This window comes from Lissotriton vulgaris, chromosome 8 (assembly GCF_964263255.1).
Source record: "Lissotriton vulgaris chromosome 8, aLisVul1.2, whole genome shotgun sequence".
Taxonomy (NCBI): Eukaryota; Metazoa; Chordata; class Amphibia; order Caudata; family Salamandridae; genus Lissotriton; species Lissotriton vulgaris.
In genome coordinates this window covers 1,294,897,475-1,295,185,832 of record NC_141696.1, presented here as the reverse complement: position 1 = coordinate 1,295,185,832, position 288,358 = coordinate 1,294,897,475, and the positions used below count along the sequence as shown (strand labels likewise).

General features: G+C 46.1%; 2 protein-coding genes across 2 annotated transcripts; both read left to right on the top strand.

The window, feature by feature from the left end:
• The first annotated feature begins 80,063 nt into the window (after positions 1-80,063).
• Positions 80,064-262,350, top strand: FDX1 (ferredoxin 1). Its single transcript, XM_086935224.1, has 4 exons — positions 80,064-80,360; positions 133,239-133,363; positions 234,188-234,317; positions 261,569-262,350. Exons 1-4 carry the CDS (start codon positions 80,224-80,226, stop codon positions 261,681-261,683), a joined length of 507 nt encoding a protein of 168 aa, XP_086791350.1. The 5' UTR covers positions 80,064-80,223; the 3' UTR covers positions 261,684-262,350.
• A 10,418-nt stretch (positions 262,351-272,768) lies between these two features.
• Positions 272,769-274,316, top strand: LOC147698635 (endogenous retrovirus group PABLB member 1 Env polyprotein-like). The gene has a single exon (XM_086936261.1). It carries the CDS (start codon positions 272,769-272,771, stop codon positions 274,314-274,316), a length of 1,548 nt encoding a protein of 515 aa, XP_086792387.1.
• Positions 274,317-288,358: the final 14,042 nt, after the last annotated feature.

Here is a 288,358-nt window from a genome sequence, read left to right as displayed (position 1 = left end):
AACTGTATTTGGGGGCCCCCAGCAAGGCCCCCATGGGTGCACGACCGCCAAATGGCAGCCAAGGGGGCACCTGTGGTGCCCCCCTGTTGATCCCTGCACCCGGTGGCAGGTACCTTGAGGTGCAGGCCACGGTGTGCTGGGATGATCTGCGACTCTGCTCTTTGCTATAACAGCATGAATTCCATTTGGAATGCATGCTCGCATAGCAAAGAATAGGATTGCGACCGAACAGGATTCAGTCGAATCCTAATAGCTGGGCTGGAACGGACGGCAGGAAGTCGTTCGGTTCCATTTCCAGAGCGATGTCGGACGGACTCCGGTCCGTCCGACATCGCAATCGGGCCCTTAGTCTGCTACTGCAGGGAAAGCTTTTTCTGGTCAGTCTTGCATCCCCTAGCTCCTCAGAGCAGCCTTTTTGTCACTAGGTCTCTCTCCAACCAGATCTGCTGCAGGGTCTAGTTCTCTCTGCCCTCTAGGAGTGAGGAGTCTGTCTACTTTTTGTGTCACTGACGCAGGTCAACAAACTGGGGCCAGCAGGATTCACAGCTCCCCGAGTCATTGTGTGAGTCCTTTTCTTCCAGAAAGAGCCAGGAGGTAGGAGGCAGAAAACACGATTCTTGTTCCAGCAGGGCCTTCTTTTTCGGATGGACTCTTCCTAAGGTCAGGAATCTTAGGAGGTGGTGATGGAGGTGCTTGATTTATCCTGTGCCTTAGTTAACAATTATAGGAATTCTACCACCCAATTCTAATAATTTTCTATCAGTCCACATCTCCTTTTCAACACTTCTCTTTGCTTCTCTGTAAAATTACCAAGAAGTCCCTGTTTTATGATGTCAAAACCCAGCTGCCACTAGGCAGGCCTGACTTCAACTACAGCTTATTGGCCACTCTCCTATCTCATGGGGTCTAAACAGGTTTTCCCTCCTTCTGTGACAGAAGCCTAACTGTTGAGGAGGGTCTTGGAGAGGACAGATGAAGTCCTAATAAATTTATGTTATATATTTATTTTAAATGCAAAACAAAATGCAAAAAAATGCCACACCACTATTACCCTAACTTTGAATTAAACCTTTAAATTATTCAAACATATTAAGTTAAATAAAAACATTCTGAAGTTTAAATTACAAAATAAATTCCCACCTAAAGTAAAAAATACATTTGTATTATGTATTAATAATTGTTCAAATGTGATATATATAATGAATTAAAAGTAAAATAATTATATTAAATAAAGAATAATGTTACATTCATTTATAAATTTAGAAACGATTATTACAATATTTTATAACTACCTAATACATGTATTTTGGTTTTCAGATATTTTTTCATCATTAAATAATATTTATTAGAACATTCTAACTTTGGAAGTTCCATTGAAAACAATGGAGTGCTCCGGGCTTATAATGGCTGGTATAAGCACGGAGCTCCAACATTCCAATGCTTCTTTGTTCACAGCTCTGGCTGTGAACAAAGGCTTCGGGGAGCCTGAGGGGATTTCAATCCCCTCACGCTCCCTAAAGGCTCTGTTTTATTTGTTAGAATATCCTGCCCTCTAGTGGCAGAATGTTCTAATAGCCTTATAGCCCTTCGTAGCAGGGCTATACCGTCTTTTAAAGTCCTGCTGCCTTGTTAAAGTCCCTCGCCTTCTGCTCGGGACTTTAACGCTGCAGCGGGCCTTTAATAGCCGGTAGAGCCCGTAGCGGGCTATAAGGCTATAGTAAACTTACATGTCTGAAGATCTGCCCAATAGAAAAGATAAAAAATTTGCAGATTTATGCTCGTAGGTTTGTGAACAAAATTTTGTACTACTTGTAAAACTTTATCAGTACTATTGTTCTACTTCTAAAGTAATACAAAATGCAGTTTGTGAATAAGGCCCAGAGTGCGAGGTTCAGTGAAACATGACATGCATTAGCATTAGAGCTTCGACAATGTTTAAGGATATGTTTTTCCTAAAATGGAAAGAGCGTCTATACATTTCTTATAATTATTTAAAGTAAATCACATTCACAGATCCGGCCTGTGAAGTGAAACTAACTCCATGCCCATTGAGGTCACGTTTTACGTCACATGCTGAAGCTGTGAAACAAATCAAGGCCTCCCAGTGTGATGCACCCAGAGGACAGAGCAGCCCAGTGATCCAGAGTTGAGCCTCTATGGATCAGTCATAAACACAGAAATTGTAATTTTCTCAAATAGCTCACTAGAAAACATGGAGGAGCTAAAGACCGGATCTGTATAGAGAAGGAGCGACTCAGGGCTGTTCAAGCTTCAAGGTGCCCAGAACTCACTGCTGAGATGGAGACACAGAAGAGGTGAGTTTCAGGGACTGTGGGTTGGCCATTAACTGCATTGTTTGCCTATCTTTAAGGTGGCACTGGGAAGGCAGTATGCAAGGTTTCTGGGAGGACTGCCACTTGCACACAACTTTTCTGTTCATGTAACGCACCACAACGTATGGGACTGGCACATTTGACCAACACAATATGAGGGCTGTGTATTATGCACATAACAGTATGCAATTGAAACTAAGCCCACCTAAGGGAAAACTGCCATGGGCATTAGAGACAAAACTTGTGTACTGGGAGACTGCACAGGGAATTTGAAGCTAGTCCTGCTTATGATGTGCTGGACACTTGAGGCTATTACTAGCACAAGAAGGATGCACGGTGTATTCGAGGCTAAACTGATGCTTGATTTTTCATGACAAAGATGTGCTGCTCGTTTGAGTCTATTATTAACCATATTGAGATAGTGAATAGTTTACATGGGTATACGGGACGTTATAAGGCAGTACTGGAACTTGTGACGCAGCACATCAACGTCCCAACTGAAGTCAGTTGTGAATGGGCATATGATTATTATGCATGGTCATTTGGTGACTGTCTGGGCATTTTATGCTCTCACCACATATGACTGTTTTAAGCATATAATGGCTGAACCCATGCAAATGATTGATGTGTCTTGGAATAATGTCTGTACTCTCTGCATGTTATATTAACACCAGAATCTGTAGGTAGTAACACAATAGATATGTGTCTGCTTTAGAAATTAGTGTTGTTGGGTTCTATTAAGCATGTGGATTTTGGGTTTAAATGTACTTCAGTGGTGAAATCAGGACCAAAGGTCACATGGCTTCTTGTGATGTCATTGGGGTCAAAGGTCAGGTGATATATCTCTTCCTATTGTGTTAAAGTTTAGTGATGTCCATTTTGCTACCCACGGCATTGTGGTGAACTGACGTCCATATTAAGGTTGCTTTTAATAACCCTTTTCCACTCCCTTTGACTTCTAATACCATCTAATTGTAAAATCCAAAACTTTCCTTCAAACATCATGCTCTTCCTGCCTGGCCTCCCTTTTCAGGTAGTCTTTCTTCTCTGGAATGTGCTGTGAATGCTCTAAATGGGCGTGTTCGTCATCCTGCAGAAGATCGTGGCTGATCATGTATTCCCTCCAACGTCTGCACAGTATGCCAACTCCCGTTCTTGTGAGGAACTCGATATGTAAGGCAGATAGAGGCAACTTGGAAGACAGGGTTAATGGAATTGGCACAACCTGTTTTTATCAGCAGAGTAGAAAGGATACGGCATGATCGGAGTAATTAGTTAATTCATCGTTGATGGTTGCTCTAAAGGCTTGTTCCGCCATGTTTATTCCTTCTCTTTGTGCTCTTTCCATGTATGGCTGCTGGTGCTCCTAGGCTGGAGAGGGTTCCTGGAAGCCCCTGGTCATAAACTGACCTTTGACCATTGCATCAGGTAGCAGATAAAGGTGTGCATTGATGTTCTGTATTTATGGCCACAATAAGTCTACTGAGCCCTTTAATACGCTTCACTTACCGTGAGAATCCTGCAAACTTGCAGACCAGTGTCAGGCAATATGGGGACATGTTTTTATGATTGAGCCAGTGGGGGCAAATCCAGAAGTGGCTAGTGGCATGTGTAAGTGGTGGGACGATGAGTAGCAGGTCTCGGGGCTCACGTCAAGTTCGGCAACAACTTAATAGCCCGCTGCACCCAGCCCGTCAAATAAGTTAAATTGTACTTTTTAACTAAATAAATAAAAAAAAAAGTACTTACATTTCAGGTGCAGTGACCACCAGCCGTTTGGTGTCTTCACGGAAGGCACTCCACTCTTGAAACCAGGGAGCTTGAGTCGGAGGTAAAGGGCCAATGAACCATAGTCAATTCTGGAGCTACTCTCATGCTGTTTTCAGCATGAGAGTAACGCCATGATTGGTCGGAGCAGGCAGACACAGTGCTCCTTTTTAGAGTAGGAGCCTTTGCCTGCAGTCTGCCCGGCTGTTTTGCAGCTGGTATTGGTGGGGGCTGAAGTGCGCATGTCGGGCTGGCCGTCGCAAGATTGCTGGCCAATCCGCCATTTGCACTGTAGGTTTTAAGCAAGTCCTTCCTGCTGCCAATCAGCAACAGAAATGGGCCCACCCCTGAGCTGAGACACGGCACACACTTCATGAAAATGGTCAGGTCCACTTTATTTAAATTATGTTTTGCTGCAGCTGCTATGCTCACAGCAGACAGGGCGACGCTCCTCTGCCCTCCTGCCCTCAAGGAGGAACCGCCGCAGGCCATATCCAGTGTTTCTCTCTCGTAGCCGAGTGGATGATGAACAGCCGCCTGAAGCTGAACTCAGACAAGACGGAAGTCCTCATCCTTGGATCATCACCCTCCGCCTGGGACGACTCCTGGTGGCCCCCTGCCCTGGGCAACGCACCCAAGCCAACGGACCACGCACGCAACCTGGGCTTCATCTTGGACTCCTCCCTATTGATGACCAGACAAGTCAACGCCATGTCATCATCATGGTTCAACATCCTACGCATGCTCCGAAAGATCTTCCGATGGATCCCCACCGAAACCAGGAAGACGGTCACCCAGGCACTCGTCTCCAGCCGACTGGACTACGGAAACACCCTCTACACCGGAACCACAGCCAAACTACAGAAAAGACTCCAACGCATCCAGAACGCCTCCGCACGACTCATCCTGGACATCCCCCGACACAGCCACATCTCCGGACACCTGAGAGACCTGCACTGGCTCCCCGTCAGCAAGAGAATCACGTTCCGACTCCTCACCCACGCACACAAGGCCCTCCACGACCTGGGCCCCGGATACCTCAACAACCACCTGACCTTCTACACTCCCACCCGCCAGCTACGATCTACCAGCCACGCCCTCGCCGTCGTTCCACGCATCCGAAAAGCCACCATGGGAGGAAGATCCTTCTCCTACTTGGCAGCCAAGACTTGGAACTCCCTCCCAATCCACCTCTGTCTGACCCAAGACCACCTCTCTTTCAGGAAGCAACTCAAGACCTGGCTGTTCGAACAGTAGCGGACCCCCCCCCCCCCCCGCCCCCCCCCCCAAGCGCCTTGAGACCCTCCGGGTGAGTAGCGCGCTATACAAATTTCCTGATTGATTGATTGATTGATTTATTCTCTCCCCAAACCTCTATTTTCCCTATTGTTACGGATTACTTTCCTTTCTGCATTTCATCTCTCCGGTGGATTGCCATCGAGAGTCTTATTCATTACATCCCCCTAACAAAGTGCTTTGCGAAATTTCCTCACTAAAACCAAGAAGACTCTAGTATTAAGTTTACTACCTCCCCTTTTTCACACTATGTATCGACTGCAATATAGTAACAGCATATTTCACTCCACATAAACAGATTTTGTCATCTCTTAAACTGTATCACTAATGCCTGTCACAGTCACCGTCTCTACTGTGGTTGACGTTTCCCTTACTTTTGACACAATTATCTACAATCCTGTATGCTCTCTCCCCTAATACTTGCAGGATATTTCTCTTTCTTGTGGCACAATCTTAAAATCAATATCTCCTTACTATTTGGTGGTCTCTAGGGTTCAGGTGCTAGGACCTCTTCTGTTCTTACTTTATTTCATCTCTCTTACTGACTAAGGGCCTGATCTATAGTTTTTGTGCACGGGTTACTCTGTTGTAAATCTGACACTGCAGAGTACTTAGCCCGCCAAACTCTTGGACTGCACACCTCATTTAGAGTTGAGCGAACCTTAAGCTTTCTGTCGACGGACCCCAGTTGGTTCCTTCGACAGAAAGCTTCATCCAAGAGACATTGGAGGAAGGCCATTTCTTCACCCACTCTATTTAGGGCAGACAGTGTAATGTCCTTTATTAGGTCTCGGCTAGTAACGCGCTAAAAGCGCGTTCTCGCCAGAGAACTATAGTCGGCGTCTCAGCAGTCTGAGAACGCCGAAGTGAGACAAGACCTGGCCGCGCGCAGCGTTTCTCCATAGGATAACGTTGTGCGCGCGGCCAGGTCTTGTCTCCACAGCATTGCAGGGCAGACCGGATCGCGTCGCGCGCCTGCAGGGCAGACCGGATCGCGTCGCGCGCCTTTCTGGAATGCAGGGGGAGTCTGCAGAGGGGTGCGCGGCGCTGATAACAGCACTGTGTTGTTTTTTTTCAATTATTGTGGCCAGACACGGGCCGCGATAACTGAAAGCATATGTGCGTGTGCTTTACAATAGCGATTGCGAAAGTGCCTGCGCAGCCACCATTCTTTATCCTTGCCTCTGTCTTTTGTTTCCTTCTCCTCTCAGTTTTTCAAGATTTTCCCTGCACCTCTCAGTTTCTTTTTCCCCCAGCTTTCAACTTTCAGCTTTCAGTTCTAGTTCAGCGTAGTCGAGATTCAGCTTAATCAACTTAAATCTGAAATCGACCAACCCAGAGCAGCACAGCATATCTCTTTCATATGTCTTTCATATACCGATCGCGTGGGGAGATCAAGATAAAAAAGACTGGTTCCACGGAGCGATGCTGGTGCGACTTCTCACTCCGACGGCATCTTGCCTCCAGTTAGATTAGCAAGTCCATTTTAATGCATTGCTTTTATCAAGCGAGTGTATGCCAGGTGTCTCTTTCGTCCCTCTCTTTGGTAATCTGTGCCGAACTAAAGATGTTTCGTGTTTTAAAAGCGAGCGCCATCGGACGAAAATTCAAGTGTTTATTTTCCTTTGAAGTGGCGACTTTTGTTGTCTGGCGCTGCCTGTCCAGCTGCAGACACGCTTGTTCGATTTACCACGGGAAAGTCACATGAATACTTTTAATTACCTTAAGAATATTTCACAAATTAATGGAGCTGTAACGCGGCACTAAGGAATTCATGACCCTCTTGACATCGTGTTTTCGCTACACTGTTCGGATCCCATCTTCACAGCACACAGGTTTCTCTTCAGTTAAGTGCAAAGCCGCTTTAAGGCCTAGATGTAGTACATATAGTGGGGAATTGCCCATGACCACCCGGTGACGTATGATGTGGACAATAAATATATTTTTTTCATGTGACATCTCAGCATGCCAACTTAAACCCTCATCCCTCAGCATCAACTGGATTATTAACAAAATCTTCCTCTCTAGCCTCCCATTTTACCTCTTTCTCTACCTACCCCTAGCTCTATCTTCCGTGAATCTACCCCCTCTTTGCCTTTACTCTCTACCTCACTTACCGTATGGCTCTCACCTCTGCACACCTCAACTCCTTCTCTCTCACACACAACCTCACCTATCTACCACTCTCGGGGCCTACCGCTGCCTCTATCTACTTGTTGTTAATGCGATTTGGCAACTGAATTTAATGCGTTGAGTTCACGGCTCCTATTGCTACATCACCTTTGCTCGATTGTCCTCTGCCTCTAGTCCTGCTGGCAGTCGTCTGTTGTAGTCCTTCCTTTGTTTCTTCAGCCAGGATGTCTTTCTCAGATGTCACTCTTAACTGGAGAAACTGCCCAAGAAGTTAAAGAAGCCAGCTGAGCAAAACCTAAATAAGACACTTTAAATACTACAAGTATTGCTGCTGTTTCGATGTATACATTGCATGTTTGAAAGGATATATATGTAATGGCGAGGAACCGGGGAATTTCTGCCAGGGTGTGGTTCCCTTTTGTAAATTCTGGTTGACCAGTTCCAGTTGGTTGTTATGTGATGCAGTTAGTTGGTTATTTTCTGCGTTAGCACATCCATTTTGCCATCTGGAATCTGGGCCAGAGTAATGGATAGCTGTCTAATGAGGTTCCTACTGACCCTGCATGCATTGCCCAGAATGAAACAATAGTTTGACCATAGGCAGGAGCCAGTATGCGACTCCAGTTTTCAAGGCACTACACTACATCTCACTATAAATGCCAGTGTCCCCTATATAGAGCGTGCACACACACTGTGTGAGGGTGGCTCTGTGTGTGTGTGTAGGTGGCTCTGTGTGGGTGGCTCTGTGTGTGTGTGGGTGGCTCTATGTGAATGACTCTGTGTGGGTGGCTCTGTATGTGTGTGTGGGTGGCTTTGTGTGTGTGGGTGCAAATACAATAGGTCTCGCATTTGCGAGCGATTAAACTATTGGCATTGTAAATGACAGTGCCATTTATTTATATGTTTTAAAAACCAAAACATAAATAATGTCATGAGCAATGCCAATAGCTCTAACTTTAACAATGCCGAGACCATTGCATTGTAAATGCTTGTTTCTATCTATCACCGCTAGGTATGTTGTACTGTTGTCACAGAACAGTAGTCTGGCACCTAAATGAGCGTGATTGTCAAGTATGATAGGGAGGCAGCATCAGCAGCATAAGGAAAGAATCACAGAGATGTGGGTGAACAGTTAAGACTGAAAGCCTGTGTAGGGCTAGGTCATTGTAGTGTTTTCACATTCGGTTGTGTGCATATCCCGGTACACGGGTGCTGGCATTTCTAGTGCACTCGTCTGCCATCACACTGTCAAGAAGCAAATGGGTAGAGGGAGGGCAGATCGCATCCGCATCTGAGGAGCCAGGACCTGCTCCGTGAAACTGCAACACTTGAATGCAGGTCATCATCCCAGAATGCTGATATTTTGTAGTTTCTTTTCTACCAAAATAAAGCATTTTTGCTGGGAAACAGGTCTTTATTAGTCATTGAGACTCTACCCTGGTGACCAGAAGACTTTCTGTTCCATTTGTGGAGAACACCCCAGTAGACCCCTGTGCAAAGATCCATGACATGGTGCTTAACTGTGTGTGCAGTGATGCCATCACCGCAATGGCTTTAAGGCTTTAACCCAATCTGGAGACAAGCACATCATTGAATAGCTCTACAAATTAGCTGCCACTAATGATTCCCTCACCTTGGGCACATGGCCACATTCAGTTTGCATGAATTCAGCAGCCAGCTGCATCACTGAGCTCGGTGAATGAAAGACTGACATCTGCATGGGGGACACTGTATTTGAGTCTGCAGAGAGTGACGCTGACACTGATGTGAAACTGAAATACTGCCTTATGGCATACTTCTTGCCACAGAAAAGCAGTGATAATGAATGCTTTGTTTTCCATTCCAGGCACCAGCAGTCCAGTGAGACCACTGTCTTATTTGTCAGAGGCTTGAAGGAAGGTGTGTATACAACATTGTGCACTGTATAGATGCAACGGTTAGGAAGCACTAAATTTGTAAATAATTACCAGGTGTGTCATCTATGAAAATCGCAAACGCTATAGGACACTTAACCAATGGCTAGGTGGAGTTCACTGCAGAAATACAGGAAGAGGTGATACATCATCACAGACATGAGGGCACTGGAATTGGTGACACCTGCCAAGTCAAAGATATAGAAGTATCTGATCACCCCAAGTGCAGGCAGTGAGCTCGGTGTGACTGTAGCCTTCTGCATGCTGTGTATGCCAGCCAACAGATGTGGTAACACGAGATGCAAATACTAGTGCGAGCCAATTCTGGAAATTGCACATTTTGCCTCTGAACATGCCATAAGGTTCCAACAAAGGATGAGAGAATATTTTGAATGAGCTCTCCCAACTGATCATCATCTCCCAAACGTAGAATGCATTAATAAATAGAAGAAATGTGCTAACCACAGGGGAGGGTCTTACTGAATTGAAGTCAGTGTGGAGCTATATCTATTCTTGTTGGACTCCAGTGCCACAATAAATGTCAAGTCGGATGAAAAATGTGCCCACATGCCAAAACACACACAACTACACCAGTCAAATGTACAGCTCTATGCCTCTAGCTCCAACTTGTTACTTCCATTCAAAGGCAAGTATCAGCCTACTCTTTCTCATGGGGGACGCCATTGTGATTTTGGCATGTAAGATGGGTTTCTCTCTGATGCACTTCATATTATCTCAAGAGTTTGATGTGGGATAGCTGTTCTGAATCCATTTGGAGGCCTGGGCAAGCTAAAAGGCAGGTAAACATGCACATTGAAGATTCAGTGAAGATTCATTGACACCAGTTACTCAACATTATTGTGGTATCCCTTTTAACACACAGAAACAAGAGGAAGCAGATTTCAATAGCCTTTTGAATTATTGATCCACTGGTTGAGCCGACCTCATTTGTTACTTCGATAGACTTAGGGTCTAGGAGGCAGCTGGCAGGACAGACCCTCTTGTGCAGGGAAATATGCAAACCAAGCCATTCAGAGTTTGTTGCCCCTCGCTCCCACATATAAGAAATTATACAGTTGAATGGAGCACAATTATTCTCGAAACTTGACCTCAACATGAGCAATCATCAGTTGGAACAGTATGGCTCACCTCAATTTGTCAGTCAACAAAAAGAGAGAAAGGGATTCGGGCACTCTTGGTCCCCAGTCAATTAGTAAATAAACAAAGGAAGAGTGTCCGTAGAATAAGCGTTCAGAATGATAATAGCATGTGAGATTGAGGCCAGTTGTAAGTGGTCGTATGGAAAGACCAATTTCAAGAAAAAATGCAAGATTTTTTCAGGAAACCCTCACTCACCCTAGTGGTGACATGCTTCATCATCGGGTCCACCGGGAGAGATCGAATACCTCCCCGGTGTGCTGCGACGCCAGGAGACTGCGGAGCAGGTTTTCGTGAGGGTAGGCAGTGAAAAGAGTAGTGAATTTAAAAATGTCCAAGGTTGTACCAAAAAATCATTTATTGGTTGGTCAACCTGACATATTAAAAGCTTACTATGTGTGGGGAAAACCAACCAAATAAAGTATACTGGTGTTTCCCTTTTAAAGAGAGGTCAACATGTTTCTGCCCGTGTTATGTGTGACTTTACAGGGCTTTCTTCAGGACCAGTTTGCGAGTGTCACCTTGACAGGTCTGGGCACGCTAAGGCCCACCCTGCCAAAGGCAGTGAAAGTTAAAAATAGCACTATGTGTGAAAAGGTGCATGAAAATAAAATCATACAAACTTGTAAGTATGGGGTTTTACCTCTGTTACGAGGAACCTAGAAGTCTGTGGACAAATAATGAGACAGACAGACAAATAAACAAACAAAGAACACAAAATCAATCGTTGTTGTTCATATTTTGATGGCAATTATGCAACTCGGTGGCGTGACACGTGCTGGCATTCCTATCAAAGGCTGTGGCCGAGATGAATGGGATGGGAAGGAAAGTTGTGCCACAACCGGGGTGGTGGGCCTCAACTAGCGATGAGAAGTGTAGTCCAAACACAACAGGTGATGGACCGAATGTGGATCAATGTCACACACTCAACCCAGTCCAAAGATCTGGGCCCAAATCCATCGTTATTTTGCACTCCACACCACCCTGGGTTAGACAATGGCGATATGCAAATCAGCTCTGACCCTGTGCCCCATGGGAACAGTCCAGTCCGAACTACAAAATCCATGTCCTTCCCAGAACGGAATCAAGCATCCGAGGACCGGACCGGTTTCGAGGTAACACCTCTCATCAGCCCGGCTAGCTTGACTCCAGTGGTGTGGAGTGCCTGGGACCCACGTCTGGGCATCCCCAGCGCACTTAGGGCGGAATATGCAAACACAACAGGTGATGGACCGAATGTGGATCAATGTCACACACTCAACCCAGTCCAGTCGGATGCTTGATTCCGGTCTGGGAAAGATATGGCTGTTGTAGTTCGGACTGGACTGTTCCCATGGGGCACAGGGTCAGAGCTGATTTGCATAAAGCCATTATCTGACCCAGGGTGGTGTGGAGTGCACAAAACGATGGATTTAGGCCCAGATCCTTGTACTGGGGTGAATGTAAGACATTGATCTACATTCTGTCCATCAAATTGTTTTTTGTAATTTTCTCCCTGAGTGTACTGGGGTAGCTCAGACGTGGGTCCCAGAGCCTCCACACCACTGGAGTCAAGCTAGCCGGGCTGATGAGAGGTGTTACCTCGAAACCGGTCCGGTCCTCGGATGCTTGATTCCGGTCTGGGAAAGATATGGCTGTTGTAGTTCGGACTGGACTGTTCCCATGGGGCACAGGGTCAGAGCTGATTTGCATAAAGCCATTATCTGACCCAGGGTGGTGTGGAGTGCAAAAAATGATAGATTTAGGCCCAGATCCTTGTACTGGGGTGAATGTAAGACATTGATCTACATTCTGTCCATCAAATTGTTTTTTGTAATTTTCTCCCTGAGTGTACTGGGGTAGCTCAGACGTGGGTCCCAGAGCCTCCACACCACTGGAGTCAAGCTAGCCGGGCTGATGAGAGGTGTTACCTCGAAACCGGTCCGGTCCTCGGATGCTTGATTCCGGTCTGGGAAAGATATGGCTGTTGTAGTTCGGACTGGACTGTTCCCATGGGGCACAGGGTCAGAGCTGATTTGCATAAAGCCATTATCTGACCCAGGGTGGTGTGGAGTGCAAAAAACGATGGATTTAGGCCCAGATCCTTGTACTGGGGTGAATGTAAGACATTGATCTACATTCTGTCCATCAAATTGTTTTTTTGTAATTTTCTCCCTGAGTGTACTGGGGTAGCTCAGACGTGGGTCCCAGAGCCTCCACACCACTGGAGTCAAGCTAGCCGGGCTGATGAGAGGTGTTACCTCAAAACCGGTCCGGTCCTCGGATGCTTGATTCCGGTCTGGGAAAGATATGGCTGTTGTAGTTCGGACTGGACTGTTCCCATGGGGCACAGGGTCAGAGCTGATTTGCATAAAGCCATTATCTGACCCAGGGTGGTGTGGAGTGCAAAAAACGATGGATTTAGGCCCAGATCCTTGTACTGGGGTGAATGTAAGACATTGATCTACATTCTGTCCATCAAATTGTTTTTTGTAATTTTCTCCCTGAGTGTACTGGGGTAGCTCAGACGTGGGTCCCAGAGCCTCCACACCACTGGAGTCAAGCTAGCCGGGCTGATGAGAGGTGTTACCTCGAAACCGGTCCGGTCCTCGGATGCTTGATTCCGGTCTGGGAAAGATATGGCTGTTGTAGTTCGGACTGGACTGTTCCCATGGGGCACAGGGTCAGAGCTGATTTGCATAAAGCCATTATCTGACCCAGGGTGGTGTGGAGTGCAAAAAACGATGGATTTAGGCCCAGATCCTTGTACTGGGGTGAATGTAAGACATTGATCTACATTCTGTCCATCAAATTGTTTTTTGTAATTTTCTCCCTGAGTGTACTGGGGTAGCTCAGACGTGGGTCCCAGAGCCTCCACACCACTGGAGTCAAGCTAGCCGGGCTGATGAGAGGTGTTACCTCGAAACCGGTCCGGTCCTCGGATGCTTGATTCCGGTTTGGGAAAGATATGGCTGTTGTAGTTCGGACTGGACTGTTCCCATGGGGCACAGGGTCAGAGCTGATTTGCATAAAGCCATTATCTGACCCAGGGTGGTGTGGAGTGCACAAAACGATGGATTTAGGCCCAGATCCTTGTACTGGGGTGAATGTAAGACATTGATCTACATTCTGTCCATCAAATTGTTTTTTGTAATTTTCTCCCTGAGTGTACTGGGGTAGCTCAGACGTGGGTCCCAGAGCCTCCACACCACTGGAGTCAAGCTAGCCGGGCTGATGAGAGGTGTTACCTCGAAACCGGTCCGGTCCTCGGATGCTTGATTCCGGTCTGGGAAAGATATGGCTGTTGTAGTTCGGACTGGACTGTTCCCATGGGGCACAGGGTCAGAGCTGATTTGCATAAAGCCATTATCTGACCCAGGGTGGTGTGGAGTGCAAAAAATGATAGATTTAGGCCCAGATCCTTGTACTGGGGTGAATGTAAGACATTGATCTACATTCTGTCCATCAAATTGTTTTTTGTAATTTTCTCCCTGAGTGTACTGGGGTAGCTCAGACGTGGGTCCCAGAGCCTCCACACCACTGGAGTCAAGCTAGCCGGGCTGATGAGAGGTGTTACCTCGAAACCGGTCCGGTCCTCGGATGCTTGATTCCGGTCTGGGAAAGATATGGCTGTTGTAGTTCGGACTGGACTGTTCCCATGGGGCACAGGGTCAGAGCTGATTTGCATAAAGCCATTATCTGACCCAGGGTGGTGTGGAGTGCAAAAAACGATGGATTTAGGCCCAGATCCTTGTACTGGGGTGAATGTAAGACATTGATCTACATTCTGTCCATCAAATTGTTTTTTGTAATTTTCTCCCTGAGTGTACTGGGGTAGCTCAGACGTGGGTCCCAGAGCCTCCACACCACTGGAGTCAAGCTAGCCGGGCTGATGAGAGGTGTTACCTCGAAACCGGTCCGGTCCTCGGATGCTTGATTCCGGTCTGGGAAAGATATGGCTGTTGTAGTTCGGACTGGACTGTTCCCATGGGGCACAGGGTCAGAGCTGATTTGCATAAAGCCATTATCTGACCCAGGGTGGTGTGGAGTGCAAAAAACGATGGATTTAGGCCCAGATCCTTGTACTGGGGTGAATGTAAGACATTGATCTACATTCTGTCCATCAAATTGTTTTTTGTAATTTTCTCCCTGAGTGTACTGGGGTAGCTCAGACGTGGGTCCCAGAGCCTCCACACCACTGGAGTCAAGCTAGCCGGGCTGATGAGAGGTGTTACCTCGAAACCGGTCCGGTCCTCGGATGCTTGATTCCGGTCTGGGAAAGATATGGCTGTTGTAGTTCGGACTCGACTGTTCCCATGGGGCACAGGGTCAGAGCTGATTTGCATAAAGCCATTATCTGACCCAGAGTGGTGTGGAGTGCACAAAACGATGGATTTAGGCCCAGATCCTTGTACTGGGGTGAATGTAAGACATTGATCTACATTCTGTCCATCAAATTGTTTTTTGTAATTTTCTCCCTGAGTGTACTGGGGTAGCTCAGACGTGGGTCCCAGAGCCTCCACACCACTGGAGTCAAGCTAGCCGGGCTGATGAGAGGTGTTACCTCGAAACCGGTCCGGTCCTCGGATGCTTGATTCCGGTCTGGGAAAGATATGGCTGTTGTAGTTCGGACTGGACTGTTCCCATGGGGCACAGGGTTAGAGCTGATTTGCATAAAGCCATTATCTGACCCAGGGTGGTGTGGAGTGCAAAAAATGATAGATTTAGGCCCAGATCCTTGTACTGGGGTGAATGTAAGACATTGATCTACATTCTGTCCATCAAATTGTTTTTTGTAATTTTCTCCCTGAGTGTACTGGGGTAGCTCAGACGTGGGTCCCAGAGCCTCCACACCACTGGAGTCAAGCTAGCCGGGCTGATGAGAGGTGTTACCTCGAAACCGGTCCGGTCCTCGGATGCTTGATTCCGGTCTGGGAAAGATATGGCTGTTGTAGTTCGGACTGGACTGTTCCCATGGGGCACAGGGTCAGAGCTGATTTGCATAAAGCCATTATCTGACCCAGGGTGGTGTGGAGTGCAAAAAACGATGGATTTAGGCCCAGATCCTTGTACTGGGGTGAATGTAAGACATTGATCTACATTCTGTCCATCAAATTGTTTTTTGTAATTTTCTCCCTGAGTGTACTGGGGTAGCTCAGACGTGGGTCCCAGAGCCTCCACACCACTGGAGTCAAGCTAGCCGGGCTGATGAGAGGTGTTACCTCGAAACCGGTCCGGTCCTCGGATGCTTGATTCCGGTCTGGGAAAGATATGGCTGTTGTAGTTCGGACTGGACTGTTCCCATGGGGCACAGGGTCAGAGCTGATTTGCATAAAGCCATTATCTGACCCAGGGTGGTGTGGAGTGCAAAAAACGATGGATTTAGGCCCAGATCCTTGTACTGGGGTGAATGTAAGACATTGATCTACATTCTGTCCATCAAATTGTTTTTTGTAATTTTCTCGAGAAGTGTAGTCCAGCGCGCTCTGTTGCACGTTTATCTGAGGCAACAGACTGACACAAATGGAGGCTTACAGTGTTAAGTCCATCCGTGCGGGAGGCCAGAAGTGGCTCCCCGTTGTTACATGGCTACCTATAGTCGGGAGACGAGGAATTGGTCCCCGAAGTGGTGAGCGTGGAGGCAAAGCTACCGAGTACGTGCCGGTAACTCTGCTGGCCGTGACTTGTAACTATGATCAAGCACACATACACATGAGCGTGAAAAGAAAAATTATCCTCACTTGTAAACAAATGAACCACGCCCCATAGAACTCAGGAGGGGGGTGGGAGCGAAAATGGCACACCCTGTTTGGGAAGGAAAAAACACACAAAAAGGAATTAGAGACCTGGCAGAGTCTCGTGCAATAGACTTATCTTAGTGGAAGATGTCCGGAGAAAGTTTCTTACGCCCGCAACGCTCTGCACCCTCTCGGTACCTAGCTGCTCCCTCACTGGATCTCGTGGATCCTGAGTGAAGGGCGAGCCCAGTATTATGAGGGAGGTGACAGGGCTGGGGCCAATGGGAGCCGCTAGTCAGGGCGAGGCTTGAAGGACAAGTCCCGTACTCCCGCGAGAGGTTTGATCAAGCGGGGCTTGAATTCAAGATGAAAGCGAGGCTTGGGAAGCAAGCCACAGGCGGCCTTGCAATAGGGAGCGCTCTTGCCTGCTGGAAAAACGTGGTCAAAGCGAGGCTAGCATTTTAGTGAGAACGAGGCTTGAGAAGCAGGCCTAGCAATTTGGAAGCGCTTTCGCCTGCTGTATAATAATATTCAAAGCAGGAGTGCATTGATCAGAGGTGGTACATGTAGTGGAAGAATTCATGGCATTACACCTGAAGAAATTACAGGTGCAAAAAGTTATTCAGAGATTTTGTATTTGCAAAAGGGTATTGTCGCAACAGATGTTTGTGTCTCAGCTTAGTGTCTCAGCTTTAGATGGGGCAAAAGCTGTCAGGTATATATGGAAATAAATACTCCTTGGAGTGGCAGTGAATGATGCCCAGCATACCTAGAGCCCTCTAGTTCCACAATTTAAGGAAAATAACTCACACGGTGCTTGGGTTAACCCCAGACTCAGAGTACCCCAGTGAGCAAATGAAGTGCTGGACTAATAAGTACCACAGCTCTGGCTAGTGTTATATGTGTGTTAGATCTAATGTTTCAGGACACTAGTCCAGGGAATTTGGTCGTTGAGCCCATGGATGTGGGTACTGAGTCTATACACCCAGCGTTGTTCTTTCTCGAAGAGAATGCTGTCTCTATTTCTCGGATTGTTGACCTGCTCGATGACTGCAGGAAATGCTCGCTGAGTTTGGTGGTGACTTTTTTTACAGTGAATGTTGCTACGGTGTTCGCCAATGCGTGTTTTTACCTTTCATGTTGTCATTCCCACGAGCATTTCCTGCAGGCACATCACACTCCAAATGACATGACCTGGACAGTCATCGAACACTAGCCAGCGCTGTGGTACTTATTAGTCCAGCACTTCATTTGCTCACTGGGGTACTCTGAGTCTGGGGTTAACCCAAGCACTGTGTGAGTTATTTTCCTTGAATTGTGGAACTAGAGGGCTCTAGGTATGCTGGGCATCATTCACTGCCACTCCGAGGAGTATTTATTTCCATATATACCTGGCAGCTTTTGCCCCATCTAAAGCTGAGACACTAAGCTGAGACACAAACATCTGTTGCGACAATACCCTTTTGCAAATACAAAATCTCAGAATAACTTTTTGCACCTGTAATTTCTTCAGGTGTAATGCCATGAATTCTTCCACTACATGTACCACCTCTGATCAATGCACTCCTGCTTTGAATATTGTTATACAGCAGGCGAAAGCGCTTCCAAATTGCTAGGCCTGCTTCTCAAGCCTCGTTCTCACTAAAATGCTAGCCTCGCTTTGACCACGTTTTTCCAGCAGGCAAGAGCGCTCCCTATTGCAAGGCCGCCTGTGGCTTGCTTCCCAAGCCTCGCTTTCATCTTGAATTCAAGCCCCGCTTGATCAAACCTCTCGCGGGAGTATGGGACTTGTCCTTCAAGCCTCGCCCTGACTAGCGGCTCCCATTGGCCCCAGCCCTGTCACCTCCCTCATAATACCGGGCTCGCCCTTCACTCAGGATCCACGAGATCCAGTGAGGGAGCAGCTAGGTACCGAGAGGGTGCAGAGCGATGCGGGCGTAAGAAACATCTTCCACTAAGATAAGTCTATTGCACGAGACTCTGCCAGGTCTCTAATTCCTTTTTGTGTGTTTTTTCCTTTCCAAACAGGGTGTGCCATTTTCGCTCCCACCCCCCTCCTGAGTTCTATGGGGCGTGGTTCATTTGTTTACAAGTGAGGATAATTTTTCTTTTCACGCTCATGTGTATGTGTGCTTGATCATAGTTACAAGTCACGGCCAGCAGAGTTACCGGCACGTACTCGGTAGCTTTGCCTCCACGCTCACCACTTCGGGGACCAAGTCCTCGTCTCCCGACTATAGGTAGCCATGTAACAACGGGGAACCACTTCTGGCCTCCCGCACGGATGAACTTAACACTGTAAGCTTCCATTTGTGTCAGTCTGTTGCCTCAGATAAACGTGCAACAGAGCGCGCTGGACTACACTTCTCAGCGCTAGTTGAGGCCCACCACCCCGGTTTGTGGCACAACTTTCCTTCGCATCCCATTCATCTCGGCCACGGCCTTTGATAGGAATGCCAGCACGTGTCACGCCACCAAGTTGCATAATTGCCATCAAAATATGAACAACAACGATTGATTTTGTGTTCTTTGTTTGTTTATTTGTCTGTCTGTCTCATTATTTGTCCACAGACTTCTAGGTTCCTCGTAACAGAGGTAAAACCCCATACTTACAAGTTTGTATGATTTTATTTTCATGCACCTTTTCACACATAGTGCTATTTTTAACTTTCACTGCCTTTGGCAGGGTGGGCCTTAGCGTGCCCAGACCTGTCAAGGTGACACTCGCAAACTGGTCCTGAAGAAAGCCCTGTAAAGTCACACATAACACGGGCAGAAACATGTTGACCTCTCTTTAAAAGGGAAACACCAGTATACTTTATTTGGTTAGTTTTCCCCACACATAGTAAGCTTTTAATATGTCAGGTTGACCAACCAATAAATGATTTTTTGGTACAACCTTGGATATTTTTAAATTCACTACTCTTTTCACTCCCTACCCTCACGAAAACCTGCTCCGCAGTCTCCTGGCGTCGCAGCACACCGGGGAGGTATTCGATCTCTCCCGGTGGACCCGATGATGAAGCATGTCACCACTAGGGTGAGTGAGGGTTTCCTGAAAAAATCTTGCATTTTTTCTTGAAATTGGTCTTTCCATACGACCACTTACAACTGGCCTCAATCTCACGTGCTATTATCACCTCAATTTGTCACCATTTGTACCACTTAGGTTTGTCAGATACATACGCCCCACTTTTGGTGTTTCTTCCAAGAAAGTATAGGGAAGATAATTAGAACCTTTCCCAGCTGTCAAAACTGCAGTGGTGTTATTTATGTGTTTGGGATAACAAAAGAGGAACACAATGACACTTGTGAAAGGTTGCAGTGTTCTAAATGAAGTGAACGTCATATAAGTATGACTTTGGCTATTCGCCTCTAAAGTTCTGTGGATATGTGATTTGATGAGAAGACATGCACGTTGGCTGAAGCTAGTTATAACGGGTCAGCTCCTTGTTTCTTTTCGTCCATGGCCAACTACTTTGCTGGATATACTCAGGAATTTTCTTCTATTAGTGCCCCAAGTCAGACATGTCAGTAGTTGAAAATGTGGCTGCCTGCATTTGAAGCAATAAGGTCACAAGTTGCTGAAACTGATGAAAGTTATTCTTTGCTTCGGCATTGACCATAAAAATTATCGTTGATGTGAGCATTGTGGGTTTAGAAGCAATATTATCTCATTATGAGCTTATCCCGACTCCCCGAATATGTTAATTCCTACCCAAACAGTGTATGACAAATCAAGGAAAGGCCTACTCACAAGCAGAGAAAGAAAGTCTCACAGTAATAACATATCAGCATTTCTGTCCATCAGGCTCTTACTTTGAAAAAAAACATAGGTTTCAGGGACGTTATAGTTATAAATTAGCATTCAAAAAACCTTAGAAATTCACATAAAAAAATTTACAGGTTTCAGGGATGTTATAGTTATAAATTAGCATTTAAAAAACCTTGGAAATCCTCTGAAAAAAACACAGGTTTCAGGGACATTAGAGTTAGTTGGACAATTCACTCATACAAAACCAGAGAAATTCGGCCGTTATAGTTAGTTGAGCTAACTATAAGTCGCGCCCCATTAATGCACTGCTGACAGGTGGACACAGGCCACACCCCCTTTCTCCAACACTCTGCAAATGTGCCTCCAGGTGCATTCTGGGTTGGGGGAATAAGTTCCCTTGAATCCTGAGGGTCCCTAGGGGCCAACTAGCCCACTAAGTACCTCCAGTAAGGCCCACACAGCTGGATTGCTGAGAGTGATCCAAGGCCACTGCCCCTTTTTACACCACTCTGTAAACACGCCTCCTGTCGCACTGCTGCCCGGGGGATGAAGTCCACTTTAGTCCTGAGGTCCTCAGAACACAGAGGACCTCTTCACCCCACTAGCAATGCGCCAAGAGGCGTGTTTGCAAAGTGGTGTGAAAAGGGGTGTGGCCTTGGACCACTTCTCAGCAACCCCACTCTGTGGGGCTTACTGGAGGTACCTGGTGGTCTAGTTGGCCCCCAGGGACCCTCAGGATTCAAGAGGACTTAATCCTCCAACTTAGAACGCACCAGGAGGTGTGTTTACAGAGTGGAGCAGGGATGGGGTGGGGCCTCCAGCGAAATGCCGGCTTTTCTTCTTTTTTGTATTGTTAGAAGGAGTGCTGTGTGGCCCCCCCTTCTCTTAATATTTTTTGGGCCCTGGGGACCCCGTCCTCCAGGGCCTGACCCACTAAAAACATTTTTTTAAATGGGAGTGGGACCGCATGGCCCACCTTTCTTTGGCCACTTGTGGCCTCAGGGACCCCATCCCTCTGGGCGTGGCCTTGTTTATTTTTTTTAATTACAGGAGGGGGCCGAATGCCCCTTTCCCAGTGCGACTTCTGGCCCAGGGGACCCCATCCCCCTGGAGCCTGGCCTGCCTTTCCTTTTTTATTTTGGAGGAGGGCCACCTGGCCCCAATGCCCCAGCTGTCTCAGCCGGCTTCCATCCTTTTGCGGGAGCCGGCATTGCTTTTAGACAAGGGGAGCTGCTGACATGCAGCTCCCCTTGTCAAAAAGCAATACTGCTTTTCTTCATGGAAGCAAGAGGTTTCACTTCCATGAAGCAAAGCAGAGTTTGCAATGACGGCTCCCGCTTTGCCATTGCAAACTGCCCCCCCGGGACATTCCTGGAGCCGGCCCTGGGGTGCCGGTCCCCAGGGCCATGGAGGGCTCCAGGAGGTAGGAAGCACAGCCCCCTCCAAACATGCACATTGCTCTGGAGAGATGGTGGTCCCCGGGACCATGGGTCCACCAGAACCCCCGTATTTCCATACAGAGTGCCCAGGGGGAGGCAACCACATTAAAATAAATAAAGCCCTGGGAAGGTGGCAGTCCCCGGGACTGAAGGGGGGCTGTGTGGCCCTTTAAAAAGAAATGGCTGGATCTGCGCACCCAGTGCGACTCCAGCTGAATTCTTTTTTTTTTTAATGTTTTTTTTTGGCACTAGGGGTCCCTGTGGTACCACCTGAGCAGGCTTGAGGGTCAAGGTGCTTCTACTATGCCCACTTTTCGTGTTTTTTTTTTAACAGTTTTCTTGTGACTCGGTTTTAAATGGCTGCCAACACTTCTTGGTTTGGAGTGTTGACAGCCAAAAAAAATGAAGCTTATGCTCGGGAGGGTTCGCGAATCCTCCTCGGTCACCAGATATTGATATATATATTTTTTTTCTCAGGAACTAGTGAACGGATTTACACCATTTAAAAAAAAAAGGTTGCTTTCTGAACCAAGGGCTACCTTTTCACCAAATTTGGTGTAATTCCGGTCAGCAGTTCGGGCTGTACCTTTGTCTAAAGTTTCCAATGGGAATTAACATGGAGAAAATGCATTTTGGGACCACATTTTTTCTCGGTCCCCGCTTGACGAATCACCCCGAAACTTTCAAGACAGGAGCTGACCTGAGTGAACCATTAGTTTTGAAAATTTCATGAAGATTTGTCAAACATTACTAAAGATATTGGCAAAAAAACTCTTTTTGAACAGAAACAAAGTCCTAATAATACCTACCTACTGGCGACCGCCAGTAGGTAACTTATATATATATGTGTGTTTCTACTAAATCTAACCACTCCTAAGTTGAACACTATGTAGTAACGAAGTCCACGCAGTATAAATGTAGTTCAGGATGTTTATTAGATTTAAGTTACAAGATGTGTAGATCAGGTAGATCAGGTAGATTTGTCCAGTACAAGTCCCAGTCCCAGTGCTCAGCCCACTCTCAACTGTGACATTCGCTCACAGACTCCCAACATTCTGTAACGCATCATCACTGCAACATTCCACTGGCCGAGCATGTGGTAAAATTGAATAACATCAGAAAGACAGGATACTAGATATCCCCCTTTCTTATATTATAAAAACAATTAAAATGGTAAACTTAAATGGGAGAAACATACAAGAGGTAAGAAAATGGAACAGAAACAGATAAACGATGAAAAGAGTGAACAACAAGGAGGGAACAGAAAGAATATTGGGAGTAGAGAAGAGGAAGCGATAAATGAAGAAAATAGTTCAATAGGATGAAAATAACCCATCCCTTCTGTACATAACAACAGAAAAGAATAGAAAGACGCAACAAAAGGAAACAAAGAGAATGCAAAAAGAAACATGAAAGCACCAATGACTACCTCTCAGACACACCTACTGGCCAGGCAGGCAAGCGAGAAGGCAAGGCATAGTACAACACAGCAAAATTCTGGGCAACAACCAGACACACACACACACACAGTGGAGAAGGCAGAGTGACTCAAGTGGAAGGAAGAACAAGAAAACACACTTCACTCCTCCCTGGTATCAGCAAAGTAGCAGAGAAATTGGTAAACGTACAATTATCTCAGTTCTTTGAGACCAACAAAGTACTCAGGCAATCCCAAACTGGATTCCGCCCGGGCCATGGCACAGACACCGCACTCCTTGCCGTCATTGAAGAGGCAAGGCGCATACTGGATTCAGGAGGATCAGTGGCAGTGATCCTCCTGGATCTAAGCGCAGCCTTCGACACAGTCAACCACCGTGTCCTTCTACATAGACTGGCGGATGCAGGACTTACCGGGACGGCACTCAGTTGGAATGAATCCTTTCTTACAGGGCGCACGTTCCAAGTGTGGGACGACAATCACCACTCATCCACCCTTCCACTCACAAGCGGTGTCCCTCAGGGCTCCTCCCTGAGCCCGACGCTTTTTAATGCATATATGGTCCCCCTTGAGGACGTGGTGACACCATTTAATATAAAAATGGTAAGCTATGCTGACGACACTCAGCTGGTCGTCTCCTTGTCCCAACTGATCGACCACCCAGAAAACCTGACCAATTGTCTTATAGAAATTCACAACTGGATGAATAATTCATCATTAAAACTTAATGGGTCAAAGACGGAGGTGATGCTCCTAGGGAAACAATGGACGACCATCCCTCCAGCACTCTGGCCCGACGTGTTCGGGGAAATCCCCCCCCGAAGCGTGAAATTAAGACACTCGGTGTGTGGCTCGAACCAGAGCTGTCTATGAAGACACAAGCAGCTAAAACTTAGGGCACCTGCTTCGGGCTCCTACGCACGACCCGCAAGATCCTCCCCTTACTGCCACCTACTTCCAGGAAACTGCTCATCCAGGGACTAGTACTGTCTCGCGTGGACTACAGTAATTCGGTCTACCTGGGAGCCCCTGAGGCCACCCTGACAAAGCTCCAGCGGACACAGAACGCGGCGGCACGCATACTCACCAACCTCCCCTCCAGAATGTCCGCCAAGCCGGCCCTCAAAGCTCTGCACTGGCTCCCTGTGCGCCAAAGGGTGCAATTCAAAGCGATGTGCACGACACATAAGCTGATCAACGGATCTGGCCCGGCGATCCTCAGCAAAATGATCACCCCCTACACAGCAACCAGATCCCTACGATCCCAGAATGAGAACCTGGCCAACATTCCTAGATTTAAAAGGACTCGCACAGGAGGACGACAATTCTCCGTTCAAGCAGCTGCTGGATGGAACGCTCTTCCACGTTCCCTCAGACTTGAACCTAACTACCTGGCATTTCGCAAGAAATTAAAGACACACCTATTCCCTAAATAGAGCCCCTCTATAAGTGTCTCTCCTCCCTCCCTCCCCCTCAACAGGATCACAAATTTTATAGCGCGGGGATGCCCTTGGGTCACCAGGCGCTTTAGAAATCGTTATTAAATTAAATTAAATTAAAGACAGAGGACAAAGAAAGACTGACAACAAGAATAAAGTCCAGAATCCACAAATGACGAGAAGAAAAGACATCATGAGGAAAACTGAAAATGCAAAAGAAACAGGGAAGACAAGAGAAAATACAATAAGATCCTTCATTCAAACCCCATTACCATATTGAATAAATAATATAATGTGAACATAACATTGCATTACAAAACTTGACAATGTAATGTAAGGAAAGCATAAATAACACAAAAAGGACTGAGATCCACGAAAGACACCATATGTGAGGGTAAGAAGTACTCAACGTATGAGAAAAGGAGACTAAAACCCATGACCAAACTACCCCTATAAAGAAGAGATGAGAAGTTATTGTGAACAGAACAAAGCCCATGCAGGGACAGCCTTGTGTAGAGGTCACTTGCTGTGCACTGTAGTAATGGGTCTATAACCCATACCAAAAACCCTGCATGGGGTAACAGTATTAATAGACCTTGCAAGGACAACCTCGTATAGAAGTGACGTGCTGTGCACTGTGGTAATGGGACTAAACCCTTACAACACACCCTGTGTGGGGTAACAGCATAAGGGAAGATTGAAACATTATGTAGACTAACGCAATGGGACCAACCCCCATATAGGGGTTCCGTAATGCACTGTATGTGAATGGGACTAGTAGCCATCCCCCACGCCCATCCCTAATGCAAGGGAGTAGACCGTAAATGCCACCCAGTAGTAGACAAGGACGTCCCTTAAGTTAGGGAACCTAAGCTGTGGCATCACTAAACAAATGTGCTGTAATTGTAAATGTTGTCCAACTTAAACTCTGGATAGATTTCCAGTACCGTAACCTAATTGGCTCTGTAGATGAGAAATACATTAAAAACAATATTGAAGTATGCAAAAAGGAAAGCGATATAAGTACCATTGAAAACTGTGATACACCCCAGGGAGCGACCTCTCACCCGAGTTGTGCTGCAGTGAACAGACACTAGAACACAACATTGCCCCCCTTAGGGAAACATGTTAAATTAAAGTCACTAAAATCACCAAAAGTTCCATGTGAGAGACAAAATACGACACCTTACGGATGTAAACTTTAAAGTTTGTGCCACCTTACGGATGCAAACTTTACAAGCTGTACCCCATAGATGGAAATAGTTAAACAAAAGTGACAAGTAAGACTGATAAAGTGTGTCCAAACGAGAATTAGTGCTGCGACCAAAGGCTATAGGATTGCCCATTGTAGTGTCCTGCAAGGACACAGTCTAGTTGTTTTCTTGTGACCTCACACTGTGCACCCACCCACCACAGATGTCACTGGGTCAGGTGACGCTGAGAATAAAAGAACCCGAGAGCACGTGCTCGGGGGCAGAGTTACAATCCCCTAACTGGTGTCTGTGTCACTTATTATTCCAGCATGTGGGCCTAGGGCCCCATCACTACATTGGCGACGAGGCGGTAACGCTAGCCACGCGTGCCAAGGCTGAAGAACCTCGGGGGAAAAAGGAAAAGAGAGCTGCCTGCTGCAAAGGCACACCCCCTGGGAAAGCAGCCAGCCGCCGAGAGGCCCACGAGGCGTGTGTCGAGCCCCGGCCCTGGAGAAGAATGAGAAGGTGACCGGGAGCTCACCCCGCACCTCTCAAGCCTGCCGTAGCCCGCCCTGCTGTGGCAGTGCCCTTAGAAGACAAAGAAGCCATTGCGGTGCCCACCCGCGGAAGAACAGGCCCGTCGGCCGAAGGTGAGCCCTAGACTGTAAAGCACCCAAAAGCGGAGCCCACCCGCCATAGGCTATAGGCGCTGACTCGCCAGCTACGTCCAATTAATTAAGCAAGGCTCGCGGAGCCCACCCGCGGCCTGCCTGCAGCGACGCGGCGTCGGCCGCAATTGCCCCCGTAATTAAGCAAGGCTCGCGGAGCCCACCCGCGGCCTGCCTGCAGCCAGCCCCGCAGCGGGACACTAAATGCAAGCGGTGCCCACCCGCTGAGAACATTAATTAAGCAAGGCCAGCGGAGCCCACCCGCGGCCTGCCTCCGGCGTCACCCACCCCGCCGCACTGCGTGTGTGAAAAGCGGCGGCGGGGCGAAGAATTCCAAAAGAAAACACCCGCAGCGTGAGGGGAGCTGCCGGGCGCCCAGAGAAAAGAACTGAATCTTAAGCGGAGCCCACCCGCATAGAAGCGCCGGAATGGTAGTGTCCACGAAGCGAGTGACATCCCGCAAAAACACACACATGGCCCTCAGTTCCCCCACCCCCCCTCTGCGCAGCGTACGTGAAAAGTGAAGCTGCGGTGGGCAAGAGCAGGAAAGCGGCAATCTGCCTGCGGCCGGAGGGAGTGAGAAGTCCCCAGCGCTACATATCCCCTGCCAGAGCCGAGCGCGAGTCCGACGCTCAACACCCCAAGAACCAAAAAGGGGAGAAAAAGGAAGAGGCAAGACACCGTGTACGGCTAGCGCCGAAAAGGCATTAAACAGTGCGGGTGTGTTTCCCCCCCCCGCCCCTCTGCCCGCTTGAGGACCGCGAGAGACAGCCGCGGGCAGGGAAGGTGAAGAACTAGCGGCCAGCGCCGCCAAGATAAACTTTAAAGTGTGCGCGACAGCACTGGCTGCGAGGGGCCCCCAAAGAAACAAAGCAGTGCAAATGCCGGTGAACCCGGCAGGACACGGAGCATTTCCCCCCCTGTGCGCAAACTCGCAGCAGTGCCTCACTCTCACGCGTAAGCCCTCCTGCTCCCAAAGGTGGAAAATACAGAAAAAGGAACTCACCAGGAAGACAGCGTGAGGTCCGGTTCCTGGCGTGGCTCCAGCCCCCGTTACAGACCTGGAGAAGCTGACTGAAGGAAAAGAAAACACGGGAGGAAGGTAGCTGCAAGGAAAGCTGCTGCTGAATCAAAACCAGTTGCAACACTGCCCTCTAGTGGACTGATGCTGGAACTGCAGCCAGGAGAAAGGGAACAGTAACAAGCCCGCGACAAGGCAAAGACACAGAGGCAGCACAAGGCTGGAGTGACAGCTGCAGGTAGCTGAAGGACAGTGCAAGATTGCGCCAGCGTGGTGTCAGGCCACCACGCAACTGCCAAGGATCAAGAGACACTGCACAACTACGCACAAGTGGCGCAGGGACGCCACACACAGGCAGCTAATCGTCTCCCAGATGGCGGAGGAAAGCCAACACCTAGGACACAGTGAGAACATAGGACACAGTGAGAACTGCCAAGCACAAAGGCGAATGCACAAGTAACTCACCATGCTAGAAGTGGCGTCAAACCACGACAAATGGAAGGCGCAGGAACGCCACATAGCGACAAGGAAGCCCGACCAAAGGCACAACACAACACTGCGCATTAAAGCGCAAGGAGTGAAGGAACTCCACGCCCAAGAAGGTCAACGAAGAAGTGGCCCAGTTCACCAGAAGCGCAGGAACGCGCCAGCAATGCAGGAACCGTACCACTAAGCGCAAGAACGCGACAGGAGTGCAAGAACTCCACACCCGCATGACAAGACTGCGCAGCACTGCGCCGGAGCGTGCCAAGAGCGCCAAGGATCAAGAGCGCTAGAGTGACGCTGCACAGCAACACGCCAACGCCACGGGACAGCGCACAAAGGTCCCCAAGAAAGACAGCGACATCTCGCAGCAACCAGAGCGCCATCGTCAGCACGCATGGCGGCATGTACCAGAGATGCACCAGGAGCGGTGACGCAACCCTCCTCCGCGCAGACAAAGCGCGCCAACGCCAAAACACCGTGACGCGCCCAACAAGCCAACCCGCCAATGGTCGCACCAAGCAAGAAGCCGACCTGCCCAAAGGTCACACCCAAGCCAAGAAGCCGACCTGCCCAAAGGTCGCACCCAAGCCAAGAAGCCGACCTGCCCAAAGGTCGCACCCAAGCAGGAAGATGACTCGACCAATAGTCGTGCCCACACAAAGAAGCCGACCCGCCAAAAGTCACACCCAAGCAAAGAAGTTCGACCACAAAGACAGTTCATGAACATGGATCAGCGAACTTCGACAACCACAGTTTAACATTCTGAGTCAAGAGGGAAGATCGCGACGACCAGTCCAGTCACAAGAAGAGAAGATCACAGTGTCGGAGAGCCATGCCCAAACCAGAGAGAAACAGGTGGAGTGCACGCTGCCTGGAGAAGACTGGTTGGCAAGAGCAAGACAGTACGATGACCAGACCGCGTCGCGAGATGGAACAGGGAGAAGAAGGGCGCGGCGCCACAAAGAAAGGGAAGAAGACAAGAAGCCAATTCGCCAGAGAATTGCAGAAGTGCCGCCGAAGAAGAAACCGTAGAGACAAAGAAACCCGATGACCAAGGAAGGGTTTCCTGATAAAAAGTAAAAGAAGTGATCAAGTAGAGGGAAGATACGACGGCAGGTCTAGTCATCAAGCCAAGTGAAGACAGTGTCCCACCGCATGGACAAGACCAGGGGAGATACATGTAGAGGGCCCGCTACATGGAGAAGCCTGGTTAGAAAGAGCAAGCAAGAAAGAGGACTGGACTGCGTCGAGAAAGAGGACGAAGAGGAAGAATGGAGTAACACAACATCACTCCACAAGGGGAAGAGAGAGAGAACCACACTCAGCACACAGGAACATCGGTGCTGTCCAAGGAGCATCGCAACATCCGTGTGGACCCCCCTAATCCCGACAACTCGCACCTGAGGAGACCAACCACTGAAGAACCGCATGGGTGCCCCGTGAACCTGAAGCTTGCCGAAGCAGAGCATACCCGAGCACTAGACAATCCACCCTTGTGGACTACACAATACGCGACTGTGGCCATGTCAGAAGTTCCGCAGCGACCCGCACAGCCCACGCGATCAAGTGGCAGTCCAGGGGACAAGGGCCTCGGCCGCATGTCCTGTGAGAGAGGAATACAGATGGGAGAGGTGCAGTAGCGGCAGCTCCACGACAGGCAACAGGAAGCACGAAGGCCCCAGGTAAACACCTGGCAACGAGAAACGGTCTGATGAAGACACTGAACCCATGTCCTAACGGCAAGACCATCCTGGCGGATGACATCAACACCCCCGAGGACATCATGAGAGACTTGGCGGTGAGTCCGTTGGCAGTTCCTCAGCGACGCCTTTGCGCTGCTCATGCGAAGCCCCGCACGGTCCACCGGGTCCCATCGTGTCCAGCAAGAGGGTCCTCCCAGCGACTAGTGAGAGAAGAGTCCAAGCAGGAGAGGCCAATCCTCGAGGCTCCAGTGAGAGAGGAGTCGGGCAAGAAAGGCAAGTCGGACGTTACTTGGCCGGCAGGAGGTGTGAAAGCATCAAGATCAGCAAATCCAAAGAAAGACCTCTCGTGCCGCAGTCGTCTCCAACAACCAACAAGCGTTGTCATTCACCGGACTCGGAACACCGGCGAGACCCCTCAAGGGTCAATCCAATTCTGCTCCAGATACCCCAAGTATTGAACAGTGTACATAAGCGCAGCAAGACAAGGATGATCTGAAGTACACCGCTGAGGTGAAGCTCATCTGACTGGATTTGTAATCCTGGAACTTTTCAACATTCTCCCAGCCGATCGCCTGAAGAAGATCTGTTGGGGTTGTAAATTGTTTTATTCTGTTCTCTTGCAGGTTGGACATTTTGTTTTCTCTTCCTTAAACTTTGGGAGGGATGTAGTGTCCTGCAAGGACACAGTCTAGTTGTTTTCTTGTGACCTCACACTGTGCACCCACCCACCATAGACGTCACTGGGTCAGGTGACGCTGAGAATAAAAGAACCCGAGTGCACGTGCTCGGGGGCAAAGTTACAATCCCCTAACTGGTGTCTGTGTCACTTATTATTCCAGCATGTGGGCCTAGGGCTCCATCACTACACCCATGTCTAAGATACAAATGATGAAAACATGTCTAAGGTGAGCCTGTCACCGATCTCGAGTTGTAACATGCCAAATTCTTTCTTGGTGTGCGTGTCAAGTCAAGTCAAATCAGAAATTTGTATAGCGCGCTCACCGTTGAACTAATAAGTTAGAAGTGAAACCAGGTCCAACGTGAGGCTTTAGCAGGTACTAGCCGAGAAGCTGCGTCAAGCGCATCACTGGTGTGACGCAGCAAAATCACAAGAATGCTGACTCCGTTGTGACACACACCGACAGGGAGCTCCGATGATGATTGCTGGATCCAGGGCACTGAAAGTCACATTCTTGTGATTTCCCACTTCCTTCAAGATGGCGGCACGCATATGACGTTGGTGGTAATATATAATAATGTAACATAATAATTGTATTCTTTATATTGTTATTTGTTGTTGAAGTTAAGTTAAGACCGAGTATCGCTGGTTGTTTAAATAGACAGCCACATACTTGAAAGGAACCTAGAAAACAGGAAAATCAATCACACTTTAAAGCTTTATTTCATACGTCATTTCAATCTACTGCTCCTCCACTTCTCTGCAATTCGGAGCCTTAAGAAGAGCCTATGCAGCTGTGGATGACATCACAAGGAGATCTCTCGCAGAGGAAGAGAACGAAGGATGATGCAAAAGAGGCCTGTGCCTTTACTGTGGTGCCAACGATCTTCTTATTGTGAATTGCCCCTTATGGCCTTCAAGAAATCCAGAAAAGTTCGTCCTTAATGGGAAGAGGAAAATAGAAAACTAATGGTAACATACACTTTACATAGCTTTACCCACCATTTCGGTCTACTGAGCAACATGTCCCTCAAAAGCTGCATTGCCTTCTAGGAAACAAGGGGGGCTTGCACAGGAGTGGGGAGATAGTGCCTCAGCTGACATCCATGCCAGCCGCCTCACTCGCTGTGACGTGGCCCCTTCGTACCACTTGCATCCCCATCTCACTCCATTGACATCTCCTGTGTCAACTCATATGACTGGACAGCATCTCCCTCATGTTGTCTTGTGATACTTGATTGAGACACAGACAGCCATTGCAAAGATATCATAATCCCCAAAATAACAAACACATGCAGCAAAGATGGCCCAAGAGAAATCTTATCATAAACACAAGCAAAACATCACATGCATAACCCAGTAACACCACTTGATTTTCTCCAACCCCAAAACAGATAACTCATTCAAAACCAAAGTACAAACAAATGTCCATACATAAAATATACATGATCACTCTGCAATGGAAACATTCCCAAGTGTGTGTACAATATATGCCTAACCACTAACCATGGCAGTGCTACTGCATTTCTGATGCAAGACTCTACTACTGGACCCAGTTGTCAGCCCCAGTGAGTCAGTACAACGGTGTGTCATAAAGCAGAACACACACATGATTGTATATGAAGTAGATTTAGGATACTGATATATTCGATATTCAAAGCCTTCAGTAACCTTGCTCCGACATTTCCTAATAATAAAATAAGGAACTATGGGCCAGATGCATCCACAAACCAATTTGCGATTCCTTAATAGAGAAAAATACTGATTCGCTATTAAGGAATTGCAAAATGGAATGCATCAAGAAATCACTTAAAAAATAGCGATTTCTTAGAATTCCTTAATTGCGACTCGCAAATTGCGAGTCGCAATTAAGGAATACCTCCCTATTCATTCCTATGGGCCTAGAGGCCCAGAGGAATGAATGGGAACACAATCTCAATTTGTGAATCGCAATTAGCGATTCGCAAATTGAGATTGCGATTTCAAGGGTACAGGGGTGTCCAAAGGACACCCTGTTGCACCCCTGAAATTGATATGTGCACATATGTTGCGCACACACATGCCCTTAGGGCATGTGTGTGCGCAACATGGAACTTTGAAAAATGCACTTTAGTGCATTTTTCAAAGTTTTTGCAAATTACCACGAAGTTGTACTTCATGGTAATTTGCGTGCCCTATTAGCGAATTCGCTAGTTTAAACACTTTCATGCATTGCATTTAAGGAATCTCAAATTGAGATCCCTTAAATGCAAATAATCGCAATTTAGCGATTTCTAAAATTGCGATCTTTGCATTTGGGATGATGCATCCCAAATGCAAAAATACAGCTCGCAAAGGGCCAGATTCTCAGAATCTGGCCCTTTGCGAGCGGATTTTTGTTTGATGAATCTGGTCCTATGTGCTAGGACGTTCAGTGAGGTCTGCTGAATCTCCTCGCTACTCCTGATCATAGGAGGGCAAGAATAGTAGGTTGTGGTTTCTCGGTGATGGCCCCTGCACTGTGGAAATCCCTCCCACTGTACTTAAACTTGGGGAAAATCTTACTAACCTCAAAAAAATGCCAGAAAACCTGACTCTTTAGGCAGGCCGTCAAGGAATAGTGCTGCTCAGCAACTTGATAGTTTTTTCCAGAGTGTACAGCGTCCTTAAACTTTTGGTGACGGTACACTTTAGTAAATACTCATTAACATGGCATAACATTCCAAAACATATGTCATTATAGGACATGACCACTGTGAATGCAGCAACAGATACATGTACTAATATCCTCCACTCTCTTCTATTAAACCTTCCTCCTTCGCTGATTTAATTCCCGCAAAAAAAATATAAAAGATGTTGCCTCCTCAACTGTACATTTCGTTTTCAAAATTGTCCATGTTCTCGTTAACAGAAGAGCCCCGTCTGACTTTGCTTAAATAGGAGTAATGTGTGCCTCTGATTGAAAACGCATAAAGTTCACCTCTTTTTGCAACATGAGCGTAAATAACGTCTCTCATTGAAACATGATTGTAAGTTACACTTTTTTTTTTCTTTTTCAAATTTTTTTACAGCACCATACATAGCACTTCAAATTTCCACCTCTGGTGGATTGAAAAGGTAATTATATAGGAAGGCATAAAAGAAATAGTAGCTGATGTTACATAGCAATGACAGTCACCTGTATATGGATAGCAACAGAAAAACAAGCATTTGCAATGCAATAGGTCTCGCATTATGAAATTTTGAGCTATTGGTATTGTAAATGATTTTTTTTTTATTTCTGTGTTGGTTTAGAAAGTAGCTAAAATAATAGCTTTGTCATTTACAATGCCAATAGTTATAACTTTCGCAAATGTGACACCTATATCATTTGTAATGCAATATGTGTTGTGTTTACGTGAGTTAGATGAATTGCTATTAAAAATAACAATGGCTTTTAATTTTTTTAAATAATTAATACTTAAATAAAAGTTATTGTAATTTATAATTGCAATAGCTTAAACTTTTGTAAATAACTTTTGTGAAGATTGTGTTCAGTGTATTTTATTGTGACGAAAATCCAAGAACAGAAGTGAAATATTAACATATTTTTGTGACATTTGTAATAACGTTTGAGACATTGAGAGAACATATTTGAACCAGTTGTTGTTGAATGGTTGCACAGATTGATACTGTGGTGCCCCTGAGTGGTGGTGCTGAGTAAAAGTAATTGCAAAGGAAATGCAATAGGTCTCGCATTAGAAAAGTTGGAGCTATTGGTCTTGTAAATGACAAATATTTTATTTATTTGCTGGTTTTTAAAATAGCTAAATTGATAGCTTTGTCATTTACAATGCCAATAGTTATAACTTTCACGAATGTGACACCTATAGCATTTGGAATGCAACATGTTTTGTATTTACGTGACTTAGATGGCAGCTCTGGTCGTTAGGCCACATCTCTAGAGAGCAGGAGAGTGCAGCAACGTAAAAATCTAACATTTTGTAATAAGGACTAGAGCCAGGAAGAAGAACGTGGAGGCAAAGGCGCGATCTTTATAGCAACAGACACAATCTGACTCTGCAGAGTGGGAATTTATCAGGAGCAATAAATAGCACCCAATTAAAATGTTTCACTGAAAATTGTAAATAACATACAGCTTTTGGCACTGACCACTCCAAAATCTGCATGCCCCTGTATTTAAACTGAAGTTTCTACCCGAAAATTATTGGCAGATTTGATCTGCCAAGATTTACCGGTGAGGCGCTTTTTGTTGTAATGTTCGCAATTGAGATATGAACGACAATCGGTGATTCTGCACACAACTTTCCACAGTGTGTTCCATAAATACGTGGCTGCTTTTCCACGCACACATTTTTTTCTGGATTTACCTAGTGAAAATGTCTTCTTGTGTTCCTGCAAAACGTGTAATCCGTTTTGACTGAAAACTGCCATTAACTAGTCCCTATATTTTTAGTTAGCAGCTCCTTGAAAGATTGGCGTTTTCAGTGTTAAAATGTTTTTACTACACGTGCCAGAGTGCAGCCTTCTGTGGCCTAAAAAAACGAAAACTGTCTAAAGGTGACAAGAATGACAATATGATGATGCCACTTTGCTGCTATGAAACCGCTTCTAAATAAAATATACAGGAATACGAGAGCATTCTGTTTCAACCCCCTGCTTTTTTTCCTCTAAATTGCAGTCACAGTCACGATGAATGTAAATTACACCCGAAAGAGCTTTATTATTCCACATGTTGGTGACAATGTGGAATATCAGCCAATTCTGCAATTCCTAACGAGCTTAAGCATGAACGTCCCCTTTTTCAAGATCGAACAGTACTTGTATCATTTCCTCTCTCTTAAATTGCTTTACAAGCCTCTTAGGAGAGGTAAGATGAGCACGGGCCTGGCTTTCTTATGGTAAAACAGCACCATTAACGTGTGAAGGATTCACCTCTGTTGTGAGCACGCAAGCACTTTTCCCTTGGACTGCTTGCTGTGTTGCCACCTTGGCTGTAGAGAGGGCGGGACAAAGGGTTCTTGCTGATTCTATTGTGATTGTAATTGCATCTATATAGCGCTTACTTCCCTCAGGGGAAGGTGAAGCGCGTTAGATTGCATCCAAATAGAACACAGGCATGCAAAATAGTAGTGAATGGGTCTGTGGGGTGCAAGAAAGGCACATAGCTGAGGTATACGAAGGAGCAAGGAATTGTGTGTGTTGTGTGCCTGGGCGTGTATAGAGAGAGTGTGTCTGCTTGTGTGTGCGCGGAGGGGAGAGGGGGTGGGGGAAGGGCGGGGGTGGGGGGCCGGGGGGGGGGGGGGGGGGGCGCAGTTTTGCTGTTCCCAAGAGCTGAAAATCGCACCTGTTACTTATTACCGATTAGTAGACCTCGGAAAGATGAGAGGCTGGGTCGGTCCTGTTAAGATTTAAAGTCATGGCGCGCGAGTCATGCACAAATAAGAGCAGCGAGTGCTCCTCTTACAAATCATCGATGTTAGAGCAAAAGGTCTGTAAAACAATATATCAGTCAAATTAATATCAAATAATTTCATATATTCAGCAGTTAAAGAGAATAAAAAGCAGATGGGATAGATCAACCGCGACTTCAGAGCGGGTCAGAATTTTTAATATCATTGTAAATGGGAGCAATTACGGCATTAATGCAGGACATTTGAGGACATTGCAGATCCACTTGATGCGGCTTGTGTAGGGAGTTGTTTTGCTTTACAGCTAGATTTACGCTACTTCACACGTGCTTTCGTGTATGGGCATTGCTTCTAAGGTCTGTGTGCAATCTGCAAGACTCTGGCTCGAATCTTGGTGTCCCCCCGCAGCTTTTAATTATTGCTAAAATTCGTACCATTAAGGGCTCATTACAAAGTTTTTAACAGACCCCTTGAGACCGAGAGGGATGGACGAGCTGCTCTCCCTGCTGCGCCCCTCACTTCCCTACTTATGACCGGGTGACTGTCACTGGTTTTCCATACCTAGGAGTGATAGAGTAAACAAGACGGAGGGAAGGCAGAGAAGGGGAGGGGGGAGGAGAAATGCGACACGGCGGGCAGGGGAGGGGGTGGAGCGGGTAATAAAACTAGGTATGGGTGCCATGGTATTGATGCGTAGATTGGCACAAGTAGTTATTGTAACTGTGAATAACAGGGAAGTTTTTCTCTGCGGCTTTCTGAATGTCATCAGGGACAAGGAGAGAGAAACTCGAGTTGTCTATGATGCCACTGAGAAACCCCGAGGTGACTGCTCAAATCAAAATATTAAATAAAAATACCAGGCCTAAATAGCAAAAGCTCAATAAACAAGCATTGGTGCCGTGCAGCTGTAAAAGTGACGCTGCGGCAATAAAAAAACAAGCAGCAATATTGAGAGGTGGTGGGGGCAAGGTTAAGGGGTAGGGAGAGACGGCTGGGCAAGCTGCAATGGGCTGGTGGGAGGAGAAATGCGAGTAAGTCACAGCCTGGCGGCCAAAGTGAAGTGAATAATTAGGGGAGGAGAAATACCAGAGGCCGGCCGAGCGCACGCTGGGAAAGCCTTTGATGTGGCCTGGCGGCCGTGGAGAAATGCTGCTGGCAGTGGGAGGGTGATTGATGGGCGGGCAGTGCTGGGGAAGCCTTTGATGTGGCCTGGCGGCCGTGGAGAAATGCTGCTGGCAGTGGGAGGGCTGGGCATGCTCGTCCACAAGGAGTCACGTGACTCTCTCGTGCACTGTCCAAAATCCACCGAATCCGCCTGTTAGGAAAGGAAGTTTTTGGGTTGACAACAATAGGTTCGAGTAAACTCGACCTAATAATTGACAACATGCATCATCTCAAAATTGACGATGGATTAACATAGAAGACTGTTCCCTTACCTTTACCTCGTGTATTTCGCACATTCTGCGTTAAGTGCACGTTAGGGAGGGTGTCTCTGAGCATTATTCCTCTTCAGGGAAGTCGAGTGTGAGTAGGTAGTCCTTCAGTGGTTGCCAGATATCTCGGGGTCTAGAGGTGGATGGTTGGAGAGAAGCATAAAGCTCACTGTTGGTGTCGCAGTACAATAGACCTTGGAGTCATGCTTCTGAGGTGGGCGGGCATTTATTCCCCACAGAGCTACTTCCTGCTTGGAAAGCAGTTGGGCAATTGATACAAAGTGACATATTGATTTAGGCCCCAGCAGGGCCTGTAAGGGGGAGGGTTCTATGACGGTGTGGGTCATAAGAGAAAGTTGGCACAGATTTCTCTCCAGTGTGGGGCGATCTTATCGCAAGTTCATGCCATGTGTGCATAGTCTGCTGGCGATGTCCGGCATTTCGAGGATTTAGAAGAGCGCTTTGGGTCTATACGTGCTAACTTAGCCGTTGTAACGTACGCTCGTTGTAAACATTTATAGTGTATCATTTTATGGTTAAAGGATATTAAGCGTGTCTGCACGCAGCAACTGTGCCAAACTTTATCGGTTAAGAGGTGTCCCAGATCTGTCTCCCAGGCCATCCTAAGTTTTGAGTCATGGGTAGGTAATAGGTTCTAACTAGCATGGTACAGCCTTGGAATTAACCGGTTCCCTCTAACTTAGCAATTATAAATATTAGTGGTACAAATTCCTCTGGCGCCAACAGGTATGATGGAACATGGGCTCTGAGTGCCTTCTGGAGCCTCTGTAACACCAAATAGTTCATATAGGGAGCGTCCTGGATATGTGCATCTTCTGTACAGGAAAACACGTCTGTCAGGGAGAAGATCTCCACTGGTGTTCAGTGAGTATTTCAGGAGAATGCGCTGAATTAGCTTCTTCTGCGTTATGGGCAGCCAAGGGTTAGCAGCCAGAGGTATCTCGGGTGAAAACAGGGTTTTTCCACCCAGCAGACAGAGCAATCTCTGGCAGGCACAGCTAGTCGTAAAAAAATATTGTACATTACGTGGAACTCGTGGAAGTCCCATCCGCAATAGTACTTTTAACAGGGTTGGGTCAGCGAGATGAATCTTGAGCCTACCGTACGATATTCGTACGTCTGTATGGTACCAATGTCTGGCAAAACTGCACTGCACCATCAGGTAGTACAGGTGCATATGGGGAACGCCCAGGCCCCCACATTCGTATGGGAGTACCAGAGTATCCCACCTTATTTGGGGTTGTTTGCCCCCCAGACAATGTGTGTGGGTATACCACAGAGAGTTGCAAAAAAACATTGGTTAATTAGATGGTAACGTTTTGAAAAAGGTACACAAATTGGGGCAGTACCACTATTTTGATGATAACGAAATTGGCCGCTATTGTTCTTTTTACTTGGGTAGTCAATTTATCTACTGCCGGGCCATAGTTGAGGCGTATGATTTGGTCTCTATCTCTATGGATATGAATCCCCAGGAAGCGGACCAATATATCGCACCACTTCAAGGGAAATTTGTAGCATGTTTGTGTGGTTAATGCTGTCAGGGGGAATATTTCGGACTTGGTCCAGTTTATATGCAGACCAGATAGCGTTTCATAGCGAGTGATCTCACGAAGTATAGACGCTAGGTTTTCAGCTGGATGTCACACATAGATGATAACATCAAAGGCATATAGCATGACCAGAAGCCGGCAGGGTTTACACAGTAACCCCCTATGTCGATGGTTCATTTGAAGATGTCTCAAGAGTGGGTCCATCGCTACAATGAATAACAACAGCAAGAGGGGGCGCCCATCTTGTTCCTCGTGAAATCGTAAACGGGCCGTCAGGGTGCCCTTGATCTAGTGTGGGCCGTTGGTTGCGAGTAAAGGAGGGCGATGAGTGATGAAACCCCGCAGGGGAATCCCATCTTACGGATGGTGTGAAGGAGAAATGGGCATTCTCGTGAATCAAGTGCTTTTTCAGCGTCTAATAATGCGGTCACCGCTAGGAACGTGGGTGAGACTCTATTGAATACCGCAAAGACTGTGCACAAATGAAGTGCTGTTGATCTATGTGGGGCAAATCCCGACTGTGCTGGTGATATTATTTGTTCCATTAATAACGCAAGGCGAGTTGCTAGCATCTTTGTTAAAAAAAGAAGGTGGTCGATACGAACCACAGTTCAGAGGGTCTTTGTACGGTTTTAGAAGTAGCGTAATCACAGCTTCACAGAGAGTGGTTGGAAGTACACCTTCTTCTAGTGCTTCAGAATACATTTCCAGGAGATATGGAGCGAATATATATGTCTCTATGCCTTGAAGAAGGCCCCTGTGTAGCCATCCAAGCCGGGTGCTTTAGAACCATCTATTGCATCTATCGCTTGAATGATTTCTTCAGCAGTGAAAGGTTTACTAAGAAACTGCTGGTGTGCTGCAGTAAGCCAGACCATAGCCACTCCCTCTAGATAATTGGGTATAACTGCGTTGCTTCCACCTAGTCGCGAAGCATATAGATTAGTGTAATATTCAAGAAACTCTGCCTGTATATTCATTGCATCTGTAACTCGAGTTCTATTGTGTCTCTGTAGCCCAATATGTAGGATTGACCCCTGGATGGTTGTAGTAGTCAAGCTAATGTACGGTCTCTCCCCCTCCTCAAATTTTTGGGCTTTGGCATATTTTACAAGGTAATTACCCCTCTCTCTGCCGCTTCTCTGAAAACTGAAAGCAAGGTGGCCCGGGCTGCAGGTAATCCGCAGAGTTCAGTAGTGCTGTTGTCTGGTCAAATGTCATCAATTTGGTCTTTATTCGAGCCAATAATCTGCGTATGTCCTGCAGTACTCCTGCATGCTTGGACAGCTTGGACATGCATACACCTTGTGTGTACGCATAAAGGCTTTCCACAGTGTAGGCTGCGATTCGACAGTGCCCTATTGAGTTTGAAGTATTCGATAATAGCAGCTCAGAGGGGAATAGTTAATTGTGGAGCGCCAAGTTCAGAATCTCCATTGTCGCTCAACACCCCCCTTCTTGGGGATGCGCATGGTCAGGGATACGGGGGAATGATCCAACAGAGTATGTGGGAGGCATGTATCAGACCTAAGCCAGGGAATGAGCGTGGCTGAGAGAAGCCAGTAATGTAGTCGTGTCCAGGAATCGTGTTGCTTGTCATGCAATGTGTAGGCGGACTTGGTAGGGTTTTGCTGGCTCCAGGTGTCCTATAGTGTATTTAGATTGCATATGTCTCATAGAATGCGCCTAGAGCATGATTTGCCTAATGGAGTCTGTGCAGTGCTATCAAATGTTGCATCTAAGAGTATATTAAGGTCCCCTCCCCAAAAATGTGGTCCGCCTCTACCTGATTGATCTGTGTCTGCACTTTTTGGTAAATCTCCGGGTCATCGACATTTGGAGCATAGATATTTACCAACAGTATGCTGTACCCTAGCAGATATCCTGTCACTAGACAATATCTGCCCGCTGTGTTAGTGTGGATAGTGTACAGTTGAAAAGGTAGTCATTTATGAATCAAAATACACACTCCTCTAGCATAGGTGCTATAACTGGAGAAAGAAATGGTGTGGTCTCCATGTGGTTGCAAAGGTAGGTGTTCAAGTAGGTGCTAGGTGCAGGAAAGGGCCCCTTTTTGCATGGTTGCCGCCAACTTTTTGCCTGATGTTTATGCTCTTTGACCAAGGGTGGACTGGGTTCCTGCTAATCAAGTACCCAGGGCCTATGTTCTTACCCTAAAACTGTACTGTTGCAAACCCAATTGACAACTCTCTGGCCACAAGTAAGTGCCTTGTAAAATGTGCCATATAGGTACCAAGGGCACTGTGACCATGGAAGGCCTCTAAGGGCTGCAGCACATATTGTGCCACCCTTAGAGGCCCTGTACCCTGACACACACATGACCAAAGCAGGATGCGTGTTTTGGTTCAGAACAAAGTGAAGAGTGACATGGCACACAACCCTGTATGTCATGCCTACAATCCACTGCCTATGGCATAGGTCAGCCACCCCTCTTGTTGGGTGCACTATGCCACTGGTGAGGGTATGGGTGCATGAGTCCTACATTTTATAAGTCAATTCTTAGACATTGTAAGTGTGGCAAAGACATAAAGAGTATATGGTTTGGGAGTTTGTCATTACGAACTCCACAGCACCATAATGGCTTTACTGAACTCTGGGAAGTTTGATATCAAATGTCTCAACACATTAAACCCATACTAATGCCAGAGTGGGATTGAATGCCAAATGCACTCAGAGGGCAACTAAGAGATGCCCCTTGAAAAACTCTAGTGTCCTGGCTGACTGGCAGCTGCCACACCCAGACATGTTTCTGGACCCCTGGGTTGAGAGCCTCCATCTCCTGGGGTCCTGAAACAAAGCACATCCTGGGCAGAGGTGCCAAGCCTCCTCCCCCAGGATGGGCAAGGCCCACAAAGGGAAAGCTTCAAAGGCTTGCCGCCTTTGTGAGCTGACCCATAAATTTGCTGCTCCCACCATATGGCCCCTACCAGTTCTGATCCCCACTTTGGGAGGGAGAATTGGTGGGTAAACCAAGATAGGAGAGGTGTGCCCACCTTTGCCAACTCCACCGCACAGGTGGGGGAGGCGAGGCTAAGCACAACTCTCAGTCCCCGCCATCTTGAAGATGGGGGTACCCAGCCAACCAGAGTGAGGCGTATGCCCCCCTCCTACTGGCTGGAGTGTGGCATAAAAGGCGGTGTACCCACCCCAGGGAAGGGACCCATTGGTCTCAACCTGTACCATTCTAAAACACCCCTAAATTTAGTATTCAAGGACAACCCTGAACCTAGTCTCCTCAGACAAGCAAGAAGAAGAAGAAAAAGGACCGAAGAGCAATGCAGAAGGAAGAAGAGGAGGACAGCAACTGTCTTGGCCCTAGCGCTACTTGCCTATCCAGACCTCGACCTGTTCCAGAGACATCCCAGCATGTCCTGCAACCAGCAGCCCCCCAGAACCTGGAGGACCTGCCCTGCCTTCACTAAAAAGACTTTGTCCCACATGAGCACCGGACTACCTCAAGAAACAGACTCTAACTCCGGCAAAATCTGTGAGTCTGCACCAGTCTGCACAACTCTGCACCCGACGCCCACGGCCCGAGCTCGAGTGACCCAACACCACGAGGAGGTCTATTCATCAATCCTGACCTGGGATCTGGTGATCCCTGACCTACCTCAACCCCTGACGACGCCTGCAGCCTCTATATGTAGGGACCCGACGACCGCAAGGGAAGCTGGTAAGAGAAATCAGATGCCAAAGACACCCCTGCACCCCACTGCCTTAGATGGCCCAATCAACAGTGTACCAGCATCCCTTGACATCCCAACTTACCTCTCCAACCGGTGGTCACCTCCAGAAGATCTTAGTGCCTAAGTCTGCAGTGTTTGTTCTGACCGGAGCTTCCCCATTGAAACCAGCAGGGCTCTTGACGTTGATCCAGCACTCTGCACCCGGCCGCCCCTGTGCTACTGTGGGTGCACCTCATGTGCAACTTTGGATCCGCCTTTGCCCTGAGCTAAACCCCAGGCGCTTTGCTCCCATATCCAAGTGCCCGTGAGCAACTACCAACCGGAGACCCACTATCCCCCATTGGATAACACTGGGCCTCAGCACTCTGCACCCGGCCATCCTAGTGCCGTTGAGGGTGCTTTTTGAGTTCAGCCTTGAACCTGGGGGAACCCTTTTTTAAACCCTAGAAACTCAACTCCAAAGACAGTTTACTTACCTGCAAACCGATAACCTAATTTTTCCCCAAAGGATTGCATTGACTGTTTTCTTCTGGAAAACTTCTGTGTTGAGGGTGTTTGTATGGAAACCTGAGTGATTGTGTCTTATTGCTAAACTGTTTTACTTACTTTTTATCTAGGAAATGTCCCTGTATGATAGCTAGGCATATCACACTGAGGAGAAAAGGTAATCTTCAAAGTAATCCAAAAGTCATCTAAAGTAATCCAAAAGTAATTTCAACTATTTTTAAATATTCTACAAACCTGTAGCCAATACATTTTTATTCAGCTTGCTTGTATTGTTCAACCTGCCTTGAAAAGCACTATTTTACTTACCTGCACCAAGTCTTGCTTGGTTCTAAAATAAAAGACAACTAAGGAATATTATTATACACAAACAATTGGTCTGAGTTCAGTCTTTGAGTGTGTGCCATCATTTCTTATCTGAGTTTGTACAATAAATGCTAAACACTACCCTCTGATAAAGCATTACTGCTCACCCACACTACCACAAATAGAGAGTTGGGTATTATCTACTTTTCCCTCTGTAACCTTTGGGGATCCACTGGACTCTGTGCACACTATACCTTACTTTGTTAAAGTATATACAGAGCCTGCTTCCTACATTGGTGGATCAGCGGTGGGGTCTACAACTTTGCATTTGTTGGACTGAATTGGTCAACACCTGATCACACGACAGAACTCCTAATTGTCTTTAGAATTCTGTATTTTTTTAATTGACAATTCTTTCTTTGAATGTGTGCCATCATTTCTTGCTTGAGTTTGGAGAATAAAAGCTTAACACTACCCTCTGATAAAGCCTTATAACTTGCCCATACTAACACAAATAGAAGAGGTATTACCTACTTTTACCTCTGTAAGCCTTTGGGGATCCACTGGACTCTTTGCGCACTATACCTTACTTTAGTATAGTATATACAGAGCCAGCTTCCTACACCAGGTGGCTCTCTTATAGAAAGGCTATGTCTACCGTCTGGCGCTGTAAATATTGCAACACTTGTTTCCCTTTACACAGGTTTTTTAAACCCCGTATATTCCAGGACATGCAGGTGACATCTGCAAATTTGCGGATATTAAAATTAGGTAGGAAAGAACAAGAGAAGACTGCAGCAGTATGCTTGGTATTTATGGTACATAGATAAAATCATGACTGATGAGAACTGAATAAACAAAATCATCCCTGAGCTAACCATCCTCCCTCCCCTCCCACACCTGGTGACAACCTGAAAAGTGAACCCAGTGAACCCCAAACATAGTAAAAATCTAGAAGACATCATTCCCCTAATCATGGAGTAGTTTAAAATTCAACTTTTGCATGTATAACACTTGGGGGACGGCAACGCTACGTTGGGTCCCCACGGTCTGCAGGACAGAGTTCAGAATAATAAACTGGGTTGTGTAAGCAGTAATGCAGTAATTAAGCCATCATAACAGTAGAGAATAATAATTAATGTTTTATTGGACGATCAGTGATAGTGCTGTCAACTGGGAAACCATGGAGAGAAGGATGGTCAGGATCGTCAGCCTAGAGGAAAGAGATCAGCACTTGTGCCGGACTGGATATCTGATGGTGAATTGGGAGAGTTCTGATGAGACTGGGAGTGTTCCTCAGAATATCTGCGGCAGAAGGCCTGTACTTCAGCAGGGGTGTCAAATACTAGTGATTTACCATTCACCACCACCCTAAGCCATGCCAGATATATCATGCCAAATCGAGATCTAAATTGCGGAGTGTGGCCTTCACGCCTGTATATTTGCGCCAAGCCTCTTGAACTATAGCGGCGAAATCAGGGAAAATGGAAATAGAGGATCCTTACCAATTCAATGGGCCTTTTTCGCTGGCCAGACGTAGGGCGGTATCTCAGTCCCTGAAGTTTAGCAGTCAAGCGATAAGTGGCCTCGACGGGCAGCCCAGGTTGGGTCGTTGTCCCAATGTTCACTGGACCCGTTCAATCACAAATGTTGAGGCAAATGGGTCTGTGCCGAACAGTTCCTTTAGTAGCCGTTCAACAAACAGAGCTAATCAGTCAGTTTTAGTGGACTCTGGGGCTCCCAGGATACAAATATTGTTCTCCCTGCTTCTGGCTTCCAAGTCTTCGGTCTTCATTGCAACTGTCTTCATAAAGTTTTCAGTCAGGTCCGTTTTTTAGCCATCTGAGCTGCTCCATCTTCCAAATCTAACTCTCTCCCATCGGCTCCCCTCTGCCATTTGCCGATGTTGGGTAGCATCAGGGGGTTTCTCCTTGTCAAAGGTTAGGCAACACTACTTGGGGCACCCACGAACCAGATCCCACTAGGTGTGGGTCAGAGTAGGGGTTCGAGCTCAAATGGGTCTGTGTTGGGATCCGCCGATCTGCCTGGGTAGCATATCTCACCTGTGGGTAACTTATGTATTTTATAAGGATATGCTTGCAACCAGAAATTATAATGGTGCCATTGACAATGTCATAAGGCTCCACCAGAGTTCCAGGAGAGTTCACACCAGTGTTTTTTAGGGCATGGACGTAAAACCATGCCACCAAGGATCGAGCATTAACAATGGCTACTAGTAGCCCTCAGGCATTCAGCAAAGTGCCACTCATTTCTGCAATTAGAATGAGCCCGGTAATAAGGGCAAAGGTGTATGTCTGATGGCGGTCGGCAGAGTACAAGTGATTGGGGCCAATCACTGTCCCAGGACTGATTTTACATCCTTAGTGTTCCACCTGAACCAGTGGGGTGCTAAGGCCCTGGTAATTGGTCCTGCAATGAGAGGTTAGTGAGCTAGGGGAGGCTGGCCAGCCAATGTCTTGCACTTCTGTTTCAATTGGAACTGTATCAATGTAGGCCCCGGGGGGGGGGAACTATGGCGCGTTATTTAGTGGTGTGGCCGCCAGCTTCTGACACACCAGTGACGGTCCAAGGATCCAGGTCAGTGTAGCTCAACACCTCAAATTCCTGGCGGGCCAATCGGCTGCACTATATGGATAGGGGGAGGCGAGCGCATAGGTTGTAAGCATGAGAGGCACCAGCCCAGAGGCCAGCTTCCCAGGCTCACCCGCAGCCCCTGTCACTGAGGGGCCTCCGGGGTCACTCTGGCCTGTCTTACCTTGTGTCCGGAAATATTCCTCTGTGGTAGGTCTCCTCTCGCCTCCCGTGCTGTGCCTCTTGTTCTCCACTCCCACCGAACACCTCCAGAAAGGTCTCTGCAGCGTTCACACAGGCACAGGCCTGTTGGCTTACAGGTCGTAGTGCAATGGGGTGCACAGGATCGGGTGAGGTTGCTGTTCCACTCAGCACTCTCACAAATGCATGTTTTTAGGGTGGCACCTTGCGATCCCCAGTCGAGTACACCGCAGGTGCCGTCACCATGACGCCGAAACAGGCCTCAGGCTCCGGGTCAGTCAGTGATACGAAGTAGACGTACGAGGCCCGTGCATGTTCCCGACCCCCTCTTCGGAGGGCAAGCCCAATCAAAATGATAAAATTCCAAAACGGCCAGATACAGCGGCATTCACCCGCACAGCCACAGGATTACAAAAAGAGTTCCACATTAAGGACTTCTTCTTACGCCATCATAAAGGGAATATATTGCCTCTCAAGAAAATACCACTAATAGTTGGATTGGCTCAAATTTAACTTTAAAGGCGCCAACCACTTAATTGAAGCCTCGAATCAGATCAAACTACGAGTGTGTATACATCATAAGACCCACACCTTACAGATATCATAGGAGCCACTGGAACATTAAGGCTGTTTTCCTTTTTTTGAGAAGGTTTATCCTCGAAACAATTGATAAAGAGAGTCATTACTTGGTCTTGATAAAGATGGAATAAACTAAGAAAACCATTGAAACGCGTCGACGCCCTAACTATATACACAATCTATCTACTCAGCATTGTTGGAGAAATGAGGAAAATGTACTAGCCACCTGGCAATGCGAGTCACACCCCCCTATTTTTGAATAGATGTGTTAAACTACAAGACCAATTAGTCTGGTCTGTTTTTGAAACTCTCTCTTGCTGCTATATTGTGTTTTTTATTATGAGCTTTGTCATAAAATGTAACTGTTTTTATTTTATTTTGTTTTTAAGCTGTTGAACTGTAGATAGAGTGTCTTTAGACAGAACATTTTAACTGTTTTTTGTAATGAAATAAATATGATATTATATTCAATCTATACAGTTGCCTGTGAATTATATGTTGTGTAAACTGTCCCTCTATTATATGTGGCACAAGTACTTACAGAGGATGAAGAGTGAGAGAAGAAAGTGAGTGAGATAAATAGCAAGGCGCTAACGAGAGAATTTTTCTCTTAGCTTAACGCATATAATTGGTTACCCCTTGGGATTTACTTTTTATTCTACTATTAAAGTGCCCTAATCCAACTGGGTGTCAAAGGGGCTCCTCTTTAATTTAAAGGAGGTTTCAGTGCCACCATCCCCGATGTATAGCAGGAGAGTGCCCCTGGCACAGCCCGTGTTTTCAGGTGCTAGATGGTGGGAGATGGTGTTTGCAGCCCAGTATTATCGACGATGGTGGGGCATTCCGGCGGTGCTTCAATTCCACGCGGCTATTAAGGTCGGCGGCTTGGCCAAGCCCCATAAATTACACCTCTCAATGGAACTTTGGACATAAATTTGGATTCTCTGGGCACTTTTGAGTTTAATAACATAAGATGAATAACTGAAAATGTTTTTTGTGCTACTTCTAGAAAAAAGTGTCTTCCTGCAGATCCTTACTGTAGCTGTAACGTGCTAGTCTCTTAACTATCAGGTATACTCCCACAAAGTAGTAAATATGCAAACTTTCCGGCGCTAGATGAAGTTTTGAAGATTATTGGGAGATAAGCCTCCTTATGGTCCTTCAAGACCTGTCTACAAAAGCGAACAGGTGGATATGCAATCTCGATCTGCACATCACCATATGTACATAGGTAATGAAAGTTGCAATATATCACTCTCTACTCATTTAGTACTGGGTGCTGAAATGGTGCTGAATACTCATCCACCTGGAGTATTAAACTTTTGGATCTAAAAAGTAGTACAAATCCCAAACCACCTCACAAGCACTGCAGCACACCAAAACAAAGTCACTGTAGAAGTTCCTTGAACAGTTCAGAAAGATTCACAATTGTTATATCTAATCATATGTGTGCTATATGACACCGAAAAATTCATAAGGTGATCCAAATCCACGTAGAGAGTTCGGTAATCAATTTTTATTCCAATAGATATAATCCGATAGGCTTGGTGACAAATCCAATCACCATCAATCAAAAGTTTGTACGTTCCAGTCAATTTCAAAGTAAATGGGTTGCAAATCCCAGGACCATGTTAAGTCCTCACCACTGTCCTACCTCCCGACAGCTTGTTTCCGTGTTACTTGGAATTGACTGGAAAGTACAAACTTTTGATTGATGGTGATTGGATTTGTCACCACGCCTATCGGATTATATATTTGAATTTTAAAGGAATGACTATAAAAAAGATAGGTGTTCCACAAAAAAAGACTGATACGATTATATCAATTAAATAGTTATCCATTCAAACAGCCTTGAGGAAGCCCTGCCGGGCGAAACGCTTGTCGGCTGCTGTGTGCATTTGGAATAAAAATTGATTACCGAACTCTCGACGTGGATTTGGATCACTTTGTGAATTTTTCTGTGTCATATAGCACACATATGATTGGATATAACAATTGTGAATCTTTCTGAACTGTTAAAGGAGTTTCTACAGTGACTTTGTTTTGGTGTGCTGCAGTGCTTGTGGAGTGGTCCTTCATGACCCCTCGGCTTCATTTACTACACAGCATCTTTATATGCTACTACATACTCCATCATTGTGAATGAATAAAAAGGACTGTCTGTCAAGAGCCTGCTACTTCCTCTTTGGCAGATGTCAGCGTACAAAGAGGGAATCCTTGACATCACTGCTCTACGCTTAAATATGTGTATAGCCTCTGGGATGTCTTCAAAGCCTTCCATTAAAATCATAGTGTTAACCTAATTTAATCAGTCCTACACCAACTACGACTTCTGTTGTAAATAAAAACACTAAAGATATTGGATAGCTATGGAACAGCATTGCAGCCATTGGTCATTTTACATATCAATCTTGGGACCGCCCACCTAATTGTCAGGCTGAATATAATCTTTCTTTTATAAAAGGTGTTGTTCACTTCACACAGTTTAACCACATCACCCTAATCCCTATATTGCTCTACTGGTTATCACTCTAAGCAAGGACCTTGCCAGCCTCCTGTTTCTTGGAAAATGTCATAATAAATACATACATACAGAGCCTTTCAGTCAGCTCTTGTATTGGTCTGATCAAGTGTTCACACCTACTGTCCTGTGCTTTGTATTGTGGTGCCCATGGTCACTTCTTGACCAAATAAAAGCTTTGTCGTCAGGCCAAGCATTCTTAACATACAATGATGACCAGTATGGGTGACGCATGACTTGTACTCCATGTAGCCCTCATGACCTTCTGACTCCGTATGCCCTTTCCCGCCAACTTAGACCTAGCGGAACGGGGCAGGTCAATAAACCCGTAATCAGGAGGGTAAGGATGGGCGGTCGCTCCTTTTGATTCATGGCGGCTCAGCAATGGAACAAATTCCAGTGGGGGCTTTGGCTGGAGGCCTCGGAGACGACCTTCCGTAAGAAGCTGAAAACGTTCCTATTCACCACTGATTAGTTTTAATGGGGCCCTATTCTGATTAGGGGGGGGTGGCGCTGGAAATATGCTTCTTTTTTTGCTTGTACCGTAGTGCAGGGACACACTAGCCTAGTGTTACCAAGCACTTTATAAACTTGATTATTATTATTATTATTGTCTTCTGTAACATTTCCTGTACATTGATTTGCAAAGCTGTATGATTCATATTGTGTGTGTAATGTAAAGCGCTTTTACAACCTAACTTAGGATAAATGGCACTAAAAAGAAATTAAATAAATGTGAGGGCCATGAGGGTACCATCGAACAAAGGTACCTAGGGAATTGGTAGAGAAGTTGGTTGTTGGTAAGAAGGCGTCAACAAAGATTGTTTCACTGGGCGCCAATTGCATAGCGGAATCAGGTGGGAGATTACAGATTTCAAGGATAGTCTCCTGCCTCCCTATTCCTACATCTATAAACCCGATTCCTGGGCAGGCTTCTGTGGTATTCTGGTTTGGATGCCATGTACCTTCCCTGCTTACCTGTCTTGCTGCTCAGCCTGTGTGGATGAATGGTGGAATGTTAGAGTGTGTGATGTAATGATAGAATGTGGTGTATGCCTGGTGGATGATGACAGTTGGGAGATTGGGCTGAACAGCAAGAGAGCTGCTCCTGGTGGGGCTTTAATGATCCTATGATTCAAGCTTATAATTCATCAATAAACCTTAAATCATCACATCTCGGCTACAGCCTATCTTATTACATTTGGCGACGTTTGGACTGAACCTACACTGCAAAAAACATCAAGGATTTTCACGAAACTTTGTGATCAAGATTAACAAGTAAGAGAAAAGTATTTTTCAATAGCTACTCAAGCTTAATGGCACCCCAACTAAGCCCCACCAGTGACCTACCACCGGTCGCCCACAACTCTGGATTTGCCAGTTTTTGCCAGCATACAAGTTAAGTGTTCCAGGTTCTACCGTTTGAATAACTACTGCTTTGCTTCCTGAGATTTTATTGAAATATACATATTCACAGCTTGTGCGTGTGAAGTAGACGCACCTTCAGGTCTGTTTTAACTTTATTGGGGACTCTGGCTGCCTTCCACTCTGTACCACGGTTCCGTCACAAGCACAGGAGGGGTTAACTTTTATGCAACAGTGCCACCCAGCGGTCAACCACCATCACTGCACTTCTTCAAGGGAATAAAGTCTACTCAAGTCATTATGTTTGGCAGCCTTTTCTGTGTAAGTTCTTCTATGTATTTTTGTGCTCCTATTGCTGCAGATCATGGATCATTTCCGTTGCAATTGATCAGCTGCATTTTACAAGGAGTTAAGTCAGCCTCCGGTTTACGAACACAGCCCTTCATCTGTTCCTGACAACGGTGTCTACTTCATTTATTTTAATTTATTGTTTTATGGGGGGACTTTATTTAGATTTTCATATGTATAATATCATTATATAAGATGTCTAATTGCTTTTATGCCTAATTGTACATGGGATTAAGAATGCTTTCTGTAGTATGAGTTTTTAATTGGTTGCATATTTAATATTTTACAGTTAATTTGTTACTTGGGCATACTAAAGGCAACTGTTCAATTGTTTTAGAGGTCTTATTTCACGGCTATCAATATGATTAATTTTTGGGAAGCTTCATAAATTGAAGTATACGTTTATTAGCCCGTGTTTTTCCATTTTGGAATGAATGCATATCTTACAAATATTTGAGATATTCTACCTTTGGGTTTTTGACCTTTAGTACATGATATGAACTTAATTTACTGTGTTATGCATTATCACATGAGCATGTGACTTTCCTCCTTTACTTAAAAATTTTGCCCGTGGAATCGTCACCTACACATTTTAGTGTATGATGTTTTATTTTAAATTATAGTACTTTGCATGTGACTTTCCACTTTTGCGTAAATTACTGCAGTGGATTAGTCACCTACATTTTCCTAATTTACAGTGCGTTGTGCACACGTTACTTATTAGGAATTGTAATTAAGTTAAGTATGTCTTGCAGTAGCTATCAGCTATGATTTTCTATAGGAGTTTTCACTTTCACATGGTACCTATGAGTGACTTACTACCTATGAATTTATGTTAATGAGTACTTGTGCTTTTCATTCTTATCATTACTTTTGAAATAGTTCACATCTCTGTCACCATCAACATACTGGTCTGGCCAACTAGTGTGTCTTGTTGGTGGCATAGAAATCTATTTCTTGTATTCTCTTTAAAAGGATTTTAGTACGAGTTTTATATATTGAAACAATTGTTTAAAAATCGCATTTGTTTATTTGATTTGAAAAGGAGGAAGAGGTGGTCATATGTTATTTCATTCCTTGTTTATTAATGGATTCATTTGTTGATTGTTTGAATGGTGAAGCAGGGAAATGTAAGCTGGGCTAGAAATGGACCTTCGTCAGCTCCCTCCCTGTTCTCTCCCCTACCCAATTTTGCCATCCCAGTAGCCAATTATGGCTGAGATACCCGCCACCCCCTCTCAACACAATCCCCAAGGATGGGAAACCGGAAACAGTTCTGAACTTTTGGAAGACGGGAGGGAGTGACCCTCCCGGCCGTATTTATTAAAATATGAAACAAAATTAAAACATTAAAATAACAGTTTCATATTATGTACAATTTCATTACCACATTGCGATGTTTGGCTAACCTTAACATATTCTCTAATACAAAGGTTCTCCTAGCCGAACTAACATCCTACAAAATATTAACTTGCAATTTGAAATTGTACATCCTAACGTTTAAGGGCCAACGGCAAGGTCGTAACCGGTGTCAAGATCCCTAAACCAGACATATCCCCCTCACTTGTGAGGGGCGACCGCACAGAGGTGTACCTCAAGTGCAACTACCAATTTCCCTTGACTTGACGGGGGCCCCAATAAACTCGACGCCACTTAAAGGTCGTCCGAGGACTCGTGTGAGGTATCTAGAAGGTAGCGTAGACCCCTCCCCAAACCCCACACAACTTTACCACATCTGCCGTCGCAGATGTCCTGGCCCCGGGAAATTCCCCAGGAGGGGGCTGTAGCCCCTCCTACCCAGGAAGGGGCCTTGACCGCCTTTCCTTTCCTTTCGGCGGCCCATCCTTAGAAGGGACCGCCTCCCCGTTGAGGGGCCAATGGCCACCTCCCTCGAGCGCTCCCATCCGTAATGGGTGACGCCCACTCATAGGGATCTTCCAATTAGTGCTCACCGATCATGACCTTACCGCCACAGGCCGGATAGTTGACCGGCTATCCGGACTCCCCACAAAACTCCTACCTAAAGGTCATGTCTTAAAGTCTTTAGCCAAGCTATCAAGTCTCCTATGAGTAACTCGTTCCCCACCCGGGACAAGTGAACACCATCCCCCAAATACATACTGTCACCAGTAATACAACCATGCGAAATAGAATGCAGTGTATTGGAACGGAACAACCTACTCACTTTGTTATTAATTTTCCTTACTGAGTGATTCAGAGCAGAAACAGAAATAGCCCCCCGCCATACTTTTCGTGGGATCATATGGGACCATGCAATCGTGCACCCTGGAACTCTCCTTGCCAACCAACTTACAGTGGAAAGCATCGCCTCAAGAAGAAGTCGTCTACCAGTGGTGACCAAATCATTGCCCCCAAGATGTACTATGACTATAGACGGCGGTGACCTCATCCGCCCTAGCAAACCCTCGAAAAATGATTGAAACTGGTCAATACAGAGTCCGCCCCTTCCGTAGAAGGACACCCTGTACCCGTATTCCCCAGCCACGTGAATCATGTCACCTGCTTTGAATACGTCCGCGGCACGCCTCACGTATGAGTGGCCCACGACCCACACCTCCTCTTTCACAGCCGGTGATGTCTGACCGCTGGCCCGGTGTTGGGTCGACTGCATAGTCCGCCCCGCCTCGTAGGCTTGCGCAACTGAAACCAAACAAAAACAAGAAGCGTGAGTACATCATTACAGCTTCACAACATGTGCAACCGCACATACCTTTTATAACAGTTGGAGGACCAACGCCCCACACGTTTAACTTGTTCGACATTCAGACCCCTGGCTGTAGCCTCTGTAGCAGCCCCTATCCGAAAGGAATGGGTCTCAAACTCGCCCGGGTTCAAGCCCGCAGCGGCAATCGACATCGCAAGCACCCGCTGAAACTGAAACCTCGTCAGTGGGGTGGCGTCAGCGTGTCTCAACAAAGTCCCCCCCCATGATGCCACCCTTTGTGCTAAATACTCCTCTACACAACTCACCGGGCACATGGAGGACCCGGGAATCCCTTGTATAATCATGCAGTCACCCATCGCACCCTGATCGGTCTTGGACCTGACGAACGAGACAGTCACCGTCCCCCCTCTGACCTGAACGTGCTCTCGGCACAGTCCCCCCATCACATCCTGCTTGTTCCTTGCCACTAGTTCGCTCACCCGCATAGCCCCATGGAATGCCAGCGTAAAAGCGGCTCGGAATAACACTGTTTCATACCGGGATGAACACGTTGCAGGGAGTATGGATAATAACAGGGCCAACCTATCCAAACCTATCGGGCGCCTTTCATCTACTCTGCGACCCTCAAGGCGTTGCCACCCACGCAGCGCTTTTTGCACAACAAAAGACGCAGTCGGGTCCTGGATCCCATGAGCCCTTGCCATGAAGGAAATGGCGGCCCGATGCCTCTGGGCCGTAGCCACTGATTTGCCTGCCTGATGTAAAGACAGCAAGAATTTTATTACTAGCTCTTCCTGGCCCCAAAGCTCTCCCCTAGCAGTCCCCAAAAAGGCCCAATAGGCTCGGAACGCCCCTTCATATGCCTTCCTTGTCCGGGGTGCTAAACTCTCTCCCACGAGGTTCTGTAGTTCGGGGCACCGAGAGACCAGAGAGCTTCGGGAAAGGGTGCCGCCACCGGGTCCGCTGTGGGCAGAAAACCCCAGAAGGCCTGCATACGGAAACGAGAAAGCGCATCAGCTGCTTGATTCATTATCCCCGGCACATGTCTTGCCCTAAATAACACGTTTAATTGCAAACGCAATAACACAATTTCTTTGAGCAATCTCAGCATCCATTTGCATCGTGCTGCCTGGCTATTGATACACTCAACCACGGTCATGTTATCAGACCAAAACACCACAGAGTGATCTCTGAATCCCTCAGGCCAAGTTTTCAGGGCCACCAGAATGGGAAAAAGTTCAAGAAAGGCAATGTTACTGGTCAGCCCACACTCATGCCACCATACCGGCCATTTTTGAGCCGACCATTGTGTGCCGAATATGGCACCAAAACCAATGCTCCCAGCCGAATCTGTCCACAGCCCCAGCTCTTCGGAGGACACCGCCGGTTTATTCCAGACAATCCGACCATTGAACTCCGCCAGAAATGCCAACCAAATGCGCATGTCCTGGCGAACCTCAGCCGAGAGCCTCGTGCGATGATGACCCTCCTTCAGGCCGATCATGGCTTGAGCGATCGAGCGGGAGAAGGGGCGGGCCATCGGTATTACTCTTAGGGCAAAATTCAACTGTCCCACCAATTGTTGTAATTGATGTATTTTAACCTTAGACTCACTTATACACGTTTGCAGGGATGCCCTGAATCTCAACACTTTGTCTACTGGTAAACGAAAACAACCTTCTTCAGAGTCGAGCTCGATCCCCAGAAACTTGAGGCAAGTCGAGGGACCCACAGTCTTACCTGGTGCCAATGGCACGCCAAACTGATTCATCAAGACACCAAATTCAGTCAAAGCCTGTCCACATGCCGGATCCCCGGCTGCCCCCAGAAACAAAAAGTCATCGAGATAATGCATAACATGTTGAAACCCCGTCTTCTTTGTGAAGACCCATTGCAGGAAACAACTGAACTTTTCAAAATAGGCACAAGATATAGAGCACCCCATCGGCATACACCGATCCATGTAATAGTGACCCTGAAACATGAAACCAAGGAGACGCTGATCGTCTGGATGTACCGGGAGCAACCGGAACGCTGACTCGATATCAGATTTTGCCATCAGCGCACCGGGCCCCAGGCGATTCAATATGGCTACGGTCTCATCGAAGGATGCGTACCGCACCGAACACACTTCTGGGTCTATCGCATCGTTTACGGAAAGACCACGTGGGGCTGATAGATTATGTATCAGCCGAAACTCACCCGGGTCCTTCTTGGGGACCACCCCTAAAGGGGAACAAACAAAGTTAGCAACTGGTGGCACATTAAATGGACCAGCGACTCGACCTCGAGTAACCTCTTTCCGGATCTTTTCCTGTACCACGGTCGTATGTTGCAAGACCGATATTTGGTTCTTACATTTCGCTATACCCTGAAACCCCCCCACTGGGATGCGGAAACCATATGAAAACCCGTTCCGCAACACCCCAGCGGAAGCGTGATCCGGGTATTCGCTGAGCCAGGGAATCATTGCCATGGTATCAATCGGAGTAGGTAAAGGCGCCCCTCGGACTATATCAGACCTGTTTGGCGCCTCCTCTACCCCCGTTATCACCCGTTTTGGCTCTGCACATGGACTCAGGATGGGATGCTTGCCCACACCCACCACATTCGTGCCTAAATTTGCAAGACCCCTGGGGCCTCGTACATTTTCCCCTGTTAAAGTTCCAACAAATCCCCCTTTTACCTGAGTTGCCGATCGGCCTCGAATGGTTGTCGTTACTCGTACCTGATCGAAAGGGCGTCCCCGCATATTGGCGGGAGGATTCACCCACGTTACTCCCTACCAATGGCAACTTCAACATACCAGTATCTTCCATTTTGGACCAAGACACAGAATCATAACAATCCCAAGTTAAGTTTTTATCATGTTCTTTCGCTTTTCTGAAGATATTATCGTAACAGAACCATTGATTGCCCTCGTGTGATATAGAATACCCCATGATCCGTGACTGATAAATCGGCAATTCGGACAGCAATTCGGGCCAACGTTCACCCATGATGGATGTAAAAATCCCCCATGCTCCGCCCCAAGTGCCAATGTTTTCATTTACCTTAAAGGCGGCCATCTTTGCGCGCCAAACACTCGGATGCATGAGCTCCTTCTGGCTCTTAACATGCTCCATCTCATAATGATCGGTAAGCAACGAGAAGATGTTTATATACTCATCTGCCCATATCTTCTCTTTAATAGCCAGAGGGACATGTTGACCCAACTTTTCCCTTCGTGAGGGTGCAGACTCATCCCTTGCAATCGGCAATGGCCGCTTACCTGAACCGGAAGCTGTATCTGCGACTGGACCTGTTCCAGGTGGCTTCTCTACTGCCGCAGCCGCTTCCCTTGTTTCACGCAGTTGCTTCATCAATACCTGCGCGTCGTCAGCCGTGGCGCCCTTGCTACCTTTACCCAACCACGCTGCTAATTGTGCTGCCAGCTCGGGCGGCATATCCTCCCCGGACACGGGGGTGACCACCACGGGAATCGGATTCCCCTCTTCCGGCGCCGGAATTGGTTTTTCGAGTGGGGTACAGGGAACCGGGATGTCTCCCCCAGCTGCTCCCCTTCTGGGCCTCTTGCCTTTTCCTCCCGGAGCTGCTCCTGCCAAAGGACGTTTCGGTCCCCCTTCCTCGTCTTTATCCGCCATTCGCCTCTTTAGGTCGGTCACCTCTTTCATAAGAACACGCAGCATCTGTTCGGTAGTCATTCGCTTTCCCGCTTTCTTGGGCATTCTCCAAACCGAGTATCTGTAAAACAAACAAGAAAGATTACAACGCTCAAAATTGGCTCTTCGTTCCGTCTCGAGCTCACGTGCAGCGAGGAGGTGCAGCTTCAGAGCACAGGAACAAGAGGATGCTTTCTTGGCTTGTTGCTCCTTTTATCCGTCTTCAGGGCGGGCGTAAACCCGCCCCGGCCTGCCCCCAGGGTGTGGCCGGCCGCGTCAGTGTCTAGGCCAGCCCACTCCAGGGCGGGAAAAAGGCGCGCCCCGGCTACGCCGCTTCGGGCATACCAGCCGAGGCTCGCCTCCCGCCCAAGATGGCTTCCCGGGGGGATCGTGGTACTCCACCATACGTTCGGGGGGACCGAATGGTCGCCCCTTTCCAAGATATCAGGCTCTGAGTAATTTGGATATAAATGATTGACGTGAGGGACCTATACAGTCCAGTCAGGTAGCACAGGAAAGATATGTAGCCAAAAGCCCCAAAATGGAAAATGTTAATGCCAAGAACATTATTAGAAAGGTTGCTCCATGCATGCTAGAGCAAGGTAGGACGTCACCCACCAATGCAATATGGACAGCTCCCCCCCCCCCCCAGTGATTTAGAACGCATTCCAGCAGAATTAACTATCACTAGTAAAGAGGTGGAGCATGAAGTACCCCGTCAGAAATTTTACGAAACGAACAAGTGCAAAGTAAAATAGGTACACCATCATGGTCTGACTTTATCTTGGCCAAACATGATATTATATGCCTTCAGGAGACGTGGTCCACTGATCCAATTTATGTAGAGGGTTTCACCTCCCATTGGCTCCCAGCTCAGGCTTCCCACTCGGGTAGAGCTAAGGGTGGCCTTCTGATTTAGAAATCCACCAATCTGAACAAATGTAAAATTAAATGTTGTATTACTGTGGGCACTCATGCCCAGATTATGTGGCTGGTATCCCCCGAGGGTAAAGATGTTATTTTGATAAACTTTTATAATAATGTGTTTAACTCTCCACGTGGTTCAATTGTCCATGCCCTGAAAATGGAACTTGAGAAGTTGACTATTAGGAAACCGATTATTATTCTCTGGGTTGGTTTTTTTAATGTTCAAATATGTCCATTATCTTTGACCAAAGTTTGTGGGCCCAGGAGGGGGGATGTTGATGATGATTGTTTTATGCATTTCCCTCATTGTGAATATGGTACGGCTTTAAATGGAATTATTGCTAAGTTGGACCTAGAATTATTGTACTGTGCTACTGATAAACATAATATGAAACGCCCCACATTCACAGGCAGTAATGCAGTGTCCAATTTTGACCACATCATTATTTCCAGTAATAGTGTACATTTATTCTCACTACCCTGGATAACGGATCAACCACCTAGTGATCATAATAGTATTTCTCTGTATTTGTTATGTCAGGGTTTTAACATTTTTACTGGCTTTTCCTACAGCCCATGTATTGCCCCTATTAGACCAAATGGTGTCCGGATAAAATGGGCCAGTCTGGACCCATCCAAAATCCAGCATGATGTTATTACACAATGCCAGAATGAAATCCAAGTCTGCTTAGGGGATGAGGTTGACCCAGTATTATTGCTTGATAATTTCGCTAAGATCAATAACACTGTGGAGACCCCTTGCTAAACCAATCCGCAAAAATAAAAAATCTAAGGTGGGCTGGTTTGACGATAATTGTACAGTGGCTTTGTGTCATCTTAAACAAGCCCTGGGATGTAACCTAAGAAATCCGGACACAATCAAGGCTTTACGGGCAGAATACGCCTTAGCCCTAAAAATGAGAAAATCGGAACTTCAAGAAATAGCCTGGGAAGATTTAAGCCAAGCAGCTGATACTAAAAATAGCAAATTGTTCTGGGATATTGTTAATAGCACCCTTTTGAAGGATGATCATATACCAGAACTTAACTCTTATATTAATTGCAATTCCTGGGTAGAGCATTAAAAAAAAAAAAAAATTATCCATAAGGCGGAGATGTCATATCTACCTTGTCTAATCCAAATCCTGATGACTGGCCCATAATGCCTCTGTCTATTAGTATAGAGGAAGTAGCCAAGGGTATAATTAGTAGTAAGGGGGGTAAGGCACCGGGCCCGATGGGGTCCCGATAGACCTTTATAAAAACAAAATTGTTTTTAACCAGAGATTTTAATGCCGCTGTTGAGACCCAATTCCCACTATCATAGGGTCAGTCAATTATAATACAAATTCATAAGAAAGGATTTAAAACCGATGTCTGCAATTACCGTCCAATCTCCCTATTGGACTCGTCTATAAAGATCATGAGTAGGGCCATGCTATCAACATTAGAAGTCTGGGTCCAAGAGAAGTCAGTCCTTACACAAGTACTATATGGATTCAGAAAGGGAGTTGGCACACTAGAGCAGTGTGTCAACCTGGACCTTTTGATTGGCAAGTACACCCTAGCTAAGGAGGGAAATTTATATTTATGTTTTGCTGACCTTAGCAGTGCTTTTGATTTTGTAGACCACTCTATTTTATGGCCCTTACTGTTAGATATGGGTGCCCCCGAAGAGATTATATATTTTCTGGCAAGATTATATGGGGAGCTGTCAAGCAAGGTGGAGTACGGTCATTTAGGCGAATATACACCCCTTTTTAAAGTCAAAAGAGGCATCCAACAGGGCTGCGTTCTAGCTCCGCTACTTCTTTCACTGTTTATCAATGAAGTAGACGCAGCCCTGAAACTGTCTGAGTCGGATGCCCCGCGGGTGGTGCTTCTCTATCTTTACTGAACAAACAGCAGCAAAGGGTTAAACTTTAAACAGCATACCCCGGAAGGACAACCCCGTACAGGGCTGAACCAATCATATCACAGTAGTAGTAATAAATGTCCACAATGACGTAATCACTTCCTCTTTCTTTGCTGCTGCAGCAGCGAGATAAGTGACTCTTTGTTTCTTGTGTTTTCTATTGCTTAATTACTGTGTTTTTTGATGTATTTTAATAGCGCGCTTTGGCGCTTGTGTTTTATTTGACTAGCGTTCTTTTCCGACGTTTTCAGGCTTCATTGCATACGTGTTCTGCATTCGTTGCTTTTCAGGGCTTCTTTCCTTCTTGCATGAATTTGTGCTGCACTCGGTCCTTTCCTTGTGCAGGCGCGACGTCCTTCACGGAGACTGAGGCTTCGGTGCCCCTCAGCAACGTTTATTACTGTGGGCAGTGGCGAGGGAGCAGAGCTGCGCACTTCGGTGCACGAGAGAGGCAGGCTCGTGTCAGTACCACATTCCTGGCATTGTGCGCATGGCATTGTGCGCTTCGCGCAACCAACAGTGTTGCCTGACTAAAACCTCTCAGCTCATGAACGCTTACCGGGGCGTTTTACCGGATTAGTGCTGGGCACTAGGGGAGTTTAGGGCAAGCTCCTGCCACATATATACATATATACATATTTATATTATTATCTATTTATTTATGGAAATTTTGTTTTTGTACTAGTTTTTCCTTTTTTCCTTATTAAGACCCAGGTTCTTTTTCTTCCATAACACCTTCAGTGGGTAAATTTGCCCTTGGGTTACTCCCCCCTCTGAATCTCCTTCCAACCTCCTGCTGTGAATTATGGCGTACTACGCCGAAGAGGAGGATAAGTGGGTTGAATACAATGAGTATGAGGAATATGAGGAGCCTTATGACCATCATTTGGAGGAGCACCCTGTTGAAGCACAGGATTCCCACGTCCAGGGTTTATTGAGTAAGGCGCTTATTCAGGCCTTAACGCCCGTATCGAAACCCAAGAAGCCCTCTGGCAAACGAAAGTTTAAGTCCTCTAGTAAACATTCTTCATCCACACAGGCTTCCGCTGAAGCTCTGCTTAATGTGGCGAAAAGTGTTTTAAAGAACCATGGTTCCTTAGCGAGCAGGGACATGCAAGAAGAGTCTTCTCCAGCTACCCAGGATTCAACAGATTCCGATGAATCAGTGCAGACCAAGAAGAAGGTCAAAAAGAACAAACATTTATTTTATGATGCACAGGAGGAGGTGATACCCAAGAATTTACTTTTTAATCCTCAGAACTTAATCCATCCTAGATCTACTGAGTGGGTTTCCTATATGGAAGTGGTGCACTATGTTCAATCCAATTTAAGACAGAGTTTTGAGAGTCAGGTCAGGGCCACCTTGCGCTCCAAATGCCCCGACCGTCGTCGATGGCTACTACGGAACCGGGTTCCTTGGCCAATGGCATGTTGTTTGGCGATGACTTTGTCAAAAAGATGGGAAAATATGTGGCAACTTTTCGGCCTTGGATAAGGCGCAGGCCAATATCAAGCGTGTTTTCCACTCAGGTGTTTTTAACAGGGCCGGCCGTTACAGAGGACGAGGGTCCGGCAGAGGTGGTAATCAGACCTCTAGAGGTGCAGACCAACGGGGCAGAGGAGGTTCCCAAAGGTTGAAATTCTATCCCACCCGTAACAGAGGTGACAGAGATCGTGGACAATGTGGAAACTACAGAGGCCAGCAGTTCCAGTCTGGAGAGTCCTCTTATTCAGGTACCCATTTTACATTACAGGGATCATATGGTGGGAGGTCGTATTGCTCAGTTCCTTCCCAGGTGGGAGGCCCTGTCTCCCGACCCATGGATACGTCAGACAGTTCGAGGTTTTCATCTCAAATTTTATGCGACCCCCACGCAATTAGTGATTCCAAGACCTCTAAGTTTTTCCCCCGTAGAGATGAGTTTCATCGACGAGGAAGTTCAGTCGTTGCTGAACAAAGGGGTTATATTGCAGACGGATCCTCATCCGCACGGTTTTGTGAGTACAATCTTCTTAGTGACCAAAAAAGTTCTTGGTTTTCGTCTGGTTCTGAACTTGAAAGAGTTCAATGTGGGAGTAGTATACCGTTATTTCAAAATGGAAGGTATTCATCTCATAAGGGACATGTTGTTAAGCCAGGATTGGATGGTTCGATTGGATCTAAAAGATGCCTATCTGGCGGTCGCCATATTTCCACCTCACCGTCGCTTCCTCCAATTCCAATGGTGCAGTCAGTGGTTCAAGTTTTCAGCCATGCCCTTCGGTCTTTCGTCCGCTCCATGGTGTTTAATGGTTACGGGAGAGAGGAGTCAGACTGATAGTCTATCTGGACGATATTCTGATCATGGGTCAGTCGGTAGAGGTGGTGCAACTCCATCTGTCTTGGACTATCCAACTCCTCCAGGAGTTGGGATTTCTCCTCAATGTTCCCAAATCTCTTCTCATTCCTTCGCAAGTGATTGAATTTTTTGGTTTTCAGGTAAATTCCTTGACGTCTCAACTGCTTTTGCCTCTCAAGAAGAGAACAGCAATCAAGAAAGAGTTGAGGAGAGCGCTTGCCTCTCAGACTATATCATTGAGGACAATAGCCCGCCTCGTGAAGTTGTTGGCGGCGTCCATTCAGGCGATTTTTCCCGGTCCCTTACATTACAGCGCCTTACAGAGGTTGAAGATTCTGCATTTCCGCAGAGGCTTACATTATGCAGAGCAAATTGCGATCTCACGGGAGGCTCGTTAGGAAATGAATTGGTGGTTAGAGCACATGGACGCTTGGAATGGCAAGGCCATCTTTGCGGCGACTCCAGATGCCATCATAGAGTCCGATGCCAGCCGTTGGGGCTAGGGTGCTCATGTGGGACACTGGAGACCGGGGGTCGGTGTTCCCAAGAGGAGTCGCGACTCTATATCAACTGCCTAGAACTATTGGCAGGGTCTTTTGCGATTCGAACTCTGTCTCCTCAGCGATGGAGTTGCTGTATTCTTCTGCGTCTGGACAATGTGTCCGCAGTACGTTATATCATTCACCTGGGCGGTACCAGATCCCGACTTCTAGCGGAAATTGCCAAGGATTTCTGGCACTACTGCCTGGATCACCACATTTCAGTGACGACGGAATACATTCCAGGTTCGTCGAATGTGGTGGCAGATTGGAATTCCAGGTTTCTGAGAGACTCCAGCGATTGGAGACTTCACCCCAGTGTGTTTCAAGCATTGAATTTCAAATGGGGTCCGTTTGTTCTAGATCTGTTTGCGTCCAGGCTCAACAGACAACTTCCCCTGTTTTACAGTTGGGGTCCGGATCCGTTAGCGATCAGCTCGGACGCCTTCCTTCAATCGTGGACGATGGGCATTCTATATACCTTTCCACCCTTCGTCATGATTCCGAGGTTGTTAGCGCAGACACGCAGGCAGGGGGCAGAAATAATTCTAGTATCCCCATGTTGGAAAGCACAAGTGTGGTTTCCGGTGGCAATGAGCTTATCGTGTGCCCCTCCGGTTCGGATCAAGTCATTCCCAGACTTGTTGACGGATCCATTGGGCCTTCAACATCCCTTAATCTTGCAAGGTCAGTTGCCCCTCATGGCGTGGAAACTTTCCGGCGACGTTGGCAAGTGCCAGGAGTTTCGCAAGACACTCTTTTTTTTCTCTCCCAGTCTTGGGCACCTTCCAAGCACAAACAATATGAATCCGCTTGGCGACGATGGGTGCGTTGGTGTGGTGAACGGCAGAGTGATCCCTTGGGATCTAGTATCTCTGTGATTGTAAATTTTTTATCCGATTTGGCAACATCAGGCATGGCCTATAGGACAGTAAACAATTTTAGATCAGCCATTTCGGCAGGACATGCTCACGTGGATGGTAGACCTGTAGGGGAACATCTCTTGGTTTGTAAGGTAGTACGCAGTATTAGATTGGTGAATCCTCCTCAACCTAGATATCAGACGTTATGGGATGTTTCCATAGTTCTTAGATACTTTAAAACATGGCCAGCTAATGAAGGGCTGTCCAGCAAACAATTGTCTGCCAAGCTGACGCTTTTATTATGCCTTATTTCATGCAGACGTGTGTCGGACGTACGTGCCCTGGATTTAGCAGGTAGAGTGTTTACTCCGTCTGGAGTTTCTTTCACACTTTTCCGGGAGCAGGCGATCACAACATCAGCAAGAATCTACACAGTACAAGGAATGTAAGGCTATGGGGACTGCGACATTTCCGGGATATCTACAAAAGGAGGAGTACAGATCTCCCCACGATATAGGTTCCACTGGTTCCATATTCTCCCCCACTTTTTGGGTCTGCCACGTGCGACATACACAGTTTTTTCCCTAAAAATGCACCAGTCCATGTTTTCTTTCCAAGCTGAGACCGTAGGTGCTCTTTGGGACCCCCACAGTTGCGCTATGTCCCTTTTAGCCACCATATTCCCAAGGGTAGCCCATTGCGTCTGTGTCACATTATAATCATTTGGTTCCCACACATTCAGTAAACAGCGTCGGGCTTCAGGCAACAACGAGACTCCCGAAACTTCCTCCATGACAGCATGCACACGGTTCCAAAATAACACCACATCAGGGCACTCCCATATGATATGGAGGAAGGTACCCATCCTACCACACCCACGCTTACACAACCCATCCACAGAATAACCCATACGCAGCAGCCGGGGACCTGTTATATAGATACGGTGTAGAATCTTCAATTGCACCAGCCGGAGACGGCCGGAATCGCGACCTCTTTAGGAGAAGATATCGCAGCCTGCCAATCCTCATCATCCAGCTCCAGTCCATCACCGGTCCAAGCTTCCCGAAGCTGCAGGAGTAGATCCGTTCGATCATTAATACGTTTTTTATGTATTAGGGAAATAGTGCTATCCGGGACGCATCCGTCGAGCACCCTATCTTCAAGAGGAGAAGATTCTGGGATCAAGGTTCCGGCCGGGAAAACCGAACAAAGTGCATGTCGGATCTGCATATAACGGAAATATTCCCTATCGCTGAGCGCGTAACGCTTGCAATTCCTCAAAGGTCTTGATCCTATATTTGACCCTAAGATCCCCGACCTTCCTGATGCCAATGAGGTCCCACTTCTCGAAGTCCTTAGTTGTCCACAAACTACCCAATTTTTCAGCAACGTAGCGGGGTCGCTCGAGTCAGTCTGTCTGACCACCCCATAGCTGCGTTTGCGCTACACCACACCCGCACCGCAACCCCGGTGGGTCCCGTTAATTTCCTGCCAGTCGATTTGGAGTATATCGCCCTGTTGTAGTTCCCTCCCGGGAGCAGCCATTTATCCATTTCGAATGCAGGGTTTGACATAGGGCCGTACATGGCATGGTTGATTGCACTCAATTGGGATGCCAGTAATAACGTTTGATATCCGGTAACGCGATGCCCCCATCGTACCAGGGCAGTGTCAATATCGCTAGGGCAGGAGGAGCCAAGATGGCGACCTGATCGGACGTGTAGTCCCTCGGCTCCGGAGACCGTCTCCTTCTTCGCGACTATCCTGCCGGCGATCCTGTTTCTAGAAGGCACGACGTGGAAGCCGATGTGCCCAAGCACCCTGCGGTGTAATCCTGAGGCTTGTGACTTTCTGCAAGAGGGAGCGATGTCCGACTGAAGTTTGCGGCCCGCAGCGGACCCGAGTCCGGGGCCTCGAGTGGACGCTGGGGCCGGCTGCCGGGTGATCAACACCGGGCGTCAGACGCGGCTTTGACCCGGTCGGATCATCTTCGACAAACGCGGCCGAATTTGGAACGTGAGCTTCCTTGGACTAGAGGTACTGCGTTGGTTTTGCCAGGTGAACTATCCACGGAGATTGCATGAGTGCAGATATCCACATTGCGACTGCGGACGAAGGCTTGCACACTACCCTGCTGGCGGCGGGAGGCCCCCGATCTTTCTACCCCCCTCGATGACGGGCGGATCGGCTCGCTTCTGGGGCGCTGTTTACGGCCTCTTTTGGACCTGCTTACTGCCTTTCCTAGAGCTGCACGCCAATACTAGCGGCCTTGCATTACTTGAGGTTTTCTTCAGTGGTGTTTACGAAATGCACAATGGAGGGCGGATCCGGAGAGACTGTGACATTGAGTTCTGGTGGATGTGTGGTGCGAAGCGATTTGACCGAGGAGGCACATGGAGCTGCTCGGGGTTATGGAGAACTATTGGCGGCTATTGTCTCGCTTCACTCCGAAGTGCTACACTCTGCTAAAATCCTGATCGACAAGGTGGACGATCTAACAAGTGCTCGTGGAGGCTTTAAAATGGCCGCCTCGTTAGACAGTAGCGAGATTCTTTGTTCTTTGTCTGACCGCGACAAGATGGCGGCGTTGCGTAGCGGTGCCTGCCCAGCGACCCCAGACCCCGAGATGCCTCTTGCTGCTGCTGTTTATTGCCCTGGCCGAAATGGAAAGTGCGGTCTGCAATTACGGCGAGTGTTCTACTCCAGCACTATATCCCCATCTACCCGGAGATCGCTCCAGGAGGGGCCTGACAATGGGATTTTCATCCTTGGATCGACCTCGCTGTGCACCACTGGTGTGGCGTACTCCTGGCCCAGCTGGTTCTCATTGACCTTATATGTACGGGACATGGTTGTGTGCTCCAGACGATGTTCCCCGTTTGGACTATCGTGTACATCTCCCGGGCTTCTCTGGGTTTCCGTGGTTAGCAGTGGTGGCGGAGAAAGAACGGGACAGGGGTGAACATTTCTTATTATGGTCTACAGATCTCCTGTTGCTGACCTGGGCTTGTGGGTGGTGTGTCGCTGCTCCTGACTGTGCTATGTGTTGATTCTGGTACTCTAATTCATCCTGATTTTACTGTTTCATTTCACCGGGCTTCTCCTTCTGTGTTATTGCTGGCTTTGCGGGACGGTGGGGCCGAGGGACGGGTGGTGGGCTCCTCCCCACCTTTCTTTATTTTTGAGAGTTATAGATTAGGATTCTTTTCTTACTCTCTATATTTCGGGACTCCTTTTACTGGGCGACAGGCACATTGCTAGGGGGGGTTGGGCCGTAGCCAGCTGCATTTGTGCAGGGTGGGGGGTGGCTAGGGGGGGTTTTTGGTTTTTTCTTTTAGGTTCTATGGGCCCTCTATTCTTTTTCTTTTTTCTTTTTCTGGGTTTAGACGGTTTGCATGTGCGATAGGCAGCGAATCTGGCATTTTATTACAGTTCCTATTTGTCAATCCTGCTCCTATGACGCCAGATCTAACTCGTTGTTCTTCGATATCCTGCTTCTGTCTATCCTACAGGAAAAATCTTTAAAATTAGACCTCATTGATCCTGTTACATGTCCTTAGTACCCTTTCTGTTGCAATGTACTGTACTTGCTAGCCCTCCGGCTTGTTGCTGTATTGTATGTGGTTTTTGTCAATAAAGGTCTTCCAAAAATTTTTAAAAAAATAAATAAATATCGCTAGGGCAATGCGAGGACGCCCGACCCATATCAGCTGCCTCTGTCGGCTCTCTATCTCGCGAAAATAGCTGGCATGTACGAGATCGAGCGTATTTTGGAGGGCATATAAAAATCGGGGCAGGGACATCATCTTGAATAAAGCTGCCCTCCCAACCGGGGACAACAGCAGGCCACACCAAGCCTCTACGTCGGATTTAAGCCGAAGAAGCGGAGGAAGCAGGTTGCGTTCATACCGAACCGCAGGGTCCAGCGATATGTAAATCCCCAAGTATTTAACCCCTTCGATGCTGATGACGAGCTCAGCTCGTCATCAGCCACGGGGGGCGTGTGCGGATGACGAGCTGAGCTCGTCATCTAACGCAGCTTTTGCAAAAAAGCCGCGTAGCGCAAAAATAACCGCAGCATTGATGCGGTTAAAGCTGGTTTGCTATATCTGTATCGGGCAGATACGCGGCAAGGGTGGTACCTCCCCAGTGCACGAGTAAACACTAGATTTAGCCCAGTTAATTACTAGACCGGAGTTCTTTCCGAATGAGCTAAGTACATCAAACAGTACTCCCAGTGACTTCCGATGGGAAGTGAGGTATAAGAGGATATCGTCCGCATATAGTGATATGCGGTCTTCAAAGTCGGGGGCCCATCTAATGCCTTTGAGCCACGGTTCCTACCGCAGCCAAGCAGCTAGGGGTTCTAAGGCAAGAGCGAAGAGCAGTGGAGATAAAGGGTATCCCTGTCGCTTGCCCCTCCCGAGAACAAAGGATTCCGATTAACCACCACCTGGGCCAGCGGATCCTCATAAAGGAGTTTGACCCAGCCGATGAACCCTGGGCCAAAACCGAACTTCGCGAGAGCCGCCCACAAGTATGGCCATTCCACGGTGTCGAAGGCCATCGTGGCATCCAAGGAGACCAAGATGGCCGGCTCACGTAACAACTCTGTTCTCGCGAGGACGCCATGAAGACGACGCAGGTTCAGCGCGGTATTGCGATGAGGAATGAATCCGGACTGATCCGGGTGTATCAGGTCGCCAATCACCTTAATTAGCCGATTTGCTAGCAGTTTTGCCAAGACCTTAGGTTCGGCATTCAAAAGTGGTATCGGTCTGTAAGACGCACATAGGCCCCGGGGTTTCCCTTCTTTATGAATTACAATGGACGCAAGTCTCTGGTCTCGGGGAAGGGACCGGACATCTCGCGACTCCAGAAACATCTCACGGAGATACAGCGCCATTTTGTCCGGACACAGCTTATACAATTCAATGGGAATACCGTTTGGGCCCGTAGCTTTTCCCGAGCGGATGGAGCGAATAGCGAGCGCTATTTCATCGTTGGAAAATTCCGCCTCCATAAGCTCTCTGTCAGAATCAGACAAGCAAGGCAATGCGATATCTCTAAGCAATAAGTGCGAGTCCTCCTCCGGTCTGTCTGAGACTGGCGCATACACCATTTGGAATTGGTGTGCGAAACCCTCCACTACCTCCACAGGATCAACCATACGCACTCCATACGCTCTCTCAATAACAGGCACAACGCGATTCAGTCTTTCCTTTTTATCCAACCAGGCAATCAACTTCCCCGCTTTATCTCCCACATCATACAGTCGCCCCTGTTGCTCGCGACTCATGGCCTTGGCAGCATCAGTCACCAGGGCTCTAAAGTCAAACTGTTTGAGGTTTAAAGCATGCAGCTTATCCTGCGTGGCACCAGACTCCAACTCTCCCTCCAAGGCAGCGATTTCAGCCTCCAGTCGTACAACCTCCTCATTCTTGCTTTTCTTAGCACAGGTAATCAACGACAGAGTTTGACCCCGGATTATCGTCTTGAAGGCTTCCCATAGTGAAACAGAGGAGGACACCGACCCCACATTTTCAGCGAAATAATGATCAATGGACCTGACCACGCCCGCCCGGGTTTTAGGATTACGGAGATGCCAGGGATTAATCGGGGCCACTCGACCCCCGGCTCCCAACTGAATATCAATGGAAAGCCACCGTGGGGAGTGGTCCGAAATACCCCTGGCCAGGTGTCTAACCTCTCGCACCGAGACGGTCTGCGCCGCCGGCATAAGGACATAATCAAGCCTAGCGAGGCTCCCGTGTGCACCAGAATGAAAAGTGTATTGTGCCTGTCCAGGGTGCATCAGCCTCCAACAATCAACCAGACCCAGTGTCTCCAGGAAGTTACCCAGCCAAGAATGCGATCTCGCAAGATCCCTAGGGGGGCTGCGATCCTCTCTACCACAGACAACAGAGTTGAAGTCTCCACCCACAACCAAAATCCCTTCGGGGAACCCCAACACCACTTTCCCCAAGTCAGCAAATGACGTAGTTTGTAAACCTGGCGAAACATACACGGAGAGTATGGAAATCGTCTTCCGCTCCCATCTGCCAGTAATAGCAGCATATCGTCCCCTATCATCTAGGATAGTATCATCTATTCCCAAGGGGAGGGAGTTCCTAACAAGGACACCAGCCCCCCTCGACCCAGTGGTGAATCCCGAGTGCGCAACTAGACGATAACCTCGCCTATTCATTGCGTGGCATGTGTTCCCTATCAAATGCGTTTCCTGTAATAACACTACATCAGGGGAAAGACGTTTCAAAAACTGTAGCACTATCTCCCGTTTTATCCTGTCTCCCAAGCCGTTAACATTCCAACTTAGTACCCTCAACCCCCTACCCCCATCCCAGGAATGAAGGCGGATTCCCCCCAACAGCGAAAAGGACACAAAAGTCAGAATATGCAGTGATACCTTGCCTCTGGAACAATACAAAATAAAGCAAAGTTCCCCCCGCCACCCCCAAGAAAACCCCGGAACATATCCCCCCACCCTGCACCCCTGCGTTAGTCCAAAAAAACCACCCCAACTTGCAGTGTGCCTGTCGCCCTAACCTGAAACTAGTCTACAAAAAGAGAGAAAAACACCCCGGGAGGAGGAAGAGTCCCGTCTTCCCTGCCGCCTCTGGGTATATACTATTATATTTACAAACACAAAAAGTCGACAAACCACTGCTGCAAAGTCCATGTACTGCACGCGCCGGGCATCACTCACTCCTCCTGCTCCAATGGGCCACCTTCTGCGTCTCCAGATTGCTCCATGTGGTCTTGATGCGTCGGTAGAGTATCCAGCCAGTCACTAACGACCTCAGGCCGATCAAAAAGGAGCGCTCGTTCATTATATTCAATGCGTAGTCGGGCAGGGAAGAGCATAGCGTATTTCAAACCCATGTCTCTCAATCTCCGTTTCACCCCCATAAATCCCATCCTCTACTTCTGTACAGATTGAGTGAAGTCTGGGTAGAAGCTGACAGTCACATTCTCGAATTTCGTGGGGCCATTGGCCCTCGATGCCTGCAGGATGACGTCTCTATCCCTGAAATAGAAAATTCTGGCTATTATGGGCCGTGGTGGGGCGCCTGGTTTGTGTTTCCCGCCTGGAACTCTGTGGGCACGCTCCACTGCAAAAAAGTTACTGAGGCCCTTAGGGGTGAGATGATTCAGTATCAGGTCCTCCACAAGGAGAGCCGTCGTCAATTCAGTGGACTTCTCCAGGACCCCGATGATATGTACATTGTTGCGCCTCGCTCGACTTTCGAAGTCATCCAGCCGGCGGGCAAACAGATCATTCGAGGTTCGTAGATTACGAACCTCGGTTTGGAGATCGGACATATCGGTTGTAAGACTGGTGGTCTTGATATCCAGAGACTTGACCCGTTCATTGGTCTTCGCCAGATCAGTCCTGATCAAGTTGACATCAATAGCAACTGTGTCAAGCTTTAAGGCCAATGTCTCGTATTGCTGGCCCATGGATGTTTTCATGCTCGCAATGGCGCCCATGACGTCTCGTAAAGTCAACTCCTCCGTCACTGGGGAGCCATCTCCAAGCTCGTCCGAGGTTTTACTAATACCACTGGGGGATCCTTTAGGGCGAGTGTAGCGATCCATGATATTGGATTGAATGGCACCCCTCGGTGCGTGGTCTTGGTCGTCCGTTTCTCACTTTCAGGCTTGTTCGCCATGTTGAGCGACGCGCCCCGAAGGAGCCTTTGGGACCTGGTGTGAATGGCTCCTCGCGAATCAAGCTGAGAAAAGTCAGAAGACGAGGCGCAGCATGCAAGTGTAAAATCCAATTAGACCATGGGCCAACAAAGTCAGAGGGCAGCCGCTTTCAGTAAACAAGAACCAGAAAACGAAACCGAAAGTACGTCAAGGGCATCAGTCGACTTCCATTGGCCGTTGTTGTTCAATTGCCTCCAGGGTATCTCAGGGACTCGAGGGCCGGGCTGCTCCTCGGTGTAGGCCTTCAACTATCGGAGTAGAGTAAGTCCAGTTCGCGGCATCCAAATCGATCCCTGAAAAGAGCTTTTATGTCAGCAGGGTCATGTCCGTAATAACCCGTCGTCTGTATCAGGATTCGTGACAGGATATATGTGGGAGGCGGCGAGGGTCCCGGGAGCCCTTTGCTCACGCAACCATCATGGATGCGCGCTAAGCTCCTCCCCCGGCAGGTCAGTTGTTGATATCGCTTCAGAGACCTCTCCGCCCAGTCTCTTCCGCTACTCCAGCCAGGTGGATTACTTGGTTATTGACCCAAGCGGGTATTGATTCTTCCATTTTTGGTGCTCATTCTGTGAGAGGGTCCATGGCCTCCAAAGCCCTTGTGACAGGGTCCTGGTTACAAGATATTATGACTGCGGCGGACTGGTCTTCTGAGTCCACATTTAAGACATTTTACCAGAAACCTATTGTAGATATTGCGCCTGTTGTAGTGGAGCAACTTTAAATTAGCATAATTTGAGCCTCCGTGGACTGCCATAGAATGAAAACTTTTCTAGCTGATGTGACAAAGAATTTTCAATTCTATTAAGTACACAGAGGCGAGAATTATCCCACCCAGGATGGATTTCTTTATGTGTTACATATCTTCATACTGGTTATAATGCTATTTGTTGCATATTTCAATGCTGATGTTTGACTTATTTTTTCCCACCCGATTTGTTAATTTATGACTGTTGTTTTCAGTCTGACATGGGTATTATGGCTATGTTTCTTGTTTCAGGCGACCAAGGAAAACAATCCTAAAGTTTGAGCTGTTCTGACGAAGTTTTGGACCGGCCTTCTACATTTGAAGAGGATTGGTCGTGGATGCGGTTCCACGTCACGTTTGGGTTCGGTCCTTTTTCAGTTTATAGAGATTTGCAAAGAAAGAGGAAGTGATTACGTCATTGTGGACATTTATTACTACTACTGTGATATGATTGGTGCAGCCCTGGAGGGGGTGTCCTTCCGGGGTATGCTGTTTAAAGTTTAACCCTTTGCTGATATTTGTTCAGTAAAGATAGAGAAGCATAATTACCTCCTCGTCCTGTCTCCCCATCCCATTCCTGATGAAGTGAGCAGCTAGTCTGCTCTACAGAACCCCTACCTAGCTGAGCTGTTGGCACTTCCCCCTAGGATGACGTCACCATCACGTGACTACAAAGGGGGAAGTGCCGGAAGAATCATCCTGTTTTTTTCTTTCTGCAGTCTACGACCGTGTTCCTGGCTGTGCTGTTGGAGTCTTCCTGTGTTCGGGTAAGTCTCCATGCTGTTTTGTTTGTATTTGCGGCGGCCTGCTCTAGCGGCCGCCTGTGCTTTGTACACTGCCGTTTGCCCCGCGCTGGCTCCGTTTTGGGGGCTGCTTTGTATCACGCGGCTCGCGTTAGCGGCCGTCTCTGTTTGGGGGCACTTTTTACGCACGGCTCGCGTTAGCGGCCGTTTCTGTTATCTGTGCTTGCTGGTGCTCACCTGGCTTGGGTTGGCCTGCTCCAGCGGCCATTCCTGGGCATTCTCCGGTCCGTTTTTTGCCCTGCTCTAGCGGGCAGGGGCTTCTCTATGGAGTTTGGTGTCCTGCATTCTTTAAGGGGGCGATTTTGGCGGCAGGCTGGCCTTCTTATACCGGCCCGGTTTTTTTTCCCTCCCACAGGTGTTCGGGTCCTCAGCTATATCTGGGGTCCTTGTTGGGATGTTTTTTGTCCTTGTTTATGCCTGTTGGGAGTGTTGTTTGGACTTTTTGCTTCCGCTATGAATTCGGATGCTTCTTCTTCTGCTGCCCCTCTGGATGCCCTGCGCCTCATTATTAATGAGGCTGTGGCTGCTGCTTTCCTGGCTAGGGACGCGGCTGGGCCTCCTCCCAAGGTGCCCCGTGTTTCTTTGGATGCGCAGGCTGATCCTGTGGAAGACTTTGGTCCTGATGAGGATGAGGGTGTCCGTGGTCGTTTTGTTCAGGGTGCTGAGCTCACTGAACTGTTTGCCCATGTGAGGTCCAACTTGGGTTTTTCTCCTCCTGCGGATGCTGTTGTTGAGGATAACTTTTTTACGCAGTATGTCCAGCCTGCTCCGGATTCTTTGCCTTTGCATGGTGCAGTACGCAATGTGCTGTCTCACGAATGGAAGGAGGTGGACAAGTCTTCTTTCCCTCGTTTCCTGTCCAGACGTTACCCTCTGGAGGGTTTTGCGGATGAGTTCCCTCAGGCTGTGAAAGTGGACAATTTATTGGCTGGCCTTTCCTCTAAGGGTTTGGTTTTTTCTGAGGACGCCCTCCCTGCGGACGCTGTGGATAAGCATGTTGAAGGGGCGGTGAAGCGTTCCTATGCTGCTTCTAATTTCTCTGTCCGGGCGACTGCATATTCCAACTATATGGTTCAGTCGCTCCTTAAGGACTTCCAGTCTCTGTCTGTTCTGCTGAATGACGGCAAGGATGCCACACCTCTTCTGTCTTGGATGGAGTTGCAGGTGCGTTACCTGTCGGACATTTCCTTCGACAATTTGGGGGCGGCGGCCGCTGCTTCTGGTGCGTCCATTGCTGCCCGTCGCCATATTTGGATGCGTTCCTGGAAGGCGGACTCTTCCCAGAAGTCGGTTCTCCTCAAGTTGCCTTTTGAGGGTTTGAAGGTGTTCGGTCCTCAGCTGGAGGGCATGGTCAAGCAGTCGGCGGAGAACCACAAGCTGGTGGCCCCGATCCGTCCTCCTTCCCGGGGGCGTCGATTTGGTTATCGTCGCACTTTTGGGCCTCCTGCTCGTGGCGCTTCTCAGCCCTTTCGAGGCAGGGGTCGTGGCCGGGGGGGCCCTGGAACTGCCAAACCCCGGGCCTCTGCCGGTGTTGCCACCACCGCTTCCTCCTCTTCTTAATGACTGTCTGCCTTTGCCCGTTGGTGGTCGCCTCCAGTACTTCCGCGCCCAGTGGTTGTCGGTCCTGGATGCCTGGGTGGTTCAGACTGTTTCGGAGGGTTGCCGGTTAGAGTTTTCCTCTCCTCCTCCTCCGGGTTTTGTTCAGACTCCCCTGCCCTGTCTTCCTCAACGAAGGGATGCTTTGTTGGCAGGTGTGCGGCTCCTGTTGGAGAAGAGAGCTATTGTGGAGGTTCCTCGGCTGTAAAGGGGCTTGGGGTGCTACTCGATCCTTTTTCTGGTTTCCAAGAAGGACACTTTGGATCTTCGTCCTGTTCTGGATCTGAAGCGGGTCAATCACTTCGTCATCCATCGCCCATTCAAAATGGTGACCCTCCAGTCCATCCTGCCTCTGGTCCTTCCGGGTGGCTTCCTGGTGTCCCTGGATTTGATGGATGCATATCTGCATGTTCCTGTCCATCCGGGCGACCAGCGTTTTCTGCGATTTGCTGTGGGGACCCTTCACTATCAGTTCTGTGTGCAGCCTTTCGGCCTGTCGTCGGCGCCCAGGGTGTTCACCAAGCTCCTGGCCCCTCTGGTGGGTATTCTTCATTCCAGGGGGCTGCTAGTTTTTCCATATTTGGATGACTGGTCTCTCCCTCTTTTTCACAGGCTCTGTCGGATGTGGAACAGGTGTGTCTTCTGCTGGGTTCCTTTGGGTTCCTTATCAACCACCGGAAATCTTCCCTGGTGCCCTCTCAGTCCCTGAAGTTCCTGGGGGCTCTCTTCAGGATGGACCTGGGCATGGTGTTCCTCTCCCAGGAGCACCAGTTGACTTTATTTCGTCACCTTTCTTGGCTTCTTTCCCAGTCGCAGGTGTCTGCCCGTCTCTGGTTGCGGAGTCAGGGGGAGATGGCGTCCACTCTGCATCTCCTTCCTTGGGCCAGGCTACATCTGTACCCCCTGTTGCATCATGTCCTGTCGCACTGGGATCCGGCCTCCTTGGACTACGAGACTCTGATCCCTGTCACTCCAGGGATTCAGGCGGATCTCCAGTGTTGGTTGTCCCCTCTCTCCCTTTCCGGGGGTTTCGATCTCCTTCCCCCTCAGTCTGTGGTCATGTTGTCCACGGATGCGAGTGCCTTGGGGTGGGGTGCTGTTCTTGGTGCATCCAAAGCTCAGGGTCGGTGGTCCATTTTCGAGTCCCTCCAGTCCTCGAACTGGAAGGAGTTGAGGGCGGTTTGGTTGGCTCTTCTTTGGTTCGCTCCTCTCCTTCGGGGTCGGGCAGTTTCAGTTCAGACCGACAATCAGGTGGTTCGTTCCTATGTGAATCACCAAGGGGGCATGTGTCGTGCTCTGTTTCTCCTGTTCCGGGAGATTGGCCTTTGGGCCTAATCGACTCTGTTGTCTCTGACGGCGGTCTATCTTCCGGGGAAGGAGAATGGGCCTGCGGACTCTTTGAGCAGGGTGTTCCCCTCTTCGGTGTCCCTCTGTCTGTCCCCAGATCTGTTCGAGCTGATTGTCCTCAGGTTCCGCCTTCCTTGGCTGGATCTCTTCGCCTCGGAGGAGTCCGCCCTTCTTCCCCGGTTTTGCAGCATCATTCCCTCTCCGTTGGCGTGGGCCTCCGATGCTTTCTCGATTCCTTGGTCGAGGGGGCTGCTGTTTGCCTTCCCTCCGTTTGCCTTGATCCCGAGGGTCCTCAGGAAAGTTCGTTGGGTTTGGGCGGAGGTTCTCCTGGTGGTTTCGGAGTGGTCCCGGCAGTCTTGGTACCCCTTCTCCTGGCCTTTTCTGTTTGCCATCATTGGAGGTTTCCCCTGTCTCCCTCCCCCCTGCAGGCTCCTCTTCTCAGTCTTGCCTCCCTGCGACGCCTCCGGCTGGGGGTTTGGCACTTGAGAGGTTGAGTTTAATGGATTTGGGTTGCTCGATGGAGGTTGCCCAATGTCTTCAGCTTTCCAGGCGTCCTTCCACCTTGAAATCTTATGCCCGCCACTGGAAGAGTTTTTCCACTTGGTGTCTGGGGAAGGGTCTCTCTTCTGCCTCCTGTGTGGCCGTTAAGGTACTGGACTTCTTACGGGATGGTTTCATCCTGGGGCTTGCGGTTTCTTCCCTACGGGCGCAGTGGGCTGCCATTCTTGCCTTTCGGGGTTCCTCTGTTTCCTCTGTCTCCCCGTTGGTGGCTCGCCTTCTGCGGAGTTTCTTGCTTCAGCGTCCTGTGTCCCGTTCGCCTGTGCCTCCTTGGGATCTTCCCTTGGTTCTGCGGGCTTTGACGGGTCCTCCTTTCGAGCCGTTGGACTCCGTGGCCCTGAAGTTCCTTTCTGCGAAGGTTATTTTCCTGGTGGCCATTACTTCTGGGCGGAGGGTTGGTGAGATTGGTGCGCTGATGGCTTCTCCCCCCTTCTTGCGCTTCTGCGCTGACGAGGTCATTCTCCGTCCGAGCCAGTTCTTTCTTCCTAAAGTGGTTTCTTCCTTTCACTGTCAGGAGGATATTGTTCTCCCTGTGTTTTGTCTGGTTCCTTCTTCTCCTGAGGAGGTGCTCCTCTGTTCATTGGATGTGCTGAGGGCTCTCAGCATCTACTTGGAGCGTACGGCTGGTTTTCGTAAGGTGGATTCCCTGTTCGTCACCTATTGCCTGTCGGGTCTGGGGCTTCGCCCTTCTCTGTCCACCTTGTCTCGTTGGGTCAGGGGCGCTGTGGTTTCTGCTTACGATTCTGCCCACTGTCCCCTGCCTTCTTCTGTTCAGGGTCGGTCGACTCAGAGTGTTTCTTCCTCCTGGGCCATGTTCAAGGGGGCCTCGTTGAGGGACATTTGCAATGCTGCCACATGGGCTTCTCCCCACACTTTTGTTGCCCATTATCGTTTGGAATTGGGGATGGCGGCCTTTGCTGCCTTTGGGGCTTCGGTCCTGTCTGCTGTACATGATTTATGATTTGTACTTATTTTTGTGGATTAAAATGGACCTGTTTACTGCATTATTCTGCTCAGTTTTTTTCTTACAATCACTGTGTCCTTGGGTATGGGCTCACTTCATCAGGAATGGGACGGGGAGACAGGACGAGGAGGTAATGCCCGGTTACTCACCGGTAATAACCATTACTCCGAGTCCTGGTCTCCCCGTCCCATTCCTGAGCCCTTCCCTCCCTCCCTGGTTTGGGGTGTCTGTGGGTGATTGTATGTGTTTCGTTCTGTTGTCTTTGGTATTTTCAGGATGATTCTTCCGGCACTTCCCCCTTTGTAGTCACGTGATGGTGACGTCATCCTAGGGGGAAGTGCCAACAGCTCAGCTAGGTAGGGGTTCTGTAGAGCAAACTAGCTGCTCACTTCATCAGGAATGGGACGGGGAGACCAGGACTCGGAGTAATGGTTATTACCGGTGAGTAACCGGGCATTCTCGCCTTCGTGTCCTTAATAGAATTGAAAATTCTTTGTCGCGTTAGCTTGAAAATGTTTCATTCTTTTATATGCCAATGATGCGGTTTTACTTTCTGGTACCCCTATTGGGTTACAGCGTCTAATTGATAATTTTACTGTTTTTATTGTAAAAAGAAAACTTTTAATTAACAAATCGAAAACTTTTGTTATGGCTTGCTGCAGGAACCCTACAACATCTAGTTCTTATCATATTGAAGGCTCTAAAGTTTAGATAGTCAAAACATTCTGTTACTTGGGCATTATGTTTGCAGGGAATAGGTCATGGGCCCAGGAACAGGAAAATGCCTGTTCTAAGATGCTGAGAAATATAAATAGTATTTTTAGATTTGCAGCCAAACTGGGTAATCGACGCATCAAAGATATGTTGACAATTTTCGAGATACGATGTGTCACCGCAGCTCTCTATGGGGCGGGTGTTTGGGGCCACTGTCAAGGTAACATATTACAACAAACTGAAAAGTCGTTTTTAAAACGTTTGCTGTGTGTCCCTTATTCTGCCTCTACGGAATTGATTCATCGTGAGGTGGGCATCAAATATATTTCAGATCTGGCTTCAACACACCCTCTCCTACTATGGAAATCTATATTGTCAAAAGAGGAGACATTGTTTACTCAATCCATAATCCGGGACTGCCTCAAATTGGAGAACTGTCTAAGAATACCCTGTATTTAATTGTGATATCCGACTGAACCCCGGGTGTACAGTCTCTGTTGCTAGAACTGAGATAAAATCAATTTTGCTAGCCAACAAAATAGAGGCTCATTCCAGTGTGACTAAGAACCAATCAACTCTCCTCTTTTATTTGCAACTTGATCTTGTATGGGTTTCCAAAATGATTTGTCAGTCGTGACAAGAGCATCACATCGATTTGTGTTGACACGTTTAAGATTGGGTATTATACACCATCTTGTTAACTTCCCTGTTATGAAACAGTGTTCTGGTCACCCATGCCCATGTGACGGAGTTTCTCGACAAAGCTGCTGCCATATGTTACTATTTTGTACGTTTTATTCTAATCTTAGGAAATTTTACCTAAAACCACTCTTCTTTTACCACAATACAAAATCTATTAAAGAAGCCATGGAGTTGCTTTTCAGATTAATGACCCACGATTGTGTATTTATGTAGCAACATTCCTTTTGAAATCTTTCAGTACTAAGAAAGCTATTATTTTTGATACCTGAATGTATGATTTTTAAGGGTATTTTGTAATTTTATGCACTTGCACTTTCGAATCTTGACCATATATATTCATATAAAACGCTAGGGACTTTATGTGAAACATGCACTTGCACTTTTGTATCTAGATCATTATGTTTACGAACTTTGATGCATTTGCACATTCAATCCCACTGTTTCATAATCTTGTGATTTTATTGTAGATTGTTTTTATGACTGTATTGCTTATATGGTTGATTTATTTAACCGAATAAAAGCTTTCAAATCAAATCGATTGTTTATTAATGTATTCATTTATGGATTTATTGTAAGTTTTAATTTTACAATGACCAGGCTCTATGTTTGCATTCCTTTAAGGGGGAAGGTGGTGAGGTATTCTGGTTTGGATGCCATGTACCTTCCCCGCTTACCTTTCTTGCTGCTCAACCTGTGTGGATGAATGGTGGAATGTTGGAGTGTGTGATGTAATGATAGAATGTGGTGTATGCCTGGTGGATGATGACAGTTGGGAGATTGGGCTGAACAGCAAGAGAGCTGCTCCTGGTGGGGCTTTAATGATCCTATGATTCAAGCTTATAATTAATCAATAAACCTTCTTAAATAATCACATCTCGGCTACAGCCTATCTTATTACAGCTTCTGGCTACAGAGACTTGTCTTGTGTGACCCTGAGTCTAACCTGCTCCTCTGTCACACTTTCTCTGCCTGCCATAGGCTTTATCCATTCTACTGCCAGCCAAGGGAAACATATATATATTTACATTTCTAAACTCTGATCCTGCAGCAGCACCGTTGCAAGTCCCATACATAACAATACACCCGATTCCGGCCGCAAACCGAAATCGATTAGAAAAAATTCAGTCTCCTGATTATTTTTGATACATTTCCCTCTTTCCTCTTCTAAAATGTTGGCATGTATGCCAACGCTAAAACCGGTCCTTCTTTCGAGTTTAGGATGGAGAAAAGGATTATTGAGGATTAAAACCGCATCAAACCCTTTATCTGTTGCTGTGCTCCGTTTCCAGAGGCACAGCCATGAACAAGCAGACAAACCGCACAGTTCACCTGACGAATACACATTCCGTGACCGTCACCCCCGTGTTACGTAAAAACCGAAGCCTGCCCCGTGCGCATGAATGTGCGAATACGTCCCCGCCCACACTTGAGCCCGCCCCCGGTCAGACATGGCGGCGCCCGTCACTAGTAGGTTACTGTGCGCTTCCCTGCGCCTTCTGCCCAAAGCCGGGCCTGCTCTTCGGCTGGGGTTGCGGCTAGGAGCCTGCGGAGCCCGTGATTTTAGCGTGTCCCCTTTCAAGCGCAGGTAAGTGCCGATTGGAGCAGGAAACAGCGTTTTCGCGCAGGCGCAGTGAAAGCCGGTAGACATGTCTGTCAGTGACCGCCGACCGGCCGGTGAGTCTGTCTTAAGGAAAAATGACACAACCAGTCCGTGCCATCAGAACGCCCCGATGGTCCTGTATCTGTCAACCCTACCGCTTCCGGCAAATCCTCGTGCTTCAGATCGGCCTGTATTCTCTCGACTCTGAAAAATAAGTGGTACTCCATTGAAAGGGCAAAGTTCGCGACCTTAATCAGTAAAGCTGATCTTTGTGTAGTAGACCTGCCATGGAGTGAACAGCAGAAAGCGGTGCACAGGTGTGCAGTAAAAGCGAGCAGGTGAAAGCAGAACGGGAGTGGGTTTGTTTAGCATTCTCAGTTCTATAGGACTAATAATGAAACTGGAACATGCGGAGTTGACAAATGAAAGGAGGCGAAATATTGGAGTAAAATAAAGATACTGTGAAAATGATGGGACAAATAAGAGCGCAGTTTATGAATTGCCTATTTCACATTTGACAGTTCAGATTGCAGAAATGCCCCCCATCTTGTGATACTTTCTTGAAATTGCTTTTGGTTGGGTGAAACCTGAATACTTCTGAGCAGTGACCTTTGATATTGCTTTCAATGCTGTAATTGATTAAATCAGGGTCATTTCAGATGAAGGTGACTCAGATGAAGTGATAGTGCTGGTTCTCTCTGCTTCCCTTTATATGGTAGACCTTTGGGTTCTCCTGACTAGAAATAATCGAAAGTCGTCTCTCGCATGTGTCTTGAAGAAGGTACGTTTATTCACAGAAGGAAAGAGACTAGGGTGACCAACTGGCATTGGTGCAAATTCAGGACGGTGAGTGTAAAAATTCAGGACAAAGGGTCAAAATTCAGGACACAAATTCAGGACAGGAGGTCAAAATTCAGGACAAAACTTCAGGACAATAGGTACGTTTTACAGACACATCAGAGGTCGCGCAATAGTATATAAGTAAGCCCAGCCATTTCCAAACATATTCAACCGTTTGCAAACCTATCCATCATGTATCCTTCCATCTATCATTTCACTCATCCATCCCTTCATCCATCCCCTCATCCATCCTTTCACTCATCTCCATTATCCATCCATCCACCCTATCCATCTGTACACTTATCCATCCACTCTTTATCCCATCCATCCATTCACTCATCCATTCAGTCATTTACCCTTTCACCAATCCAGCCATCCTTTCACTTACTAATCCTTCCACCCATCCACTATTTTAGTCATCCATCCATCCTCCCTTTCTCTCTCCATTGACCCTTTCACTTAGCCATCCACCCACCCATCCATCCATCCATCTACTCATCCACTCATGAATCCATCCATTGATCCTATCACTCATCCATCTATCATTTCACTCCTTCACACATCTATTCATCCTTTTGTCCATCTACCCTCCCTTTCACTCACTCATTCATCCTTACATCCACCCTTTCACTCATACGTCCATTCATTCACCCTTGCACTTATCAATCCATCAATCCATCCATCATTTCACTCATCCACCTACCCACCCATCATCCACCCAACCATCCACCCACCTACCCACCATCCACCCACCCACTCATCCATCCTTTCACCCACCCACCATCCAATCCACTGATCCATCCTTTCACCCACCCACTATCCACCCACCCACTCATCCATCCATCCATCCTTTCACCCACCCACTCATCATCCATCCATCCTTTCACCCACCCACTCATCATCCATCCATCCTTTCACCCACTGACTCTCCATCCATCCATCCTTTCACCCACCCATCATCCATCCATCCATCCATCCGTCCTTCCCCTCATCATCCATCCATCCTTTTCCCTCATCATCCATCCATCCTTTTCCCTCATCCATCCATCCTTTTCCCTCATCATCCATCCATCCATCCTTCTACCCACCCACTCATCATCCATCCATCCTTCCCCTCATCATCCATCCATCCTTCCCCTCATCATCCATCCATTATTTTACCCACCCCCTCATCATCCATCCATTCCCTAATCATCCATCCATCCATCCTTTCACGCACCCCCTCATCATCCATCCATCCACCCTTCGCCTCATCATCCATCCATCCACCCTTCCCCTCATCATCCATCCTTTCACCCACCCCCTCATCATCCATCCATCCCCTCATCATCCATCCATCCATCCTTCCCCTCATCATCAATCCATCCATCCTTTCACCCACCCATCCATCCATCCTTCCCCTCTATCCATCCCTCCCCTCTATCCATACCCTCATCCATCCATCTATCCCCTCACTCATCCATCCTTCCCCTCATCCATCCATCCTTCCCCTCATCCATCCTTCCTTTCAACCATCATCCATCCTTCCCCTCACCCATCCATCCATCCCATCCATTTATCCTTCCCCTCATCCATTCATCCATCCATCCATCTCCTGATCCATCCATCCTTCCCCTCCATCCATCCACTCCATCCACCCATCCTTCCCCTCCATCCATCCATCCTTCCCCTCCATCCATCCATCCTTCCCCTCCATCCATCCATCCATCCATCCTTCTCCTCATCCATGCGGCTCATCTTTATGCTGACGACACTCAACTCTACCTCAAGATTGCCTCTACTCACGATCTCTCCATCCTAAGCTCCACTCTAGACTCCATCCAAAACTGGATGTCAACTCATCAACTGATTCTGAATCCCTCCAAAACTGAATTCCTCCTCTTCTCCTCCTCACCCTCTCCTCCCCCGGTTCAATCATGGATGGATCAGATGAATCTACTAAACAATAAACCCATCATTGTCGACAGCGCCAAATCCCTTGGTGTCATACTAGACAAAAAACTCAATCTAATTCCCCACATCAATTCCATTGCGAAATCAGCTCGATACCAACTGCGCCTTCTTTGGGGAATCCGTTGCTTCTTCGCGGAGCGGGACCTTATAACCCTGGTGCAAGCACTGGTCCTCTCCAGACTCGACTACTGCAATTCTCTTCTTACTGGCCTCCCCAAATCCCACTTGTCCCCACTTAAGTCTGTTTTCCACTCAGCAACTCGTTTCATTTATGGGGCCAAAAGAAGCGATCACATCACACCGATGTTATCTACACTCCGCTGGCTTCCCTTTGAGGCTAGAGCTATCTACAAGACCGCTTGTATCACCCACAAAGCCCTGCACTCCTCTTCTCCTCGCTACCTGGCGAATAAACTGAAACTCTCTGGAGGTTCTAGACCTTCACGCAATGCGGAGAATCTACTGCTTGAACCTCCCACTTTCAAGAAGGAAAGAACGATGGCCCAATCCTTTTCAGGCAACGCAGTGAGAATCTGGAACTCATTCCCGCCTCAGCTCCGGACCACCGCCTCCTCCCAGGCCTTTAAAAGGGACCTCAAAGCTCTCCTCCTCCAGAGACACCTCCAAAAGTAACTCTCTTTTATCTGAAGGAAGATCTCCCACTACTGAAAATTTCCACTTCTCATGTCCATGGAAGTGCCTTCCCAGTGTGTTCTTGCGGTTAGAGTGTTTGCCTTTTATTGCAGTATTATCCATGTACTTGTGTTTGGTACCCTCTTGCAACTTGCACTCACCACTTTGCCCCTGTAACACACGGTTTGCTTCCTCTCACATGTTTTTTACCTTTGATACTTGCACAAGTGCCACTTTTGCCTTCGTAATCGTCTGTTCTTGTGCGTGAGTGTCTAACATATATTGCAATATTATACCGCAAATTATAATCTATTTTCTCTTGTAGCCTGCACACTTGTCACTTTTTCCTCCTGTGCACTTTTTACTACCTCATGTATTTTTGGTAGCCCACATTTTTACTACCTCATGTATTTTGTTTGCTCACAAGTGTCACAACTACCTTATCTACCTCATGTATTTTGGTTTCTCACAATTTTTACTACCTCATGTATTCTTGTTTGCTCACAATTATCACTTTACCGTATGTAACGTAACGTATGCCTCTGCAATCTGTTGCTCGTGTAATGTTCTCAGTTTGTATCATTTCTGTTCCTATTGTGAAGCGCTCTGACACCTTCGGGTAAAGTCCGCGCTATATAAAATTGCATAAATAAATAAATAAATAAATAAATCCATCATCCTTCCCCTCATCCATCTTTCCCCTCTTCCATCATCCAGCTACCCTTCCACCCATACATCCAGCTATTTACATTTTCTCTCCATCCTTCCCCTCACTCATCAATCCATCCATCCTCACTCATTAGCCATTTATTCAATCTTTCATTCATCCATTCACCCTTTCACTAATTCATCCAGCCATTCACCCATCCCTTCACTTACTTACTCGCCGACCTTTCCATATTAATTTTGAGCTGAGCCCTTTTGAGAAGAGGCCCATCAAGAACTTCACCCTCGCTGCAGGGGCCGTTCCAGGACTGGGACAGAAGCCACCCAGGGAGGAGACAGGATCCACCACAGGGGGGGACAAGAGCCACCACAGGTGGGGGCGGACTGGAGCCACAACATGGAGGAACAGGAGCCATCCCAGGCGTGGGGTGGACTGGAGCCACCACATGGGGGGACAGGTGCCATCACTGAGGGGAGGGCAGGAGCCATCACATGAGAGGGAACACAGGGGTGGGCATGCAGTATTCTAGTATCATCTTGGGCTCCTCTCCTGCACAAGACAACGAGAAGACAGACTCCCTGTCCAAAATGCCATCCCCCACTGTGATGTACTGTACTTACAGGAGATACTCTAAGAGAACTGATTGAACTGATTGTCCTCCATACTTTGTTAATCAGTGTGGGTACGATTGTGCCATTTCTTTATTTTCTTACATTATAGACTGCATGTTTGAAGAACCGAGGTTTGCTTACAAATTAGTGACAGTAATTAAGCTCGTTGAAGAGAACCACGTGCTGCCTCGGTGTAATCAGGGGTGTAATCTGGCCGAGTCTCAGATGTTTGGGGCCCTGGGTAGAAATGGAATGTGTGAGCCCCCCTCTAAATAGCAGAGACATGACACATTCAGGGCTGTTTGCATGTGAATAGATGTCGCTGCTCCTGAACCGGCAGCCCCTCCCTCTCAGTCACCTTCGAAGCACCTCTTAACAGGTCATCAAGGGCTGGAGGTGTGAGGGTAGCCATCCTGCTGTGCCTCTCCAATGCTGCGGGGCATCTGAGGAGCTTTGGTGCAGCATCGGAGTGAAGAAAATAGGTGGGTGCAAGCTGTGCCGGCTTTAGGGTGGAGCAACCGGGGCCCTGTTAAAATGACGGACAAATGGCGTCCGTTAAAGATTCCTTCACGGACAACGGACAGACGGCCGAAATTACGGACTGTCCGTGAAATTTACGGACGGTTGGTCACCCTAAAAGAGACCCCCACACCGATTTCCTGCCGGGCACAGCCCCAACAGACTGCCCATACATAATTCCCACGTTCCAAAGGTGACATCATGGAATGTTAGATGTCATAGAAGGGTGTGTAGCCTCATCGTGGCCAAGGCTGCCTAAGCATAATACAACACCTCTCCCTATCTTGGGGATATACATACTCTCGGGGATAAATTGTTTGTTTTCTATATGTTTTTATGTAGGTCTACGTGTAATTTTATAATGTTTGCATTTTAATGAAATAACTGTGATCTCCTGATCCAAAACGGTGATCCGTTGAGGAATGTTTTTACGAAGTTTGGAAATAATAAATTGCATAATTATTTTTATATACTATTGTTTTCTATGCCAATACTTGGGTCATTTGGAAGGTAAAACTGGGAATTGTATTACGAAAGGGGTGCACAATAGTGTGATGAGCGAAAGTGAGAAAAATGGTTGAACTCTGAGAATCTATAATCTTTCCCCCAGAGGACACTATTTTACACTAGTTCTTTTTTAGCAGGGACAGAACGGAGGCAAGTTTCCAGTGTGTAGGGAAGATTCCGTCTGTGAACATATTGTTAAAGATTTACCCCAAGTTTTGTGCCACTTGTGCTGTTACCAAGTGCATTATTTTTGGAGGACATGGGTCTTGCAGGGTGCCAGATTTAATTGATGGAATTAACTTTGTAAGTTGTTCTACTGAAGGGGCCTTACAAGTGGAAAATCTGGCTTGACCTAATGTGGAAATAGGAGATTGCCCATCCGGTTGAATGGCTGTCCTGGCTGCAGTTAATTTGTTGAAGATGTTGACAACCGGGGGGGCGTGGCTTGGATGGCAAGGAGGCAGCAGACCTAAGTCCGGAGCTCCCGACCCCCCAAGTCAAAGAACGGCGAGCAGAAGAAGCAAATGCCAACGAGCGCTTAAGGAAAACAGACGGAGAGGTGTATGAACATAAGGGGCACCAACCACGGGCGACCATAACCTGCAGCGTCCGCTGGGAAGGCAGATATAGCCAAGAAAGAAACTGGGAGACGAGAGAATATAAGCGCAAGATGGCGGCAAGCTCCTGAGAGAGGACCCGAGACCACAACAGACCGCAAACCTCCAAGTAAGAGCGACCCGGGCAGAGGCCGGAAATCGGCCGCGCGCTGTTCTGTTCGAGTAGCAGCTCCCCCCCCCCCAACCCTAAAAAGCCGCCTAACCAACATTAACCGAGAGCGCAGGGGGAAGAGGGGGCACAGCGCGAACAACCGGAGCAGCCATATTGGTCAGGTCTGAAGCTGCGGTGGCCATTTTAGTGCAGGCGGGAGGAGCGAATCGCCGACCAACGCCGGGCAGCGCCAAAAGCCACAGAGGAAAGCGCATAGAAGCAGGCCCCCCCCCCCCCCCCCCCCCCCACACCAGGCAAATCCCTAAAGACCGAACCAACACCAGTGCGGGCGCAGAGAGGAAGGGAGGACAGCCCGAACACCAGGGAACGGCCATATTGGTTAGGACGGAAGCGGTGGGCGGCCATCTTTGGCTCAGGCGGAAGGAGCGGAACGCCGACCAGCGCGAAAGAGGCACAGAAATACGCGCACAGAGGCAGCCCCTGCACCCCCCCCCCCCCCCCCCCCAGGCGGAAACGCTAAAAGACCAGGCCAACAGTAACGTAAACGCAGGGGGGAAAAGGGGGCACAACGCGAACAACAGCGCGGAAGAGCCATAGACAGAAACGCGCTTCAACGAACGGCACCGGCACCAACAGGGAGAACGCGCTGCACCGAGGGAACTCCGGAAGGTGGAATACAGAGCTAGCGAGACACGACGAGCGAGGAGAGCCAAGAGGCCACCTACCGTCCGAGAGACTGTGCACAAGGGAGAAGCCACTACACCGTAGTAAGTGGTAAGCGACAGCCCAGAAATAAGCCCCACAGATAAGTTGGCGCCAACTGCAGCGGCCAGATTAAAGATAGTCCAAGTGCATTCATTGCATCAATCAGCTTTAAGGAGTCTGGGTCAGTTTCATTTTCTAGGTGGAAGTTAAAATCACCTAACACCAAGAAATTAGCGTTAAGAATAGATGATTCAACAATCATGCTAAGCTCATCAGCGAAACCACATCTGGGTCCTGGTGGGCGGTAGATTAGCATTCCCTTAAAAGGCAGAGAGTCCCGCAGCAGCACAGAGAGAGCTAGGGCCCCAAAACCAGGGCTGGTTAATGGCCCAAAAGTAATTTTGAAACCGTTATGAAAAAAAACCCAGAGCGCCTGCCTTTTTTTTAGTTGCCTAGACGATAGACAGCATATTGGGAGGGGGGGGAGGGAATGTTCAAAGAGCGATGCTACTTGTTTGCATTAACATTAAACTTATATTATCTCTCAGCAGAACACAGTCCTCTTAGAGTAGGGGGAAGGGCCATAGTCAGGGGCACGTTTTAGGCATAACAGGTAGGAGCGCACGAGTGAGGTTTCTCGCTGAGAAACCCGATGTTCCAAGCTGGAAGACACAAGTCAGCCTGTGGCACATGATGAAGGGGTAATGTATGGGTTTAGGCTTATTAATTATGAGTTTCAGTAATTTAAAACCATACTACAAAAAACACTCTAAACACCCCTATGCTTCAGAGTTCTCCACACTCCGGAAAAGAAACGTTTTCCCACTGTATCTCAACAAAGACTCGACAAGAAAACCCACTTGTAAGAAAGTGAAATATTAATTGGGCTGGATGGAAGTCCAGCCCAAGAAATACATTGACTAACCTGTTATATCCAGCAGCCCCAGTCCGTGCAGGTAACGGCGGTGGGAAGGGGATTTCAAGGGACGATGCCAAGGGAAAATAAATAATTATTTTTCCCTCTGCATAGTTCGTCGGAATTCCCCCCCCCCCCAACCCCACTACTGTTACCTGCACGGACTGCGGCTGATATCCTGCCGAAGTTTCAGTAATTTAAACCTAGCACAGAGCAGGCAGGATAAACTTTGAGCAAATGTACAAAACATTTAGAAGTACCAAACCAGTTAAAAATAAAAAACGTAATAAATAAAAATCCCACATCAGTTTATACAAATAGAGTAAAATGTAACACATAAAATCACACTAAAACCCCAAAAGTCCTACTGCCGACAATCTCAAAGTGCACTTTACTCCTAAAATCCAAGATAGGGCAACCATTTACTCTCTGTGCATAGCCTGTAGGCCACACAGCCAGGCAATTGTTCCTGCTCTAAGAGCAGTTTTCCCACCTCACTAAGGCCACGTATAGGCTGAGCAGTTTCTGAAGACTGAATGCAAATTTCCTTCAGGAACTTCAGGCACTGAAAAGCTAACTTTCTAAAAGTTACTTATCCTAGATATTTATTACAAATCTGACTTTACCATTAGATTGTTTTAAAAATATATATATATATAAAATAGTGGCTGAATAATTTTTATACATGGTCGCAAACTTGAGATACAACTAATATTTTAAGCTGTACCATGTTTTTCAAAGGACAGTCAGCGCCTTCACACAGTAAAATTAGCTTTTGGGGACTTGTCATTGAAGGGACATGGCAACATTTTATTGCTACGTGTCCCACTTTTAATTACCACCTTGTGGGCTGTAAGGCGTACATATGGGTGACTTATTATAATTTAAAAGGGAGGGGTTTCCCTTACAAAAAAAGTTATTTTAAGAGATTGTACTGCAAATTTAAACTGCAGAAATCCTTATACCATCCGAAGCCATATCATACTAGTGGATGGCACAATAAGTTCTGCAGTCCGTAGCAGACATTTAACTGTCCATGTCATCGGTTTAGTTTCCACACCATATACAATGGCATGTAGGAGAGTAAAATATGTCCATCAGGAATTTCTCCAGGTTTTAGAAGTCAAAGCTCATACATTGAGCCTGAACAGCAGTGCCTCACTGTGCAGAGTCTAAAAACCGGCAATACAATTAAGTAAAAAATTGGGGAGACCACACAAAAAGGAGCATTTTCTCACACCACTCTTAAGAAGCTGCCATATCCTTCCATTTCATATGAGGTAATGACCTCCACCTCCAAACCTGTAAGGAAAACCCCAACTTTTCCTCTTCAGAGCCATTTTTAGACCTGGGCAAAGTCGCACATTTTTCAGGGTTCTCACCATCCAATGGACTCACCTGTTTGAGATTTTTTTTTTTACATTTCTTTTTATTAAAGCAAGGCATCAATAAATACACTGGTGCATAGTACAGAAGAGGGTCGTTCACAATTTCAACATGTGATACAATAAATATTGGCGAGGGGGTGGGTATGGAGCACAAATGTCAAGTAGATTCACATGTAAGGGTCATGGGGAAAGTGGAGCATCAAAGACAACAGTTGCAGGTGGTACACAAATATTTCCTCTGTACTGATTCCAAGGACCCCAGACACTGTTCCACTTCCGAGGGCGACCCCTTGCCAGTTTAACAGTTTTTTCACGGAACATACACCAATCCATACTTTCTTTCCACCCCTCTATCGTAGGCGGTCTTGCAGATCCCCACTGCTGTGCTATATTTCGCTTAGCTATCATGGCCCCTACAGTAACCCATCGAGTTTGTGCAGTATTCAGGTCTGTAGGCTCCCAAATATTTAATAGACATCTCCTAGTTTCCGGCAAGAGAGCCACACCTGTTACTTCCTGCATAACATCATGCACTATGTTTCAGTAGTCTACCATATATCGACATTCCCACAGGATATGAAGAAACGTGCCCAACTGACCACATCCACGCTTACACAGACCTTCCCAGGGATGTGGAATTTCTATAGCCCGATGCCCAGGACATTTTGTTTGGGGTCAAGGGCAACAAGTTTTAATGTGCATTTTGTCCTTGGGACAAGCGGGCCCAACCCCCTGCAGCACAAACCCTTTGGCTGCCAGTTTGCAGTACCACATTAAGGATCAGGGAAGGGCACTGCCTGTAGTTAAGTTCATATTTGTGTGCACATGTTAATGCTGTTCAAACTTGTATTTATGGTTCATTAATTGAGAGCCTTTATTATTAGGCTGAGCGTTCTCAGTAAATGTAAGTTCTGACAGCACAGTGGTTCCAGTATAAAAATGTGGAAACACGGTTTCGAACTTTAGCAATATGAGGCTATGCATAATGCTCCCAGAATGCTCTCTGATTAGATGTAAATATTTGCAGAAGCTTGAAAGTAAGATAAATGATTATTTGCTTTCACTAAAAAATGAAAGTAAAAAAAACATTTTTTTGCTAAACTACTGTAAAATTTCAGGTACCATTTCTTTGCAGCATCATTTAGTAAAATCTGTTGATCCATGCTAGTATTTCCCCAAAATATTCATATTAGAAAATCAGTGTAACCAGTTTCAATACGATTTTGGGAAACAAAAATTAACAAGCATTGGCGAAGCCAGTAGGTCTGAAATGATGGTCAGCTTTTTAGTTTTGGCAATGCGTGACTTGTATTGGCATGGTTTTTGTAAAACCTCATTGATGTGAGAGCTGCCAGATCCTCACCATTATAACAAACATTGGCAAAAACAAAAATTGTTTTTGGTCTCAAAAAAAGCATGCACTGCCACATTAGTTACTGGCACTGAACAAAACTACTTTGTGTGCCGATATATGCTCCTTGTGAAAGAGCAGAATGCTGTCACTCACCGTGAAGCCAGCCGATACAGAGAGAGAATTTTAATAAACACAAAAGGTCATGGTTAACGCAAGACCAAATTAGGGGCCCACTTTTTAAAGAAAGTCTCAAAAGTGCACCCTTGGTATATATCCTTGCAGTAAGGGCAGCTATATGGCTTTCGTGAATTCTCAATAATTTACAGCAGTCGGGCAAGAAATAGTACCCCTAGAAAATATTTGTGAACTGCATCTTAGCATGAGTAAATGTGCATGTGTAGATTTACTCTTGGGATAACCTGAGAGTTTGCAAGTTTATTTTCCCTCCAACCGCTTTATTCCCAACTCCGGAAGAAGGTTTACATCTGCCATTGTCAGGAGTAAATTTCCAACATTTCTCAGTATTGGATAATATTAGATAAGAGTTTTTGAAAACCCTTAAAACATGCAAGTTAGTAGGTTTGCATAGACTCAAAAGGACACTCCAACCCTGGAACTATTGTTTACCACTACCTTCAGTCCCAGTATTTAGATCTGCGGAAACGTAGCAACATAAAGCGATTGCTAGTATTCAAACACTACTATGGTAGGTGCCCCGGCATAATCAGAGAGGCTATATAAGAGCTCTTATATAATGAGATTGCTGCCATAGTTTTGCGCCGCACAACTTGGCACCAAAGGCACAAGTGGATTTTGTTACAGGACAAGTAGATTTATGAAGCAACCGGTCCCATGGACAAGTAGATATTTTAATTAATTCCACACCCCTGCCTTCCTCCGTTAAACCCGTTCTAATCAGACGTGGACCTGTGACATAAACCCTGTGCAGTATTTTCAACTGGACGAGCCTCAATCTCGCCGGAATCGTAACTTCTTTGGGGGAAGAAACTGCAGATTGCCAATCTTCGTCGTCAAGTTCAATACCATTGTGCGTCCACTTGTCCCTTAAAAGATCCGCTCTTTGATTTATCAGTTTTTTATAAATGAGAGAAATGGTGCTATCAGGTAGATGTCTTCTAATGGGGATGCCTCCGGTATCTCTTCCCCCTCGGGGAATACAGACCTCAATGCATGCCTCACTTGTGCATAGCGAAAGTACTCCGTCCCACTCAGCTCATATTCAGTTTGTAGTTCAGCAAACTACTTAACCCTTCCCTTTGCCCTAATATCGCCCACAGTAGTAATTCCTATCAAGTCCCATTTGTCAAAACCCTTTGTATTCCATAACCTGCCCAACCTATCCGATCCAAATAGTGGGGTAGCCAAAGTCAGACGATTTTTCCATCCCAGTGAACTAGTAACATTGTGCCATATATACGTACCGCCACTCTGGTCGGTCCCGTTAGACTATTCTCTATTGACCTGGTATACAACGCTCTGCTATAATTACCACCAGGGAGCATCCATCTATCCATTGCATAACCCGGATCCGTATTGGACCCGTAGGTACCATGATTTATAGCTCCCAACTGCGATGCCCAATAGTATCTCTTGATACCAGGGAGGGCAATTCCTCCGTCATACCATGGGAGCGTCAACTTAGCTAATGCTATACGCGGTCTGCCTTCCCAAAGTAGGCTACGCTGCATTCCTTCCACTTCTCGAAAATAGCTAGCTGGTACCACATCTAAAGTGTTCTGGAGGGCATAAAGAAAGCGGGGTAGGGACATCATTTGAAAAAGGGCCGCACGTCCTAGCAGTGAGAGTGGAAGTTTCTTCCAGCCAGCTACGTCGCTTTTTAGCTGAGCCCGTGGATGGAGAAGTTTTTTGTCATATCGAATTGTGGGATCCATTGAGACATGACAGGATAGTGGCAGCTTTTGCTGCAACCACCGATGAAATTAGTTTTTGTCTCTACAATATCCAGAAAGACGTGTCTAGAAATTCACAGCACTAGCCTGCACCAACTTTGGTGAAACACTTCAGCAAACATGCAAGTATGCATTTAAAGTGAACTACATTTACCATAATGTTAAGGGGTGAACTGTGCTGGGCTTTGAAGCAGTGTGTTCCCATACCCCTTCATTTAGAAAAAACGGAATGACAGCAGGATTACAAAGTTGAGCCCCCTCATATGCTTTATATTCAGACTGCTTGTGAGTTGCTAGTATGGTGTGAAAAAGCAGTAGTCAGATAAACAAAGGAATTCACATCATCCTCAACAAACAAATCCTCAACTAAAGTAATAAAGTAAAAACAAAAAAATGATGGAACTGAAGGGAACTACCTCGTATGCTGATGTGCTCCTTGTGAAAGGGCTACATGCAGTCATTCAAAGTGAATTTAGTCAGTGGGTGAAGTAGGCTGATCCATTGCCCTCTTGCTGTTTCAATAGTGGGTAGAAGCAAAATGTGAATGACAGAAGAACAGACCAATGGATGAACATGTGGCTTTAGAAAGTATATTCTACATACAATTTTGGAACAATCAAAAGGGTATTGACTAATGCCAAACCTAAAAAAATAATGGAGAATTTGGGTGCAACAATAAAATAAGTCAGGGGCCCAATTTTTCAAGAAATACATAAAAGTAAACTCTTAGGTGCATGTCCTTGCATTGGTTTCAAATGTATGACTTTTGGGAATTTACTGTAGTATGTCGGGAAACCATGCACCTAACAGATTTTTGTGAATTCCTTTTTCACTGATCAAATATACAAGAGTATATTTGCGTATGCAAAAATATGCTGGACAATTACACATTCAAATGATCTACACCCAACTTTATTTCCTATCTTGGAATAAGTTCTACTTCTTCCCTCGTCACGACTTCTTTCCCAACGTTTTCCATTACTGGATGAGATCGAGGGGGAGTTGGAGAATGCCCTTGAACATGCAGTGTTCTTGGTTGTGGAAAGACACACAGGAATTCAAACCATTGAACTACTGCTTCCCATCTACTCTCTGCCCCTGTATTGTAAAGTTGCAAAAAATCAGAGTACTATCAGAATCCAAATTCTAATATGTGGATTGTAATTGGAGAAACTGTTCTCCGATAAAATAAGAGCAGTGACCTAAATTGTTATCTAATTGCATGACATCAAAAGTGATAAATAGATGTTTTTTTTTTTGTTACAGTACCTTTGTCAAGTAGATATTTTAAAAAATACCACATCCTCAAGGTGTTCAATTTGGTGGTAAGGACCCTTCATGAATGTATATTGGTAGTGGGGAAGAAGGAGTCCAGTTACTTCAATGATTAGGGCTAACAGCACCAGTTTTCCCCCCAGGATATGCTGTTAGCAGGCAGGACTGCAATCCAGATTCCAGTATAAAGATGTTGGAAAGTACATTGAAAAGGAATAGGGTCCACTAAAAAAAGATGCAACTCCAGAACTAATACTACAGTAATGAATCAGAGAGGGGGTGTTTTTGCAAATTTTCTTGGGGGGCATTGAAAACTTACCTTGGCAGCCACGAACTCCCTGACCTCCTGATTTTGGTGCCGGTCATCTTGTTCCCCTCCCGCCGCCGCTGTTTCCTACTCTGCGGCCGCAGTGAGGAGGGAGACTACACCCCCCAGGTTCCTTTGCGGCGGAAGACGCGCACTATCATTTCCGCGCCCGGAGGTGCTTAAAAAAATCGGACAGCCCCTGCGTCGTGGGACTGCGCGCGGGCTAAGCCCGGGTCGTCTGTGGCAGTCCGGGGCTGGCCGAGGCTGGGCTGGACTGGGCTGGGCCACCTCCCTAAAGCATATACTCGGACATAAAGTAAGCTCTACAAAAGTCATTGAACTTGAGACGTATAGATCTTGTTGACTATGGTATAGGTAAGTCGTAAGTGCCTAGAGGAGATAGTGAAAATTGCACACTAGACGGGGGTGTGGGTACTAGCAATAGCCTTGCCAATTGCACAATTAATGCCCTGTAGTGATTAGTGTACTGCGAAAGTTTTATGAAGATTGCAATATTTAATTTTGTCTGTTAAGGCTATGACGTCCAATTTGAGCAGAGTAGGGCTTTGATCCCATAGTGCTGCTCCCTGAGGAAGGGCTGTCATTATGCCCGAAATGCAATTGGAGTATACAACAGCAATGATGCCACAATAAATATGTGATATAGAACATGAACTATTGAATGAAATTAAATTCAAAATATACATGAATAAAAACAAGAATTAACTCTAATTCAAGCCAGTGTGGAATCCTCTTTTGTTCTAATAGAGGAGATTAACTTGTTTGCCCAAGGGGATGCGACTAATGTTTCATTGGAAGCACGTCATTTGTTGAATAGAGACGTTCACTGGACGGGGAACGTCACCCATGGAGCACCTTTAACATTTCAACCTATATACCAAACAAATTGTGCCCCCTCACTAGGACATGATACTAGGCAGGTCAGACAAGACCACAAGAGTATTTTGAAGCCAGCCCAAGATATTATTAACCTGCCACCAGCTGCAGGCCCCCTTGTTGTAGTTTTAGTAGGTGTTCCACCATTAAGATCAGACCAAGTTGAAACTTGGTCTCAGTTAAAAGACAAGACTGTGGATTGGCTCACCAAACATAAAGGCTTTAGTCCATTTTTGTCAAATAACATTCTTATGGTGCGCAGAGTGGCTTGGCTTGGCAACTCACAGAAAACAATAAGGGGCGATTGTGTCATTGTTAATTACAGAAGACCAGATTTTGCCCAACAAACCCTTGTAGCACGAAACTATTCTTCAACTATCACTTGTATCGCAGCTCTACCATTGTGCTACTTTTATAGGCCCCCTCCGAGATTACCAGGGGGGATTTTACCGCCTATCGCATTACTTAAGTTTTGAAGCCCTATCTATCTTGGATGAACAGGGTTGACTGCAGAATAGGGTCCTTACTGAGGTGCGGCATTCAGTAGTGGGGCAGTGGGCAGAGGGGAAGTCCCTGGATAAGGTGCCTGAAATTGAAGTAGCTGTCATAACCCGGTTGGGTCTACCAAACCTGGAGAACACAGTAGCCGGATATAGAGCTTACAGGGCATTCGGTATATGAGAATAAGATAGAGATTCTATCATGGAATATTGCTGGGCTGAGAGCGAAAAGAGGGGACATTAATTGGGAGGCCTTTTTCTCCAGGCACCACATAATTGCTTTACAGGAAACTTGGGATGCCAAACATCCCTATCATCTGGATGGTTATCTTTCTTTTTGTAAAAACGCAGAATCATCTGTAATGGGGAGATCGGGGGGGGGGTCTCTTGTTGTTATTTAGTCTTAAACTATTGTACAGACCAAAACTGATAGCTACCAGCTCCCCAAATATTTTAGCTGTTAAACTTGTTGGTGAGAGTCTACCTACAATGTTGGTGGTACATTTTTATAATTCCTTTACCAGGCGAGATGAATTGGACCACCTAAGAGCACTATCTGTTTTCTTGGATAAATGTGATTAAAATAATGATATGTCTTACCACCTTTTAATTCTTGGCGATTTTAATATCCATGTTTGTCAACTAAATTGTTTTCAAAGTATTGAGAGCGAATACGGCCCGCAAGGGGTTACCCACTTTGAGCATACGAAGAGCGGGCGTGTCTAGAGAGTCTTTTATCTGTTCATTATTTGTTTTGCCCGTTACAAGCAGAAACTCTGTGCTCTGTCCCAACTTATAGAGGCCATGGTAACCAAAGTATTATTGATTACATTTTGGTATCATGCCCTTTGACGGATTTAATAGGTTCGTTTCATGTCACAGAGAATGGTCTGAGTGACCATAACCCCCTCACAATGGAATTAGAATTAAGGCCCTCAAAAGTGAGACGCCTTCGGCGCTTATCACAAATTCAAATATATCCACCATATGTCAGGGGCGTAGGCTGAGATGGGAGGCAATTACTCCAGCCGACTTCCTGGATAAACTGTATAAAAGTAATTTTGAGGACTTGAGTTTATGTTTAAATGTGGAGTCTGATCCAATTGTAACACTTGGTGCCTTTGACCGCATTACAAAACAGGTTGCGACAAACTTAACCCGGCAAGGTAACCCAAGGCCCAAATTTTTTTTAAATTGGTATGACCAAGCTTGTATCACTGCACACAAGGCACTTTTGGCAGCGCTGAAGGGGCCTGGCAGGGCTACAAGTAAGATGGTAGAGGCAAGAAGGGACTACAAAAAAGCAATAAAATAAGAAAAACTCCGCTAAAGGAAATGGCCTGGGATGAACTGAGCCAAGCGAGTGTCCTGACTAATAGTTCCCACTTCTAGAAGGTGATTAATAGCCCACTATTTGATGAGACCGATAACACAACTAAAGACTGCCTCATCTCCCCGGAAAGGTGGGTGGAACACTTCAGCGGCCTGTATTCTGAGATTAGTCAGACACTGCCCGGTCCTGTTGTGGAATGCTCACTGGTCCCAAAAATTGTATTTACAGAGGAAGAAGTATTGGAGGCAATTATGGGCACGTCCAAGGGAAAGGCACCAGGACCAGATAGGGTCCCGGCCGATTTATATAGGGCTAACCCTAGTCTCTGGGCGAAGATTTTAACTTCTGTTTTGAATGCAGCTTCTAAAGCTGGACTGCCAACGTCTTGGGGTAAAGCAGTCATAGTCCCAATATTTAAAAAGTGCTCAAGACAAGATCCGGCCTGTTATAGGCCTATCTCGCTCTTGGATTCAGCTGCAAAAATTATGGGAAAAGCTGTACTGGCCCGCTTGACAGATTGGCTGGATAAAAACGCAGTTGTCTCGGACCTACAGTATGGGTTCAGACAGGGAAGGGGTACAACGGGCCAATGCCTTAATTTACACCTGGTGACAGGGAAATACACGGTCGCAAAGCAGGGGGATATCCATCTAGCTTTTATGGATTTGTCCACTGCTTTCGACCTTGTGAATAGGGATAAGCTTTGGGTTTCCCTATATGGCCTAGTGTTGGACCCTATTCTGATATCTTTCTTGGCTCATATCCATGAAAATACCACGGCAGCGGTCCGATTTAACGAGAACCGGAGCTTGACAGATGCTTGGCCAGTTAAGCGAGGGGTAAGGCATGGATGTATTCTTGCACCCTTGCTGTTTACCCTTTATATTAACAAGTTGGGAGATCAATTGATTGCATCTTGTAAAGACATACCAAGAGCTGGCTCAAAAATGATCCCCGCATTGTTATACGCAGACGATGCAGTCTTAGTGGCTAGAACTGCAAGAGGGTTACAATTGCATTTAGATTGTTTTATTAATTTTTGGGATTCTCTAGACTTGGTCACTAATTTTAAAAAGTCACACTCAATGTCATTAGGTGGAGGACGGGCAAAAAAGGCAACATTTTTCTGCAAAGGACAGGAGCTTATTAAAGTCCCAGCCTTCCCTTATTTAGGGATTCTTTTTGATGACCGAAGGTCATGGGTTATGCAGCGCGCCCATAAAAAGAATACCCTTGCCAGGGCAATAGGGGCTTTGTTAGGGTTTGCAAAGCGATTAGACTTCAAACCACTCCCGGCCCTCATGAACATTTATAATGCAAAATGTGTTCCAATGGTACTATATGGGAGTGAGGTTTGGGGCTTTGCAGATGTGAGCAAAATCCAAATAGCAGAAAATGTTTTCCTAAGAAAAGTGTTGTCGCTCCCCCCTTCTGCTGCTACTTTTAATATTCATTAGGACCTTTGGGTGGGTTATATTTCAGACCAGATTGCTGTTGCCCCTTTATTGGGTTGGTTGAGAATTTGGGCACAGCAGCCTCCAAATTTAAACCAACTAATTATTCAAGACTGTATGTCTTTAGATAGGGCCCTTGCTATCCCATGGATCCGTTATGTCAAGAACCAAATGGATTCACTTTGGCAACCCTGATTTGTTTACGAATCCTAGTGCTCTAGGTAAGACGGCTATCAAGGCTGTAAAGTCTCAGTTCCTGAACATGGCAATGTTAAAAAGGGAGGAAGCGGAATTTGTAAAACCCTCAGTTAGGAGTTTTGTAATGTTGAGCATAGGAAGAGGAATCCAGCCATACCTGACCTATATAAACAAGCCGTACCATCTGTTTATTTTATTGAGGTTCAAGTATAACATGCTCCCATGGATATTATCATTCCCGAAAGGTTTTTCTAAAGAAGGGGTTTTAAGGCCTTGCCCCTGTGATAACTTTTCTGAGCAGAATACGCTACACATGGTTTTTTCTGCGACTTTTATGTTACCATGCGTAAGAAATTTATTTTGCCATTGTTAAGGGGCTGTAACTTCGAGCAAGTTAGACCAGCGTTGGCCTACTTGCAAATGCTTGGATCATCAGTGGTCTGCTTTGGGATAGCCAGATACATCACTGGGGCCATTAGGCGAAGAAACAAAGTACAGACATAATTGCAACCGTCCCCGTCCCTTTTATCGTTTGTGATTTTGATAGGATTTTGTGGTGTGACTACTTATATGATGAATTACTGGATTTTAAAAGGAGCCCTCGAAAGGCGACAAACTTTTTAAATTGTATATTTATATGCCAAGTGTTGTATATCTTGTAATATGTTCCAAACATCATATTCTGTCTTGTAATGGGATTGTTTACATTATGAAATATTGTCTTGTGCTTTGATTGTTTTAAATTTTAACCGAATAAAGCTAATTTTGAATAGAATAGAATAGATAGAATCAGAGAGCAGCAAGGAATTGTACACAAAAGGAAAGTCATGTTTTGAGACTACTTAGGAGTTCTGCTAAAGCGAGGGAAGGATTTACGAAATTCTATACTAAACTACAATGGGGAGGATAACAATTTGCTCCTGGAACGGCGCGGGTTGAAAAGATAAAACTAAGAGGGCTCGCTTTTCTGAATTGATCAGACAAGGATCCTTTGACATAGTATGTATACAGGAAACACACCTTCCCTGGGAAAAGAGAGAACTATTAAAAATCTTGGGCTATAATACTCTTGCCTGTACATCACAAACCTCGAATAATCGGGGGGGTGGCGATTTATAGCCAAAACAGCATTAGGCTCACTCAAGTGCAAAGTAGTGGATCCCCCGGGGAGGCGGGCCATTGTAGCACTGACATCTGGCATTACAGTTTGTTCAGTTTATGGATCAAACCAAGACCACCCTCAAATTTTCGAAGATCTGGAACTAGAACTCGCCTCTTGGCCAAAATCAATAATTTTTTGTGGGGATTTTAATATTTCGTTAGGACCTATATTTAGTAGACACTCACAAGATAGATACTCAGGTCGTAAACCCAAGGTATTCAGTGCTATAAGTCAACTAAGAGATAGCTACAATTTAATAGATATTTGGGATTTAAAAAATCATCCTAATCCTGGGTATACATATTTTTCATACCCACATAACAGATATGTTAGGCTAGATTATTTCTTGGGTGTCAAGCGATTTAGTTTGTAAGGCAGAAGTGAAGAGACTCCCAAAAATTATATCTGATCATAACCCTCTAATTTTGGTATTAGATATAACTAGTTTTATTAGACCTCGTACCAAGTGGACGTTCGATAGAAAGCTTTTAGTTAATGAGGGCTATGTGAAATATATCAAAGATTAGGCGCAGAGCTACTTTGATATGAACCGCTATAGCGCCTCTAGAGTGATTGTGTGGGACTGCTTTAAAGCAGCCCTTAGAGGGGAAACTATCAGCTACGTGGCAAGAATAAAGAAACAACAAGAAGCCAGAAATCTACAACTGACACAAGAATTGATTAGAGCTGAGGAAGAGCATGTTCTAACAATAGCTCAGGGCAATGATGGAGTCCATATTCTTCACCGTATAATGATTCTTAAAACCAAATTGAATAGTTGGCTAACTAAGAGATCTGCTGAAACATTTCAGGTACATCAAAATAATGTATATGAGAATGGTGAGAAAGTTGGTAAGCAACTGGCTCTGCGCACACGTCAGAAGGTCTCCTATAACGCTGTAGCTTCCATCAAGATAGATGGCTATGAATATACTGATTCCGATGATATTATTGAAGGGTTTCAGAAATATTATCAAGGGCTGTATCAAGATGATATCTTACAAGACGCTACTGAAGTGAGGAAAGCTGTGACAGAACTTGTAGAAAACTTGGGACCAGGGAGAACGTTAGATGACGTAACTAAGGAAGATCTTGAGAAAGTAATTAGTGTCACTGAGATACAATTAGCCTTGTCTGGTTTGGCTTCTGGGAAAGCCGCAGGCCCCGATAAAATCCCCTTAGAAATCTATAAAATATTAGTTACTGGAATATTGCCCCTTCTGCATGACTTGTTTACCGGAATACAACGGACCGGAAATCCTCCAGATTCCTAAGGAAACTGACATAATTATTTATCCCAAAAAGAATAAACCTGTCGAGAATCCATCTTCATACCGACCAATTTCTCTGATTAACTCAGATTCCAAACTCTATGCAAAAATCCTAGCTAATCGGCTCGGGAGGGTCATTGAGCCTCTGGTCTCCCCCTGGCAACATGGTTTCATTCTAGGCAAAGGTCCGACGGATCATATCCGCAGAGTCATCTCACTTTTTGATTTCATGACTGGCACGGGGGGGCCAATATGTCAATGATCCTCCTCAACGCCGAGAAAGCTTTTGATCGGGTGTCGTTGGAGTTTTTATGGGGGGTACTCGAATTAAACAACTTTGGGTCCAATTTCATCAATTCAATTAAAGCTATGTATCATCACCCGAAGGCAAGATTGCAGATAAGGGGCGAAGAATCTCGTACGATTAATATATCTAGGGGAACGAGACAAGGGTGCCCTTGCTCTCCAATACTATTTGCTCTCTATATTAATCCTTTGATTATTAAGTTACTACAGGACCAGAAAATTAAGCCAATTTGCGTAGGTGCCTATGAGACTAAGGTGTTGGCATATGCCGATGATGTGGCTATACTAACACCCAATCCTGCGGAGGCAATCTCTGAAATAGACATAATTACTCAACAATTTGGTTTATATTCGGGATACTCACTTAACAAAGACAAAACAGTTATTTTATGTACAGACAATACTTACTATAACGATCCAAGGCGAGTAGATCAGGAGACTTATCTAGGGATATGCTTAACCCTACAGTAGGGGATATTAATAAATTAAACTATGACCCCCTTATTAAAAATATTGGGAAGGACCTTAGGAGAAATAATAGCCTGCATTTATCCATCATTGGCAGGGGCAATTTATTAAAGATGAATGTACTTCCAAAAACTCTATATTTGCTTCGTGCAATACCATTAGCCGTAGAAGATAGCATACTTAAAACATTAGAATCACATTTGGCAATATGGAAAGATTAGGAGGTCACTTAAATACTTGTTGTTGCCACAAAATAGAGGTGGCTTAGCAATTCTGAACATCATGCTATACCACCGGGCTGCCTTCCTTCAACAAATGACCCCTTTGCTTAATATCATGACCCCAAACGCAGATACAACCGCATCAGAAATACCCTCTATCTATGAACTTTCAATTGGGGAAAAAAGCTCAGGGGCTATTACTGAAACAAGAAGAGCCAAGCAATTTAAAAAAAACTAAATTTAAGATAATTACGAGCACATGGAAAATATGGAGGAAGGTTTGAAGGTTTGAAGGTTTTCGACAAATCCTCGTTATTGCCCCTGCTAGTAAATGATGATATGGCTAAGAAATGGGAAAAGGTGGGTATAAGAAAAGTCTGGGACTTTTTTGGAGGTGAATTAGACTGCAAGTTTCCAATCTTACAGAGCAAGTTTAAAATCCTAAATAGCCATTTCTTCAAATTTATACAGATTAAAACGATTCTTAAATTAAAGACCCCTAGGACCTTATTAGAAAGAATACCACTTCTCGATATCTTGGCTACCAACTCATTTAGAATTGGGAAACTGTCTGATTTACTCGTAAATAGCTTACCCGATGATTTGGAGCATACAGAATCATCTTGGGCTTTGAGACTTACTAATCCCAATATCGATATTGATATGAGCTTACTCTTAACGTCAAAGATACTTCTATCCCCCAGTTTGAAAGCCCAATTATATAAAACCATTTTTAATTTATATTTCACCCCGGCTAAGCTGTTTACATGGGAGAAAAGATCAGATGACCATTGTCCCAGATGCGGGCTGGGACCTGCCACCTTAACTCGCATGTTTTATGATTGCGATGAACTACGGGTACTAAAGGAAGGGTTGGGCAGTTACTGGGAGTAAGTATTTGGACACATACTAGCTGCTTCATCCACGCTTTTCGTTCTGGGCTACGATTGCACACTTAGTTTGAGCAAGGAGGAGGAATCATGTGTCTCTATTGGGACAGCAGTATATAGGATACCATTGGCAGCTAGCTGGAAAGAAATAGCTCCTCCAAGGTTTCAAATGTGGCTTGCCAGGTTCTTGGCTGTATATAAAAAAGAAAAAGCTATCTACTCCACTAGGGGAAGACCTTCTAGAGCGCGTGGTCAAAAAATGTGGTTACCAATTGTTAACTGGATAAAAGGTGTAAGGGGGGGGCATAAAAATATTTTATTAATTTCTTATTATAAAATATGATCTGTATATAATCATGACTGTGAAGTATTTTAATACTCTGCTCTTGGACTGACTATCTAAGATCATTTCTCTCCTTCTTCCTACCCTGTACAAACGTTTTATGCTGCTATCTTTGAACTCTTACACTAACTTGCTGCTATACTAATGCCTTTTTGCTGCTATTTTTGAACTTTTACGTTTACTTGCTGCTAAACATATGTCGTTTTTGCCCTGTATTAACTGGTGTTGCATGATAAAAAAAAAAGAAAAAAGAAAAGGAAGGGGGTTGGTAAGAGATAGACCTGACAGGTGTCTGTGTTAACAGAACAAACAGTCAAGGCTGTGAGGCATCCTATATGTCGAGGTTTATTCAGCTCAAAGGGTTGTGTGCAGGTAACGTCATCCTTCATGTGCATGGACTGTTCTGGGTGGAAGAGATCTTCTTTGTCTCGAGAATACAGAAGAATTCTCCTGTCTGCATTCGTGTGTAAGCTGCAGATGGATGGCTGGTGTGAATAACATTATTTTCCTTTGTGCATTTTGTTATCGGGGCAGAGGGTCAGTCAGGAAAGTAAAGAATTTGTAGATGGTACAGCAAAGGAGATGTGCACACATGTTCTAGTGCCTTAGATCACGTTGGGTGAGGAAGTGTAAAGTAGTTAGTGAGCAGAGACTTTGACCAACAAGATGAGGAAGAGAGCGGGCCGGGTGAAAAGTAAGTAGGAGGGGAGCAGGAACAGTGCAAGAAAAATGTGGAGGGCAAGATGCAGGGATAGGTTTAGAGGACTGTTATAACTTCAGTCAGAAATATTTTGGGGAAAGTGAACACCCCACATATTATAAAACACAATTCAAATGTTGTCACTTAGCAATTCTGGCGGCTGCTGCTCTGATTGCAAAGCTGAAGCGGCACAACTAAGAAGACCTGGGATGATGGGGGTGGTCAGAAGGGAAGAGAATAAGGGTAGGAAGACTAAATGTAGGAGGATGGGAATAATAAAGTCCAGATTGGTGTGCATGGATGGATGGGAGTGAGAGGATGGAGGAACGGAAATGGGTGTGGAATTGAGGATAGAAATGTGCGGATAGGCAGATGTATGCGAGTGGGAGGGAGAATGGATGGGGTTGGGGTTGATTTATGTGAGTGGGAGGGAGAATAGATTGTAGACGTAGGCTGGATAGATGAAGTCCAGTGGGAGAATAGATGGTTGTGAAGATGAAAGAATAGAAAGCTAGGAGGTGGACTGGAGTGGGAAAATGGGTGATGGATGGATAGTCTGATGAAAGATTGGAGAGGGAGGGTAGATGGATGGATCGGAGAGGGAGATAGATAGGTGGATTGGAGAAGGAGTATGGATGAATACTATGATTGATAGAAGGGAAATGGATTGATTGCTTGGAGATAGATGGATGAAAGGATGGTTGGATTGATTGGTTAGTTTTGAATGGATAGATCGATTGATTTTCACAAAATGGATGGATTGGTGTTGGAGAATGGTTTGACTCATGAGTGTTGGGTTATGGATAGAGGAAAGTGGGTGAGAGGATGAATAGATGCTTGGACGTGGGAAGATGGGTGGACAAAAGAGAATTGTTGGATGGATGAACGGGTGTAATTTTGAGGATAAATAGATCCATGGGAATGAGTGGGTAAATGAAGTGTAGGTAGTAGGAGGATGGCTGGCTGACATTGGGAGTGGAGAATGGATGGATGGATGGGTGGATGGGAGAGAATCAAGACTGGAAGTAAAGGAGTGGGAAAATAGATGGAAGAGTTGGGGACTCTTGTTGGAAGAGAAAGGAACAAAGCACTAAATGGGAATGAGGAGGGCATTGAAAAGAGTAGTGATCGGGTTAGCAGTGGGTAGACTTACAGCCAGGCAGTGTGAGTATTGTAGACAAAAAGTGGAGGTAGTGTGAGAACAGGTGCTTGAATGAGAGTTGAAGAATGGGTTGATGGACCAAAGAATAGGAGTGGAGGTATCGCTGAAAACGAGTAAATGGATGAAAGGAGTAGAAAACAGGTATATGATGGATGGTGCATTATGAGAAAATTGATGAACAGAATGTTCTGCGAGTATGGATAGATGGGAGTGGAAGAATGGATGAAAGGGTTTGTAAGGTTGGTGACTTGATCAGTGGCCAAAAAGAAGTGTGGAGTGTGGATGGACAATGGAATATATGCATAATGAACAAGTTATGGGTGGCGAGGCGCATGATGGGTAATGGGTGGATGGATATATTCAAGAAGTGGGAGAATGGATGCACAGTACTTGGCTTTACAGGATGGACGAAAAGAAATGAGTGCATGTATGGATAGATGATTGAATTTGGCGGATGGCTGGCATACAGAGTAGCAACTATTTTGTAGAAGGATGACCAGTGGCAATTAGTGGATGGATGCTTGGTAAGTGAGAGACAGTTGATTGAGTGGATGATGGGGCGCTGCAGAATTAATGCATAGGTGTAAGTGCAACAGGGATATTTCAGTGCATGAAATTGGGTGGGACAGTGTGTGGGTGGGAGTACGGCTCTAGATGGCTTTGAGTTGGGGCATGGCTAACTTGGAGAGGTAAGATGGTAGACAGTCAGTGGCTAGCTTAGTTCGAAAATGGCTAGCATGCAGGGTACGGATAGCTGGCAGTCCACTGCACAATGAATTGCTGGCTGGCATATGCAGGATGGCTGCCACACAGTGGAAGGTTGGATAGTTGGATAGATGGATGGATGAATGCTGGCTGGTATATGTATGTATGTATGTTTTGGCATTTCTAAAGCATGAACCTATCTGGCTTGCAATAAAATGATGTACAGGAGGTGAGCCCAAGTGTGGATACATAGAAGAGAGAACAGAGGGAGGAGGGCAGAGCATGTGTGAGGTTGAGGTTAGCCAATCTCACGAAGTGTTTCTTTAAGCAATACGTTTTCACTTTCTTCCTGAATTGTAGTAGGATTTATGTTGTTAAGGTGTCAGAGGCCATCAAGAGGATGGGGGCTTTGGCTGAGAAGGCTTGTTTTTTTTATTTTTTTATTTCTCCTTCCTGCAGTGTGTATTGTGTAATCTGGTTATTTTCGAGCTTCTCCTGTGATGTTGGCAACCAGACCTTGTTAATATGTTAGCTAGGTAAACAAGGGTACTGGTGTTCAAGATATTGTAGGTTATGAAGCTGATCTTCAAGATCCGAGCTTGCAAGGGAAGCTAGTGTAGATCATTTAGAGCAAAGGTGATGTTGTCGGGTTTTTTAAGCACTTTGATGAGTCATGGTACTGCGGTAAATATGCCTTTTTCGGATAAGCCAGAGTGGATGAGCAGGGCTTTGCTTCCATCTTGGTGGGACAGGACTAGGACTTGAACTTTTAAGTCTTCTCCTGGAAAATAAAGTTTCACTTTTTTCAGAATAGAGGGTTGGAACCGGACTATTTTGGTCTTGTAAGTAATGTGTTTTTAGAGTGGGAGCTTTGAGTGGTAACATTGGTGGTAGTCAGCGAGACGATAGCTGGCTGTGGGAGGATTGATGGATGGCTGGTAGGCAGTGGCAGGATGAATGAATGGCAAGTGGTAGAAGGATTAATAGATGGCAAACAATGGGAAGGCATCTATTATGGATGGATGGCTTTCTGGCAATCTGTGGATGAATAGGGGATTAAGAATGAAGAATCTGTGTTATCCCCGTGCACTCAATTTTCTCTAATGTTAATGTTCGAAAAGTTTAAACAGTACTTGGGTTGGCGCTACTTCCGACGCACGTAGTCAAGCTGTGCCTTCAAAATAGGAAAACGTAGAGTGGGAAGAAACACTTCTCACCAGGATGTGCGCTCAATATACATGAAACCTGGAAGGTTTCTTAACAGTTCAGTTGATATAAAAGCAACACGAGCACATGTATTTTCACCTTGTTTTAATCCCATTTTGTCTCCATGATTAGTATTCCATATTCATCTTGATCAATTAATTGCTTGATCTTAAATTCCAAGTTTGTCAAAATACCCAATGCATTTCGGGTCAAAGTGAAGGCCCTTCATCAGGGGTCTGTGAAAGAATAATACAGGACCAAAATCAATACTCAAAAACATACAACACTGAGCATTTGAAACACTTCATAACAATTAATGGCGATCATGCGTAAACTGGAAACATATATGGAAGAAAAGGAAAACATGTGCATGGTGTTTAAAAACACAGAAGTTTAAACTAACGACCCCACGATAGTACCAAACCAAACCGGTAAACATTAGTGATCAAAAGAATCTAAATACCGCACAAAGTGTTCGAAATGCCAAGAAACCAAACCGGTGAGAAAATGTCAACGCAAATATCCATTTACATCCAAATCGGCAAAATGCTACTTTCGGAGTCCGCAAACACACAGAGTGAAAATCATCTGTACGGTTAAATCAATTGGCACTCGGGCTCTCGCGTGTGACGAGTGTCCCGTGATGTGAGTATAACGGCTTCACGTGATGTAAACCAGGAAGTGAGCTGAAGGTACAATAAAGTTGTGTATTAGATTAAAAAAAGAGAACTGAGCGTGGACGTAAGATTGATCTAAAATAGGACAGGCTAAGTGAGACAGAAAAAGAAAAATGGAAAAGAGCACATGAATACTTATAAAAACAAAGGAAACAATGACGGACAATATGAGAGAAACTCGAACCCTAAATGTGCAATAGAACAAGAAGTAGTGAAGGTGAACAATAAAGATGACATGATCTAAATGAAGGATTGTTTGTTTTCCGCAGCAAAGCTCAAAACTGTGTAAACATGATGAAACAATTCAATCTATATGAATGGGCTCAAAGCAGTTCATTAAACCAATGCAAAATGTACAAGAGCTAGTTAAGTTAAAGAAAACAGGCATATTCTATCCTATCATTCATCCCCACTGGTTGGAGAGAATTAAGTTTTTTGATCCAAAAGTACTCTGCCTGTAATCTCTGTTTAACAGGATCAATGTCCCGACGTTGCAGGATAACCTCCAGAATCGTGCATCTCAATTGTGCTATCTGATGTCTGGCTTCTTTCCAATGGTTAGCCACGGTGGATTTACTGTTGGCAAGCCTTATATTACTTTTATGTTCCGTAATGCGTACTTTCAATTTACGCTCAGATTGTCCAACGTATACTTTGCCACAGGGGCGTTTGATGGCATAAATGATGTTCTTAGTGTCACAGGTACTGGAATGATGCAGTTGAATTTGATACCCTTTGGTGGGATGTTGAAAACTGTTGCCTACGATCATATTACTACAATGTACACAGTTTAAACATTTTTGCATACCCTTGAATGTGATTTTATTTTTCTTTGGAGTGTTCAGTATTTCTTTCAAATTTCTCGATCTCTGGAATGCAAAGGTAATCTTTTCATTGTACAAATCTTTCAGATCTGGTTCCATTTGAATTACTGACCAATGTTTATTGATGATGCTTTTAATGCGTGAAGCCTCGGTCAAATATTTCAAAACACAAACTGCTTGGTTGGATTTGGTTGATTGTTTTTTTTGCAATAAACTGTCTCTAGATTTCGCCCTGACTTTTTCAAGAGCAACTTTCAAAATGGGTTCTGGGTAGCCTCTTGAACGATATTTATTGGTTTGTGCATCCCATGCTTCTTGTAGATCAGCATCATGAGTGGTAATTCTTTTGAGTCTGATATATTGAGACGTGGGCAAATGTTTCTTTAGCGTCTCCGGGTGGAAACTCTGGAATAAGAGACATGAATTTCTGTCGGTCTTTTTGACATGAACTTTGGTACTCAGCATGTTGTTTTGCAGCATTACATTAACATCTAGAAATGCAATGGTTGATTTGTCGATAGTGTATGTGAATTTAATCCGCTCATTGTATGAATTCAACGTAGCAATGTTCTCTTCCAATGTTTCTTTTTCACCTCTCCAAATTAAAAAAATATCGTCAATGTAGCGCTTGAATGTCAACAGGTTGGTCGTCCAGATTGGATTTTCCAAAATATGATCAGTCTCAAATTTGTGCATGAATATGTTGGCATATGAGGGAGCCCCCACAAAACCCATCGAAGTTCCATTGCATTGATTAAAAAAATTTGCCTTTCCACTCAAAATAACTATGATACAATGCGAATTGCATCAATTCGAGAATGAACAGTTGTTGTGATTGTTCGAGCCCGCTATTGAGCAGACTCCAATCAAGAGCTTCAATCCCCTCATTGTGGGGTATGGACGTGTAAAGAGCAATTACATCTATGGTGCATAACCAGTATGTTGTTCCTTCTTCCAGTTTGATGGAGTGTAACAAATTTAGAAATGATGTTGTGTCCTTGATGTACGTTTTGACTTTTTTGAACGATAGGCTGCAAAAACTTGTCAACGTATTTACCAATTGGTTCGGAGATTGAGCCACAAGCCGAGGCTATCGGTCTGAACGGAGGATTTACAGGGTCCTTATGAATTTTTGGCAACATATATAGTTGCGGTCTTCTGGGATATTTTCTTTCCAAGAATTTTTGAGTTTTCTCGCTAATCCAGTTCATTTCGCGTGCATGATCGATGATTGTCTGTAGAATAGCTTGATACTCTAGCATGGGATCATACTCTAATGGTAAGTAAATGTCTTCATTGGACACATGATTGTCTACACTATTCAAATAGAAATCCATATTCATGACAATAAGGGCTCCTCCCTTATCAGCCTTCTGGAACATTACGTTTTTGTCTTGACTCAAGTTTTTGAGGGTGTTCCATTCTTTTAGTCAGATTAGTTCTTTTGGGTTTAGAGAGAGAGATTTTACGAACATCTGATAGAACCAACCTCTCGAACGTTTCTATCGTTTTGTGGGAAAACGGTGCACAAAAGGTACTTTTCAATTTGAATTCATTATCCCAAGTGCCAATGCTCTGTGTGTTTTCAACATCTTTAAAGAAAAATCTTAGTTTTAACATCCTGAAAAATTTAAACAAAGCCACTTCAGATTCTCCTAGATTGGACCGTTATGTCGGTACAAAGGTGGTATCTTTGTTCAAAAGTTTCTTCTGTGCTTCAGTGAGTGTTGAGGAGGAAATGTTTATAATCAAGGTACTTTCGCTAGTTGACTCCGCGTTCTTTTGGCGATCTCGTCTTCTGTTTCCTTTGTCACTTCTTGTCTTTCTGTTTGTGGAGGAGCATTTGCTGCCGGACTGGTCTTTAAAAAAGACGGTTGTTGTGTGGTTTGTTTATCAAGTTGTTGAACGGCTTTTATTGGACCTCTGGATGAGGCAATTTCTGAATCTGATACCACGCTTTCTTGGGATGATGTAGCCGTGGATTTCTTTTGTTGAGGTTGCCACTTTTTTTGATTATAAATTTCGGCCCACGTGTAAACTTCTTCAAGTTTGTAGTCGATTGTATAACGGCGGTACTTGCGTACCTTTCTTTCATTCACTTCCTTGGCGTACCGTTCTAATTTCACATCAATATCTTCCAATGTTTTTTGTAAATCAGGAATTTTGTCGATTTTTCATTTTTAAAGTTTTTATTTCATCTTCAAGTTCAATGAGTACCTTTGAAAGTTCCTCTACGATTAGTAGAATCAGGTCCAATGAACATTTATTCAATATTTGGTACCATTTCTCAATACATTTCTTGTTGTTTTTACAAAGCATGGGTTTTAGAGCTATTCTGAGCCCTCTCGGGATACACTGATTTTTATGGTAATGAATTAACGTAGTTGCGTGCAACCTTTGGTTAATTTCTTTTTTGCGGACCATTTCCAATTGTTTCAAAAGTTGAGCAGTGGTTGTTCGTTGAGGAGTACATTTTCTGGTCTCCTGTATTAGCCCATAAATTTCTTGAGCTGCTTCTGGTGTTTTCCTTTTCTTTCCACATATGTTTCCAGTTTACGCATGATCGCCATTAATTGTTATGAAGTGTTTCAAATGCTCAGATAGTGTTGTATGTTTTTGAGTATTGATTTTGGTCCTGTATTATTCTTTCACAGACCCCTGATGAAGGGTCTTATCTTTGACCCGAAATGCATTGGGTATTTTGACAAACTTGGAATTTAAGATCAAGCAATTAATTGATCAAGATGAATATGGAATACTAATCATGGAGACAAAATGTGATTAAAACGAGGTGAAAATACATGTGCTCGTGTTGCTTCTATATCAACTGAACTGTTAAGAAACCCTCCAGGTTTCATGTATATTGAACGCACATCCTGGTGAGAAGTGTTTCTTCCCACTCTACGTTTTCTGAAGAATAGGGGATTCACAGAACTCCAGGCTTGGAAACAGGGAAGCAAGAAGTGTATGTGTGAGGTATGCAATGGAAGTCGAATGATATGCATTGTGTAATGATAGAAGTCAAAATAGCTTGTTTTAACCAGCTGGGTGAGTTCATGACTAATCTGATCAATACAATCATGAAACCACCTGCCGGAATGAAAGATGAAGTTCACAAATGTGAAACAGTCTACTGACCAAACTCATCCAGATTTGTATGTTGATTAATTGGTCAAGAAGTTCTTCCAAAATATTCAACTTTGACCCTCAACCGGACTAGGTAGCCGCTGCAACTCAACTTCCCATCATGACCGAAGAATGGACACTGGCTCCATGGTCTGTCATCTCCACTGTCAGAATCACTGCTACCATGAGATCTTCCACTCACGTGTGAGCTCCATCTGACCGCATCGCTTCCATAGACCGTTTGAAGCATGCATATGGAGGGATCAGTCTCGTTTCCCGGTCACCACACTATTACCCGTTATTCTCATGATTCAATTACCCTGTTTATAACAATGCCTCTACAGAGGGCATTAGTTCACTTATTGGTCGCATGAGTTAAACGATGCCTCTTAAGAGTGCATTAGTTCACCTATTAGTCGCATAAGTCACACGGCCTCACCATAGAGGGAATTTCTCTGATTCAACAAAACAGCACCTATGCATATTTTTGCATCTCCCTCACTGGCCACCCTCACGCCACAACTGGGTCACTTATAAAGTACTCTAAGACAGACTTTCCTTTTACCCTGGCATTTATAGCCGCTTTGTATTTTCCTCTTTTTAGGTTGGACCTTTTGGCCACCCACCAGGCTGTGATCTCTCCACCTGCCCCCCATGTGAGTAACTATCGCTCACATTCGTCATATCTGACGGTTTTTAAACCCACTCCTCTCTGAAAACCCTCTCCTTTTCCTTTTCAGACTGTCCCTTGTCTTGATAAAGACCCGCCGCGACCACCAACTGGGGCGCTTTAGGGTCGAAACGTCGACGCTTACCACTGGTCAAGATAACTCCAGGAGCTTGTACATTTACCCCTTGTCTCCTTGGAGCATTAACTCAACACTCTAGCCATCTTAATTCCCCATGTATAAATTGTATATATGGGTCACTGGATTTAATGCACTGATCACTTTGTTCACCAACAGTCACGTTCATCACATGTTTTCGTAACAGTTTTACCATTTTTTGAAACCTGTGGCATCACAGAATGAAGTAATTCTTGTGTATCGTGATTGCTTTTTACTAATATAAAGACTTTATTTCGAGTTGCTTGTTTTCAGAGAGGTTCTTTCAATGTATATTAAGCTGATCTAGCCTTCCTTTAAAGTAATTTCTCACTACCCAACAGAACCACTTTGTATTTAACCACGCTTACCCAGGTTCTGAGGGACACAGGGTCACCCCTTTTATGTAAACAAATCTTTTGCAAGTGCACACTTGCAAGTGTCTTTTTCCTTGATTTTTTTCTTTCCTTAAATCGTTTTCAAATGTCATAAAATACCGAAGTACCTATGTTGTCAGATAAAGAAACTCTTTCCTACAGCGAGGACTATATAGCCAAATTAATACAGGAACAAGGTTCCTCCAGTTTTCTATTAGGTGCAGACCGAACATCCACAGATGTAACACTTAATGAAAAACTGCTCAAAATCGAAAGACTTGAAAAGAAACTAACCCGGTCCCGTCTCCATGGGCATGTCCTGACTAAATATTTGGCAACAAATATAATACCAAAAGGTTTGCAAATCAGAAACGAGCCTGGGATTTTCATTGATGTGCCTAAGTTCAGGGAGGGATTCAGCTATGTGGCTAATAATTGCTCCAGGCACTGGATGGTGCTAGGGGTGGAAAGGGCCATAGAATATGTCAAGAAATTAACACAAGAAATCGCTGACCTGAAGAAAGAAATACTGCGAAGATGGCGCACTTTCAAATGCCAAGGAAGCCCTAGAAAGGGCAGAAAAGACATTGGCTGAATTCAATACAGTGACTCTAAATAGAAAACTGGACAAACTTACAAAAGATATCCGCAATTACAATAAAGGAGTCACCTAACCCGTATCTTGCGGACGAATATTACCAACAAGATCAACAAGGCTTCTTCACCAACAGAAGCAGACAGGGGACAAGGAGGTTCACCACCTTTTCCGACTCTTCAGCTGGCAGCGGATCTGAATCTGAACACGAGGGAGCCTCAACCAGTAGGCAACCCCCTCAAGCTCCACAACAACATTTTTTTAGATCAAGGCTACCGCCAACCCAACCGGGGTGGTACTGCCGATCAAGGTTGGGTGCCCAGAAGACCATGGAACAAACCAACAGGAGTACCAAGAGGGAATGCAAGAGTGAGGTTCTATCAATCGGAAGTACACAGCGAAATCTCGACTCGGAAGCAGACCTACAGATGGTAACACAAGTAACAGAGAGGAGCATATCAGTGGGGTCCACCTTGGTGGAAGCGGAAGAGATGGATACAGAAACCAGAGAAGAGTCTGACCATCTGGTGGAGACGAATATAGAATCCAGAGAAGAGTTGAACCAACCACTGGTAATGGTCCCTATTTTGATGGGAGAAGTCACCCACACCGCCCCCACAGGACCCCCTCTGAACCAGATGCCTGAGTTACCCATAGAGGCCAATGAGACTCATTCATTGACAGATCCTATCATCAAAATATCCAATCATGAGAGATCACCTGCAGAAAGGAGTATTCTGAGCAAAGGACTCTCTTTTGTCCCCACCAGCAGACCAGATGCATTCACAACCAAACTGGAATTGCAATTTTTTTTTCGTAAGATAAGACTCAAATACTATTTTGGCAGAAATTAATATACTCCAAAAATGGCGGCTACACCATTTAAACCTCCATCATCCTTCACCCCTGGATCATACTGTATGAGTCAACGAATACTAGCATTCGAACAAAAAGTAATGCAGGAGGTGATGGCGAGCCTAGAGGAGAGACAGTACATCAAATACAACATCTCTAAAGAGGAAAATGTGGCACTAAAAGAACTCCGCAAGAACACCTCTATCGTTGTAAAGGCAGCAGATAAAGGTGGGGCAGTAGTGTTACTAAATACTGAGGACTACGTAGCTGAAATCAAGAATCAATTAGATGTGAGAGAAAGTGATCAACCCTCCCCAAGAGATCCTAAAACGGGCATAAAAACACTGATTGAGACTGACTGAGGATGGTGTCAACATGGGTTTCCTCAGTCCATCAGAAAAGAGACTTCCTAATAAAAAAGGAACCACGTATCCCGACGACCTACACCTTACCTAAGGTGCACAAGAGGCTAAACAACCCCCCAGGGAGACCGATCATATCCGGTTGTGGATCTGTGCTGGAACCGGTGAACCAGTTCATTGATCACTTTCTTCAACCTTTGGTGTCTGAAACCAAGTCATACGTAAGAGACTCAGTGCATAATGTTGGAAGGTCAACCTTATGATGAAAACACGCAGTTTATGGTCACACTTGATGCCGCCTTTTTATATACCTCAATACCCCAAGATAAAGCCATCAATGTCATTCATACCATACTGGACAAGCGCCCGGCGCCACTTTGGATACCTACCAACTTTCTCATCAATCTTTTGGAGATCGCTATGAAGCGCAACTACTTCATTTTCCAACAACAATTTTACCTACAGTGCAAAGGAGTAGCCATGGGTGCGACTTATGCACCGAGCCTGGCGAATCTGTATATGGATAATTACGAAGAACAACATCTGTACACGGAAGAAAATCCTTACATAAATTCATTATCGATATGGAAAAGATATATCGACGACGTGATCATGATCTGGTCAGGAACAGAAGCTGATTTAAAAGACTTCTTCATATGGTTAAATACCAGATGCAATGATATACAGTTCACTATAAACTATGACAGAAAAAACATTGCTTTCCTGGATCTCCTGTTCCAGGTTGAAGATGGGCTCATATTCTGTGATCTATACAGAAAGCCCACGGAAAGGAATACACTGCTCAAGTACGATTCCAATCATCCGCGTAATCTACGCGACAACCTACCTTTTGGACAGTACTTACGAATGAGGCGTAACTGCACCAAAAAGGCAGACTTCTTCAAAGAAAGTGAGATACTAACCAAACGCCTACGTGATCGGGGTTATCCCCTTGGTTTACTCAAACGTGCCAAAAAGAGAGCTTGGTACTGTCCACAAGAGGACCTGCTTATCCCAAAAGAAAATAAACCAGCCACAAACAACCTGGTCTGTGTCACAACCTTTCATTCCAGGAGCAACATCATGAAAAAAAACGTGAAGAAATACTGGAATTTGGTTTCTTCAGAGTTAAAGATGGATGAAAGTCCATTGTTTGCGTTTAACAGAGGACGTAATATAAAGGACAATGTGGTCAAAGCATTTTTGGAGCCTCCAAAGCCACTAACCCTAAGAGACCATCTGGGCTTGCCACCTGTAACAGGACATTTCAAATGCAGTACGTGTAAAGCATGCCCTCTCCGTATTGAAGGACCAGCCTTGTCTCATTTATTTTATTTTATTTATTTATTTAAACTTATAACGCGCACAGCTACCCACAGTGGGTTTCAAGGCGCTAGGGACAGACTCGAGAAAGAAAAGCAGGTAATAAAGGTGGAACTGGTACATCAGACAGAAAACTCAAAAAGCAAAGTTTTGAGTCCCTTCCGGAAACGAAGCAGGTTTGTCTCCAACTTTAAAGTCACCGGTAAAGCATTCCAGAGCTTAGGGCCCAGGTGGGAAAAAGACCGACCACCCATTTTTACAAGCTTGAACCTTGGAATGATGAAATCACCATTCTCGGATGATCTCAGCATAGGGTGAAGTTTATAGGGTTGCACCAAATTCTGCAAATATTTAGGCGCCGAGCCTTGCCTGATCTTAAACAGATAGCACAAGGCTTTAAATTTAATGCGACTCGTAACTCTGAGCCAGTGGAGATCGCGCAAGGCGTGGGCAGCAGAAGTTCTTCTTGGGACATTACAGAGGAGACGGGCAGACGCATTTTGCACCACTTGAAGAATTTTGGTTGTTGCTACGTCAGCTCCGAGATAGAGAACATTACCGTAATCCAGGCGGGAAACGACCAACGCCTGGACAACAGTTCTCTGGGAAGGTATGGGCAGCATCCATAAAATTTTCTGGAGCCATCTTAGAGTAACAAAACAGGTGGCGGCCACCTTTGTAGCCTGCTGTCTCATGGATAGTTTTTCATCCACAAGGAATCCAAGATTGCGAACTACCGCCGCTGGTTGTGGGAGCGGCCCCCATATCACTAGGCCAATGCTGGGGACCCCAGAGGTCTTTATTCTTGCCCAATATCACCACTTCCGTCTTCTCCCCGTTTAGCTTAAGACCATTCCTCTGCATCCACTTGGCTTCAAGAGATAAACCGAGCTTCAAAGCAGAGGGGTTGTTCCCGTCTTTGCCTGATAGGGAGAAGACGATTTGGGTGTCATCGGCGTAGGAAAATAGCGTCAACCCCGCATCCTCCACGATAGTAGCCAGGGGTTTGATATAGATGTTAAACAGTAGAGGGCTGAGTATAGACCCCTGGGGGACGTCGTGCGCCGATGGACAGATGGCAGATGCTGCTGTTGCTGAAAAGACCTGGAAAGTACGCCCACTAAGAAAGGAGGCAATCCAGGCTAGTGCCGAGCCTGCCACTCCTAGGGACCGGATAGAATTTAAAAGAATGGAGTGGGACACGGTATCGAACGCGGCGCTCAAATCCAACAGGATGAGTGCAGATGTTTCCCCACGATCTATACCGTGTCGCAGACTTTCCGTAACTCCAAGGAGAGCAGTTTCGGTCGAGTGATGAGCTTGAAAGCTGGACTGGGATGGGTGCAGATATCCCGAACTCTTCACAAGGTGATTTAACTGAGTGTTAATGTGTCTTTCCAGAATCTTCGATAAAATGGGCAGCAAGGAAATAGGTCTAAAATTAGACAAGTTGGAAGCATCCGCACCTGCCTTCTTTAAAAGGGGCACCACCATCGCATGTTTCCAGTCCTGGGGTACATAAGATTCAATTAAAGAAGCATTTAGCAGTTTCATAAGTACCTGATGGGAATTGGAATCCAGTAGCTTCAGAATTCTAACAGGTAACGGGTCACGAGGAGAGCCCGATCTTACACTGTTCAAACAGGAGAGGAAAGAGACATCATCTAGCAGTTGCCATTCCGTGAGCTTCACTGTGGCGAAGGAGCATTCCACTGGCAATGTAGATTCTGTCTGGAATTCCTCCACCACAGAAGGAGAACCTAGCGAGGCATAGATGCGTTCAACCTTAGCAATGAAAAACTCAGCCAAAGCTTTACATTGAACCTCATCTAATGCAGGGGGAGCTGGGGTAGTGTCTGCTCCGGTCAATTTCTTGACTACATAGAAGAGGATGCGAGAACTATACTGTGCGTGCGTCACCATATTCACAGTATAAGCCGCTTCGCAGTTTTACATTGCTTATGGTATCCTTTTAAGGCCTCTCTGTAGGCCACTTTCCGGGAGACAGAATATGTACGTCTCCACTTCCTTTCAAGTGCCTTACATTTTGCCCGCAGAAGTTTCAGATCATCGGAGAACCATGGCACGGGTGGACGATGAGACCCGGAGTGCTTGGATGTCAAAGGAAGCAGAGTATCCACCACATTATTTAGCCATTGAAGTACCACGGTATTTAACTCAGTGGCGGGCAAATCAGTATCAGGAAGAGTCCCCGATAGGTGTTGGTTAAACTTTGTTACATCAATCTTGCCCCACCGGCGTACATGCCCATCCTTTCTGATTCTGACCCCGGCCTTGATTTTATTGCGAGGTAAGGAGAAGTGAACCGCATAGTGATCTGACCACTCCAATGGACGAGCACTCTGTGTACAATCAAATTGAAGATTAGAAAAGACTGGATCCAGCAAATGACCAGCAGAGTGAGTGGGACCTGAGTTACATAGCAGAATATATAAATTCTCAAGGTCAGAAATAAGATGTTTACTGGAAATGCAGGAAGAATCTTCAAGGTGAAAATTTAAATCACCAAGAATGGTGAAGTTAGCTGCCCTTAAGAGCAGAGGGGCTAGTGTTTCAGCTAGAGAAGACACCCAGGAATTTCCATTACCAGGGGGCCTATAAACCAAGAGACCTGTCATAGTGAATTGGGGGTTAATCGCAAGCTTAAAAAGAGCAGCTTCCCATCCTTGTAAGGGAAGATCTTCAAGCTTGCAGGTATACATAGATTTAAAAATGATTGCAATACCTCCCCCTTTACCGATGTTCCTGTCCTTCCTCAACATGACATAGTCATAGGGAATAGCAATTGCAACATCTGGCCCAGAACTCTCATGGAGCCAGGTCTCAGTGAGAAACACAGCATCCGACTTCTCATCAACAAGAAAATCATAAATATTATGCTTGTGCTTGGGAAGGGACCTGCAATTAATATTCCAGAATTGTAGTGGACGGTGAGTCATTGCAGTTTTACTGCCCCTCAGCCTACCACGTTTATAAATGCGTTTCATAGCCTTGCATTTGCTCATTTTCCCCATAGAAAAGGCGAAGCCCGGACATTTAAAGTTATGTGTAGGTAAATTACACAGAGTACAATTAATGCAAAGAGATTGCCTCATCGATATCAGTTCCTCACCAGTGTAAGTGTAGGCGGTGGTAGGGAGGCGGGACAGGTATACTCATAACAACAGAACATACACACTGCTGTCACAGACAAACTGCAGCACTTCCAACGTAATATACATCATTCTATGTCCTTGCGACAAGCCATACGTGGGTCAAACGACGCAGAAGGCCAAGGCACGAATATTACAACACATGAGCAAAATCCGTTGTAAGTTCCAGGGAGCCCCCATGGTAGACCATTTTGTAAGCCAAAATCATGACCCAGACAGTCTAAGTTGGCGAATACTTGAAAAGATCAATGTCAATCCAAAAGAACGATCCATGACTTCTGCACTCAACAGAAAAGAGTGCAAATGGATACATACTTTGAATTCTGTAACGCATGGACTGAATGAACACGAGGACATTTCTAAGCAAAAGGGCTTACTGTAATCCCTTTGGCCCCACTCAGTAACCCCTTTTACACAGTCTTACCCTGCCTGACTATATCAATTGTCAACTGACGTTTTCTTTGAACAATTCAATATCAACCATATAGTTTGTTCAAATTAATTTGCTGTTTTATTCCATCAATTTATGTATCTTATCCAGCCCTGAATCCATTATCAACTATATAGTTTGTTTAAATTAATTAGCTTTTTATTTAATTGATTTATGCATCTGTTCTTATCCAGCCTTGAACAGTTATTTACCCCTGATTTACTTATCATTATGCTCTCTGACTGTGCTAAGTTTTAGCAGTTCAAAATGTTCAATTTGTATGTACGCATTTACTGCATGTTTTTGTGCACTCCCGCCTAGTTCCAATTTAGGTCCCTCTGCCATTTGCGAGATTCCAACCCCAAAATTGATTTAACTGCCCGATCGCCTCCACACGCGATGAGGTTCCCTTTAATCTCAAACCGGATCAATTATCCCTACCATCCCCACACGTGAAGCGTGATATCTGGCACGCGCACTCGCGTTTCATAGCAACCAGCCAGTCTGCCCCCGTCACCTCGCGTTAGGCGTAATACAGTAGACCTCCCCTGAGTTGCCTGGCAACTGACGACCTGTACGTACACAAGGTTTTCCTTAAATCGATCTTATTGGGTTTCGCACTCATAGCTTGCTCTAATCGCGTGCGGACGTACAGCCCATTCCTTTGCGGTTCTGCTTCACTTTATCACGGGGTAAGTCACTATCTTATAACCTCACCGATCCCCACCTCACTTAATTAACGATCTGCTCAACATAGTGAGCTTCTGATACCCGACGCCTAAATCCAACTTAGTGGTTTAAGCACATGCACATTATTAATTTAAAATCATTGTGCCTAGCCACGCTCTCACCACCTTGAGCTTCTGATACCCGACGCTTAAATCCAACTTAGCGTTCTGAGCAATCGCACATTATGTATTTTAAACCTTGTGCCTAGCCATGCTCTCACTACCTTATGATTGGCAACCGCATCGCTTCCATAGACCGTTTGAAGCATGCATATGGAGGGATCATTCTTGTTTCCCGGTCACCACACTATTACCCGTTATTCTCACGATTCAATTACCCTGTTTATAACAATGCCTCTACAGAGGGCATTTGTTCACTTATTGGTCGCATGAGTTAAACAATGCCTCTTAAGAGGGCATTAGTTCACCTATTAGTCGCATAAGTCACACAGCCTCACCATAGAGGGAATTTCTCTGATTCAACATAACCGCACCTATACATATTTTTGCATCTCCCTCACTGGCCACCCTCACGCCACAACTGGGTCACTTATAAAGTACTCTAAGACAGACTTTCCTTTTACCCTGGCATTTATAGCCGCTTTGTATATTCCCCTTTTTAGGTTGGAACTTTTGGCCACCCACGAGGCTGTGATAGCTCCACCTGCCCCCATGTGAGTAACTATCGCTCAGATACGTCATATCTGACGGTTTTTAAACCCACTCCTCTCTGAAAATCCTCTCCCCCTTTTCCTTTTCAGACTGTCCCTTGTCTTGATAAAGACCTGCTGCGACCACCAACTGGGTACGCTTTAAGGTCGAAACGTCGACGCTTACCACTGGTCAAGATAACTCCAGGAGCTTGTACATTTACCCCTTGTCTCCTTGGAGCATTAACTCAACACTCTGGCCATCTTAATTCCCCACGTATAAATTGTATATATGTGTCACTGGATTTAATGCACTGATCACTTTGTTCACCAACAGTCACGTTCATCACATGTTTTCGTAACGGTTTTACCATTTATTGAAACCTGTGGCATCACAGAATGAAGTAATTCTTGTGTATCGTGATTGCTTTTTACTAATATAAAGACTTTATTTCGAGTTGCTTGTTTTCAGAGAGGTTCTTTCAATGTATATTGAGCTGATCTAGCCTTCCTTTAAAGTAATGTCTCACTACCCAACAGAATCACTTTGTATTTAACCATCCATCTGACCCTTGACCTCGCTAAAGGACTCCTACCAACCAGCAAAGCATAAACACCTATCCTCAATGCCTCCATCGACTCCGCCACCTTCCCAGACACCTGGAGAATGTCACAGTCAGGTCTCCGTTTAGGAAACCATCTGCTAATCCGGACACACTGTACAACTACAGACCCATCTCCCTCCTACCATACTCATCAAAGGTCTTAGAGAAACTAAATAACCAACCCCTCACCCACCTCCAGGTTTATCGCTCAGCCCCACCCTCTTCAATGCATACATGATCCCTCCTTCAAAATCCCATCTGTGCACACAACACCAACAACATGCAACTCCTACTCCCTCTCGAACAAGATCCCCAACACAAGACACAAGTTTGCAGCATTTATGACCAAAGTCGTTAACAGGATTAAAGCCAGCTGTCTCGAGATCCACACTGACAAAACAAAAGTAGTGATCTTCAGCACAAACCCCTCACTTTGATACTCTAAGTGGTGGCCGACCAGACTTAGAACCGCAGCCTGCACCCATGACGGGAACCTCAGAATAATCATCAACAGTAAATTGGACATAACTACATAAGTCAACGCTGTCATTGCATGCTGCTTCCACACCCTGAAGATGTTGAGGAGATCTTCAAATGGCTTCAAAGTAACACTAGGAAAAATCACTCCTGCCCTAGTCACCAGCAAGTCCCCAGGATCATCAAGCAACTCACTAGAAGACTAAAAGCCACCTGGAACTCAGCAGCCTGAATCCTCCACAACCTCCCTCGCACAACTTGTATCACACCACAACTCCAGGAGCTCCGCTGACTCCTGATACACAAACACACTCATTTCATACTTTTCATACGCACATTCAAGGCACTACATAACTTGGGCCCCACCTCCCTGATCAGTCCCATCTCCTTACACCAACAACCCAGACACATCCCCTCCGCAGCACTCTTACTCGTACACATCCCATGCATATACAGAACCAGATCAGAAGGATGGGCGTTCTCTTACATCATTACTAACAGGTGGAATGGCCTCCAACTCCACATCGGAGCCTCTTCCTCTGTTCTTGAATTCTGCAAAAAGCTGAAGACCTGGCTTTTCATTTATAGACAGGGCCAGTCACTCACATCTGCTCAGCGCCAGGATAATCTGTCAGGTGATAGTTCACTTTACAAATATACACAATATAATGTGTAGATCAGTATCTTACTACTGAAGTAATTTAATGATTTATGCAAAAATACTTGAGTGCTTAGCTGTAAAAATGTAAAGCACAACAAGGAGGGCTGAGAACTTTTGAAGCAAAGTAATTATTAAGTTATGCTTATGACCTTTGTTGCTCTGTGACTGCTGCATAGGGATTATGAATGCTTCTATAATTAGCAGTCTGACTTGTCAGGTAGTGGAGAAGGGGCCAAGCACTTGATAGCACAACTTGTTGCTCTGTAGCGTCGGTTTCACTTATGAATCTTTTGCTGCTGCATGGGGCTTAGGACTGCCTCTACTGGCATCACTCTGGCCTGTCAGGTGGTGGAGGATGGGCCAATTGTTTCATAGTATGACTTGTTGCTCCACAGTGTGGGTCGTGGTCAGAAGAGGCTGGACTGGGCCATCCCCTTAAATTTGCCTGACAAGTCTGGGCCAATGGAAAACCACATCTAATGTCAAAGCAACTGCTACCCTAGAGTGGGTCTCTATCAAATGTTTTTTAAAGCGTGCTGAGGGTGTACTGACTAAAGAAATTTGAATTTGTCGAAAGACGTTTACAGATGGAACAGTCCCTATAAGCAGCTCTATTATACCATCTCTAAATGCTTCATGTGGCAGTAATTGTGCACCAAAGGTGGATTTACTGCAGAATATCGCTGCTTACGATAATAGCCCCACAATACAAAATAAGCTTGAGGCTTAGAAAACTGATCCTCCTAGATCTTTGGACAAATGTGTGAGCACTTCCTAGGAAATGTCTGTTGTTTTCCTGCTGGAGTTGCCCTTACCAAGTGTTCATGCTTCAAACTTGGCACTATTTTTAAAGAAATTCTTCCGCCTCTTTTTGAACAGTAGAGTTTATAGAGCAGCACTTGGATAGAGCACTAAATTATATTCCTAATCAGTCAGCCCTTTTTATCCAGGCACTACCTCCGTCCCAGAATTGACTCATACACATGTGTCTCGTGAAGCTCTGCCTCAACCTCTTGCTCAATTTAGAATTGTGACAGACAAGTCTGCATCAGAAATCAATTGTGCCTATTTGGATGTTGCTCACTTGACTTATTCTTTTTGCAGGCTTAATAGCCTAACCCTTATTTTGACAGGCTCGAAAGGTCTACAGGTTTCATTTTGCAGACATAAAAAAAGGTATTTCTTATTTTGAGACTGATGCATGCCTTTTCCTTGATTCTTGCTATGTTCTAAAGTTATGCTCTGATAGTAGCCAAGATGTTTTTCAGCTTAAAAACAGTGATTTGCTTTTTTTCAAAACATTTGGATTTTAACACTTTTAACTTGGATCAGATTTTGACTGGAAGAGGTGCTTGGATTGACCCCAGTTCAAAAATATTTATGGGAGATTACATAGTTGTTGACTTTAAGAGCACTATACATTAGTAACTTGTCCCACTACAAAAATTGCTCTCCTAAATGTAGTCCTATTGAGGTTTTATAAGTGGTATTCTTTTATCGACCATCAACCTTGCTTAGCCATACAGTATGTCAAACTTCTGGTGCCATCGCCTCTGCGCTTCCCAATAAAGCTCTACCCTTGTACAACAGATTCCAGCCTTTAACCCCTTGTCTGCTGATGATGGAACCGCTCCGTCATCAGCTGCGGTGGCGCTGTGCTGATGACGGAGCTGTTCCGTCATGGTCCGCTCGCTGCTCATGCGCGGCGCGAATTCCGCGCCTGCGCTGAGCGTTCTATTGAGCGGGGCGGGCCATGACGGAACCGCTCCGTCATAAGCACAGCGCCACCGACGCTGGTGACGGAGCGGTTCCGTCACCAGCATGCGGCCGCCCCGCCCCCTTAGCACTGCGCCGGAATAGCCGCCGCACTGTATAGACACGCCACTTTCAACAATATCAACCATAGGGGTATACAAGTGTTTTTTGTAAACAAGTAAAGCGTTCTGCCATTTAATTGGAATACCATCAAAACAAAATATCTCTGCCTGTGTACATCATCTATAGTGCTAATCGTCCCTAATAATAATAAAACATGAAACGCTGGCCTTCAAATTGTAATCCAGAGAAACACAAATACCAAAAGATATCAGGTTTATTCAATAAATATAATATTACAATTATATGAAGACATACTATACTCTAAATAACCCTAGTGCATCCTACACCACACACACAGACGCACACACACACACACACACACACACACACACACAGACACACGCACACTTGTTTATACAAAACCATACCCATACAAACTCAAACGTTCTGAAAAATAAGGGTTCACAATTTTCCAATTAACAATATACATACATGGAAACACAGCCCCCCTCCTCACCAGATGTGCCAATTAATAGCTCTGTCAAGTCAATTAGAGTGGAGAACGTGAGTCGATTTCAGAATTAATCAACAAGCGAGCAAACAGTTGATAGTACAATTCATTTTTTTGAAATTCAATTTTAACTACACAGAGGGGGAACAGCAAATTGACAGGGAAACTCCAGCGCCGACACGCGTTTAAGTGGGTATACCTTCTTCAGGGTGCAGTGATCAAAAACAAGCAAGGGAGGACGGACGTGCCTTGGGAGACAAAAATTAAAACACACTATGTAGTACAATACAGTTCTGTGTGCCATGAATATGCACAACCAATATCCAGCACAGCTTAGAAAAAGAAGGCACAGGAGAAGGCCAGCTGAGTATTAACCAGGATAGGTAAAAGAGACCGTGCACACATGGACGCTCAATATCCTGCGATTCTGGGCAAATCACTTAATCTCCCTGTGCCTAACAAAAACAATTAATGTGTCCTTCTGTAACGAAACTGGTGCTATGTAAAGCGCTCTGATACCCGATGTCTTGGATCTAGCTCGCGCTATATAAAACTCTTTAAAAAAAAAAAAAAAAAAAAAAAGAGTCCTCTAGAGAGAATGGACTTAGTATTGGGGTCAATGTTGCCAGATCATAAATTGAAGACTGGGATAGAGTTAACGTTCTCCAGTATTGTTGGTTGCGGGTTTCGATATATTTTTGAGGTTGCTCCTGTTCTTGATAATAACCTCGCTGTTGCTGGTTCCGGAATCTGGGGTGAAAGGTGCTCCTTCTGTTCCTTAAAAAACGATTGTTTACAAGGGTCCTGTCAAATTGTTCTTGTCGTGGTTGGTAATTAGGATTGTGGTATGATGGGCCCTCACTGTCTGAGTCAGTAGTATCAGAGAAAGTCGTTACACGTCTGTTTTGTACGAACCATTGTGTGTGTGTGTGGTGTAGGATGCGCTTGGGTTATTTATGGTATAGTATCTACTATGTCTTCATATAATTGCAATAATATACTTATTGAATAAACATGATATTTTTTGGGATTTGTGTTTCTGTGGATTACATTTTGGAAGGCCAGTGTTTCATGTTTAATTATTATCAGTGACAATTAGCACTCTAGATGATGTAAACAGGTAGATATATTTTGTTTTGATGGTATTCCTTAGTTTCCCCTGTTTTTAGGTCTCGCCTGGCGAAAGCAGCGCATGTGTTGCTCTCGCCATGGAGAGGACCTTTTGCAATCAATTCTCCTGTGGGCTTACGTGCACGCGTCTGCATGGACAAAGATGGCTGCTCTCTCCATCTGTCCAAAGCAGACAGCATGCGCGTGTCCGTAGGGACTGTGACAATCCCACGTCATTTTGTTGCCATAGAAACAAAAATGCTGCTTTGCGTGTTTGCTTTTAATTAGCGTGGCCTTCGCGCGATTGCTTTCGTGATCCTTCACTTTTACGGCCACTTGTTTACATTTGCAAAATCTTCGGAAAATACCAACTTGTCGATAAAGCATTCTGTGCAGAGAGTGCAGGAGTCAGATTCCATATACCATGGCATGGGCCCCCACAGGTCAATGCTTGGGTTGGTTAAGGAGGATAGTTTAGTCTGCTTTTGACCGATAGTCAGATGCTTTGCCAAACAGCACAGCAGGTGAAAATCCAGGTTATTCAGACACAAATGCAATGCCCCTGGATAAGCACGCGAGAAAGATTGATGCCTCAGACGCACGCTCTAAACTCAGCTGCTTTCTTGAGAACTAACGTGCAGCCTGCCTTACGCATCATGTGCCGGCGGTTATGAAAAACAGCTGGAGCATAAAAGGGGATTAGAACTGCTGTAAATATTTGTGGTAGGTTTACAGATTTACTTTGCACCAGACCGTGTGAGCTCAAACTCGGCTAGAGGCCTTTGGAAAGGAATGTTAGGATTTTATTAAACACCTATGCTTGTAAAGAAGGGCAGGGGCATAGTAAAACGTCAGGCTTCTGAAATGCTTTTATTTCAAATGTGTCCATATCTCTGACTTACTTGCCTTTATTTCTGTTTCGGTCCCTGTGTATAACTTCCCTGGCCTCTCTCCACTCACAAAGCGAAACATCGGTTTCTCAAGGCCGTTTAGTTGAAAGGGCAGTGTGTAATAAGCCTGCTTCAGATAGGAGACTCCCCCAGTCCTGAGAAGGCTGAGGCCACAAGATAACAAGCCAAAACGTTTACAACATGTGACTTGAACAAGTCTCATGACTCTTGGGGAGGAGTACCACTTTCCTGTCCATAAACCACGTCCCCCGACACTTGCTAGGGAGAGAGTTCTGCTGGAAGTCATCCAAAACATCCAGAGGGTAAAAGGATGCAAGCTTAGGGGCATACATCGCGCCACTAAATTTACTATTAGGCAACCGCAGCGTTTTCCACATAAACATTGATCTTGACACACCAATCACGCAATCCCCCATTTGCTGCATATAACAAATATTTGAACAAAAAATGCTTCTTGTTCAAATGGATTTAAAGTTCTTAACATCACTGCAGATAAAGCTTACATTCACACAAGGCAGGATAAAAAAGTTGCCATTTTAACTGTTGATTGACGTAAGCATGCCTTTTTGGACGGCAACTTTGCCCAGATATCCTAATAATCATTATCTCTTCATCTGTCTTCCTCTTCCCAGTCAATAACCAGCATTGGCATAACCAATAGGTCTTGCCTTTGGGACCTTATAAGTGTTTAGCCATGCAACAGTTAATGTTGTTGCACCAAGGATGTTGTGCTGGATAACTAAACTCTTAAAAGGTCCCAAATGCGAGACCTATTGGTTATGCCAATGCTTGTTCCTGCCTGTAATAGTTTCAGGGGCCCCCTTCTATGTGAGTGGTTATATTAAAGATGCTGTCAAGCTCAGTCGTCTTTTATTGTGGGTCTCTGCATGGTATGATTCAGAGCCCAAAGTTGTCTTACATAAAGATGGCAATGGAGGCTCTTGGGTAGGTAGTTTTATCTTTATTTTCTAATCCCTCTATTATAAATCAGACACAGCCTGGTTCAAGAAGTCTTTTTAAGATAGTAGATGCGTCCCTACAGAGTCAACAGAACTAGAAGGCAATATGCCATTTTGCAAACCACAAATGGAAAAGAGCCTGTTTTGTTGATTATCACAAGTAGTTGGTAAAGAGCCTTACAGTCCAGATATAAAATTGGCTCTATACGCCAACCAGGAGTGTGGAATTCCTAAAGCCTAACGCCCAGGACATATTGTTTGGGAACAAGGACAACACGTTTTCAGGTTTATTTTGTCCTTGGGACAAGTCGGCCCAACCTCCTGCAGCACAAACCCTTTGACTACCAATTTACAGTACCACATTATGGACCAAGGAAGGGAAATGTCTGCAGTTGAGGTAATATTTGTGTCATATGTTAACACTGTTCGAACTTGTATTTATGGTTCATTAATGCAAAGTCTTTATTATTAGGGTGGGCGCTGTAAAAAATGTTGTAACCTCTGACTGCACTACTGTCAGTGGTTCTAGTAAAAAAAAAAGGTGTACAAACGTATGAAAAGTTCAACAATACGAGGCTGCGTATAATGCTCTGAGTGCTCTCTGATTTGAGGCAAATATTTGCAGAAGCTTGAAAGCAAGATGGATGATTCTTTGCTTTCAAAATAAAATGTTCACCAAAAAATTAAATGAGAAAAAAATTCTCTGCTAACCTACTGTGAAATTTAAGGTACGTTTCTTTGAAACATCCTCCAGTAAAATGCGTTGAGGTATGCTAGTGATCCAAAAAGTATTTATAATAGAAAGTCTATGTAACCAGTTTCAACAAGATTATGCGAAACATGAAAATAAACGAGCATTGGCAAAGACAATAGGTAAGAAATTTGTGGTCGGTCTTTTGGTTTTGTCAATGCATGTCTTGTTCTGACATGGCTTTTGTGAAACGTTATTGTTGTGGGAGATGCTGGGCCCTTAATATTGTAACAAACATTGGCAAAAAGCAAAAATATAATTTCTTCTCCAAAGTACATATTGTCATGATAGTTCCGCGGCACTGAACAAAACTACTTCAGTGACATAAGCCGATAGATGGATAAAGACAAAGATAAAACTTGTATAAAAACAAAAGAGTACTCATAATTTGAGTAAGTAAAAATAGTCCTCAGGCTATAGCCCCATCCGCATGATAACGCGAGCGCCCTCGCCACTTTCATTTTATTTTCGGGCTCGGTAGCACATATATAAACTCTTCCAGAGTACATTAACTTTGGACTTTTTCACTTATGACTACATTAGGACCTCTCATCAGCCTCTCTTGGTCCGTCGAGAAGCCCTAAGCCCTCCGAATTGGGTAAGTGCGAACCAAGACACTAATGCATGTAAAGCATATCTGAATGAATGCATGTATGAATTGTACCGCCCCTGAATGCATACCAATATGTCGTTTTGAACCTGCAATAGAGACCTTCTCTTTGTTCTTATTTAATACCTCTGACTATCCCAAATACTTAATTAAGTTTAGTGGGTAGAACCTGGCACTAATGTTGGATGTCACTTAAAACAGGAGTGTTACCACATATGAGAATGGTTGACACTGAGTGGGGACACCATTTTTTGTCACAGCATGCACACAAGAGGTTAAGCATGCAGCGTTATAGACTGAGCACCTATAGGATATAGGATCTAATCTATAGTAGCAATTGATAATATGTTTTTTCCACAGATGGAGCCTGGCATCACAGAGATACCTTGAAACATACACGAGGAGAAGCTACTCTTCCCTCGCTACATTGGTAGGACAGGGACTCCCCTTCCTATATACTCCCCACACATAGAGGTAGAGTGTTCCCAGCCCTGAAGAAAGTCCTGGACCTTTATGGCCACCTGTATGGACTGAAACATGTCGGCACTAGGGTCATAGGACCATAAAAATCCAAACAAGACCCATTTTTATATATTTTTTAACGACCCAACCAGACCCAGTAATAAAGGGAAACCAGGGGCCTGATAGAGGTATTTTATCTAAAAAAACCCCATCCTTCATCTCTCAAAGAGCTACCCAACACTGTGGCTGAGCCCACCTCGACTTTTAGGAGTCGGGGTGACCCGATGATGAAGCATGACACCACTCGGGTGTGTTAGGGTAACTAAAAATAACAAGTTTTTTCCCCCCCATATAAGTGGACATGACTAGCAAGTCCAACATACCACTAGTGTGTAGTCATTTAGCCCCCACAACCACACACAAGGCCTAATTTCTTTATGTGTTATACTACCTAGAAACTATTCTCAGGTTTAGTAATTTTTGGAGTATTTTGTTGTGATAAAGTAATTGTAAGGAGGATATACTTCAATTTTTTTTTTCCTCCTAAAACCCCCCCGGTGCTCTGGATATTATACCAGAGACCCCTTGTGTTACAGCATTTACAAAAGTAGACCAAGAAATTGTACTCCTAGAAAATATTTGTGAACTGTATTTTAGCACGAGCAATATGCGTGTGTAGATTTGCTCATGCCAAAATCTGTTGATCGTTTACTAGTTCACTTTCCCTCCAACCACTTTTTTCCCAATCCTGGAAGAAGTTTTACTTATGACCCTTGTCAAGAGTAAATTTAAACTTTTCTCAGCATGGGAAATGATAATAGAATAGCTGGTTAAAACCCTTAAAACATGCAAGTAGTAGGTTTGTATAGACTCAAATGGTATTCCAACCTTCGGAATCTTGCTTTTGCAGAAAGATGGCAAAATAAGGAAACTGCTAGTATGCATGCCCTACAATAGTACTAGACCTGCCATAATCCGAGATACTGTAATCACTGCTCTTATATAATGAGACTGCTGCCATAATTTGTCGCCGCACTACATGGCATGAGAGGGACAATTAGATTTTTTACAGGACAAGTAGATTTATGAAGCAACCTGTCCCATCGACAACTAGATATTTGATTAAATCCACACTTTTGGCCACCTTCTGTTCTTTCATTTGATATTGATTGATCCTGCCTATGTGACTTGGTATCCGATCAGATACTACAGTGCTTTACATTTTATAGAGAAAATGTTATTGTGTGTATATATGAAAAGATTTTTAGTTCTGTTACCAGATTGCATAATTGTAAGAGATGTAGGCCAGCATTATGTTTTTTACAGATATTAACAGGGACAGACGCATGTTTTGCTTTTGGGTCCTTAATCAAAATCAGCAGTGCATAATTGTAAATCTGTGCTTCTTTAAATGATGTTTACTTATCTTTTTAGAAAATCTATTTTATGTATATATAATGTAATAATTGAATATTGTTTAATTGATTGATTGCAGTTACCTTTAGAAGCACAAACACATTATGGAATTGGTGCCTCTTGCGAAAACTATACTCAGTTACAATTGCAAAAACCGTGGTCAAGCAGCTCTTGCGAAAACTATACTCTGTTAAAATTGCAAAAACAGTGGTCGAGCAGCTACCTTCTGAATATGTACTTCTAAATCTTCTTTTTTTCTCAGTGTACGTTAACAGTCTGTTTTTACAACTTAATATTTAAAGGAGCTCCTGTTTACAGACGTGGGGTAGAGAAGGCTTCATATGTAGGTCCATGTACGTTATAGGAAATCAAATTATGGAAGAACTACTTCATGATAAACTAGCATAGTTTTTAAGATCTCACACCCAGTCTTCCTTCATCTGTGGAGCTCCCAGGGTTTCCCTTTTCCCTATTTTCAGTCTTTACATTCTTCCTCTCTGGACGCTTTTCCGTGTTCTGGAGCTAGCCTTTTCCTCTGCAGGTGACATGCATATTTACTTCATGTTATATGGTCCTCAGACTGATCTCTCCTTATTGACCTTACTGTAGAGTATCCTGGAGGAGAGGATGAGGCAAAGTAATTGAATCTTAATGGAAATAGTTCTTCAGCGGCTGCATTTCGTCTCCACTCTTGTCCCCCAGCTGTGGTCACAAAGTGCCTTTTGTCGAGTTGGCCAGAGGCCTACATGTCTTCCTGGATAAGGACCTCTGCACAGAAACACACAAGACAACATTGTGATTAACGGAGTCTTTTTTTGATCCGGGAGTAGTTTCAAATACATCACACTTTCTCTACGTGCTGCTGCTGCGGGCCGTTTCATAAGGCCAAAATGTATTCCACCACCCATAGAATCTTACCAAATGAAACTAAGGTGAGACTAATTGCTCACCTTGGAAAATGTCCCTAGTGCTGAAAAGCTTCCAGTGGGTTACTAGTGAGCAAAGAGACTGTGCTAAGATTCTTTGTCGACTCTCAACACCAGCAGCCAGAAGAACAGGCCACAGAGATATGTACTTTCCTGGTTTGGTCCACAAGCTTTGGAACTGATTTGCATACATACCTGAGGTGTACTAACCATATATTGATGCAGGCTGTCCAAAATCATCTTTTCATAAAATCCTCCCTTTCCAACGTTTTTTTCTGCTATGTCCTACTGCAGGTTAAGGCCTTGACGCAATTTGATTCGTAGCATGCACATTACAAGTCACTTAAATATATTTAGCATGTTCAAAGATCTCCATTGACTGTGACAAAAACACAATGTCGTGGACTAACAGCATTATCAAATAGGGTTAGTTACAAATGCACTTTTAAACTTCCTACTATAGCCCAATTTGCTTTTTCCTTATGTTTTGAACCCTTAAGAATTGTAATGTTTTCTTGAGTGAATTTGCAAACATTCTGTTTCTGTTGTAGCCCCAAAGATGAAGTCACTGTCGCATTTATAAATCGTGATGGGGATAAACTCGTAGCAAAAGGAAAAGTTGGAGACTCACTGTTGGATGTAGTGGTTGAGAAGAATCTGGATATCGATGGTTTTGGTAAGTATAGAATTTCAAATTCATATGTTTTCAGTTTCTTTAAGACGCACATATCTTATCGGTTTGGGAATCAGCGAACTAGCAGTTGATTTCAAAACACAACAATAACCTGTATTTATAAAGGGCATGTTCACCTGTGACTTTCTTGGCAAATGACTGGTCATGGCTTATTTTTTATATGTGATTCCAATGGTAGCTTAATGAAGCAGTCAAAACTTGCTGTAGGGTTGCCAAGGGTTTGTGACAATAGACAGCATGACACAAATAATCACAAAAAATAAAGATTGAATGTCTAGACAGTGTTGTGTTTTTGAAAAAGCCATAAAACTCTATAGTTCAAAATTAGGTCAGTTAAGAATTGTGACTAGAAGGCTCCTAGTACTTTTTATTTCTAAAGGATACTTTTGCCTGTGGATTACTCACCTTTTCAATACCCCCTGCGTCAGCATTCGCAGGAAAATTCTTTCCTAGCTCACCCACGTCGACGAGGACGTGACAATGAACATGCGCTGCTCATGGCACCATGCGACGTCATCGAAGCCACAAAAGGACCTTGTCGGCGTGCTGACGTCGGTTCCCTTTTTTCCACGCCGTTGACGCTTAATGGTTTTTCTAGGGGCTCTCCATTTTCAACTAAGAAAACTTTGCATCTTTTGATTGTTCCTGATGGCTACTTCTAGGAAAAAGGGATTTAAACTCTGCAGTGAGTGTGGCGGGCATATGTCTATCACGGACCCGCATGATGACTGCCTTTGGTGCCTATCTTCGGACCACGACGTTGAGGAATGCCAAAGCTGCAGGAATATGAATCCCAAAGCGATTAAGGAGTGTGAATTCAAGTTGTTTATGTCCAAAGCCAAGAAGGAGAAGAGAGGTAGGAAGAGGGCGAAGTCTTGGTCTTCTTACACTTCGAGGTCGAAGAAACATAAGAAGTCCAAGAGAAGACATGCCTCTCGACATCGTTCATCGAAGGCCAGGGTTTCGAGGTCGCCGACTCCAGCTGAGTGACCTCGGAGGAAGGACTTTATCTCTCCATCTCCTTCACCTCAGGCGACGCCGGTATCATCTCTGGCTGCGGCTTCGCCGGCTTCGGATGCTTCTTCGCATCATGAAGGTTCACCGGCTCCAGCAACTTCACCGGCTCCTAGTGAGTCCTCTCCGGTCCATGTGACTTCACTTGTGTGGGCGCCGTCCCCGACTCTGCAGGCTCCAGTAACACCTCAAGTGACTCCTCTTCAGGAAGGTACGGATCCATATCCTCCTATTCCTGCTCCTGGGTCTGATTCTTCGCATTTCCTTAATGTGATGTTTGCCAGGTCCTCTACTCCATCCAGCGCGCCTTCAGGCCCTGTAGGTCCTTTGGCTTTCAACCTGGGTGTTCCTCAGTTCCATCCCCAGGCTTCTTTCATGCCATTCTTGCCATCGACTCTGGCTGGGCATTTCCCGGCCCCGAGATCTTCAACACCAGCTCCAAGGACTCCTAAGGCTGCTAAGTCGGCGCCACTTCTAGTTCGATCGACGTCGAGGTTCGAAGCCGAGGCTCCGCCATCGACGCCGTTGATGTCATCACCGCTGCCACATGTGACTCAACCGACACTGTTACCTAAACAACGCTCCTGGAGAGAGGCGCAGAGGCTCCTCGAAGAGGAGTAATATTTACAAAATCAGGAGGAAGGAGAGGTTGTAGACTCTATGGACGAGTTTGAAGCCTTCATTAAGCTAGTGGCCTCGATAATTCTCCTGAGTATAATCTTCCATCTGCAAGTGGAGGTGTTGTACAGGACATTGCACCATACCATGTGGTTATAAGGAAGGCGGCTGATTTATTGGGCCTTAAGCTTCCCTCAGCGGAGATAAAGTCCAACATTCTAACAGAAGTTTTAAATACATCAACTTCTGAGCCGTTGCTTCCTTTTACAGATGCTTTAACAGAGCCAATCCTGGACGTGTGGCAGAAGCCTTTAACTGCTCCGGCTGTCTCTCGTTCCATCTCGAGAAGGTACAGCCTGCTCCTGGAGATCCGGCTTTTTTGTTATCGCATCCGACGCAGGAGAGTTTTTGTCCAAGCTTCTTGTTCAAAGCAGTCGTTAGGTTCCTTCCCTACTATCCTGGGTGATAGGGATTCTAAGAAGATAAGCAAGCTGCAAAAAAGGTGTTTTCATTCGCTAGTATGGCTCTTAAGTCCTCTAATGCAACTTGCCTTCTTGGACGATATATCCATGCTTTAATGGATTCAGTTGTACAGTTGGCTCCGAAATTGCCTGAAGAGGATCGTGCCAATTTCTTAGAGGTCCTTACGGATTCGCAGGCTGCGGCACATCAGGTGATTCAATCGGGCATGGGCACTGCGGACTCTGTGGCTCGTGTGTTGGGGTCTTCTGTGGCTGCAAGGAGACAGGCATAGCTTAGATCATCTGGTTTCTCTGCTGAGGTTCAGGCTACTTTGCTGGATTTGCCCTTTGATGGGTCTAAACTTTTTGGTTCGAAGGCGGACTCCGCCTTAGAGCGTTTTAAGGAAAGCCAGGGTGGGTGTTCAGAGGACCACTTACTGCTTTTACAGCAGGGGGCTCTTACATTGCTTCAATAAGCTGCGATAGAGGTGGTTCCGGAGCAGGAAAGGGGTCAGGGTTGCTACTCCTGATATTCTCTGATCCCCCAAAAGGACGGTCGCTTGAGACCAATCGTGGACCTCAGGATTTTGAACCTTTACCTCAGGCAGGAAAAGTTCAAAATGTTGACCGTGGCTCAAGTTCTTCTTGCGCTGCAACAGGAAGACAGAATGGTGTCCATCGATCTGCAGGATGCGTATTTTCATCTTCCCATCCTAAAGTCGCATCGGAAGTATCTCCGGTTTACGGTAGGATCGCAACACTACCAGTTTGGGGTTCTTCCGTTCGGTCTTACTTCCGTTCCTCGAGTCTTTACAAAGGAGATGGTGGTGGTTGCGGCTCATCTCAGAAGGTCAGGGGTTCCTGCTTTCCCTTACCTGGACGACTGACTGTTGAGAGCGGAGTCTCCAGAGTTGGTATCGCGCCACTTGCAAGTGACAACTCATCTGTTGTTCAAATTGGGTTTCTCGATAAATGTACCCAAATCTCACCTGGTGCCTTCTCAGCGCAGCCTGTTCATAGGGGCAATACTGGACACTTCGGTGTGTCAAGCATACTCGCCTCCGCAGAGGATTCTCGACATATAGGATATTGTTCCTCTAATTCACGATGGAGCGGTTGTTCCAGTCCTGAAGGTTCTTCGCCTGCTCTGTCTGTCCGCCTCCTGCATTCTGTTGGCCAACCATGCACGCTGGCACATGAGGGCACTCCAGTGGTGCCTCCGCAGGCAGTGGTATCAGCACACCGGAGATCTCAGGGAGTCAATCAGAATCTCCAGAGAAGCTGCAGCGGATCTGACTTGGTGGAGTGTGCAGGGCAACCTCTCGCAATCCTCCGCCAGTGGCCACAGTGATCACGGATGCCTCCACTCTATGGTGGGGTGCTCATCTGGGTGATCTGGAGGTCAAAGGTCTTTGGTCTCCAGAGGAAAGGTTGCTTCACATCAACCTTCTGGAATTGCGGGCAATACGTTAGGCACTGATGGCTTTCCTCCCTTCCCTTTGCGGTCAGTCGGTTCATGTCCTGACAGACAACACTACTGCGATGTGGTACATCAACAAACAGGGAGGTGTAGGGTTGTATCGTCTCTGCCGAGAGGCTCTGCGACTCTGACCCTGGGCTCAGGGCTAACAGATTTGTGTCTTTGCAAATCATCTGGCTGGTGTGCTGAATGTTCGTGCGGACAGTCTCAGTCGGTGTTACTCGGCAGATCACGAGTGGCGGCTTCATCCGGAGGTGGTTCACCGCATCTTTCAGATGTGGGGATCTCCTAGTTGGACATGTTTGCCACTCACGAGAACGTGCACTACCCATTGTTCTGCCGTCTCCAGTATCCGATGCGGGGAGCATTAGGGGACGCATTTCAGAGAGATTGGAGCTCACAACTCCTTTACGCGGTTCCTCCCATACCCTTGAATCCTCGGGTTTTGAGGAAGATTTGCCAAGACCGGGTCCAAGTTATTTTGATCGCTCCGGATTGGCCAAGAAGGGTGTGGTACACAGACTTACTTCACCTCTCGTTGCACCCTCCGCTCTGTCTCCCTCTCAGGGCTGACCTCCTCTCGCAGTCGCAGGGGCAGGTTCTACACCCCCACCCCCAGAGCCTGCACCTTCATGCCTGGAGATTGAACGGGGCAACCTGAGTTTTCTCTCTCCCGCCCGAAATAGTGGACTTTATTTTATCATCCAGGTGACAGTCCACTAAGTCTGTTTACTCTCCCAGATGGACCTGATTTGTTAAGGGGTGCGGAGAGAGAGACATTGACCCTTTGAAGGCTCGCTTGTCTAATATTTTGGAGTTTTCACTTTCTTTGGCACAGCAAGGTTGTTCTGTAGCCACTTGTAAGGGCTATTTATCGGCTATGTCCGCCTTTTTATGTTTGCCGGACTAGCCATCTTTGTTTAAGTCTCCCATTGTCATGAGGTTCATTAAAGGCCTTACAAGTAAATTTCCTCCCACACCTTTCATTATGCCTCAGTGGGATTTGAATCTCGTACTTACTTTTTTAATGGGTTCTCCGTTTGAGCCTCTTCACTCTTGCCCGTTGAGGCTTCTTTCTTTTAAAACTTTTCTTGATAGCCATTACCTCGGCTAGGAGGGTAAGTGAGCTTCAGGCTCTTGGTTGGAAACCTCCTTTACTGACCATTCATTCGGATAAGTTGGCTCTAGGGACCAGGGTGGCTTTCCTTCCCAAGGTGGTTACCCCTTTTCATATGGGACAGTCCATAACGTTAACCACCTTCTATCCTTCCCCTCACCCTTCCAAGGAGGAAGAGAGACTGCATCGGTTGGACCCTAAGAGGGTTGTCAGATTTTATTTGGATCGCTCTAGAGATCTGAGGCTGGACGATCAGCTCTTCGTGGGCTACGTTGGAAATATGTAAGGCAAGGCAGTGCACAAGAGGACTCTCTCCAGGTGGATTATCTTGTGCATCAAGATTTGCTACACCCTGGCCAAGAAGGACCCTCCTGAAGGTATCAGAGCTCATTTCACTAGAGCGAAATCTACTTCTTCTGCTTTGGCTTGATATCTGTAAAGCAGCAACTTAGGCCTCCCTCCACACCTTTGCAAAGCGTTACTGCTTGGACTCTGAGGTTAGGAGGGATGGCCATTTTGCTCTCTCTGTTTTGCAGGATTTGTTGGTCTAGTCAGGTGGACGCCCTCCTACGCGAGATGTACGGCTTTGGGAGTATCCATCAGAAGAACAAGTTACTTACCTTCAGTAACGCTTTTTCTGGTGGATACAATATCTGCCTGTGGGTTCCTCATGGTCCCACCCGCCACCCCGTTGTCCACCTGCTTCTACCAAAAAATATTTTATTTTAATCATGTTTATATCTTAATAATAAGAAATGCTTTTCCTTTGCTATTTCTCTTTGTACTTTTATTGATTATGCATTTGTGATTTGACATGTGTGTATATTTAATATGCTATGTGTATATTTGAAAATGTGTCAGTCTCCCCGATTGCCTTGGCGGCACGGAAAAATTGGGTGGAACTGACGTCAGCACGCTGACGAGGTCCTTTTGTGGCTCTGATGACGTCATACGGTGCCGCGAGCGGACCCTGTCCATTGTGACATCCTCGTCGACGTGGGAGAGCTAGGAAAGAATTTTTCCGCAGAATGCTGGCCCAGGGGGTATTCAAAAGGTGAGGAATACACAGGCAGATATTGAATCCATCAGAAAAAGCGTTATGAAGGTAAGTAACTTGTTCGGCTAGGAGACTATCTTAATCGGTTTTATAGTGTTTAGGGTCAATGCCGTCCCATGGTTGGGATTCTCAAACCAACTTAAAAGTTTTGGTCTCGTTTTGACGGCTTAAAAATGGCTTGTAATCTCCAGTCTATCACAAAGGAAGAACCCATTTGTTGACTCAAAAGGCAGATGAGAAGTTGTAACAATTGTGTCTCTTTCTAGCTGACCTTTCCCCTTGTTTCCATGCTTGACATAGCCAGTGTACCAATATAACATAGTAGGTTAAAAGCCTTCTATAGGTGTTTGCAATTTCAGGTAAGAGATGCGATTTGGTCTGAATCACATAATGTGTTTTGGTCAAATGAGGAAGTACAGATTAGAGCTCTGGGTTCCATAGTTTGCAACTTGGCCCCTAAGCAGATCTTTCTTTTGCAACCACTATGAAATAGTGAAGTATTTTCATGTGAGTTCAAGTACAGGTCTAGAAAGAAGAACATTTGTGGTGTGGTAATGGGTTGGGTACCAGGGTTTTATAACTGCCTGTTTCTCCGTAGGCCTCAACATGCAAGAAGAAAGACAGTTATGGCTTAGGTCTCGTACGCCATTGACTAGGTGCCACTCTTGCTACTGAGTATAGTGCATTCCCTTTATATCAGCTTTTTAAAAAAAATGTTTTTATTGAAAACATTGGCAGGGCGCATTACAATTATATGGCACACATTTTGGGCGTTACAAGTTGCAGTTGACATTTGCGATATTATACACTGCAATAAACAACATGTAACAAAACTAGCCATCGTTGGTACAATTCTAGAGCCCCATCTCTCCCCCCTCCCCTCAGTTCGACTCACTCTCACCATCCCGCCTGGGAGGCTCACATAGATAACCTCGATATTTTTTCCAGGTCCCCCATATTTTGTCCCATTTTCGGGGGCACCCAGGGTGCAGATACACCACTCTTTCCGCCAACATAGCTGCATCCAAATCTATACACCAGTCTTTAAGCTGCGGGACCTCCCCGGACCACCAGTGCCTAGCTATGTTACGCTTGGCATACATCGCACCCAATGTCACTCAGTCCTGCGCAGAGTGGCTGAGGTCATTCGGCTCCCGTACGTTTAGTAGGCAGCACCTGGGCTCCGGGACCGACACCTCCACCACCAGAGACACTGTTCTCATAATTTTTGCCCAATATGCCGCTATTTGGGGGCATTGCCAAATCGTATGAAAGAATGTTCCCACCTCGCCCCAGCCCCTAAAACAATAGTGATGTGTGGCTCTTCCTATAGTATGGAGTGTGACCCTAGTGTAATATACACGATGTAGTATCTTTAACTGCACCAGTCAGAGTCTAGAGGATATAGCTACCTCTCGCGGTGAAGACAGCGCTGCCTGCCAGTCCGCTTCGTCAAGTTCACCCAAGTCAATGGACCACTTGCACTTAAGTTTCAGTGTTGGATCTGGGGTGTTATTAACCAGCTTACGATGGGTGAAAGAGGTCGCCTTTTTGGGCATGTGCTCAGTAAGTAATCTGTCCTCTAAAGGGGTGGCCTCCGGCACGTCGGTGCCAGGCGGGATAAGCGATCCCAACGCATGACTGATCTGCATATACCTGAACTTCTCGGTGGGTGCTAATTCGTATTGTGCCCGAAGTTGGTCGAACGGTATCACGGCGCCTTTCTTCCACAAATCTCCCACTGTGGAAATACCTATCAGGTCCCATGCCCGGAATCCCTTGCTATTGCGAAGCCTGCCCAGCTGTCGTGTTGACCAGAGTGGAGTCATCTGTGTGATTGTGTTTTTGCATTTAAAACGAGTTTGCGCCATGTACCAGATGCTGACTGTGCGCCGTAGGACCCACGAGGGAAGAGGATCTACCCCTGTCATATAACGCAGAGAGAACTCCTGCTTCTCCTAGCACGTATCTGTCTGCCTGGAACGCAGGTTCAGTCTGGGGTGCATGCACCCAACCATTAGTTATTTTCAATTGGGACTGCCCAGAAATATAACTGAATATATGTAAGGGCTATACCGCCATCGTACCAGCTCCGAATCAACTTGTCTCGCGATATGCGCACCGGCTGACTTCCCCAGAGCAGGTCCGAGACCATTGTGTCTATAGTCGAAAAATATTTGAACGGGACAGGGAACTGGGCATTCTCCAATATGTATAACAGTTGTGGGAGTGTTATCATTTTGAAAAGGGCGGCCTTGCCCAGGAGGGTTAGCTGTAGGCCACACCAGTGCTCCACATCCCGCCGGAATCGCTCAAGGGGGCGGCGTTAGAATCTTGAGGAGGAAGACATCTGATCTGGGCGTTACCCATATACCCAGATATTTAAATGATTCTTTCGTGATCGTAAGTGGACAATCTGCCGGGAGCAGTGGGGACGGGCCATTATACATCAGCTATTTTTAGTGGAAGAAGATTCTTATTAATTGGGTCTGGAGGGTTCTACACTGCAAGTCCTCTGTAGTCCTATAAGAACAAATTAACAATGAAAATTGAGAATTTGGAAAGTAGAAATGTCTTCTCCTGATCTAAATGTATAAACTTGTGGTTATTTGCAAAGTAATAAAATCTACACATGAAAATACCGACAGTTTTCCAGGCATAAGACTTCTCACCTATGTCTGGCACCCACTCCCCTGGTATATCCCTTCTTCTCCTTTTCCCACTCTTTAATATGTTGTAAATAGATACATCGTAGCTGAATCTTTCTCTCAAGTAGGTGAGTATTCATGGAAATCCTGATCATGTGAACCAGGATTTCTTGTGTGAACCAGGATTTCTTGTTTGCATGCAGAAGTCAGTTTTTTACTCCCACATACACATTTCACATCAAGGTGAAGGCATAACAGATTTTGGGTCTCTATGTTTGGGGCACAGATCATCTGGTCTGTTTCCAAGCCCTTTGGTAATTATACACCTGAGTATTGTCTGCACACTCTCATCACCTTTCTCTTCCCCAGTTTTCGGCAATTGCCTTCACCCAAAGCGGCACAGTTTGGTCAGGCTTTTTCTGTTGAGTTTTCTTTTAGCAAAGATCCTCCAACTTGTGATTTTTAGTGTCTAGTAATCACACCCAGGTCTTTGCTCTTTTGCAGATTCATTTGTCTGATCTGCTTCAGATTTGGCTACCAGAGATCTCCCAGCAAATGTTGTTGGCTGTGATATCTCAGGGTTTTTCTCAAGGGCTAATTGACGGCAAAGCAACAAGTATGCCTTCTGATTACCCCCGTTTTATTTGCTGATACACTTTTCATTATCTTTAGCTTGTGCTTGTTTTTAGACAAACCTATAGTGCAGCTGAGAGCAAGATGTTGTTGTGTTCTGAGAACTGATATTGTACCAGAGTGTAAGAAGGTCATATACCCAGAGGGCCCGGTTCACAAAAGAACTTAAGTGTAGTAAAGTTACGAGTGCAGTCTCACCACACTTATGTCTGCATTTCCGCACAGTACACTCTGCAGTGCGCCTTGTGGCGATTCTGCAACAAGTGCGGAGAACCCAGATTTTACTACATGCATGTCCCTTGGTGAATCGGGCCCAGAGTCTTTTTCATCTCTCCTACTGATTTTTGCCAGCACAGTCTAGTGTCAACCTTGTCAGAAATCATAAGAATGATTGGGTGATGTTGACTTTTCTACTGCTGAAGAGAAAGGCATTACTTGCATATAGAAACAAGATTTTGAAACGAGTCAAACCAAAGTCTGTTCATGCAAATAGTGCACTCTTCCTGAAAACCTTCAAGGTTTTTTTCTTTTTTTTTAGTTTTATATAGCGCAAACTATACCCAAGACATCGGGTATCAGAGAGCTTTACATGAGCACCAGTTTAGTTACAGGAGACATTAATTTTTGTTAGCCACGGGTGATTACGTGATTTGCCCAGAATCACAGGATGTTGAGCGTTGTGCCGAGACTCGAACCGAAAGGTTCTGGCGGTTTCTCTCAAATCGTACCACAAAGGTCTTCCATACATTTTCTGAGAATGAAACCTGTGAAGAAGCTACTTTTTAATGTCTTTTATTAAAGCTTGACAGTAGATTAATAACTCCCTAAAATGAATCTATGGATCACCACTCAGCCATCTGTTGTAGCTACTGTTATGGGTAAAAGTAAAAATGCCCAAGCTCCTCCCACTTGCCTCCCCACAGCCTATAACCCTTGGACCTCATTTGTCATTCACTAGAAGATAAATCCTTGAGTCTTCTGATAAGAGGGTACACCAAAGCGCTGGATTATTCAGTTTACAGTTAAATGCTTCCGCTAGCTTGTTAAAAGATGTCTCCAAAGATCTTGTACTTGGCTACCAAAGGATTAATCTTTCATGCATAATCCAGGATGTGAAGCTTCTTTTCATCTGGACTTCAGGAACCTGTATTGAGCTGTCAAAACTGTGAAGTGCAGTGGTAGAAACAAAAATCTTGAAAAGATGCCTGGCTAAAAGTGTGCATCCCTGCATCAACACACAAATAGGGTATGATGTAACAATCATCCTTAAAAGTGAAATGTTAATCTCTCCTGCCAAAGATGAGGTTTTTCTTTTACGTAAAACTAGAGCTGTGGCTGCCTAATCCATAATTGCCATCCCTTTTGTTTCTTATCCTTTTTGTTCTTAGGTCTAAAACTAGCAAAACCTTCAAGGCAAGGATGCGATACTAAGCTATAGCATGCTTTTCTGATATGAACACTATATTTCAAAAATAGACACTAGATTTTGCTTAAAGTTAAAACTCGTTCCTGACCTCCCTCAAGTCTAAGGAGATATGGTTCGTTGTGTAAACAAGGCTCCCAAGTTTGCCATTCGTTGGCGATAACCTCTAAACAATTTTGGATGTTGAACCCCATAACGGAGGGGTTATTTGCTAGTTCTTTCTCTGCTTTTTGTAACCCTGCCTACAGTCTGTCAACGTTTCTCAATGTTTTTGTTTGAAGAGGTGCAGTGAATTAGGAGTGGAAAAAAACAAGATATTTGTAGTTTGTATGGCTGTAGATGCACGTCTCTGCATATTCCTGGCGTCTAGTGGTCGGCTGGAATGTTTGCAGGTTGTTTTTCTCGCAGGAAGTCTGTAGGGGAATCAGCACCTATATTTTGTAAAATTTGATATGATTGTACAAAAGAAAAAAAAAGAGTATCTACAAAACCAACGCTCACAAGCAACAGGGAGCTGGGAGCTGGGACCTCCCGATTCCGTGGTCGTCACACAGAGAGTACAGGAGGAAATGAGATGGTGGAGCAAAGCAACAAAGCAAATGTAACTCCAGAAAGGCCCTCCATGACACAAGCACCAACATTGACCATCACCACAGTTGCCTCACATATGGAATGGGGAGCTCATACCCATACATAACTCAAAAATCTACTGGAGTTGAAGACAGTGTTTCTAGACTTCTTCTTTCAGACACAGTTGTGGAACAAATCAACACAAATTGAAATGGACAATTTCAACAACAGTGTTCTGCCTCAACAAATAAGGGGGAACAAAATCCTTTCACCTCTCAAGACTAGTGCAACAGATATGGAGATGGGCCATTCTGAGACAGATAACAATAACAGAAATACTTGTACTAACAGTAGATAATGTGGAAGCAGCCAAACTGAGCAGATAAGCATCCACCTCACACGAGTGGGAACTGAATCAGACAGTGATAGAAAAATTGTTTAAAAGAATGGGAACTCCAGAAACCGACCCGTTCGCAACAACATAAAACTCAAAATGCCAATACTTTGTATCTAGGTACCCTTTGGAGTGTAGTTCCTTCCAATCCATAGGACCTGCGCATTTTTCGCACAACATAAACTAAGGGCTTAGTGTCAAGACTGATTCTAGACACCCTCGCAGGATATGCTGGCCTATAGACCACAGTACAGTACAACACAACACAACACTAGAAGGGGCCAAGAGGAATTTAAAGACCAGCACGGGCTTACACCCCTAAAAAATCAGTTCAAATCACAATTGAACCCATGGGCCTAGAAAAAAAGAGGAAATGAAAACTATTGCGAATGGAGTGTCCCTTTTATAGGACGGTTCGTCTCACCCACCCAAAAGTGGCATGCTTCATCATAGGGCAACCTCCTCCTCGACCTGGTCAGAGTGCGGATAGAAACCCCCTCTCTGAGAGGGAGTAGCTCAGGGATGTTTTCATTCAGTTTGAAAGAGTATAGTAAATACCCTATGTGAAAAAGGTGTGGTGACCAAGAGAAAACTATAAATGTGAGCTTAAACTAGTTCCGAGGTATGCAGATCATTTGTTCACTCATCCTCTGACCAGGATTAAAAACTACTCCGGCAGTGTGAAATTAGATCTGTTCAAGAGTCCCTGATTGGTCATAGGCCGACATGTTTCAGCCTAATGCCCTCATAAGAGGTGCAGTACAAAAGGGGGTGGTGATGGACGGAGCATCTGAATCAATCAAACACTCACACCCAGTCAAAAGATCTGGGTTTAATCCATCACCGTTCTTTAGCCCACTCTGCCACCCCAGTTCAGACATGGCTATATGCAAATCAGTCTGACCCTGTGCCTCATGGGAACAGTCCAGCCCGAACTGCCAAGCCATGTCTTCCCTGGACCGGAAACAAGCTACCGAGGACCGGTTTCTGGCATTCCAGCCGTCTTCAGCCCGGCTTGCTTGAATCCAGTGGCAAAGAGAGAAAGGGACTCACGTCTGAGCATACCCTGCCACACTTATGGCGGCCAAAAGCGGTACAAAAGGGGGTGGTGATGGACGGAGCATCTGAATCAAACACACACTCACACCCAGTCAAAAGATCTGGGTTTAATCCATCACTGTTCTTTAGCCCACTCTGCCACCCTTGCGGTACAAAAGGGGGTGGTGATGGACGGAGCATCTGAATCAATCAAACACTCACACCCAGTCAAAAGATCTGGGTTTAATCCATCACCGTTCTTTAGCCCACTCTGCCACCCCTCATAAGAGGTGCAGCGGCTTTCCTCAGGACCTCATGTTAGTTACTACCAGTATAGATAACAAAAATAATCGAAAAAAGGATACATATACAAATCCAGTGTTTGGAGTTTTTAGAGTAATTTCAATCAGTGATCCACTGCTCAATGCTGCCTATAAAAAAAAAATAGCCAAATATTTCTTAGCACAGTATTCATTTCCTATAGGCGAAAAATGGGAAAAAGAATATATATGTATAGAATTCCCCACCCAGAATATTCCCGGGGCCCTTTTTAACGTGCAGAAACTAAATAGGGCCAATACGTCCATCAGGAAAACGGTGTACCTAAACACCTATGTATTGGCTTGCCTGCTGAAGTCAGGCAACCAACCTCCTCTACACCTTAGCACAAAGCTCAAGGACATCCCGGCTCTTGTAATTGCAAGAGAACAGGGATTTTATTTTTTATTTTGAAAGACTTGACTCATTGTAGTAAGAAAAGGTATGGAAAAGTATTTACAATTAGAAATCATTAGCAAATACAACTAGTACAGTTATCCGGTATGCTTACTAGATATATTGTCAGCTACATTAAATCGCTGAGCTTCACTCAGATGTATCTCTGAATCCATCTATATTTATCCATTCGCTATCATATATTGGGAGCAGGGAGAGTCTTGTGCATCCAAAATTTGACAAACATATCTGTGATTAATTACTCAGCAGTCATATCAGGAACCAAAAATGCTGTACTAGCTGTGAATGCTGTTACATAACAAAGTTTAATTGAGAGAGCTCACCCAGACTGTGTTGGTCTTATAGACCGAAGTAAATAATACACTTTAGGCCAGTACCCAGTCTCATAGCAAAATGGATCACATACTTCTACAGAGAACAGGTCACATACTCTACAGAGAACAGGCCACATACTCTACAGAGAACAGTATACATGCCTACATACCTTTTCCAAACGGTGTCAAACAGCATGCTGTGTCACGCAGTAGGAATCCCAATACAATCCCTGCGTGACCTGGACGAAATTGGAAAATGCCTGCACGTCAGATGCATGACGTCGCAATACGTGCCAGTCACACACAACGGTAGGAACTACCAGAGGGAAGGTAATTGTAGTCCTATGCTTTGTGAGAGCCGAAGGCTCGAACTTTATCCTGTATCATAACTGATGAAGTGTTCGCAATGTATTGCCTGGATATTACTGATGGTCTGTGAGTTCCCAGTCCCAACGCCAAAAACCAACTTCCCTTCAAATCAATACATATTGCAGGAGTAGTCCACTTCATGGACAGTTCATGGCTCAGAGTAAGAACCATCATCTTTCACTTGTTTCATTCACATTAGACTCTAACATGCACATCATGGTACTGCATTGGAACGGTCTCTCTTCCCTTAGTGTTGTACATATGTGTGCTTAAAATGCCGATATAAATTATGTCAGTACAGTACGTGTGGTGTTATCGGGCAACTTGAATCAATTAAGTGGTCTTCAACAGTCGGCCGGCTGTAGAAATCGAAGGTAACGAGCCCCACAGGATGTCATCATTTAGTCCTCGTCTGTCGCTACCAATTCCGTAGACCCATTTCTGCTATACTCTGAATAGGTATTCGGACACATCAGGGTCCAACTGTGGAATAGCAGGTTTATCCAACACAGTCCAACCTTGTGTTCCCACTCTAGAAAATGTGCGGTTAGTTTAGTATCCTGTTTATTACACCTGATTGTGCTCTTATGCTCCATTATGCATGTCTTAAGCTTCCGCATCGTCATACCCACGTATTTCAGACCACAGGGACAGGTGATCAGATAAATCACTCATTCACTGTTGCAGGTGGTGTGATATCTCTGCTCCCAAGGTCTTGTCGTGCCTATATCAATATGTGTGGAGTCTGATGTCTGAGGACACACTCAGCGGTAAAAGCACAATAGGGTGTAATAAACAGGCTCAAACTGAATGAAAGCATCCCTGAGCTCCTCCCTCTCAGAGAGGGGTTTTTAGTCCGCACTCTGTCTAGGTCAGAGTGCGAGGAGGTTGCCCTAGGATGAAGCTTGCCACTTTCAGGTGTTTGAAGGGAACCGTCCTATAAAAGGAACACTCTATTAGCAATAGTTTTCATTTCCTCCAGGGTTTCAATCGTTTTTTCATAGACCACAGTGCCACCGTAAGTCCCCCTAACCTACCAGGGAGCGAATGGTATCTGGCAAGCACTAAACATGACAACCCTGATTCCTCAGGAATTGTGGAAACCGCACAGAACCTTTCGCTCAGTCACTCGTGCTAACTTATTCTCAGAGAATACACAGTGGGAGGTTTTCAATAATATTTTTTGAACCAACGTTATTCGTTCATACACGTTTACACGTTTGTAGCAATGATTAGTAGGCAGAAGCAGATAAACGTGATTACAAGCACCAAGATCAAAAATAGTAGATATATGTCTACCATTGTGCTACACTATTGTAAGCATGCAGGCATATAAACAAGACCGTAATCTCTCATACTCCTACTCTGCGAACCCTACTCGAAGTGTACTTAAAGTGTATGTAGGTGTTGTGCCAAGAATCCCCCCCCAAGGGACGATCCAACCCCATTACCTGATGGGTGAAGGACCCCGTCTTGGTCACAAACTGGACATCCCTCATGAGATATCAGGTTGCTGCATGGTGATTTATCTGCATGCGAGGACCCTCGGTGTAAGCCATAGTACCACCTCTACTAACCTATCGGAATGCTCATCTTTTATAATAGAAAGCAGCCTTGGGATGTACGCATAAATTAGTGATGTTGTGGATGAGTAGATGTCCCTGTCACCCCGTGGATGAAGATAGTGATGACATTTGTACACAGTGAGGAAGGAAACCTTGTACATGATTTTCAGGGCGTTTTGATAATGTTGTGCAAAGCTAAATTTAAAACCAGTTAAGTTTCACAGAAACTAATCCAACATTGTCATGCGTGCAAATGTATGCAAAAGGTCACAGCCTGGAAATGTTATGTGAGGACAATGTAAGAAATAAGCTGCTTCACTGCATGGGCCTTACCCGGGAATATAACACCCATTCCTCATGCTAAGGGTCGATATCTAAAAAGCCAGCAGATAGTTTAAAAGTAGTCAAACTACTCTTTAAAATATCTAAAAGCTGGCTTCCCAATAAAATATATATTAAAAGTCTTAAAAGTTGAGATCCAAAGCACTCAGAAAGCCATGGTGCATAGAAAAGAAAAAAAACCTGTTTGGGTACATTTTGTTCAAAAAGAGACCAAATTGTTCACATCACTATGAGCCGAAGCACCCCAGGGTGGCTCTAAGAATGCGTTCATCAATGGAATACGCTGGGGTCTGCAATACGCATGGGCCTTTAAGGGGACCCTCAGTACTTCATTGTCCTGTGTCGCAACCAATTCCGAGACATATATCCAGGACGCATTCCTGGCTGCAAAGTAGGCAACGGAAGGCAGCTTGAATGCAGTTCAGCCAGACCAGCTTGAATGACAAGAACTAGTGCTGTCAAGTACTATGGTGGCAGCCGCGGGCCTGTGCATCCCGGTTAGTGGGGGCCCCCTAGGGGCCGTAGTCCCTCACAGTGGTGTGCGTGCTGGCAGCGCCCAGCACTGAGTAGTAACCATAGCAGCGCCAAGCTCACAAGGGTTAAACAATCCAAGGAGGGACGGCATGGGTAGTATGGCCCAAGAGAAGTACAAGCGCTGAAGGCACCACCTCAAAACGCCCCCGCTCGAGTCACTTACCTACGTGGGGGTTTGGACGTCGAGGTGATCTGAGTGGTGAGGAAGCTACTTACCAACTTTTAGTGAACGCCTGTTTCGTGACCTACCCTGCCACCGGAACCGGATGTCCGGGGTGTAGATATACTCCTAGCGCATCTAGGACAGGCGAGTGTTCCCGCGGTTGGGGGACTCCTCGCGAGACTAGAGACCGTAGAGTAAGGTATGACAGGCCACTGGTGAATGGAGCGGCCATCTTGGAATGGTTAAGAGAAAGTGTGTGTTATGAAACATGCATCTACAGACATATGACTGTCTTGATGTGTCGACAGTGTAGTCGATCATATAGGTCCAGCATGCGGTCAATGTATATCGTATTAGTTGGGGGGGGAATTTTTTTTGTCATAAGTCAAGACCATGATATGAACCCGGAAGTTCAGGTGCGGTCATAACAACGGGCGGATGTGATTCTTTTACAGTGAGGGGTTATACCGATTGCTCTCACTGTGGCGTATACTGTTCCATGCAGACCTCATGGTGTTGGACTCTACATTTGTAAAATGCAGTATGGAGGTGGTAAATCAATGCAAAGGGTGTAAGTGCATGATGGATCACGTCCGTGTCCGGGATTGCAGTGAACGTGTCTGTGCCTCTTGAAATATTATGCAGTGCGCCAGTGTAAATTGAGGCATAGTGTTGGTAGCCTATACAGTGTGTAATATTGTCTGTTTTAAAGGAGTAGCACATGAGCACGACCACATTAATTCTGTCAATACAAGTTCAATAAAGACGTACAGCTGCTTAATTGTTATATCACAGATGATGCATAGTTAGAGAGTATACCCATAGAGTGCAGGCCAGACTTTATTGTGGGTCCATTCATGGGGTCAGTGGGCACAACATGGACGGACAGTGGTCATAGCCACTAGACAGGTGTCAATAAAAGGGTGTACTTGCATCTGTAGATTTAATGAACATTGGGTATAAGATACAGCTTAGGTTAGTGAGCCCCATGGGATGTGTCATGGGATGTCATCATTGAGCCCCACATGGTGTGTTGAGTCTGTGGACACCAGTACATTTGATAAATATTGGGTATAAGGTACAGCTTAGGTTAGTGAGCCCCATGGGATGTCATAATTGAGCCCTACATGGGGTGTTGAGAGTCTGTGGACCCATCTCTGCTCAATTCTGAAATGTGATGGCTCTGAGATCTGTGTGTGAGCTTTCAGGATCACCCACTGAAGGGAATCAGGAGGGTGTTTGGCATCTTTGAAGTGCATGTACAGTTTGGTAGTAACCCTTTGACATCTAATATTGCTTTTATGTTCAATTATCCGGTCTTGACTGTGCGCATTTTCATCCCTATGTACCTCAAGCTGCAGGGACAGGTGACCATGTAAATGCATTGTGTCGTGTTGCAATGTGTATGGCGGGTTAAAGTCCATTTGAAATTAGCAGAGAGACAGATCTGCTTAGCCACCCACATGTGTCAATTTACACACTGCGCAAGAGCCACACGGATGATGCCCTGTTTTCGAAGGGAGTCCACACAGGGTCCGCTGTGTGGTTTGTCTAACTTGTGTAGGTCTCCTGTGTATCAGAGTATCTTTGAGATTGCGTGTCCGTTTGTATGCAAACCTAGGGAGATGCATAGGTTACCTGTAATTAGAATAGCTCAGTGTTTTAAGATGATTTTCTTGATGCGCGCTGAGTCTGGGGTGAACAATGTAACGCTCGTAAAAGTGTCTGTCGTGGGATTGGGGCATACCTCAAGAAGGGCCCCTCTTGGGTTGTTCTTGGCTCGTTTCATGGAGTCCCTGATCCTGCGTTCAGGGTAGCCTCTTGCCCTGAGATTGCAAGCCAAAGCACTGGCTGCTGTTTTATAATCAGAGGTCATCATACAGTGACGTCTAATGCGAAAGAACTGCCCAAACGGGCGGTTGTCTCTCAGAGACCTTGGATGGTGACTGTTGTATAGTAATAAGCTATTGCGATCAGTGGATTTTCTATACAATGTGGTGCTGAGTGACCCACCAGTTGGTAGAATTTTCAGGTCTAGGAAGGGGATATCGGTCTCCGAGATGGTGTGAGTAAATCTGAGAAACTCGTTTTGATCATTAATCTAAGTGATGAATTCCTCACAGGTAGAGCGGTCCCCTCTCCAAAAAATGAGGATCTCATCTATAAAGCGTTTCCACAGCTTCACATTGTTGAGGTATGGATTGTTGGTGTTTTAGATGACTTCTCTTTCAAATGCTACCATGTAAAGGCAGGCTAGACTTGGGGCAAAAGTACTGCCCATCGAAGTACCGTGGCTTTGATGGTATAATTGTTTCTTACATTCAAAGAAGTTCTCAGACAAAGCCATGGTCGCGCATTCCATGATGAATGACACAGGGGTAGGTGAAGTCCATTCCAATACGTTAAGCTCAGTCTCAACGACAGACAGTGTGGCTCTCTGGGGTATGTTGGTATATAGAGCCTTTGTGTTGCTGTTGCCTGGAATTCAAAACTTGCCCATTCTTTCAGTTTATCTTCAGGGAACCTTTTTTGCATGTGCTCACAAAGAAGAGAAACAAAAGAAACAGGTCCACTATCAAACTCTTGTCCTTCCCTATACAGCGCAATCAGATCCCTTACTGGGCTGCTCCAAAAGACCGTTTCCCCCAAGAACTGTTCCTTAACTTGGCCAATCTTTGCTCTTGCGTACTGTAGAACTTCAGTAGTCAAAGAACTTTTTTGGAATAATTTGCACAAAGATGTAAATTCACCCAGAATGTCATGAAGTACTGCAAGGGAAATATGGTAGTACGATAGCTTTGTGTAACAATATTTAGCCACTGGAACATTCTCTACAACTTTCTCATCCTCAAAGTACTTAAGAACAGCCTAGTAATTACAAATTAGTGCACCAACTGCAAAATGCCTTGAAAGCCATCAGGCTTCATTCAGTGACCGATGCAATTTCATCCAGCTTGTACTTTCTTACAGGAGATCTAAAGAACACAGTGTAGACAGTCCTCAATAATGTCTCCATCCCTTTAATCTTTGGAACCCTCTTCCAGGCATCACCAACTCCCAAATCTTCCCAATGGGCGACACAAAACTGTTCAACTAGATGAGGAACAGATTGTTTAAGGCGATTAGCAACATCATTATTCTTGTCCAGCATCACAGACGCACCACCGGTTGTCAAAATGACCATTTTCATAAGAAACAGTTCATTGGCATTGTAGAACTCTTTCACAGCAGTAGTGATAGCCTCAGCATTACAGCTAGTCAGCTTCACTATTCCCCAAACAGTGTTTTGTGCTCTGTTGATGTTACTGGTCAGAACTTGAAGTACAGGATGAGCGTTTTTGTCACAGAAATATCTGTGCTCTCCTCTATTATCAAAGTGTGATACAAAGCGTTGCAAAGTTCTGCCATAGCTTAACAGTTTACCACGCTATTGATGGCCTCAAGGAACTCAAAGGGATAGTTCTTGCTCCTCCATCTGTCTGGTATCTTCACATACAATACTAGGTGGTCATGGAGGTCTTGGATTGACGTTATTGAAGTATTCATCTTGGCCACCAACATTGCGTTGTTGATGAGAATCTTTATCTCCTCTGGCAGGGATCTTTGTTGTTAAACCACTTCTATTGTGTTTGCTTTCTCAATGGCAGTTTCTGTCAGCATTGCCTGCACTCCATAACCAAACCTGGCAGCAGCACTTTTGTTTCTCAGTAGTACCAAAGCAGACTCATGAACTTTGTTAATTAGATGGCGTTTCATGTAATCCAGTTTCTAGCCATCACTCCATTTCTTCCCTGCAGAAACGTCCCCAACAGTCTTGGCTTCGGCGCATGCTTTGCAGATAAAGCCCACGTCTGGACTATATTGAAATTGCATGCAAACCTTGCATCTTGATTTCTGTGTCTTAGCCTCCAGAATATCTTTCATCCACTCTTCTTTGAATGCAAGACAACATTTCTTCCTTTTTGGTGAAGCACTGCACTCTGCAGAAGTTACAGCTTTGTGCTTGAACATTTTTGTGCTAACCGGTTTTAGCCTGCTATGCCACAAAGCCTGCAAAAAAAGGGAACCTGGTTAAAGTCGGTGTCTATGCTCATGAATGCAATCTGTCACACAGTATTGAGGCATTGCGGACAAAAGTAGAGTATAATTACCTGGATTATTCTGTTATCTGCCCTTCCCTTTCATATTTATATGTAGCACTGTTCGTACAGCCTGCATTAGAAGTAATGATTGTTACGGCACATTGTGGGTAAGGTATGTTGATATACTACAATGTACGAGATCCACCACAGTTTAACACTACCAAACAATTACCTGTTCTGCTTGTACTCACGTATGCCTGTTCAAATTTGTGTAGTACTGTCTCCGTACAGAAGAAAACATGGATAAGATATGTTGTTATACTACAATGTACAAGATGCACCACAGTTTAACTCTACTAAACAATTAGCTGTTTTTTCTGCCTATACTCGCGTCTGCCTGTGCAATTGTATTTGTAGTACGGTCTCGCAAACCTGAAAAAGAAAAGGGGTGAGGATTACAAATCTTTTTATCCAGCAACCTCCAATCCAATGAGGAACGTAAACAGAATGACCTTGTCTTTGTGGGTACTCACGCCTGACCATTCAATCCCAATACCTTACAGACTGCAAACCTGCAATTGAAGACCAGATCATTGGCAAAGGCTCTAAGAGTTCTAAACAATGTATGTGACTGTTCCAGAGACTCAAATAGGAAAAGCGACCAAATAGTTACTGGTATTCCAGTTAAGGCCAAACAAGCACATGCCCATGTGCTTCATTATTAGCATCCATTAGGCTACACTGGTCTATAAATCTGCATTTTGTGTTACACCTTCTGTGAAGCAGCTTTTCCCTGACATTCAAACTGTGCAAGTGATTGAGCCGGGTGAACTAGAAAATTCACAAAGAGAACTGAACCGCACACAAGCATTTGGCCCAGGGCAACCCGTCGTGGTTCTGAGTGGCTTCATTCCTTTTGCTAATAGGAGCACGGCTGCAGGGCAGATTGTGAGCCTTTTTGAAAGTATTCATGTTAATTGTAGCACCCATCATGCATCAACATGGTGCGGCACATGAATACCTTCGGAAAGGCACACAATCTGGCCTGCAGCAGCGCTCATATTTCATTATAAGTTATGATTTTGCAAAATTTACTTAAATGAAACTAGTGGAGTTAGCTTAATAACATCACCAGGAATTTTGTCTTGCCGCCAAAATATTCTGGAAGCAATATTAATATGCTGTGCTTGTCATTCAATTGCACATCAGATAGTATTCATGTTAATTGCAGCGCATGATAGGTTACTATGAGTTTCCCAGTTTTCCAAGGCCTGGAATTGTCTGATTTGCTAACTCCAGGCCTGATAATTCGTGGCCAGAAGACAAAGGTTTCAGACTTGCAAACACAGCACTGTGACAGTACTGGTACCGGTTCTCCGTTTATATGTGCCAATTACATAGTTTCTTTTAACAATCTGGTAACTTTCTCAACAAACCGGGCCCCCAGGAATTGCTACGGCCCAGCCTAGCGCTGTCTGTGTTAAATTACAGAAGACTGACACATTTATTTGACCTCCTGACCTCGACACATAAGTGTAGCCTAATGCAATCATCTCTATGAGTGTGTTGTGCTCTTCTGCCTTGATTGCGGTAAAGGTGCCCTAGCCAGGGACCAGCTCACACCTATAACAGGACACTCTAATGACTACAATCGCCTGGAACAGCAGACTATAAAGGTATAAAAACATTCTCCTCTATGATGACAACCTTTCTTAAGCATCATTACAGCCTGCCATAGCTGGCTATACTAGCCATTAACCCCTCCCCTGCTGATGACGGAACCGCTCCGTCATCAGCTACAGTTGGGCTGTGCTGATGACGGAGCGGTTCCGTCATGGCCCAGCCGCCGCGCCTGCGCGGCGCTGATTTCGCGCCTGCGCGGCAGTTCTAATGAGCGGGGCGGGTCATGACGGAACCGCTCCGTTACCAGCACAGCTCAACCGCGGCTGGTGACGGAGCGGTTCTGTCACCAGCATGCGACCGCCGCGCCTCTTTATCGCTGCGGCGGAATAGCCGCCGCAGCGAAGGGGTTAAAGGACCACTCTACTGTTATAGGTCCATGATGAAAGCGAACACCTATAATAAGAGACTGGGCCTCTACTGGCTACAAGATACTGATAATGCAGACTATAAAGTTATAAGAACATTCTGCTCTATGATGACAGAATGCCCTTATGTACCATTATAGCCCTCCATAGCAGACATTAAAGACCTACACTAGAACAATTGCCCCAAGCTGCAAGCAAGTGTTTATTATATATGGGAGTTGGCCTTTAATAGCCACCATAAACCTTCGGCAATGCACAGCGTGTGGTTGGCTGCAGGGTCTGATAGCATCCAACACCCATTGGTAGCTAATCACCGTGCAGGGGGCCATCACCCCTCTGAGCTTGGCCTTCAACTGTGTGCAGCAAGGGATTGGGCAGTTTCGCAGCTTGAACTCTGTGGTCATCTGTTCTGGTAGAGTTTTTAGACATTTGAGTTTAAAAGCGGGGTGAGCAACTTCACTTTTTGATGCTATGGTCTTTCACCTACATAACCATCACACAAATCATTTTCACTATTGTACATGTTATCTCAATTAAAATATTTGCAATTAAAGTTTTGGGAACCGGGCAAAAATCCCTTGGCTCCCTGCCCAGTACCATGGGAGTACTGAAGTACTATTCCTAGACCAAAAAATAAATCCAATCACCCCTCCAACCCATAAAGAAAGAGGAGATGGGGTCATGGAGAGCAATGTAGGGCAATGGCACCACAGGGGCAATGGTAACATGACATACCAGGGAAGGTGGGGGAGTAAGAGCAGGCACATGAACAAGAGTGGAGGAAAAAGGAAGAAGGGCAGCAACGAAGGGCAGTGGTGGCCTTGGGTTAGCCAGTAGCCAAGCCCTGCGCCCAAACCCCTGTGGGTGGCCAACCCTCTGTTGCACATGTGCTTGGTGTAATATGGCACTTGCTCCAGTCCACATATAATTACTTTCTAGGAGAATGCGATTTGTTTGCATGGGTTGGGCACTTGCCCGATAGACAGTCAGTATGGGATACTGCCTTGGTACTTACAGCCTGTATGAACATTACCCAACATGCTCCTTTATTGCACTGTTATCATTTGATCCCTTATTGACCCACAATATGCACAGTCCAACGTATCTCGACTATCAGTAATCCTATTTTAGTTCCTCTAACTATAGGCTGTCACATCACCCAATTTGTCAATTCTCCTTTGTTCATCCGCCACCTTTGAGTACAAAATATATATTGAATGGCACATTTATCGTGTGGCTCAATAGGAATAGCATTTCTTTTATGTCCATGACATTTGCATTAATTTATTTTTCTGATAATTCACAACTAGAACATATAGCTGTGAACCTATATGGCATGTTGAAATGTAATATTGTTCACTGGTTACTTCTGCAAAGTGTTTAATTGGGGACCATGATATCACTGTGTAGAAATATTTTCTCCATGTCCATGTTGGTTTGAGATATATTTCGTGGGGGAGTGAGCATTTTCTTTTTAACTTAACAAAGGCTTTTGTATTGTTGGTTTCTTGCACAAGAACTGGTGTGCTGCATGCAAAGTGCTGCTACTTCTTTGCAAAGACTTGCCTTGTTTATCTGTGTCAATTCTGCCATATTTATGTAGTGGTCAAATTGCCCCAAATACTTGCCACCTAAGGAGAGTAACCATGATTCTCAGTAGCCATCTCCATTATTGTCTCAAACACAATGTGTGGTTTCAGAATCCTCTGTTGCACATATTGTGCTTTAGATTTGCTGCATTCCTTTTCCTAATAGAGCACTGGGTGGGGCTAATAGTGGACCTTTGAGATAGTATTCATGTTAATTACAGCGCATGATGGTGCGGCGATTAACACAAATACTTTCACAAAGGCACACAATCTGTCTTGCAGCCGCACACTATTAAGAAAAGAACTGCGCAAATGCAGGAGCCACTTGATGGTGAACGCAAGACCTCCCTAACCCCACAGACCAAAAGGGAGACATTTGCCTGCTGGTCTTTCGTGTTCGCCTCATTATTGACGTCTCTTCTTCTGCCTCCCACAACCAGGAAATGACTGTTTTTCGTGTCGCTCGCATTTAATAGCGGCGGTGTGAACGGTCTCGCGGGATGTACTGTGTGTGCACGCTAAATACAGGACACTGTATGCTAGGGGTGACTTTGATGTGTAGAGGCACGTTATAGGGAACAGTGGTCCCCACCCCGAGTGTTCTGTCTGTACATATGTTTGATTAGCCCTATTGATCTTAAACCCTTCGGTGTTACCCAAGAATCTTTATTGACACCCATTTGTGTCCACAGCCCAAACCAACCAACCCAACAATTGGGATCTGATGAATTGAAAGAATCATTCCGTATCGTGGTGTCTAGTGTATCCTCACTGAAGTGTGTAAAGTGCTGCCAATTCTCAAAATGTGAGAATGCAGGAATATGAGGTGCCTTCAAATCTTTTGTTTTCGCTATACCTAGACATGAAGTTTGTTGTAGTTTTGTTCAGGAAAATAATTTGATGTGGTATGAAGCATGCTTTAAATAAGGCCTCCTTCCCCTGAACGTGCCATTCTTTTGTCCCCAGGTAGATTTTGTGTCTATTGTGTCTTTCCAAAAGTCGAAACTCTGTGTAGACAGTTGGGAAATAAAGGAGGCAGAGTATATCAGCTAGCTGTTTGTTAGCATATTTTTCTTTGCAGATTTAGGTGCGAGCCTGTAGTAATATGAGGGTGGGTTTGATGTTTCAAAACCTGAGAAATAAGCAAACTTCTGTGCAAAAGTGTTTGAAATACCTTTAGGTGGTGCAGGGCAGTTTTCTCATTATGTCTAATTATAAATAGCGCCTGAGATACTGGTTTTATGTAAAAAATGGTGACATAATACTAATAACAGAACATGTCTCCATAATTACTTGTACCATCATACATTTAATCATTAGAAAAAGCAGCAATTGCTCTAAATCTGAAAGCAAATTATGCACAGTTGTAATGTCCCAATCATCAGAGAAAGTACTAGAGGTGATAATGTCATTTAAAGACATTTTGAACAAATAAGGATTTTTCAAAAGTTCAGTAGAACCATATACATCATATGATACTGTGTACCATACAGTTCCTTCAGGAACTGGAACTGCTGCAATGTTCACTAGGGACGAGTCTCTTAATTGACGGTGTGATTATGAATGTACTTTAAGAACTAAGTTTACAAGTTGCACTGCAGAGCTTTCTGGGAAAAAAGCGTCCATTCAGAAGTAGGAAAAAGACTGTTACTATACCAATCCAAAGTACCAGGAAAAGTGAGGCAATTGTAATCCATAGTTGTATCCAGTGAACGCCAAAGTAAGTCTTTTCCAGCCAAAGATAGAAAGCATAAACTTGAAGCTTGAAACAAAGAGGCAGTGTAGACAGCTCAGGTTTACTTGGATCTGATGAAAAAACGTCATAAAGTAAGAAGTAGCCTGACGCCTTCCAATCTATTCTTGGAAGCTCAGCATGTTTTGTGGAACAGTGAGATTCCTCGATCTGTGGCATGTTGACATAGATGTCGGCAATCTTTTAAATCTAAGTTTCTGTACTTGTTGACTGTACAGTTGTAGCTGTTTCAATAGGGAGAAGCATCATCTCATTTTCATTGACAGCTTCTCTTTGAAAAGTTGAGTCTTCAGTTGTCATTAAATCTTCCATCTAAACTTCCTGTATGGTAGAGAGAGGAATGCAGCAGCAACCCAGGAGCCCACGTGGCCTACTTCTGAAAATCAGCCACATAGTGTGGTTTTATGAGATCAATGGAGACCAATCTTTTGTCTCGACGGCCATCAAGAGGTAGATGAAGAACAGTTCTGGTTCCTTCGCTAGCTAGGACAAGTACAATAAGATGGCCCAAATTTTGTCCACGATTTTCTCTCTGTCCAGAGCCCCAATCTCCGGGACCCAGTCAGGTCTTGCTGCTACCATTTTCACTTCCCCAGTGGCGGTGCGTTTTACTTGGATGTTGCTTCGTAAAGCTCTGTATTCTTTTAGATCCTGTAAAGCATCCAAATGATCTTTGAGGTCAAATTGTGTTTCAGCCGTCACTGTGCTGACACTTTTGAGGTTTGGTACCCACAATCTTACCCCTGACAACAGCTCATAAGTTGTACGACCCCTCCAGGGATTTTCTTGGCATGTTGTTTAGTGCCTTCTGGACCCCATATTGGTGGTTGATACAACTTCCACCCAAGCCTAACACCCTTCCTGTTAAGACTGCTTTAAGTCACTGTTTTTCCTCTCGACTATCGAATTTCCCTCATGATGATAGGTGGAGGGGTATCGCAAGGCCACACCCAAACTTCCCATGGCTTCTTTGTAAGCCAGAGAGCTGAATGCCGGGCCTTGGTCGGAATGCAGTGTGCCGTCTCGATAAAGACTTGCACATCCTTGAACGATCTGAACGTCAGCTGAGTGCTGGGGCCAAACCCACAGTAATCTAGGGCATTAATTGTATGCCCCGTCAGAGTGTTAGGGGCCGCAGTGATTCAAATAGACACATGTGAGAGGTTTGTCTGAGATCAATAAAGGTGTTTGTGGTGGACGTGATATGGTGGAGCCCTTTATCTGCTGGCAGATGTTGCATTGACAAATCCTTGATCTGTTTAGTAAGACCTGGTCACCCATAGCACTGTTTTAGTAGTGAAACTGTAGCACCCTGCATGTGCTAAAACCAGACCCTCATGTGCAGCTAGTATTAATTCCAATCTGCCATCAGTGATTGGTTTTACTCTATCCCCCACTTCTGGAACTTGAGCATATGGAATGTTTTGCGCTTCTAATTTGTAGGAGTACTTGAGTGGAAAGCCTTTTGGCAGGGCTGAGCTGTTGCGCGTGGCATTGACAGCTACCATAGTTGCTCCGTATGTCCTTGTGCTAGAGTGTTACTGCAGCAACTGCAGCAGTATGCACTGTTAACTTGGCGGCTTCATATGCCATTTAATTCCCCTCAACTTGAACGCCAACACGTTGATGACTCAATGTATGAATAACATGAGCCCGTAGCAGGCCTTCTAGCAGCTTTCACTTTACACGTAGAAGGGGAGAGGGTCTAGAAATTAACTCTACCACCCCAAACCCCCATTACTTCTCAATTAAACACACAATACGGGGTGGAGAGCACAACAACAACACATATGGCGAAAACAGAAAAACTCATCTGTTTGGAAAAACTGCCCTCACTCACATACCGTGTATGTGACATGCTTCATCATTGGGCATGCTTACAAAACGCCCTGGTGTTTGCCACTTGTTCCCAAAGCATCTTGTGCTTTACTGTGCAGCCTTAGGAATCCCTAAATCGATTTGGGCCCCAATAATGTAAATATTTGTGAAGAACTGGACACTGTAAAATGAATCATACACTATGAGTGTGGGTAATGTGTGATCAGTATTGTGTAGTGCCAGTTATCAGGGCTTTTAGTTCTGCCAACTGTGCCATACAGTCTCCTTTTCCAGGAAGAAACTTTCCATCCCACATGCGCCGTATTATTTATTTATTTATCTTTTCTTAGAATTGTATTTAACGCAAACTAGACCCGAAGATATCCGGTATCAGAGCGCTTTATGTGAGCACCAGTTTCGTTACAGATGGAGAGATTCATTTTTGTTATGCACGGGGAGATTAAGTGATTTGATGAGAATCACAGGATGTTGAGCGTTGTTGCCAAGAATCGAACCCGGTTTCCCTGCTTCGAGGTCGACCCCTTTTACAATTGCACATGTTGCGGAATATTGCTGTTTTATGCCTATGGCCGGCTGGGCAGATCCATCAGTATAAAGGATACATTCATATTGACCTAGAGCAGGGGTCTTCAAACTTTTGGATGCTGAGACCCCCCTGTCAACATTTTGAGGCGTAAGGACCCCCTCCTGACAAAAATTTCTAAACCTGTAGGCAGTGCTACTGGAATTAAAGGGCAGGTGAGGACCAAATTACGCAACAGGCTTGACTAACTTGTGTGGGAAGAAAATGTAAATGATGTTATGTGATGCCGCATATTTTAGCATTTTCTAAAAACTGAGTGTGGCCCTATGGACTGAAGTGGGGTAGGGCCCAGAAATGCTTTATAAAAAGAGAGACCCACACTTCACGGATTTCAAGAAGTCTTATTCTAGATGAAATGATAAACAAAACCTAATATGTTTATCTCGGCAATTAATTGCGCCTTTTATTCATACTTTTTTTTTGAAAGAGAAATACTATTTTTAGCAAGAGAAGACAATGTTCTTCACATGCATGGCCAAACAATCTTGTTGTCTTAATTGTACAAAAACATTAATCAAACATACAAAAAAAGTGAAAACATACAATTATTGCGAGTCATTACATTATACAAGACATTACATTCAAAATGAAAAGGGTGAGAGATGTCAAATTATTTCAAACAACATCATCAAAAATATTCAAGGATAAATACAATTCATTCCTAAATGCTAAAATATCATCAATGAATGTAGATACTTAGTATGGGAATAAATGCCAAGAATGTTTTCAAAGAATAAGGCTTAATCCCCTTTGCCAAAAGCGTTTTCAAAGAATAGGACTTAATCCCCTTTGCCGACGCGCTTAGAGTGTGGGTTCCTTGTCCCCAGACTCTCATCAGGGCCAAATCAATCCTTTTCCCAACCTTTATCCTAATGATAAAAGACAAAACAAATTGTACAAGCTTATTAAAACTACTTCCCTCAACCTTCACAGGCTCTGTGTTTTGTACATACTTAGCAACAAAGTGCCGTACCTCAAAAGTGTAGAGGTGAAGGTCACTTTCCCAACTTGTAAATGAAGCTGTGTGCACGCTTCTGGAACGAGAAATGTTGTGAGTTTGTTAGCTAAGAGAATTCCACGTTCGTGTCTCTTAATATTAGTAAAAAACGGGACATTCATACCTACAGCTGGGTCTCACAAAAATCGGGTGCGTGGCTGTTTCTCGCATCGATTTTAAAAAAACGGGAGCACTCGTGTTTTCAAATGTACTTCTTTCTTTTAAAAGAGTAACCAAGCCGCCCTGTTATGGCTATCTTTACATATTTCTTGGCTAATGTACATATGTTGCCAAAGTACACAGCCGCACTACTCACTGTGAACTTCCTCACGTTAGTCACGGTGTCTCGCACCAGTAGGGGCTTCCGCTGCCCGGTCACTGTCTCTACGAATCTGCAATGTGAATTAAACCCGTTAGGGCCGCCCCGCCGATAGCAAGGAATCCGAGCGTTCGAATCCGAAACAAGGGGATCGATGCTTACCTCTATCTTTTACTGAAGTTCCTCTCAGCGCACTCCTCGGTTTGGTTCACCAGTCTTGGTCAAACAGGCAGCCACCTGTTAGCCACCTGTTAGTTACTTCAAACTTTCTTGACCAATCAAAATCAAGTGTCACGATGAAACCACGGTAGTGCATTCTGGGGGTTGTAGTGAAATTGGGCAACTCGTGATAAAATCTCCTTAGTCTATTCAATTCGCTCATAGAATGGAGTCCTTTATTGATGCTGTCAAATCTCATTATTAGGTACGCTTCCTTGCACAGCAGAACTTGTTCCACATTGGGTGATCTATGTTTGGGATCTATACTCGCCAGTACAGTCCATGTGAACTCAGTTTCTTTGTGATTTAGAGTCACAAAATGGTCGACCATAGGTTGATTAGGTACTCTTTTTTCTTTAGTCTCGACCTATGTTGTGAAATTCGAATATTCACCTGCTGGCATGTTTTCCCGATGTATATTTTATTGCATGCACACAGCACTGCATAGATGACATTCTTACTTTTGCAATTTGTATGCATATCGTGCCTCCATTTAATGCCGTTATGGCTGAATTCATTTCCCTCTACAGCACTACTGCAGGCTACACACATACCACATTTGTGGTGTCCAGTGATGGGTTTAAGTTTCCACTTCCGTATAAGATCACTTTTAGCTTTCGGAACATAACTGTCTGCCCGAATGATTTGCTGACCAATGCTGGGATTTTTCTTCATAGCGAAAATTGGTCTTTGCAAAGGGTGTTCAAGTCCCTCTAGCAAATGCCAATTTCACAAGATAATCTGCCTGAACTTGTTGGTATGAACCCCATAGGTAGTTACACAGACCAGTTTGTTTAACTCCCTTTTCGGTTTGATTTTTAGAAGTTCCTCTCTAGGAGTGTATCTCGCTCTTTTCTTTGAATGCTTCAAAAGCTTTTTGGGATAACCTCTCATGTCATCTCTAACAGTCTCTCGCATTTATCTCATGGCCTCTCTGGCCCGTCACCTCCCATGCCCCTCAGCACTTCTTACTCACCTCGTCTCTCCATTCAAATTTTTGTCTTTTTGTATATTACACCCCTCCAGTCCCCCCATTCATCTTTCACATCTCCCCTTTGTTCTAACAGTAGCCCTCGCCTTTGGCTCACACTCACTTCTTGCGTGTCCACAATTCTCTTCGGCAATTCACATTTCTCCTCATCCCTGACCTCTTCAATCGATTTCTCTCACTCCCTTGCTGTCCTTTCTCATCTCTCCTAACCAAGCATACGGCTTGTACCCGTATGCTCCTCTCGGCCTGTGTCACTCTGCTTCTTGTTCCCTAATTCCAAAAGGCACGAGTTGTCTGTCTCGCTGTTTTGGTGCAGGCCGCGCAGTTATGGAACTTGCACCCTCCTTTGCTTCGCTCCACCAAGAATATATTATCCTTTAGGAAGATATAAAAACCTTTCTCTATGCTCTGTAGGTTACCCCATTTGGCTGGTTCTCCTTCTCCTTCTGCATGTTTCTCATTTGCCTTCAGGCAGCAGAGAGTTATTAGCCCAAGGATATCTTTTGGTAACAGTAGAGCACTACAAATGTAAATAATAATAATGGGCAGAAGCAGGGGAGTCACTAGACCAGAACTTCGGATGGGGGGCTAACACTCCCAGCCAGGGCTGGTCCTAAAACTGGTCGCACATAGTGCAACAGTCTTTTTTGGTGCCCCACCCCTGTTTCCTCCTTTTCCATGAATTCCTTCACTGCTACTCACCAACAATGCACCTCATCTCTCTATAGCACCTTTCTGACAAACATTTCATTTTTTATAGCGCTACTCATAGTTTACTCACACTCTCTGTGATCACTTTCTGTGATCTGCGTGGTACATATTATTTGTAGCAGGCACAATAACCCTCTGCACTTTGTGGGTGACAAGAGTGCCCATGTGAGTGCACGGTGAGCGATGCAACAGTGTGAAAGTAGAGTAAGAGAAGTGACTGCAGGGTGAGTGAAGTGGCGTATGAATTTGGGTGCAGATGCAAGTTCAGAATGGGACGAATGAGTGTATGATTACTGATGGGCTTGTTTGAGTGAGTTGCATATTGAGCAGTGAGGGGGACAGGTGAGTGAAGTGTCACATGGGTGCAGGATGAGTTGTGCGCTTGTGTGACTGCAGTGTGAGGTAGCACACATTCATTGTGATCGCTGCGAGTGCATGTTGAGCGTGAAAGTGAAGGGCGAGAATGAGCGAGTTGTCTGAATGCAGAGTGCATTCCCAAACACTTGAAGTAACTCAGCATGTTATGGACGGCGGTGTAAAGCTTAAGATCCAAGTTAAACTATTGCTATTATGGCATTAATCGGGGATCGAGGGTGGAGGAAATAAATAATGTGCTGATCCTGCAACAAACTTCCTGTCCTATGGTTAGGTTTGCCAGCTCATTATTTTGATGGCCCAGATGGTACAAAAATAAGCTGTCACCTAAAGCCATATTTTCAGCACCTATCTGTGTGTACTTAGAACAGCAAATATAAATAAAAAGCACTTTTAATTGTGTTCTAGGGCAGCCTCAATGATTCATGACTGATAATTAAAGAGAACAAAGACAGAAAAGTCACATAACTAATTCATATATACTTTTTTTATTTGTAAATCTATTTAGTGTCAAGAGGAGATCTTTGCAGGCTCTTTAAACAAAACACAGCAGGAATTTTTCTTTTTGCAACTCTACTTTATATTCCTTTTCATGAAATGCATTCCCACACTACAGCAGTAAATGTAAAATACAAATGTAAGGAATAGGCAGAGTAGGGACCCAGGGGGTACTGGAACCAGGAACAAAACTAAGCCTCTGTAACCAGTTTACAAAGGCATGTAAATATGCAAATGGTCTTGAAAGACCTGTGAAAAACTCGGGCGTGTGCTGGAGAATAAGCTCCAGATGCTGCACAGTGGCGTAATAAAATGTGAGGGGGCCCCCCTGCAAGGTGCATGGAGGGGCCCTCGCTCCGGATAATACCAGGAGCTCTCGAACGAGAGTACCCCCCTGCAACTCGCTGGGACCTGTGTTACGCCACTGCACCACCTTCCTGCAGGCCTGTGCCTCCAGCTGGGTGGGACTTCCAGTGCATATCTGCCTCCCTCTTACGGATCTCTACCTCCAGTGGGGCTTCAGCTGGGTGCGATCTCCAGGGAATCTGGGCCTCCTTCCAGCCAGCGTTTGTTTCCACTGACTTCAGGCAGTGCTGCTGTGTCACACAAATGCCCTCAGAAGATTCACTCACTCCCAGGGAGTCTCACTGAAGTCCAAAGCACCTGTGCCAGTCGGTGCCAATGTCCCTCTCTCCATAACCCTTTCTGGTTCTTTCCAGATGGACTCAGTTCTATCTCCTGGTAGTAGGACAGGCTTGTTGTGCTAGGGCACAGCTTGGGCTGCCATTGCTACGAAGGAGAGCGCCTGAAGCCTGTGCCAGCACACTGGCAAGGCTTGTGCATACACTGGCAATAGAGGCTTGTGCATTCCACCATCTCTTCAAGAGCGGGCAAAGGGCTACATTATGACCCAATTAATTGCCAATTAAGTTTTGATAAAGAGGGTGAAGCAAGTTTAATTCCACCAATGACCAGGTGCATGGCCCTGCACGCGTAATGAGTCCTTTGCACTGGTGTATCACGGCAGGTTCGGATTAGAAGCCAAGGCTGATCTGTGCCCTCTCTGGGCTGTTTTTTTATTTCCAGCGCTAACAATCTTGGCTCATTTCCCTGGCCTTGGCTCACCTGCTCCGCCGTATGTGTAAAAAACTCATCTAAACTTTATTTAGAGACGTAGTTTCCTGCTCTACCTCCACTCACCCGGAAGTGAAGGTTAATAAGGCTTATTTCTTACACTTCTTCCCAGCTTCACATGCTACAGGGTCCGTGGGCTCTATCTCCCTCTATACACTCACGGATATCCCAGCTTGATTTAGCCTCTGCTTCTCACTGCTCCTGTTCATTTGCCTCTCCCACTCCGGCTCCTTCCACCATAGAGGCTGCCAATACATCTCCAGTTAAGACCCTCAAGGCTTATTATTTGAATACCAGATCGGCGGTGGCTCATTCACATGAACTATCAGTGCTGTTAGATCTCCACGCACCGGATCTTCTCCTCTTAACCGAGACATGGTTCTGTGATGACTCCCTACCTACTTTGATAGCCACTTTGCCCGCCCCTTACTACGCCTTTCGAGCGGATCGTTCATCTGGCAGAACGGGGGGTGGCGTAGCTGTCATTGCCCGTTCTGATCTTCCATTTCAACTGCTCTCTCCCCCCGATATTGCCACCACCGAGTATCTTGCTATCCGTACCACGTCCACATCCCCCCCCTCTCACCTGTGTTCTCATTTATCGTCCTCCCCAGTCACCTCTACGTTTTCTCCCTGATTTCCAGGAGGTGCTAGCCACCCTCTTTGTTAATAACTCTTCTGTGTTACTACTGGGCGATTTCAATTTCTGGCCCTCTGACCCAGCAGAGTGTTTATCCTCGAGAGAGTTCTCAGACACACTTTTATCTCTTAATTTTGTCTCCCATGTATCCTCCCCAACTCGCGTCAAGGGGCATATCTTGGACCAGATTTGGTCCTTGAACTGCCCTGTCGACTCCCTTTCTATCTCTCCTTGCACTTGGTCCGACCACCACCTGATTTCTTTTGTTCTTTCTATTAGTTCTACAGCTAGGGTCCCCCTTCCTAAAAATGTCTGGGTCCGCTCGTGGAGCAGAGTTGACCCGGCGAACTTATCTGCCCTTTTAAGTGCTTCCTACCCTGCCTTACACGGTCTTTCCACCCTGGCTCAGGCCAACATCATTGAACAATGGCTCTCCTCAGCCAGCGAGTCCATTGCCCCCTTGAAGCGATTGACCTCCAAGCGGGAGAAAGATGCCAATCTGTGGTTTACCGATGACCTTAAAACCATCAAATTATCGGTACGCCGTGCTGAGAGGGCCTGGAGGAGAAACTACTGTCCCATCCTAAGAGCTGATTTTACTACTCTATTAGCTCAATATAAGAATGCTATCTTGGCCGCAAAAACGGCCTATTTTTCCTCCAAGATCCTCACAGCCGAGAACCAATCAAGGGAAATCTTCTCGATTGTTCAGAACCTAGCCTTTTCAGATCGCACTTCCCTTAAGCCCTCCCCTTCCCAGGCCCTCTGTCACTCTCTGAATAGTTTTTTTATTGATAAAATCGCCGCTATCAAAGCCAATATCCCTTCACCTTCCCCGTCTTTTGTTGACCCTCAGTGCCCTCCTCCGCAAGGACAACTAAATACTCTCCCCCTCCTGACCAAGGAATCCTTCACATCATTAATCCCCCTTGTAAAATCTGGCTCTCCCCTTGATACCTGTCCCGCTCACATACTTTGTCACATTTACACCTCTTGCCCTGATCTTCCCCTTCACTTACTCAACAGCTCCCTTTCTCAGGGGGTTGTCAGCTATTATTTTACTTATTTTAAAAAAAACTGGCGCGGACCCTTCGATCCCAGCCAACTATCGCCCCATTTCTCTCCTACCATTTTTGGCCAAGGTGCTCGAGTGCCATGTCACCAGGTCTCTGAGCACCTTTGTGGAAGAGAATGGGGTATTGGCTTCCCGTCAGGCTGGCTTTCGCCCCGCACACTCTACGGAGTCCGTAGTCCTTTCGGTCCTTGACAACCTCAGGGAGGGGAGGGATACCAATCAATCCCAGGCACTGGTCCTCCTCGATCTCTCTGCCGCCTTTGACACGGTGGATCATACCATCTTACTCTCCCGTGTCGCGGCGGCGGGGATCGGGGGTACGGCCCTGGTATGGTTATCCTCCTTCCTGAGGGACCGCACCCAGGCAGTTCGCCTGGGTGACTTCTCTGCGGACTTCCGGAAGGTTCAGTGCGGGGTCCCCCAAGGTTCCTCCCTCTCACCTCTTCTGTTTAACCTTTACATTTCTCCCCTCATTTTTTCTTTAGAACAAATGGAGGTCGCCGTATATAACTATACGGATGACCTCCAACTTGTTTTCAATCTGTCTTCTTCTCCTGCCTCTATTTCTAATTTCCAGTCTACTATGATTTTCATCAGGGACTGGATGGATTTCAACCACCTGAAACTCAACCCCGATAAGACCGAGTTGGTGTTGACGGGTGGTTGCTCCAGTCCCTGGTCTTCACTTTTTTGGCCCCCTTCCCTTGGTCTCCCTCCGGTCCCCTCTACCTCTGTCAAAACCCTAGGTATTAAACTCAACTCCCATCTCACCCTTCACTCCCAGGTTAGTTCTGTGGTTTCTTCTTCCTTTCTTTCTCTTCGCACCATCCGCAAGGTCTCTCGATTTTTCACCTTTGAGGCCTTGAAACTGATCGTCCTTGCGATGGTCATCTCCCGCCTGGATTACGGCAACGCCCTATATGCAGGTATACCTGCATATAGTCTCAGGCGGTTGCAGATGATTCAAAACCAGGCGGTTCGGTTGGTCTTTAACCTCCCCAAATCCTCACATGTCACTCCCCTCCTGAAAATCTTACATTGGCTCCCGGTTCGGGAACGTGTCCAATTCAAGCTTGCGACTATCACCTACCAGGCTCGATTAGGCACGGCCCCTGCATTCATTTCCTCTGAGATTATCCCCTACTTGCCAGCCAGGGAGCTCCGATCCTCTTCCCAATTTCTCCTGACAGTCCCCCGGTTTCGCCGGAAAGTGGGGGGGTTCAAAATTTGTGACCCTTGCCCCAACCCTCTGGAATTCATTACCCTTAGAGCTCAGATCCCTAACCCAATATCCCCAGTTTTGAAAGAAACTTAAAACTTATTTTTTCAGTAAAATCTTTATTTAGTCCCCTGTCACCTGTCCTTCTCCCTTTGTCCCTTGTGGAGATCTGCCAGTTACAGCGCCATGAAACCGCTGGTGTAAGAGCGCTATATAAGAACTTTTAAACTCAAACTCAAACTTATCCAGTATTGGGGTATCTTTCATAGATTCACATGCCTGAATCATTCCCCGTCGTCGAGGCGGGAGTCCCACGGTAAATAAAAAAGCAGTGCCAAAAGCACTTTGTAGTAGTAGGTCCTAGAAAAGGCCTGAGGCCTATATTATAGTAGCCTATCTACATCATTATGCTAAAAAGACCAAAGTCTTTGCTCCAACCAATCAGCTTACAGCACCCTCTAGAACCTTCCCTGCAGAACCAGCGTCGTGTGGAAGGGAGTCTCCCTGAGTCTTGACTCCGTTTTTTCTTCAAAGCTTCAAGATGTCTGATAAGAAGGCCTTATTTAGACCTTGCAGAACCTGCGGGAAGAAGAGGGTCCATGTGGATGACAAGCATAAGGACTGCATTTATTGCCTTTATCCCAAACATGAGGCAAAAAACTGTAAGATCTGCCGTACCTTCCCTTCTAAGACCTTAAGGGATAGGGAGGCCAGAGTCCTTTTGTGGCTTAAATCCTCTTCCACGGATGATGATGATGATAGAGCTTCTACCTCTAGCAAGAGGGCGAGGTCTCAAGAGGATAAGACAAGTGAGGGGAGAAAGCATGCTAAAACCTCCCACTTTACTTCAGGCTCTTCACCGAGATCCCAACATTCTGTCTCTGGAGCCTCAGCCACCAACGATCCTGCAAAGAAAACTGTGAGTAAGTCTTCTACTGTCTCCTCTCCAGTGACTACTGTCTCTACTTCGACCTCTTCTTCTATGGATATGATATCCACTGCATCTATCACTGCTCCTATTGTGTCTACAAAGATTTGTATTATGACAAAAAGAACCCTCGTAGACGACTCGTCGACGAAGACTTCATCGTCAGCGAAGCATTCGTCGTCCAAAAAGAGCCCGTCGACGAAGTATCGACGTCTACCCCGTCGACGACGAGCCCGACTTGTGTTACTCCGTCGACAAATGAATATACTGTTTCAATTCGATCTTGTAGCACTAGAAAGCCAGCCTGAGAATCAGGCACCCCCTCCATCTTTGAGCTCCTATTGGGAAGGAAGGCTATTGGGTTACTAAGGTGTGAAGTGGACCGCAGGTATTATAAGAGAGCTAGATACAAGATTCTGGAAGGTGTGTGGGGGACATGGAAGGCAGTTAGGAAATTTTTGAATATCCCCAAAATAAATGGCAATATCGATCTTTGGAACTCCAACATCTTCCCCCATTTAGGCCAGAATAGGGACAGTCGACTTTGGAAGGAGCGGGGGTAAAGTGTTTGGGAGACATTATGGTAGGTGATGATATCCTTGGCTTTGACATATTGCAGCAGAAATTTGGTATTCCACCTAGCCAGTGGCTGTTATACGGTCAAATTGTTCAGACACTGCGGGCAATTAGGCCAAGGATCTCTCTCCCTGTGGCAGACCCAATGGTCGACTATGTGAGAAAAGGGGGCAGGAAAATAAGAATAGGGTATAATTATTTGCAACAAGGTCTTGAGGATGATTTGGAAAAAATGGAAGCCACTTTGGCTCAGAAGTTAGGGGACCCAGATGTTGACCTAGATCTTGCCTTACTCATGAATAAGAAAATCTTTCGATCCTCAAATCTGAGGGCCCAGCATTACAAGACCCTGTATAATTTATACTACACCCCTGTAAAATTATTTGCTTGGGATGTAAGGGCAAACGACAGCTGCCCCAGATGTAATATGTGTCCCGCAGATCTACTCCACATGTTTTATCACTGCCCTAACTTGGCTCCAATTCTTAGGGAAATACAGTTGTTTTTGGAGGGGCTGCTAGATTAAAACATCGATTTATCCCCATCCGTGGTTTTACTAGGTACTGATGGGAAACTGAAGGCTGCGGGGGATGCCGAAGCCCTGGTTTTCATCTCAGTGGCAGTGTTACGCATACTTATTTCTGCTGGTTGGAAGGATACCACCGTGCCCACTTTCCAGATGTGGCTCACAAGGTTATTAGGAATGCATAATATAGAGGCGTGTTTATATGAACTTAAGGGAAAGAAATCGCAGGAAATGGGAAGAAACATCTGGGCCCCCCTCAGAAGATGGAGGGAATCTAGGCGTTGAACTTTTAAGAACTTTTAAGGAGAAATTTTGTAATAAGATAAACTGTTCCTTTTATCTTGCTTGAGTTGCGCTGGCATGAATTTTAATTTCATGAACCTTGTGTCTTCTTATTAATGCGATTGACTGATGCTTTTATCTTGCTTGATCTGTTCTGGTATGAACTTTATGAGCCTTGTGCCTTCTTATTAATGCTATCGATTGATGCTGATGTATTTATTCTGATTTTGTCTCTTTTTTTTGCCATTATGATGTTCTTCGAAGTGTCGGGCTACTAGATATTCCTTATCATGATTCTAATTAGCTCTGTTTATTAGAAAAGTGCATGCTGGAAAAGGGACTGCTTTAGCTGGGAGACCACACCAAGTAGTGTCACATCACTACGCGTTTTTTTGCAGTTTGAACATCGCGCAAATTTGACCCAAAGTTATTGGAGATCTTTAAATATGAGTGCTTGTGTTTCAGGCCATCCATCTCACATTTGTTCACAAACAGAGAAATGTGTTTTGCACCCACTGAAAAAATACTCACAGCAGTACATACTGCTGTAGTCAGAGAAAGAGCACTAGCGCAGGGGAAAGGCATAATTGTCATAACCTCGGTACCGACAATAGAGATCGTTACAAAAGCTAGAATTCCGAATGCTAAAGCACTGCCTCCACGACGGATTGAATGGGCTAACTCTCTCACTGCAACACATGTAGATTACCAATTTGATTCTACATTACAAACACAAGCATTCCTGCAGTAAGAACAAGAATATCCTCTACCAAATGAAATAATACCTCTAGATCAGGGGTCTTCAAACTGTGAGGCGCGACCCCCAGGGGAGCCGTGAAACGATGCAAAGGGGGTCGTGCCTTCCCAGTCACACTTCTGCCCAGGCCGAAGGGCTTCAGCCCTCCCTCTTCCCCCAGTCCTGTGTCTCAGCCCGGGCTGCCGTAGTGCAACTCGAGCAGCTGGGGGCTCAGCCAATGGTGTAACACAGGCCCCCGAGTTGCGGGTGGGGGGCAAGTACCAGGGGGCCCCCTCAGCACAGTCCAGTGAATGCCCGGCCACCAGAAACCCAAAATGGCTGCATTTTCATGCTAATGCCAGGCGCCTCGGGTGGGGGCTAGTGGCTGAGTACCCGGCGAGGTGCAAGTCTGCACGTGCTGCTTCTCCATCCTGACAATGGTGACACTTGACCCCGACCTCCTCAGGCTGAACAGGACACCCCACCGCTCCTATAGCTGTTGTAAATATCTAACAATATTAGAGATTCGGACGGAGATTAGGCATGTTTTTATATCCGTACACATTTTACCAGTGCAAAAAAGTTGGGGGACGGGACGGTTGGTTAAGAAAACTGGGGTTTTTAAATAGTGGCCCAATTGCGATCCAAAACTGGCCAAGGGGCGGGGGAGGCATTGGAAATTCCAAGGGCAGTGACATGGCTTTGAGAAATAAAAAGGGCTGCGTTGTTGCTTTGTTTGGTGAGGGGGTTATTTCTCCAGCAGCATGATAAACAGAAATACATGTATAGCTTCCCTCTCACTTGACTTGTGGCATTGCATCATGTTCGGTTGGAAATCAGGTCGGTAAAACAGCTATAAATATAATCTTGCAGAAACGCCCCTATGAGATGAAGGGCCTGCACCGGAAAATACTAAGCCATCCTCCTGTATACTGGAAATTGTGTTTTAGTCCTCTCCTGCCTGATCCGGAGTGCCAGTGCCCTCCCCGCCTGCTCACCCGTTTCAGAATGCTTTGCCCTGGAAGACTGGTATTCTCTGGTCTCCTTCTGAGTCACTATTCCCTGGATATCCGCTTTAATGGTGGCAGTTCTATTTAGGCTCGCCTGATCATCTGCCCTCTGCCCAATATCCTTATTATGCAGTTCTTCTGCCGCCGCCAGCTCCCTGATCAGATTCTCGACCTCCCTCTTGTCCTCTCTCCTTAGCCTGGCTGAGCAACTTATCGATTCTCCCCTTAGGGAGGCCTTAAATGCTTCCCAGACTCCATTACGAGATGTACTATAACGGTTTACATCATAAAATTCTTTTGCCCACTGTCTGAGATGTTCCACAAACCTATTGTCATATAAGAGCTTCCTCTCGAACGTCCAGCTTGTTTGTTTCCTCTCAACCTTATCTACTTCAAGAGATAAAATCAACGGGTTGTGATCTGAGATTGATTTTGGTAGCTTTATAATGTGAACCTTATTAAGTTCCGAAGAAGAGATCAGAAAATAATCCAACTTGGAATATTTCTGACATGAGTGTGAGAAATACGTAAAACCTGGGTTTATAGGCTCCTTAACACCCCAGACATCCTTCAGCCCGTGTGATTTCATGAGTGAATCCAGAGCCCGATACACTCTAGGTTTCCGTCCTGAATACCCACCTAAGCTATTCCAATCAACAGAAATATTCAAGTCACCACAAAATATAATAGGTGTTGGCCAGCTGGCTAGCTCTTCCTCTAAGAAATCATAAACCTCAGGATCATCCTGATTCGAGCCATACACTATGCACATCGTATAACCCAAGCTAAGCTCGGCTATTACCCATCTCCCCAAGCTATCAACCTTAAATCTCTTGGTCCCCCCTAAAGTTTGTTTAGCCAGTATGGCGACGCCCCTAACTGTAGAAGTTTGCGAAGAACAGGCCAGTAACTCAAGGCCCCTGAAATTCATTAGGTTCCTTTTTGCCCAAGGGAGGTGGGTCTCTTGCAGACATAAAATATCGATATTATTATATTTGACGAAATGCCCCAGCCTTTGGCGCTTCCTCCAATCGTTCAACCCACCACATTGATTGTACAGATTCTAATGTGTGGCATAATTATGAGCTGAGCTTCCCCGACAAAAAGAAACAACCTCACTGGCCTTAACCATTGCTATCGATGACACCACCTGATCAGGACAAAAAACCTCAAAACACCAAATCATGTCATTTTTTTGATTTTTTTCCCCCTTTCCCCCCCAACTCTCCCCCCTCCCCCCTTCTCCTTGAAACCCCCCCTCCCAGACCTACCCCTCCCGGCCTGCTCCACCCCCCACTCCCTACCCACCCCAGCACCCACTCACATGAGGCGCTCAGACCTGGTCTGTGCATGTGATGGATCACAGTTGAAGCAATGGAGAAAAATAGAAAAAAGAAAATTCAATAACGACACCCTACATGCACCGTATAACCCAGTGAATACCCCTACGCCACCAATTCACCACAGTTTCCGGAATTGTCTGTAATCCTTCATCTAACCATGACATTCAAGACACTCTTAAATTTCACATAAGACAGTGAGTTCATTAATCAATATTAATATTAATTCCCTTGCGATTCCAGATACTCTTTTGCGAAGTATAATAATCTCCCTCCGTTGATTATTTTTAGTTGAGCCGGGTTAATCAAATAGGCCTGCATCTTTTTATCTTGAAACAGCTTTAACAGTTGCCTCAACCTCCAACGTCTCTCAACAGTTGCGTGACAGAAGTCAGGGCGGACGAAAAAAGCCACTCCTTCGATAACTTTATTTGCATCCGGTCTTGCTTTTTCCGCAATCGCCTGCCTCAGTACAAAGTTGCCCAGGAATATTAATATTGCTCTAGGTTTGTCCCCTTCCTTTGCATTCCTGTTCAATCTGAACGGGGTACGATGAGCCCGCTGGTTTTCGATTGCCAAGTTCCAACCTGAGAGTTCTGGAAATGCTTGCTCAAAGAGCTTGATAACATAAGCTCTTACGTCAAGTCCTTCAACTCCCTCCGGTACCCCTAGGATCCGAAGGTTGTTACTCCTCAGCCGGTTCCCCATGTCCTCCAGTTTCCACTGGATATCGATTACTTGAGAGCTTTGAGCCTCCATCCTTGTTGAGACCACTCTCTCCTCGAGATTTGACACCCGATCACCCAGGTTAACACAAGCTTTGGACAGTTTCCTCACAACGCCCTGCATCTTTCTCACGGCGGCTTGTGCCTTACGACTGTCCTGGCGGGTCTCCTCTCTGTGTGCGATAATCTCCTGGTGGATAACCTCGAGAAGTGACATCTGTTCAGCTTCCCCACAAGGGCTCCCCAAAAGCGGCATAGCTGAAGAATGATCCCAGATGAGCTCCTGCTCTTTCATCCCTGCTGGTGGTTTCACAGCCGTTGCCGGTAACTCATGCTCCGGTTCGCTTTCTGACTCCAAGTTACTGTCTTCCTGCCCGGAGCTGTTGTCCTCGTCATCGTCTTCCGACCACTCGCGGCCTTCTGAGACCGAGAAAAAACATTTGCTTTGGGGCCTTATCCTTCAATTTATCAACTTCAAGGGGGATTTTAATGTCAGTGTCTTCACTGTGTTAGGTGAATGATTTGTGTCACTGGAGCCCTGACACTAGGTTATTGTAGACCGGAATGTATTCTTAATTTTGTTGTTGACGAATACATTTTATATAAAACAAGCCACAAAATCGGTAGCGTTTGCCCGCATGGGATGGATATATAATATATATATGTCCAAGAACAGAAAGCGAATAAAGCGAACACTCAGGAGTAGTTTGCAAGGTGCAGGTTTATTATCCAGTCGTAACTGATCAAGGCAGCTTCGACTGTTGACACGCGTTACGACTGGATAATAAACCTGCACCTTGCAAACTACTCCCGAGTGTTCGCTCTACTCGCTTTCTGCTCTTTGGTACTACGTCCGACTTTTTGTTCAGCCGCCTCTTTGAACCACCGGACTACGGGCCTGGGATCCCAGAAGGAACGTTCTGCGGATATATATATATATATATATAAATTTATAGAGATAAATATATATTGAATTACCACTCCTTCGTGCTGTCGTCGCACATAAGAGATACGTACAACTTGAATTAGCTTGTTGCCAAATTTGTACTTTATTTGATCAAAATATGGTGCAGTCGATCATTAAATAAATAAAAATATTCCATTTGCGAAGCCCCACAATTGAAGATGCCTCTCACGTTGTGCCTTTAATCCTTTATTTGCATGGCAGTAATAACAAACGGCTCCGCTGACATTCAAAAGTTAGGCCAATGTTCCATACGCATTTCGGGCGTCCGTCTGCCCTTGATCTCAGGAATGGCTCAGATGGAAGGCAGCAGGCAGAAATGATTGCACTTGTGGTGTGTTTAAATGTCCCGCCCAGTGGGCGTAACAGCCGGATGCATTGTGGTGGATAAAGTCTTTGAATATTAAAAGCTGCAGTGGAAGCCGCTGCTCAATTGAAGATGCCACTCACGTTGTGCCTTTAATCCTTTATTTGCATGGCAGCAATAACAAACAGCTCTGCTGACATTGAAAAGTTCAGCCAATGTTTCGCTAATTCCTCTCCACTATTGAGGCCTTCGGGTGACTTAGTTTGCAGATCTATTATATATCGCGATTCTAATCGCCTCAATTGCTTCTCCCTGGCAACACCTCTGGCGTCCTTGGATACATAGGCTAAACATAAATGTTGCAAGAGTGCCCTATTGCTATTGTGGTGGTATATATATATATATATATATATATATATATATATATATATAAACAGAACAGCGGATGTCGGCGTGCTTCCAAAGCATTAGCGGTGCCAGTGTGGTGATGCGTCTGCCAACGCATCTTCTGTTTTCAGAGAGTCTCCTACTAAATCCTTGAAGGAGCACAGCACTAAGGCACTTTTAAAAATACTGATTGGGGCATGGCCAAGTTGGTGGCGGAGTATCTGCGATTCTTCAGAGCTCCGCTCGTCAAGGCCGATAATAAGCACCAACATTGCTTTCCCGGGGCACGTGTGCCGTCGAGGAGAGGCCTGTGGGCCGGAACACTAGTGCCCGGTGCCGAGCCGGGAATCGGAGGTCTGAGCAGCTTCAGGGCAACTACGGAGGGGTCATGAGCAGGTTGCCCTGACATCGAGCTGGGGTGCCGTCGCCAAGCAGGTGCGGACCGTGATATGCTTGGATGATGTCTGACGGCGCTACTGGAGACTCAGTCTGCTAGAAGGGACCGAGCAGAGGTGTGTGGCCCAGACGCATGCAAGAGCTGCTGAGGACCTGCAGAGGCCATTTTGGATGTTGGACCAGAGGTGGGCCTGGCTGCCGCAACTACACCTACGCTAAGATTGCTAGATCGGGTCCAAGGACCGCCCGAGGCTGCCTCCTACTGAAGCGATAACCAGGAATGCCCGGCGGGCCCCGAAGAAGGCAGGCTCCAGCAGGTGCCACGAGGGCCGCCCCACAGGTAGGCCGAACCCCTTGTTGGGAGCCCGGAGATTAGTGGTGAGGCCACAACTCAACGGAGGGATGGGTTGACGCCCCCCACACCCCATCAAGGCAACGGATTACGGACTCCTGGGCCCCTACTGACCCCATCCGCATGAAGCACTGGCCGCAAACACAGGAGAGATTAGCGCTGTGCCTGAACTGCACCCTGCAGCAGTGCGAGAAGTCTGGATTGCAGGGAAGAACCTAAGTGACGGCGATGGGCCCAGAGCAGATGGACTACTGCCGTGGCCATTTTGGATGGGGGTTCGGAGGTGGGCCTTCAGACTAGGAACTAAACCCTCCAGTAGAGAAAGCAACCTGGTATTGGATGCAACTGGGGATGCTTGATACAGAGGGGACAGCCTGTCACTCCCGGCAGGCCTTGAAGAAGGCAGGCACCCGCAACACGAACGGACACCACTTCACAGGGAGGCCGGACCTCTGGCTGAGAGGTTGGGGACCTGTGGCGGAGCGGTGAGGCTACAGCTGAAGGAGTAGGGCGGAGGGAGCGACCACCATAACAGCAACAGAGGCTTGGACCCCTGAGCGACAGTAGTTCCTATAAACCTATATAGGATCTGCGGCTTTAAACAACATATACTGTAAGATTGGAGTCAGACTGATTCGAAACACCCCTACCGAATATGTTGGCCTGTATATCAGCTAGCTCACAGTGCCACTAGAAACGGATATAAATGATTATAAGCACTAACGGAGTAAAAGGATGGTAGATTTATACCATCGTGCTAAACAATGAATACAGGCAAGTATATAAAATACATGACAGTAAAATGCATACTCCTACGATGAGTCCCTAACTATATGTATCTGAATGTACCTAGCATGTATGTGGGTGTAAAAGCTAAGAATCCCGCTAGGATGAAGTCAAACCCATTACCTAAAATGAGAGACTGTTGGACCCTTTCTTGGTCTCGAGATGGACACCACGCAAGGGATGCCAGACTACTGCATGCAGGAGCCTCGGTGTCTCACTGTCAGTGTGTCGGCATGGAAGTCCTTTTCTCCTCTTACTATCTCAGCAAGAGATGATGTATATATACCCAAAGTGGTACCCCCTGGGTATATACCTTGCTATGTCATGTCGGGCTAGGATGACGGAAGGAATGACCCATCTACATAATTATTATGCAGGAGATGGTAGACCTGCTGTCCTGCTGTGATTCCAAGAATCGTGGTACGCAACTATTAATAAGTCAATTAAAAATAGTACTTAAAAAAGTAACTTTTCTAAAATGGGAAAAATAGTGCATGCGATAGAAGTCTTTACTGAATACGTTTGTGTATATATAGTCGGAACAATGAGAGACTGAAAGCCATGCGGTTAAGAAAAAGTGTTTTGTTTAAAAATTCTACATTTAGTTGTTTTTGAAAAAGGCCGAATTTTCCCAGCACACTATGAGCCAAATGTTTGTATCCTGGCTGGGAGACGCAGCATTACTGTTGCCTGCATTCGCAGATGACTGTCCCTGCAACACCTCACAGATCAGGTCATTCAAGCACAGATGTTCCTCCGTATTCACCACAGGCGTAGCTGGGGATGTACTAGTGTCATCCGAGGCCTGAGTATTTGTTGAAGAGCCGGTATCCTTCCTGACAGGAGCTGAAGCATTCCGTGGTGGCTCTAAGAATGTAGACATCAACATTGGAATACGCTGAGGACACTACAGAACATGGGCCGTTATTGGGTCCAGTAAAGCATCAACGCCTGGTGGCGCAATTGTTGGAAGTGTTCGACAGAGATCCAACACGCATTCTGGTCCACAGAACAGGCATCGGAGGACAGGCAGAATACAGTCGATCCAGACTGGTCTAAATGACAAGAACCATGACTCGCTCATTTCTCGAAGACTAGGTGTGCCCAGATGGATTACCATAAGATCATGGTATCGGCGCTCCAAGAGCGTGCGTTCCATCTCCTTGCTGACTGAGATGTCCATTGCATAGCAGAAAAAGGACATTCAGGATACCTGCTATTAGAAACAGGATCAGCGGAAACCCTCCAAAAATGCTTCTGAATACGGAGTGTATAAAGTTAGGAACAACTACGAGGATTGTCTGAAAGGTGATTAACAGTCCAGAACCTATGGTGGACAATACCCGTCGTATCAGACATGTTAAAGATACATTGTACCATTTCTGTGAAAAGGAAAGGTCAGTTTGTTCTTAGCAGTGCCTGTATCTCAGCCGAGGACCTTGCAACCTGACGATCATAAGTTTCTTGGGTGGAGGTTAAGGGAACGGTTTGCTGTAAAACCATGACTTTCATTCGGCTCAGTATATCAAACCGTATGAAGGAAACATTCAACGAAGGCCATAACGGCGCCTGCCTGACTGTATGGCTCGGTGGAAAAAATACTAGCATACAGCAAAGAACCCTGGAGTTTACAGGCTTGGACCCCTGAGCGACCTGCCAACCTCATCTGATTCTCCACCGTTCTTACTAATGAGTGTTTTGGCATGAAGGTCCCCAAAGGAATGGCCTACACCCCAAGTGTACATCCCGACCTTACCCCCAGGGTACACCGGGGGCCTGTAACTATACAGCCGGGAGCAGGAAAGAGGGCACACAGGTGTCCCCCGCTGATTCTCAGTGGCCTGAACTTGAACTGAATACGAGAGAGGACCCCTGGGCCCTAACAGGGGAGGCCTCAACAAGATGACCACCCACCGGGAGTGAAAGGAGCCCACGATCAAGGACCTTTTACAGAAGGTGGACGGGCATGGATCCGAGCAGCTGACGGCCCCACCCCAAGAGAAGGATATGGACCCCGCAGGTGTGCACACGGAGGAAACGAGTACTCCCGGCTTCCTGGAACAAGTGTTGGGCACTCTCAGGGATGACTTTGCGGTCCTAAGGCAAGATGTCAGCTCTGATATTAAACAGATCAGAACAGAAATCCAAGAGATTGGTGACCTTGTGGATTCACTTGAGCGATCTGGCGACCATAGAGATGAGGAACATGCCCGGGAACTGTTGGAACTCAGAGTCCGTAACGAGGAACTCTCCACCTGGAGGACCTTTAAAACCGATCGAGGCGGTCCAGCATCCGCATCAAGGAGTGCCACTCCAGGCGAATGGCGGGAAACTGGAGGAGTTGGTGACTCGCTTCTTCCGCCACGTCGCGCCGGCGCTTGGACACAAAGAGATCAGTCTGGATCGTACTCCCCGCACCTGAAGGCCAGCCTCGAACCCAGGTCAGCAACAGGACATCCTCACCTGCCTTCATTCATACAAACAGAAGGAAGTCCTAATGAACGCAACCCGGGACAAAGCGACCATAGCATTTAAGTGTCTTCAGTTTGGAATCTATCAAGACCTCTCAACCCTCACTCCCAACAGCGTAAAACCCTGAAACCGGCTAAGACTTATCTGCGCGACAAAGGAATCGGCTATCGCTGGGGACATCCCTTCAAACTGACCTTCGTGTGGAACCAGGAGTTACAGGCCTTGCGGTCTCTAAAGAAGGCACAGGAGGTTCTTGGAATCAACTTGGAGGAGGAGGAATCCCCGGAGAGACAGAAAGACGACACAACTTCTCATGGGCCACGGGGGGGGGGGGGGTGGGATGAGAGGGGGAGGGCCGGGAGGGAGAAGCGCACAAGACCCTCTGAAATGGAAAGCCAGAAAGAAAGAGAACTCTTGCTTCGGCAAAACAGAGTCGAGGCGGTGAATGAGAGTTATCTAATGACTTAATTAAAAGTCATGCACCTTTCTTTTGTCCACTGGCCCTCACGGCCGGCTGATGTGTCCCAGTAGAAATCGAAAGCAGCCTTGGTGAAGAGAGCTCGTTCCACTCGAGGTGATGACTGACTACCGGTCATATGGACCCATGCACGATGGTGTGACCAACGCCCAACGGAGGGTGGTTCTCTTGTTATATTTGTTTTTCTTGTTCTTCTCTCCTCTTACTTCTTTTCCCCTCACTCTTTCCCTTTGGTATGTGGAGACAGCTTCTCCACAGGTAGGGACAGGGACTCAGCAGGGTGGCCTGGGGATACAGGGTATGCCAGAGTGGGACGAATCACAGACACTTAGGGACAGTCTTTGGCAGATAGGGGAGGGCCTCTGTTTCGGGATGTAAGCTTAAAATCTCAGTGGGTACTAAACCAGGCAAGGCTTTAATGTTTGGGTCTTCATGTGTGTGGGGCACATTTGCAACTGGTTCAGTGCAGCTCCACCTCTTTGGCATCTAACGTGGTTGGCGAGGACTTCCACTGTCAGACCACGGCTGCTTACGGCTTCCCTGGGGGAGAGTATGGATGGAGGGAGGAAGACCACAGGCTCCCCCATGAATTTTCGCAATGTGCTGCCCCACAGCTTACCTCTCAACCGTCCCCATGACTACACTTAAGGTTCTGATATTTAGCTTTAATGTCCGGGGCCTCAATTCACCTATTAAAAGGCATGCGCTTCTTGCTATGCTTAGAGATACAAAATGTGACATCTGCCTATTGCATGAGACACACCTACTGCTCACCGATTGGAAGCGTCTCCAGTCCAAATGGTTTGACTGACAATATTTTCCCTCTAGCAGGGAAAAGGGCAAGGGTGACCATTCTCTTAGCAACACATTTCCCGGGAACAGTGCTGGGCGTGCATGCAGAAACTCCAGGTAGCATGCTGGCAGCAGTGGGGACTCAAACATATACTATAGCTTCTATCTTCAGCCCAAATGAACATCAGGAAAAATTCCTCCGGGAAACACTGAACCCCCTCATTGAATCCCAGGATGAGGATTTAATAGTGGGGGTGGGATTTTAATATAGTACCCGACCCCCAAATGGATAGGTCTGTGCTACGGAGGTGACATTCGGGGTCACTCTCAGATTCGATGACACAGAAACTGGGAGAGGTTGGTTTGACAGACGCCTGGAGACATCACTAGCCAACTGCTCAGGAGTATACATTCTCTTCTGCAGCACACCAAACCTATGAGCACATAGATCTATTTCTAAAATCCTCGCGAGTTACAAGGGACACACGAGAGGTCCTGACCCGGACGGCTGCTCTCTCCGATCACTCCCTGAGTTCCCTTGCATTACAGCCGGGGGATCCCCACGCCAGAAAACGTGGAGATTAAATAACAGACTTCTCACATATGACTCCAACATTAACGAAATTCGGGCAGCTATACAAACTTAAGAACTAATGATGAGGGCTCGGCACCTGTTTTCCAGGTGTGGGACGCACTGAATACCGTCATGGGAGTGATTTCTAGCCATGGCATCGGGCCTGAACAAAGAAAGGAGGGACAAACAGGAGCACCTGGAGTCGCAGATCAGGGAGTTGGAAGGGGTGCACCACCGTATGGGTGCAGTCCAGACCAGACGGCAGCTCAAAACTGCGCGGAAGCAATTGAGGGCCTTGGACTACAACCGAGCAAAGTATGCTCGCTTGCGCACTAAGCAGTGCTACTACGAGGGGGGAAACCAAGCCGGGAAACGTTTGGCACATATGATACACTCTCAGACAAATGCTCATCGCATTGTAGGGATCAGAAACCCCCAAGGCGAGATCCTTTGTTGATCCTGTGGGGAACGATCGAGAATGATTAACTTTGTAAATGAGGTGAGAAGAGATAGCATGTAGAACAAAGATAGGAAAGACGGGGCTTGGGTATCCAGAGGTGGTTGTATCCAAGTAGTGTAAACTTCTATCCACAGAGAGAGTGTTCTATCCTGTGGGGGTGTGGTCCTCTGTGGAGCGATTTATCTGAGGGAGTCATGAGAGGACGCCCCCACAAACACAAAAACAATTGGGGCCAGTTGTGGAGCCATTATGGACTTGGAATAATCGGAGGCATTCCAGAGTACCCTACAAACTTTCAATCATGTATTCAAGATTAAACTTGTTAGACCCATACCAGCACCATAGATATTCTAAGAACACACTTGATGAGCTCTTTTCTTAGTTTAGTGAGTCTGTCGAGTATTTCCTAATGGAATGCTCCATCTATTCCTTCCAGTGAGGAAACCTCTGCCTCAGTGCACCTTTAATCTTGCACTTGCTTACTTGATGTACCAGTCTTATGAGTCCTGTCTTTGGGTCCCTCAGACCAACTTTTTTTTAGCACCAATCTTCAAGAGGCCATTGTCCTATCTGAAAGAAAAAAGTGTCATTCCTTGCCACCATTGCAGAGGCACATCAGTCCCTTGCTAGATTTGCCTTGGAGTTGTGTAAACCAAATCTTTTCTATTAGATCTTCATCACCTCTGGTGTCCCTATTAAAGAAAGGATTCAGAATACTACTGGTCTTCTCTAAGAAGATTGGATATAAAAGTATTACTCAAGAAAATATTGATGTAAGTAATTTCTAATTATTTACACTTTTTAACTTTGGCAAAGTTAAATTTTCGTTTTTTTTTTTTTTTACTCCTTTCCCTATTTGTGAGGAGAGGGTGCCCCTGCAGCCCCCCCCCCCCCCCCAATTGGCAATACGGACTATAAAAACTATTGTACGATTTCATAGCTTCCTGTTCCTGCAAAGATTTTGGAGATGCATCTTAATATCCATCTGATGGAGGCTGCAGAACCGCAACACTGGTTCAATGATGCCCAGTTTGGCTTTAGAAAACATAATGGGGCAGAAAACGCTTTAATTTCAGCTACGGATAGTATCAGACGTCTAGTGGATGAGGGACAGGGAGTGGTCCTGATAGGCCTGGATCTGTCTGCAGCATTTGACACCATCTCTCCTTCTCTGCTACTAAACAGACTCCAAGGTCTTGGCATCTCGCATCAAGCCTTAGCCCTCCTGTCCTCCTTCCTTGGGGAATGAACTCAAAAGGTAAAGGCACAGCACTTTTACTCGAAAGCCTTTACCCTGCCCTGCGGAGTGCTGCCGGGCTCTTCTCTAAGCCTCACACTTATTAATCTTTATGTGGCACCCCTACCGGCTATTATCCATTCCTTCGGAATGGAGGTAGTGTCGTATGCAGACGACACTCCGATCATGGTGTCAATCCCTAAGATTTCATGCTCGTTGGCTGAGAACGTTCTATATTGCATGACTAAAGTGGCAGAATTGATTTTATGTAACTTTTTAAAACTAAATGGGGATACGACGGAAGTGATGATTTTTGGTCCAGAGGCATCTAGATGGAATAGCAGCTGCTGGACTCATTCTTTAGGAACGTATCCTACTCCGGGGGAAAAAGGCCAAGAACCTAGGAGTACTGATGGAAACTGAACTCAACTTCAATGCCCAAACTAATCATACAATCATAACCTGCACCTGGATTATGAGGTTGCTGAAGAACATCTTCCCACTCACCAGCAGCCTGCACGCAAGCAGCTCACTCTTGTCCTGGGAAAGTCCAGACTTGATTACTGCAACTCACTCTACCTGGACTCGAACAAGAGTACGCAGCATAAACTCCAGGTGGTACAGAATGCACTGGCGAGACTGGTTCTGGACATTCCTAAAAGGCAGTCTGCTGCTAAGGGTTAGGAGACCCTTCACTGGCTCACAATTAACAAGTGCATCAGCTTAAAATCTCTCTGTATGGTACATAAGGCTCTCTATCTCCCTTATCCATCAAGATTAAAATCCATGTTTAGCTGGTATTCCCCAGGCAGACCCTTTCGTTCATCATCTAATCTACAGCTTAATGTACCCATAACCATAAGAAAGAGATGGGGCGATAGAGCATTTTCTGTTGCAGTCAGTAAACCCTGGAACACTCTTCCAAAAAACATGAAGGTCGTCTCCCAGCTCACACCCTATCAGAAGGCTCTTAAGACTTGATTAATCTGCTTGTAGCTATCTTCTGAAATAGGAATACTAGTGAACTCTCTTTTCGGATGGTGATCTACAGCGCCCTGACACCTTCAGGTAACGGTCGTGCTTTATAAACTAAAAAATCAAATCAATAAACCAGGCCCCTTGCACCTGATTCCTCATCATTTGTTTTAGTATTTTTTTTAAACATGGCTCCCATGCCTACGTTCTCCATCTTCCTCATTTTTTTGCTTGCTGCTCTATCAGTTGCATTGTACTCTTCATACAATCCTCTTTCGATTAATTCATTAAGAGAAATCTAGTACTGTCCTTTTGGAGTATTACAGCAAAAAAAAAACCTATATATATATATTGACAAAGGCTGTCTACAGCCAAAACGTGTCAGAACGGACATAGTGCCATGACTAAAAAATAAAAGAATGTGCTACTTACCAGGAGTGCCTGGATTTGCTCTTCTTTAGGGGGCTGTTGTAGATATATATAATTGTGTGTGTGTGTGCGCGTGCAGCGTTACAAAATCTACTGGAATATGCCAGTTGTAGTCTAGTGAACTAACAGTAACTTGCAACCCTGTCATGCACTGCTTAAGAACTAACATATTACACCACCACTCATGGCATGTTAAATGACATCACTGACTATAGTCAAATAACAACATTGTTGAAATTACTAATGAGACCGCTCAGTAATTCTGAATGTGTGCAATAAGCTTTCTGAACGTCAAGTAAAATAGTCTAAATCGATGGTTAGACTTGTCGGTAACTTTTCTTAAGATGTAAACGAAATTGGATATTTCATAAGTGAAGCTTTCGACCAATGTTCTTGTGTTTTACGTGTATTCACCCAAAGGGTGGGTGCATCGGCGGTCGGTCACTTGTGAAGTGCAGGACGCTGAACATCACTGAATAACAGACGCTTTGGTCAACCTTTGCTTTGAAGACCTGAAGCCTGAGCAAGCAGAGTGTTGAGTGGCCATCGAGGGGTGAGTACAGGGCCTAGCCAACCCTGTACCTCTTGCATGGCCACAGGAGGGTATTGTTCACATACGGATGATTGGGTACATTGTCTGGACATGCCCACTGCCCAACTCTTAATGTATGTTGGATGCAAAGTCTGGTGTGATGCCACCTCCATTGTATACCCAATGTCTATGCATAGTTTGGGTTTTGCCTCTTGTGAAGGGATAGGTGCAGACTCTGGCTGCGTGCTAAGCACTGTGCCAAAGTTGTACTATGTGTCACTGAAAATTGTGTGCAGGGGGTTTGATGCTTTTGGTGGGTTGGGTGTAATACCTTGCCAGGGCCTAAGTATCGATTCCGGGTCCTGAAGCGGTTTGGATACAGGATCTAGCCTGAGGCTATGACTGAAATATCATTACTAATGTGATGAATGGCTTCATTTAACATGTCATGAGTGATGTATTATATGAGACCGTAAACAGTACATTGCTGGGCTGTAAGTTAGTGTTAATTCAAGATACTAATTTTGGTGAATTTCTGCGTTTCTTCAAACTAGTACTGTTTTAAAATTAGGGAGCTTTTAAGCGACTAAGAAAATAAGTAGGCTTAGTAAACAGTTATGGTAAGAGGATGCTGTACTTATGCAGATCGCTCTCTAACTATTTTTAACCCATTTAAAAAATTTATTATGCCTCAAATTACTAAAACCACAGCTCCTCTGAAATCTTAAACCCACTGGTTTCATACTTGCACTAACATCTCAATGCTTTTTAGGTCGAGCGTCAGCGAAGGACCTATTGTCAGCGCTTTTGGGGGAATCTGAGACAGCGTTCGGGCACGCACGCGCCTCTGCTGTCTCAGATTCCTCCTCGAGGGCGCGCACGGTGCAGTGCACATCCCCTGCCTCTCATTCGCAGCCTCTCTCAATCACACTCAGCCACAGTCACGCATGCGCACACACATTCCCACGCGCACACACTCACCCCCTCCCCCCCAGGCATACATACACACACACAGGCAGGCACGCACACACACACACACGCACCCCCCTCCCCCACCACTCACGGGGCTCACGCGCGCACACACACGTGCGCACAAACAGACACACATATCCCCCCCCTCCACTCACTGTGCTCTTTTGTCGCGTCGCCTCGCTGCGCTCCTTTTCTCCGGCGCATCTCTACACGCGGGGCACTTCTCTGGATCTTCACGCTACCGCGGGGCTCTACCTCCATGATGGGAGCCCCGCATCAACGAGCAACACCGGCCTCTTCCAGCCGCGTTACAGGCCCCGCCCATGTCACGGGCAAGGATGCCTGACTTCCTGTTTTTAAAATGCAGACGGTTTTTTATAAAAAAAGAAAGCCAGAACAGACTTGTTTTTCTACTGCGTTCTCTGTACATATTTAACAGAGACGCCAGACGGGGCCAATCTCTAACCGGATTGCGAAACACCCAGGTGCTTCTGCATCACAGGTAAATGCTTTCGTCTGTCCCAATCCCCCCCTCATTTCCTCGTTGTTCCTCGGTTCCCCGTCCCCGGAACCGGCCACCTTTCTCTCTGCACAAATTCATTTCCTGGGTCACAGAAGCACCACTCACTTCTGGGACAGCTAAGTAACTCAATTATTCCTCTCACGTTCTTTAATTTTATTTTTAAATTTCACTTTTATTTTTCCCGGTGACCCATCTCGATGTACTGCCAATGATGACACATAATTATTCAAGGGGTCACTGCCTGCATTTATCCCAGACTTTCGCTATGCGCCCACGTCTCTTTTCCTTCCTTGTAGGTTATCTAGCCCGCGTTACAACCTCCCGTGATCATACGTTGCACAAACAGGGGTTCTGTTTCTCTCTGCACCGCACCATGCCCGCAGCTTTTCAACAAATCTCTAAACACATGCATAGCGTCCACAGCGAGTCCCTCTACTTTCCACACTCAACCGTGCCCACCTTTAAAGCACGATCTTCTAGTCGTTGCTTGATGCCTCACGGCCCAATGCAAGTTACTGGCTCTATGCATGTCTCCCACATCCGGCCTCGTTTATCTTCCGCATGTTCTCATTTATCGTTGACAACAGGAATAGCACGCAAGGGCATCTCTAGTTTAACTTGTTAATCCGTGCTTCGCCGCTTCCCTACTCCCCCCCCCCCCCCCCCCCCACACACACACAATGCCGAGAGCTTGCTTCTAATTATATCATTTCGCCAATGCTTATTTTTTTAGATGCAGGGGGAGGGGGTTACACTTTTGCCAGCGCTATACTTCACTGTGAGATCGTTACTTGGCGCTTGGCACACTTAGAAACCACCAAGAGGTTCGCACAAGCTTGGTGCCCCGGCAGCTGTCAGTCTTGCCCACCTGGCGCCCGGACCCGTCTCCCATCAGAGGCACATGTGCCCCCTGGCATCGTCCGACGCCTCTGTGCTGAGAGTTGCCCGGCCTTGATCAGCCCCCACCTGCCCGCTCGTGCTTCCCAGCCTACACACCCCGCTCATTCCTGTAACACGTCCTGATCGGTGTTTTACTTTAAGCATCTCTCGTTGACGTGGAGGCATCCTGTGCTTGTGCAGACCCGGCCCCGCAGGCTCACGTTAATGAATGGGCATGCTTAGTGACATATGCAAATGCATACATCATCAGGGTGGGCCGCTGTAGGATCATGACGCATCCATGTGTGTGTCAAGAGGCATATGCATGTGCAAGTCATAGCTCTTTGTTTTATTTCTTTTTTTAAAAACATTGCTTCTTGTTTAGACGTAACAGTAGGGGCAAAGAAATGTCAGAGCCAATATACTTGAAAAGTATACATTGGGGGTCAATAGAGACATTTTGTAACACGCCTGTCATTGAATACTCACTCTAATTGCTTGCAGTATTTCTGTAAATGAACATGTTCCAGAGCAATAAATGGTAACATGTTGGAAACTTGGAAACTAAATGTGCTACGATGCATTTCTCAAAGTAGGCTGTCATCGCTGTAAATGAAAACGAGTTTAACTGGCATAAGCACGTTCTGCCTGGTTAACTGCAGTTTTTGAAATCTTGGCGAGTTTAACTAAAGTTCTCGAAATCTTGTTGTGAGATGTTTCTATTCTGAGCCGATGTCCAGGCAGTTTGTATGTGATTTCATAGAAACATGATTTCATGGAATACCATTACTGAAAACGCATTTCACTTAAACTGTATAGTGGAAATTTGCAGGATAAATGGCATTTACCATTTCATAGAAATCAATTCATAGAATGTATTGTTATTCTTTTGCATGCTTATTAGGTCTTGCGCTGAGCCAATGCGCTTGCGCATTGCTTCGGCGAGAATTATGTAGAGCCACCACCACATCACTCAGGGACACCACCACATCACTCGGGGACACCACCACACCACTCAGGGACACCACCACACCACTCAGGGACACCACCACATCACTCAGGGACACCACCACATCACTCAGGGACACCACCACAGCACTCGGGGACACCACCACAGCACTCTGGGACACCACCACAGCACTCTGGGACACCACCACATCACTCAGGGACACCACCACATCACTCAGGAACAGCACCACATCACTCAGGAACACTACCACATCACTCGGGAACACCACCACATCACTCAGGAACACCACCACATCACTAAGGGACACCACCTCATCACTCAGGAACACCACCTCACCACTCAGGAACACCACCACACCACTTGGGGACACCACCACACCACTTGGGGACACCACCACATCACTCATGGACACCCCCACATCACTCGGGGACCCCACCACATCACTCTGGGACACCACCACATCACTCTGGGACACCACCACATCACTCTGGGACACCACCACATCACTCTGGGACGCCACCACATCACTCTGGTACACCACCGCATCACTCTGGGACACCACCGCATCACTCTGGGACACCACCGCATCACTCGGGAACACCACCACACCACTTGGGGACACCACCGCATCACTCGGGGACACCACCGCATCACTCGGGGACACCACCGCATCACTCGGGGACACCACCGCATCACTCGGGGACACGACCGCATCGCTCGGGGACACGACCGCATCGCTCGGGGACACGACCGCATCGCTCGGGGACACGACCGCATCGCTCGGGGACACGACCGCATCGCTCGGGGACACGACCGCATCGCTCGGGGACACGACCGCATCACTCGGGGACACGACCGCATCACTCGGGGACACGACCGCATCACTCGGGGACACGACCGCATCACTCGGGGACACGACCGCATCACTCGGGGACACGACCGCATCACTCGGGGACACGACCGCATCACTCGGGGACACGACCGCATCACTCGGGGACACGACCGCATCACTCGGGGACACGACCGCATCACTCGGGGACACCACCGCATCACTCGGGGACACCACCGCATCACTCGGGGACACCACCGCATCACTCGGGGACACCACCGCATCACTCGGGGACACCACCGCATAACTCGGGGACACCACCGCAGCACTCGGGGACACCACCGCAGCACTCGGGGACACCACCACAGCACTCGGGGACACCACCACAGCACTCTGGGACACCACCACATCACTCAGGGACACCACCACATCACTCAGGAACAGCACCACATCACTCAGGAACACTACCACATCACTCGGGAACACCACCACATCACTCAGGAACACCACCACATCACTAAGGAACACCACCTCATCACTCGGGAACACCACCTCACCACTCGGGAACACCACCACACCACTTGGGGACACCACCACACCACTTGGGGACACCACCACATCACTCATGGACACCCCCACATCACTCGGGGACCCCACCACATCACTCTGGGACCCCACCACATCACTCTGGGACACCACCACATCACTCTGGGACACCACCACATCACTCTGGGACACCACCACATCACTCTGGGACACCACCACATCACTCTGGGACACCACCACATCACTCTGGGACACCACCGCATCACTCTGGTACACCACCGCATCACTCTGGTACACCACCGCATCACTCTGGTACACCACCGCATCACTCTGGTACACCACCGCATCACTCTGGGACACCACCGCATCACTCTGGGACACCACCGCATCACTCTGGGACAGCACCGCATCACTCGGGAACACCACCACACCACTTGGGGACACCACCGCATCACTCGGGGACACCACCGCATCATTCGGGGACACCACCGCATCACTCGGGGACACGACTGCATCACTCGGGGACACGACCGCATCACTCGGGGACACGACCGCATCACTCGGGGACACGACCGCATCACTCGGGGACACGACCGCATCACTCGGGGACACGACCGCATCACTCGGGGACACGACCGCATCACTCGGGGACACGACCGCATCACTCGGGGACACGACCGCATCACTCGGGGACACGACCGCATCACTCGGGGACACGACCGCATCACTCGGGGACACGACCGCATCACTCGGGGACACGACCGCATCACTCGGGGACACGACCGCATCACTCGGGGACACGACCGCATCACTCGGGGACACGACCGCATCACTCGGGGACACGACCGCATCACTCGGGGACACGACCGCATCACTCGGGGACACGACCGCATCACTCGGGGACACGACCGCATCACTCGGGGACACCACCGCATCACTCGGGGACACGACCGCATCACTCGGGGACACCACCGCATCACTCGGGGACACCACCGCATCACTCGGGGACACCACCGCATCACTCGGGGACACCACCGCATCACTCGGGGACACGACCGCATCACTCGGGGACACGACCGCATCACTCGGGGACACGACCGCATCACTCGGGGACACGACCGCATCACTCGGGGACACCACCGCATCACTCGGGGACACCACCGCATCACTCGGGGACACCACCGCATCACTCGGGGACACCACCGCATCACTCGGGGACACCACCGCATCACTCGGGGACACCACCGCATCACTCGGGGACACCACCGCATCACTCGGGGACACCACCGCATCACTCGGGGACACCACCGCATCACTCGGGGACACCACCGCAGCACTCGGGGACACCACCGCAGCACTCGGGGACACCACCGCAGCACTCGGGGACACCACCACAGCACTCGGGGACACCACCACAGCACTCTGGGACACCACCACATCACTCAGGGACACCACCACATCACTCGGGAACAGCACCACATCACTCGGGAACACTACCACATCACTCGGGAACACCACCACATCACTCAGGAACACCACCACATCACTAAGGAACACCACCTCATCACTCAGGAACACCACCTCACCACTCAGGAACACCACCACACCACTTGGGGACACCACCACACCACTTGGGGACACCACCACATCACTCATGGACACCCCCACATCACTCGGGGACCCCACCACATCACTCTGGGACCCCACCACATCACTCTGGGACACCACCACATCACTCTGGGACACCACCACATCACTCTGGGACACCACCACATCACTCTGGGACACCACCACATCACTCTGGGACACCACCGCATCACTCTGGTACACCACCGCATCACTCTGGTACACCACCGCATCACTCTGGTACACCACCGCATCACTCTGGTACACCACCGCATCACTCTGGGACACCACCGCATCACTCTGGGACACCACCGCATCACTCTGGGACAGCACCGCATCACTCGGGAACACCACCACACCACTTGGGGACACCACCGCATCACTCGGGGACACCACCGCATCACTCGGGGACACCACCGCATCACCCGGGGACACGACTGCATCACTCGGGGACACGACCGCATCACTCGGGGACACGACCGCATCACTCGGGGACACGACCGCATCACTCGGGGACACGACCGCATCACTCGGGGACACGACCGCATCACTCGGGGACACGACCGCATCACTCGGGGACACGACCGCATCACTCGGGGACACGACCGCATCACTCGGGGACACGACCGCATCACTCGGGGACACGACCGCATCACTCGGGGACACGACCGCATCACTCGGGGACACGACCGCATCACTCGGGGACACGACCGCATCACTCGGGGACACGACCGCATCACTCGGGGACACGACCGCATCACTCGGGGACACGACCGCATCACTCGGGGACACGACCGCATCACTCGGGGACACGACCGCATCACTCGGGGACACCACCGCATCACTCGGGGACACCACCGCATCACTCGGGGACACCACTCCATCACTCGGGAACACCACCTCATCACTCGGGAACACCACCGCATCACTCGGGAACACCACCGCATCACTCGGGAACACCACCGCATCACTCGGGAACACCACCGCATCACTCGGGGACACCACCGCATCACTCGGGGACACCACCGCATCACTCGGGGACACCACCGCATCACTCGGGGACACCACCGCATCACTCGGGGACACCACCGCATCACTCGGGGACACCACCGCATCACTCGGGGACACCACCGCATCACTCGGGGACACCACCGCATCACTCGGGGACACCACCGCATCACTCTAATACACCACCACATCACTCTAATACACCACCACATCACTCTAATACACCACCACATCACTCTAATACACCACCACATCACTTAGCCCAACCACATCATCACTCAGCACCGCAACAGCACTGTCCTTGCTTGCTACCAATAAGCATTACCATAGCCAATAGGACTCGCATTAGGAAAGTGTAAGCTATTGGCTTTGTGCACAGTGGAGCTGTGCTCATGACGAGCTGGACTCGTCATGACTCTACCCACTCCAATAGAACACCCGCACAGGCGGGGAATTAGCCACGCGTGGGCGGGCCGCAGCAGTTATGACTAGCTCAGCCTGTCATGAGCACAGCTCCACTGTTCCTCATGACGAGCTCAGCTCATCATGAGCATGGGAGGGGTTAAATTGACTGATCAAAGCATATCTCAACAACTACCGTCCCGACATACCTAACTTTTTTTAACTCTTCGTGCCCAATCCGAGCCGCTCTTTAAATGCTTATTTCTCAGAAACCAATAAACACAATAGGGAAACCCTGTAATGCCAAAGAACTAGTGTAATAAAGCCATTATCATGAAAACATTCCCAAGGCAATCATTTGTAAAGAAAAAAAAAACACATAAGAACTTGGTAGAAAAGAGAATTCTTACTCACAAAAAATGTGACAAGAAAAGAGATGCAAGATTTGATTAATCATATTCAAAACTCCTCATATGACAATTCCAATGAAGAACGCTGTGCTACATGTGACGGTGTAGTACAAAGGTGACCAAGTGAGATAATTTGGATAAATATACAGGGTAAAAATTTTAATCAACCAGCAGAACATAGATTGCGTATTTCAGAATGCAAAATCAAATAATCACTCAATACTGGTGGTCCTTTAAATGAATAAACATATGGTTATTATCAAGTCAACATTTCTACTATAATTGTAAGATTTTGAAAGGGTCTTCATTCGGACAAATGTAGCTACCTGGCCGTGCTTGTAGCTAAATCTCTTAGCAGAGAGAATATGATCTATGTGTGCCTGCGACCCACTGTAAATGCGGGGATAGTTCAGGTCTCGTGTGAGACACGTGCACCCAGAGGAGCTGAGTTGGGTGAACCTTATTTTTGTGCCAAAGTTATTAAAGAACCAAAAAGCGCTCATCCTATGGAAACTCTGACCTATCTAGAACTGTACAACCCAATGGTTGGTCTTGTGGAACTGAAAATTAAAGTAAAAAATAGGGCCCTTTGATTGGTTGATGGCCGTTTCTGTACACCAAGAATAATACGGTAGTACCAAACAATCTTATTTGCTCGCTGCAACTCAGAGGAAACGGTTGTGGCTGCTATAACAGGACTTCGGGACTTTGTCCCCATGTCCTGCAAAAGTTTGTCAAAACAAACATGGGGACAGGGTAAGGACAAGTCACATGTGACTGGTACACAGAGGGACACCCAAACTCAACAACCCAACCCACTCTCCAGCCCGGCTCCCAGGGTAAATTAAAAAAGAAAAAATCTGCTCACCGCAACAAATACAAAAAAAATGAATGTCATCAGGCAAAGACCTGCATAAAACGACGTCTTTACACAGCTAGTGTCACTGCGCAGAAGTGGTTGGGATGATTGATTGTAAAGGATTAGACACAGTTAAAGGTTAAGGCCTAGTCCTGTTTCTGAGGTCTGTGCACAAAGACATAGATTGGCCAACATGGTAGTTGCCCACTCTGCAACGCTTATACACAAACAAAAATTAAATTAGGATAAATAATATCTAGAAATTCGCTGAAAGAAACAAAGGTTAAAGTGACGATATACTTAGGTGTGGAAATAAAACCTAAGTTTACGTTTAAATACATTTAAAAAGGAATGAATAGTGGGTTGCTGAGGTATGTTTCAAAGCTTATTGTATCTTAAAGCAAAGCCTGTTGAAACAAATCTATAGGACAGTCCAAAGCTGCTGTTGACAGATTATACACCAGGAGATATCTGAGCATATAAATGTGTTATATAGTTGTAATACAGTACTGTAGACATATTCAATGTGACAAGGATGTTTTTACGGTGTGAATGTTCATTTCCAGTACTTCTCTGAAGATTTTGAGGCACTGCAGATTATTTAATCATGGAAAATGTGGGGATGGGCTCACGTGTGGGTTAATTTGTACTGGAGTTGTAAGAATGGCTCTAAGTTTGTATGGCCTTGTGCTCATCTCACAAATGTGTGAGTGTGTGTAGTGTATTTTATCAAACTACGGACAGCTGGTCATAGGACTTGGTAGAAAAAAGTGGTAGCCACATACCTTGCAACCTCTAAGCTTCAAATTGCAGTTCTTTTGAAGTTTTAAGACGATGATCCAGTTACCGTGACTAGATTATGAAATCTTAAAACGGTGTTCAGGGTTTGTAAACGGTGTGACCCCATTAAAGTTTATTTGGTCATTTTTTGTTAGGTGGGCAAGTACTAGTAAGAAGAGGATAGCATCCTGCAAATATGGGTGAATTCACAAATATCCTGCGTACCTAGTGTGTGATCAAAAGTTATGTTCGTTATCCCCTGATTGATGATAGAAAACCTGCCACAGATGTAGAATGTGGAATTACTTCCAAGTCAACCAATCCTATAGGATGCTGTCGCAATGAATAGATAAGGTCATCAGTGACCTCTTCTGTTGTCATTTGAGATGCCATCAGTGATGTCACCAATGATGTAATTTAAATTGTTATGAGTGATGTAATATGTGAGATCATAAGCAGTATGTGCCAGAGCGCAAAAGCTACAGTTAGCTCAATGAATTATAACTGGTGAATTTGTTTTTTTTAGTTTTTTAAACTTTAGCTCTTGTATGACTGTCACCTAACTACATCACTTTAACCTGTGCTGTTTTTTTAAATCCGTGAATTTTATGTATTTTTTTTGTTAGTCATCTAAGGTCTTTAATTTCAAACCTAGATATAACGTCACTTTAACCTTTGTTTTCTTTCAGTGAAAACATATATATCGGAAGCAAGACACAAGTGCATATGTAGGTTGATTTATTTCCCTTCTCCCTCATCAACAGATTTCCTTAGGAGTATTTAACCTTCAACTAACTGAGCCATGGTGGCATTGAATGGTTGATTGAATAAAAGGCATGAGTAATGCAGATTTACAGAATGAATAGCTACTTTGAACTTCCTAATATGGAAGAGTAGGTGTACTTAGAATTCAGACAAAGTGAGTTTTAAGCAATTTGATCTTGCCATGGATCATCTTTATAGAGTGGTTCATAGCCAGCATCCCTTGATTGCTCAGCGTCTGTGCTTTTTCTATAAGCTGTTTATTTGGTCTGATATGAGTTAGCATTCTTTTGCATTTATATTGCACTTTGTACCCCTGGCGAGGCAGAAAAACACTTTGGCAATGGGTATTATGCTGCTACATAGGTCGAGCTTTGTTAGAAGGCTGTGTATTTTTTTTATTGTAGCCAAAGTTGGGAGTTTTGTTTGGTGTTATGACTGATAACTATAGTTGTAGTCTTGGCATGTCATATTTTGCATGTAGTGGTGCAAAGAGAAATGAACGGTAGACGCTTAAGGTGATGATCTATGGTTGTGTTGGTGTGAACGGTGTCAGGTGTAATTGTGGCCCATGTGGGAAGTATTGTGTTGCAATCCCGTGGCTGGTAAAGGAACTGGCTGATGGACGATGAGATGAATGAAGCCTGGTAGACTTCCCATTCTTTGCAGGTTAGGACCTATGTTTTTGAGAAGATCCAGTCTATTATGTTTGCTTGGATTCAAATTTACTCTAGCTTAAGTGGAAGGAATCGGTGGTGGAATGTGCTGAAGACAGCAGAGGGTGGAGTAGTAGAAGTGCAACAACCATTACTGTACCCGTTCATGTTCTCCTGGATGGAAATAGGCTGATTTGGTGCTTTAGTTAGGCCGGAAAGGTGATTAATGATTAATGGTCTCAAAGAAGATATTTTTCTTCTGTGAAGTTGGAGAACTGAATGAAGTCCACTCTTTTCAGTTTGTAAAAGTGGGCCATTGGAGAACGATCAATTGCTAGCTGGGTTTTACTGGACAAGGCCCTACTTGATGAGTGGTCTGATGTAGTAGATTTTGAAGTGAGGGTGGGTGGCAGGGTGGGGCTGGTGCCTGATGTTGGAGCATTGATAACAAATTTGTGCTCCTGTAAGGGAAGTTGTACCACCACATTAAGAACTGCGAAGAATTTGGAAGGTATGAGCAGGACAGAAGTCTGACTGGGAGTCATCAGTGCTGCTTACCTTCACCAGTGCTTTTGAAACAAGATGGTCGAAAATGTTGTCAAAAAGTTTATGAAATATGTATTTTTGTGGTGGTACACTAGACTGTGGATTTCTGTGAGGCTCTGATGTAGTTCTTTGGGAGGGCACTTGGCGTGAGATCCACTGCAGTGTTGAGCTTGGGCAGATCATAAAGGTTCAAAACTACATTATATTTATGTGCATATCTGTGTCAGATAATCAGTGAGTCTGCTGTTTAGGCTATACTTTAAGCTTTTTTCATACTTGGTACTAGACTCTGTAAGGATTACTTCAAAGTGATGCAGGTGTTGAGCAGAAAGTGCTCATGCATATTTTCCCGAGGGCCAGAGCCAGCCCATGCTCGGATATCGCCCTGGGCGGAAAGACATTTAGCGCCCTCGCAGTAGCTGGTAAATAAAATGAGGTAGCACGGGGCCCATCTTGTGTTCCCATTTCAGTTCGGTCACATCAAAACCGTGACTGGCCTCTGTCAGCATCTCCCCCAACAATTCTGATTCACTCACAGTACCTAGTTCACGCTAGAGCAAAGTTGGCGGTGCGATTGGCGGTGTTGGCGTGTGTCAGGGAGGGGTGCAGAAAAGAGGTAAGAGGGACATAGGAGGGTTAAGGAAGGGTGTAGAACGGCACCGGAGGCAAGTAAAAATGATTAAAAGCTGATTAGTCTGCATCATTGGTGCAAAATAAGAGGGACGCTGCTGTCTGCAGGGCTTTAATGCATTCAGCTCCGTGCGCCCCACTGAAGATTGTATGTATTGCTACTTATATAGCGCACGTATCACCTGAAGGCATCAAGGCGCTTGCCTTGGGAACCCGTCCTGGCTTTTCCCTGTGAGATAACCCCTACTGGGCATCCCCAAGGTGAAAGCCAGGCATCCCGCAGCGGGTGGGCCGCAGTAGTGGAGATTAAGCAAGCTATTGCCCAGAGTTGCAGCGTGGGACCCCATGATTAGAGTAGGCACCGAGGCGAGAATTATCGAGTCCGTGGACATTTGCACGTCTGCATCAGGGTCTGCCGCTCTAATCAGTGAGCCACACTCCTCCACACCCTCAGCCCGCCCATGCCAAAAGCCAGCCCTGCCTAGGGCCTGACTGGCCGGCGCAGACTTTGTTTTTCCCCTTTTCGTGTGCCCATACACACAACAGAGGATTTGGTTGGTAAATGATATATCTTCTTGGTGCCTCCAGTGCTCTGTCGATGTACCGGTATTAGGCTTAACCTTACCTGTCATACATCAGTCGCGCCTGTACCATCTGATTTATTACAGCCAGTGGCGTAAAGAAGGTTTAGGGGGCCCCTCTGTAAAGCATATTGAAGGGGTCCCCTCTGGACCCACTCAGGGGCGGACATGCCAGGGGACTGTGCTGAGAGGACCCCCCGGGAGCTCAGGTGCCTCCACGCACCGCGGGGCCTGAGGATTCCTTTGTTACACCACTGCTATATGCAGAGCATCAAAGCACCCAATCCTTTAGGACAGATACAAAGAGTCCAAAGACAGATGCCAGACAAGTCTAGCACAACCATTCTTTGTATCAAAAAGTTGCAGGCTTTGTTGCGACGTGGTAAGTTAGGACACACATTCAACATAATTAAAACACAATGAGTTTTTGAAAAAGAGGTTGATTACTGTATCTTGCAGTTAAAGTGCCAGTACACTTTAGACATAGGCTCCCTTTGTTTAGGTTTTACCAGTATGGACCACATGAGCAAATGGGGTAGCCAATCGCTCTAAACAGACTACTTAAGTGTCAGGGTTTATTTTGTATCCCAGGTATCGGTATCCCAATCATTTGGAACTACCTTTAAACAGGCAGACAGCTCAGAACTGGACAATTGGGCTTAGGATTTCGGGAGCTGTGAGCCTTGTTCAGAATTATGGCCAACAAGCTAAATTTAAAGAGCTATATATCCTGGCTGAAAACTTTAGCTGGTGGTTCCCTACTCGGGACAAAAGAGGAAGGAGGGATAGTTCCTAGGGAATAGTGTTCCAAGTGTAATACACAGGCTACTCTTCCTCAAGGCTATTGAGGGATGAGAAGCACAGACCAGACACTTGCTACTCTGTGTTATCTGTATAATTTGGGATTTTTCTCGTCCACCGGACCAGCTTCTCCATCGTGGATAGAATGGTCTTCCCTTACAAAGGCATCACAAGTCTCTTGGTCAGGACAATGATCTGTGGGATGATGCCAACATTCTCTAAGTGCTCAGGCAACTTGTGGTGCCATGACCAGCCAAACAGCAGGCACTGAAATCAGGTCGAAGCCCAACTGTTGTATGTGGCAGGAAACGGACATCATGCCACTCTACATTCATGTGAAGTGAATTGCACTACATGAGAGTGGACTAAAGGGACGAGAATTCATTTAAGTAGCTGCTCACAGGCCCAGCTACAATCAACAAAAAACTTTCATTCAAAATTCAAGTGGCAAGTCAACCAGCAAAGGGTGTTTTGCAAGAATTCAAGCATGCAAACAGGTGGACCTGATGTCAGAGGGAGTTCATATGATCCTCAAGTCAAACATCTATTAAAGAAAATCCATTCGACAACATCTGGCTCAAAAGATGCAGTTTACAGTGACAACACTACTTCTTCTAGTAGGGGACAGACACATAAACCGCAGCTTTATCCCACAAACCTGGATAATAAAGGGTGGCACCTTTATTAGAGCCACCCTTTATTATCCAGATATATTATAAGAACCTTAGTCATTCTTGTAGTCTTGAATTTATTTCAGAAATAAAATCAATCCAACCAGTATAATCCCATAAATAAGATTCACAACAGTGCGAAAATATTCAACTCTTAAAAATATAAGTCTCTTGTTCAAAAACAACCACAAAGACACCCTTACAGGTATGTGCATAAGTTATAACAGTTAAGTCAAGCAGCTGTAATTTCAGTTGCACACTGCCATCCGGACTGAAGAGCCCCTCAGGCACAGCTCCCTCTGAGATACAGGGATTTAAAAAATCACTTGCAGGAAGTTAGTGAGAATGCTGTGAAGGACACGATAAAGAGCAAAACTGTATACAGTATAATTATAAAAGCGCAGTTACATCCCTAAGCAGATAAATCTGTAAGAACCACCTCACAGGAGGGCAATATCACAGTCCACTCCAGCCAGAACAGAAGGTATGCAGAGGTTACTTGCTGAAAAATATGGTTTTAAGTTAATGAAATATCTACCTTCTAAAACCCCAAAAATTCTTTACTGCTTAACCTCCAGATCTCCCACAGATTTAAAATGCCAAAGTGCATATTATCGTGTTCTGTACAAAGCCACAAACCGTTTCTGTGATCTTATTCCATAATCCTTAAAAAAGAAAAAAAACGTCTGTACCAACACATCTCGTAAGTTCTGAAAGCGTGTGGAAGGTGAAGAGAAAAACTGAACTCACTTTTATTTCCAACTGCTTATTTTATCAGGTCGAATTCTACCATGAACCTTTGGAAAGGGGTAATACCAAGACCAAGTATAAACAAGATGCTAATGCTCAGTGAGCCAATCCACATAGGGTTCCATTACCCTCGGCACTTTGTTCAAGTAAGCTGCTTCAAGAACTATTAATATTTCGGCTTGATTAACTGATTTTAACTAGTGGCCAAAAATCTTTTAATATTAGTGTTATTATAAGTATACTTTCAGGTTCTATTCAAATGGAGTTTAGACTGATGCCCTAAAAAACATAAGCTGCAATGTATTACAGACAGGAATGACATAGATCCTGCTTACTGTTCATATCAATAAGCTCCCCGATTATTCGATTCACTCACAGTTACAACCAGATGAGAACTGGCTTGAAAGGTGCTTTGTAGTCAATAGACCTGGCTCCCCACTAGTTGCTCAGAGGTAGATGAGGAATTTTATGAGCTAAACTACAGATACATCACAAACATTAATTTGACTACTGGAAGACGTTCCACCATATAATGGCACAGATTTCTTTTTTTTATGCTCGACAGGTGATCAGAGAGCAGGACACCCAAACACCACCAAGCAAATACATAGTAACAGTAGTGGTCAATGTTAACTATTACAACATTGGTGAAGGCTTTTAGCAACGCTCACGGGTAATTTAAGACAACACTTAAAGCAAATATCGAACTCTGTCTCTCACTTTTAAAATAAGATTTTATTTATTCTAACAGTCGGTGTAGCTAGTAGTTCTCTTCCAGGGGATCCTCATCAATAGTCATAAGCATTAGAATATTCCCGCCTATGTGCGGGACCCCGGAAACACTATATTATATGTGCCCCACATATAAATACACATATATATATAAATAATATATATATAAAAAACAAGCAATAGCAGCCAAATCACATTAGAGCTGAAATATGCTGTGAAGAATTTCCACCATACATGAATAAAAAGCATTAGAAACAGGAGAAAACAACACCAAAGTTTGTTTAGGAATTGTTTTAATGCTCAGAAAGCAGTAGAAATTCTCAGAACTCACTGGAAGCATAGGAAGCTCCCAGGCTGCATTGCAAACACACAGTCTAACCAGACTGAAAAGCTAACCTGTAGCTAAATAACAAAAAACTGACACTGTGCCTTTAAGGCACTCATGACCCCCTGAATCCCATCATGCCTCAGGAGTGGCAGTTAGGTCAGTTGTTCTTTCCGGCTCCTTCAGTGAAGGACCCTGGTTTCACAGCTCCACTAATTTTCAGATTTTTTGCAGAAAAATTGCTTCTTTTTGACAACTTTTACTCTTACTTCGACGTCTTACACCTGGTCAAGTAAGATACTGCTTGTTTTGAGCAGTTTGGAGGGCATTTTACTTCGAAAATGCCTTCTCTATTTGTTAAATGTCCTTCTTGTAACAGCAAGATGGCCAAGACAGACAGCCACGAGGTCTGTATCGTTTGCCTGCCTGATGACCATGATCCAGACACCTGTCCACATTGTGAGAACCTGTCAGGAAGGACTTTCAAGGACAGGGAGAGAATTCGGATTTATGGCCTGGCCCACAGAGCTTCGAGAGGGAGATCTCCAGTGAAGAAGGGCTCCAAGAAGGCCCATTCGCCTTCAAAGAAGAAGTCTTCACACCCTTCTACCTCAGCGTCGGGCTCGGCGCTGAGAAAAGATCCACAAGAGGGGCTTTCCTCTGGGAAGCTGCCATCGACGGCGGGCTCGCCGTCGGGAGGAAGGCCAGGTACGTCGACGACATCGAAGGCACCGGCTCCATCTTCGAAATCGCCTCCGCCGTCGTCAACCGGGCGGCGATCGGCGTCGAGGAAGGCTACTCCGCCGCCGTCAACCGGGCGACGGTCGGCGTCGAGATCCATTACCCCTCCGCCGTCGTCAACCAGGCGACGACCGGCGTCGAGGGACGTCACCTCGCCATCGTCAACCAGGCGACGATCGGCGTCGAGAAGGGTGACTCCTCCGCCGTCGACAGGTGCTCGTCGATCGGCGTCGAGGACGCGGTCTCCGTCGGTGCAGCAGCAGCGCTCGGCGTCGAGGGTGCCCAATACCCCTCCGCCGTCGTCGCACAGGCATCCGACGTCGAGGCATGGCTCTACGTCGGCGACTGACCATCGCCGTTCGACGTCGAGGCAAAAAGCTCCGTCGACGACTGGGCGGGACCGTTCGACGTCAAGAGAGAAGCCTCCGTCGGCGACAGGACATCGTCGTTCGACGTCGAGGCTGAGGTCCCCGTCGACGACCGGACACCACCATTCGACGTCGAGGCAGAAGGCTCCGTCGGCGGTTGCTCATCGCCGCTCGACGTCGAGAAACTACGAACATTCTCATGGACATTCGAGGTCGAGATTGTTTGATCCCCCAACTCCTCAGAAGCGGTCGGCTGCGAGAAGTGAGCGCTCGACGTCGAGGCACTCGGATACGATCATGGTGACAGAATCTGCTTCTCACCATTCATCTTATCGGTCCTCGGGCTCCTCTACTGCGCATTCAAGATCCAGAAGCCCTGTGCACAGGACTCCTGAACGTCGTCCAGATCCTTCTGCGGGGCGCATCAGGCTGTCGCCGAGATGGTACAGGTCCTTGGACCATTGGAGGGACGATGGGCCTACCAGGCGTATGCAGGAATATGCCAGCCCACGCCACAGGTCAGCTCTCGAAGACCTGGTGGAGGAGATGGACAAGCGTAGCCCTCCCAGGCGCTCAACGCCTGTGAATCTACCCACCAAAGCGCCAAGGAGGTCCCGTTCGCCTACAAGGGAAGTTAGACGGGATGGTCGGGGAAGATCTAGATCGCCTGCAAAGGATCCTAGACTGGATGGTCGGAAGACCTCTGTCCCTCTCCGGGGCAGACCTTCTGTGCGGTCGCCGACCAGATCCCCCAGGGCGTCCCGATCCCCTAGAAGAGACCATCGTCCAAGAGATCGGGTCAGGTCTCGCTCTCCTAGACGGGAGGAGCGTTCCAGGAAGTCGAGGGAGCGGGGACGCAGTTCTCACCATCGACGTAGACGTACCCCGTCTACCTATTCCACTTCATCTACCAGATCGTCAAAGAGGGACTACTCTCCGACTTTGACGGACAGTCCGACGTCCAGGTCCTCCCCTGTGGATGATATTGGCACGTACCTGGACGTTCTGCAGAGAGGTGCGCTTAAACTGAACATCGAAATGTCTGTCCCTCAAGTGACGATGACGGTCATTTTCGAAACCTTGCACAAAAGGGCCATCTCCAGACCGCTGCTGCCCTTGGTTCCGGGGATTATGGACCCCGTCAAGGAAGTTTTCCTAACCCCAGCGTCAATCAGAGCAGTGCCAGCACTCATTACAAAGAAGTACAAACCGGCGGCTTCTGACCCGGTGTTTGTGAAGTCTGACCCTCCGGCGGACTCTCTCATCGTGGCAGCGGCGAGAAAGACACATGCGGTTGCTGGTTCATCTTCAGTCCCGCCAGATAAGGACAGCAAGACCCAAGACTCCTGGGGTCGGAAGGTTTGCAACTCTGCTGCTTCCACTCTTAAAGTCGCCAGTGCAGCTGCGCTCCTGGGTCGGTATGACAGAGCCTTATGGGACTCGATGGAGAGATTCAAAGCCAAGCTGCCAAAAGAAGACCAGCAGGACTTTGAGGAAACTGTTACGGCGGGGTGTCTGGTGGCTAACCAGATGATCAGCACGGCCGCGGATGGGGCGGTGCTTTCGGCTCATTCCTATTCCCATGGAGTTTGTGCCAGAAGATCGGCCAGGTTGCGCCTCACAGGGCTGAAGCCGGATGCCCAGCATCGGATTCTGAATCTCCCCTTTTCGGGTTCCGCCCTCTTCGGGGAACACGCGGACGAAGAGATGACCCGAATGAAGACTGAGCTGGACACGGTGAAAGCGGTGGGCTTGGAGAAAAAGAAGGAGTTCAAGCGCCGTTTCAAGTCCAACAAGGGGAGAGGGGCCCAACAGAGGGTTCAAACCCCTCAGTGGTCGCAGAACAAAGCTCAGGGAAAACCCCAGTTTCGTGGTAAGCCCAGCAGGGGCAGAGGGGGCCACCAGCAGTCCTCCAACACCCCGAGAGGAGGAAAGGCCTGCACAGTGGCTTCCTCTGACACCGTTGCCCACTCCAGTGGGAGGAAGTGCATCACAACACCTGGAAGAGTGGGTCAGCATCACAAGAGATCAGTGGGTGCTGAATATACTGCGAAATGGTTACAAGATACGTTTCCGTGCTCTTCCAAAGAGCATCCCTCCGAAGAGCTCTTGCCCTCACCAACTGAGCTTGCTCCGACGAGAGGTGACAATCCTGCTGCAGAAAAGAGCGATAGAAGAAGTTCCTCGCGCTCTAAGAGGCAAAGGAGTTTACTCCAGATATTTCCTTGTCCCCAAAAAAGATCAGGAGGACAAGTTCAGACCCATTCTCGACCTACGACTCCTAAACAAGGTTATCGTCAAGGAAAAGTTCCGCATGTTGGCGCTTCACCAAATATGTCCTCATCTACAAGCCGGAGATTGGATGTGTTCGGTGGATCTACAAGATGCGTACTTTCACATCCCGATTGCGCAGCAACATCGAAAGTACCTGAGGTTTGTCCTGGGGCACAAACACTACCAGTACAAGGTGTTACCCTTCGGTCTCAAGTCCGCACCACGAGTCTTCACCAAATGCATGGCGGTGGTGGCGGCTTTTCTTCACAAGAAGGGTCTCTTCGTTTACCCATATCTGGACGACTGGCTCCTGAAGGGTCCATCCCCGGTACGGGTAACACAAGATCTGCATCTGTGTCTGCAACAGCTTCACAGGCTCGGCCTCCATGTGAACCTGGAGAAGTCAGTCCTGCGGCCTACGCAATCCATCCACTACCTAGGCTCCGTTCTGGACACAAGCGTGGGAAGAGCGTTTCCTTCGGTGGAGAGACTTTCTTCCATGAACCTGAAGTGCGGGATTCTGCTGGAGTCTCGTCCTCCGACAGTGCGACAGGTGGCGTCTCTGCTGGGTTCCATGGCGTCCTGCATTTTTCTCATCCCACACGCCAGGCTGAGAATGCGGCCTCTGCAACAGGCCCTGGAGGATCAATGGGACCAGGCAACAGGTCGTTGGGAGGACCATATCCATCTTTCCCAGGCGACAAAGGAGTCCGTCAGATGGTGGACTCGGAGACACAATGTGATGGTGGGAGTGCCGTTTCATCAACCCATTCCGTCCCTATCTATAGTGACAGATGCCTCCCTGCACGGCTGGGGAGCACACATGGGGCCGCTTCAGATTCAAGGCCGGTGGTCTGCGCAGGAGCAGACATACCACATCAACATGCTGGAACTCAGAGCGGTATTCCTGGCTCTCAAAGCTTTCCTGCCAGCGATCACATCCAACTCAGTCCTGGTTCAGACGGACAAGACGACAACCATGTTCTATCTGAACAAACAAGGAGGCACAAAATCTCGCCCACTGTCTCGAGAGGCTCAGACAATATGGCATTGGCTCCTCGCTCGAGGTCTCACAGTGGTGGCGGTGCATCTTCCGGGCGAGTTGAACCTCAAAGCAGACGCACTCAGCAGGCACTTCGAAGATCAGCCAGAATGGGTGCTAAACGATGAAGTAGTAGAAGAGCTTTTTCGTTGCTGGGGACGTCCGTCCATAGACTTGTTTGCAGACGACGAAAACACCAAGTGCCACGCCTTCGCGTCCAGGTTCCACAGACCTGGGACGCTGGGGAACGCTCTTCTGTTGGATTGGGCAGGGATGTTCGCGTACGCGTTTCCTCCCCTGGCTCTGATCCCGAGAGTGGTGTCCAAGCTCCTCAGGACGAACATGGAGATGAGCCTGATTGCTCCAGACTGGCCTCGGCAGTGGTGGTATCCGAACCTTCTACATCTGTCTGTGTGTCCACACAAACGACTCCCTTGCAGACCGGACCTGTTGAGCAAAATAACCGGGAGGATAATGCATCCCAACCTCCCATCATTGAACCTAACAGCATGGCTCCTGAGGTCCTGCAATACGGACATTTGAACCTGCCTCCAGACTGCATGAGCATTTTGAGGGAGGCTAAGAGGCCGTCCACGAGGGCATCCTATGCCTTCAAGTGGAAAAGGTTTTACTTGTGGTGTAAGGATCATCATTTGGATCCTGTTAAAGGGCAGGAGGACGTCATCTTGCCATACCTCCTTTCCCTCGCAACGGCTGGTTTGAAGTACGCTTCCATTAGAGTACATTTGTCAGCTATTGTGGCCTATAGGAAGTCCCCTGACCAGGTGTCTTTCTTTCAAGTTCCGGTGGTCAAGGATTTCCATCAGTGTTTGAAGAAAGTGTATCCCCCTGTGCGCAATCCTTCTCCTCCGTGGGAATTAAACCTGGTTCTGTCTCGGTTAATGTCTCCACCTTTCGAGCCCATCCACAAGGCTTCCTTACAACATCTCTCTTGGAAGGCAGCCTTTTTGGTGGCGATTACCTCTGCACGCAGGGTCAGTGAGATACAGGCGCTCTGTGCAAAGGAACCTTATACGGTGTTCCACCATAACAGGGTAGTTCTAAGGGCTCACCCTTCTTTCTTGCCTAAGGTCATCTCTGATTTTCATATAAATCAGTCTATTTCCCTCCCTTCCTTTTTTCCAAATCCGACGACCCCGGCTGAGCGGTCACTCCACTCCTTAGATCTTAAAAGAGTGCTGAAGTTTTATTTGGAAAAGACTAAAGGGATTAGAAAAACGGACCAACTGTTTGTGAACTATGGTGCAATGAGAACTGGCTTTCCAGCGACAAAGAGGTCCATTTCCAGGTGGATTGTCTCTTGCATTAAGTTGGCCTATCAACTGGCAGGAAAACCTTTGTTGGTGCCTCCAAAGGCGCATTCCACTAGAGGGAAGGCGGCTACAGTGGCTTTCTTGCATGACGTTCCCATGTCAGAAATATGCAGGGCCGCGACCTGGAAATCAGTGCATACCTTTACCAGGCATTACTGCCTCGACTCTGATTCCAGGACTGACACTCAACTAGGGCAAGCCTCCTTGAGGAATCTGTTTGGGTAGTCTGTTTTTTGTCTACTCAAGCTTATTGATGAGATTTCTGTCTTATCTTTCCTTTGCCCGCAGAGATGAGGAGAGGCTCGCTATTCTATTCTAATGCTTATGACTATTGATGAGGATCCCCTGGAAGAGAAGGATTAGTTACTTACCTGTAATCCTAGTTCTCTTCCAGGGGTATCCTCATCAAAGTCATAAGCAACCCTCCCGCCTCCCCGGGCAAAGGATTCTCGTTCATAAGGAGATATTGTTGACCTATGTGTTATTGGGTTTGGTTTTCAGTCTCCGAAAAGAACAACTGACCTAACTGCCACTCCTGAGGCATGATGGGATTCAGGGGGTCATGAGTGCCTTAAAGGCACAGTGTCAGTTTTTTGTTATTTAACTACAGGTTAGCTTTTCAGTCTGGTTAGACTGTGTGTTTGCAATGCAGCCTGGGAGCTTCCTATGCTTCCAGTGAGTTCTGAGAATTTCTACTGCTTTCTGAGCATTAAAACAATTCCTAAACAAACTTTGGTGTTGTTTTCTCCTGTTTCTAATGCTTTTTATTCATGTATGGTGGAAATTCTTCACAGCATATTTCAGCTCTAATGTGATTTGGCTGCTATTGCTTGTTTTTTATATATATATTATTTATATATATATGTGTATTTATATGTGGGGCACATATAATATAGTGTTTCCGGGGTCCCGCACATAGGCGGGAATATTCTAATGCTTATGACTTTGATGAGGATACCCCTGGAAGAGAACTAGGATTACAGGTAAGTAACTAATCCATCCAACACGTAGACACTACTAATGCAGCAATCGTGGGCTTGTCACAATCGGTAGGTTATTCAATGGAGATGAAATGAATTGACTATACGGATGCTTTTCAGGCACACCATCAAGAGCTCTGCCTATCAGAACTCCATTAATTCACTGCAGATAACCAGGAGATCTCTGGTGGTAAGGCGAACAAAATAACATGGAACGTTGGGGGAGGGGGTGGGGGGGGGGGGGCTAGGTTGGAACAGAAACAAACATGCTTGACTGTCGCTTTTACAATTAACCCAACAGAAGAACTTTAGAGTAAAAAGAATAAGGCAGGCAATTCGTCAAGGCCTAGTTTGTTAATCCACTCTTCCTAAATCCCAGATCAAAATTTCTCTACGGGCAATTCTGGAAATCAATCTAAGTTGGCAGAAAGTAATCTGCTGCAAAAGCCCTTGACGACTCGGAGAACAGGACCAAAAACCCAACACTGAGGGAAACAAGAAATATAAAGCTGCATGACAAGGGGAAAAACAGTGAGGTAAGAAACATTATTAAATCTACAAGACCAAAGTGAATAGTGCAACACAAAGATAATGGAAGCATCTAGGACTCGGACAGACTCTGACTCACCTAAAGGGCTGAGGCCTGGCCTTCAGCTTCAGAGCCAGGCGCAAGACAGGGCAGGGGCATGACAAGGCTAGCCAGGCAGGCAGGGGCTCTAGTAATAATTTAAATCATGGCCCGTGAGTGACGGACTGTCCTTCTCAGTCTCTGTCGTGGCTTGCTCCTGGGATGTAACAACAACAAGAGAGTTAGGGCTCAAAGGACACTCCTATACCCCAAATGAAATACAACCAACAACAAAGGAGTGACTAGAAATAGAAACAAAGAAATTATTTTAAAGTGAAGTGAAATGTGGAAAATCACAATTGTTTATTATATTACCCTCAATCACCCAACTATTGGGTGACATGCTTCATCATTGGGTATTGTCACTGGGCAGGTAAAAGACCTAACCGGTGTGCTACGACACCTGCATCTGCAGTGGAGCTGGGTTATGTAAAAACAGTGAATGAAGTGAGAAAGTGATAAAAGTAAAAAGGTGCAAACGCTGATCCAAACCAAACTTTAATAAAGATCGGCGTGAGCATCTGATTAAAAAGGGGTGAGATGGATGATGTAGACCTTAAATTTGGGTCGTATCATCCAGATCACAAGGTCGGCATGTTTCTGCTCTTAGGGCCAACTTGGCCGAGCTTTCATCAGGACTAAGCATGGGCGGAAAATCCGTTTCGCTCGCGGATTTTGCGGATTTTCGGTAAATTCGCAATCCGCGAGATTCGCGAATCTCCCGCAAAATCCGCGAGCAGCGGATTTTGCTCGCACTGTTCGCGTGAGTTCGCGGCTTCCCAGTACAACTTCGCGCCCCGCGAATAAGCGCAAAATTGCAGAAATACGATCTTAGCAAAACTGAAACTACTTACCAGGTTCAAAAGTTCAGGCTCATCATTAGCAGCCATTTCCTGTAGTGCTTCCTGAGGGGCCCCTCCAGAGTTCAGTTGCCAGTTGCAACTATTATGTGACCCTGCTCTGAACCTCAGAATAGTTACACATATGCCACAAAGGTCCTGAATTACAGCTAAGGGAGACAAGCAGGAGCCAGGCTGGAAGTTCAAATCCATTAATCAGCCCCTAATTCATTATTGTCAGTTGGGGCAGGGCAGGTGTTGTAACTAATTTTGCAACAATGAAAGCACTTAGCAAGTGCAAAAGATCACTAATCAGGAAGCAGGTGCCAGCTAAAAAAATATTCTGTGACACATTAATCAGCCCCAAATTAATTCAGGTCACTTGAGGCAGGGAAGGTGTGCTTGCGTTGCCACAATAATGTACACTGACTGGACAACCAGAGGGTGCTGTGATGAAACAGAGGGTGGCATGGGTGGGCCAGAGGGTGGCAGGAGTAGTCAGAGAGTGGCAGTGGTGACAGAGAGTGGCAGTGATGAAGAAGAGTGTCCCAAACAGGCTGGACACGTAGAAACAACAAGTTCGCGAAACTTGCGACCCGACAGGTAAGTTCGCGTTTTGCGAAATTGTACAAAACCCTCGCGAACTGGCAGAAACCCGCGCGAACACAAAAAAAAACGCAAATTCGCGAGAATTCGCGGATTTTGCGGATTGCGAGTTCGCAAATCCGCAAAATTCGCGAACGCGAGATTCGCAAAATTCGCCCATGCTTAATCAGGACCAAAGGACAAACACTGGGCGGTATGCACTCTCTAAGGTGCACCCTAACCTCAGTGTAGACGTTTAGGATTACCAAACTCACGGTTCTCAGTACCGATTGAAACCTGGAATTTCCAGGTCATGAGGATCTATGGAAAGAAATAAGGAGAAAAAACACATATGTACATTTCCATTCATGACATGTGAAAGTTTCATCCTTGATAGTGGACCCCCATGCACTTCACTTTGCCAAAGCCCCACACTAAATGTGAATATAACATAACGTATTGTCAAGCTGGCATATATATTATAGACCCCTAGAGTGTGAATCACACTGAATCAATATTCCAGGAGGTATTCTGAGCCCATTATGAGCCCATTGGGCTGTTAGTATCCCCAAAACGTGCCTGTAACTTTAAGAACACAGAAGGAAAAGCGTATTGGGATTTCCAAGCGCCAGACTAACCATTCTAAAAATGGTAACACACGATTTAGGTAATTAGTGCAAGCCAGTAAATCTCATAGTAGTACAATAAATGTACCACACATCGTCAACACACCCAACAACGCGGACCTAGAGACAGTACTAAAACCCAGAGGAGTAGTTTAGTATATTTACATGAAGCGGCGATGTTTCTCACATCATGGGCCAAAGTGGTGGGGGCTTTCTTCACATCGGAGAAAACTGAAATGGTAGTAAAAAAGAAACGCATAAAACGTCTCAGAAAACTACACGATAAAGAGTGACTCCAAATCGACTCACAAGTTGGCATTTAACTTAAGCGGCGACCTAAGTCACTTACCAGTGCTCCGATGACTCCCCGTATGGAACCTAGCGTGATCTCAACCACTGCCCGGACTATAACCAACGCCGGGAGTGGAAACAACAAATACACGGCTGTCCCGGTTACGTGATGTCACGTAACCAATTATTTTGCTCCGTTCTCGGAGGAGAAACAGAGCGTCTGAATTATTCAAACCCAGTCTTGTGTTAAGTAATCGCCCAGTCTTATCGAGTCCTCCAGGGGGCACAAATCTAAAAAGATATGGGTGACCCACGCCGGTATTTTGATAATATCAATCCGAGATGCACCCGGTCACGTGGGTTTAAGATGACCAATTAACAGACTGCTTTTGCGGAGAGGAACAGAACAACGGATTTAAAGGAGTAGTCCTGTTCTTTTTTTCTTTTTTTCTTTTTTTTTTAACTTTATCCAGTCCCTGAGGGGACAAAGAACTTACAAAAATCCTAATGTGAGGAAGCCGGTTATCAATGGCAAAAAACAAATTTAGAATTTAAGTAAACCCATCTGTAGTGATTTATGGAGAGGGCGGATGTTTCCCATTCCGGTTGCCTACAATATTAGCTATTCTCACTATCTGTGTATGTGTGGGACTCAGAATGATGTTGCAACAGTGTATACTATATGACCCATAATATATAGATTTATTAAACAGCAAGGTTACCTGATGTGGACTTAGGTCAATTACGGCTCTCATCGTTAGCGTTCATTATAGGCGCACAGTAAATATCCAGAGTGGCGAATTAAGACAAATTTATCGGTGTATCACTGTGCCCCAGGGGATGTTATCATTAAGGCCATGCAGATGGGTTGCCAGCCGGTATACCCATCTCTGTTCTTTTTCAAATAGAGATTCATTCAGTCTGGTCCCAGCCTGTATTTGCTCTACTATGGTCCACCTGATGTCGTTTGGGGTATGCTTGGCTTCAATGAATTGGGCTGTCAATTTTGTAGTGTTCTTCTTGCACCTTCTATTACTACGGTGCTCACCAATTCTCAATTTGATGCGTCGTGTCGTCATTCCTATGTAGCGTAACCCACAAGGGCATGTAATAAGGTAGATTACGTTACAGGAATTACAGTTGGTATGTTGGCGTAAATTCCACGTTTTTCCTGGTTCAAGGGTCTTTCACATGTCATGAATGTAAATGTACATATGTGTTTTTTCTCCTTATTTCTTTCCATAGATCCTCATGACCTGGAAATTCCAGGTTTCAATCGGTACTGAGAACCGTGAGTTTGGTAATCCTAAACGTCTACACTGAGGTTAGGGTGCACCTTACGCCCAGTGTTTGTCCTTTGGTCCTGATGAAAGCTCGGCCAAGTTGGCCCTAAGAGCAGAAACATGTCAACCTCGTGATCTGGATGATACGACCCAAATTTAAGGTCTACATCATCCATCTCACCCCTTTTTAATCAGATGCTCACGCCGATCTTTATTAAAGTTTGGTTTGGATCAGCGTTTGCACCTTTTTACTTTTATCACTTTCTCATTTCATTCACTGTTTTTACATAACCCAGCTCCACTGCAGATGCAGGTGTCGTAGCACACCGGTTAGGTCTTTTACCTGCCCGGTGACAATACCCAATGATGAAGCATGTCACCCAATAGTTGGGTGAGTGAGGGTAATATAATAAACAATTGTGATTTTCCACATTTCACTTCACTTTAAAATAATTTCTTTGTTTCTATTTCTAGTCACTCCTTTGTTGTTGGTTGTATTTCATTTGGGGTATAGGAGTGTCCTTTGAGCCCTAACTCTCTTGTTGTTGTTACATACCTTCTGCAGCGTGCAGCTGCGAGAGTATTTACTCACGACGGTAATTTATATTTTAGTGCTACTCAAGTCTCACACCCTACATGATGGAGGACCTAGGCCTATCATACTCAAAGGAGGAAGTAGATGCCCTGATGGCCGATCCATCTCTCTTTGCGGATCCCCAGGTGGCACAAACCATATCCCAGACAACCGAATGGGACAAACTGTCTGAACAGAAAAGGAATCGTATTCGGACGATCTTACATGGCACTATACTAAAGGAATATCTATTAAATAATGCAGCACCTAAGGGGTTATTAGTAACTAATGCCCCCAGGATATTCCTGGATGATGCCCAGTTCCGGAAGGAATGGGCTCAAATTGCCTGGTGTTGCACTCGCGATTGGGCAATTCTGATCATGAAAACATCTTTGAGACTTTCAGAGGCACTTCTTGTAGAGATTCAGGTGACTGAAAACCACTTTAAGACCACCTTAACTGGTTATAAGAGAAAGTTGGATGAATTGAACAAAGAAATGACAGAATATAAAGAGAATCTGGCTCAATCCAAAACACAAAAGTTGCAGAAAGACTTAAAACGATGGTCATACACCAAGGCATACCCTTACTCGAGTGCAGAATATACTGCATCGAATCATAATGAAACAGATAGTGGAGACAGTGATTCCAACAGCAGTAACTCCAGTACAGGTAGTCACAGCAATAGACAAAGGGGCAGAGGGAGATCTAAAAGAGCATACCACACACAAGCATGGTATCCGTTCCCACAACAGGGTAATTTTCCCCCTCCTTTTCAACAACCACCTTTTCCGCCCATGATGGGATGGAATCCACCACATATGCCATACGCTCAATTCCCACAAAACATGTACCAACAGCCTTTTTTAGGCCAGGGCAGAAGGAACAGGGGAAAAAGAAGAGGGGGCAACCAGGTCCGGTGGACCAACAATGAAGCAGTGGGAGACGATACCCGCAGCAAGACAACCGAACAGCGCCCAGGCCCAAGCAACCAGAGAGTTTAATTGTAAACTTATCAACTGTGACTCTTAATCCTGAAGAAACAGCAGTACTGGAGAAGGGTCTAGGATTCATTCCAACTGCACGCCTGGACCGCTTTAAACTCCACTGTGAGCTATCGGAATTTTTTCGTAAACTACGTCTTAAGTGTTTCTTTGAGAATAGGACAGTAGATGAATCACAAACTACCAAAGATGACACGGGGTTTCGCTTAAAATCTACATTTACCCCACCCACTCACATGGTACCCCCAGAGCTCTTAGCCTTTGAACAGGCAGTATTCAATGAGGTTGAACAACTGCAGGAACCCTCCACCTTTAAAAATATGAAGGCAACAGAATTCCAAGCATTACAACGATTGCAACAAAACCCCTTGATCGTGATAAAACCAGCGGACAAGGGGGGAGGGACTGTGATTCTTGATGCTGTAGCCTATGACACTGAATGCCGCCGACTCCTCAGTGAGAGAACCAACTATATCCTTTTAGATACAGACCCCACAGAGGCCCTACGGGATGAAATCCTTGATTTGGCGTCAGAGGCAGAACACAAAGGCTATATTTCTAAACATGAGGCTGATTTCTTAACCAAATCGGAAGGTATCATACCATACTTTAACATTCTACCAAAGACCCACAAAAACAAGTTACCACCACCGGGACGTCCCATAGTTTCCGGGATTGGGTCTTTGCTGGAACCTTTGTCCCAGTATTGTGATTTCTTTTTGAAACCACTTGTCCAACAGACTAATACCTATCTGAGGGACACCAAGAGCCTACTAGCCATGTTGGAAGAAATAGTGCTACCAGATGGACCCGTGTATCTGATCTCTCTAGATATAGAGAGCTTATACACTTGCATCCCACAGGATGACACCATCAGGGTTATCAGAGACTCTCTCAGTAACTCTGTATGGACACACAAGACCACACCTTCCTTTGTAGTAGATTGTGCTACATTAGCCCTAAAAGAAACTTCTTTAGATACCAAACAGATCTGTATCTACAAGCCACCGGTACTTCGATGGGCAGTACCTTTGCCCCAAGTGTGGCTGGTCTTTATGTCAACGATTTTGAGTGCAAGCACATCCTCCATGACTCCAATCCGTTCACTGTCAATGTGACGTTTTGGCGTCGTTACATTGACGACGTGTTAGTCATTTGGAGTGGCTCAGAATCAAGGCTGAAGGAATTCCTGACTTGGATCAACACCTGCAATGAACATCTCCGGTTTACTTCTAATTACCATCCTAACGAAATGGTCTTTCTCGATATCACCATCACTAGACAAGGTAATCGGTTACAAACCAAGAACTACCAAAAACCCACTTCTAAAAATAATCTCTTACATTTTACCAGTTTTCACCCGCGAACACTAAGAGAGAACCTTCCATATGGGCAGTATTTACGCCTCAGAAGGAATTGTAGCGAGATGAAAGACTTTAAGAGCCAATCTGGTGAACTTACCCAAAAACTGGAGACACGAGGTTACCCGAAAAAGATCCTTGCTAAAAGTTGTAAACGAGCAAAGAACCAACCTAGAGATGTCTTGATTGAGGACAACCCTAGACCACTGGAAGAAGAGGTTCCTTTGACGTGTGTAACCACATATAACTGCTTATCTACCAACGTCAGCAAATGTATAAACAAACACTGGTCAATCCTGACGAGCAACAACAATAACTGGACCAAACCCCTGTTCTCCTACCGAAGAGCAAGAAGCCTCAGAGACACTCTAGTACATACCAGACCTTCTACACACTCAGTACCCAGACAAAGTACTGTACTGAATGCATGGGGCCTTCCCCCAGTACTGGGTCACCACCCCTGTGGCGGGTGTAGTGTGTGTCATTTGACATCCGCCAGTATTACCCTGACCCTTGAACCAGGAAAAACGTGGAATTTACGCCAACATACCAACTGTAATTCCTGTAACGTAATCTACCTTATTACATGCCCTTGCGGGTTACGCTACATAGGAATGACGACACGACGCATCAAATTGAGAATTGGTGAGCACCGTAGTAATATAAGGTGCAAGAAGAACACTACAAAATTGACAGCCCATTTCATTGAAGCCAAGCATACCCCAAACGACATCAGGTGGACCATAGTAGAGCAAATACAGGCTGGGACCAGACTGAATGAATCTCTATTTGAAAAAGAACAGAGATGGGTATACCGGCTGGCAACCCATCTGCATGGCCTTAATGATAACATCCCCTGGGGCACAGTGATGCACCGATAAATTTGTCTTATTGCGCCACTCTGGATATTTACTGTGCGCCTATAATGAACGCTAACGATGAGAGCCGTAATTGACCTAAGTCCACATCAGGTGACCTTGCTGTTTAATAAATCTATATATTATGGGTCATATAGTATACACTGTTGCAACATCATTCTGAGTCCCACACATACACAGATACTGAGAATAGCTAATATTGTAGGCAACCGGAATGGGAAACATCCGCCCTCTCCATAAATCACTACAGATGGGTTTACTTAAATTCTAAATTTGTTTTTTGCCATTGATAACCGGCTTCCTCACATTAGGATTTTTGTAAGTTCTTTGTCCCCTCAGGGACTGGATAAAGTTAAAAAAAAAAAAGAAAGAAAAAAAGAACAGGACTACTCCTTTAAATCCGTTGTTCTGTTCCTCTCCGCAAAAGCAGTCTGTTAATTGGTCATCTTAAACCCACGTGACCGGGTGCATCTCGGATTGATGTTATCAAAATCCCGGCGTGGGTCACCAATATCTTTTTAGATTTGTGCCCCCTGGAGGACTCGATAAGACTGGGCGATTACTTAACACAAGACTGGGTTTGAATAATTCAGACGCTCTGTTTCTCCTCCGAGAACGGAGCAAAATAATTGGTTACGTGACATCACGTGACCGGGACAGCCGTGTATTTGTTGTTTCCACTCCCGGCGTTGGTTATAGTCCGGGCAGTGGTTGAGATCACGCTAGGTTCCATACGGGGAGTCATCGGAGCACTGGTAAGTGACTTAGGTCGCCGCTTAAGTTAAATGCCAACTTGTGAGTCGATTTGGAGTCACTCTTTATCGTGTAGTTTTCTGAGACGTTTTATGCGTTTCTTTTTTACTACCATTTCAGTTTTCTCCGATGTGAAGAAAGCCCCCACCACTTTGGCCCATGATGTGAGAAACATCGCCGCTTCATGTAAATATACTAAACTACTCCTCTGGGTTTTAGTAGTGTCTCTAGGTCCGCGTTGTTGGGTGTGTTGACGATGTGTGGTACATTTATTGTACTACTATGAGATTTACTGGCTTGCACTAATTACCTAAATCGTGTGTTACCATTTTTAGAATGGTTAGTCTGGCGCTTGGAAATCCCAATACGCTTTTCCTTCTGTGTTCTTAAAGTTACAGGCACGTTTTGGGGATACTAACAGCCCAATGGGCTCATAATGGGCTCAGAATACCTCCTGGAATATTGATTCAGTGTGATTCACACTCTAGGGGAGTGGAGAAGTGTGGCTCAGGGGTTAGAGGCGGCAGACCCGGAAGCTGAGATCGGCCCTGGACCAGGGTTCAATTCCCCGCCTCGGCGGGTCTTGAGCTCAAAAAATTCCACGGACTCGATAATTCTCGCTCCGGTGCCTTCTCAACTCACGGGTTCACACTCTGCGACTCTGGGCAATAGCTTGCTTAATCTCCACAACGGCCCCTCGCGGCGGGATGCCTGGCTTTCACCTTGTGGATACCCTGCCGGGGTTATCTCACAGGGGAATACCAGGACGGGTTCCCTAAGCAAGCGCCGGGAAACCCTTTGTGGGTAGCTGTGCGCTATATAAGCTCAAATACATTTACATTTACATTTACATTTAGGGGTCTATAATATATATGCCAGCTTGACAATACTTTGTTATATTCACATTTAGTGTGGGGCTTTGGCAAAGTGAAGTGCATGGGGGTCCACTATCAAGGATGAAACTTTCACATGTCATGAATGGAAATGTACATGTGTGTTTTTTCTCCTTATTTCTTTCCATAGATCCTCATGACCTGGAAATTCCAGGTTTCAATCGGTACTGAGAACCGTGAGTTTGGTAATCCTAAACGTCTACACTGAGGTTAGGGTGCACCTTAGAGAGTGCATACCGCCCAGTGTTTGTCCTTTGGTCCTGATGAAAGCTCGGCCAAGTTGGCCCTAAGAGCAGAAACATGTCGACCTTGTGATCTGGATGATACGACCCAAATTTAAGGTCTACATCATCCATCTCACCCCTTTTTAATCAGATGCTCACGCCGATCTTTATTAAAGTTTGGTTTGGATCAGCGTTTGCACCTTTTTACTTTTATCACTTTCTCACTTCATTCACTGTTTTTACATAACCCAGCTCCACTGCAGATGCAGGTGTCGTAGCACACCGGTTAGGTCTTTTACCTGCCCGGTGACAATACCCAATGATGAAGCATGTCACCCAATAGTTGGGTGAGTGAGGGTAATATAATAAACAATTGTGATTTTCCACATTTCACTTCACTTTAAAATAATTTCTTTGTTTCTATTTCTAGTCACTCCTTTGTTGTTGGTTGCTCCTGGGATGCCCCACCTCACAAGTCACACGCTCTTTAATTGCATGACAAATCCAATGGAATTTGTCACTAGCCCCACCCTATTTTTTTTCAGACGCGGAGACAATTGCCCACCATGCACCTGTACTCACCCACCATCATAGCTGCCAAGGTTTCAAATTGCTATGATTGACATGTTCATAATTTCAGTGTCATTATGAGTGACATTACAACGACAATGAGTGACACTTTGTCACAAGCAAAATTAAGCAATGAAGACCAGGGAAACACATAAATATCAGAAAATACACCCTATTGAGTAACAAGAAACACTAAGAAGAACTTAGAACTTCTACAACACACTTGAAATGTAAAGGCAGGAAAGGCACAGTCACAGCCTTGGGGTTACAGCCTGGCCGCAGGCTGTAATTTATTTTACAAAAAGACACACAAACAAAAGAGTAAGTTGCACAACCTTAATAGTTCTATAAGCAATTATCACATAATTTGTGGCACAGACAATGTTAACTTAGTTTAATCAGGATAAATACAAAATACACTTTACCTGCGCTCACTCTCTCAGGCACTTGTAATGCAGCATGCAGACGCCTCATGGCAGCTGCCTAGGCGGCGCCGCGGGCAGTGGGATGGGGTCAGGTGACATTTGGTTCATCCAGCTCGAATGTGCAGTTACACTGTCTGATGAGACCTATATTTGCTGAACTTACTTCACTTACTGCCTGTAGTAATAATGGCCTGCCTCATACTGAGTCACTCTCAGCCGGCGGTGGTGGGCCTGGGATCGATTTTCCGCATTATTTACAACATATCGACAATTTCTTACCACTTGGGGTGGCAGTGAGCAGCTGCTGGCAGGTTGTACCTTCATGGCTCCCAGCATGCAGGGCCTGGCACGCAGTGATCTTTTAGAACAAAACGGAGGTCAAAGAATGAGAAACAACATTAAAGAGGTAGAGGGTTGATAGGGAGGGGCTGCTGAAATGATGTATCCAGACTCAGGCAGGAGTAGGGTCCAGGTAGCATCTCCCAGGCAGAAGTAGGGGGACTGACAGAGACCAGGGCTCTCTGGTCACAAGCCCACATGAGGCTTTAGGTGCCTCTGTCAGCCGAGAATTGCTCTGCAGTCCCTACTTCCAGTGGAACTCCTCAGTGTCTTTGGGAGGCAACACTACCGCCTGGCCTAGTAGTAACTGTCATAAACCGCGTTAGAATTACCCTTCCTTTCCACAATGCAGGGAAAATCCATATATGTAAATTTTACATGCCAACAAAAAAAACTTGTTAGGAGAAACCGAGATTTAAGAGAAATCTGGCCCAGACTGGCATGTAACCTTAGCTGTAGCAAACTCTCGCACACCCTCCTCCAGATTGAGGCATGACACTGCGCCACACTATGAATACGTTACTGAAAACTAAGGTGCTTCTGTGCACATTTTAATATTTTGCCATTTAAGGGGACTGGTATAGTAGGAAAATAGATCTTCCTGAGAGCACACATACGGTCAGTGGAGAGCCGGGATTCAAAGCCAAATTTGCTTCTGTCAAAGTCTTCTAAGCCCGGAGTCATTTTAGTTCCTCGTGTGTGTCTGCTCCACAAGGCGCTCTTCGTCCTCTGATGAGATGAGGATGTGGTGCGTCGGCTGGAGCTGCCGACTTTGGGGCTGGAGACCAGGGTTCTGAGCCGCTGGGCCGCATACACATCCTGTGATTCTGGGCAAATCCCAGCTCTGCCAAGTATCACGCGGAGACTAACGCATTTCAGTGTGGTGGTCCGCATCACCGCACTGAAATGCATTGTCACGCATTATTGGCATTTGCGCCTGCCCCCGAAATGTCAAGCCACAGCATTGCTAATTCCGATGCTTGTCTGAAACGTAAAGCTGGAGAGTGGCAGCACTCTGCTCAGGCATGCTGGGGCTGGCTGTCTGAGCAGTGATTTGCGCTACAATGTAATAATTTGCGCCCAGCGCGTCAGCAGTCGACTTTTGATAACTGTGAAAAGTTACATCCTGTTGGCGCCTGTGGCGCACCACGGGTCAGGCAGCAATGTTTCTGTATGGCAAAGGTTCGCACCGTTGCGGTCAAATTTAAATTAAATGAATCAACATTGCGATTCTCGACGACTGGGCTCTCGACTCACGGGACCCTGGAGCAGCTGGTGAGTACCTTTAGAAGAATCCTTTCCGGGGTCCGCAGTAAGTAATTACTTATTCAATCCATGCTGAGTCCAATTATGTATAAGCATTTCTATTCAGCCGCGTTGCAGATCCCGACATACAAGAATTTCAAAGGTATGGGTGCCAGAATGAGCTTGTTTGGTGAGAGCCCCACACAAACTCAGGGTCACTTAGGTTATCTCCTATCAATGCTAAACTGTCCCACTGAGCCGAGCGCTGTCACAAGCAGCAGGAGTTGCTGTAAAAGCCCCTTAAATTACTTGATTTTTACCACTACACGACTTTACACTTATTTCACCACGGATGGACGGCTCTCAGGTCCCGTGCCTGCCAGGTATGTGGTTGCTATAAAATGAGGTTAATTCTGAGCTGCCTACGATCTCCTGGACTCTAGGAATTAAGGAGCCTTTCTCTTCTTCAGCAGTGACATGTTAGTGCACATACTAGAGTGTAATAGGCTCGGAATGGAGGGGGTGCTGTGCTAATTAGAAATTTGCAAACATTCGTGACAAGAATTTTCAATTCTATTAAGGACACAGAGGCGAGGATTATGCTTTCTCTATTTCTTTACTACCAACAGCAGCCAATAGGAATATAGTAAAGAAAACAATAAACTACAACTCCCATGAGCCCTTAGGCAACCATAGAGAGTACATGCTATATAAGTCACCATAGAGGACAACACTTCCTCTTTCTTTGTCCAGGAACCATAAACAGTCAAAAGTCAATTGAAGAAAATACCGCCGACCATCCAGAAGGAAAGTCCGAAGGCAGAACAGCAAAAGTCCAACAGGAGAACAGGCAATCCTCAAAAGCGCCGAAGGTGCATCAGGAAACACAGCAGATCCAGCCTCCAAGGCGCGGAAAACGGTACAGGAAAGACCAAGATGAAGGATCACTTCTTGTCCGAACCTGAAAGAAAAACAGAGCCGTAACACATATCCCCAGAACCTTGGAAGAAAACATCACATAGGGTGGGGAAAAAATCAATGCAGATCATAGTAAATCAAATATGCAATATAAACAAAGCAGTAGAATACAAATGGGTGGGATAATCCTCGCCTCCGTGTCCTTAAAAGAATTGAAAATTCTTGTCACGAATGTTTGCAAATTTTTAATTCTATGGCAGGACAGGAGGCTTCAGATTATGCTTGTTCAAAGCTGGTCCACCACAACAGAAGCAATATCCACAATGGGCTTGAAATAAAAAGTCTTAAACACAGTGTCAGAGGACCAATCAGCTGTCCTCACAATGTCATGCAAACTCACACCAACATGAAAAGCCTTAGAGGCCATGGCACCCCTCGCAGAATGAGCGCCAAAGATGGAGACATCAATTCCTGCCTCAGACATAAGCCAGCGCATCCAACGAGCCAGAGTAGCTGGCGCCACAGGCTTAAAAGGCTTTTGCAAAGCAATCAATAACTGTCCAGACATATCCTGACGAAAAGGAGCAGTACTCACCTCATAATCCTTTAAGCAGCGGACCACACACAATTGCGGATTGTGAGGATACGCCGGGTAAGTGACCGTAGACAGATTAGTTTTGGTACGTCTAGAAACCGTAAAAGTAACTCCATTTGGGGAAAAAGAACGACCCGCGAGATCCAGCGCGCGGACGTCCGAAACACGTTTACAAGATATTAAGCATAAAAGCATTGTCAATTTCGCAGACAACTGCTTACGAGACAGAGAAGCATTGGGAGGCCAAGCTTCCAGAAAACGTAACACAACGGAGACATCCCATAGAGCGACATATTTCGGACATGGCGGTTTAGCCATCCGAACACCACGCAGTAATGTAGAGATGAGAGGATGCTCCCCAACAGGCTTCCCGTCGACCAAATCATGGCCCGCCGAGAGAGCGGAGCGAAAAGAATTGACAGTCCTGTAAGCAGAACCAGCCGAAGCGATGGAAGCAAGAAAATTAACCACTAGAGAGACATCTGCTGAAGCGGGATCCAAATTCCGTTCAGAACACCAATCACACCACCGACGCCAAGCTGACGCATAACGCTTGCGCGTGTTGGGGGCCCAAGCTTCATTGAGAAATCTCTCAGCGTCTCCAGATAAGCCAGGGACTTTCCAGCGTTCCCCGAAAGACGCCACGCCACCAGACGGAGCTGGCCCGACAGAATTAGAGGATGTGGATGGAGCAGAGGATCCAACAGCAAGTTCCACTTCGTTGGAAGCAGGAATGGAGTCGAGCAACTCATCTCCAGAAGGTCCGGAAACCACGCTTGAGCTCTCCAAAGAGGAGTGATCAGAATGATCTCTGCCATAAACTGTTTCGTCCGGGCCAAGACTCGCGGAATCATCGCTAACGGGGGAAAAGCATAGCAAAGCCGAGGAGGCCAAGTCTGCAGAAAAGCATCCGTGGCCAGGGCCTCCGGATCCGGACGCCAGCTGTAAAACCTGGGCAGTTGAGCATTGAGGCGAGAGGCGAAGAGATCGATCCACGGGCGACCCCAAAGGTGAGACAGGGACCGGAAGACCCGAGGGTGAAGACGCCAGTCGCTGAAGTCCAGCAGATGGCGAGAATTCCAGTCTGCTACTTGATTCTGGCGACCCGGGAGATACTCTGCAATAAGAATGATCTTCCTCTGAAGGCAGAAATGCCAGAAATCCTTCGCAATTTCCGCTAACAACCTCGACCGAGTTCCCCCCAGTTTGTTCACATATCGCACCGCTGAGATATTGTCCATGCGGAGCAAAATGCAACAGCTGGTGGCTTGTGGAGCAAGGCTGCGGATCGCAAACGATCCCGCCAGAAGTTCCAGGCAGTTGATATGAAGGGCTAACTCGTCCTGAGACCAACGGACGCCCATCGTCAAGTCCCCGCAACGGGCTCCCCAGCCCCATAGACTCGCATCCGATTCCAAAACCAAGTCCGGAGTGGAACCGAACAGGGCTTTCCCGTTCCAGGCGTCCATGTGATGGAGCCACCACATCAGTTCCGATTTCGCATCCTGGGACAGAGGAACAAGATCGGAGTACCGAAGGCCCTTCTGCAAATGTCGGATTTTGAGACGTTGTAGGGCCCGATAATGCAGGGGACCCGGAAAGATCGCCTGAATGGAAGAGGCCAATAGTCCGACAACCCGGGCGATCGACCGTAACGATACGTTCGGTGCAGACAACAGTGACTTCAACTCCCTCTTGATAGAGCTGATTTTCTGGGCAGGTAAAAGAAGTTGGCAAGAGACGGAGTCCACAAGGAAACCCAGAAACTCTATCGATTGAGTGGGTTGTAAATGAGACTTCTGCGGATTCACTAGAAATCCGAGAGACTGAAGAAGATCGACTGTCCAAGATAAATGGGAACGTAGTTGTAGCGGGCACTGAGCCATTAAAAGAATGTCGTCCAGATACACTATCAGTCGCACCCCTCTCGCCCGCAGAGATTCCATGACTGGCCGCAGGAGCTTCGTGAAGCACCATGGGGCGGACGAGAGGCCGAACGGGAGAACCGTGTACTCGAACCAGGTCCCCAGCCACTGGAACTGCAGAAAACGGCGATGAGGCGGAAAGATGGGAATGGACAAGTAAGCGTCCTTCAAATCTAGGCGAACCATCCAGTCCCCCTTGCGAAGAAGATCCCTGTGAAGATGGATGCCCTCCATCTTGAAGTGGCGATAGATCACCCCGTTGTTGAATTCTTTGAGGTTGAGTACAAGGCGAGACCCTCCCCCTTTCTTCTCCACCAGAAACACATTGCTGACGAACCCCTGTGGATGGAGGGTCGTTCGCACAATGGCCCCTTTGAGAAGAAGAGAATCGATTTCCTTGGATATCACCTCGCGATCTCGTTGGGAAAAAACAAGGGGAGAAGGGACGGGACCCTGAAGAGGTGGGTGGTAGAACTCGATGTGGTACCCCTGCACTGTTTGCAAGATCCAAGCATCGCTGGAGATCGAGCGCCAATTCTCTAGAAAACACTGAATCCTGCCCCCCAAAACAACACTGTCGTAAGGAATCAGGCTCACCTGCAGAGGAGTAATCCTGTCGTCCTCCTTGGTTTCCACCGTAGCCTCCCTTGTTGCCTTGACCTCGACCTTTTCGGGAGGGGTAGAAGGTGGTTTTAGATCCGGAATAGGACTGTTGTTGCTGCTGACGCTGTCCGCCTCCACCCTGGTGGGACTGTTGGCCACGTTGCTGACCAGAACCACGGCCGAACGAACGTCCCCCAGAACGTCCGGCCTTGGCAAAAACCGGGCGGAACGCCCTGCGCAGAGAAGACTGCGCCTTGTCCAGGCCACTAAAGGTCGCCACAAATTTTGTCAGTTCCTTCAAAAAAGGCTGACCAAATAGTAGACCTTGAGCCAGAGCACCTGATTCGGATGTAGCAAGCTCAGACAAGCGCGGATCCATTTTCAGCAGGATGGAACGCCTACGCTCCGTTGAAAGGGCACAGTTTGCGTTCCCTAAAAGACTGATAGCCCGTTGGGCCCAGCCAATAAGGACATCGGGGTCAATGCCAGACGCCTCCCCTTGGGCTTGATACCCCAGATCTAGGATTTTCGTCAGGGGACCAAGAAGATCCAGCAACCTGTCTTGGCACAGGCGCCAAGAACGGTCAATCCCCTTCTTTGGATCTTTATTAAATTTCTTAAGATAGGTCAAAATCGTGGGGTCGACCTCCGGAGTGTCTGCCAATTTATCCGCCAACTCCGGACGAGGGCACTCGGAACGTAACCGAGCACGCACCTCCTGATCGAAAGAATCACGGATATGGGCTTGGATATAGTCCGCGACTTCTGGAGCAGGGCACCAAACCTTGGAATTAGGATGTATGATATCTGTAGGCTCAAAAGTCAAGACCGGTGGATGGGAAGAGGCGTCAACAAAATGCTCCTTTCGGGACTTCTTAGCAGGAGGGGGACCAGAGGGACCTGAGGATGACGAAGAGGACGTATCCTCCGCGTCAGGAGGTGGAAGTGGAGAATGACAAACCTTAGAAGGGGCAGACAAAGACTTGGCCAATTTCACGAAGTCTGACCTGTGAGGATTACTGGGCGACTTAGAGGAATGCTTGGAAACAGACGATGGAATCCAGCCCTGCTGCTGGGCATAGTCAGTCAAATGACGCTTCAGCGGCCCAATGGCTCGAACCAGCGCAGTATTGACCGAATGCTGAACGCCCTCGTCAAGGGCATCAACTAAATCGTACTCAAACGATTCCTCCTGTTCCTCCTCATAACAGTATTCCTCAGCGTCGACATATTCTGCCATTGTCAAGAACAAACAATGCACACCACTGAGGAAAAAACAAGCAAAAATATATATATAGAAATTAATCTATATGCCCACAAAAAGACTCAAAAGGTAAAAGCCAGGTCACCACCAAGCGACCCTGTCAGGGGGGATGACAGCCCCACGCAAGCAAGATAGGCAGAGCAAGAACTCGACCAAACAACAACAATAGAATGTGGAGGGACCAGCTTGCGTCTAACAGACACCCTAGGCACCGCCTCTAAAGATTATGCAGCCCAAAACCTTCCGTGAGGTAGAGGGCGTCAAATGGAGCTCTCCGGCAGACAAGTGGGCAGAGGCAAGAAGAAACGCCGCCTCGTAGCGTGTCCGGGCTCCTGTCAACACGGAGCTTGTCAATAATCGCCAGAGCGCATGCGCGGTGGCGTGCCTGCGACCCGGAAGAGGAGCGACGCGCGACACGCGCGCGCGACTCCCCGAGCTCCGGCCCCACTCCACAAAAATACAGACACGGGCACAAGGCGCCCGAAAGTCCAGAGAGGCGAACACGCGCTCTCGCAGGCAAAGCAAGACAACGTCCTGAAATCGCTGAAAGCGCCAGCGGTAGCACAACACGCATGCACAAAGCGGCGGCGGCAATGAAAACACAAAGCAACAAGCGGCGCTCAGCAACTGTAACAGGACAGCAAGGTAACAGGCAATTTCACATGCAAGTCACACAATAAACGTAATAAAGCACTTAACTGGCTGCGAAGCAGCAAAGAAAGAGGAAGTGTTGTCCTCTATGGTGACTTATATAGCATGTACTCTCTATGGTTGCCTAAGGGCTCATGGGAGTTGTAGTTTATTGTTTTCTTTACTATATTCCTATTGGCTGCTGTTGGTAGTAAAGAAATAGAGAAAGCATAATCTGAAGCCTCCTGTCCTGCCATAGAATTGACTAGCTCTGTATGCAGTTTGCCTCATTATAGTGCCATGTGCGGTGCCCTGTGGCATAAAACATGGATCTCTCCAGCAGGGTGGGGGGGGGGGGGGGCTCTATCCTGCCCAGCTTTACATTGCGATCAGATTACAAGGCCACGTGTGCCCTCTAATCTCTTGTGATGATTTGCAGCAATTTTAAAATCTTTTTCTCCTTGTTCAAATGGCTGTACATTCTGATATGTATATGTTTCCCTTTTATTCATTGCTTTATTTTGCTCTCGAGATAGTGTCGCTCATGGTCATTGAAATTTCACTCCTAATCGCACTGAAATTCTGAAAGTCACACATAGCAATCTGAAACCTTGGCAGCTATGAAATCCGTTAATCTCCCTCCAGTGCCTGAATGTGTAAGTAACCGGTGCTCATGCAAAGTGCTCCAATACCTTGGGTTCGAGTTTTCACTATATAAATATGCAACAAAAACAATTAGCGCGCGCTTCTTGGACTTCCTTACTTCAGTGGCGTCGATAGTTTCACCATACTTCACCTCGCGCTGTGAGCCCGATGCCAGCATCTGTAGGGTCAAATACTGTATGGGAAGGTCACGTGCCACTTGTGAAACAAGAGATAGGGCTCTGCAAAATTCACTCGGGACGGCGTGTGAACCAGGAAGGGGTCGTTCACTGAAATTGAGATGCCAAGCCTCGAAACCGTCCGCACCTTCCTACTCCCCCCCCCCCCCCCCCTTCATCCTCCCTCCCCGCCCCCCCTCCAACCCCCTTCCCTTCCCTCCAAGCTTCAGTGTGACTCTCGTGGTCCACGTAGTTCATCAGAGTGGCGGTCATTAATAAAGAGCTCTGTCTGCCTCAGAGGCTCTGCTAAGGCCCGGGCATGCTCAGCGCACCATTCAACTAATGGAGAAGAGCCTCTGAGGCCCGAGGCCCGGCTGCGCACAAATTAATTTATTACAGGCGTGCGCAGCGCATCATCACAATGAAGAGGCTTCGGCCGCTTCGCGCTTCCTGACTCCGGCTGAGTGAGGGGCCCCTGGAGAGCGAGGCCCCTTGGAGAGCGAGACCCCCGCAACGCGGGGGCTGCGTTGGCCTGTGTTACTTACGCCCCTGATTACAGCAACTAACTTCAGGCGTATGCAGGGTTTTCCTCAAACATTTTAACTGAGCAGTGTTCCGGTCCACCACTAGGTGGCAGGATAATCCCATGTTCCATAAAGGTACATTTTTGTTTCCTGTTTTTTTTTTTTTTTTACATTTTGTTTTTTATTCATGGCCTCATTTTCGTTCGTTTTACTCTTGAGTCCTCCGCTGAATGCGAACGTATTATTTTTTATTTTATTTTTAGAGTTTTCACTGCTGGCACAAGACAATGTATCCAAAGCTGAGATGTCAAGTGTTTTTAGGCCAACTTTAACTTTAGTTGTTTGCCTTTGCAAGGTGCTGGTGTCTGCCAAAACTTGATCGATATTCATGATCTTTTAATACATCTATAATCCAACTGTGACAATATCATATTGGTCATGTGATGCAGTGGGATTATCTGTAAAAACTTGTATCTCCTGAAACAGGATGACGTTTAGCGAGCGCTAAATAAAATGTATAAATGTGTGATTGATTCCCTGAAGCAAAGTGGTTCATCCTTACAACAAACGAAGCTCGTGGGTTATTGAGTTGTCTATTTGTAATTGCAATTTAACACAATTTTAGAGGGAACTAAAGGCCTGATGGACACATTTTCCATTCACACAAAAAATGTCTTAGATTGTGCACTGGCATTTTGCAAATGGAAAGGAATTTTGCGAACCGAAGTATATCGTAGTGGGTCTCATTTCGACCCAACTCATTAATAAGCATGATTCAGGTTGCGAATTGCAACAAACTACGATTGACTTGGGTCACACGCATGGTTATTGGTTACCTGCTGGGGTCATTAGACCACCAAGTCAGTGATTGCTTTTAAGTAAAGCAGTTTTTTTTGTTTTCTTAAACACAGCCTGTTTACATAAACGAAAAATGAGGTACGTTTATTTAAAAAAAAAAGAAAAAAGTTTGACCACAAATCATTAATATTTCCCTTATTGGTATCTGGAAGGCACACCCTTTTAAAATAGGGATCCCTTTGTTTACTTAACCCATTTATCGCTTTGGAAAACCTTTTCAGGATCGTTAGTTTGGTTTAGTACATCACAAAAAGTAGCAGTTGCAAACCCTCAGATTTACCCAGGTGGTGTTTTCTGCATCACTGTTACCAAATGGAGAGGTGTTTTGTTATACGAAAACCAAAACCAGACGCTTCATTGCTGAAACTTGTCTGATGTGACTGCTTTGGGAAATAATGGATTCTCACGCCTCTTCATATGTGGTGATTATCATTTACCTAAAGATCCAGATTTCCTCTGAGAATGAATATCATCTTGAGATCACCGTACTTTAAACTTACCCGTGGCATTAACCAGCCTTTGAACTCCACTTTAATGTTCAGTTTGAAAAACCAGGCAAAGATTGCAAAGTTGATTTTTTGTGTGATTTCTTACGTAGAGTAAATGGGTGCTCCATATTGAAGAGAAGTGAATGTAGAGGTGCACTGAGAAGGGTGTGCTGTTGGCCGAAAAGGTCTTCCTAGTCACTTTCTAGCTTTTACTTAGCACATTTTGTATAGAAACCTTGGGGGCGCCGAATCTCCTAAGACATATTCCAAATCTCACTGATATACATGAGAAATGTGAAATAGTGACATTTTCACAGGGGAATTATTTCCTGAGTAGAACTAATAAGTGATCACATAGTCAAAGGATTCCTGAAAAGAAACAATGTTCAAAGTCAGATAATTCCTCGCGGTAGATGACAAAGAAATGGGGGCAAACAATGATTTGCAGCTGCAGAGGGGATGTCTATATTATATTGCGTATAACCCCCACTTTTCCCCAGTGTACCTGTGTGGGGAACTGTTCTTGTCTTGTTGCTTAGAAACAAATTATTGGACTAGTCACTTACGTAGGGAATTGGAAAATACAGACTTTAGTTGGTGTAGAATCCTAATTGTGTGTGATAATTTGTTTTCTTCCAATATTTACTAAAAGCAACTTTCCGTAATAATGGTCAAATGAATTGGCTAGATGGGAGAGTAAATGTCCCTTTCTGTTACCTTAGTGGCAAGTTAAAAAGTTCACATTTGAGACAGAAATTCCTAGTCATGCAGCTGTTAGGTCTGACTTAAAACAACTTGAATTGTGTGCACTCATTCGCTCGTGTTGAACGAAACGTATCGAGAGTGAGAGGGTCCCTGTTGAACCAGTGGTTGCTGGGCCAAGCCCATTTGGCTATTGCTTTGATTAAATGTTGTTCACATTTTGCGTCAGCCCATAGCAGTACATCCTCTTACCCCTTATGCTGCTAGGTATATTTGTTCACTGCAAGAAAGTGCTGCCATTGCAATGCACATGGTACAGAGCAGTAACAGACGGTAGGAACAGTAAGGCTACTTACTTCAATGTGGAAGCAATTTTAAAAACCGGATTTCCTCTATACTTATTATGTATCTTAAATAAAGGGGGGGGGGCTTTTGGGAGGGAAAGAAACTAAAAAGAATTAGCAGTTGCACTCGTCTCTTTAGCTTTTGGAGTTTGTATTTAGTTGGTCCTCCTTCTTATGAGCACCTACTGGGTGCATTTCGACCTTCGGGACAGTTTCAAGGGCCTTCATCTTCACTAGGGCTCCAGAGTTATTTAAAAAGATGCAGGAAAGACTGCGATTGTATCCGGGATGCTACGTTCCTTATTAAGTTGTCCTGTTAAGCTACAGAAGGGTTCATTATACAAAGCTACAGAGGAGTTCATTATTGTCATGTAGTGAAAAGGCAGAGGTGCTTTGATTCAGTAGATTCTGTACATAATTCCTAATTGTGATCTCTGTCAGGCTTTAAGGCAATCATCTAAGCCGTTGAGCAAAGGTTTCCACCAGTGGTCCCACTGTAGGTTACACTATCCGAAATATGGTTCATCCCCTGACTATAAACAGAGCTGGGGAACATAGCCCCAGATTCATCAAAGTCCTCTTTTGCGAGTCTGTATTAGCGATTATTAAGGAATCACTATTACAGACTCTCAAAACGGGATGCATGTAGAAATCGCAATATTTTTTGCGATTTCTACTGCTTCCTTATTTGCGATTCGCAAATTGCTAATCACAAATAAGGATGCGATTTCCCATTCATTCCTATGGGCCTAAAGGCCTATAGGAATGAATAGGGAGTCAATCGTTATTTGCGATTAGCAATTAGCGAATCGCAAATCAGGATGCGATTTCGAGGGTGCCAGGGTGTCCAAAGGGCACACTGTAGCACCCCTGAAATGGAAATGTACACTGATGTTGCGCACACACATGTCCAAAGGACGTGTGTGTAACATGCAACTTAGATAAATGCACAAAAGTGCATTTATCTACGTTTTCGCTATTTACCACGTAGTCAGACTTCGCAGTAAATAGCGGCCCGGATTGCGAAATCGCAATTTTAAAATGGTTCATGCAATTTGCGATTCCTTAAATGCAATCGCAATATCAGAACTCGCAATTATTTGCGAATTCTTATATTGCGAGAGCATGAACCATTGATGAATCCCAAATGCAATTTTTGCGGGCGCAAACCGCCAATTTTTGCGATTCGCACCGTTTGCGCTCGCAAACATGCTTGATGAATCTACCTGATAGAGTTTGGCGGACAGAGTACTTCACTGCATTTTTGGTACAGAACCATCAAACTCTAAGCCAGCTTGGTTTGAAGAAGCTCCTGTTGCTTTAGGGCCATTATTTTTTGTTTTTCAACACCATGTTCCTGATTTCGGTGTTTGTTTTTGAAAAACAATAAACTTCGATGTTAGGCGCTTAAAACTTAGCACCTGCACAGCAGTGCTTCAGTGCCTCCAGTGGAGGCGCCATGAAGGGGAACCTTTTGGAGGCAGAGATCTCTGCCTTTCTTGAAATATTGATCACCTCTGTGTTTTTCATCAAATCGATGCCTCTATTCCATGTTTTACAACTAGGTTTCTTGCGTGATCCTTGCTGGTCAACTACAAGGGATACTTTTGACGGTCATTGAGCATGTCTGCTATCCTTTGCCTGATCCTGTGTCACGCTATTGGCTAAGAGCGGCAGAGAGGAAAGCATTTTGGCTTAGAAGAGAAAGACCGCTTTTACTAAGAGCAATGGCCTCTCCTAACTCTATTGTGCCCTGTAATCTACTGGATAAATAATACAAAGCTAATGAAACATTACCTCTTTTTTAGGTGCCTGTGAAGGGACACTTGCCTGCTCCACCTGCCACTTAATCTTTGACAGCCATGTTTACAAGCAGTTGGACCCAATCACCGATGAGGAGATGGATATGTTGGACCTGGCATATGGCTTAACAGAAACGTAAGTCATCACTTTACAGGCGGGGGGTTGGTTTCTTCTTTGTGTGAAAATAAGACCTTGCCATTATGATGCAATTAGGAAACTATGATCGTGCCAACTCTGCAATTTTAGGGATTGTTACTTTTTATATAGTGCTGATATCACTTTCCAATCTTTATAAAATGCTACGCCACTCGTGGATAATTGGGGGGTGGGGGGCAGCAGCTTTGAACAGAGACAGGACCATATTATTCCAGCACAACCCAGTGTGTGCTAATACTAAATGCCTTGAGGATCTAATAGATTTTCAGAACTGATCGGAATTTCATGAAATTTTGTTCAAATCTGAGGGGAGGGAAGGTAGCTCTATTAGATGGAACTTGGACAATGTAGTGATTTCGCACCAAACTAATTACATTTGGTGGCTTGGATAGTAAAGAGTCTCAGGGAAGTTCGGATCTTTAACTCTGGTACGCTTTACAGATCTTTGGTAGGCAAATTGTGGTCTCCCATACAGGGCATGTCCATGATGCACATTATTTTGAGCTGCAGTTGTGAGTTTGACTCGTAGCTAGGTAAGTAGGTAAGTGCTCGTAGCGGAGGGTTTATGCTCTCAGATGGTCACATATTTTGAGTATGTCGGGTGACTTGCTTTTGAGTTCTTTGTAGCTTGAAAATAGATTTTGGTGGTATTTCAATAATTTATAATGTAGAATGGGAGGTGCCTACCAAAATAAAAATATGACTGTGTCCTTATGTAATGTAATGAAATAAAGCCTTATAAAGCGCACTATCGTGAGCTTCTTCCTAAAGTGTAGGAAATCTTTTGTTTGCCTGAGCTTGGGCCAGAGTTCGTTCCATAAACGGGCGGCTGCACAACTAAATGCTCTGCCTCCAAACCTAGAGGTCCTAATTCTGGGAGTGCTATCCAGATGGGCTGCAGAAGAATGAAGACTTCTTGCGGGGGTGTGCCAGACACTTTTTTCCTGCAGTGGTGTTGGTCCTAGTCCATGCAGAGCCTTGAAAACAATGCAAACTGATTTGAAATGTATTCTCTGTGATAGTGGAAGCCAGTGGAGCTCTGTAAGAAACCCAGATGCAGAGGATCCCGTGGCTTCTTTAGGGGTAGCTTTGTGGCTATCGTCTGGGTTCTTTGACGTTTCCTAATCAGATGGTTAGGGGCGTTCAATAACAGAGCATTGCAATAGTCCAAACGGCTCTGAATAACACTTCTTACCACGAGAGCCCTGGTTGACATGGGTAGCATAGGGAGAATTTTCATCAGTGCTTTAAGAAGGGAGAAGCACATTCCAACCGTTTTGTTTATGTGGTTTTCTAGACTCGGCTTATCATCACAGACTACTCCCAGGTTACGCATTGCCTCAGAGGGTATAAGGGGTTTGTCCGAAAGGATAGGCCAAAAATTAGCCAGGAGCGGACGAAGGACTTTCTTGGCTGTGCAATACAGGATTTCTGTTTTTCCCCCCATTAAACTGCAGGGAATTATCGTAAGCCATCTAGCAGTTTTTTGCATGCATTCATGAAAACTATTAAGAGGTATAGACTGATTCCCCTCTAGGGACAGAATGAGTTGCGTATCATCCGCATAATTCACCAAAATAATTTTGTAGAATTTGATGATCGGAATCAACGGACTCAAATAAATATTAAAACGGATCAGACTGATAGATGAGCCTTGGGGAACACCATGATGAATGGTACCAATTTATAATAGAAAAGGGGGAAGGGCCACTGCTTGCTGCCTATTCTCAAGATAAGAGTGAGGCCATTTCAGTGCCATGCCCTCCTCTCCAATTTCCACAAGCCGCCTCAGAAGGATCTTATGATTGACCGTATTGAACGCGGCAGACATGTCCAGTAGGATCAATATAGCCGACGGACTTCTGTCTGCACGCATTCTAAGCTCGTCCAGGACTGTTAATAATGCAGTCTCCATACCATGACATGGGCGGAAGCCAAATTGTACTTCTTCAAAGCCCTTGATTGGTTTCCAAAAATTGCGAAAGGGTTTTGCTGATCAGGCGTTCCAAAACTTTCACAGGGTAAGGGAAATAGGTCGATAGTTGTTTGGACACTGGTGTCAAGTGTATCTTTTTTCAACAAGGGTGACACAATTGCCTGTTTCCAGCAGGTAGGGACTATACCGCTGCTCAAGGTTTAGCAACAAATCTGACGGAGCATAGGGAAAAGCTCTGCACTGTACTCCTTCCATACTCTGAGGGAGGGGTCCATAGGGGACCCAGAAGCAGGACTCAGAGCAAGTTTATGAAATTCTTCCTCTGTAGGGTTTTCGAAATGATCTAGAGTTGCTAGCTTGACCTCACTAGCCCCTACCTCCTTCTGACACACTGGCGACTGAGTAAACGTACTGAAATCACTACCAATCTTATATTCCTGATCTACTGCAAGACCATTGATTATTTCAGTGATTTTCTCCTCGAAAAAACTCGCTAGACCATTGCATAAGTCTTGAGACACAATAGTCTTGTTTTTTAGATAGTCTGGCTTAGACAGATCATTAACTATTTTAAAAACCCTTCTGGCTTTGTTAGATGCTTCTAAGATTGTGTTAGCATAGTACTCAGCTTTTGCTTTAGCGATTTCCCTTTTGTAGTTGCCCATTATTACCTTCAGGACTATTTTATCGTCTACATCATAACACTTCCTCCATTTTCTTTTACTGCCCTTCCTTAATTTTTTTAGATTCTCATTAAACCAGAGGGTGGATTACTTACGCTTATTCTTAAGAAGTTTCACAGGAATGATCAGATCAAGGACCTTAGTGATCTGAACACTGAATTCAGAGTAGTTTCCTCCACAGGTTTGTTTACGTTAAAGACATTAACATCTGTAAATACTGGGGATTGCTCAGATATGTAGGGCAATTTGTTCCATTCCCTGCCCCAACGGTAGTTACACGTGGCAGCAGAGTCTGTGCATTTTCTGTGGATGGACACTTTGAAAGTGATGAGGAAGCGGTCAGTCCAGCAAAGAGGAGAATGGCTTCTACTACAGCCTCATTTTCGTCAGAGAAAATTAAATCTAGAATATGGCCACCCTGATGTGTAGGTTCCTTCGCCAGCTGCTGCAAATTCAAATTCTCACAGGATTGAAGGAGATCTTTATATGCTGACCCTAAATTCCCATGGGCCCAGAGATTAAAATCCCCAGGATAACCATTCTGGCGTGAGAGAGGGACAAATTATAGAGAGTATCAATAAAAGTCTGATGTTGGGGGTTGGCTGAACCAGGGGGCCGATAACATACCATGCCAGTGCGCAGTTGCCCCATGCGATCCCTTAGGGAGTGTCCCATGAGCTCAAAGTCCTCGGCTTCGTTGATGGAGATCTGCGTAAAGTTCCAACTATCTGTAAAGATAAATCCCACTCCACCCCCTCTCACATTAGGACGTGGTTTATGTAACACGTTATAACCTGGAGGACAGGCCAGTCCTAGTTCGACATCTGAGTCAGGGCGTGTATATGTTTCCGTGAGAAACAGTGCGTCTAAGTTATTTACTTATGTAACTGAACTGGTGCTCATGTAAAGCGTTCTGATACCTTCTGGTAAAGTTTGCGCTGTATCAACCTCTGCAGAAACAAAAAACAGGGCGGCAACAGCTGTATTGACCCCAAGTTCTCATAATTGGCGAAAACACATTTAAATAAGTTATTTACGTGAAGAATGAAAGACAGGTCACAGAGTACGCTCTCTGTCTAGTGGTTGAGGTGTATTCTCGCAGAATTTGGCCGAATGGAATAAAACCGAAAACTATGAGCAGTGGAACTTTACACCAAGAATTTGGTATATTGAGTCTTGCTGCGCCCTAACAATCATGCTTTTATACGGTTTTCCAGCCCTTTTATGCTGCTTCAAATCCAGGTGAGTGTAACTCTGAAAGTTGGTGTTCTAAGAATCCTTAATTTGGACCAAGGGGATGAGGAATCCAGTATTCTGGACAAAAGGAATCCTAAAAATGTTAGATGATTCAGGGAATAAGCTCCCTACAGAAAATTATAGGAGTTTTTCCTAGCGTGACTGGGTGAATAGGTTTCTAGAAGGGTGTCATGTGTTGCTTAAGAAACTGGCATGTGTGTATGTGCACAATGGGTGCTCATAAGAAACGAGCAGCTCCTGGTTGCTGTTGGGTTGGTGTGAGTCCCTCATTTGGGACTTAAGCAGAACTAGAAATTGCAGAATGAAGCAGCAGTAGTTGATCACTAATCTCTGACGTATGCAACACTTTTTAAGATAAATGTAGTGATGCACCCAAAGAATAAAAAAAGTCTAATCAAATTATCCAAGTTTCTTCTTTCTTCTTTATATCATGTCCCATTTTTTTTTTACTTTTTCACTATTTATATTTGGATTATTGCAGCCTCAGCTACGGCATTTTGTTCACCACAGTGCACTTCTACAAAGCTGCAACATATTACGTAAGATACATACAACATAATCAAATAAAAAATGACATCAATACACGCATAATAAAACCCCATACCCTATGGTGTACTTCGTAGCCAAACAGTATCCATCATACTAAAATACATTAAGACCACAATAGCAAACAATAATCATTGATGTATAGAGTATCCTGATATGACAACAAAATAATCCAAGTGAGGGGTGGGGTTGGCCACTTACAGAGGGATGAGCGCACCAATTCCCGTGCCATGCACGTGTGTGTAAATTTGTGTGTGTGTATATATGTATGTATATATATATATATATATATTGTTTCTCTCTCATATGTGCTATCATTCAGTTAGTTTATTGTGATGACACAAACAACCCAGTTCGTTTTCACAGAACTGTTCCGATTAAATAACACAAGTTGACAAAACGTAACTACGATGTATGACCACATTAAGTTCTGAACTGACACACGGGCGCAATCTTGCATTACCTCAATGTAACCAGCAACAAAACAATTGCACCATTAATATATATATATATATATATTTCTATATATATATCCAAGCGTGGCTCACTCTGGGGCCCCCAGGCACTCTAGGGCGGTGCGTTCAGAGTACGGCAGAGGTCCGCCGTGATTCAATGATTTCTGTTTGCCAAAGGCGCTTCTTGCGCACTCCCGGTTACTTAAGAGACGACAATCCACAATTTCATGCTGTGCAGTCTTGTGATCAAGGTCTCTGCGAGACCGAAACGTGTCAAATGGTGTTGCTGGCTGAGCTGTTATGACATTAAAATAACCTGCACAGCATGAAATGGTGGATTGTCGTCTCTTAAGAAACCGGGAGGGCGCGAGAAACGCCTTTGGCAAACAGGAATCATACATATATATATATATATATATATATATATATATATATATATATATATATATATATATATATAATACCTACTGGCGGTCGCCAGTAGGTAGTTATAGTTAGGATTTTTTTCAATGTTAAATCTCAAAATTCTATTTGGAATAACTTTGGCGCCGGTTGACGAATCTGCCTCAAAATTTCCTCAAAATGGCCTCGCGGCGTTCCGGTCCTTCCCTGAAAGTTTGGGGGGGATTCGTCAAGCGGGGGCCGAGATAAAAGGGGGGTCCCAAAACGCGTTTTCCCCATGTTAATTTCCATAGGGCGGTCGATTTCACTTTTAGCCCGAACGGCTGAATGGATTTCCACCAAACTTGGCAAAATTGTAGGGACTGGTAGCCCGATGTGCCTTTGCTATGTATCAAGATATGTGCTCCAGTGGATTTTGAGTAATTAAGGTTAAAAAAAATATATATATCTATAGCCGCGCACTGGTACGTGCACCGGGCACGCCACGCGAGGTGCGCACGGAAAGCTGATTGGCTCTCGGGTGTCTGTAAACATTCGAAACAGTCTGGAGCGGCCGCCATCTTGTGTCTCGGTAGGATCGAGACACGAGAGGTGGGCAAAACAAAGAAGGAAATTACCATAAGGGGGCAGGGTAGACCCCCCCTTGACCCCCTAGGTTTGATGTGGGGGCTATAAAAGGGCCCCGCGGGGCATTTAAAATATTTTTTTTTTTCGTTTTGCGCGGGGGAAGCGCCCGGTACGCGCACCGGGGAGCGTACTATGAGGGAAAAAGATAAAAGATGACAGAGTTTTTAAAAAATGAAGCCTTTATTTAGAAATTGGAGGTAGTTCTAAAAAGAACTTTTTTTTTCTTCTTTTTGTTGTTTTATATTTTTTTGTGTTTTTTGAACATTTTGTACTTTTTTTGGCTTTTCAAAACAGTTTTATATTTTTTTTGTATTTTTTTAGGGGGAGAAACAAAAAAAGGGAATTGAAACTGGCTCAACTGGAGCAAAAAAACAAAAAAAACCAAAAATTACTTCTTTTTGGGGCACTTGTGATTATCACCTGCAAGGACGATGAGCTTTACGCTTTTTTCACCATAGGCGATAAGCTTGCCACATGCAGAACAAGTGATTTTAAAATCTGCAAATCTTTGCTGAATACAAGGCATCATCTCTGATGTTTCTGGTCCCGATGAAGTGGGTTGGTTTCTTTGAGAGGTGGTCCTTGACGACTGGGGGAGGTTACTGGCCAGTTCCCTGAGCTCTGCACGAGAGTAGTTGTTTGGGTGCTTTCGGGTCATATGACGAATCATGGTATAGTTACCAAATGAATATTTTTTGTTTGGGTTGCCCCGTGAGAGTTCTTCATTGCAGATTAGGCAAGTTACCTTGGCCGCATTCACTTTATTTTTGCCCTCTGGGATTGAAAAAAACTCCCATACAATGTGTGGCTTGGGTTTGTACGGGGTATTTTCTTCAGGCAGCCATCTTCTCCTCCCCTCCTCCTCTTCCTCTTCCTCCTCCTCCTCTTCTTGACCACCAATATAATCTGGAGCTGGTCCTGTTGGTGGTGGTGGTGGTGGTGGTGGGGCAGATGCACCAGCTGCTGCTGCTACTGAAGCCATTATTAAGAACAAAAAGGTACAGAGATGTACAAACAGGTCTTCCTCAGTCAAAGGACAAAGTCAGAATAAGGAAAAAAGGTGGGGTCTTTCATCATTTGGAAAAAAAACTGTCCTCAACCAATGAGAGGTGTTATTTTCAGGTCACAAGACCAGGGGCTTCATCATTATGAAACTAAAACTGTTATGAACCAATGAAAAGTGTTATTTTCAGGTCACATGACCCGACGCGCTTACGCTACGCGCCCCCGGGCGCGCCCGGGGGCGCTCCGGGTCGCGTAGCGTAAGCGCGTCGGATGTTTACGTTGCGCGATCGTATTCGCTCGAGTACTTCCGGGTGCGCTTACGCCGTGCGTATCACGCGGACGCGGCTACGCGATACGTCACGATCATGTTTTCGTTCGCGATATTGGAGCTTACGGGACGCTCCCCGGAGCGCGCCCGGGGGCGCTTTATAAAAGTACGCTTTTCGGGGCGCTCCCCGGGAAGCGCACCGGGAGCGCTCCAAAGCAAAAAATAAAAAAAAAAATTGGGAAAAATTGTAGGGACTGTTAGCCCTATTCTTAAGTGGTTTCTACGAAAATTAACTTTGAAAAAATATATATTGTGCTACATTGGGCTATATATATGCCAAAATGTAGCCCAAATGTAGCCCAATGTAGCCCAATGTAGCCCAAAGATGGCCACCAGAGACCAAAAAATCAAAATGTAGCCCAAATATCAGCTAGATGTAGCCCAACTGTAGCCCAATGACAGAATGTACCAGAGTGTTCTAAAGAACAACTAGAGTGCTAACAGTCTTATTTATAAAGTGAGACTTATAGTTAGGAATTAGAATTAAAAAAACGTTTGAAATTCACTGAAAAAAACATAGGTTTCACACCAGTTATAGTTAGGAATTAGCATTTAAAAAACCAATGAAATTCACTGAAAAAACCATAGGTTTCATACCAGTTATAGTTAGGAATTAGCATTTAAAAAACCTATTAAATTCACTAAAAAAAACATAGGTTTCACATCAGTTATAGTTAGCTGGAAATTTTACTGACATAAAACCAATGAAATTCCACGTTATAGTTAGTTGGACTCACTATAACTTGCGCGCCTGCAATGCACTGCTGATGACGTCACATATTACATCACTCATGACATGGTCAGTGACATCACTCATGACATCACTGATGACACCATCCTTGTGACAGACTGATAGACCTCCTTTCAGTGTAATGTAACCATTGAAAACACATATTCAAACAATAGAAACTAACATTTTCAAAAAAAATGGAGATACCCATACCAGTTACAATAACCAATTCAGTAATTCCACCATCTATGTACACATCCACTCATACACCAACAGTTCTTTATAGTCACTCATACATATTCTCACTCATCATATATAGTGATACACATATACATCCTGTTACACACAGACAGTCTTACAAAAGTTACTCACACACATACTCACACATACTCACACATGCAAATAAACTATTGAACATCCATTTATTTGCATATACAGCTATACATACATTAGCACATTACTTCTAAGGAAACTTACACATACTTACTCTCTTAAACAATCACTTATAGAAACACATACTTATTTAAACAGGAACTCTTTCAATCTCTCACTCTCACATATACTGACTTATATACATCAATGCTCATATATACAAGATTAAAACATATGTAGTTACTCATAAAGACACTAGTGAGACAGGCATTCACTCACTAACACGCACATATACATACTCATCCACCCATACAGTCCTGCACATATGCCGTCTTCAAAAAACATACAAACAGTGAGTCAGTCATTGATGCATCTATGTGCTAAGTAACACTCCCACCAAACCATACAGACACTCATTCTGATACTAAAAAAACATCTAATAATCTATATACACACATATGTAGCTACTCACCAACCCATGCAGCCATTTATACACAAAGTGAAACACTGATACATATATTTAAATATTTAAACATTAATCGTTAATATATGTATTCACTAAGATACACTTAATAAGCCAGTTAATCAATCATTTTTTTTTTTTAAAACCATCCATTTACACACTTATTTAAACATTTATTGTTCCATCGACCTTTACATATACATATATAAAATATATTTATTTTTCAGAAAGCCACACATTCACTGGATGGTGTCATCAGTGATGTCATGAGTGATGTCACTGACCATGTCATGAGTGATGTAATATGTGACGTCATCAGCAGTGCATTACACGCGCAAGTTATAGTGAGTCCAACTAACTATAACGTGGAATTTCAATGGTTTTATGTCAGTAAAATTTCCAGCTAACTATAACTGATGTGAAACCTATGTTTTTTTTAGTGAATTTAATAGGTTTTTTAAATGCTAATTCCTAACTATAACTGGTGTGAAACCTATGGTTTTTTCAGTGAATATATATATATATATATATATATATATATATATATATATATATCTAGTATACAAATTAGTATAATCATGAAAATTAGTTCATTATGCATAACTATGATGTATTGTGAACCCTGTAGCATCCAAATATCAATGTATGCATGCAAATACCTTTTGACAGTCATCAAAATGCATGCTGACTTGATACTGAATGCATTTGCATTCTTATCCATTCTCCATTACCATCGTACAAGGTATTCAATGTTGAATTCCACAAAAAAACGTAGGTGATAGAAATTATAACCGGCAATTAGTGCGTCATCATCCAATCTTTATGAGAAAGATTACTAAACACATTACCTGTAATGCTGACTAAACAGTATGTGTTTTGAATTGAAACTTCTCGATAGGTGGTTTTGTGGGGTATTGGCGCTACTGGGCAATAGGCAGGTGAGTAAACACTAATAACGAGTGGGGTAGGGAGTGCCACCCTCCTCCCCAACGCATCAAAAACCACTGGTAGAACAAAACAACAGTCCCCTGCAGACGCTAATAGTATATAGAGTGTATCAATAACAATGTAACAAAATTCTTGATTCTTTGCTGGTACATTCGATTTAATTTATTCTAGAAAGCCTTAGCCAACAAGTGTTTCGTGTCGCTCTACTGCTGTGCACAGCGACTTCTTCAGGGCTAAAATATCCCCGAAAGGGATTCAAGAGTTCCAATCGTGGACACACAGTAACAACTGTAAGGTATTCTGTGTCCTATATTAGTTACTCCTATTCTTTTTGTGTGTATCCTTCTGGTAATATCAGTATGAAGTCCCTTAGATCGAGACTTTTTGGTGTTCTTAATCGTTCCAAACATAAAAAAATATAGGTTGAGTGGTGCAGTAAACTCACTCGATAAGGGCTGATTCAATCCAAAGCACCAGCAGCCATATCCCTGCTGGGCTGTCCAAGCCTTTCGGTAGTTCAGAGCTCCCTCTGTCGTGTGCTCTGGAAACCTAATTGATGGGTTTTGACATGCCCATAGAAAAAGCTGTATACTGGCAGCATTGTTCACCCATTGAAGAAGAGGATATTAGAGCACAGGCAGGTTGTACAGAATATGTTTATACACTACCTAGTTGCGAGGCAACCTCTTGCCAGTCAAGAACAAAATACTAATTTTGAGGTGCAAGAGAGCGAGAACCCAGTTAAAACAAGAGGGACGTACCACTGCCAGCACTATTTCTAAGTAGTTTATCCACCAGAGCTACTTGCTGAAGAACCAGCCCTCTAGTTTAAACAGTGGATCTATCTAATCGATGATCCAGGATTTTACCAAGACAATGACTCTGTGTTTATGTTTTTAATATCTATATATAAAAACGAAAGTATGTCTGTCTGTTTGTCCTTTATGCATTACTACACCATTCATCCGATCGCCATGAAACTTTAGGAAGTTTTTGAGTACACTCCCGCAAAGGTTTCTGTCAAAACAATTTTTTTTAAATCGGCCCCCCCAGGGCCCTCATAATCTTTCGAATACTGAAAGAGACAGCGAATTTGCGAGCATCGTCAACAGTTATGACCCCCAAAACGGAAATAGATTGGTCAATCTACATCAGAAGCACGAAAGAAAAAGGCATTGCAAGCTTCAGAAACAGACGAGCAACGGGAAGCAAGATTAGAAGCTGTTAGAATACAAACTGCTCAAGCCCGTAATTCTCAAATGAACGAGCAACGAGAATCTAGATTGGAAGCCGATCGAGTACGCACTGCTCAAGCCCGTTCTTCTCAAACGAAAAAGCAACGATAATCGAAATTTGCCTAGCTAGTGTGACGGTAAGTTTCAATTCTATTAAGGACACGGAGGCGAGGATTATGCTTTTCTTTCTCCGCTATTTATTAAAACACAAAACGCACAGCAGCCCAGAAAAGCTCTTATTGTATTGGAACATCATCATCGGTTACAATAAAAGGAGGAAAACATCAAAATAAGCACCACAGTGCAAATGTCTCAGACTTTAACTTCAAGTCCCAGTACTCCAACTTGTAAAGATCCGAGGGTAGTCCTTTCACAGTGTCCATTATCCTTATATAAGCAGACCCCTCTCTCCATTCTTCCTCTTTCTTCGCGAATTACGCAACATCTTTACTGGTCCTGTTTGGCACCATCATTACCTAGTGACAAAACACAACTGCGTGAGAGTTGTGCAACCAAATGCATGTCAGCAATACAAAACGGACAGCAACAGGCATGAAAAGAACAGCATCAACTGGAAACCTACGTACTTACTGGCATACGGGTGGGACGTCACACGCGGACGATCTGGGTGGGATAATCCTCGCCTCCGTGTCCTTAATAGAATTGAAACTTACCGTCACACTAGCTAGGCAAATTTTGATTCTATGGCAGGACCGGAAGCTCAGATTATGCTAGTTTAAAGCTTACTCACCACCAACCTGGCAATGTCCACCACTGGCTTGAAGTAAAACTTCTTGAAAGTGGACTCTGAAGACCAATCCGCTGCACGCATCAAGTCTTCCCAAGCGTGCACCTACTGCAAACGCCTTGGAGGCCATGGCCCCTCTGGCAGAATGTGCCCCAAAAGTTTAGTATCGATACCTGCCTCCTGCATGACCCAGCGCACCCACCTGGCAATTGTGGGGGAGGAGACTGCATGGTGTGGTTTTCGCAAGGCAATCAACAACTGACGTTCACCCGGAGGGCGAAGATCCCAAGTCATGTCCTCATACGCTTTCAAACAGTTCACAACACATAATTTTGGGACATCCACAAACGCAGGATATGTAATGGTTCTAGAGCCAGACTTGGTACGGTGGCCAACCGTAAAGGTGACGCCATCAGGCGAAAACACCCGTGCGGACACATCCAGAGCTCGAACATCGGACACTCTGCGACACGACACCAAGCATAACAGCATGGCCAATTTGGCCGAAAGCTCCTTCAGAGACAAATACCTATTAGCCTGCCAGGAGAGGAACAGATTCAAAACCACATTCACGTCCCAGAGGACGGAGTAACGCGGATCCGGCGGCAAAGCCAACCGGACACCTCGCAAGAGCCTGCACACAAAAGGATGTTCTCCCACTGGGGAACCGTTCACCGGCAGGTGCGCAGCAGAAATCGCTGACCGCATGGCATTGATAGTGCGATACGCCAAACCCGCCGTAGCCAATTCCGTTAGGAAGTTTAAGATGGGAACCACTCCTGCGACCAAGGGATCCAGGTCATGTCGAAGACACCAACGTACCCACTTAGCCCAAGCGGACTTGTAGCGTCTCGACGTACTGGGAGCCCAGGCCTTGGACAAGAGTCCTTCAGCCGGTCGCGAAAGGCCTGGGAGCGACCAGCGTCCCCTGAAAGCCTCCATACCATGAGGCGGAGAGAACCCTGCACGAGGAGGTGATGAGGCTCCTGATCCGGGTTGAGAAGCAGGTGAGGAAACTGGGGGAGTAGGATTGGAAAATCCCAGGAAAGTTCCAGTAGAACTGGAAACCACACTTGCGACCTCCAGAACGGAGTCACTAGGACCAGCTCCCTTGTCTGCCGGCGCAGCTGAGCCGCCGTTCTCGTTATCATGGAGAAGGGAGGGAACGCATAAGGCGACTCCCGACTCCAGTCCTGAAGAAACGCGTCCGTGGCTTCCGCCACCGGATCCGGCCTCCAGCTGAAGAACCTCGGAAGTTGATGATCCAACCGTGAAGCAAAGAGGTCGATCGAAAAAGGACCTGGAATGCCAATCCGCTACTTGATTGGACTGTCCCGGCAGGTACTCTGCCTGCACCGACACCTGATTGTCCAGGCAATAGGCCCAAAACTCCTTCGCTAGATTCGCTAGCGCACGGGACCGCGAACCTCCCAGATGGTTCACATACCGAACGGCTGGGATGTTGTCCATCTTCAAAAGGACACACGACTGCACCGTGTCCTTGGTCCAGCACCGAACCGCAAAGGACCCCGCCAGGAGTTCCAGACAGTTGATATGCAACTTCTGCTCCTCCGGCGACCAGGCGCCGCTCGTGGAAAATTGTCCGCAGCGAGCGCCCCAACCTGCCCTGCTGGCATCGGACTCGATCACTAAATCCGGGACCGACCCAAAGATCGCCCGACCATGGGGGGCGCTAGAGGGCGCACTTGCGGAATGGCTGCCTAGGCACGCAGCTCCCGCTCCTTGGTACACAATCCTCCACAGATCCTGCGCCACGGGGTGCTGTATCACCCCCAAAGATCGAACTTTGCATCTGGGCATCACTCTCCACACTCGATCGAAATCTGGAGGCTCTGCGTGCCTGGGAACCGGAGATACGGGCTGCTGAACTCTGCCCGGCTCTTGCTTTGGGGCAGCGACGTGCGGCTGCCCGGCCACTGCAGTCCACGCGACCCCGGGGACTGCCACGAGGCTGTGGGCCGCATCTCGCCACTGCAGCCGCGAGCCTGACGAGACGGCGTGCGGGGTCTGCCGAGCAGGTGGGCGACTGCAAGAGGCTTCGCCTTGAGTCCCCCCCACCCCCCCTCCTCCAACCACCGCTGGCTCTCTCTCGCTGGCACTGGGGGGGTTGCTCCTCACACGGCGTGTGTAACTGTGGACTCCCCGACCTGCGGGGCTCGATCTCCCGCCTCGCTGCTTCACCTGGCCTGTGCAGCGCGGGCCGTCGTGCCCCCTAACCTGGCATCGGGGCCGCCCCCCCCCCCCCGCGCTGAAAATCACCATCAGGAGCCGCATCTCTTGTCCACGGACCCCTGCGCAATATCCGGAGGTGGCGGCACTGTCGGTCAGGCGATCATTGCATTCTCAACCTGCGCGGAGGCCCTGGGCTACCCCCCTGTGCGGCGCTATCCTGCGGGGTGAGTTGTCTCGCCGTTGCCCGCCATTATCTGCCTTGCTGCTCTGGACCCTGATGCCCGCTGTGGACTCCGGTGCCCGGGCTGCTTCCCATCCGGCGCTGTGCTACGAGCGCCCCTGACTGCGATTGTGTGCTCCTGGCTGGACGACCATCTGCACCTTTCTAGCGCTTGGAAGTTGGGTAGCGCTGATTCCTGACGACGCCCCTGCCCAGATTTGCGCGGCGCTGCCCGCCATCTTCATCGCCCAGAAGACGGGGCGGCCCCGTCTATGCAGGAGCCCCCTATCGCTTCCCACACTGCTTGCCTGCACGGCGTTGCGAGGCCTTCGAGCGCAGGAGGCGCTGACTGCTGCAATCGGGGAGCCTGGCTGCCATACCTCGAAGATACTACCCGGTGAGTCGCGTTACGCCTGATAGTGTCTGGTGGGGCGCGCTTCCCTGGAACTGGCCCTGCGACTCATCAAGGTGACCGGTGCCTCGACTTTCACGGTACCTGGCAGGTGCCTGGGGCTACTGCTAGGGGCCCAGGACAAAACGGGCGGCTGCCATCACTGTACATTCATTGGACACGTGGCGCTACTGGTGGCACCATACATACTGCGTGACACTGCAGAGCTTCGAACCTGAGGCCATACTGACGAGAAACTGGCTGCTTATCGCCCGCTTGGCTCTATCAACCTTCCCTATTGTGTTTGGACCCTCACCTGCCTCGGGGCACTGCCATGGGACGACCTGACACTCGCCAGCCTAAGCTGAGCTTTGATAACTCTCGAAAGGGCAATACATCGACGCAGATGCGCCCGGAGCCCAGTGAACCGCCCCCGCAGCCTGCCCCACCTATTGCCCCTGCTGCGGACATTACCAACCTGCTGCAGGAAATGCGGCAAGGGTTCGCTACCGTGGTGAAGGTGGACGGCGTCACGGCCCGATTGGACGCATTGGTCCATAAAGTGGACCGCCATGAGGAACGCCTTACAACTGCGGAGCAAAGAATCTCCGACAACACTGACGCCGCCGCGTCCCACACGACACAGTTGGCGAGAATGGATAACCTCCTCCGCATTATTGCGGCAAAGAATGAGGATTTGGAAGCGCGAAGCCGCCGGAACAACATTCGCATTACTAACGTGCCGGAATCCACTGCCACGGGCAGAATGGAGCTCTATGTGGAAAAATTGCTCAAGGGCTCAATCTGAGAGGAAGCTTTCTCATCCCAGTTCATAGTGGAGAGGGCCCATCGCTCGCTAGCGCCTATGCCCCAACCTGGCCTGCCACCGAGGCCTATAATTGCTCGTCTTCTGAATTATCGTGATCGTGACACGGCCCTCCGAGCAGCCCGGACACAAAGATCGTTGAGGTTTGAGGGCATCACATTTTCCATCTATCCTGATTTCACGCCGATGGTCCAGGAAGAGCGGCGCAAATTCCTTCCAGTGAAAAAGAAACTGCGGGAGGCTCAAATAGACTATGCACTCTTGTACCCGGCGAAGCTTAGAGTTACTCACCAAGGAAAGCAACGCTTTTTCACCAACCCGCAGAAAGCCGAGGATTACCTTAAGTCGATTCGGAGAGCACGCAGGGACGACCAGGCACCTGAGGACGACCCAGAGAACGATGAACTACCTCCAGAGCACCAAGGGGACTAATGGCCTTTACATACTTCGACTTATGACAGCAGAGTACTTATCTGCTGGTTGGTGCTGGATCACCGTTTGGGAGATGAAGAGGCACACGAGTGACGACCTTACTGGACATCGCACCCCAGTGGTAACGTATACCAAGGACCACTCTCTCGGCCCTAGCCTCCACCGAGGGCGGTACAGCTTGGAGCTACGGGCCGGATAGTGGCAGCACGCACTTTCAGATGTTCCCCTGTCGGGTATTCCCCGCTGACTTATTGTTTGTTTGGCTGTTTGCCTCTCTGAAGTTGGGGGGGAGGGGTAAGGGGGGGGTCGTTTTTGGGAGATTCATGGCTGCTGGCATGTTTGGGATGCTGGGGTGGGTGGGGGGGGATTGGTCTTCGTGAGGTTACCACTGCATAGACTGTGCATATGTTTACTGGGCTGGTGTGGGACTTGGCTCTTCGGGTGCGGGTGTGGATTCATGGTTTGGCCCACTAGGGCTCCTTCTTTTTTATTGTAGCTACACCCATGGCCGCTGTGAACTCGACAGCGCGATTGACATGTCTTTCATGGAATGTTCGGGGGTTGAACGATGCTAGGAAATGCAGGAATGTTATTGCCTACTTAAATAGACATCATATACAAGTAGCTCTGCTACAGGAGACGCACATGCCCACACGTAGAAACACCCCGTTTGGATTGAAATGGGCGGGGACCCGAGCATTTTCCTCCTATTCGACCTATGCAAGAGGTGTGGCGATTCTTGTTGCCCGCGGTGTACCTTTCCGCCGCATTGGGGAAGAGGCGGACAGGGAGGGGCGGTATGTTTTGCTGTGGGGGAGGGTGGGACATGACATCTATCTATTTGTCTCAATGTATGCACCGAACATAGACTCACCTGTTTTTTTTTCCACACTGTGGGGTAAAATTGTTGCAATCGGAGCACGACACGTTATCTGGGGTGGTGATTTTAATCTGGCGCTGGCGCCCTCCCTGGATAGGGCGGATGGTGTTAGTTCCTACAAGCCCCGAGCTAGGGAGGCTCTGGAGGGGGTGGTGGAGGAGGGTGGTCTGTTTGATGCCTGGCGACAGCTACATCCCCACGGACGGGAGGGCACGCACTTTACACCTCACACCGGGTCATGGGCGCGATTGGATTATTTTTTGGTAAATCGAGATATCACTAAAGAACTGTTGGGAGTTGACCACTTGCCCAGAACCTATTCGGATCACAGCCCTGTTAGACTGCAGTTCCGGACTCCTGGGTGGGACAATCCGAGGCCACAGTGGAGGCTAGGCCCAGATGTGCTTCTTGATGAGCTTTTTTGCACAGAGTTGGGGGACGAGATTAGAGATTTCTTCCCTAGGAACAGGGGCTCGGTGGAGTCGGTGGAACACATATGGGAAGCTTTCAAGGTCACTATAAGGGGTTTCTGCATCTCTAAAAGCCATGGGGTCCTGCGAGATATTTTACGCACCATCACCACTTTAGAGGGAGAGCTGCACACACTGGAGCTCCAAATGGCGGCGGGGAATGACCCACACCTACAGATAGCCTTTAGGGACACACTATCCAAATATGAGGAGGAGGCTACCAGGGAGGCGAAATACCGGGGCAAACACTGGGTGGCCCGGAAGTACTGTGAAGGAGATAGGCCTGGTAAAGTACTGGCATCACTCACGCGTATACCACGAGAACACAACACCATATTAGAGCTCACTGATGAGACTGGCGCTGTCACTAGAGATTCGGATGAGATACTCGCTGCATTCATGGCGCACTATTCGACACTATACACATCCAAGGCAGAGGAGGACGCTCCATACGCTGACTATATGAACGACGTAGCGCTATGCTGGCTCAGCGATGGCGATAGAGAGTTCCTTGCAGCGCCTTTTGAACTCGAGGAGGTTCGCGAGGCCATTATGTCTCTCCAAAATGGAAAGGCCCCAGGACTCGATGGCATCCCAGCCGAGTTCTACAAGGCTTATATTGATATTATGGCACCCGTGCTTAGCGAGGTCTTCACCGAATCGTTAGCTGATGGGGTGTTACCCCGCTCTATGCGCGAGGTGGTTATCACCTCTCTCCTGAAACCTGGCAAGAACCCTACCTCCTGTGACTCTTACCGTCCACTCTCCTTGCTGAACTGTGATGTAAAAATCCTTGCCAAGGTTCTCGCCACGAGACTCTCCCTGCTCATGACAAGAATTGTCCTGCCCGACCAGTCTGGCTTCGTGGCGGGTAGATCTACTTCCCATAATCTCCGCACCCTATTCTCCCTACTTCGCTCGGTCCATCCTGATGTCCCAGTGGCAGCTGTTTTCCTAGACGCTACCAAGGCGTTCGACTCTGTCGAATGGCCCTACCTTTTCTCGGTCCTGGCCCGCATGGGTTTCCCAAAACTGTTCTTAGCCTGGGTGCGCCTCCTCTACACAGATCCCACGGCGAGAGTACTGATAAACGGGAAACTATCGTCACCCATCAGCCTCACGAGAGGCACCCGTCAGGGGTGTCCGCTCTCGCCTCTATTATTTGCCATTGCGGTTGAACCATTAGCATGCCGCTTGCGCCAGTTGCACCGAGAGGGAGCGATACAATGCTTGCAGCGGCAAATCGATGTGTCCCTCTATGCGGATGACATCACACTGTATGTCAAGTTCCCGGATCTACACCATAACCCCCTACTTCGTGAGTTCGTCCTTTTCGGAGGACTATCGGGTGTACACATCAACTGGTCTAAGTCACAATTTTTTCCCCTTACGGATGCGGTACGAGATTTCCCACTAGATTACCCGTTGGTGTGGTGCCGAGATGATCTTCGCTACTTGGGGATCCGCGTGGCACGAGATAAAGATGAGACACTCCGCTCCAATTATGGAGTAGCCATAACCAAACTGACTGCCTCCGTCGACAGGTGGATCACGTTGCCACTCTCCATGGCTGGCAGGGCCTCCCTCATAAAAATGGTAATACTGCCCCGCTTCCTATACTTTTTCTTCAATATCCCCTACTACCCTGGCGCTTTTTTTTTTCCAAGACACTCCGCGCGGAACTGCGCAGACTCTTTTGGGGTGGCAAATCTCCCCGACTAAAATGGTCCACTTTGACCCTTCCCTATGACCAAGGCGGCTTCGACGTCCCTGATTTCGAGGCATACTACCTGTGCGCACAGGCGCATTTTGCCTACCACTGGATGGCTCCTACTCCCTTCATGCCACACATAGCAGTGGAAGATTGGATAGCACATCCACTTCCGTTAAACGGCCTGATACACTGTCCCGAGACTTCCATCCCTACCTCGAATACCTCGGTCTCCTGCACGCTAGATGCGTGGCGACGCATCGCTCGGCGGCTGCTTTGCACGCTACCCTACTCCCCTAAACTTCCTCTTGCCTATCACCCAAAGCTTGCCTTCTTATCGGAACTGGGGTTCCGACAGCTCTGTGACAAACTACATATCACCTGCTGGGGAGATCTGTTCCACGACGGACTTTTCAAATCGGCGGATCTTTTTTTCAAAATGCAAACACACACGCCCCTTGAACTCTTTTACTATATTCGTCTACGCGCTGGGATGCGAGACATCCTTCCCGACTACCCTGCTGAACCTGCGACCTTACCACCGCTGCATCACCTTTTGGAGTCACAAGATGGGGCCCATTTGGTCTCTGGGCTCTACCGCCAATGTCGCGGAGCTGCTCCTTTACCGGTATCTGCCGCCCGAATGCACTGGTCAGCGGAACTCGACACTGAGGTCTCGGACGACCAATGGAAATACTGCTGCACATTGACTTCCCGCATCTCTGCCAGTTGCAGGTTGAAAATTATACATTATAAATACCTGCAGAGGATTTATTACACACCGGTCCGGAAATACAGGTTCGGGCTGGCCGATAGTGACCGCTGTGAGCGATGTCGAGCTGAGCATGCTGACTTTCTCCACTTGGCATGGTCCTGCCCCCAGATCGCTGACTACTGGCGGCAGGTCATCGGGGCTGTTGCGGAGATGGTGGACGAGGAGATTCCTGCGGACCCTCTGGTAGCCATCCTCGGATATACAAAGCACTTATCTAAAGGATGCAGAAAATTCGCCGACATAGCATTCCTCTTGGCCAAGCGACGGGTTGCTTGCCGCTGGAGCAGAGGCAGAGCGCCCAAGTTCAAAGATTGGCTAACTGACTTAACATATTGCCAGGGTCAACATACCACCTTTTCTGAATTATTGCCTCTCACAAGTAGACCTAGGGACATTTGGGATCCACTGGTACATTACTTGCTTAAACGCACAGACGATGATGCGCAATCGGGCGATGAGCCTACCATTTCCCAATCACAATAACATTCTTCACTACACTTTGATTCTTGGCTATGGAAGGAGCATGCTGCCTTCCTCCACTTGACGGACCTCTCTGCCCCTGCTGTCTCCTCGTAGGGCGTATGGCCCCTGTCTCCGCGGTGCTGCCCCCCTCACCCCTTCCTATGCTTATGCTCCTTCCCAGCCATGTAGACGAGGGCCTCCCCCCCCCTCCCCCTCCCCTCCGGGGAGTATTATCCTGCACACCCCTGTGGACTCTGCACCGACACCCCACGAACTGCCGCTATACTAGGAATTTGGGCCTGGGACATTCACCTTCCCACGCAATGACACCTGGCAGAGCCACCGCACTACACCACTACCATACATTATTGTCGCACAGTCATGCACTACCGCTTCATTTTAACCTCGTTGGGATGGGCTTATTTTCTTTTCTTTAGGGTTCTTGTTTTCCAAGTTACAAAAAAAGAGCGGGACTCTTCACTCGCTCACAAAAAACCTGTTCGACTGCAGCACATCCTTCCTTGGCCTTCTTCACCGGACGCTGCTGAGATGTTATGTCTCTCTGTAATGTGCCGCCGGGCCCCCGGGATGCCGGCTACAAGGCTGTGTAATGTCATTCCTCTATTGCTGCCGGCCTCCGGGTTGTGGGCGACTCAAGCTGTGTATCCTACTGTACTTTTATCAATAAAGCAGATTTGAACACCAAAAAAAAAAAAAAAAAAAAAAAGATCGCCCGACCATTCCAGGCTTCCATGTGAGAAAGCCACCACGTCATCTCCTCCTGCACCTCCTCCGAGAGAGGAACCAACTGATCGTACGACAAACCTCTGCGCAAATGAAACGCTTTGAGGCGCTGAAGGGCCCTGTAATGCAGCGGCCCTGGGAAAATCGCCTGGATGGAAGAGGACAAGAGGCCCACTACTCAGGCAATCTGCCTCAGCGAGGTGTGGGACCTCCCCACCGTCTGCCGCAGCACATGACGGATCTTCGACAACTTGCGGGCCGGAAGACTGAGGACGGACTCGACCGAGTCTATGATGAAACCCAGGAACTCTATCCGTTGAGAGGGAACCAGAACAGACTTGGACTCGTTTCTGACAAACCCCAAGCTTTGTAGAAGCGACACTGCCATCTGCAGGTGTTCGCGCAGCTTCCGAGGACATTGGTCCAGCAGTAAAATGTCGTCCAAGTAGACGATAAGCCTGACGCCCTGACCGCGCAAGAATTCTATTACCGGGTGCAGGACTTTCGTGAAGCACCACGGAGCGGAAGACAGACCGAAAGGAAGTGCCGTGAACTCGAACACCTGACCTTTCCAGGGGAACTGCAGGAAACGACGGTGCGGGGGATGAATGGGAACCACCAAATAGGCGTCCTTCAAATCCAACCGCACCAACTAGTCCTGCGACAGGAGAATGTCGCGCAACAGATGGATGCCCTCCATCTTGAAGTGGCGATACACCAGCCACCCATTGAACTCCCTGAGGTTGATGACAGGGCGACGCCCGCCGCCTGGCTTGTCTACAAGAAACAGGTTGCTGATGAACCCCGAGGGATGCCGAGTTAAACGACGAATGGCTCCCTTGCGGAGCAAGTCCGCAACCTCCTCGTCTATCAACAACGCATCGGCCTCCGAGAACACCATCGGAGAAGGGGCACTCACCTGAAAGGGTTGGTCGTAGAATTCTATATGGAAACCGCGGACGGTTTGTAAAACCCATGCGTCCGCGGTGAGGCATGCCCACTCCCCCCAAAAGGCCGCTAACCGGCCGTCAACACAAACTTGATCTGCAGGAAGTACACTCACCGGAATTGGAGTTGTTTCCTGCTCCTTTCTTGAATCCGCGACCTCCAAAACGCTGTCCCCTGGTGGGGTGGAAGTTAGTATAGTTGGCAGAGGTGTTATACTGCCCTCGTCCGGAGCCTTGCCCTCTGTTGCCGGCATTTTGCCCTGCACGGCCGGTCGCACGGCCCCTGCTGCGACCAGCCCCGGAGGAAAAACGTTGATGGAAAACACGCTTGATGCTGGATTGGGCCTTGTCCAGCGAGATAAAGGTAGACACAAATTTTCCCAATTCCTTAATGAAAGGCTCGCCAAAGAGACCCCCTTGGGCCACAGCCCCCGCCTCCGAAGAGGCCAGATCTCCCAGTTTCGGGTCCAACTTAATTAGAAAGGACCGACGGCGCTCTGTGGAAAGGGCGCAGTTGGCGTTACCCAGAAAAATGATCACACGCTGCGCCCAATTGGACAGCACCTCAGGGTCAATGGACGCACCCGTGACCTTTGCCTCCTCCGCCATATCCAAAATTTTTGTGATCGGACCCACCGCGTCCAACAACTTATCCTGGCAGGACCGCCAAGAACGGTCGATGCCCTTGCGCGGGTCCTTCATGAACTTGGCCAGAAACGTCGCCATCTTGGCATCCAGGTCCGGAGTCATGGCTACCTTGCCCTCCAAAGATGGTCTAGGGCATTCCCCCCTCAGACACCCCCTGGCCTCCTTCTCCAGAGGTTTGCGCAGCCTGCTCGCCACGAACTTGGCCACTTTGTCGCCCGGGGCCCAAGCCGCTGACCGCGGATGAATAATTTCATCCGGGTCCAGCATGCCGGAGCTGTCCCGAGGCAACTCCGCGGCCGAGCTCGAAGGACGCCAGGAACGCTCCGACTCATCGTCGTCGTCGGTATCTGGGGAATCCCTATCCGGGGAAGAAGGTGCAACCTCCGAAGGCGCCACCGGGACCGGGGCGGCGGGCTGCTCCGTGGGGGGCGCGGTCCCCTTTGCCAAGAAAGCGTCCCGAAGACGCTCAAAGGCGCCCTTATCCACCCCATGGGCACGCTCCGACGGCCCTTCCTTGCAAGGCTTCTTCGGTGCTGGAGGACCCTCCCCCGAAGGACCTGGAAGATCAGCACGCGCCAACTTGGCGCACTCCTCGACAATACGAGCTGAAAGGCGGTCCTCCATAGGGCCGACTACCTCAGTCACACACCTATAGATAGAACTATCAACCGCCTGATAGAACTCTTCATCATTCAGGTAGGAATGGGGCTCCTCATAGTACTCATCCTCCATAATGGGAGCTACCCAGACAGGCGACCACACCAGACTCAGACTCTCAACGGCCACCACAATACAGCCCCAGACTCTAGGGGGTACAAGGAATTCTAACAGCCCGGAGGACCGTAAAGCTTTTGGGCGGCAGGAACTGACCGCATTCAGGGTGCACTCGGACCCAATATAGCGCGCCGACCCACCACAAGGGACCAGGTCCGCCCCCCCACAGCGCGCTACCACACCAGGGGCTAAAGAGTGCACAAACCGGCAACACCGGCAGCCACGCGGTAAACCGCAAATACAGACCCTCAACAGGGTGTAAAAGTGACAGAGTCACTGAAATGGGGCTACAGACCCGACAACACCGAGCGTCACTGAGGGGGCACGAGGGTAAGGCTCCGCGTCCTTTGGATTCCTCAGCGCGGCTCCTCTGAAGAGAAAAACCGCGCGAAGACCAACGAGACACTGCCGTGCCCTCTAGCGGCCGATACACGCCGCGGAACCACAATGGGACAAGGTCGCGTAAGGAGCGGAAAACCCGCCCCCGCGACACTATCGGGACTCTGTGGAGAAAACAGCCACAATGCTTACACAGATCCCGAAACACAATCAAGAAACCCCAAAAGTGAGGCAACCTCAATAACCCAAGAGCAAAGAGAAAACACTTAACAGGCTGCGGGAGCAGCGAAGAAAGAGGAAGAATGGAGAGAGGGGTCTGCTTATATAAGGATAATGGACACTGTGAAAGGACTACCCTCGGATCTTTGCAAGTTGGAGTACTGGGACTTGAAGTTAAAGTCTGAGACATTTGCACTGTGTTGCTTATTTTGATGTTTTCTTCCTTTTATTGTAACCGATGATGATGTTCCAATACAATAAGAGCTTTTCTGGGCTGCTGTGCGTTTTGTGTTTTAATAAATAGCGGAGAAAGAAAAGCATAATCTGAGCCTCCGGTCCTGCCATAGAATCAAGATTGGAAACAGATCGATTACGCACTGCTCAAGCCCTCTCGAATGAAACACGAGAGCAAACAGAATCAAGATTGGAAGCCAATCGAGGACGTACTGCTCAAGCCACACTTAGAAATGTTTTTAAAAATAAAATGAATACGTTTCTAGAACAATGACACAATGTAAATTGAATGTTACCATAACGAGTTTCCTTGAATTCCCTTTCTTCTGAGATCGCAGCAATGCGCAATGGGTAAGCTAGTTGCTGTATAACATTTTGCGGAGAACTGCCAGCCTGCTGACTGGTTATATTTCAAGCAACCAGATATACAGAAGCTACCAACACTGCACGAAACTGGCAAATTAATATTGGGATAAATTAGTGCATTTACTAATTGACAATTTAGTGCCAATTGGCAAAATAATGGTGTTTCCTGAAAATTACTAGTTGTTTTTCAAAGTAAAGTCATTGACTAAAAATCTAAAGCTGGTATTTGGCGATAAAAATATATTTTCAGAAAATGGCAAGTAGATGTTTGATAAAAAACAAGTGTAATGTATTTTTTAAGCGAATATTTAATTTTTGGGCCTAATTCTGATCTTATGGCCTAATTTCTTTGGTAGAACATGAAACATAAGACACGGTTATGAGACATACATTATGACCCGGTTGGAGGCACTTGATCAGCTTTTAATTACATTATCATCGCTACATTCATCTGCTATCTAAGGCCTGAACCTGGTTTAACTTAAGGGATATAGGTGTATGTGTACATATGGATTTTTTTCAGTATCTGTAACCTAAGCAGTAGCCATTCTGAGTAAGTTGTGATTGTAAGATCTGTGAATTTTAACTTTCTGTTATTATGCTATAAAATAATTTTCTTGAAAATGACAGGAAATGAAAACCCGTGAAAATTAGCTTTGGCCGAAAATGCTTTGAGAAAAATAAATGGTATCATTGTATGACCAGATTGTTCTTATTTCAACTTTTTCCGCATCACAACAGCTTTTTAGCCAATTCTTGGGAAAAATGTGCTCTAAAGTGCAAATTTTAACCCTGTATTTTTAATAGGTGCTCAAGGGACGGTAACCTCTTTTGATGGGTTAGCTGGCTGGCTTATCACTGGACACTAGGGGCCTGATTACAAGTATGGCGGTCCAAGGGTCGCCAGACTCATGGCGGCGTGGCGGGGGCGGGGATCCTGACTGCCCGATTATGACTCAAGCCGTGGTACCGACATAGGGCCGCCGCTAGAGAACTTCTGTTCCTTGGAGGTGGCGCAGCAGACCAGAGGTCGCAAAATGCTTGGGGGATCACCGTGGTTCTGCAAAACCTATTACGAGTTTCCTCTCCGCCATGGTTTTCATGGCAGTTCCGGCTCCATGAAATCACGGGGGAGAGTAAACAAACGGGTCCTGATACAGCCCCCTTGTGCCTCACGCCCATGTGCATTCACCCCTGTTCTTGCACTGCATGGACTTTTGAGTCCATGCTGTGAGTACCCTAGTGTGAACAAGCCAGACTGCATCTAAGAATGTATCTATTGAAAAACCACACACGACCCAGTGTCTGACCTACAAATACGCAAAGCTTTCTTATGAAGCCATATTCCAAGGAGGTAATCCAGCGTCTTCATTGTCTGGTGTATGCTGGAAAAAAAAATAGCAAGTGGGCATGTATCTCCTACGCTGCTCCACAGGCTGAGCAGGCTGCACTACCCTAGGAGTTAGGATCTCCATTTACAGATGAAGGATGGAAGTGGCAAAGTACCCAACCTAAATTTTATATACAGGTATCTAGTAAATGGTGGGTCAATTTTTTCCAAGAAAGTTTCAAACTTTGGCTCAGATTTGAGATGCAGTAAAAAGACAGCTCCACTACCACACTGGTGGTTTATAATACCTTCCTCCATTTGTTAATACAGAGAGCATCTTTGATCCCTTCTACAGAGGAAGCAGATATGCCCTCTGGATATTGCCAGAGATCATAGGCCCCCAATGCTGAAAGGGATTGCTTGATATATCTTAGCAACTGCAGGATATTGACACGCCTGGGGATTAGAAGGATGTCCATCAGTCCATTCCTGAAGCATTCCTGCTCAGGAGCCAACCATAATCCCAGTCAGTATAAGATCGGTTTACTCTCAATATGTCATCCATTGGACGAACATTTAGGTTTATTTACAAAAAATAAAAAGCCCGGGCGTGCCTTGGGAGAGTCGAAGTGCTGTTCTCAAAAACTTGTTTTCAGCAATACCCAGAGATTTGGCATTACTATGGCCCCATAGTTCAGAGCCATAGATAGCTGCAACCACAGCTTGGGCTCCCCAGATTTTCAGTATTGGGGACTTTGGGTGGAAACCCGCTGTTGACGTCCTGGCTGTTCCATGAGCTGGTGTTGGACAAGCATATGCTCAGGTAGTTGAAGTCTGAGACTCTCTCCAGAGTAACTCCCCCTAATGTAACTGTTCCTTTGAATTGTTTGTGGGGGGAATAGCCATAAATTTTGTTTTGTCAGCATTTGTGGCTAGCCCGCTGGAGGTGCAAAACAGATTGAATCTTTTTAACAATAGTTCCAAACCTTTAAGGGGCTTTGACACCAAAAGGGTGTTGTTGGGTCAATCTTGGGAATTTGAGCTTTTAGGTTGTATTCATTCGTTTAATATAAATTGTGTTTCTTATTTTGTGCTGCTTTTGTGTTAGTCGGCCGAAATGAAGGATTTAAATGAGACGAAATCCATGCTGTACAGGAACTGTTTTTGGCGTTCCCATTGCGGTGCCTATTTTTAAAGGCACCTCTGTGAGACTGCCAGAAAAAGCCAGTCAGATGCGAGTTCAACTCTGAATCTGGCAGGCGGCCCGACCACAGGTTTGCGGTTGGGCGGACCCGCCTCACCCTTAAACCCTTAATCGAGCCCTAAGGGTCAGGCCTTACAGCAGTTACAGAATTTTGCAGAGGTTGCTGTCATCAATTTAATGAATATCATGTTATCAAGTTACTGTGGTCATCCAAAAACTGTTGGGCCAATTTGCCAAATCATGTATGACTATGGTAAGCTGTGATACTCTTTTACATACTCTTAAATGCCTCTCTTATTAACTCTTATGCTAATATGTTTGTCTTTCCAGATCTCGACTGGGCTGCCAGATCTGTTTGACGAAGGCAATGGAAGGAATAATAGTTCGAGTCCCAGAGGCTGTTGCAGATGCTAGACAGGCTGTAGATGCCGAAAAGAACTCTTAGTAATAGATTGGGTGACTGCGTCTCAATGAAATATTGACTGTTCTGTTAATAAGTGGAAGCATGCTTGTTTATAATTAAACTACTTCAGAGCATGCAAATTCATTTGTAAATATAGAGATTAAGGTCCACTGTTTTTTAATTCTTCTTTAAATAAAATCCGAGGTTTGTATTTCCTATTCCCAAAAATGCAATGGAATAATTGCAATTTATCACAATGTGTATTTAGGGAACTATTGTGCACAATTACATTTTGTAATGAAATATATTAGTTTTCTTGATTGACTTAAAAAATGTCACCTCTGTCTGTTTTTTTTATCAAATTTTCTCAATGATTCTCCAAATGCATTTTTTTATTGCATTCCCAAAACAGGCCAGGCCTTGAATGTTCTAGATAAGGCTCAAACTTTCGCCCTGCAATGTGTTATTCTGTTTGTCCTGTTGCCACTGTTCATTGTGTAGATGAGTACAGTGCTGCTTACTGGAGGTGCTACACATTTTCAGAGTTGAAAATAATACACTTTGGTTACTGTAGGAATAAACTAGTAGGGCTTGCCCGTTAAGAAAGTAGGCTAGACGTCACTCTTTGAACAAAGAGTACGATAATTATTTTAATAAAATAAATTTACAGATTTATTTACAAACATTTGCAAATAAATATTTACATGTACTTTTGCATGGTGTATTTAGTTTTTGTGCATATTTGTCTGCCTTGCTAAAATCATTTTGGTTTGATACCGCTGCCTTTAAAACCGGCACTAGATGTTTTGAGTCCCTAGACAAAGTAAAATGTTGCTATCAGCACCCCTGGCAAAGCTGCCATGTTTGATGTTTCTAGTTAGCATCTGACTCTGCAGGCAGGTCCTTGAATTACCATGCCATACCTCAGACCCTTACATTCATATTCTCATTGCTCCTTCACTCTTGGCTAAACAATGAGTTCTAATGATTCCTATTAACAGTACTTTGAAGTGGCACTTAATTACCACATTAGGGCAGTGTTTATTATTTTTACTGGAGCCCTGATTTACTAAAGGTTCTTTTGGGTAGATGTTCTGGAGGTGAATCTTCCAACCAGACTTCATAGAAAACACATCCTTTCTACACTCTAGTTCTTGTGTAAGGTATTCTTTCATCCTAGAATCTTCATTAAATTCATGAACATAGAATGTGCAATCCCAGAATCTGAATTCCCTCCCTCCTTATCCATCTACTTACCTAGCTTTCTAAGGACTTTCAAATGGAAAATAACGCAGATGCAAATGTCCAATACATGGAAGCAGAGCCCACAGATTATTCATTTGAGGGCGCCTTGCATGAGTTGTGACTTTTTCCCATACTGTTATGTGTCTATTCTCTGGTGTGGTATTTCAGGCTTTCCAATACATATGCTAACTTTTCAGCCTTGTTATGGAGAAACACTTTAGCTTTTCAAATTAGTACTGCCCTGCAGCTGCAAAAGACTTTGTGCATGGTTAAGTTAGCACAGCTTCTGGGCTTCCAGGTTTTTCAAGCTGTGCTCCAAATGACCATGCCTCTAGTATATCCTAGGCCTTTTACTCCTCCTCTCTGTACTGTAGGCAGAGGGAGGACGGCACACTCAAGCTTCTCAGCTTTCAGGAGTGTCAGGCTTGCCTCTATGGCACCTCAGGTGCCTCAGTTATCACACTACTTCACAATGTGCAAATACTTGATTGATCCTCTCAAAGGCAGGTAAGGGGTAAGGTAAGACTGACAACTCAGCAGGTAGGACTACATCACTGATCACGGGATGAGCTAAACTCCTAGCCAGGTGCAATAAACACGTAGGCATTGTTAGAAAGGAATTTTAAATCAAACGAGACTTGCATAAACTTATTAGAATTTCACTTAGAATGCATCTAAAACTCTTCTAAGAAACGCATAAATAAATCACATGTAGGGAAAATGTGCTTGTTTAAAATGTGTATGAATATTATCGTGGAGTACAAAATGCAGTAGGCTATCATTCTCAATGCATTTCATAACTAGGCCCAAACCAATTTTCTTTCGACTTTTGCTAACAGCTAAATAGAAGCTTCTTTACAATATTTGCCAGAAGAATGTGCCAACTTTGACATTATATTCTTTTGATCCCATGCATCTAAAACTGCAACATTAGTTTAACTATGAACAGGCGTGAATGTTTACCGTGGGATTCAGAAGAAGCAATAAATGGCGACAATACCCTCAGATGAGTGGTTTCCACTGCCTGAAGATAATCTAAACATACTAATTTTTGTTACATTATTTGTGTATTTCATATTACTATAAAGTGTTCCTACCTCCTGACACTTAGACGATCTATCCTTATTACTGGAAGGTACAGTTGACTGTGATTTTACCCTCCTTTACCTTGACTCTTTTGCAGGGAGATTTTCTTCCTGTATTGATCAATGCTACTGCTGCGACCATTCCTCTATCTCGGATTTGGTTTAACAGTTGCTACTTCAGCTGTGGGGTACTCTGCTAAGTTTTTCAGAACGACCCTTTTATGCGAAGTTAGATTCTTTATCTATGCTCAAAGAATCTTGTTCTTTTCCAGAATAGACTCTTCATGGGTTTCTATAGGCTAGGTTATGCTCTTTACATAGATAGGGACTGATTCCATTAAGGAACTCTCTGTTCATTTATGCTGTCACTAATCAAACCTTTTCTCTATATATATGTAATTGGACTAATCTGAATAAAAACGCTAAAACTATGCTAACCCTTTAAAGATAAATAATGGCTTTAGAAACTTCCTTAGACTTTCGTCATTGACTGCTAATTAGAAACCTGACAGTTAATAATAAATGAATTCCAAAACGGTGGCAAAGGTCAGATGACGAAGCGCCACATGATTTGGTACTGAATATGATGTCGGAGGGACCGCAACCGATTGACCTTCGGTTGCGGTCCGCCCGCCATATACCCCTGTGGTTCACCCGCTGCATTTCATTGAGCTGGTTGCAGCATCATAAATGCTCATGATCCCTTAATGACGGTGGAGCTAGCCTCGGCTCTGCCGTCGGGATTATGATGTCATTTTCGGACAGCCTTTCCATATCGGCCTTACCGACGTGGAAAGGCTATTCAAAAATGACTTTGGGGGCCCCTAGCAGGGCCCCTTTGAGGTTCCGTGACAATTATGATGGTGTTTTCGACTCGTTCGAATATGGACGAGTTTGGTATCTATGAACTGCAAATGACGAGTGTAGTGGGTGTAAGCGTTTTCGCTACACTGGCCTGAACCGTTCGTCTTATTCGTGGGTTTCTTCATCTGAACCCACGGGTTCCATTTTAGATACGGCATCCATTTTGTCTCTTGCCCTCAAGTAGCCAGCGAACGGACACTGTCCGCTTCGTGACCCTGGGATTCCCAAGCTCTTGCGGAAGACACGTGTTCCTTTGAGGGTGTCTTTATAATGAGGGGGATGACACTGTAAAGGCAGATGGCCCCGCACGAGACTCATCTTGCCGTGCCGGTCTATTGTTTTAGCCGTGCATGCATTAGGCACGGATCCTTTGATGCTGCAATCGTGCTTCCGATATCGCCCCTACACTCTTTTTCAATCTGTTGTCTATCTTTGTCTCCCTTGCACCTGTTTCTGTCTCTTTCCTTAAACTCGTTTACAGCCGGAATAGAATGTATTTAATGGTGGGATAACGTACTTTTACAGTTGGGAACCGGCGATGCTACTGTAATTATGTTCCGGGCTCATGAACACATGAAAGCAACCCTTTTGAAGTTTACTGTGGGAACTGAGTTGTAACCTTTTGTTCGCCATGTTGTGCTATGACTGAAATATGTATAAAAGGAGCGATCCACTGTTGCAATTTGAAGCAGTCTCCTAGAACCTACACATGCTGTACTTCTTGCGACTTCTGTGTTCCCTGCAGTAAATAAACCTCGACCTTTGACGCCGAAGGAAGTGTCCCGTGTCTCTGTGATTTGTACGCCGGAACAGGTAACCCACGAAGGTTTCAGGTGTTGTCCCCTGGCACCGCTGGGCCTTAGAATAGCCCAGTCCTTCAGTTGGCGCCCAACGTGGGGCGACATCAGCGGTACCGGTCCAAAGCCTGACGATCGTGAGGAACTTCGTGTGAAATCTCCGAGGGAAGGTGCACCCCGCTTCATCGATCCTGTTGTCGAAATAAGTGGTCCGAAGACTTTTCCCGCGAAGATCCCCGCCTCCTGACGGCTGCGACGGACTGATGCCCTGACTGTCGACCTGTTTTGGCGCTTGGCGTAGTCCTTTGTATAGCGAGACGATAGACGGGCCTTCCTGGTGACGCCATTGCTCTTTCAGTTAAGTATTTGTGGGTCGCTCCCAGAGTCCTTGGTTGTTGTTGAAACTTGGTTGTTTTGCATGGTTCCATTGCATTTGTGGTTCTTAGTTATTGGTTCTTAGTTGTTGGGTTTTATTTGACGATTGCAATTGCCAAAAACCGAGGGTCTTACATTTTTGCGAGGACATCGTAATTCGATAACCCTTGAAGTTTGTAAACTCAGTTAGTGTGCACGATGCCTGGCCGTAGTACTTTGTTTCGTTGCTTTAAATGTTGCAGTGCGGATTCCCGATTGGAGGACTCATGTCCGATACCTCCAGTTAGAACTCCGATCTATGAGCTCTATAGTCGCCACGGAGTGGGTCCTATTGTATATAATGATTATTGGATCCGCTACACTAAAGACGATGGTGTCCTTAGTTGGCCACCTCATGGTAGTTTCGAAACTGCAATTTTGGATAATCTCGAGGCAAAATTGTTTAAAAAGAAATCTAGGCCGGCCATGTTTGATTCCTTTCGGTTATGGCGCAAAGAGGCCAAGCAGAAAGAAATTAAACAGCTTAAGAAAAATAGGAGGGAAGGTATCGTTACGGTAATGAGAAATGCAGAGCAGTTCCAACGAGACAAAGAAGAGAAGGAAAAGGAAGTTTTTGCTAGACTGCAACATATGGCGGTGGATAAGTGTTATCCTGTTTTATCGTCGAGTACTGATAAGAAGGGAGAGGAAGCGGTAGAGGACCCTTTGTTGTCCTATCTACTGAAATCACCACCTCCATACGCACAGGATACTACAGCCCCTGTGGTTCCTCCTGTTCCTCAACCTGTTGTTCCGGCAGCTGCTGGTCAGCCTGTCGCTGGTCCTGTTCTCCCGAATCCTCTTGTTCCTCAAGTCGTCCCTGTTCCCTTACTTGCCCCTCTTCCTACTGCTCCACTGCCTATACCTTCTCAGTCTGTTGTTTCCGCTACTTCTGCTCACTTGGCTACTCCTACTGCTCCTATGTTCAGTCCTCATGTTGTTGCCCCTGTACTTCTCTCCTCTTCTCCGTCTGTCCGTAGTCGCATACCTAATGCTGTTGCTAATCTTTACTCTCCATTTGGACCGATCCTTGAGTCCGATGTTTCTGATGTCCCTCAAAGACGAAGTCAAATTCCTGGTGGTAGGGAGAGTAATACGTTAATAAAAATGGCGCGTAATTGGATTAGGTATCCCATTAAAAACACCCCGCGCATGGTTTTTGAGACGTTCTCTCAATTTAATGAGCCTACGCAGAGATTTGTGTTTGAGGAAATGTGTAAATCATTGCGAGAGGTATGGGATACTGATGAGGTAGACAATGTGCCGTCCGAAAGGACTGAACTCCAGAATCAGTTTTCGAACGGTATGATTGTGGGTAGTAATGTTCGACGTGCTGTAGAGCGTCTTCTGTCTTTTCGATCTACAGTACTACCTCGAGCATTGTTTAAGGACGAAACTGAGGAGTGGATGGCAACACCTGGTCAGTATCCCATGCGAGAAGGCCCCCCAGTGTGGATGCCAGGTGATGCGAATGCTAATCCTGCTATTCCACCACACTACCAGAGAGTTTGGATACACCTCCCATGGAAGCCATCAGAAGTTTTGCAGGTGAAGCAAACTTTGCCTGACCCCCGCAAAAATCCGGCTGGTTATTATAAGGAATTATCCCAATTAGTGGATGCTACTGTTATGAACCTTGCCTATATCGACATGTTTTTCGGTAACGTAGTACCTCAACCAATTTGGGCAAAAATCCGTCAAGAGAATCACATAGCCGAATTGGGCGGTGATTGGGCTGCTCTTGCGGCGGCCAACGGGCGACAAGTTGGTGGGGCTAAGCCTGAACAGATCATTGAGAATCTGCCCCAGAGGATAATTACACTTATGAAGACACTTATGCCAGCAATGAGAGTTAATTGGGATAAACTGTCTGCGTGCAAGCAAAAGAAGGACGAGAGTGTCTCCGATTTCTTTACGAGATTTGAGGAGGCATTCATCGATCACAGCGGTCAGGATATGAGCACTGAGGGAGGTCAGCGATTATTTGTAGATAAATTTGTATCGAATTTGTTGCCTGAACTCCGCAACAAATTGAAAAATTCCGAAAGTTCGTGGGCTGTTTCTACTTCTGCTCAAATATTAGCCACGGCTCAATATTATGAAAATAGGGAGAAGGAGGAAAATGAACGTGCGGATAAGAAAACAAAGGATCTTAAAACTAAAGTTATGTTACAGCAAGCGTATCCTCCACGCTCGAATCAAAATGACGCACAGCAGCAAAATAGATCGCAATCACAGTCTTCTAGGTCGCAGTCGCGTAATGACTCCTCCGCACCGAGATCTATGCTTGGTTATAATCAATGCGCATACTGTAGAGGTGAGGGCCATTTGAAGTTTAATTGTCCGGTTTTGCGCGACCGGAATAATGGTGGTTCGGCTCGAGGAGGTCGTAGTGGTCCTCAACAGGCTTCACGTGGTAGAGGTCGTGGTGTCACTCAAAATCAGAATGAACGTTCTACCACTTCATCAGATTCGAACAATTGCTTTGATCAGCGTGGTTCATCGTCTGGTAGATCTGCACAGTATCATGTGGATGACTGTTACGTCGAGCATGATATTGATGACGGTAATTACTAGGACAGCCACCGACAAAGAGAGGGAGTAGTATCAGTTCCGGTTGATCAGAGAGGGCCTTACGTCGCAGTTGCCACATCGGGCGTAGTTGAGCCTTTTCTGTTGGACACTGGTGCAGCGAAAAGTTCCATCATGCATTCGAAACTCCCTGGCGCACCTTTGTCTGGCTTAACGAATGTTTCCGTTGGATTCTCTGGCGCCCCCGTTAGCAATCCGGTTTCTAGCCCTTTGCCCCTTACAATTGGGCCTCGTGAGCTGGAAGCTCCTTTGATTTTGACTACTGGTTGTGGTGAGAATCTTTTGGGTCTGGATTTGCTGAAACGGTTATATGCGACCCTGTACTGTTCTCCTGCGGGAGTGGAGCTTACATTGGGTCAGAGAGTGATCTCTCCTATGTACTTGTCAACTGATAAGCTCCCACCGGAATTGAGTTCTCTTCCTAAGTCTTTGTGGGCAACAGGTCCCAATGATGTGGGCCTGCTGGACATCTCACCTTATGTTGTCCAATTAAAATCGAATGTGCGATTACCACGTATTCCCCAGTATCGTATTTCTCTCGATGGTGAACGAGCGCTATTAGCGATCATCTATGACTTGATCAAGAAGGATGTTATCGAGGAAACTCGGGGAAATGTATGTTATAGTCCTGTGTTACCTATTTTAAAACGAACTGATCCATCTAAGCCTCCTGTGTACCGTTTTGCCATTGATTTAAGGGAGGTGAATAAAATTGTGATTCCACAATTTCCTGTGGTGCCTGACATTACGGCTTTACTGACTCTGATTCCAGCCTCTGCCTCTTGGTTCTCAGTGATCGATCTGAAGAATGCTTTCTTTAGCGTTCCGATTGCTGAGGAAAGCAGAGATCTATTCGGCTTCTCATTAGGTGGTCGCAGCTTCAGGTTTAAACGCGCTCCTCAGGGCTACTGTGAGAGTCCATCGATCTACAGCCAAGCCCTGAAGAGTCAACTTGATGCGTTTGTGTTACCGGCTGGTGCGGCCTTGATTCAGTACGTTGATGACTTGTTAGTGGCTGCTGACACTAAAGAGATCTGCAAAACTGCTACAGTATCGCTGTTACAGCATCTCTGTGACTTACATCACAAGGTGACACCTTCTAAACTGCAATATTGTTGTCAAGAAGTAACCTATCTAGGTCACTTATTGTCAAAGGAGGGAAGAAGGTTGACCCCAGAGAGAATTGCAGCGATCGCTCGAATGACTGTGCCAACAACTCAGAGAGATGTGCGTGCCTTTCTAGGTATCACGTCATACTGTAGGCAATGGATTCCAAATTTTTCATTGCTAGCGAAGCCATTGGTAGCCCTCACGTGCAAGGATGTTTCGACTCCTTTGCCATGGACTGAAGAGTGTCAAAAGTTTTTCTGAATTGCGTGATGCGTTGTGTTCGGCCCCTGTGTTAGGTACTCCTGACTACAGTAAGCCGTTTACACTATACGTTCACGAGAGAGAGGGTTGTGCGTTGAGTGTCTTGACGCAGCAATTTGGTGGTAAGCAGCGTCCATGTGCATATTTTTCCTCGACCTTGGACCCAGTAGCTAGAGCATTGCCGAGTTGTCTAAGAGCGACAGCGGCAGCTGCGGTGTCCATCCGGCAGTCTGCAGGACTGGTCATGGATAATATGCTTACGGTGATGGTTCCGCATGCAGTTGACACTCTCTTGAATCGTACAAAAACCCAACATTTGACGAGCGCAAGGTTGTCCGGTTATGAGTTGACGCTTTTGGCAAGTCGTATACAAATAAAGCGCTGTAATGTACTGAACCCGGCGACGTTGTTGCCGACTAATATGGAATCCGATGATGTACCACCACATGATTGCTATTTGCGAACTGAGGAAGAAACGAAGGGTCGTGTTGACCTAAAAAACACTCCATTGGCAGATCCCGATGGTACCTTGTATGTTGATGGTTCGTGTTTCAAGTTGCCGAATGGTGATGTGACGACTGCGTATGCTGTGGTGACATTGAGTACGGTTGTGGAAACTGCGAGATTGAGCCAGAATTCCGCGCAGGCGGTAGAGTTGATTGCGTTGACGAGAGCGTGTGTTTTGTCTAAGGGAAAGCGAGTGAATGTGTTTACGGATAGTCAGTATGCATTTGGCGTTGCACATAGCTTTGGTCGTCTGTGGAGAGAAAGAGGATTTATGACATCGCATGGCACGAAGATCCAACACGAACAGCTTGTGAACGATCTTTTGGACGCACTTACATTGCCTAAGCAGGTGGCAATTATTAAATGCAGCGCGCACCGAAAGGTTACGGATGATGTTGGTCGTGGTAACGCGTTTGCGGATGAGATAGCTAAAGAGACGGCTAAGAATCTTGCAACCCGAATGTACGTTACGAGTTCAGTAAGGTGGCCGTCAGAGACTGGTATGTGTGAGGACACTGTTGAGAGCGTGAAAGCGATTCAGTATGAGGACACTGAAACTGAAAAGACTAAGTGGAAAGAAAGCACGGGAAAGTTAGATGCGCATGGATGTTGGATTGATTTGTCGGAGTGTCAGAGGTGGATGTTACCGGATGCATATGTGCTAGCCGTTGTGACTATGGCTCACGGCTTGTCACATATTAGCGCGAAAGGTATATGCAAGTTGCTGTCCCCTGTATGGAAGAATGATGGTATCGCTAAGTGTGCTGAGAGAGTGGTTAAGAATTGCATGGTATGTATGATGTACAATCCCGGCAAGGGCACCCCCACTCCACCTGGCCATTTTGCTCCTCCTACATGTCCCTTTGAGGTTATCCAACTGGACTTCATCCATATGGAGAGATGCAATAACCTGAAGTACGTTTTAGTTGTGGTTTGCGCGTTCTCCAGATCGATTGAGGCCTACCCTCTCAAAGATAATACTGCCCTGTCCACAGCGAAAGTCCTACTGAAGGAATACTTTCCTCGGTATGGAATGCCACGGATTGTATGGTCAGATAACGGAAGTGAGTTTGTGGGGAGTGTGATGAAGAGTGTGTGTAAGGGCCTTGGAATTCGACAGAAATTCCATAGCGCCAATCATCCCCAGTCAGCGGGTTTAGTTGAAACGTACAATGGTACTCTGAAACTGAAACTTGCTAAGATTCGAGCTACAACTGGTCTGTCATGGCCTGATGCCTTGACTCTGGCTCTCTTGTCGACCAGGGCGACTGTACACTCTCGAGTAGGGCTTAGCCCATATGAGATTGTTTTCGGCCGTCCTGCGAACATTTGGGGAGTCCCTAGGCCTAAGGCCTTTGATAGTCTTGGATATCCAATGTTAATTGATTATCTTCATGATCTGACTGCTAAACTGAGGTTAATTCACCAACAGGTCTTTGAAGCTCGACCGGCACAGACTGAGGGTCCTGGACATCGGCTCCAACCGGGTGACTGGGTCGTCACCCGCAACTTCGGCAGAAAGCGCAATTTGGAGCCGAGATATGTGGGTCCGTTCCAAGTCCTCCTAGCTACAAGGACTGCAGTTCGTCTGGAAGGCAGAAAGAATTGGGTGCATGCCACCCACACCAAAAAAGTCCCTATGCCTTTGCCAGCAGATTCTTGGGTGAGGACTGGGATTGCCGCAACGGAAACGGAGACCCCAACAAGATTTGTGTCGTTTAGTGATGCTCAACCTGTTGGAGACACTTCATTGCAGTCAGATACATTTGTTGAACCATCAGCATTGGAGAATTCGAGGCTTGAACTGTCATCTAATCGATTGGACGTTGTTTCACAATCTGAACAATTATTTGAAGAACAGACTCGTCCTGGAAGAAGCAGATATTTTCTTCGTTCTCATAACAAAGACTAATAAACAAAAACACTTTTTGCTTTTTTTCCCCTTTTTGAACTCATATTACCCCCTTACTGTTGCCTTGAACATTATGAACAATTGCATCCTCTATTAATTCTTGAGTTCTTTTCCACGTATGTTTTTTTCCACAGCTAGGAGATTTGCATTAAAATTGAATGTTTGATTAAAGAAAACCTTACATCCGGGTTGACCGTAGGGCCGTGCGGGTACTTCCTTCTGTTTAGCAGGTTCCTGACACTAGGTCGGTTACTTTTGTCGATCCCTGGGAACTCCTGGGAATTGATAATCGCTACTCAGAACGAAGTGCGTCAAGAACGTTGCGGACGGTTTTTAGAGGATGGGATTCTCTAAGTTGTCGGACGTGGAGAGGATGCTAGCTCAAAGATCGACATTGCATAGGGTTGTACAAACAAAATGCTTTCTGTTTCAAGTACTCCTGCTGTTTCTGACTGTTTCCATGTTATTGGTGGGTGGAGTGTATTTCGGAATACAGTCGTTATTGCCTTCTGCTTTACCGACTTCTTCTTCTGAACCGAAATCTATTCCCACTGTTTCTCCACATTCCTTTCATCCTCTGGCCCAACACGAACAGGTTAGACGTGCGGAATTCTTGAACAACTCCTTTGTCCAGCTTCTTCATCAACATCAGTTGGTGATGAATACTACTAACTGTTGGGTGTGTGGGTTAATGCCACATACCATGGATAGGGGTATTCCGTATTTGGTTCTTCCTTACAGTTCCCAGGGGTCAGCTCGAGCATTCCAAACTATGTTTCGTAGTGCACTAGATTCCTACCCCCATCGAGAGCCACGCACTGCAGATTCTGGTCCCGGCCCGTACCACAAGCCTTTGGCAAGAGCGATTGCTGACTTAGATAGAGATATTTTTGACGCATCGCTTATCCCAGAGGAAGAGGTGCGAGCATACAAGGATCTGAGTGAGGCTGAGTATAGCATGTCAGTGGGTGATAGACAGCTTAAAAGCTCATCTCCGATCTGGATCGTACCCCATCTCGGAAATTTCTGCTTGAAAGGCCTTGGCCGAAGTCCGCGAGCTCAGCTTGGGAGGAGTGCTTGCACTGAAACGTATGTTTTACCAACGCTCTCTTCCCCTGTTCTTCTGACTGCCAAGGGTACATACTTTGTATGTTACGACCGCGCATATACATGGTTGCCCCGTGACTTCTCGGGCACCTGTTATATTGCGAATCTGTTGCCACCGACCTTCACAGTTGCCTCGGACTATCACAAGACTAGAGTTGTGAGAGGCGTTATTAGCGAAGAGGACACTGCCGGTCAAGAAGCAGGAGACTTCTTTAAGGGTTTCCTGCCGTTTTGGGGACCTATGATCAATAGTAGGAACCTGAGACAGTTGACTCGTGTGGTGGAATCAACTGCTAATATAGCTGCAAGTGCTCTTGGTAATCTGACGGCAGAGCTTCAGGCGGATAGGCTTATGACGTTGCAAAACCGTATGGTTTTAGACGTTGTTCTTGCAGATAGAGGTGGTGTATGTAAGGTGATCCATTCGAGTTGTTGCATTTTCATCCCTGATAACGCTCCAACTGTCTACCAAGCCATCTCGAAGTTGCACAAGATCTCCGAGTCCATACACGTGGACGTTAGTGATTGGACGCTACTAGGATGGTTTTGGGGCCTAATGTCGACGTGGGGTTGGAAGATTCTGATGATCGTTGGGGTTGTTGTAGCATTTCTGTTCACGTGTTGTCTTTGTGTGCAGTGTGGTCCTGCCTTATGTGGCCTCTGTGCTACGACGTGTATAAGACGGCCATCTGTTACCAAGGAAGCATTGATGGATAGAATGATGTTGCAGCAACATCTGAATGATCTGATGAATATCGAGATCGATTCTGATATCGACTAGTGCTTGCCTACATGAGGGCAAAAGGAGCGTCTGAGGTTCAGTGACAATTATGATGGCGTTTTCGACTCGTTCGAATATGGACGAGTTTGGTATCTATGAACCGCAAATGACGAGTTTAGTGGGTGTACGCGTTTTCGCTACACTGGCCTGAACCGTTCGTCTTATTCGTGGGTTTCTTCATCTGAACCCACGGGTTCCATTTTAGATACGGCACCCATTTTGTCTCTTGCCCTCAAGTAGCCAGCGAACGGACACTGTCCGCTTCGTGACCCTGGGATTCCCAAGCTCTTGCGGAAGACACGTGTTTCTTTGAGGGTGTCTTTATAATGAGGGAGATGACACTGTAAAGGCAGATGGCCCCGCACGAGACTCATCTTGCCGTGCCGGTCTATTGTTTTAGCCGTGCATGCATTAGGCACGGATCCTTTGATGCTGCAATCGTGCTTCCGATATCGCCCCTACACTCTTTTTCAATCTGTTGTCTATCTTTGTCTCCCTTGCACCTGTTTCTGTCTCTTTCCTTAAACTCGTTTACAGCCGGAATAGAATGTATTTAATGGTGGGATAACGTACTTTTACAGTTGGGAACCGGCGATGCTACTGTAATTATGTTCCGGGCTCATGAACACATGAAAGCAACCCTTTTGAAGTTTACTGTGGGAACTGAGTTGTAACCTTTTGTTCGCCATGTTGTGCTATGACTGAAATATGTATAAAAGGAGCGATCCACTGTTGCAATTTGAAGCAGTCTCCTAGAACCTACACATGCTGTACTTCTTGCGACTTCTGTGTTCCCTGCAGTAAATAAACCTCGACCTTTGACGCCGAAGGAAGTGTCCCGTGTCTCTGTGATTTGTACGCCGGAACAGGTAACCCACGAAGGTTTCAGGTGTTGTCCCCTGGCACCGCTGGGCCTTAGAATAGCCCAGTCCTTCAGTTTCCCCCCTGGCCTTCTGCTATGGTGCCCCCCTAAAAATTCCTGTACTGATAAAATGGATGTGGCGGTCACATCTTAATACTGAGATCGGAACTGCTGACCCAAGGCCATTCGGTTTCAGACCGCTATCATGTTGGCGGTTGTAAATCTGCCCGACATCATAATGAGCCCCTATATACATGTACTCAGCCCTTACCTTCTCTTTGTTGTGCTAGGAAGGATGATAAGCCAACTTTCTCCGTACACCACTTTTCTGAAACCATGAAGACAACGGTATCAGAAGAGTGAATACAGAATAAGGTACTAAAATGAAAGCAGAAGTGTTCTCGGATCTTCAAAGGAAGATGAAGAACACCACGACTACGAGAGAAGAAAGAAGCAAAGTTTAATAAAACTACTCCAAAACAATGTAGAGCCAGGGGCGTGGATTTAGGAGGGGGGTACACCCCCTAAATGTGTGCATTATTGGCTTGGTAGTTTGGTCTGGGGTCCTGAGTCAGGTCTGTAATCTCTGTTTTTTCTCATCATGAAGAATGAAGGAAAGAGATAGACAGAGATACCCATATAGTGGCTGCAATTCAAAATATGAAATCAGATAACTTGGAAACAAAACTGGCTTCTCTGCTTGTCCAAATTGTTTGATCCTTAGCAATCATATTTCACAGCGCCTCCTTTTTCTTTATCATAACATCTGAGAGCACTTTTAAATACTTCAATTCAGGATGTGCGATTTACAAGAAACTCTTACATTTGATTTAATATACTAAGATGTTGCTCCATGTATAATAACAATCTAGCAATATCGAAAGAAGAGGAGGATGGGGAGACTGATAAAAGGTCCAGTGCCCTTGCTCCCAAGAGTCACTTAAGTCATCCTAGAGGGTCACTGTTCCTATAAGTGCATCCTTGCTGGTTTCTGTGAATATTGGGGCATTTTGATGGGCATATCCTTAATAGGAATTGGTACCCTCACACACCCGTGAGGGTGTCATGCTTCATCATCGGGCTTTGCTTCTTGTGGTGTCAGCGCTGCAATCCCCACGGGCCCCGTGAGAGGCCTCTTTGGCAGAAATCTTTTGATAGTGAGCCAATGTACTTAATAACATATAGTTCCTGATGAGATATGACATACATGTTCATTCTTTGTAAATGTGCCAATATTTTGAATTATTTATAAAATCCATTAAATGATTTTCAAAGCGTGAATGTCTTCCTTTGAAGTTATACATAGATGGGATGTATGACGTTACAATGCATGCTTTTACCACGCACGCTGTTGCAACGCAAGTATTACAACGCAAACCTTTACAACGCATAGCGCTTTGGGGTGCTGGATAGTGAATAGTTTAATTTACTATTCCAAGTCCAGTCCCCGTGGACACTAGGGAAGGTGTTGGATAGTAAATTAAACTTATTCCCTATCCTAGAGCGCCCCCCAGTGCAATGCGTTGTAATGGTTTTTGTTGTAAAACCTGCGTTGTAACAGCACTGCGTGGTAAAAGTTGCGTTGTAAAGGATGTTTCCCACATAGATGTCCACACGTACATATTGACGGAAGAATACTTGACACGTTTTTCACTTTTTCAAGGCCCTTATAGCTTCGTGGACATGACTGTAGAAAGATTAAAGTCACTCAATCCAATCAAACAATTGTAAGAACGCTGTCACATAAGTATTTCTGTACATAGGACAATAGGTACCCTCCTGCATTACATATTCAGGTACGGTAAAGATAGACCAATATTCAATCCATTTATAAGACACTCCTATAATAAGGCTATTTGGTAACAGTGGCGTAGCTAGGGTGGGCGGTGAGTCCCCCGCTATCACCTGCTGTCTCGGGCGGCAACAGCAAGCCCCCCACCTGCTCCTCAATGCGTCTCCGTTTGTCGGCCAAATGCTAGCCACCGGCGCCCATAGGGCTAGCTACCCCACTGTTTGTTAAACATAAAGGCACAGAAGCTGGAGCAATGTAGCCGCCAATAAGACCTTAAGAACAGGTCATACTTCCGTAGTATTGTCCGAGACTACTTCCTGTAGCATTCCAGCCGTCAGCCATATTGTCTTGGGAATGAATAAGGAAATAAATCAAAAATGTTTGATTCATAGATTGAGTATAAGATCAGACGTAGCAACAAGAAGTAACTACTCCTTCAAAATATGTTTTCAGTCAGGATGTAACTGTTGCTCCAAACAAGCAACGAGCCCCCAGGGTCTTTGCAGGTCAGTTCGAAGAACGTGAGCAGTCTTTGCCGACTATAAAACGTCAAAATAAAATCTCAAAGTAGCCCCAACAAGCTCAGAGACCAAAGGAACCAATGTGTAAAGACCGAGGCATTGCACGGGTCCTCAGTCAAAGCACTGTGCACATGCTGAAAAGACCACTGTGTAAGGCTTTGCGAGGTGCGGGGCAGCACAGCAGGTAAGGCTTGGAAGCAGGTGCCCTGTGTCATGACTTAATAGACCTGATTGAACAGATGCTCAAAAGGCTAATCGACTGGACCCTGCCAGTGCCTGGATGCCTTCATTGGTGACACGCAGCACTCCACAAATCTACTGATTGATTGATGTGAAAATGCGCAAGACCGTATCTATTACTATACTGGAAATATAACAAATGTTGATTGGGAAACCTTGGAGGGACTGGTACATGGCAATGTTATTTATAGTTGCAGGCAGAAGAATATTGCTCAGATGATGCCTCATTTGCAGTTGTCATACATTTCAAAGTTGCTGTAATTCCTTACTTAATAATCAGCACTACTGTCACTGGAGGTCCCACTTCACAGGAGGACAGTGGAGAGGCCTCTACATGCCCTCCACCTTCATCCCCCAGAAGATCAATGAGAAGAAGAATGCATACAACCACAATCTCTTCTGTGACATTTCCTGGCACCGTGGGAGGAGACAGCAACTGCTATGCATAGCTCACTTCACCAATCTTGCAAACACACTACAGCTGTCACCACAAGTGGGGGCAGGATGGACATCTTGAAAACCCACATAGCAGAGCTGGTCACATTCCAGCAGCAAGAGTCCCGATCAGCCATCCGACAGAGGATCCAGCAGCACCAAGACATACCACCTAACCAAAGGCACTGACTTTTGAATTTCACATTGGAGCAAGGAAATAGGCTGGCTGTTTGAAGGATGAAACGTCATTGTGGAAATTTTAAAGCATGCAGCAGAAGAATAGGTTTCCTTTTAAGTGCAATAGAGGTACATTTCCAGGCACCACACAATGATACTCTGAGATGTATGCTCTTTAATCAGATGCCTGGACAGAGACTTACAAACAGTATCATATGCCATTCTCTTCCCCTCTCCAACTCACTTTCACCAAAACGATCACAGCCGGTCTTACCCAGCAGGCCCTGCAGAGGGTATGTCTGTTTTGCTCCACTCACAGAAGTATTGAAAAAAGTGATGGGTGGGATGCTTGAATTAATCTTAGCCACTAGGAACAACTTTGGCCATATCCTAGTCTATTGTTTTCTTGCCCACAATACCACCTCAGATTGGTCCGTGCCATCTGGATATCCGCCTGGATCCATGGGCGTTGGAAGTATGGGTGCAGGGGGTGCTGGAGCACCCCCAAAAATAACCTGCTGGAGTTCAAAATGTGAATGAGCAATAAAGATGCCTTTAAATTTTGTTTTTGTCTTGGCACATTTGCTGTGTGTTCAAAGACAGGGGCCAAATGTCAGGCTATGTCTTCTGACAAATTGCAGCTTATTTAGAAACCGACCTTTATTTTTATTTCTCTGACTGCAAAGTGAGAGGATTTGGTAAAAGTGGCCTATGTTATAATCTTGCTGGGGTACAGGAAGTGAAAGGAGAGACTGTAGGAGGTAATCTTTTTTTATCTAACACAAAACAACATTTAAATTCCTGCAAATTAACTATACATATATAGCAAGAACAATTATACACTTTTTTGTAATTTTGAACTGTAATGAAAACTAAACTTTTAATACGATCCAGGCCGCAACTTTGTAAGATCGGTACAAGTATTACGAATGTTTTGCCTTTGTTTTGTATACGAAAAAATTTACCTTCAATAAAGAATATTTTGAAATACGAAAAAAAAAAAAAAAAAAACACTTGGTGATTAACAAATGTAAATATTTGCTGAATCATGATTTCCACACATTACCATTTGCGCGTTTAGTTTTACCACCAGTAAAAATGCACGTCTGTGCAAATTTAGTGCCCATTTCAATAAAAAATGTGTTGCCCGTAAATAAGAGTGAGCTACCACACCAGTGCTCCCAACGGCACCGCTGGCTACATTCCACAACCCTCCCACTCTCCTGGTGAATGGGTGTGGCACATTTTCACAATCCCTTATCCTTCAGCGATTTAACATTCATGGCATCAACCAGTCCCCGCCCCCCCCCACCCCCTAAAATGGTTCTAGCACCAATGCGTTGATCCTGCTCCAATAGGAACCGTCCAGCTCGAACTGCCAAGCCAGGGTCTCTTTGAACCAGAACGCAAACAACCCAAGACTGGTTTCACCCTAGTTGGAGATCCTCAGCAGGGTGCCGCATTGGCAAAGTGAGCAGGGCATGCCTGACACACTGAAGTAAACGAAACAGCATCCAATCAAGGTGAAACCTGTCTTGTGTTGCTTTTGTTCCAGTTCAGGGAGGATCTTGCCTGGCAGTTTGGGCTGGACTGTTCACACTGTAGCAGGGCCAAGACTGATTTGCAAATGGCTTGGTCCAAACTGAGGTGGCATGGTGGACAAAAGAATGATGGGTTGGAAAGCTATCTTGAGCAGTTGCCTGTGGTTAGACGTATTGCAAGCATTCTTCCAATCACCATTTGTGTGTTTGATGCACGTCACGGAAGCAGATCTTACTACACAAAAAGTGCTGCATAGCTGTTGAAATGTACATCACTGAACATGTTTGTGGGTAGAGGGTAAGTGTAGCTTTCTTCTGACGTTTAATGCCTTATAGGTATACTGCATGTAGTTAGTTTGAGTGGCTAGGAGTATGAAGTAGCTACTATGTGCTAGGGATAGTTTCTGAGTACGTGGGCTGTAGGTAAAACAGCTGGGGCATGAATATAGGCTGAATGTATGAGGTTAGTGGGGATCAGTTACAGTTATTGGTGGGTGACGCAAGGGTAGGAATGAATTTAATCAATCTTTTTGACACTCACATTTGTGTAGCCATCCGTTTTATTTATGGACTACTGCTGTGTGTTTGGTTAGAATAGTGTCATGACTCCTGAGACCACGGACCTATTCATAAGGGTCTCTGCCACAGCCATACTGTATCCCGACACAGATATCTCAATGTGGTAAGCCATGATGCAGCTTGTTTTGTTGCTCTCCTTTGTGTAAGTGCTAGCATACCTTTATTACTCGGGTCTCCTGACACTCGTTCTCTTAATTGGGAGATTTTTTTTTTTTAAACATATTTTATTACTTTTCTCAACATTACAACTTTCTTGTCCATTTGTCCTTTGTACATAAATTCCACTGTAACATTCAGCAGATTGATATAGTATACAAAAAGAGGTTGAGATATATGCATTAATATTGATATAATTGGAATTCCGTCATTGCCAAACAATGAATCTATTCAGTTTGCGAATAATGCATTGCAATGTCTTATATAAAGTTCTCCCTATTACACCTACCATGTTGTATAAACTGCATTTAATTATATCCCCAAATCCCTCCCTTAATAAAGAAAAAAAAAAGGAAAAATTAACTGACCGTATTCTAATCCCTTCCCCTCCTCCCCCACAGACTCAATTCTACAGTTCTATATGTTTTTTTCAGTCAGTAGGGCAAAGTGACATTTGTGATGAGTATCATCATTCCATCCAATAGCACTTCTGATAGACAATGAGGTTACGGCAGCCAATACTTTTCTTACAATACTCTGGTTGGCAATACTACTAATTGTGCACAATTTCTTCTATTATACATTTATGTCTATGGCTATAAATTCTTCCAACATCACATTCCACTCTGTGAAGATAGGATTCTTACGCAGCCCCCTTTGTTACTCTCTTTTAATTTCTGCGCCCTCGGCTTTACCCTACCTAATCACTTCATTGTACCAGTCTAACACTGACGGTGCTTTTGTAGACTTCCATCTCTTTGTGACATTACGTTTAGCTAGTACACTATCAATGCCAAATTTGCGAATTTACAGACTGGACTGCCTTTCTTACCTCTAGAACCCAGTCCTAGTATTCACACCCCCCCTCAGGCAACAGCATGTATTAATTTAAGCACTGTTGACCAGTATTGTACCAGTCTAGGGCAGTCCCATAACATGTGTGTTAAAATCACATTCAAGTACTGGCAGCGTGGACAAGCATCTGCCGTGTCTACAAAAAATAGGCTTAACTTGTACAAGGTCATGTAGGCACGGTGGACTATAATGAGTTGTATGAATTTGAAATTTGCATTTCTAGATACGTTTCTCGGATATTCCAATATAATTCCCCATTCTTTATCAGTGAGGTCACGTCCAATGTCAATGTTACATTTGTCCCAAATGTTCTGTAGTGGTACAGCAGCATGTGTTCTAATCCCACGATATAACCATTTTGTCAAGCGACTGCCGTTACCCATCAATTATTGCATGTGGACTAACTCATGCGTTTGGGGTTCCGTCCCCTCTGGAGCCTAACCAGAACGAATATATAGAGTAAGATTTGCATGGAGGAGAAATAATGTATTTGGCACACCCTGTTCTCTCACAAATGTGTCATGGTCTTCAGTGTATTGTCTATGAATAGCATTCCCACTGTATTTACACCTGTGTAAACCCAGGCCGATGTACGCCTAAATGTTACTGTCCCCGACGGCAGAGGAAGGCCCAGCAGAGGGATATTAGGGGCAAATGGAGTCAGTATCTTTGTGTAGTGTAATGCCTTCTTCCAATACATCAATGCAGTTTTCAACAATGGATGCACCTTTGAACTCTGCTGTTTGATAATAGAAGCTTGTGAAGTCCCCCTCTCTCCCAGTCATGTCGGGACATGGCAATCTCCTGCAAGTTGTGTCCTGCAACCCAGTACGCTAGCCATTGTAATTGGCCTGCATAACAATACGCTTTTAGATCTGGAATCCCCAGCCTCCCTTGCTTTGTGTCTAACTGCAGTTTATTTAACCCTATGCGTCGACGTTTTGATCCCCATATTAGCTCCACTAGCAGAGTATCTAGTGTCTTGAACACATGTGCCGGTGATATGATGATGGGTAAATTGGGTGAAATAATAGAGCAGCCTGGGGAGCATCACCATTTTAGTAATAGCCACCCTACCTGCAACCGATATTGGTAGGGATGTCCAGAATTTTATTTGCGTTTTAAGTGCGGAAAGAGCTCGGGTCAAGTTGCCATCTAACATTTCCTCCCCCTCCCTATATGTCTGAATGCCAAGGTATTTGAAGATAGTTGCTGCTATTTGGAACGTCCACTGTCCGAATTGCACCGGGTCAATTTGTGCTGTGTCAGTGAAAAAGTACACACATGATTTATTCTCATTGATAGACAGTCCGGAGAGCCGTTGGAATGTGGTAAGAATTGTAGGTATTGGTTCGTAGTCCTCATTAAGATTATTGAAATATAATATTAAATCATCTGCGTATGCCAAAATAATGTTTCATTTTCCACTCGTGTACCCCTATGTCTTGCCATAGTACGGAGTTTAATAATGAGAGGTTCCAGGGCTAAGATAAATAATAAAGGTGAGAGCGGGCATCCCTGTCTAGTACCCTGTGCTACCTTGCATTGTTGTGAGATATGAACACCCGTACACGCATGTGCCGTAGGGTTCGTATCCAATAGCTGAACCCATTGTACAGACTCCTGTAGAATCCCAAACTTTGGGAGAGTGTGCAGCATATAACTCCAATGTAAGGAGTCGAATGCTTGACGTAAATCTAGGGAAATACATCCCTGTTTGTTGTCAGTTGCAGTTGTCTGTGCCATTATCAGATGTACTCTTCTAATATTATCGGCCGTACGTCTACCCTGGTACAAACCCACATTGATCAGTGTGGACCAGACTGGGTATGAACTGGATGATCCTATTTGCTAATAATTTGCTCAAAATCATATAGTCTGTATTTAAAAGGGAAAGGGGCCGGTATGTCCTTACTATCCTTGCCCGGTTTCAGAAGGGAAACCACTGTCGCCTGTAATTTCGTAGGAGGAAGGGAGCCAGTTTCCAATGAGGTCTGGTACAGTTCCTGTAAATTGGGGACCAGTAGTTCTGAATAGGTTGCTTATACTCCATTGAGAGATGTTGTATGAAAACTGTCCATATTTATATTTTTTTGTACTTTTGAAGTGTGTCAGGGGTGTAAAAGTGCAACTTTAGCTACCATATATTTTCACCACCACCCAACCATGTCAAGATTGTCTTTAGTTACTTCAAAATTAACATACAATACCCACTCACTCCCTCCAACCATGCCTGAAACCTTGGAATCGTCATTGACAGCAAGCTCACCATGAAATCACAAATCAACGCTGTCTTCTTCGCCTGCTTCTTCACTCTCCCCATGCTACATATGATTTTCAAATGGCTACTTCAATACATGAGACACACCGTGACACAAGCCCTCATCACCAGCCAACTGGACTACTGCAATGGCCTCTATGTAGGAATCGCTGCACACCTTCTACAGAGACTTCAGGCCATACAGAATGCCACAGCCAGACTCATCCTCAGCCTACCCTGACAAACCCACATCACACCCCATAAGCAGACTCCACTGGCTCCCCATACCGAAGAAATACCAATTCATGCTGCTGACCCACACAAATAAAGCTCTATACATCGAAGGGCGCCGCCACTCTTCGAACTTTCACAAACCATTGAGAAGACTACACTCTGCCTCCCTTTCACTTGCCCATACTCTGCATCAACCGAAGCAGAAGTGGAGGACGCTCCTTCTTCCACATCGCAGCGAAGACCTGGAATAGCCTCCCCACGCACCCATGGACCGTCAACTCACTTCAGGAATTCCAGGTGGCCCTCAAGTAAGTCTCCAGGGCCTGCAAGCACATGGCTACCCTGTCAGGTGATTATCCGTGCTTTATAAATCCTAATTGATTGACATTTGGCCACCTGATGAATGTGTGTGATGTTGCTGTTACTCCTAACTGGTACAAATTGATGTGTGGATTCATGGATGTTAAATGGTGAATGTGCACATGATTATAACTATTTGCATTGTAATGTTGAAAACAGGAGACTTCACGTTTTTTTGGGGGAGTACCAGCAAAACTCTGCAAATTCTACCACGTGCTGTGAGCAGTAGGAAGTTCCTCCTGCTTGTCTAATTTCCCTGCAAGGGAATGTGTTTTTCCCATCTGCGATTTTTCCACAAATGTGATATTTGTCCCAGTAAATCCATCTCTGCAAAACCTGAGGGGGAGTGGGGTGGGATACTTGATGTTAAAAAAATGCATGTGGAAAAGCTTACATCAGGCTAAGCAGAATTAATACATGAAACCATGCAGTAATTCTTCTCTGTCTGACTCCTATCTGATACCCCTATGGGTAGACATTACACTTTTACGAACTAAGAGTAGTTTCCGTTCTATGGAGATGGAAGAGTTTTAGGGGTCATAACAGGAGAATGGCTTGAATCCTGAGCGCAGGCACTTAGTAAGTATCTATTTTGTTTTCAGTGCTCAAAAATTGCTCCTTCGAAAAAACATAACTGTGATATTCCTGCAACAAATTGGCTCATCTTGATGTTTTAAATGTGTTCACTCAGAGCTTGCAGGAGGACTGTATAATTCCTACATTATTTCCCAATCCCCACAAACAGACAGTTTGGGGCAGATTTATTAGGAAAGTGACTCAGTGTGTGCCGCAAGCCATTTGGCTGCGCCGCACTGTGTCACTTTCAAAGCACAGGGATGCGACGTATTTACAACAATATGTTGCATCTCTGTTCTTACACCTGCACTGGGGCACAAACTGCTGCCATGCACTGGCACAGGCACCCTTGCACCATGGTGCAAGGATGACTGCGTTGTGTGGGAGATTGTTTATGTGCAGGAAGGGTTCCCTTCCTTCACATAAACAATCAGAAAGGGCATTTTTCAAGTTCTATGTGTGCTGCATTAGCATTAAACTGATTGTTTATGTGCAGGAAGGGACACCTTGTACATAAACAATCACCAAAGATGATTTCCTATTTCTATTCAGTGCTGCAGAATGAAGCACGCATAGAAAATGAAAAAAAATGAGAAGTTAATAAATTTTTCCTCGTTGCGCCTCCCCTGGGGAGGTGTAGCATTCAGACACATTTCCAGATTTACAATTTCTCGTAAATCTGAAAATGTGTCTGGTTCCGTGGATGTTGCGTGGGAACACACACAGCAACACTCATGGAACACCCCTTTCACAGAAAGTGCTGTGTGCAAAGGGACCATATTTAGAAGAACAGGAAAAGTCACTGAGGGTGGCTTTTCGTGCTCTCGTAAATATGGGGCACTAAAATACGCTGCCGGTGCGCCACAAAAAGTGACACACCGGTGGCACAAGGGGCTTGTAAATCTGCCCCTTTGTGTTTTTTCTCTTTGAAACATTGGGCTTATATACAAGCTCTTACGCCGCTGGTGCATCACTTTGTGTGTGACATTTTTTGTGTTAAAAAGTGAGGCACTGGCGGCGCAACGGGCTTGTAAATGAGCCCCATAATTTCTGTTAAGAAACTGGTTAAGATTTAAACTGGCAAGTACGCATATGTCTCAATCATTCAATCAATCAATCATTTGTAAAGCGCACTACATACCCGCAAGGGTCTCAAGGTGCTGGGGGGCACTACTGATCGAACAGCCAGGTCTTGAGTATCCTCCTGAAGGTCAGCAGGTCTTGGGTCTGTCGTAGGCTCAGTGGGAGGGTGTTCCATGTCTTGGCGGCGAGGTGGGAGAAGGATTTCCAACCTTTGGTTGTTCTTCGGATGAGCGGGACGGTGGCGAGCGTAACTGGCGGTTGGGGATGTAGAAGGAAAGCCGTCTGTTGAGGTAGGCTGGGCCGGTCTTGTGGAGTGCCTTGTGTGCGTGGGTGAGAAGCTTGAAGGATATCCTCTTGTTGACGGGGAGCCAGTGCAGGTTTCACAGGTGGGGGCTGATGTGGCCATGGCGTGGTACGTCGAGGATCAGTTGTGCCGAGGTGTTTTAGATGCGTTGTAGTAGTTTGATGAGCTTGGTCGGGGCTCCCGCGTAGAGGGCGTTTTCGTGGTCGAGTCTGCTGCTAACGAGGGACTGGGTGACTGTCTTTCTTGTATCTGTCGGGATCCATCTAGATCTTGCGGAGCATGCGGAGGGTGTTGAAGCAGGAGGAGGAGACGGCGTTGACTTGCTTGGTCATTGAGAACGTTGAGTCGAGGATGATTCCCAGGTTGCTTGCGTGGTCGGTGGGTGTCGGGGCTGCCGCCAGTGCCATCGGCTACCAGGAGTGGTCCCAGGGTGAAGGGTTGGAGCCGAGGATGAGGACCTCCGTCTTGTCCAAGTTCAGCTTCAGACGGCTGGTCTTCATCCAGTCGGCGACGGCCTTCATTTCTTCGTGGAGGTTGGCTTTAGCAGTGATGGGGTCCTTGGTGAGGGAGAGGATCAGCTGAGTGTCGGCGTAGGAGATTATGTTGAGGTTGGGCTACGTGTGCGAGCGGGGCCATGTAAATGTTGAACAGCGTTGGGCTGAGGGAGGATCCCTGGGGTACGCCGCAGATGATCTCGGAGGCTTTGGAACAGAATGGGGAGAGGCGGATGCTCTGGGTTCCGCCGGAGAGGAAGGAGGTGGTCCAATCCAGAGCCTTGTCTCGGATCCCTGCGGCGTGCGCGTAGTGTGCGGTGGCAGACGGTGTCGAAGGCGGCAGAGAGGTCTAGGAGGTTGAGTGCTGCGGTCTCGCCGTTGTCCAGCAGGGTCCTGATGTCGTCGGTGGCGGCGATGAGGGCAGTCTCATTGCTGTGGTTGCTGTGGAACCCTGACTGGGAAGGGTCCAGGATTCTGTTTTCTTTGAGGTATTGGGTTAGCTGTCTGTTGACGGTTTTCTCGATGACCTTGGCCAGGAAGGGGAGCAGAGAGATGGGCCGGAAGTTCTTGAAGTCTCTTGGGTCTGCCTTAGGTTTTTTGAGTAGGGCTTGATCTCGGCGTGTTTCCAGATCTCTGAGAAGGTTGCGGTCTCGAGGGAGAGATTGATGTAGCGCAGGTTTGGTGCGATGGAGCTGCTTGCTCTGTTGAAGACGTGGTGCGGTAATGGGTCTGACGGAGAGCCGGAGACGATTGTGCGCATGGCCTTGATGGTGTCATCGATGCTCATGCTGGCCCAGGCTAGCAGGGGGCCGTGGTCGATGGTGTGCGTAGGGTCTGTTGTGTTGCTGTCTGTTGAGGCTGTCTGGGTGTAGAAGCTGTCGTGGATGTCCGCTATCTTGCGGTGGAAGAAGGTGGCGATGGAGTCACACAGGGCTTGCGACGGCGGGATGTCATTGGTGTTGGAGAGTTCCTTCACGGTGTTGAAGAGCTCCTTGCTACTGTGTGCATTGCTGTTGAGCCGGTCTTTGAAGGAAGTCCTCTTGGTCGCCCTGATGAGGTAGTGGTGGTTGCGGATGGCGTCCTTGTGTGCTGCGTGGCTCTCCGGAGTTTGTTCACTGTGCCATTTCTTCTCTAGTTCCGGCAGCCTTGCTTGGAGGCTAGGAGTTCTGGGGTGAACCAGCTGGCCCTCTTGCTGGTGGCGGGTGTGGGGGCCAGAGGTTCTGGCGCTGGGCGCGGTCCAGGCACGGATGGACGCAGACGGGCTTGCCTTAGGCACCCCTTCAGCGTGCCAGCTGTGCGCGGCCGGCATATATGGGGAGATGGGAGGCTGGGGCAGCGAATAAGCAGTGGGCAGTCAGGGGGGGGCGGGGCCGCAAGAGACGTAGCGGTGAGGGCGGTGAGGGACAACGAAGGTAGCAGAAGGAAAAAGGGGCACAGAAACGAAGGAAAAACGAGTGGCACAGAGGGCAGAAGGCCACAAAAAATGAGTGGAACAGAGGGCAGAAGGGCACAAAAAGCGAGTGGAACAGAAGGCAGAAGGGCACAAAAAACAAGGGAAAAATAAGTGGCACAG

Bases quoted from the DNA above. Each gene is read 5' to 3' on its own strand.
- FDX1 (XM_086935224.1), top strand. From the start codon at position 80,224: ATGGCGGCGCCCGTCACTAGTAGGTTACTGTGCGCTTCCCTGCGCCTT. The intron at 80,361-133,238 runs GTAAGTGCCGAT...TTTCTGTTGTAG, and splicing joins GTGTCCCCTTTCAAGCGCAG to CCCCAAAGATGAAGTCACTG. The intron at 133,364-234,187 runs GTAAGTATAGAA...CCTCTTTTTTAG, and splicing joins TCTGGATATCGATGGTTTTG to GTGCCTGTGAAGGGACACTT.
- LOC147698635 (XM_086936261.1), top strand. From the start codon at position 272,769: ATGGGATTCTCTAAGTTGTCGGACGTGGAGAGGATGCTAGCTCAAAGA.